We start from the raw sequence: 288,358 nt of genomic DNA, 5'->3' as shown, positions 1-288,358 counted from the left end.
CAGGTATCCACAGGGATCCCACCCGGACGCATCTGATTTGAGGATCTAGACAAACACTAAAAACCTCTTCCTTCTTGTATGGAAGGGTGTGCATGTGTGTTCTTATCGCCTGTACAGGTCTCTACCTAATGTTCCTGCCTATAATCGCTGTGGAAAGAACTGATCTGACTGAGTCAGTGGGCGGGACTATATAGTGGAGGCCCCAATGCATCCTGGGAGGCCAGAAAGCTTGTGACCGTGTTGGTGCCATTTTCGCTGTCGCTCGACAATATCCCAATGTTATCCTGTGGATACCTGTGGACATAAGAGAAATCACGTTATCAACGGTAAGTTCTTACCATAACGTTCATATCTATAACCCATGCCATGTGTTTAGGGTTTTTTACCTCCTGTCACGGCTGAGTTTGTTTGTGAACCCGGACTAGTACTGGACACTGGGTGTGGTCTTGAGCGCAGTAGACAGAGGGGGTCATTCCGAGTTGTTCGCTCGCTGCCGTTTTCCGCAGCGCAGCGAACAGGTTACTACTGCGCATGCGTATGCAGCGCAGTGCGCACGCGCGTCATACGGGTACAAGGCGGATCATTACTGGGCGATGGATTTAAGGAAGAATCCATTCGCACAGCCGATCGCAAGGAGATTGACAGGAAGAGGGCATTTGTGGGTGGCAACTGACTGTTTTCAGGGAGTGTTTGGAAAAACGCAGGCGTTTCCAAGCGTTTGCAGGGCGGGGTATCCGACTTCAATTCCGGGACCAAAAAGACAAGTGATCGCAAGGGCTGAGTAAGTCCAAAGCTACTCAGATACTGCACAAACTGTTTTTGCAGAGCTCGGCTGCACAGGCGTTCGCACACTTGCAAATCGCAAATACACTCCCCCGTGGGCGGCGACTATGCGTTTGCACGGCTGCTAAAAGTAGCTAGCGAGCGATCAACTCGGAATTACTCCCAGAATCGGGCTGGCTTAATGAATGATCTGCTCATCCAGACGTGGCAGTCAGGCAGTATACGCTATGAGAAAGGTGACCCGCTCTGGGTACTAGAACACTGGTGGTGGGAGCCACCAGTGCAAAGAAATCCGACCGCACCGACGAACGCAAGAAGATTGACAGGAAGAGGGCGTTTGTGTGTGGCAACTGATCGTTTCTAGGGAGTGTCCGGAGCAACGCAGTAGCGACTCTGCGTTTTGTGGGAGGATTCTTGACGTCGGCTCCTGCCCCGATCATCGCAGTGGCAGAGTAAGTCCTGGGCTGTGCTGAGACTGCACAAGCGTTCGCACACCTACACACATCTAATACCCTCCCCCTGTAGACGGCGACTACCTGATCGCAGGACAGCAAAAGTCGCTGCCCAGCGATCAGGTCTGAATTACCCCTTTAGGGCGCATAGAAGAAGAGGCTCTGACTCCAAAGCCTAAAAGCTCTAGCGTTTAAATGACAGTCATTAAAGCAGAATTTCCTCAGTCTGAGAAAGCATGAGAAGTGTGGAGCTGTTTGGCTGGTATGCACTCAGTAGAGCAACTACAGCCATTCTGTCAACCACAAGACTGCAGACCAAATGTGGTCAGGGGCTCGCCTTGTTAGAACCTCTACATTATCCTACTTCAAGGATGCCATTGACTGGAAAATAGAAACTTTCCTCAAGTCTACTTACATGCGGGCGCCATTATACGCCCAGCTATGACTTCGGCCTGGGTAGCTCAAGTAATTGAAGGCTAGGTGGATCTGCTTGAAGACAGCCTCCCATCAGATGCTACTAGGGTCCAACTGTCCCACATCTCCCATAATGGGGAAGCAGCTTGGGACAGAGGAGTATTCGCTTCTAAAAGGGTCTGTGACCTCTGCGGCAGCTCACCCAAGCAATCCTGGGTCACCAGATGTCCGGCTGCAAAGTCGGACGACAAACCATCTGCTAATCAACCTCAAGGCACTCAACAATTTTATGCAGGTGCTTAGGTTTCGCAGGAAAACCCTGCGCTCCATTATCCTGGCAATGTAACCTGAGGACTTATGGCCTCCCTTGATGTTCAGGATGCGTACCTACATGTGCTTATCAATTCCAACAGTGATACCTCCGTTTTGCTGTCCTCCAGTAGCAGCATTATCAATTTCAGGCACTTCCCTTTGGACTGGCTACGGACCCTCAGGTCTTTACCACAATTATGGCAGTCAGGGCTGCACATCTTAGGCGTCAGGGGGTCTGAATTTTTCCTTATCTAAGACCTACTGATTTTATCTCAGTCTCCGTAGGTCATACAACAGCATTTGCATCTGCCCATTGCCTTACTGCAGGTGTAAGGCTGCATTATCAGCTGGAAGAAGTCCTCCCTGTCTCCTTCTCAAGGGAAGTTACAACTAGGAGCTATCCTAGATTTTAAGGTCCAGAGGATTTTCCTACCGGTAGACAAGATAACACCGCTTCATACTGGAATGTGCAAGTTCTTCGACACCCGGTGAGTGTCCATCTGCTCAGCCATGGTGGAGAACGCCCAATTTCACCCCAGACCTCTTCAAGCATACCAGAGGTCCGGCTTTCTCGCTTGTGGTGGCTACAGACATCCCACTTAGAAAAGGGTCATCTTTTTTGGGGGTTCTGGATTGGGTACTTCTCAGTACGGATGCCAGCCTCCATGGGTGGAGAGCAGTGACTAGTCAACGGTCCATTCAGGCGCAAGACCGTCCCCATGGTCGACCTGTTCAGGTGGCCTACCTCAACCATTGGGGAGGCATGCAGAGGCTGACTGCCATTAGAGAAATGAGGTGCATCCTCACTTGGGAAGAACGTCATCTTCCGGCTACATTGGCGATGTTCATTTCAGGAGTCCTCAACTGGGAAGCAGACTTCCTAAACTGACAGAACGTACATTCTGGTGAGGGGGCTCTACATCCAGAGGTATTTCAGGTCCTACTGGACAAGTCAGGCCTACCGGACGTGGATCTCATGGCCTCATGTCATGACCACAGGCTGCTTGTGTACGGGTCCAGAGTCGGGGATCCTGGAGCTGCCTTCAAGAATGCTCTGGCAGTGCGGCGGAACTTCAATCTGGCATACATCTTCCCTCCAGTCTCACTCCTTCTGAGAGTTCATTGGTTTAAGAGGGAAGGAGGCACAGTGCTTCTCATACTTCCAGACTGGCCTTGGCTATATTGGTTTGCAGACCTGTCAATAGATACTCCTTTTTGCCTTCCTCTATTGCCAGATCTGATTACTCAGGGTTTGTACACCCAAACCCAGCTCATCTGCTGTTGATTGGATGGTTCTTGAGACATCCCTTTTAACATCTAAGGTCTTCTCATCATCATCATTCAAATGATGCTCAAGGCTCGTAAACCTACCTCAGCAAGGATTTACTACATTTTCTGCTGCGGGTTACACTGGGCTCCACAAGGAATAACATCGGGGTGTAGAGTAGGATCTTGATCCGAGGCACCAACAGGCTCAAAGCTTTGACTGTTCCCAAGATGCATAGTGCCGTCTCCTCTATAACCCCGCCTCCGTGCACAGGAGCTCAGTTTGTAAGTTGATGCCATGCAGTAAGCAGGCAATCAACAGGGGGGCTGCTCCTGCAGTCCATATTTTAAGCTTAATTTCAGAAAAAAGAAGAAATCTGAAGACTTCAAGGGCTGCAGCTTAATGAATGTCATAGACATCCTCTGCTGCAGCTCCATCACTCCCCCAGCGGCGCTGTATACTCCCGTGCCCTGGTTGCCGGGTAACTACAGCGGAGGCTCCGGTGTACTTCTGGTCAGTCACACACATTCACCCCTGCCCTCCGGGATTGTGTGACCGCAGGTACATGGGGAGGTAAGGGGTCTCTTGGGCCCACTATTATCGCGATCTGGTGCGACCATGGGAGGGGGCCGCGTGCGCTGGCGTGGACACTGTAAAGGGCAGCCGTTCCACTAGTCACCAGGACACAGGTAGGGGTTTTTCTCTTATAAAAACCTGTTTTTATACAGCCCGCAGCGCCCGGTGGGGAAGCCAGCAGGGGGATAAGGCCTGACCTGTAGCCCCTCCCCCAGCCCCAAGGTGCCATTTGGGTAAATGTTGCCACCCTGGAGCTGCATATCTCTCCCTCACTCCCTGACAGCCGCCATCACAAATTGAGCTGTTCCTGGGACTGCTGGGGCAAATCCTCCTCTGTAAAGCCGCCTGATCGCCAGCGCTGTGCATTTTACAGGACACTTAAGTATTCTACCTGTCAGTGGGACAGTGTTAGTTAAGAAAGAGTGCATACAGTCAGGGCTGTGCGGTACAAACACCCTGTGATATACATCCAGTATCTACTGTGCATTGTTATATCTACTGTTTTCATATATACAGTGGGGAAAAAAACTTAAAAAGATGAGAGAGGTCTGTAATTTCCATCATAGGTACACTTCAACTGTGAGAGACAAAATCTGGAGGGGGAAAAAACAGGAAATCACATTGTATGATTTTTAAACCATTTACTTGTATATTCTTGTGGAAAATAAATATTTGGACACCTACCAAGCAGCAAGATATCTGGCTCTCACAGACCTGTTACTGTTTCTTTAAGAAGCTCTTCTATCCTCCACTCGTTACCTGTATTAATGGCACCTGTTGGAACTGGTTATCTGTATAAAAGACAACTGTCCACACCCTCAAACAGTCAGACTGCTACCTCTCCACCATGGCCAAGACCAGAGAGCTGTCTAAGGACACCATGGACAAAATTGTAGAGCTGCACAAGGCTGGGATGAGCTACTCGACAATAGGCAAGCAGCTTGGTGCGAAGAGATCAACTGTTGGCGCACTTATAAAAAAAATTGAAGAAATACAAGATCACTGACCATCTCCTTTGACCTGCAAGATCTCACCTCGTGGGGTATCAATAATCTTGAGAACGGTGAGGAATCAGCCCAGAACTACACGGGGGGACCTGGTCAATGACTTCAAGAGAGCTGGGACCACAGTCACAAAGGTTACCATTAGTAACACACTATGTAGTCATGGATTGAAATCCTGCAGCGCCCAAAAAGGTCCCCCTGCTTAAGCCAGCACATGTCCAGACCCGTCTAAAGTTTGTCAGTGACCATCTGGATGACCCAGAGGAGGATTGGGAGAATGTAATGTGGTCAGATGAGAGCAAAATCTAACTTTATGGTATAAACTCCACTCGCCGTGTTTGGAGGGAGAAGAATGATGAATGGAATTCCAAGAACACCATACCCACGGTGAAGCATGAGGGTGGAAACATCATGCTTTGGTGCTGCTTTTCTGCAAAGGGGACAGGACGACTGATCCGTTTTTTAGGAGAGGATGAATGGGGCCATGTATCGTGAGATTTTGGGCAAAAACCTCCTTACCTCAGTAAGAGCATTGAAGATGGAACGTGGCTGGGTCTTCCAGCATGACAATGACCCCAAACACACGGCCCAGGCAACTAAGGAGTGGCTCCGTAAAAAGCATTTCAAGGTCCTGGAGTGGCCTAGCCAGTCTCCAGACCTCAACCCAATAGAAAATGTATGGAGGGAGTTGAAAGTCCGTGTTGCCTGGCGACAGCCCCAAAACATGACAGATCTAGAGAAGATCTGCATGGAACAGTGGGCCAAAATACCTGCTACAGTGTGTGCAAACCTGGTCAAGAACTACAGGAAACGTTTGACCTCTGTAATTGCCAACCGAGGTTATATTACACAGTATTGAATTAAACTTTTTGATTGTCCAAATATTTATTTTCCGCAAGAATATACAAATAAATTGTTTAAAAATCATACAATGTGATTTCCTAGTTTTCTTCTTTAGATTCTGTCTCTCACAGATGAAGTGTACCTATACTGGAAATTACAGACCTCTCTCATCTTTTTAAGTGGGTCAACTTGCACAATCGGTGGCTGTCTAAATACTTTTTTGCCCCACTGTAGCTATACTGAGTATTACTTTGTATTGCTAGTCCAGTGCAGTTTTATGGTTTAGTATAATTTCTGCATTGTACACTTGTGACTATATATGTGTGTGTGTGCATGTAGCTGCTGCCATATCGGGTATTTCACTCGGCTTGCTACTCCTATATTCTGTAACCTGAGGGGGCTAAGTGTGTCAGGTTTATGAACTTATATAGGTATTTCACAAGATATACTTGCTGTGTATTTTTCTTTGTGATTTATAGTCACTATATATATATATATAATCTCACAATATACCCAGCTGCACTACAGTTAATGGACAGCAGCACCTCTAGAAGAGCCCCTCGCTAGCAAGGGACCCGAAGAAGAGATATGAAAATCAATTCTGAGACCGCTAGTGGTGTTTGTTAACAACCAAATGATAATTATGTGTAAGACAGCTGTATAGTACCAGTAATCTAAAAGTCTTTGTAAAACACAAACTCCTTTAAATAAATATAATTTATTTTACAGAACCACACATAAGAGCAGTTAAGAGCAGATTTTACATTGATGTATTGATTGATCCAACATAAACAGGACAAATAGCTTTTCTCGGATATTCATTCAGATGGTGGTAAATAAAATGACACAGAATCCAACGCGTTTTGTCCCAAAGGACTTCTTCAGGGGCAAATATCAATATTTATAGGCAAATATGATATACAGGAGTATGTCGCTAGAAGTGCCGGTTTGTAATAGTCTGAAAACAGATCGGTTTTCCATGTGGGAAATTACTACAGAGTTAATAAAATCGAATAAAAATCTTCAATCAATGAAGGTCCCTAACAGGAACTTTATATATGGTTACCAACGATTATAATGGACCAATGAAGCATATGAACAAAGGGAACACTATGGAACAATTACTGTTTCCAATGGGTGATAAAATGGATTACCTGAACCAGCACCATAAAGACTACTGCAAGAGATCGAAGCGCTGGGCGGGTGCCCAGTATCCTCTACGGACTGCGAGAAAAGGATTTACCGGCAGGTAATTAAAATTCTATTTTCTTTTACGTCCTAGAGGATTCTGGGGTCCATATTAGTATAATGGGGATGTACTAAAGCTCCCAGAACAGGAGGGAGAGCGCGCAGGCTCCTGCAGAACTGCTTGACCAAACTTGAGGTCATCAGAGGCCAAAGTATCGAACTTGTAAAACTTAGCAAACGTGTTCGACACAGACGAAGTAGCTGCTCTGCAAAGCCAAGACACCCCGGGCAGCTGCCCAGGAAGAACTCACTTTACGAGTAGAGTGGGCCTTAACAGATTTTGGACACGGCAATCCTGCAGTAGAATATGCATGCTGGATAGTGAACCTGATCCAGCGAGAAATCATCTGCTTAGAAGCAGGACACCCAATTTTCTTGAGATCTTAAAGGACAAACTGAGAGTCCGATTTTCTGTGACAAGCAGTCCTCTTCACATAGATCTTCAGAGCCCTCACAACATCCAAGGCCTTTGAATCAATTGAGTCAGTAGCCACTGGCACCACAATAGGTTGGTTGATATGAAATGCCGACACAACCTTCGGAAGGAACTGTTAAGTTCTGAGTTCCGCCCTATCTTCATGGAAGACCAGATAGGGGCTTTCTCTGACGTCCTAGTGGATGCTGGGAACTCCGTAAGGACCATGGGGAATAGCGGCTCCGCAGGAGACTGGGCACAAAAGTAAAGCTTTAGGACTACCTGGTGTGCACTGGCTCCTCCCCCTATGACCCTCCTCCAAGCCTCAGTTAGATTTTTGTGCCCGAACGAGAAGGGTGCACACTAGGGGCTCTCCTGAGCTGCTTAGTGAAAAGTTTAGTTTTAGGTTTTTTATTTTCAGTGAGACCTGCTGGCAACAGGCTCACTGCATCGAGGGACTAAGGGGAGAAGAAGCGAACTCACCTGCGTGCAGAGTGGATTGGGCTTCTTAGGCTACTGGACACCATTAGCTCCAGAGGGATCGAACACAGGCCCAGCCATGGAGTCCGGTCCCAGAGCCGCGCCGCCGGCCCCCTTACAGAGCCAGAAGCAAGAAGAGGTCCGGAAAATCGGCGGCAGAAGACATCCTGTCTTCACCAAGGTAGCACACAGCACTGCAGCTGTGCGCCATTGCTCCTCAGCACACTTCGGTCACTGAGGGTGCAGGGCGCTAGGGGGGGGCGCCCTGAGCAGCAATAAAACCACCTTGGCTGGCGAAAATACATCACATATAGCCCCCAGGGCTATATGGATGAATTTTAACCCCTGCCAGATTACACTGAAAAACGGGAGAAAAGGCCGCCGAGAAAGGGGCGGAGCCTATCTCCTCAGCACACTGGCGCCATTTTCCCTCACAGCTCCGTTGGAGTGAAGCTCCCTGGCTCTCCCCTGCAGTCACTACACTACAGAAAGGGTTAAAAAAGAGAGGGGGGCACTAATTAGGCGCAGTATAAACAATACAGCAGCTATAAGGGGAAAAACACTTATATAAGGTTATCCCTGTATATATATAGCGCTCTGGTGTGTGCTGGCAAACTCTCCCTCTGTCTCCCCAAAGGGCTAGTGGGGTCCTGTCCTCTATCAGAGCATTCCCTGTGTGTGTGCTGTGTGTCGGTACGTTTGTGTCGACATGTATGAGGAGGAAAATGATGTGGAGGCGGAGCAAATTGCCTGTAATAGGGATGTCACCCCCTAGGGGGTCGACACCTGAGTGGATGAACTGCTGGAAGGATTTACATGACAGTGTCAGCTCTTTACAAAAGACAGTGATTGACATGAGACAGCCTGCTACTCAGCTTGTGCCTGTCCAGACGTCTCATAGGCCGTCAGGGGCTCTAAAGCGCCCGTTACCTCAGATGGCAAATACAGACGCCGACACGGATACTGACTCCAGTGTCGACGGTGAAGAGACAAATATGACTTCCAGTAGGGCCACACGTTACATGATTGAGGCAATGGAAAATGTTTTACACATTTCTGATAATACGAGTACCACCAATAGGGGTATTATGTTCAGTGAGGAAAAACTACCTGTAGTTTTCCTGAATCTGAGAAATTAAATGAGGTGTGTGATGAAGCGTGGGTTTCCCCCGATAAAAAAACTGATAATTTCTAAAAAGTTATTGGCATATATCCTTTCCCGCCAGAGGTTAGGGTGCGTTGGTAAACACCCCCTAGGGGGGATAAAGCGTTCACACGCTTGTCAAAACAAGGGCTCTACCCACTCCTGAGATGGCCGCCCTTAAGGATCCTGCTGATAGAAAGCAGGAGGGTATCCTAAAATGTATTTACACACATACTGGTGTTATACTGCGACCAGCAATCGCCTCAGCCTGGATGTGCAGTGCTGGGTTGGCGTGGTCGGATTCCCTGACTGAAAATATTGATACCCTAGATAGGGACAGTATATTATTGCCTGTAGAGCATTTAAAAGATGCATTTCTATATATGGGTGATGCACAGCGGGATATTTGCCGACTGGCATCAAGAGTAAGTGCGCTGTCCATTTCTGCCAGAAGAGGGTTATGGACACGACAGTGGTCAGGTGATGTGGATTCCAAATGGCATATGGAAGTATTGCCTTATAGAGGGGAGGAGTTATTTGGGGTCGGTCTTTCAGACCTGGTGGCCACGGCAACAGCTGGGAAATCCACGTTTTTACCCCAGGTCGCCTCTCAACATAAGAAGACGCCGTATTATCAGGCGCAGTCCTTTCGTTCCCATAAGGGCACGTGGGCAAAAGGTTCCTCATTTCTGCCCCGTGACAGAGGGAGAGGGAAACGGCTGCAGAAATCAGCCAGTTCCCAGGAACAGAAGCCCTCTCCCGCCTCTGCCAAGCCCTCAGCATGACGCTGGGGCTTTACAAGCAGACAGGGAGGCAGTGTTGGAAGCCATTCACAAGCTGTATTCCCAGCAGGTGATAATTAAGGTACACCTCCTGCAACAGGGAAAGGGGTATTACTCCACACTGTTGTGGTACCGAAGCCGGACGGCTCGGTGAGACCGATTTTAAATCTAAAATCTTTGAACACTTACATACAGAGGTTCAAATTCAAGAGAAGGGGACTACATGGTGTCTCTGGACATCAAGGATGCTTACCTTCATGTCCAAATTTACCCTTCTCACCAAGGGTACCTCAGGTTTGTGGTACAGAACTGTCACTATCAGTTTCAGACGCTGCCGTTTGGATGGTCCACGGCACCCCGGGTCTTTACCAAGGTAATGGCCGAAATGATGATACTCCTTCGAAGGAAGGGAGTTTTAGTTATCCCTTACTTGGACGATCTCCTGATAAGGGTAAGATCCTGGGAACAGTTGGAGGTCGGTGTAGCACTATCTCAGGTAGTGTTGCGACAGCACGATTGGATTCTCAATATTCCAAAATCGCAGCTGGTTCCGACGACTCGTCTTCTGTTCCTAGGGATGATTCTGGACACAGTTCAGAAAAAGGTGTTTCTCCCGGAGGAGAGAGCCAGGGAGTTATCCGAGCTAGTCAGGAACCTCCTAAAACCGAGCCAAGTCTCAGTGCATCAATGCACAAGGGTTCTGGGAAAAATGGTAGCTTCCTACGAAGCAAAGCCATTCGGCAGATTCCACGCAAGAACTTTCCAGTGGGACCTGCTGGACAAATGGTCCGGGTCGCATCTTAAGATGCATCAGCGGATAACCCGGTCACCAAGGACAAGGGTGTCCCTCCTGTGGTGGTTGCAGAGTGCTCATCTTCTAGAGGGCCGCAGAGTCGGCATTCAGGACTGGGTCCTGGTGACCACGGATGCCAGCCTGCGAGGCTGGGGAGCAGTCACACAGGGAAAAAATTTCCAGGGCTTATGGTCAAGCCTGGAGACATCATTTCACATAAATATCCTGGAGCTAAGGGCCATTTACAATGCTCTCAGCTTAGCAAGACCTCTGCTTCAAGGTCAGCCGGTGTTGATCCAGTCGGACAACATCACGGCAGTCACCCATGTAAACAGACAGGGTGGCACAAGAAGCAGTCAATGGCAGAAGCTGCAAGGATTCTTCGCTGGGCGGAAAATCATGGGATAGCACTGTCAGCAGTATTCATTCCGGGAGTGGACAACTGGGAAGCAGACTTCCTCAGCAGCCACGGCCTCCACCCGGGAGAGTGGGGACTTCACCCAGAAGTCTTCCACATGATTGTAAACCATTGGGAAAAACCAAAGGTGGACATGATGGCGTCCCGCCTAAACAAAAAAATTGGACAGGTATTGCGCCAGGTCAAGGGACCCTCAGGCAATAGCTGTGGACGCTCTGGTAACACCGTGGGTGTACCAGTCAGTGTATGTGTTCCCTCCTCTTCCTCTCATACCAAAAGTACTGAGAATTATAAGACTGAGGGGAGTAAGAACTATACTCGTGGCTCCGGATTGGCCAAGAAGGACTTGGTACCCGGAACTTCAAGAGATGCTCACGGAGGACCCGTGGCCTCTACCTCTAAGAAGGGACTTGCTCCAGCAAGGACCCTGTTTATTCCGAGACTTACCGCGGCTGCGTTTAACGGCAGGGCGGTTGAACGCCGGATCCTGAAGGAAAAAGGCATTCCGGATGAAGTCATCCCTACCCTGATCAAGCCAGGAAGGATGTAACCGCAAAGCATTATCGCCGCATTTGGCGAAAATATGTTGCGGGGTGCGAGGCCAGTAAGGCCCCGATGGAGGAATTTTCAACTAGGTCGATTCCTGCATTTCCTGTAAACAGGAGTGTCTATGTGCCTAAAATTGGGGTCCATTAAGGTTCAAATTTCGGCCCTGTCAATTTTCTTCCAGAAAGAACTAACTTCAGTTCCTGAAGTTCAGACGTTTTGTAAAAGGGGTACTGCATATACAGCCTCCTTTTGTGCCTCCAGTGGCACCTTGGGATCTCAATGTAGTTTTGGGGTTCCTAAAGTCACATTGGTTTGAACCACTTGAGTCTGTGGAGTTAAAATATCTCACATGGAAAGTGGTCATGTTGTTGGCCCTGGCCTCGGCCAGGCGCGTGTCAGAATTGGGGGCTTTATCCTGTAAAGGCCCTTATCTGATCTTCCAGACAGGGCGGAATTGAGGACTCATCCTCAATTTCTCCCTAAGGTGTTTTCAGCGTTTCACGTGAACCAGCCTATTGTGGTACCTGCGGCTACTAGGGACTTGGAGGACTCCAAGTTGCTGGACGTAGTCAGGGCCCTGAAAATATATGTTTCCAGGACGGCTGGAGTCAGAAAATCTGACTCGCTGTTTATCCTGTATGCACCCAACAAGCTGGGTGCTCCTGCTTCTAAGCAGACTATTGCTCGTTGGATTTGTAGCACAATTAAGCTTGCACATTCTGTGGCAGGCCTGCCACAGCCAAAATCTGTAAAAGCCCATTCCACACGGAAAGGGGCTCATCTTGGGCGGCTGCCCGAGGGGTCTCGGCTTTACAACTTTGCCGGGCAGCTACTTGGTCAGGGGCAAACACGTTTGCTAAATTCTGGAAATTTGATACCCTGGCTGAGGAGGACCTGGAGTTCTCTCATTCGGTGCTGCAGAGTCATCCGCACTCTCCCGCCCGTTTGGGATCTTTGGTATAATCCCCATGGTCCTTACGGAGTTCCCAGCATCCACTAGGACGTCAGAGAAAATAAGAATTTACTTACCGATAATTCTATTTCTCATAGTCCGTAGTGGATGCTGGGCGCCCATCCCAAGTGCGGATTGTCTGCAATACTTGTTCATAGTTATTGTTACAAAAATCGGGTTATTGTGGTTGTGAGCCATCTTTCCAGAGGCTCCTCTGTTATCATGCTGTTAACTGGATTCAGATCACAGGTTGTACGGTGTGATCGGTGTGGCTGGTATGAGTCTTACCCGGGATTCATAAATCCTTCCTTATTGTGTACGCTCGTCCGGGCACAGTATCCTAACTGAGGCTTGGAGGAGGGTCATAGGGGGAGGAGCCAGTGCACACCAGGTAGTCCTAAAGCTTTACTTTTGTGCCCAGTCTCCTGCGGAGCCGCTATTCCCCATGGTCCTTACGGAGTTCCCAGCATCCACTACGGACTATGAGAAATAGAATTATCGGTAAGTAAATTCTTATTTTTACAGGACAAAGCCCCCAATTCCGAAACGTCGCACAGAAGCTAAGGCCAACAAAGTGACCGCCTTCCACGTGAGAAACTTAACCTTAACCTCCTGTAGAGGCTCAAACCACTCCGATTGTAGGAAATGCAACACCATGTCAAGATCCCAGGGTGCCCTTGGCGCCACAAATGGAGGCTGGATGTGCAGAACCCCTTTCAAAAAGGTCTGAAACTCAGGGAGGGCAGCCAATTGTTTCTGGAAGAAAATGGATAAAGCCGAACTCTGGACCTTGATGGATCCCAAACTCAGGCCCATATCCACAACTGCTTGCAGGAAGAGGAGAAAACGTCCAAGTTGAAACTCCACCGCAAGAAAGGTCTTGGACTCACACCAAGACACATACTTTTTCCAAATGCGATGGTAATGTTTAGACGTTACACCCTTCCTAGCCTGTATCAGGGTAGGAATAACTGCGCTCGGACTACCCTTCCGAGCTAAAATCTGGCGCTTAACTGCCATGCCGTCAAACGTAGCCGTGGTAAGTCTTGATAAGCAAACGGCCCCTGTAGTAGAAGAACCTCCCAAAGATGCAGAGGCCTTGGCTCTTCCAGCAGTAGATCCAGCAGATCCGCGTACCAAGCCCTCCTCGGCCAGTCCGGAGCAATGAGGCTTGCCAGAACCTTTGTTCTTTTTACAAGCAGTAGAACTCTTGGAATGAGAGGAAGTGAAGGGAACACATACACTGACGGGAACACCCACGGTGTTACCAGTGCGTCCACCGCCACTGCTTGTGGGTCTCTCGACCTGGAACAGTACCTCCGCAGCTTCTTGTTGAGGCGTGAGGCCATTATGTCTATGTGAGGAACACCCCACCAACCGGTAACCTCGAACACCTCCGGATGGAGGCCCCACTCTCCTGGATGGAGATAGTGTCTGCTGAGGAAGTCCGCTTCCCAGTTGTCCACTCCCGGAATGAAGATTGCTGATATCACCATGGCGTGTCTTTCTGCCCAGAGGAAGATTCTTGTCACCTCTGACATTGCAGCTCTGCTTTCGTTCCACCATGTCGGTTTATGTAGGCCACTGTGGTCACATTGTCCGACTGCACCTGAACAGCCTGATCCTGTAGACGGTGTGCTGCTTGAAGAAGACCGTTGAATACTGCTCTCAGCTCCAGGATGTTTATTGGAAGAAGGGATTCCTGACTTGACCACCGTCCTTGGAAGGTTTCCCCTTGAGTGACTGCTCCCCAACCTCTGAGACTTGAATCCGTGGTCAGAAGGATCCAGTCCTGAACCCCGAACCTTCGGCCCTCCAGAAGGTGCGGCAGTTGCAGCCACAAGAGGATTGAAATCCTTGCTTTCGGCGACAGACGTATCCTTTGGTGCATGTGTAGGTGAGATCGCGACCACTGGTCCATGAGATCCAGTTGAAAGGACTGAGCATGAAACCTTCCATACTGCAGAGCCTCGTAGGAGGCAACCATCTTCCCCAGAAGGCGGATGCACTGATGAACCGAAACCTGGGTAGGCTTCAAGACATCCCGGACCATCATTTGTATCACCAACACTTTCTCCACCGGTAGAAACACCCTCTGCATCTCCGTGTCAAGGATCATCCCTAGGAAAGACAGCCTCCTTGTCGGCTCCAGATGAGACTTTAGAAGGTTCAGGAACCAACCATGCTCCCTGAGCACATGCGTTGTGAGAGCAATGTACCTTAACTTCTCCCTGGACGATGCCTTGATCAGCAGGTCGTCCAGATATGGAATTATGTTCACCCCCTGCTTGCGGAGGAGAACCATCATCTCCGCCATCACCTTGGTGAAGACCCTCGGTGCCGTGGAAAGACCGAATGGTAGTGCTTGAAACTGGTAGTGATTGTCTAGCACTGCAAACCTGAGATAAGCTTGATGCGGCGACTAAATCGGAATGTGGAGGTACGCATCCTTGATGTCCAGGGACACCAGGAACTCCCCCTCCGCCAGACCTGAGATCACCGCTTTCAGAGACTCCATTTTGAATTTGAACTGCCTTAGATAAGGGTTTAACGATTTCAAGTTCAAAATTGGCCTGATCGAACCATCCAGTTTTGGTACCACAAAAAGGTTCGAATAGTAACCCTTGTTCAGCTGATGAGGCAGAACTGGAACAATGACTTCTGACATTTCCAATTTTTTTATGGCTTCCAGTAGGATAGCTCTGTGTTTGCCGGCAAGCCTGACTTGAAGAATCGGTGAGGTGGCAGAGTTCGAAACTCCAGCCTGTACCCCCTGGACACCATATCCTGTACCCAGGGATCCAGGCCGGAAGACACCCAGACGTGGCTAAAATGCCGGGAGTCTCACTCCCACCTGACCAACCTCCAGGCTGTACGGTCCACCGTCATGCTAAAGGCTTTGAGGCACCAGAAGCAGGCTTCTGGTCCTGGGAACCTGCAAGCGCAGGTTTCTTGGATTTGGCTCGACCACCTCTAAAGAAGGTGTGAGAGGGCTTGCTCTTTCTAGTCCTAGCGGTCCGAAAGGACTGGGACGTATTGGGAGAAAAAGGCTTCTTCGTAGCCGGAGCAACTGAGGGAAGAAAAGGAGACTTACCCGCGGTAGCCATGGCAATCCACGTATCCAGCGCCTCCCCAAAAAGGGCCTGACCTGTATAGGGTAGGTTCTCCACACTCTTCCTGGATTCCGCATCCGCAGACCATTGGCGCAGCCAGAGACCCCTGTGAGACGAGACTGATATGGAGGAGATCCCCGCAGCCATGGAACCCAGATCCTTCATGGATTCTACTAGAAACCCTGCAGAATCCTGTACGTTACGTAAAAACAAATCAACATCACCTTTATCCATCGTAGTCAAGTCCTCCTGCAGAGTGATTGACCACTTTGCTATGCCTTTTGAAATACATGCACAGGCAATAGTGGGCCGCAGGATCGCTCCCGAAGCCGTGTAAATAGATTTGAGCGTAGCATCAATCTTGCGATCTGCCGGGTATTTCAACGCAGTAGATCCCAGGACAGATAAGACCACCTGTTTTGACAGCCTGGAAACAGACGCATCAACTATAGGCGGGGTCTCCCATTTTTTCCTATTGTCCTCCGGGGAGGGAAAAGCAACCAGAACCATCTTAGGGATCTGGAATTTTTTCTCCGGGTTTTCCCAGGATTTTTCAAATATAGCATTTAATTCTTTAGATGCAGGGAAGGTTAGCGAGGCTTTTTTACTGTCTGAAAAAAACTAAACCTGTTCAGGAGTTGTGTCAGCAATATTTAACACATGCCGCATGGCCTCAATCATCAACTGCACCCCCTTAGCAAGTGATGCCGTCCCCCTCGACACATCCCCATCACTTCTGCCGTGTCCGAATCAGTATCCGTGTCATCCTGCATAATTCGAGCAAGAGCACGTTTGTGAGAATGTACCGCAGGGGACCCCGAGGGAACAGGACCGGACCATACTGCCATGGAGGACTGTAATACCTGAGTGGCAGTTTCAGTCCTTGCAACCCTTTTAGAAATCTGAGAAATAGCCCCCCTAAGAGAGGCTAACCACTCCGGTTCCCTAGCCGGGATCTGCTTCAACAGTGCAATCCTGATTACATGGAATGGGATCTTCCTGAGAAGACCTATCCTCTGCAGCATATGAGACAGAGTCTCTAGACATGTTTGCTTGTACACCCCACATACACACAGGGTAAAGTGTAGACAGAGTCCCGTCCCCCCCAAGAATGGCAGAGAGACACAGAGATTGGAGCCAACACACACACAGCGCTTCACAGGTATAGGGAGACCCTTAACCAGCGCTGACTGTGTCCCTTAATAGGTTACACAGCCCCCCCCCCCCCCCCCCTCTCCTTCTACAACCCTCTGGTACCGTACAGACAGCTGGAGTTGTACTGGAGGGACTGCTCTTCACAGACAGCGTGGATGCACGCAGGAAAATGGCGCTGAACGCTGCTGGGTCCGCTCTGAGGAGAAGCTCCGCCCCCTTAATGGCGCTGTCTTCCCGCTGTTATAGATTATATTGGCCTGAGGATTGTGGTGCTGGCTGAGATCCAGGGACCCTGACAGGCTGTGTGGTCAGTGTAGGGTGTGGGCGCCGTCTCAGGGCGCCCCTCACAGCGCCGCACCGTGTGCCGCTGAGCCAGGGAGCGCAGTTAGTACTGCGCTCCCTACCCTGTTGCCGCCATCTTCACATCGGCTCCCCGCTTGCCAGGGAGCCGATGACTCACTCGCCACTTTTCAGCTCTGCAAGGGGGTGGCGGCATGCTGCTGGGGTGAGCGTTCCCTTGTGGCAGGGAGCGATCTATCCCCTCTGGAGCTCAGTGTCCAGTCAGCGGAGATAGTGGCTCAGACCCCGCAGGGCGGACACTACTCCCCCCTCAGTCCCTCGATGCAGGGAGGCTGTTGCCAGCAGCCTCCCTGTAAAATAATAAACTAAAAAAAAAATCTGTAGAGCTCCTGTAGCTGTGATTGGCTCCTCCGGGCACATTTTCTAAACTGAGTCTGTAGGAGGGGCATAGAGGGAGGAGCCAGCCCACACTATTAAACTCTTAGAAGTGCCAATGGCTCCTGGTGGACCCGTCTATACCCCATGGTACTAATATGGACCCTAGCATCCTTTAGGACGTAAGAGAAAAATATATTATATAGCCGTGGTGACACAGTGGTATTTGGGATTTCAGTAGGACCTCCGTTATGGAGAGCACTTGGACATATCCTATACACTGGGACGCTGAGAGGAGAAACACACATGGGGAACCGCACATGTCCAGTAGTGCACTTGGCTGGTTGGAGGTCGTACCTCTGGGTCCTACTGCCTGGAAGAGAGAGAGCACACAGCGTTTTCTCAAACATTGACCACATACAACACACAAACCAAATAGTTTAGCACGTCCAGTCTTGTTTGAAGAAACTCTAAACAGGTTTTAAAACCCTAAAGCCTAATGCCCTCCCAAAGACATTGTTACTGTGCAAAGCAGACATCACGGATGTTTACCGTTCTGTATCAGTGCCACCACTTTGCAGATGCTGGAGGAAACTCCTACAGTACATTAATGAGCTGTTTTTTTGTTTGTTTTTTGATTAGCTAATGCCCCATACACATTGTCACTGTGATAACAGGAGGCATACATAAGAATAATGTCTAAAACGATCTCAGCTTCACATAAGTGTATTAAAACTCACATTCAGTATCTAGAGGTTTTCTACTAATCTGTAGAGACAATAACACACCTATATCATATATAAAAAAAATCTACATACATTAATATGTATCTGAGTAGGGTGGGGGTGTATGCGTTATGGGCCTAGGACAGAGGTTCTCAAACGCGGCCCTCAAGGCATCCCAACTGTCCAGGTTTTAAGTTTATCCATGCTTGGCCACAGGTGACTTAATTAGCACCTCAGTCAATTTGATTTAACCAGCTGTGCTGAGCTATAGATAGACCTAAAACCTGGACCGTTGGGGTACTTTGAGGCCCACGTTTGAGAACCTCTGGCCTAGGGAATAGAGAGTAAAGGGTATCTGGAGTCCGAACATCAGTAATACACTGGATGAGATAATGAACCTCATTTCGGAAGTGCTCAGGTTATTGGGCAGGTCCACCCTATGTGCAACAGGGAACCCACCCTGGATGCAGGAGGTCTGCAAAGGACAGATGAAGCAGGAAAACCAGCATGAAGGCTTTCCTTAATTCTAACTGAAGTGGAGCTATTGGCTAGAGCAACCATAATGTTACACCATTCTTCTGGGTCAAGAGCCTAACCTGCAGCCTTTTCCCAGGCTAATTCATAGGCATCTTTCTAGGGTTGATTATTAAACAGTAGTAATTGGTATAGGTAGACATTCAGCCTTTAGAGGCGGGGCTATGGCAGCATAGAGATTATAATGGAGAGCTTTGTGTCGGTAAGGTAGAGTTGTGTAGATTTTGTGGTAGTGCAGATCACGAACATAATGTTGCAAGATCTGGAAAGGACTGTAGAGGAGCAGAAAACCTCATCTTTGCTCTGGGTTTGCTGTAGCACAGATGACACCTGAGAGTCTGTTACAAATTTTTGAACATTTTAGTGGGAACGCAATATATATAGGAGCCTAGGTAAGATATTCATTGTAACCACCACAGTGCGTTCAAATCTGGAAATGGTCTCTTATTCCAGGCCGCTAAATCTGAATGTATTGTAGAGATCAACCTGGGAAAGTTAGCTGAGTACAGCTGTGAATAGGATCTTGTCAAATAAATGCTCAGATATTTCAGTTTATGGGGCTGCCAACGAAACGGATAATTCACTTTCAAAGATTGTAAGACGTCTGGGAGAAATTCAAGCTCCAGGATCTCTGATTTGTCAGTTTATTTTTAGTGTTATTCTTTGCTACGCTGCTGCCTCTAGATGTGTTGTACTGTTTTATCTTTGCATATTCTGTCATTGTGCCTCTACCCCTTAACTCCCTATGTTCTTAATCCATTCTCTGGCTGCCCCCAGGATACATGTGTATTAGTGGCTCTGATATACGTGGCTATGGTGCGTTTCTGTGCTCAGCCCATTCATAGGCTTCTGTTTGTTAATGTTTTCTCTACCTGACCCATACTAGACCTCTATGTGCTACCTGATCTGCGCCAGACCTCTATGTGCTACCTGATCTGTGACAGACCTCTATGTGCTACCTGATCTGTAACAGACCTCTATGTGCTACCTGATCTGCGCCAGACCTCTATGTGCTACCTGATCTGCGCCAGACCTCTATGTGCTACCTGATCTGCGACAGACCTCTATGTGCTACCTGATCTGCGACAGACCTCTATGTGCTACCTGATCTGTGACAGACCTCTCTGTGCTACCTGATCTGCACCAGACCTCTATGTGCTACCTGATCTGCGCCAGACCTCTATGTGCTACCTGACCTGCGCCAGACCTCTATGTGCTACCTGATCTGTGACAGACCTCTCTGTGCTACCTGATCTGCGACAGACCTCTATGTGCTACCTGATCTGCGACAGACCTCTCTGTGCTACCTGATCTGCGACAGACCTCTATGTGCTACCTGATCTGCGACAGACCTCTATGTGCTACCTGATCTGCGACAGACCTCTATGTGCTACCTGATCTGCGACAGACCTCTCTGTGCTACCTGATCTGCGACAGACCTCTATGTGCTACCTGATCTGCGACAGACCTCTATGTGCTACCTGATCTGTGACAGACCTCTCTGTGCTACCTGATCTGCGACAGACCTCTATGTGCTACCTGATCTGCGACAGACCTCTCTGTGCTACCTGATCTGCGACAGACCTCTATGTGCTACCTGATCTGCGACAGACCTCTATGTGCTACCTGATCTGTGACAGACCTCTCTGTGCTACCTGATCTGCGACAGACCTCTATGTGCTACCTGATCTGCGACAGACCTCTATGTGCTACCTGATCTGCGACAGACCTCTATGTGCTACCTGATCTGCGACAGACCTCTATGTGCTACCTGATCTGCGACAGACATCTATATGTGCTACCTGACCCATGCCAGACCTCTATGTGCTACCTGACTGGCACCAGACATCAATATGTTACCTGACCCACATCAGACCTCTGTGCTACCTGACCTGCGCAGAACCTCTATGTGCTACCTGCCCCCCCTCCCAGACAACTACTGGAGTGCTATTTCAACTGCTTTCTGTCTGGCAGATTTTGGGGTCTATTTACTAAGCCTCAGATGGAGATAAAATGGACGGAGATAAAGTATCAGCCAATCAGCTCCTAACTGCCATGTTACAGTCTGTTTTTGAAAAATTACAGTGAGGAGTTGATTGTCTGGTACTTTATCTCCGTCCGAGGCTTGGTAAATAGACCCCCTAGTACTTTATGGCTCTCTTAGGTAAAATGACCTTATGTTACTGGTATTGCGTATGTAGTGAGATTCCTGCTAATAAAATTCCTATTAATACAGAATCATCTCACATCTTTGATGACAGTGTGGTGCTCTGCATTTGTGAGGCACCACGTAAGGAGTTCCTCAGAGTGACATAGCTACTCTAGTGTCCCAGGTCTACATGGCTGCAAAGTTTGGGATGCCTGCGAATCAGAACTTGGATAGTACATGAGCAACTGAGTGGCTTAATAGATGGTCGAGACTCACATGCCATGGTCGCTCATGGAGGCAGTGGGAGACAGACCCAGAAGTGAGAGAATCCCTCGCTGTATCTATTCTCTGCATATTATGGTAACTCACACTTCTTAGCAATGGACTTTCTTCACCAAAAGCAAAATAAAGTTAAGGAAAACCTCAGCGAGAGAGAGGGGGGGGAGAGAGTTGTAGATTGGTAAGATAGATGAAAGTTAGAGACTAAACCCCCACAAGTCAGAAACTATTATCATCCATACAAGTTACGGTGTCGATTCCTAGATCTTCTGCTACATCCCAGATTCCAGTACCACACTCTCCAGGTAAAACCCTCAGATGTCACAGTGAGACTGTATAATACAGGGCTGGCCAAACCGGTCCTCGAGATCTACCAACGGTTCAAATTTTCCAGACCACCTAGCTGGTGCACAGGTGTAGTCATTACTAATTAAGATGTGATGCATTCATTCCTAACTGACAATTCTACAGATCTCCAGGAGGCCTGGAAAACATGAACTGTTGGTAGATCTCGAGGACCGGTTTGGCCAGCCCTGGTATAATAGAATCTCATTTGGATACTAGTAACCTAGGATAATTGTTGACACAGTGGGTCATTAAAACTGCTAAACCACAATTCTGACTTCTCATTCTCAAAAGCTTTCAGACCCGGGTTTGTCTCCAACCCTGCATGTGCACCACCAGACAAAAATGACCATTTGATATAATGAAAGATAAACTTTAGACTTTGTAGTTTCTATTAACTAGGTTAAGGTACAGCTTATGTCAGGAATAGAATTACTGCAGCATGTAAGCACTGAAGTATTCAGAGATGATAGAGTGGTGAATTGATTCTTCTAATTAAAAATTGTATTCACTACAGTTAGATTAGAATAACTTGATTTTGTGTTAAGCTAAATTAATCAAATGTTTACATACTTGACTAGGGGGTCTAAGAGGGAGTGTGGTATGACTAGACTTAGGTCGACAGTGTCTAAGTCGACCACTATTGGTTGACAGTAAGTAGGTTGACATTGTTCTCTAGGTTGACATGTACAAGATCGACATGAAAAAAGGTCAACATGAGTTTTCTTTAAAAAAAAAAATGGTGTCGTTTTCTTCGTAGCGTGAGCGGGAACCCAAATTAGTGCACCGCATCCCCTTGCATGGCTCGCAGGTTACCGCTCCCAATTGTAGTCCACGTGGATTGTAAAGTATGAAAAAGTTAAAAAAATGAAAAACAAATGCGAAAAAATTAAGTGTCAACCTAGAGTCCTTGTCGACCTAGAAACCATGTCGGCCTACTTACTGTCGACCAATGGCGGTTGATCTAGACATTGTCGAGCCAAGCCTTGTCGACCTAGAGACCGGATCCCCTTGGGTATTTTCCAAACAAAATTAATATATGTTTGTACCGGAGTGTAATATTGTCTCTGGTTGTGGGAGCCCTTACCTCTGTACCGGAGTGTAATATTGTCTCTGGGGGAGGGAGCCCTTACCTCTCTGCCTTAGAAGAGAACTGTTGGTGCTCAGTCACTTATCCTGTAGTGGACTCACCCTCACAGGTATGTCTTTTCTAAATGAGCCACACATATACTCAGAATTAAGATCATATATCATTTAAATGCTCTTTTTTTAATATGATTTAACTGATTGAGAGGTTTGTACCCATTTGCTGCTCTATATGGTCCCGTCACATTTATACATCAGTCATTCTTAACATTGCTGTTGTTAGAAAATGTCTCCAATAAAGTTTAACAAAAAGTTTATTGTCCCTAAACCAGGCCTTGGTGGAGATAGGGGAAGACTTCTTTTACGACAAGAAGCCAGGTGGATTTATCATCTAGTTTTGATCAGCACTAGAGGGCTTCATGAAAGTGGCCAATTGAAGTACTTCCTGTAATTGACATGGGTGGTATATCTGCCCACACCGTGGCTTTCAAGATTGCACACATGATTATAGGTCTGGACTATTGTATTGGGATAATTTTAGTAGGAAAGATATTTATATATTGTTATTGATATTATGTCTTTGTATGTATTTGTTTAGGTATGTTATTAATGTACCTTTTTTTTAAAGGGGCACTCACTTACAAGGCACAGTATTGCCTTGTGATTGCCCCTTTAAAAAAAAAAAAGTCAGAGACCGGAAGTGTTGCCAGGGCTGTCACAAACCCAACACTGCTAGTCAGAGCCGTAACTACGTGTGTGCCAAGGGGGCTTGGCACACAGCGCAGTTGCCCTGGAAGCGCACGGCCAGCGGCATGTAATGAGTCAAATTGACTCATTACATGCCGCCTCTGTGTGCGCCGTGCTGGAGGAGAGAGACCAGCGCCGGAGGCAGCGGACAAGGAGGAGGAGGGAGGGGGAGCAGGGAGCCGCAGCAGCGCTATGTTATTGGTAGTAAGCGCCGCTGCAGCATCCCCCTCTCCTTCCGTATTGGCTGCCCGGCAGCCAATACAGAAGGAGAGGGGGATGCTGCAGCGGCGCTTACTACCAATAACATAGCGCTGCTGCGGCTCCCTGCTCCCCCTCCCTCCTCCTCCTTCTCATCTCACTGCCGCCACCGAGGGAGCAGCACGAGGAGCCTGTCAGCGGGGAGAAGGTAAGTATATCCCCCCTCTCTCTCTCTCTCTCTTTCTCTCTCTCTCTCTCTCTCGGACACCGCCTGCCGCAATGTGTAAAAAATGGGACTGGCTGCCGCAATGTGTAAAAAATGGGGATGGCTGCCGCAATGTGTAAAAAATGGGACTGGCTGCCGCAATGTGTAAAAAATGGGACTGGCTGCCGCAATGTGTAAAAAATGGGGATGGCTGCCGCAATGTGTAAAATGGGACTGGCTGCCGCAATGTGTAAAAAATGGGGACTGGCTGCCGCAATGTGTAAAAAATGGGTCTGGCTGCCGCAATGTGTAAAAAATGGGACTGGCTGCCGCAATGTGTAAAAAATGGGACTGGCTGCCGCAATGTGTAAAAAATGGGACTGGCTGCCGCAATGTGTAAAATGGGACTGGCTGCCGCAATGTGTAAAAAATGGGGATGGCTGCCGCAATGTGTAAAATGGGACTGGCTGCCGCAATGTGTAAAAAATGGGGACTGGCTGCCGCAATGTGTAAAAAATGGGACTGGCTGCCGCAATGTGTAAAAAATGGGACTGGCTGCCGCAATGTGTAAAAAATGGGACTGGCTGCCGCAATGTGTAAAAAATGGGACTGGCTGCCGCAATGTGTAAAATGGGGATGGCTGCCGCAATGTGTAAAAAATGGGGATGGCTGCCGCAATGTGTAAAATGGGACTGGCTGCCGCAATGTGTAAAAAATGGGACTGGCTGCCGCAATGTGTAAAATGGGGATGGCTGCCGCAATGTGTAAAATGGGGTCCTGGCTGCCGCAATGTGTAAAAAGGGGGACTGGCTGCCACAATGTGTATAAAGGGGGACACCGTCTGCCGTAATGTGTAAAACGGGGACGCTGTCTGCTGTAATTGTAAAAAAGGGACGCTGTCTGCCGCAATGTGTAAAAAGAAGGACCAGCTGCCGCAATGTGTTAAAAGGGAGACTGGCTGCTGTAATGTGTAAAAAGGGGGACTGGCTGCCGCAATGTGTAAAAAGGGTCTATCTGCCGCAATGTGTAAAAAGGGGGACTGGCTGCCGCAATGTGTAAAAAGGGGGACACTGTCTGCTGTAATGTACAAAAGGGGCTCTACCTGGTGTAGTGGCGCTACTGTGCAGCGTAATTTGAATAATGTAGACTACTGTGCACCGTAGTATGAATTGCTATTATTTTGTGGCCACGCCCCTTCCCCATGAAGCCACGCCCCCAGACATTTTTTGCGCGCCTACGGCGCGCTCTGCTCCTATCTTACATGGGGGGGGGGGGCGCCACTGTCGTTTCTTGCACACAGCGCTAAAATGCACTGCTGCTAGTGTACACATCTAATTACCACTATAAGTCACTGGTACACAATGTACGGTGCTTGGAGAGCACATTGTCAGGAAGTGCTTCTGGTCCATGCACACAGTACTGCAGGTGTGTGACATTTATCAGTTGTGTTGCTATACAGGACAGGTCTGGGGCAAGGCACGTTTACTGGTACACATTTGGGATATTTGGTCATGGATAAAATTCCTCATGGGATCAAAACGTTGACTACAACCCTGGTTTTACATGGTCAGTGCCCTGCTCTTGTGGACGATCTACGATCAATTCATGGATGTGGCTGGACTGTTCCTATAGGTTGGTGATTGCGGGTGCAAGTTTATTCCTTGGATATATATGTACTGCATTCCATACAGTGGCGAGAAAACGTTATTCCCACTTTCTGATTTTTCTACTATTTTTGCCAATTTGTCACAATTTTTTTACACCTAGGGGCTAATTCAGGTTGGATCGCAACCATAATTTCTCTTACGTCCTAGAGGATGCTGGGGACTCCGTAAGGACCATGGGGTATAGACGGGCTCCGCAGGAGACATGGGCACTATAAAGAACTTTAGAATGGGTGTGCACTGGCTCCTCCCTCTATGCCCCTCCTCCAGACCTCAGTTAGTTCCTGTGCCCAGAGGAGATAGGGTGCACTACAGGGGAGCTCTCCTGAGTTTCTCTGAAAAGAGAATTTTGTTAGGTTTTTTATTTTCAGGGAGCACTGCTGGCAACAGGCTCCTCACTTAAGTGATAGGCTCTGCTTCTTAGGCTACTGGACACCATTAGCTCCAGAGGGAGTCGGAACGCCAGTCTCCCCCCGCCGTTCGTCCCAGAGCCACGCCGCCGTCCTCCTCACAGGGCCGGAAGACAGAAGCCGAGTGAGCATAAGAAGAAAGAAGACTTCAAAGGCGGCAGAAGACTTCAGATCTTCTCTGAGATAACGCTGCGCACCATTGCTTCCACACACAACACACACTACAGGCACTGGTGGGTGCAGGGGGGGGCGCCCTGGGCAGCAATAATGAACCTCTAGGACTGGCTAAGACATATATAGGCTGCGGAGACAGTAGATATTAAAATCCCCCGCCAGTATTACAAAATTGAGCGGGATCGAAGACCGCCACTGGGGGGGCGGAGTTTGATCCCACAGCACTAACCAGGGCCATTTTTCTCCACAGAGCACTGCAGAGAAGCTGGCTCCCCGGACTCTCCCATGCTGAACACGGTGACAGAGGGCAGAAAATAGGGGGGGGGGGCACTTGTAAGGCGCAGTGAGTGTATTATATACAGATAATTATATATAAAAGCGCTATTTATCTGGGAATTGTGTTTCCAGTGTCAGTTGGCGCTGGGTGTGCGCTGGCATACTCTCTCTCTGTCTCTCCAAAGGGCCTTATTGGGGAACTGTCTCCATATATATATATATATATATATCCCTGTGTGTGGGGGGGGGGGGGGGGTGTCGGTATCAGTGTGTCGGCATGTCTGAAGCGGAAGGCTCTTCTAAGGAGGAGGTGGAGCAGATGATTGTGGTGTCTTAGTCGGCAACGCCGACACCTGATTGGTTGGACATGTGGAATGTTTTAAATGTAAATGTGACTTTATTACATAAAAGGATGGACAAAGCAGAGCGTCAATCCATGGCTTTCACTGTGTCACAGGGCCCTTCAGGGTCTCAAAAACGTCCTCTATCCCAAATAGCAGACACTGATACCGACACGGATTCTAACTCCAGTGTCGACTACGATGATGCAAGGTTACACCCAAGGGTGGCCAAAACTATTCATTATATGATTATTGCAATAAAAGATGTTTTGCATATCACAGATGACCCCTCTGTCCCTGACACGAGGGTGAACATGTTTAAGGAAAAGAAACCTGAGGTAACCTTTCCCCCATCTCATGAGCAGAACGAGTTATTTGAAAAAGCTTGGGAAACTCTAGACAAGAAACTGCAGATTCCCAAGAGCATTCTTATGGCATATCCTTTCCCTGCATGGGACAGGGTACGGTGGAATCCTCGCCCAGGGTGGACATGGCTTTAACGCGTTTGTCCAAGAAGGTGGCGCTAACGTCTCCAGACACGGCAGCCCTCAAGGATCCTGCTGATCGCAGACAGGAAACTACCTTAAAATCTATTTATACACATACGGGTGCTTTACTCAGACCGGCAATAGCATCAGCATATAGCGCAGTTGCAGCTTGGACAGATACCTTGTCAGCTGACATTGATACCCTAGATAGGGATACTATTTTATTGACCTTAGGTCACATTAAAGACGCACTCTTATATATGAGAGACGCTCAGAGAGACGTTGGGCTGCTAGGTTCGAGAGCCAACGCCATGGCGATTTCGGCTAGGCAAGCCCTGTGGACCCGCCAATGGACAGCTGATGCCGACTCAAAGAGGCATATGGAGGTTTTACCTTACAAGGGTGAGGTTTTATTTGGGGATGGTCTCGCGGACCTGGTTTCCACAGCTACCGCGGGTAAATCTACTTTTTTGCCTTTTGTTCCCCCACAACAAAAGAAAACTCCACAATATCAGATGCAGTCCTTTCGGTCGCATAAATCCAGAAGAGGTCGGGGCTCATCCTTCCTCGCCAGAGGTAAGGGTAGAGGGAAAAGAACCCCTGCTACGGCTAGTTCCCAGGAGCAGAAGTCCTCCCCGGCTTCTACTAAATCCACTGCATGACGCTGGGGCTCCACTGAGGGAGTCCGCACCGGTGGGGGCACGTCTTCGACTCTTCAGCCAGGTCTGGGTTCTGTCAGACGTGGATCCTTGGGCGATGGAAATTGTGTCCCAAGGCTACAAACTGGAATTCGAAGAGGTGCCTCCTCGCCGATTTTTCAAGTCGGCCTTGCCAGCTGCTCCCCCAGAGAGGGAAATAGTGTTAGCTGCAATTCAAAAGATGTGTCAACAGCAAGTGATTATCAAGGTTCCCCTAGTCCAACAGGGAAAGGGGTACTATTCCACCCTGTTCATGGTCCCGAAACCGGATGACTCAGTCAGACCCATTTTAAATCTAAAATCCCTAAACCTATACTTGAAGAAATTCAAGATGGAATCGCTCCGGGCAGTGATCTCCAGCCTGGAAGGGGGGGATTTTATGGTGTCACTAGACATAAAGGATGCATACCTTCATGTCTCCATATATCCTCCTCCTCAGGAGTACCTGAGATTCGCTGTACAGGACTGTCATTACCTGTTTCAGACAATGCCGTTTGGGCTTTCCACGGCCCCAAGGATTTTCACCAAGGTGATGGCAGAAATGATGGTGCTCCTGCGCAGGCAGGGAGTCACAATTATCCAGTATTTGGACGATCTCCTGATAAAAGCGAGATCGAGAGATCAATTGCTGAAAAGTGCTGAGAGTGCTACAACAGCACGGTTGGATTCTAAATCTGCCAAAGTCTCAATTGATTCCAACGACTCGACTATCATTCCTAGGTATGATTCTGGACACGGAACTGAAGAGGGTTTTACTCCCAATGGAAAAAGCCCAGGACCTCCAGAACATGGTCAGAGACCTTCTAAAACCAAAAAGAGTGTTCATCAATGCACTCGAGTTCTGGGGAAAATGGTGGCAGCCTACGAGGCCATCCCCTTCGGCAGGTTCCATGCGAGGACATTTCAGTGGGACCTTCTGGACAAGTGGTCCGGGTCCCATCTACAAATACATCAGAAGATAAGCCTGTCCCCCAGGGCCAGGGTGCATCTCCTGTGGTGGCTGCAGAGTGCTCAACTTCTAGAGGGTCGCAGGTTCGGCATTTAAGACTAGGATCTGATAACCACGGACGCGAGCCTCCGAGGATGGGGAGCAGTCACACAAGGAAGAAATTTTCAGGGACTATGGTCAAGCCAGGAGGCTTGTCTACACATCAACGTACTGGAATTGAGGGCCATATACAACGGCCTACGACAAGCGGAGAATCTTCTTCGCGACCTACCGGTTCTGATTTAATCAGACAACGTCACAGCCGTGGCTCATGTAAACCGCCAAGGTGGGACAAGGAGCAGAGTGACAATGGCGGAAGACACCAGGATTCTTCACTGGGCGGAAAATCACGTAAGCGCTCTGTCAGCAGTCTTCATTCCGAGAGTGGACAACTGGGAAGCAGACTTCCTCAGCAGACACGATCTCCATCCAGGAGTGGGGACTTCATCAAGAAGTTTTTGCAGAGATAACAAGTCATTGGCATCACGCCTCAATAAGACGCTTCGGAGGTATTGTGCCTGGTCAAGGTACCCTTAGGCAGTAGCGGTGGATGCCCTGGTGACACCATGGGCGTTTCAGTCGATCTATGTGATCCCTCCTCTTCCTCTCAAATATATTGAGAATCATAAGACGAAAAAGAGTGCAGACAATACTCATTGTTCCAGATTGGCCTCGAAGGGCCTGGTATTCAGATCTTCAGGAAATGCTCACAGAGGATCCGTGGCCTCTTCCTCTCAGGGAGGACCTGTTGCAGCAGGGGCCCTGCGTGTTCCAAGACTTACCGCGGTTACGTTTGACGGCATGGCGGTTGAACACAGAATCCTAGCTGGGAAAGGTATTCCGGAAGAAGTCATCCCTACGCTGATAAAGGCTAGGAAGGAGGTGACGGCGAAACATCATCACCGTATCTGGAGGAAGTATGTATCTTGGTGTGAAGCCAAGAATGCTCCTACGGAAGATTTCCATCTGGTCCGTTTTCTCCACTTTCTACATACAGGAGTGGATATGGGCCTGAAGTTAGGCTTCATTAAGGTACAGATTTCGGCCCTATCTATATTCTTTCAGAAGGAATTGGCTTCTCTCCCAGAAGTCCAGACTTTTGTAAAGGGAGTGCTGCACATCCAGCCTCCTTTTGTGCCCCCAGTGGCACCATGGGACCTTAACGTGGTGTTACGGTTCCTAAACTGTCACTGGTTTGAACCGCTTCAAACGGTTGAATTACAATTTCTCACTTGGAATGTGGTCATGTTGTTGGCCTTGGCATCTGCGAGGCAGGTGTCCGAATTGGCGGCCTTGTCTCACAAGAGCCCCTATCTGATTTTCCATGTGGATAGAGCGGAGTTGAGGACTCGTCTTCAATTTTTGCCCAGGGTGGTTTCATCATTTCATATGAATCAACCTTTTGTGGTGCCTGTGGCTACGGGTGACTTGGAGGACTCCAAGTCCCTGGATGTAGTCAGGGCCTTAAAAATGTATGTAGCCAGGACGGCTCGGGTTAGCAAAACAGAAGCACTGTTTGTCCTGTATGCAGCCAACAAAGTTGGCGCTCCTGCTTCGAAGCAGACTATTGCTCGCTGGATCTGTAACACGATTCAGCACGCTCATTCTACGGCTGGATTGCCGTTACCAAATTCGGTAAGTGCCCATTCCACTAGGAAGGTGGGCTATTCTTGGGCGGCTGCCCGAAGCGTCTCGGCTTTACAGCTTTGCCGAGCAGCTCCTTGGTCGGGTTCAAACACTTTTGCAAAGTTCTATAAGTTTGATACCCTGGCTGATGAGGACCTTGCGTTTGCTCAGTCAGTGCTGCAGTCATCCGCACTCTCCCGCCCGGTCTGGAGCTTTGGTATAAACCCCATGGTCCTTACGGAGTCCCCAGCATCCTCTAGGACGTAAGAGAAAATAAGATTTTAAACCCACCGGTAAATCTTTTTCTTCTAGTCCGTAGAGGATGCTGGGCGCCTGTCCCAGTCCGGACTACTTTCTGCAAGGCTTGTATATAGTTATTGCTTACATAAGGGTTATGTTACAGTTGAAATCAGTCTTTGCATGATACTGTTTTGTTCATACTGTTAACTGGTTGCGTATATTCCATGTTATACGGTGTGGATGGTGTGGGTTGGTATGAATCTTGCCCTTGGATTCCCAAAATCCTATCCTCGTACTGTCCGTCTCTTCTGGACACAGTTCTCTAACGGAGGTCTGGAGGAGGGGCATAGAGGGAGGAGCCAGTGCACACCCATTCTAAAGTTCTTTATAGTGCCCATGTCTCTTGTGGAGCCCATCTATACCCCATGGTCCTTACGGAGTCCCCAGCATCCTCCACGGACTAGGAAAAAAAGATTTACCGGTAGGTTTAAAATCTTATTTTTTGCTGAAAAGATGCGGGTGCATGCGCCCGCATTTTCTGTTGGGGGGGGGGGGTGCAGAAAATGTGATTACCTCTGTCTCTCAATCAGGCAGAAATGGTCGCGGGGCGGAGGTGTGGCAATGCTCCATTTCCAGGGAGGAGACGGAGCATTGCGGGGGCGGGTCGACGCGAACGGTGGGCGCCGGCAGGAGCTGTTCTTCATTTCTGCTAACAAGTAGAAATTGCAATACGATCGCAATTTCTGCTTGTTGAAGGGGGGGAGGTGCTGGTCAGCATGTTGGGCAGCCTTGCCCCATCGATAGGAGGCCCCCAGCATATGACCAAAAGGATAGCAAATTCTGCTAATTAGCAGACTACGCTATCCTTACTGAATTAGCCCCCAAATCTGAAGACAAAGACAACCTGAGTAAAATACAGTTTGTAAATGGTTATTCCATTCATTAAAGGAAAAAACGTTTTCCAACACCAACTGGCCCTGTGTGAAATAGTTATTACCCCCTTGGTTACTCATTCAATCAGTGAACCAAATTGAATTGATAATTGGGTTGAATCAGACTAGACACAATCAGGCTTGATTACTGCCAGCCCTGATGAATCTGAACATGACTAAAATAGGACCTTTCCAGCAATGTGAAATCCAGAAAAGATGAGAAAGTTATTGAAATATACCAGTCTGGAGAGGGTTCTGGTTAGAAGACCATTTGTAAGGCTCAGGGACTCCAGTGAACTGCAGTGAGAGCTATTATCTCCAAATGGAACAAATTTGAAACAGTGGTGACTACCCAGGAGCGGCCAGCCTACCAACATTCCTCCAAGAGTGCATCAATGACTCATCCAGGAAGTCACAAAAGAACCCAGATGAACATCTGAGGATTTGAAGCCCAGGCTCGCCTCAGTTATACCCCTTTTACACCACCACTAAAAACCTGGGTTATTGCCATGGTTACCCGGGAGTGGCTTGGTGTAAGAGTCAACTCAGGTCCAGTTACCTGGGAATCCAACCCAGCTAGCTTGCAGGGTTGGTCCCAGGAACGACACAGGTCACGGTGCAGTGTAAACAGGTTCACTGCATGGAGAAAGGCGCCGCTTGGGTATCTTCTGATCTCTAAGCACCGCCTCCACACATGTCGGTGGTGACATCACCAAATCAGGTCGGGCTGCTGTCTGAAAGGGGTCTCAATGGATCGCACCAGGGAAGCACCTGTGTATGGCTCCCTGGTGTGACCCGTCATAGTATAAAAGCAGTATAATTGAGCGTTCATGACTGGGCATAAATGGTATCCATGGGTGAGGTGCAAGGTGAAAACTACTTCTTACAAGAGGAACTTGGAGGCTTTTCTCACATTTACCAAAAACACAGTGACAACCCCCAAGCCTTTTGGGCTAATGTTCTGTTGACTGATGAGTCAAAAATGTAACTTTTTGGAAGACATGGGTCCAGTTACATCTGACGTAAAACGTAACAGCATTCCACAATAAGGACATCGGCCCTCATTCCGAGTTGTTCGCTCAGTAATTTTCTTCGCATCGCAGCGATTTTCCGCTAATTGCGCATACGCAATGTTCGCACTGCGACTGCGCCAAGTAAATTTGCTAAGAAGTTTGGTATTTTACTCACGGCATTACGAGGTTTTTTCTTCGTTCTGGTGATCGTAGTGTGATTGACAGGAAGTGGGTGTTTCTGGGCGGAAACTGACCGTTTTATGGGTGTGTGTGAGAAAACGCTACCGTTTCTGGGAAAAACGCGGGAGTGGCTGGAGAAACGGGGGAGTGTCTGGGCGAACGCTGGGTGTGATTGTGACGTCAAACCAGGAACGAAACTGACTGAACTGATCGCAGTGGCAGAGTAAGTATCGAGCTACTCAGAAACTGCAAATAAATTTCTATTCGCAATTTTGAGAATCTTTCGTTCGCTTAGCGTGTGCAATGCTGCTAAAAGCAGCTTGCGAGCGAACAACTCTGAATGAGGGCCATCATACCAAAAGTCAAACGTGGTGATGGTGGTAGTGTGATGTTGTGGGAATACTTTGATGCTTCAGGATCTAAGTAGGTATACCAGAAATTTCTTAGGGATAATGGCCCTCATTCCGAGTTGATCGCTCACTAGCTGCTTTTAGCTGCATTGCACACGCTAGGCCGCCGCCCTCTAAGAGTGTATCTTAGCTTAGCAGAATAGCGAACGAAAGATTAGCAAATCTGCTACTAAATAATTATTTGCAGTTTCTGAGTAGCACCAGACCTACTCCTAGACTGCGATCACCTCAGTCCGTTTAGTTCCTGCTTTGACGTCACAAACACGCTTCGTTCGGCCAGCCACTCCCCCGTTTCTCCAGTCACTCCTGCGTTTTTACGTGGCACGCCTGTGTTTTTCAGCACACTCCCTGAAAACGCTCAGTTACCACCCAGAAACGCCCCTTTTCTGTCAATCATTCAGCGATCAGCAGAGCGACTGAAAAGCGCCGCAGGATCCACAGCAAATCTGCTAAGTTTTTAGTTAAATAACTAAGCGCATGCGCCTTGCGTACCATGCGCATGCGCAATTAGCAACAAATCGCAGCATAGCGAAAATTGGCAACGAGCGAACAACTCGGAATGACCCTCAATGTCTGGTCATCACAGTCTACAATATGAAGCTCATGCAGCAATTGGGTTATTCAGCAAGACAATGATCCAAAGTTGCTAGTCTCCTCTAAATCTCTCAAAAGAAGCAATTGAGGTTTTGGAGTAGCCTAGACAAAGCCCTGATTTAAATCCAATTGAGATGCTGCGGCAGGACTGTAAACAGGCAACCATGCTCGAAAACCCTCCAACGTGGCTGTACAAAAGCAATTCTATAAAGAAGAGTAGGCCAAACATCCACAGTGATGTGAAAGACAGATCTCCAGTTATCGGTAGTGTTTGGTGGCAGTTGTTGCTGCTGTAGATGGCACAACCAGTTGTTAGGTTTAGGGGAAAATTCATTTTTCACATAAGTGATATAGAAGTTGGATTACTTTTCTCCTTCAATAAATGAAACCTATTTTGTGTTTATTCAGATTGTCTTTGTCTTACATTCAGGTTTGTTTGAAGATCTGACAATTATTGGCAAAAACTTTTTCAAGTCACTAAATGTGTTCTACTGAGTTTAAATCTGGCGACCGAGGATACCAACTCATGATGCTCTTCCAGCCATAAACTGGTGGCTAGACTTGTGCTGTGGTGCATTGTGCTGAAAGAGGCCACTCATGACTGAGTGAATGCATGATGGTTTGTAGCTTCTGCCAGTCAGTGTTGTCTACAGATGTATTAGGAGTCCTTGATGGCATGCGGGTTCCAGTGTCTCATAGGGTTAAAGTGTCATAATCAAAAATCTGCCTGAAAAAGCTGGAACCTTGACTCAACGGACCAGACTACACGTTCCCAGTCATCTCACGAGCCCAGGCAATGCACAGAGCCTTGTGCCATGGTGTCAGCAATGTGACCCAAGTGGGTCATCAGCTCCTGTACCCTACAGAAGGGAGCATTGCACTCGAATGGTGATGTTACTTGTGGACCCAGCATAACATTTTGCTGTTATCGGCAGCAATGTCACACGCTGGTCAGATGTTACAATGCGTGCTAGACAACTTTTTTTTGATGGCCACATCAATGTCGCATGCTGGATGTCTTCCCAGATCTTCCGTAGTCGCGATAAACCCTTGATATTGCTCCATATGAAAATCCAAATTTTGTGTTGATTTTGGATGGAGTGGTCCATCTGTGTCATCTACAATCAAACCTCTTTTGATGTTGCTTAAACCGTGCTTTGCTGCCATCTTCCCTGCAAATCCTACGTCAATAAATTGCAGAGACATCTTCCTATATATAGTACTTCAATTGCAGACGATACTATTTAATGCAGGGGTGTGGTGGCATGTACTGGGAATGGAAGTGGCTGTCTCAGTGGCTGTGGATTAATAGATTGACAATGTAACAGTCAACAGGTCGACACCACAAGTCGACAGGTTCAGAAGCTCGACCATTCAACAAAAAATGTCGACACTATTTTTTGGTGATATTTTAGCCCGAATCTAACCCTTCCCCTTAGTGCCTAACCCTAACCGTTCTGTCCTGTAGCCTAATCCTAACCGTATCCCTTAGTGCCTAACCCTAACCGTTCTGACCCGTAGCCTAATCCTAACCGTCTCACTTAGTGCCTAACCCTAACCGTCTCCCTTTGTGCTAACCCTAACCGTTCTGTCCCGTAGCCTAATCCTAACAGTCTCCCTTAGTGCCTAACCCTAACCATTCTGTCCCGTAGCCTAATCCTAACAGTCTCTCTTAGTGCCTAACCCTAACCATTGTCCCGTAGCCTAATCCTAACCGTATCCCTTAGTGCCTAACCTTAACCGTCCTGTCGCCTAATCCTAACAGTTTTCCTTAGTGCCTAACCCTAACCATTCTGTCCCGTAGCCTAATCCTAACAGTCTCCCTTAGTGCCTAACCCTAACCATTCTGTCCCGTAGCCTAATCCTAACAGTCTCCCTTAGTGCCTAACCCTAACCATTGTCCCATAGCCTAATCCTAACCGTATCCCTTAGTGCCTAACCCTAACTGTCCTGTCCTGTAGCCTAATCCTAACAGTCTCCCTTAGTGCCTAACCCTAACCATTCTGTCCCGTAGCCTAATCATCTCCCCTGGTGCCTAACCCTAACCATTCTGTCCCGTAGGCTAATCCTAACCGCATCCCTTGGTGCCTAACCCTAACCATTCTGTCCCGTAGCCCAATCCTAACCGCATCCCTTGGTGCCTAACCCTAACCATTCTGTCCCGTAGCCTAATCCTAACCGCATACCTTGGTGCCTAACCCTAACCATTCTGTCCCGTAGCCTAATCCTAAGCGTTTCCCTTAGTGCCTAACCCTAACCGTTCTGTCCCGTAGCCTAATCCTAACAGTCTCCCTTAGTGCCTAACCCTAACCGTTCTGCCCCATAGCCTAATCCTAACCGTCTCCCCTGGTGCCTAACCCTAACCATTCTGTCCTATAGCCTAATACTAACCGCGTCCCTTGGTGCCTAACCCTAACCGTTCTGTCCCTTAGCCTAACCGTCTCCCTTGGTACTAACCCTAACCGTTCTGTCCCTTAGCCTAATCCTAACCGCGTCCCTTGGTGCCTAACCCTAACCGTTCTGTCCCTTAGCCTAATCCTAACTGCGTCCCTTGGTGCCTAACCCTAACCGTTCTGTCCCGTAGCCTAATCCTAACCGCGTCCCTTGGTGCCTAACCCTAACCGTTCTGTCCCTTAGCCTAATCCTAACAGTCTCCCTTAGTGCCTAACCCTAACCGTTCTGTCCCTTAGCCTAATCCTAACCGCGTCCCTTGGTGCCTAACCCTAACCGTTCTGTCCCTTAGCCTAATCCTAACCGCGTCCCTTGGTGCCTAACCCTAACCGTTCTGTCCCTTAGCCTAATCCTAACCACGTCCCTTGGTGCCTAACCCTAACTGTTCTGTCCCTTAGCCTAATCCTAACCGCGTCCCTTGGTGCCTAACCCTAACCATTATGTCCCGTAGCCTAATCCTAAGCGTATCCCTTAGTGCCTAACCCTAACCGTTCTGTCCCGTAGCCTAATCCTAACCGCGTCCCTTGGTGCCTAACCCTAACCGTTCTGTCCCTTAGCCTAATCCTAAACGCGTCCCTTGGTGCCTAACCCTAACCATTCTGTCCCGTAGCCTAATCCTAACCGCGTCCCTTGGTGCCTAACCCTAACCATTCTGTCCCGTAGCCTAATCTAACCGCGTCCCTTGGTGCCTAACCCTAACCGTTCTGTCCCTTAGCCTAATCCTAACCGCGTCCCTTGGTGCCTAACCATTCTGTCCCGTAGCCTAATCCTAAACGTTTCCCTTAGTGCCTAACCCTAACCGTTCTGTCCCGTAGCCTAATCCTAACAGCGTCCTTTGGTGCCTAACCCTAACCGTTCTGTCCCTTAGCCTAATCCTAACCGCATCCCTTGGTGCCTAACCCTAACCATTCTGTCCCGTAGCCTAATCCTAGCCGCGTCCCTTGGTGCCTAACCCTAACCGTTCTGTCCCGTAGCCTAATCCTAACAGTCTCCCTTAGTGCCTAACCCTAACCGTTCTGCCCCATAGCCTAATCCTAACCATCTCCCCTGGTGCCTAACCCTAACCATTCTGTCCCATAGCCTAATCCTAACCGCGTCCCTTGGTGCCTAACCCTAACCGTTCTGTCCCTTAACCTAACCGTCTCCCTTGGTACTAACCCTAACCATTCTGTCCCTTAGCCTAATCCTAACCGCGTCCCTTGGTGCCTAACCCTAACCGTTCTGTCCCTTAGCCTAATCCTAACTGCGTCCCTTGGTGCCTAACCCTAACCGTTCTGTCCCGTAGCCTAATCCTAACCGCGTCCCTTGGTGCCTAACCCTAACCGTTCTGTCCCTTAGCCTAACCGTCTCCCTTGGTACTAACCCTAACCGTTCTGCCCCATAGCCTAATCCTAACCATCTCCCCTGGTGCCTAACCCTAACCATTCTGTCCCATAGCCTAATCCTAACCGCGTCCCTTGGTGCCTAACCCTAACCGTTCTGTCCCTTAGCCTAACCGTCTCCCATGGTACTAACCCTAACCGTTCTGTCCCTTAGCCTAATCCTAACCGCGTCCCTTGGTGCCTAACCCTAACCGTTCTGTCCCTTAGCCTAATCCTAACCGCGTCCCTTGGTGCCTAACCCTAACCTTTCTGTCCCGTAGCCTAATCCTAACCGCGTCCCTTGGTGCCTAACCCTAACCGTTCTGTCCCTTAGCCTAATCCTAACCGCGTCCCTTGGTGCCTAACCCTAACCATTCTGTCCCGTAGCCTAATCCTAAACATTTCCCTTAGTGCCTAACCCTAACCGTTCTGTCCCGTAGCCTAATCCTAACCGCGTCCCTTGGTGCCTAACCCTAACCGTTCTGTCCCTTAGCCTAATCCTAACCGCGTCCCTTGGTGCCTAACCCTAACCATTCTGTCCCGTAGCCTAATCCTAACCGCGTCCCTTGGTGCCTAACCCTAACCATTCTGTCCCGTAGCCTAATCCTAACCGTGTCCCTTGGTGCCTAACCCTAACCGTTCTGTACCTTAGCCTAATCCTAACCGTGTCCCTTGGTGCCAAACCCTAACCGTTCTGTCCCTTAGCCTAATCCTAACCGCGTCCCTTGGTGCCTAACCCTAACCATTCTGTCCCGTAGCCTAATCCTAAGCGTTTCCCTTAGTGCCTAACCCTAACTGTTCTGTCCCGTAGCCTAATCCTAACCGCGTCCCTTGGTGCCTAACCCTAACCGTTCTGTCCCTTAGCCTAATCCTAACCGCGTCCCTTGGTGCCTAACCCTAACCGTTCTGTCCCTTAGCCTAACCGTCTCCCTTGGTACTAACCCTAACCGTTCTGTCCCTTAGCCTAATCCTAACCGCGTCCCTTGGTGCCTAACCCTAACCGTTCTGTCCCTTAGCCTAATCCTAACCGCGTCCCTTGGTGCCTAACCCTAACCGTTCTGTCCCGTAGCCTAATCCTAACCGCGTCCCTTGGTGCCTAACCCTAACCGTTCTGTCCCTTAGCCTAATCCTAACCACGTCCCTTGGTGCCTAACCCTAACTGTTCTGTCCCTTAGCCTAATCCTAACCGCGTCCCTTGGTGCCTAACCCTAACCATTCTGTCCCGTAGCCTAATCCTAAGCATTTCCCTTAGTGCCTAACCCTAACCGTTCTGTCCCGTAGCCTAAAATAAGAATTTACTCACCGGTAATTCTATTTCTCGTAGTCCGTAGTGGATGCTGGGGACTCCGTAAGGACCATGGGGAATAGACGGCTCCGCAGGAGACTGGGCACACTAAAAGAAAGATTTGGTACTACCTGGTGTGCACTGGCTCCTCCCTCTATGCCCCTCCTCCAGACCTCAGCTAGGATACTGTGCCCGGAAGAGCTGACACAATAAGGAAGGATTTTGAATCCCGGGTAAGACTCATACCAGCCACACCAATCACACCGTATAACTCGTGATATTTAACCCAGTTAACAGTATGAAATACAACTGAGCCTCTCAACAGATGGCTCAACAATAACCCTTTAGTTAGGCAATAACTATATACAAGCATTGCAGACAATCCGCACTTGGGATGGGCGCCCAGCATCACTACGGACTACGAGAAATAGAATTACCGGTGAGTAAATTCTTATTTTCTCTGACGTCCTAGTGGATGCTGGGGACTCCGTAAGGACCATGGGGATTATACCAAAGCTCCCAAACGGGCGGGAGAGTGCTGATGACTCTGCAGCACCGAATGAGAGAACTCAAGGTCCTCCTCAGCCAGGGTATCAAATTTGTAGAATTTAGCAAACGTGTTTGCCCCTGACCAAGTAGCAGCTCGGCAAAGTTGTAAAGCCGAGACCCCTCGGGCAGCTGCCCAAGATGAGCCCACCTTCCTCGTGGAATGGGCTTTTACTGATTTAGGATGCGGCAATCCAGCCGCAGAATGCGCCAGCTGAATTGTGCTACAAATCCAGCGAGCAATAGTCTGCTTAGAAGCAGGAGCACCTATTTTGTTGGGTGCATACAGGATAAAAAGCTAACCCAGTTTTCCTGACTCCAGCCGTCCTGGAAACATAAATTTTCAAGGCCCTGACTACGTCCAGTAACTTGGAATCCGCCAAGTCCTTAGTAGCCGCAGGCACCACAATAGGTTGGTTCAAGTGAAAAGCTGATACCACCTTAGGGAGAAATTGGGGACGAGTCCTCAACTCTGCCCTATCCATATGGAAAATCAGATAAGGGCTTTTACATGACAAAGCCGCCAATTCTGACACACGCCTGGCCGAAGCCAAGGCCAATAACATGACCACTTTCCACGTGAGATATTTGAGATCCACGGTTTTAAGTGGTTCAAACCAATGTGATTTTAGGAAACTCAACACCACATTGAGATCCCAAGGTGCCACAGGAGGCACAAAAGGGGGCTGAATATGAAGCACTCCCTTTTCAAAAGTCTGAACTTCAGGTAGTGAAGCCAGTTCTTTCTGGAAGAAAATCGACGTCCCTTGGTGCCTAACCATTCTGTCCCGTAGCCTAATCCTAAGCGTTTCCCTTAGTGCCTAACCCTAACCGTTCTGTCCCGTAGCCTAATCCTAACAGCGTCCCTTGGTGCCTAACCCTAACCATTCTGTCCCGTAGCCTAATCCTAACCGCGTCCCTTGGTGCCTAACCCTAACCATTCTGTCCCGTAGCCTAATCCTAACCGTTTCCCTTGGTGCCTAACCCTAACCGTTCTGTCCCTTAGCCTAATCCTAACCGCGTCCCTTGGTGCCTAACCCTAACCATTCTGTCCCGTAGCCTAATCCTAAGCGTTTCCCTTAGTGCCTAACCCTAACCGTTCTGTCCCGTAGCCTAATCCTAACCGCGTCCCTTGGTGCCTAACCCTAACCGTTCTGTCCTTTAGCCTAATCCTAACCGCGTCCCTTGGTGCCTAACCGTCTCCCTTGGTACTAACCCTAACCGTTCTGTCCCTTAGCCTAATCCTAACCGCGTCCCTTGGTGCCTAACCCTAACCGTTCTGTCCCTTAGCCTAATCCTAACCGCGTCCCTTGGTGCCTAACCCTAACCGTTCTGTCCCGTAGCCTAATCCTAACCGCGTCCCTTGGTGCCTAACCCTAACCATTCTGTCCCGTAGCCTAATCCTAGCCGCGTCCCTTGGTGCCTAACCCTAACCGTTCTGTCCCGTAGCCTAATCCTAACAGTCTCCCTTAGTGCCTAACCCTAACCGTTCTGCCCCATAGCCTAATCCTAACCATCTCCCCTGGTGTCTAACCCTAACCATTCTGTCCCATAGCCTAATCCTAACCGCGTCCCTTGGTGCCTAACCCTAACCGTTCTGTCCCTTAGCTTAACCGTCTCCCTTGGTACTAACCCTAACCGTTCTGTCCCTTAGCCTAATCCTAACCGCGTCCCTTGGTGCCTAACCCTAACCGTTCTGTCCCTTAGCCTAATCCTAACTGCGTCCCTTGGTGCCTAACCCTAACCGTTCTGTCCCGTAGCCTAATCCTAACCGCGTCCCTTGGTGCCTAACCCTAACCGTTCTGTCCCTTAGCCTAACCGTCTCCCTTGGTACTAACCCTAACCGTTCTGCCCCATAGCCTAATCCTAACCATCTCCCCTGGTGCCTAACCCTAACCATTCTGTCCCGTAGCCTAATCCTAACCGCGTCCCTTGGTGCCTAACCCTAACCGTTCTGTCCCTTAGCCTAATCCTAACCACGTCCCTTGGTGCCTAACCCTAACCGTTCTGTCCCTTAGCCTAATCCTAACCGCGTCCCTTGGTGCCTAACCCTAACCATTCTGTCCCGTAGCCTAATCCTAAACATTTCCCTTGGTGCCTAACCCTAACCGTTCTGTCCCTTAGCCTAATCCTAACCGCGTCCCTTGGTGCCTAACCCTAACTATTCTGTCCCGTAGCCTAATCCTAACCGCGTCCCTTGGTGCCTAACCCTAACCATTCTGTCCCGTAGCCTAATCCTAACCGTGTCCCTTGGTGCCTAACCCTAACCATTCTGTCCCGTAGCCTAATCCTAACCGCGTCCCTTGGTGCCTAACCCTAACCGTTCTGTACCTTAGCCTAATCCTAACCGTGTCCCTTGGTGCCAAACCCTAACCGTTCTGTCCCTTAGCCTTATCCTAACCGCGTCCCTTGGTGCCTAACCCTAACCATTCTGTCCGGTAGCCTAATCCTAAGCGTTTCCCTTAGTGCCTAACCCTAACCGTTCTGTCCCGTAGCCTAATCCTAACCGCGTCCCTTGGTGCCTAACCCTAACCGTTCTGTCCCTTAGCCTAATCCTAACCGCGTCCCTTGGTGCCTAACCCTAACCGTTCTGTCCCTTAGCCTAACCGTCTCCCTTGGTACTAACCCTAACCGTTCTGTCCCTTAGCCTAATCCTAACCGCGTCCCTTGGTGCCTAACCCTAACCGTTCTGTCCCTTAGCCTAATCCTAACCGCGTCCCTTGGTGCCTAACCCTAACCGTTCTGTCCCTTAGCCTAATCCTAACCGCGTCCCTTGGTGCCTAACCCTAACCATTCTGTCCCGTAGCCTAATCCTAGCCGCGTCCCTTGGTGCCTAACCCTAACCGTTCTGTCCCGTAGCCTAATCCTAACAGTCTCCCTTAGTGCCTAACCCTAACCGTTCTGCCCCATAGCCTAATCCTAACCATCTCCCCTGGTGTCTAACCCTAACCATTCTGTCCCATAGCCTAATCCTAACCGCGTCCCTTGGTGCCTAACCCTAACTGTTCTGTCCCTTAGCCTAACCGTCTCCCATGGTACTAACCCTAACCGTTCTGTCCCTTAGCCTAATCCTAACCGCGTCCCTTGGTGCCTAACCCTAACCGTTCTGTCCCTTAGCCTAATCCTAACCGCGTCCCTTGGTGCCTAACCCTAACCATTCTGTCCCGTAGCCTAATCCTAAACATTTCCCTTAGTGCCTAACCCTAACCGTTCTGTCCCGTAGCCTAATCCTAACCGTGTCCCTTGGTGCCTAACCCTAACCGTTCTGTCCCTTAGCCTAATCCTAACCGCGTCCCTTGGTGCCTAACCCTAACCATTCTGTCCCGTAGCCTAATCCTAACCGCGTCCCTTGGTGCCCAACCCTAACCGTTCTGTCCCTTAGCCTAATCCTAACAGCGTCCCTTGGTGCCTAAGCCTAACCATTCTGTCCCGTAGCCTAATCCTAACCGCGTCCCTTGGTGCCTAACCCTAACCATTCTGTCCCGTAGCCTAATCCTAACCGCGTCCCTTGGTGCCTAACCCTAACCGTTCTGTACCTTAGCCTAATCCTAACCGTGTCCCTTGGTGCCAAACCCTAACCGTTCTGTCCCTTAGCCTAATCCTAACCGCGTCCCTTGGTGCCTAACCCTAACCATTCTGTCCCGTAGCCGAATCCTAAGCGTTTCCCTTGGTGCCTAACCCTAACCGTTCTGTCCCTTAGCCTAATCCTAACCGCGTCCCTTGGTGCCTAACCCTAACCGTTCTGTCCCTTAGCCTAACCGTCTCCCTTGGTACTAACCCTAACCGTTCTGTCCCTTAGCCTAATCCTAACCGCGTCCCTTGGTGCCTAACCCTAACCGTTCTGTCCCTTAGCCTAATCCTAACCGCGTCCCTTGGTGCCTAATCCTAACCGTTCTGTCCCTTAGCCTAATCCTAACCGCGTCCCTTGGTGCCTAACCCTAACTGTTCTGTCCCTTAGCCTAATCCTAACCGCGTCCCTTGGTGCCTAACCCTAACCATTCTGTCCCGTAGCCTAATCCTAAGCATTTCCCTTAGTGCCTAACCCTAACCGTTCTGTCCCGTAGCCTAAAATAAGAATTTACTCACCGGTAATTCTATTTCTCGTAGTCCGTAGTGGATGCTGGGGACTCCATAAGGACCATGGGGAATAGACGGCTCCGCAGGAGACTGGGCACACTAAAAGAAAGATTTGGTACTACCTGGTGTGCACTGGCTCCTCCCTCTATGCCCCTCCTCCAGACCTCAGCTAGGATACTGTGCCCGGAAGAGCTGACACAATAAGGAAGGATTTTGAATCCCGGGTAAGACTCATACCAGCCACACCAATCACACCGTATAACTCGTGATATTTAACCCAGTTAACAGTATGAAATACAACTGAGCCTCTCAACAATAACCCTTTAGTTAGGCAATAACTATATACAAGCATTGCAGACAATCCGCACTTGGGATGGGCGCCCAGCATCCACTACGGACTACGAGAAATAGAATTACCGGTGAGTAAATTCTTATTTTCTCTGACGTCCTAGTGGATGCTGGGGACTCCATAAGGACCATGGGGATTATACCAAAGCTCCCAAACGGGCGGGAGAGTGCGGATGACTCTGCAGCACCGAATGAGAGAACTCAAGGTCCTCCTCAGCCAGGGTATCAAATTTGTAGAATTTAGCAAACGTGTTTGCCCCTGACCAAGTAGCAGCTCGGCAAAGTTGTAAAGCCGAGACCCCTCGGGCAGCCGCCCAAGATGAGCCCACCTTCCTCGTGGAATGGCCTTTTACTGATTTAGGATGCGGCAATCCAGCCGCAGAATGCGCCAGCTGAATTGTGCTACAAATCCAGCGAGCAATAGTCTGCTTAGAAGCAGGAGCACCTATTTTGTTGGGTGCATACAGGATAAAAAGCGAGTCAGTTTTCCTGACTCCAGCCGTCCTGGAAACATAAATTTTCAAGGCCCTGACTACGTCCAGTAACTTGGAATCCGCCAAGTCCTTAGTAGCCGCAGGCACCACAATAGGTTGGTTCAAGTGAAAAGCTGATACCACCTTAGGGAGAAATTGGGGACGAGTCCTCAACTCTGCCCTATCCATATGGAAAATCAGATAAGGGCTTTTACATGACAAAGCCGCCAATTCTGACACACGCCTGGCCGAAGCCAAGGCCAATAACATGACCACTTTCCACGTGAGATATTTGAGATCCACGGTTTTAAGTGGTTCAAACCAATGTGATTTTAGGAAACTCAACACCACATTGAGATCCCAAGGTGCCACAGGAGGCACAAAAGGGGGCTGAATATGAAGCACTCCCTTTTCAAAAGTCTGAACTTCAGGTAGTGAAGCCAGTTCTTTCTGGAAGAAAATCGACAGAGCCGAAATCTGGACCTTAATGGAACCCAATTTTAGGCCCATAGTCACTCCTGACTGTAGGAAGTGCAGAAAACGACCCAGCTGAAATTCCTCTGTAGGGGCCTTCCTGGCCTCACACCACGCAACATATTTTCGCCAAATGCGGTGATAATGGTTTGCGGTTACTTCTTTCCTGGCTTTTATCAGCGTAGGAATGACTTCCTCCGGAATGCCCTTTTCTTTTAGGATCCGGAATTCAACCGCCATGCCGTCAAACGCAGCCGCGGTAAGTCTTGGAACAGACAGGGCCCCTGCTGTAGCAGATCCTGTCTGAGCGGTAGAGGCCATGGGTCCTCTGATAACATTTCTTGAAGTTCCGGGTACCAAGCTCTTCTTGGCCAATCCGGAACCACGAGTATCGTTCTTACTCCTCGCCTTCTTATTATTCTCAGTACCTTTGGTATGAGGGGCAGAGGAGGGAACACATAGACCGACTGGTACACCCACGGTGTCACTAGAGCGTCCACAGCTATCGCCTGAGGGTCCCTTGACCTGGCGCAATATCTCTTTAGCTTCTTGTTGAGGCGGGACGCCATCATGTCCACCTGTGGCCTTTCCCAGCGGTTTACCAACAGTAGGAAGACTTCTGGATGAAGTCCTCACTCTCCTGGGTGTAGGTCGTGTCTGCTGAGGAAGTCTGCTTCCCAGTTGTCCACTCCCGGAATGAACACTGCTGACAGTGCTAGTACGTGATTTTCCGCCCATCGGAGAATCCTTGTGGCTTCTGCCATGGCCACCCTGCTTCTTGTGCCGCCCTGTCGGTTTACATGGGCGACTGCCGTGATGTTGTCTGATTGAATCAGAATCGGCTGGTTTTGAAGCAGGGGTCTTGCCTGACTTAGGGCATTGTAAATGGCCCTCAGTTCCAGAATGTTTATGTGTAGGGACGACTCCTGACTTGACCAAAGTCCCTGGAAATTTCTTCCCTGTGTGACTGCGCCCCAGCCCCGAAGGCTGGCATCCGTGGTCACCAGGACCCAGTCCTGTATGCCGAATCTGCGGCCCACTAGAAGATGAGCACTCTGCAGCCACCACAGTAGAGACACCCTGGTCTTTGGAGACAGGGTTATCAGATGATGCATCTGAAGATGCGATCCCGACCACTTGTCCAAGAGGTCCCACTGGAAGGTCCTTGCATGGAACCTGCCGAATGGAATTGCTTCGTACGAAGCCACCATTTTTCCCAGGACTCGTGTGCAGTGATGCACCGATACCCGTTTTGGTTTTAGGAGGTCTCTGACTAGAGATGACAGCTCCTTGGCTTTCTCCTGCGGGAGAAACACTTTTTTCTGTTCTGTGTCCAGAATCATCCCCAGGAACAGTAAGCGTGTGGAAGGAACCAGCTGTGACTTTGGAATGTTTAGAATCCAGCCATGCTGTTGTAGCACTTCCCGAGATAGTGCTACTCCGACCAGTAACTGCTCCCTGGACCTCGCCTTTATTAGGAGATCGTCCAAGTACGGGATAATTAAAACTCCCTTTTTTCGAAGGAGTATCATCATTTCTGCCATTACCTTGGTAAACACCCTCGGTGCCGTGGACAGTCCAAACGGTAGTGTCTGGAATTGGTAAAGGCAATCCTGTACCACAAATCTGAGGTACTCCTGGTGAGGAAGGTAAATTGGGACATGCAGGTAAGCATCCTTGATGTCCAGGGATACCATGTAATCCCCCTCGTCCAGGCTTGCAATAACCGCCCTGAGCGATTCCATCTTGAACTTTGATTTTTTTTTTATGTATGTGTTCAAGGATTTCAAATTTAAAATGGGTCTCACCAAACCGTCCGGTTTCGGTACCACAAACAGTGTGGAATAGTAACCCCGTCCTTGTTGAAGTAGGGGTACTTTGACTATCACCTGCTGGGAATACAGCTTGTGAATTGCCTCTAGTACAGCCTCCCTGCTCGAGGGAATTGTCGGTAAGGCCGATTTGAGGAAACGGCGGGGGGGAGTCGCCTCGAATTCCAGCTTGTACCCCTGAGATACTACTTGAAGGATCCAAGGATCCACCCGTGAGCGAACCCACTGATCGCTGAAATTTTTGAGGCGGCCCCCCACCGTACCTGGCTCCGCCTGTGGAGCCCCACCGTCATGCGGCAGATTTGGAAGAAGCGGGGGAGGACTTTTGTTCCTGGGAACCTGCTGCGTGGTGCAGCTTTTTCCCCCTTCCTCTGCCTATAGACAGAAAGGACCCGCCTTTTCCCCGCCTGTTTTTCTGGGGTCGAAAGGACTGCACCTGATAGTACGGCGCTTTCTTAGGCTGTGAGGGGACATGGGGTAAAAATGCTGACTTCCCAGCTGTTGCTGTGGAAACAAGGTCTGAGAGACCATCCCCGAATAACTCCTCACCCTTATAAGGCAAAACTTCCATGTGCCTTTTAGAATCTGCATTCCCTGTCCACTGCCGAGTCCATAAACCTCTCCTAGCAGAAATGGACAATGCACTTATTCTAGATGCCAGCCGGCAGATCTCCCTCTGTGCATCTCTCATGTACAAGACTGAGTCTTTTATATGCTCTACGGTTAGCAATATAGTGTCCCTGTCCAGGGTGTCAATATTTTCTGACAGGGAATCTGACCAAGCAGCAGCAGCACTGCACATCCACGCTGAAGCAATAGTTGGTCTCAGTATAACACCAGTGTGTGTATATATAGACTTTAGGATAGCCTCCTGCTTTCTATCAGCAGGTTCCTTTAGGGCGGCCGTATCCGGAGACGGTAGTGCCACCTTTTTAGACAAACGTGTGAGCGCTTTATCCACCCTAGGGGGAGTTTCCCAACGTGACCTATCCTCTGGCGAGAAAGGGAACGCCATTAGTAATTTTTTTGAAATCACCAATTTCTTATCAGGGAAAGCCCACGCTTCTTCACACACTTCATTTAATTCTTCAGATGGGGGAAAAACTATTGGTAGTTTTTTCTCCCCAAACATAATACCCTTTTTTGAGGTACCTGGGTTTATATCCGAAAGGTGTAAAACCTCTTTCATTGCCTCAATCATGCCACAAATGGCCCTTGTGGACATTAAATTTGACTCATCGTCGTCGACACTGGTATCAGTATCCGTGTCGACATCTGTGTCTGCCATCTGAGGTAGTGGGCGTTTTAGAGCCCCTGATGGCCTTTGAATTGCCTGGGCAGGCACAAGCTGAGAAGCCGGCTGTCCCGCATTAGGCATGTCGTCAAATTTTTTATGTAAGGAGTCGACACTTGCACGTAATTCCTTCCATAAGTCCATCCACTCAGGTGTCTGCCCCGCAGGGGGTGACATCACATTTATAGGCATCTGCTCCGCCTCCACATAAGTCTCATCAAACATGTCGACACAGCCGTACCGACACACCGCACACACACACACAGGGAATGCTCTTAAAGGAGACAGGACCCCACAAAAGCCCTTTTATGCCAGCACACACCAGAGCGCTATATAATGCAGGGACTAACTGAATTATGTCCCCTATAGCTGCTATAATATTTACTGCGCCTCAAATCTGTGCCCCCCCTCTCTTTTTTACCCTTTCTGTAGTGTAGACTGCAGGGGAGAGTCAGGGAGCTTCCTTCCAGCGGAACTGTGAGGGAATAATGGCGCCAGTGTGCTGAGGGAGATGGCCCTGCCCCTTTTTCGGCTGACTTTTCTCCCGCTTTTTTCTGTATTCTGGCAGGGGTAATTACCACATATATAGCCTCTGGGGCTATATATTGTGGTTATTTTGCCAGCCAAGGTGATATTATTGCTGCTCAGGGCGCCCCCCCCCCAGCGCCCTGCACCCTCAGTGACCGGAGTACGAAGTGTGTATGAGGAGCAATGGCGCACAGCTGCAGTGCTGTGCGCTACCTTGGTGAAGACAGAAGTCTTCTGCCGCCGATTTTCCGGACCATCTTCTTGCTTCTGGCTCTGTAAGGGGGACGGCGGCGCGGCTCCGGGAACGAACACCAAGGACGGGTCCTGCGGTCGATCCCTCTGGAGCTAATGGTGTCCAGTAGCCTAAGAAGCCCAAGCTAGCTGCAAGCAGGTAGGTTCGCTTCTTCTCCCCTTAGTCCCTCGTTGCAGTGAGCCTGTTGCCAGCAGGTCTCACTGTAAAATAAAAAACCTAATATATATACTTTCTTTCTAGGAGCTCAGGAGAGCCCCTAGTGTGCATCCAGCTCGGCCGGGCACAGAAATCTAACTGAGGTCTGGAGGAGGGGCATAGAGGGAGGAGCCAGTGCACACCAGGTAGTACCAAATCTTTCTTTTAGTGTGCCCAGTCTCCTGCGGAGCCGTCTATTCCCCATGGTCCTTACGGAGTCCCCAGCATCCACTAGGACGTCAGAGAAATCCTAACCGCGTCCCTTGGTGCCTAACCCTAACCATTCTGTCCCTTAGCCTAATCCTAACCGCGTCCCTTGGTGCCTAACCCTAACCGTTCTGTCCCGTAGCCTAATCCTAACCGCGTCCCTTGGTGCCTAACCCTAACCATTCTGTCCCTTAGCCTAATCCTAACCGCGTCCCTTGGTGCCTAACCCTAACCGTTCTGTCCCGTAGCCTAATCCTAACCGCGTCCCTTGGTGCCTAACCCTAACCATTCTGTCCCGTAGCCTAATCCTAACCGCGTCCCTTGGTGCCTAACCCTAACCATTCTGTCCCGTAGCCTAATCCTAACCGCGTCCCTTGGTGCCTAACCCTAACCGTTCTGTCCCGTAGCCTAATCCTAACCGCGTCCCTTGGTGCCAAACCCTAACCGTTCTGTCCCTTAGCCTAATCCTAACCGCGTCCCTTGGTGCCTAACCCTAACCATTCTGTCCCGTAGCCTAATCCTAACCGCGTCCCTTGGTGCCTAACCATTCTGTCCCTTAGCCTAATCCTAACCGCGTCCCTTGGTGCCTAACCCTAACCGTTCTGTCCCGTAGCCTAATCCTAACCGCGTCCCTTGGTGCCTAACCCTAACCGTTCTGTCCCTTAGCCTAACCGTCTCCCTTGGTACTAACCCTAACCGTTCTGCCCCATAGCCTAATCCTAACCGCGTCCCTTGGTGCCTAACCCTAACCGTTCTGTCCCGTAGCCTAATCCTAACCGCGTCCCTTGGTGCCTAACCCTAACCGTTCTGTCCCTTAGCCTAACCGTCTCCCTTGGTACTAACCCTAACCGTTCTGCCCCATAGCCTAATCCTAACCGCGTCCCTTGGTGCCTAACCCTAACCGTTCTGTCCCGTAGCCTAATCCTAACCGCGTCCCTTGGTGCCTAACCCTAACCGTTCTGTCCCTTAGCCTAATCCTAACTGCATCCCTTGGTGCCTAACCCTAACCGTTCTGTCCCGTAGCCTAATCCTAAGCGTTTCCCTTAGTGCCTAACCCTAACCGTTCTGTCCCGTAGCCTAATCCTAACCGCGTCCCTTGGTGCCTAACCCTAACCGTTCTGTCCCTTAGCCTAATCCTAACTGCGTCCCTTGGTGCCTAACCCTAACCGTTCTGTCCCGTAGCCTAATCCTAAGCGTTTCCCTTAGTGCCTAACCCTAACCGTTCTGTCCCTTAGCCTAACCGTCTCCCTTGGTACTAACCCTAACCGTTCTGCCCCATAGCCTAACCCTAACCGCGTCCCTTGGTGCCTAACCCTAACCGTTCTGTCCCGTAGCCTAATCCTAAGCGTTTCCCTTAGTGCCTAACCCTAACCGTTCTGTCCCGTAGCCTAATCCTAACCGCGTCCCTTGGTGCCTAACCCTAACCATTCTGTCCCGTAGCCTAATCCTAAGCGTTTCCCTTAGTGCCTAACCCTAACAGTTCTGTCCCATAGCCTAATCCTAACCGCGTCCCTTGGTGCCTAACCCTAACCGTTCTGTCCCTTAGCCTAACCGTCTCCCATGGTACTAACCCTAACCGTTCTGTCCCTTAGCCTAATCCTAACCGCGTCCCTTGGTGCCTAACCCTAACCGTTCTGTCCCTTAGCCTAATCCTAACCGCGTCCCTTGGTGCCTAACACTAACCGTTCTGTCCCTTAGCCTAACCGTCTCCCTTGGTGCCTAACCCTAACCGTTCTGTCCCTTAGCCTAATCCTAACCGCGTCCCTTGGTGCCTAACCCTAACCGTTCTGTCCCTTAGCCTAATCCTTTCCGCGTCCCTTGGTGCCTAACCCTAACCGTTCTGTCCCTTAGCCTAATCCTAACCGCGTCTTTTGGTGCCTAACCCTAACCATTCTATCCCTTAGCCTAATCCTAACCGTCTCCCTTCTAGCAGCCTAACCCTCATCCTAGTGCCTAACTCTAAAAATGTTGAAAAAACGTGTTGACAATGTTTTCTATAATATCCATATTGACCTTTGGAACCTGTCGACCTTTTGTACTATCGCCCAGCTGTCTTAAATTGGTTATTTTCAAGTCCTGGAAATGCATTTTTTAATAGCTTTCCCCCCTCATTTATTAGACAATAAAAAACATATATACACAAATATGAAGAAAACACGCTAAACAGTAGTATAATAACAATCCAAAAACAACACTACTGCATAGAACCAATACAATGCCACCTGATTATGCATAGAGTACCACTATAGTCTTACGTATATAACACATTTCATATTCCTATGGATAGTACTTCAATAACAACATGAAAATGAAGTGTGTAACTACGGCACTGATTTGCCCTCCATAATTACATAAAAACATCACTTTGTACACTCTACATTTAATTTTGGCTGTTTTTATTATATACATTAGCTATATACAGTATACACGGTGGCATAGTGGTTAGAATTGCAGAGATGCTGCTCTGGGGTATCACATACAAGTTCTACTGTGGCCCTATTGATGTAAAGTCTGTCTATTGGCCCTCATTCCGAGTTGATCGCTCGCTACGGATTTTTGCAGTGCAGCGATTATGGCAGAACGGGGCTAATCTGCCCATGCATATGCACCGCAATGCGCACGCGTGGCGTACGGGTACAACGAGTATCGTGGTTTTGCACAGGTTTTAGCGACGCTTTCAGTCGCACTGACGGACGCAAGGAAGTGGGTGTTTCTGGGTGGCAACTGACCGGTATCTGAGAGTGTTTGGAAAAACGCAGGCGTGTCCGTGCATTTGCTGGGCGGGTATCTGACATCATTACCGTGTCATCCGTCACAGCAATCATCGCACAGAATAAGTAACTACAGGGCTGGTCTTGTTCTGCACAAAATGTGTTTGCTGCCGCTCGGCTGCACAGGCGTTCGCACTCCTGCTATGCTAAAATACACTCCCCCGTGGGCGGCGACTATGCGATTGCATGGCTGCTAAAAGTAGCCTGCGAGCAATCAACTCAGAATGAGGGCCATTGTCTCCAGGTTTCCCTGGGTCTCCTCCCACAAAGTAGAAACGTGGAACCTGGAGTGTGGTGTGAAACTCTTTAATCATGTACAGGCGAGTTACTCTATTTTGCAGAGTCAGTATTTATCCCACCTACTTCTATAAACAGGAATCTTTAAAACATGACCTGATGGAAAAACTTGATGGTTGAGTTGACAACCACTGTGATCTATATACACATAATGTTATTACACTTTTGTTATGTGTAGCATATTAATACAACCCTGTTTCACGTCTACCAACTCATGGACATTCAAGTGTAAATTGTCTGATGCTGTACAGCATATGGTTTCTTAGCTATGTGACTTCTCTGATGTTTAACAAGACATGATTTCTGCGTAAAACATTTCCCACACTCAGAGCATGGAAATGGCTTTTCACCTGTGTGACTTCTCTGATGTATAACAAGATATGATTTCTGTGCAAAACATTTCCCACACTCAGAGCATGGAAATGGCTTCTCACCTGTGTGACTTCTCTGATGGTTAACAAGATATGATTTCTGTGTAAAACATTTCCCACACTCAGAACATGGAAATGGTTTTTCACCTGTGTGACTTCTCTGATGTACAATAAGATCTAATTTTGTGGTAAAACATTTCCCACACTCAGAACATGGAAATGGTTTATCCCCTGTGTGAATTATCTGATGTATAACAAGATGTGATTTCATTCTAAAACATTTCCCACACTCAGAGCATAGAAATGGTTTATCCCCTGTGTGACATTTCTGATGTTCAACAATATGTGATTTGCGTTTAAAATATTTCCCACACTCAGGACATGGAAATGGTTTTTCACCTGTGTGAATTATCTGATGTCTAACAAGAGCTGATTTGTCTGTAAAACATTTCCCACACTCAGAGCATGTATATGGTCTCTCCCCTGTGTGACTTCTCTGATGTCTAATAAGAAGTGATTTCTTAAAAAAATATTTCTCACACTCAGAGCATCGAAATGGCCTCTCACCTGTGTGGCTTCTCTGATGTGAAACAAGATGTGATTTCTGTGGAAAACATTTCCCACACTCAGAGCATGTATATGTCCTCTCCCCTGTGTGACTTCTCTGATGTTTAATAAGAAGTGATTTCTTAATAAAACATTTCTCACACTCAGAGCATCGAAATGGCCTCTCACCTGTGTGACTTCTCTGATGTGAAACAAGATGTGATTTCTGTGGAAAACATTTCCCACACTCAAAGCATAGAAATGGTTTATCCCGTGCGTGACATTTCTGATGTTCAACAAGCTGTGATTTGCATTTAAAATATTTCCCACATTCAGTACATGGAAATGATTTTTCACCTGTGTGACTTCTCTTGTGTCTAATAAAGACTGACTGATGTGTAAAACATTTCCCACGTTCAGAAGAGGTAAAAACTGCATCACTACTGTGATCTTTACTATGTGAAGCAATATACGCGTTACCAGCAGAAGATTCCTTATTATAATCTGGATTGGATGACCTATCTACACTGTGAAGTACCGGACGTATATTTAAGGTAATGCCGTTTTCTTCTGAAGACTCTTGTGTGATGTTATCTTCTAAGTTAAAATCTGTACACAAAATGAGATGTCCATCCGAGGTATTCCTGCTTTTGCGTCCATCTGGGAGAAATAAAATAGTTAACTAAAAATCCAACAGGAGCGTGTGCGTTTCTCAATAAATGTATCGTTATTTAGTTTGATCAAATCAGATTAGGTAACACATCATTGATGGACTCCAGGTGCTAGAGTCCATTATTCTTAATAAGAATTAGTCAAGATTAGATACAATAAACCAACGTGTATATTGTGCAAACAGCAACTTTTTGAATCCATGTGATTTTTATTCAAGCTCATCCATATATGATGCCTAAGGCCGAGTGTGTTCCACCACCCAAGGCGTGCATATTTCAGAGGGCACCTGCACACCCAAGAGAGGTATATCTATCTCATAAAATGATCCCTCTTGTAACAAAATATTTCTACTTGAGATGATGTAGGGTGACACAGATAGAGAATAGGAGAAAATATATTCCTGTTCATGTTCTTTGAACAGATCATTATAGCACAAGCCATCTTTGGTGAGGCTTGATGTCAGGTCTTGTGAGTTATACAGTAATTTTTTATATTTTTCTGTCAGCAATGTGTATGTCTTTCAGTGAGGCGGGGGATATGCCGCTGTCAGGGAGGCGGGATGTGCTGCTGTGGCGGGGATGTGCCTATGTATAGTGCCCACATGTATTTACTGCTGCACCTGTGTATAATGCCCACATATATATACCGCTGCACCTGTGTATAATACCCACATCTATATACCGCTGCACCTGTGTATAATGCCCACATGTATATACCGCTGCACCTGTGTATAATACCCACATCTATATACCACTGCAACTGTGTATAATACCCACATGTACAGTCAGGTCCATAAATATTGGGATATCGACACAATTCTCATATTTTGGGCTCTATACACCACCACAATGGACTTGAAATTAAACAAACAAGATGTGCTTTAACTGCAGACGTTCCGCTTTAATTTGAGGGTATTTACATCCAAATAAGGTGAACTGTGTAGGAATTACAATGGTTTCCATATGTGCCTCCCACTTTTTAATGGACCAAAAGTAATGGGACAATCGACTCGGAAGCTATTTCATGGACAGGTGTGGGCTATTCCCTCGTTATTTCATCATCAATTAAGCAGGTAAAAGGTCTGGAGTAGATTCCAGGTGTGACATTTGCATTTGGAATCTGTTGCTGTCGACTCTCAATATGAGATCCAAAGAGCATCATTAGGCTGAAAAATCAAAACAAACCCATCAGAGAGATAGCAAAAACATTAGGTGCGGCCTAAACAACTGTTTGGAACATTCTTAAAAAGAAAGAACGCACCGGAGAGCTCAGCAACACCAAAAGACCCAGAAGACCACGGAAAACAACTGTGGTGGATGACAGAAGAATTATTTCCCTGGTGAAAAAAAACCCCTTCACAAAAGTTGCCCAGATCAAGAACACTCTCCAGGAGATAGATGTATATGTCAGCAATCAAGAGAAGACTTCACAAGAGTGAATATAGAGTGTTCACCACAAGATGTAAACCATTGGTGAACCACAAAAACATGAAGTCCAGATTAGAGTTTGCCAAACAACATCTAAAAAAGCCTTTACAGTTCTGGAACAACATCCTATGGACAGATGAGACAAAGATCAACTTGCACCAGAGTGATGGGAAGAGAAGAGTATGGAGAAGGAAAGGAACTGCTCATGATCCAAAACATACCACTTCATCAGTGAAGCATGGTGGAGGTAGTGTCATGGCGTGGGCATGTATGTGTCACGATCCGGGTATCTGGACGCCATTTCTTACCCATCAGATGCCTCCTAAGGCTGGCTCAGCGCTCCAGGACCGGATTCCATCTGTTATCCTGATGTGTACATTCCTGTATCCTCTCCTGTCACTCTGGGACGCTGTCACAGTAAACGCCATATTACACCTGGCATGGCGTCTCCCGCGGCCTCCGCCGCCGTCCCTGAACTTCTGCATGCAGAGTGTCTGAGTGGCGATTACGTCAGCCGCGGCCTCCGCTGTGTCCGCGTGGTTGGATGTGCATCTGTCAGCCTGGCGCCTCCTGTCTCCGGTGGCCGGCGCCGCCATTACTGTTTTCATTACCACATGGATTACAAACCAAACTTCCCTCCAAGTGTCTGCATGGGCGCAGCCATCTTGGATTCTGTCAGCTGATCATTTCCACCAATCTGTTCTCAGTATTGATAATCTGCATAATTGCCTAGCCAATCCCTTCCTTGCTGCAGGTATAAATACACTGTGCCTGAGCAAGGAAGGCGTCAGTGCTTTGGTTGTCAAACCTAGTTCCTGTTTGTCTCTCTCCTGTGATTGTCTTCCAGGTTCCAGCTCCTGTCTCAAGACTTCCACCATAGAGACCCGCACCAGCATTCCACCTGCGGTGTAGCCTGACTCTCCAATCCATTGTGGATTCATCTGTTTCCAGCTACAACATTACCTGCTTCCAGCTCAACTTCCAGCAGAGTACAGCTTCCCTTAAAGGGCCGGTGTCCTTTCTACACTTTACCACTCTCCACCGGTATTATTATTTCTCCGCTCTCAAGTTCTACATTTCAGTTCATATTTCATCGCTCCCAAGTTCATTTATTATTTAACTGGTTCCAGCCAGTATCCACTCCGTGCTAACAACAGTCTGGTTCCAGCCAGTATCCACAGCAGCTGTTTTATCTTCAGCAACCCAGCTTTTCCTGGAACACCAGCTGGCACAATCCTGGGTTATCTCCATTGCTACAGTCGGGCCTGGTAAGGACTTTCCATCTAGAAGATCATAAGAACTATCTCACACTACCAGTGCCCTGTGGCTCCTGCCATCCTGTAGTACCCAGGAACTGTATTTATTCTTTGCTGACTTTTACGTTTTCTTTTACTGCTGCTGTGTTGCGGAGTTGTCATAATAAACATCATTGACTTTTATCCAAGTTGTCGTGGTCACGCCTTCGGGCAGTTATTATTCATGTTACTTACATGTCCAGGGGTCTGATACAACCTCCCAGGTTCCGGTACATCTCAGCCCCTACAACTGAGGCTGCCTCCCGTCAGCTCAGGCCCTCAGTTGTGACAGTAAGCACTGACCTAATGAATCCAGCCGGAGACCAGGATCAAGCGGCCAGGCCGATGCAAGAACTGGCAGCCCGACTAGAACATCAGGAGGCTGCACAGGGCCACATCATCCGCTGTCTCCAGGATCTCTCTACTCGGCTGGATGGGATTCAGACAACTCTCCGTGGATCAGGCGCGTCTGGTGCGTCAACCACAGTGACTCCAGCTATAACCCCACCCACCTTACCCATTTCTGCTCCACGTCTTCATCTTCCAACGCCAGCAAAATTTGACGGATCTCCAAGATTCTGCAGGGGATTTCTCAACCAGTGTGAGATTCAGTTTGAGCTACAACATGGCAATTTTCCCAGTGACCGTACAAAAATTGCCTACATTATTTCTCTTCTCAGTGGCTCAGCCCTTGATTGGGCATCACCGTTATGGGAGAGGTCCGACACCCTGCTATCTTCCTACACTGCCTTCGTGTCAACATTCAGGCGCATCTTCGACGAGCCAGGCCGGGTAACCTCAGCTTCATCCGAGATTCGCCGTTTACGCCAGGGGTCACGTACTGTAGGACAATATCTGATACAGTTCCAGATCCTGGCATCCGAACTGGCATGGAACGACGAGGCCCTGTATGCTGCATTCTGGCATGGCTTATCTGAGCGTATTAAAGATGAGTTAGCTACCAGAGACTTACCTTCTAAGTTAGATGAGCTAATCTCACTCTGCACGAAAGTTGATTTACGTTTCAGAGAGAGAGCAACTGAGCGTGGAGGATCATCAGCTCCAAAATCTTCTGCTCCTCCTCCTCGTCAACTGTCACCATCTAAAGATGAGCCCATGCAACTTGGCCGTTCCCGTTTAACTCCTGCTGAGCGCCGAAGACGTCTCTCCGAGTTTCTCTGTCTCTATTGTGCAGCTCCGTCTCACACCATTAATGCCTGTCCCAAACGTCCGGGAAACTCCAAATCCTAGCTCGCCAAGGAGAGGGCCGGCTAGGAGTAATGATCTCCTCTCCATCTCCTCAAGATTGTAATCTCCCAGTCTCGCTTCAAGTTGCTCAACGTTATCGGAACGTCATTGCCCTCCTTGATTCCGGAGCAGCTGGGAACTTTATTACCGAAGCCTATGTTAAACGGTGGTCCCTACCCACCGAGAGACTTCCTTCGTCCATTTCTTTAACTGCCGTGGATGGCAGCAAAATTTTTGATGCAGTTATTTCTTTAAGGACTCTACCAGTTCGTCTGAGAGTGGGAGTTCTTCATTCCGAACTTATTTCTTTTTTAGTGATTCCAAGAGCCACACATCCTGTGGTCCTGGGCCTTCCATGGCTCCGTCTTCACAATCCTACAATTGATTGGACGACTACGCAAATCCTGGCATGGGGTTCCTCCTGTGCTGAGACATGTTTGTTTAAAGTATTGCCTGTCTGTTCTTCCTCCCCCAGGTCGTCTGATGTTCCACCTCCTCCATATCAAGATTTCACGGATGTGTTCAGTAAAGCTTCTGCTGATATCCTTCCTCCTCATAGAGAATGGGACTGTCCGATTGATCTCGTTCCAGGGAAGGTTCCACCTCGAGGCCGAACTTATCCGTTGTCTCTGCCTGAGACGCATTCTATGGAGGAATATATTAAAGAGAACCTAGCAAAGGGGTTCATTCGACCTTCTTCTTCTCCAGCCGGCGCAGGCTTCTTTTTTGTAAAAAAGAAAGATGGTGGTCTGCGGCCGTGCATCGACTACAGAGGTTTGAACGACATTACCATCAAGAACCGTTATCCTTTACCCCTGATTACTGAGCTCTTTGACAGAGTTAGCGGAGCTACCATCTTTACAAAGCTGGACTTGCGAGGTGCATACAATCTCATCCGGATCCGTGAGGGTGACGAGTGGAAGACCGCCTTTAACACCCGTGACGGACATTATGAGTACCTCGTCATGCCCTTCGGATTGAGCAATGCTCCAGCTGTCTTCCAGCATTTTGTCAATGAGATCTTCAGAGACATTCTATACCGTCATGTCGTGGTCTATCTAGACGATATCCTCATTTTTGCCAACGATTTAGAGGAACATCGTTTTTGGGTTAAAGAGGTTCTGTCCCGTCTCCGTGTCAATCATCTCTATTGCAAATTAGAAAAATGCGTCTTTGAAGTCAAGTCCATTCCGTTTCTAGGGTACATTGTGTCCGGTTCCGGACTAGAGATGGATCCTGAGAAACTACAAGCAATCCAAAATTGGCCGGTACCCTTAACCCTCAAAGGGGTCCAGAGGTTCTTAGGGTTCGCCAACTATTACCGAAAGTTTATACGAGACTTTTCCACCATTGTGGCGCCTATTACTGCTTTCACTAAGAAGGGTGCTAACCCGTCCAAGTGGTCTGAAGAAGCCATGCAAGCATTTCATCTTTTAAAACAAAGGTTCATCTCTGCGCCTGTTCTGAAACAGCCTGACATCGACTCTCCTTTCATCTTAGAGGTGGATGCCTCCTCCGTTGGAGTAGGAGCGGTGTTATCTCAGAGGGCTAAAGATGGCCATTTACACCCTTGCAGTTTCTTCTCCCGGAAGTTCTCCCCAGCTGAGCGCAACTATGCCATTGGCGACCAGGAGTTGCTAGCCATCAAGCTCGCTCTAGAAGAGTGGAGGTATCTGTTGGAGGGAGCTTCTCATTCAATCACCATACTTACAGACCACAAGAACCTTTTATACCTGAAGGGCGCACAATGTCTCAACCCTCGTCAGGCCAGATGGGCACTTTTCTTTTCCAGGTTCGACTTTAAACTCCAGTTCTGTCCGGGCTCTCAGAATCGCAAGGCCGATGCCCTTTCCCGCTCATGGGAGCAAGAAAATGAGTCAGAGTCTTCAGACAAGCATCCTATTATAAATCCGTTGGCATTCTCCACGGTAGGGATGGACTCTACGCCCCCATCAGGGAAAAGTTTTGTGAAGCCGATGCTAAGGAAGAAGCTCATGCATTGGGCCCATGCTTCCCGTTTTGCCGGACATACAGGTATCCAAAAAACCCTGGAGTTTATCTCTAGGTCCTATTGGTGGCCAACTCTGAAAAAGGACGTCTTGGAGTTTATTGCATCTTGCCCAAAGTGTGCCCAACATAAAGTATCCCGCCAGTCGCCTGCGGGGCAACTGGTTCCACTATCCGTTCCCCGTCGACCATGGACCCACTTGTCGATGGATTTCATTACAGACTTACCCATGTGCAACAAGTTCAATACCATCTGGGTGGTAGTTGACCGGTTCACCAAGATGGCACACTTCATTCCTCTCACCGGTCTTCCGTCAGCTTCCAAGTTGGCTCAAGTATTCATACAAGAGATCTTCCGACTCCACGGTCTTCCTGAAGAAATTATCTCAGATCGAGGAGTTCAATTCACAGCCAAATTCTGGCGACGTTTATGTCAAGTCCTCCAAGTCAAGCTAAAGTTTTCCACGGCTTACCATCCTCAGACCAATGGTCAAACCGAGAGGGTGAATCAGGACTTGGAGGCCTTCCTCCGCATCTATGTGTCCTCCTCTCAAGATGACTGGGTTCAATTACTTCCCTGGGCCGAGTTCTGTCATAACAACCAGTATCATTCTTCATCTGCTTCAACACCATTCTTCACTAACTTTGGATTCCACCCTAAAGTCCCTGAGTTCCAACCGCTTCCAGCAACTTCTGTCCCCGCAGTGGATATCACCTTGCATCAGTTTGCCAATATCTGGAAGAGCGTACGATCAGCTCTGCTCAAGGCATCGTTCAGGTACAAGAAGTTTGCGGATAAGAAGCGTCGAGCAGTTCCTGCTCTCAAGGTGGGTGATCGGGTATGGTTATCCACGAAGAATTTGAGGTTAAGAGTTCCCAGTATGAAGTTTGCACCTCGCTATATCGGTCCTTTCAAGATTGAACAAGTCATCAATCCTGTTGCTTACAGACTCCAGTTGCCTCCCTTCTTAAAAATACCCAGGACATTCCATGTTTCTTTGTTGAAACCGCTGATCTTGAATCGGTTTCATTCCTCACTTCCTCCAACTCCGAAAGTCCAAACTCAACGAGGCGTTGAGTATGAAGTGGCCAAGATCCTGGACTCACGTCACCGTTACGGTCAACTACAATATCTTATTGACTGGAAAGGTTATGGTCCTGAGGAACGTTCATGGACCAATGCTTCTGATGTCCATGCTCCTGCCTTGGTCCGGAGATTCCATTCCAAGTTTCCTCAAAAGCCAAAGAAGTGTCTTGGGGCCACTCCTAAAGGGGGGGGTGCTGTCACGATCCGGGTATCTGGACGCCATTTCTTACCCATCAGATGCCTCCTAAGGCTGGCTCAGCGCTCCAGGACCGGATTCCATCTGTTATCCTGATGTGTACATTCCTGTATCCTCTCCTGTCACTCTGGGACGCTGTCACAGTAAACGCCATATTACACCTGGCATGGCGTCTCCCGCGGCCTCCGCCGCCGTCCCTGAACTTCTGCATGCAGAGTGTCTGAGTGGCGATTACGTCAGCCGCGGCCTCCGCTGTGTCCGCGTGGTTGGATGTGCATCTGTCAGCCTGGCGCCTCCTGTCTCCGGTGGCCGGCGCCGCCATTACTGTTTTCATTACCACATGGATTACAAACCAAACTTCCCTCCAAGTGTCTGCATGGGCGCAGCCATCTTGGATTCTGTCAGCTGATCATTTCCACCAATCTGTTCTCAGTATTGATAATCTGCATAATTGCCTAGCCAATCCCTTCCTTGCTGCAGGTATAAATACACTGTGCCTGAGCAAGGAAGGCGTCAGTGCTTTGGTTGTCAAACCTAGTTCCTGTTTGTCTCTCTCCTGTGATTGTCTTCCAGGTTCCAGCTCCTGTCTCAAGACTTCCACCATAGAGACCCGCACCAGCATTCCACCTGCGGTGTAGCCTGACTCTCCAATCCATTGTGGATTCATCTGTTTCCAGCTACAACATTACCTGCTTCCAGCTCAACTTCCAGCAGAGTACAGCTTCCCTTAAAGGGCCGGTGTCCTTTCTACACTTTACCACTCTCCACCGGTATTATTATTTCTCCGCTCTCAAGTTCTACATTTCAGTTCATATTTCATCGCTCCCAAGTTCATTTATTATTTAACTGGTTCCAGCCAGTATCCACTCCGTGCTAACAACAGTCTGGTTCCAGCCAGTATCCACAGCAGCTGTTTTATCTTCAGCAACCCAGCTTTTCCTGGAACACCAGCTGGCACAATCCTGGGTTATCTCCATTGCTACAGTCGGGCCTGGTAAGGACTTTCCATCTAGAAGATCATAAGAACTATCTCACACTACCAGTGCCCTGTGGCTCCTGCCATCCTGTAGTACCCAGGAACTGTATTTATTCTTTGCTGACTTTTACGTTTTCTTTTACTGCTGCTGTGTTGCGGAGTTGTCATAATAAACATCATTGACTTTTATCCAAGTTGTCGTGGTCACGCCTTCGGGCAGTTATTATTCATGTTACTTACATGTCCAGGGGTCTGATACAACCTCCCAGGTTCCGGTACATCTCAGCCCCTACAACTGAGGCTGCCTCCCGTCAGCTCAGGCCCTCAGTTGTGACAGTAAGCACTGACCTAATGAATCCAGCCGGAGACCAGGATCAAGCGGCCAGGCCGATGCAAGAACTGGCAGCCCGACTAGAACATCAGGAGGCTGCACAGGGCCACATCATCCGCTGTCTCCAGGATCTCTCTACTCGGCTGGATGGGATTCAGACAACTCTCCGTGGATCAGGCGCGTCTGGTGCGTCAACCACAGTGACTCCAGCTATAACCCCACCCACCTTACCCATTTCTGCTCCACGTCTTCATCTTCCAACGCCAGCAAAATTTGACGGATCTCCAAGATTCTGCAGGGGATTTCTCAACCAGTGTGAGATTCAGTTTGAGCTACAACATGGCAATTTTCCCAGTGACCGTACAAAAATTGCCTACATTATTTCTCTTCTCAGTGGCTCAGCCCTTGATTGGGCATCACCGTTATGGGAGAGGTCCGACACCCTGCTATCTTCCTACACTGCCTTCGTGTCAACATTCAGGCGCATCTTCGACGAGCCAGGCCGGGTAACCTCAGCTTCATCCGAGATTCTCCGTTTACGCCAGGGGTCACGTACTGTAGGACAATATCTGATACAGTTCCAGATCCTGGCATCCGAACTGGCATGGAATGACGAGGCCCTGTATGCTGCATTCTGGCATGGCTTATCTGAGCGTATTAAAGATGAGTTAGCTACCAGAGACTTACCTTCTAAGTTAGATGAGCTAATCTCACTCTGCACGAAAGTTGATTTACGTTTCAGAGAGAGAGCAACTGAGCGTGGAGGATCATCTGCTCCAAAATCTTCTGCTCCTCCTCCTCGTCAACTGTCACCATCTAAAGATGAGCCCATGCAACTTGGCCGTTCCCGTTTAACTCCTGCTGAGCGCCGAAGACGTCTCTCCGAGTTTCTCTGTCTCTATTGTGCAGCTCCGTCTCACACCATTAATGCCTGTCCCAAACGTCCGGGAAACTCCAAATCCTAGCTCGCCAAGGAGAGGGCCGGCTAGGAGTAATGATCTCCTCTCCATCTCCTCAAGATTGTAATCTCCCAGTCTCGCTTCAAGTTGCTCAACGTTATCGGAACGTCATTGCCCTCCTTGATTCCGGAGCAGCTGGGAACTTTATTACCGAAGCCTATGTTAAACGGTGGTCCCTACCCACCGAGAGACTTCCTTCGTCCATTTCTTTAACTGCCGTGGATGGCAGCAAAATTTTTGATGCAGTTATTTCTTTAAGGACTCTACCAGTTCGTCTGAGAGTGGGAGTTCTTCATTCCGAACTTATTTCTTTTTTAGTGATTCCAAGAGCCACACATCCTGTGGTCCTGGGCCTTCCATGGCTCCGTCTTCACAATCCTACAATTGATTGGACGACTACGCAAATCCTGGCATGGGGTTCCTCCTGTGCTGAGACATGTTTGTTTAAAGTATTGCCTGTCTGTTCTTCCTCCCCCAGGTCGTCTGATGTTCCACCTCCTCCATATCAAGATTTCACGGATGTGTTCAGTAAAGCTTCTGCTGATATCCTTCCTCCTCATAGAGAATGGGACTGTCCGATTGATCTCGTTCCAGGGAAGGTTCCACCTCGAGGCCGAACTTATCCGTTGTCTCTGCCTGAGACGCATTCTATGGAGGAATATATTAAAGAGAACCTAGCAAAGGGGTTCATTCGACCTTCTTCTTCTCCAGCCGGCGCAGGCTTCTTTTTTGTAAAAAAGAAAGATGGTGGTCTGCGGCCGTGCATCGACTACAGAGGTTTGAACGACATTACCATCAAGAACCGTTATCCTTTACCCCTGATTACTGAGCTCTTTGACAGAGTTAGCGGAGCTACCATCTTTACAAAGCTGGACTTGCGAGGTGCATACAATCTCATCCGGATCCGTGAGGGTGACGAGTGGAAGACCGCCTTTAACACCCGTGACGGACATTATGAGTACCTCGTCATGCCCTTCGGATTGAGCAATGCTCCAGCTGTCTTCCAGCATTTTGTCAATGAGATCTTCAGAGACATTCTATACCGTCATGTCGTGGTCTATCTAGACGATATCCTCATTTTTGCCAACGATTTAGAGGAACATCGTTTTTGGGTTAAAGAGGTTCTGTCCCGTCTCCGTGTCAATCATCTCTATTGCAAATTAGAAAAATGCGTCTTTGAAGTCAAGTCCATTCCGTTTCTAGGGTACATTGTGTCCGGTTCCGGACTAGAGATGGATCCTGAGAAACTACAAGCAATCCAAAATTGGCCGGTACCCTTAACCCTCAAAGGGGTCCAGAGGTTCTTAGGGTTCGCCAACTATTACCGAAAGTTTATACGAGACTTTTCCACCATTGTGGCACCTATTACTGCTTTCACTAAGAAGGGTGCTAACCCGTCCAAGTGGTCTGAAGAAGCCATGCAAGCATTTCATCTTTTAAAACAAAGGTTCATCTCTGCGCCTGTTCTGAAACAGCCTGACATCGACTCTCCTTTCATCTTAGAGGTGGATGCCTCCTCCGTTGGAGTAGGAGCGGTGTTATCTCAGAGGGCTAAAGATGGCCATTTACACCCTTGCAGTTTCTTCTCCCGGAAGTTCTCCCCAGCTGAGCGCAACTATGCCATTGGCGACCAGGAGTTGCTAGCCATCAAGCTCGCTCTAGAAGAGTGGAGGTATCTGTTGGAGGGAGCTTCTCATTCAATCACCATACTTACAGACCACAAGAACCTTTTATACCTGAAGGGCGCACAATGTCTCAACCCTCGTCAGGCCAGATGGGCACTTTTCTTTTCCAGGTTCGACTTTAAACTCCAGTTCTGTCCGGGCTCTCAGAATCGCAAGGCCGATGCCCTTTCCCGCTCATGGGAGCAAGAAAATGAGTCAGAGTCTTCAGACAAGCATCCTATTATAAATCCGTTGGCATTCTCCACGGTAGGGATGGACTCTACGCCCCCATCAGGGAAAAGTTTTGTGAAGCCGATGCTAAGGAAGAAGCTCATGCATTGGGCCCATGCTTCCCGTTTTGCCGGACATACAGGTATCCAAAAAACCCTGGAGTTTATCTCTAGGTCCTATTGGTGGCCAACTCTGAAAAAGGACGTCTTGGAGTTTATTGCATCTTGCCCAAAGTGTGCCCAACATAAAGTATCCCGCCAGTCGCCTGCGGGGCAACTGGTTCCACTATCCGTTCCCCGTCGACCATGGACCCACTTGTCGATGGATTTCATTACAGACTTACCCATGTGCAACAAGTTCAATACCATCTGGGTGGTAGTTGACCGGTTCACCAAGATGGCACACTTCATTCCTCTCACCGGTCTTCCGTCAGCTTCCAAGTTGGCTCAAGTATTCATACAAGAGATCTTCCGACTCCACGGTCTTCCTGAAGAAATTATCTCAGATCGAGGAGTTCAATTCACAGCCAAATTCTGGCGAAGTTTATGTCAAGTCCTCCAAGTCAAGCTAAAGTTTTCCACGGCTTACCATCCTCAGACCAATGGTCAAACCGAGAGGGTGAATCAGGACTTGGAGGCCTTCCTCCGCATCTATGTGTCCTCCTCTCAAGATGACTGGGTTCAATTACTTCCCTGGGCCGAGTTCTGTCATAACAACCAGTATCATTCTTCATCTGCTTCAACACCATTCTTCACTAACTTTGGATTCCACCCTAAAGTCCCTGAGTTCCAACCGCTTCCAGCAACTTCTGTCCCCGCAGTGGATATCACCTTGCATCAGTTTGCCAATATCTGGAAGAGCGTACGATCAGCTCTGCTCAAGGCATCGTTCAGGTACAAGAAGTTTGCGGATAAGAAGCGTCGAGCAGTTCCTGCTCTCAAGGTGGGTGATCGGGTATGGTTATCCACGAAGAATTTGAGGTTAAGAGTTCCCAGTATGAAGTTTGCACCTCGCTATATCGGTCCTTTCAAGATTGAACAAGTCATCAATCCTGTTGCTTACAGACTCCAGTTGCCTCCCTTCTTAAAAATACCCAGGACATTCCATGTTTCCCTGTTGAAACCGCTGATCTTGAATCGGTTTCATTCCTCACTTCCTCCAACTCCAAAAGTCCAAACTCAACGAGGCGTTGAGTATGAAGTGGCCAAGATCCTGGACTCACGTCACCGTTACGGTCAACTACAATATCTTATTGACTGGAAAGGTTATGGTCCTGAGGAACGTTCATGGACCAATGCTTCTGATGTCCATGCTCCTGCCTTGGTCCGGAGATTCCATTCCAAGTTTCCTCAAAAGCCAAAGAAGTGTCCTGGGGCCACTCCTAAAGGGGGGGGTGCTGTCACGATCCGGGTATCTGGACGCCATTTCTTACCCATCAGATGCCTCCTAAGGCTGGCTCAGCGCTCCAGGACCGGATTCCATCTGTTATCCTGATGTGTACATTCCTGTATCCTCTCCTGTCACTCTGGGACGCTGTCACAGTAAACGCCATATTACACCTGGCATGGCGTCTCCCGCGGCCTCCGCCGCCGTCCCTGAACTTCTGCATGCAGAGTGTCTGAGTGGCGATTACGTCAGCCGCGGCCTCCGCTGTGTCCGCGTGGTTGGATGTGCATCTGTCAGCCTGGCGCCTCCTGTCTCCGGTGGCCGGCGCCGCCATTACTGTTTTCATTACCACATGGATTACAAACCAAACTTCCCTCCAAGTGTCTGCATGGGCGCAGCCATCTTGGATTCTGTCAGCTGATCATTTCCACCAATCTGTTCTCAGTATTGATAATCTGCATAATTGCCTAGCCAATCCCTTCCTTGCTGCAGGTATAAATACACTGTGCCTGAGCAAGGAAGGCGTCAGTGCTTTGGTTGTCAAACCTAGTTCCTGTTTGTCTCTCTCCTGTGATTGTCTTCCAGGTTCCAGCTCCTGTCTCAAGACTTCCACCATAGAGACCCGCACCAGCATTCCACCTGCGGTGTAGCCTGACTCTCCAATCCATTGTGGATTCATCTGTTTCCAGCTACAACATTACCTGCTTCCAGCTCAACTTCCAGCAGAGTACAGCTTCCCTTAAAGGGCCGGTGTCCTTTCTACACTTTACCACTCTCCACCGGTATTATTATTTCTCCGCTCTCAAGTTCTACATTTCAGTTCATATTTCATCGCTCCCAAGTTCATTTATTATTTAACTGGTTCCAGCCAGTATCCACTCCGTGCTAACAACAGTCTGGTTCCAGCCAGTATCCACAGCAGCTGTTTTATCTTCAGCAACCCAGCTTTTCCTGGAACACCAGCTGGCACAATCCTGGGTTATCTCCATTGCTACAGTCGGGCCTGGTAAGGACTTTCCATCTAGAAGATCATAAGAACTATCTCACACTACCAGTGCCCTGTGGCTCCTGCCATCCTGTAGTACCCAGGAACTGTATTTATTCTTTGCTGACTTTTACGTTTTCTTTTACTGCTGCTGTGTTGCGGAGTTGTCATAATAAACATCATTGACTTTTATCCAAGTTGTCGTGGTCACGCCTTCGGGCAGTTATTATTCATGTTACTTACATGTCCAGGGGTCTGATACAACCTCCCAGGTTCCGGTACATCTCAGCCCCTACAACTGAGGCTGCCTCCCGTCAGCTCAGGCCCTCAGTTGTGACAGTATGGCTGCCAATGGAACTGGTTCCCTTGTATTTATTGATAATGTGACTGCTGACAAAAGCAGCAGGATGAATTCTGAAGTGTTTCGGACAATATTATCTGCTCATATTCAGTCAAATGCTTCAGAACTCATTGGACGGTGCTTCACAGTGCAGATGGACAATGACCCGAAGCATACTGCGAAAGCAACCAAATAATTTTTTAAGGCAAATAAGTGGAATGTTATGCAATGGCCAAGTCAATCCCCTGACCTGAATCCGACTGAGCATGCATTTCACTTGATGAAGACAAAACTGAAGGGAAAATGCCCCAAGAACAAGCAGGAACTGAAGACATTTGCAGTAGAGGCCTGGCAGAGCATCACCAGGGATAAAACCCAGCGTCTGGTGATGTCTATGCGTTCCAGACTTCAGGCTGTAATTGACTGCAAAGGATTTGCAACAAGGTATTAAAAAGTGAAAGTTTGATTTAGGATTGACTATTTTGTCTCATTACTTTTGGTCCCTTAAAAAGTGGGAGGCACATATAGAAACCTTTGTAATTCCTACACCGTTCACCTAATTTGGATGGAAATACCCTCAAATTAAAGCGGAACGTCTGCAGTTAAAGCACATCGTGTTTGTTTAATTTCAAGTCCATTGTGGTGGTGTATAGAGCCCAAAATATGAGAACTGTGTTGATGTCCCAAAATTTATAGACCTGACTGTATATACCACTGCATCTGTGTATAATGCCCACATGTACAGTGCATCTGGAAAGTATTCACAGCGCTTCACTTTTTCCACATTTTGTTATGTTACAGCCTTATTGCAAAATGGAATAAATTAATTTTTATTAAATTAATTCTTCACACAATACCCCATAATGACAATGTGAAAAAAGTATTTTGGAGATTTTTGCAAATTTATTAAAAATAAAGAACTAAGAAATCATATGTGCATAAGTATTCACAGCCTTTGCTCAATACTTTGTTGATGCACCTTTGGCAGCAATTACAGCCTCAAGTCTTTTTGAATATGATGCCACAAGCTTGGCACACCTATCTTTGTGCAGTTTCGCCCATTCCTCTTTACAGCACCTCTCAAGCTCCATCAGGTTGGATGGGAAGCATCGGTGTACAGCCATTTTCAGATCTCTCCAGAGATCAGGCTGGGCCACTCAAGGACATTCACAGAGTTGTCCTGAAGCCACTCCTTTGATATCTTGGCAGTTTGCTTAGGGTTGTTGTCCTGCTAAAAGATGAACTGTCACCCCAGTCTGAGGTCAAGAGCACTCTGGAGCAGGTTTTCATCCAGAATGTCTCTGTACATTGCTGCATTCATCTTTCCCTCTATCCTGACTAGTCTTCCAGGTCCTGCCGCTGAAAAAAATTACCACAGCATAATGCTGCCACCACCGTGCTTCACTGTAGGGATGGTATTGGCCTGGTGATGAGCGGTGCATGGTTTCCTCCAAACATGATGCCTGGTATTCACACCAAACAATTCAATCTTTGTCTCAGACCAGAGAATTTTGTTTCTCATGGTCTGAAAGTCCTTCAGGTGCATTTTGGCAAACTCCATTTGGCTGCCATATGCATTTTACTAAGAAGTGGCTTCTGTCTGGCCACTCTATCATACTGGCCTGATTGGTGGATTGCTGCAGAGATGATTGTCCTTCTGGAAGGTTCTCTCTCCACACAGGAATTCTGTAGCTCTGACAGAGTGACCATCGGGTTCTTGGCCACCTCCCTGACTAGGGCCCTTCTCCCTCGATCGCTAAGTTTAGACGGCCGGCCATCTCTGGGAAAAGTCCTGGTGGTTTCAAACTTCTTCCATTTATGGATGATGGAGGCCACTGTGCTCATTGGGACCTTCAAAGCAGCAGATATTTTTCTGTACCCTTCCCCAGATTTGTGCCTCGAGACAATCCTGTCTCGGAGGTCTACAGACAATTCCGTTGACTTCATGCTTGGTTTGTGCTCAGACATGCACTGTCAAGTGTGGGACCTTATATAGACAGGTGTGTGTCTTTCTAAATCATGTCCAATCAACTGAATTTACCACAGGTGGACTCCAATGAAGCTGTAGGAACATCTAAAGGATGATCAGTGGAAACAGGATGCACCGAAGCTCAATTTTGCTCTTCATGGCAAAGGATGTGAATACTTATGTACATGTTATTTCTTAGTTTTTTTATTTTTAATACATTTGCAAAAATCTCAAAAAACTATTTTTACATTGTCATGATGGAGTATTGTGTGTAGAATTTTGAGGGGAAAAAATGAAATTATTCCATTTTGGAATAAGACTGTAACTTAAAATGTGGAAAAAGTGAAGCGCTGTGAATACTTTCCAGATGCACTGTATATACTGCTGCACCTGTGTATAATGCGCACATATATATACTGCCGCACCACATCGCAATCAGTTCAGTGGTTTTGGAGCTTATTGCAATCAGACAAACAGACATTCTCATTTATAATTTGTATAGATAGAATTAGCACATTCAGTAGTATGAAAAAAAGTTGGTAATAAAGTGCAAAATAAGTGTTGTAACGACACATAAAGTGCATATCCAATCAGCAAGGTAACATAAGGAGGCTTGACAATATAATAAGCAGCATATATGACAAAAACTGAGAACTTATCCAATAAGGTGTCACGGCAATAAGCAGCCTCATGTCAGAGATGACCCGAATGCCATTTCGGTACTCACAATGGCCTTTCTCATGGGATAGTGATACAGTGAAACCAAGTGAAAACAAACGCCAATGTACGTTTCGCCTTTTGCTCCACATACAGCTTAGAATTATACATCATTATTCTGTCCAAAGTTTGTGACTCAGGGATTCCTTTCCATTAAGGGGTCTATTCATGAAGCAGTGAAAAGTATGGAGAAGTTAGCCAGTAGAGTAGTTGCCCATGGCAACCAATCAGCATTGAAGTAACATTTATAATTTGCATACTATAAAATTATACAGAGCAGCCGATTGGTTGCAACGGGCAACTTCTCCACTGGCTCACTTCTCCACTCTTTTCATTGCTTCATGAATAGACCCCTTAATGCAAAGGAATCCCTGAGTCACAAACTTTGACAGAATAATGATGTAAAATTGTAGGCTGTATATTGAGCACAAGGCAAAACGTACGTTTGGGTTTGCAGGTGTCTCATGAAAGGAACGATGTGTGTGATACTGGCAGACTCAGAATGAAAATAAGGTTCCATACTGGAAGGTCTATGCTTCCAGTACACTGTGCTGGAAGCATAACTGAAGCAGGCTGCAAGAAACACTGGAACTCAGTGCTGGAGTACTAACAGAGCAGGCTGCAGATATGCTTTAGGACACTGGAGCAAAATGCAGTGAAGCAAAACTGGAGCAGGCACTGAACGGTCCTCTGTGTAAGATGTTGTACTGGTAATGTACACTCAGCAGTTACTGGTTTACATAGGACATCCTAGGCACTGATAGGTGACTGAAGTAGCTGGGAGCAGGCAGAGCGAGTTAAGTGATCAATTCCAAGATGGTGGCATCCATGGATCTGAACAGCAGGAAACGTCGGGAGAACACCAGCCACAATAACAGATAAGTGTCTAAACACTTTGAGGGAGCAGCAAAGTGACTGTGCTGGACCTGGTGATGTTTTACAAAGAGATTATTGTGGTGAGGCCAGTGGCCACTTATCCCGCATGAGTGAACTCTCGAGAAACCTGAAAAACCTAAAGGGTTACTCAGACGGTCAATGTTCATGCACAGTGATCCAATGCTACATCTTAGGATGCAGCAGTGGATCACAGAAGCCAGTAGGAGCAGTCTATTTACACAAGACACCTCCTACGGTATTATCATATTTTAGCAAAGCTGCTGCAGCCTCCTACTCTGAATCAGGCCCTAAATAGCCTGCTACACACACAGCCTCATTGTGTCAGAAGTCAATTAACATACCTGGGAGAACATAAAGACTCCACACATATAAGACACTGCGTAATATCAAACTCATGGTGCACAGAGAGACTACATAATTTTCTTCTGTAATAATTATTTATTACTCACCTGTGCTGATATCTGTAGGTATCTCCTCCTCCTTACACTGCTGATCACCCCTCACATACGTCTCTTCTTCTTCCTCTTTATCTTCTACCTTCTTATCAGTCACATACGTCTCTTCTTCTCCCTCTGTATCTTCTACCTTCTTATCAGTCACATACGTCTCTTCTTCTCCCTTTGTATCTTCTACCTTCTTATCAGTCACATACGTCTCTTCTTCTCCCTCTGTATCTCCTACCTTCTTATCAGTCACATACATCTCTTCTTCTCCCTCTGTATCTTTTACCTTCTTATCAGTCACATACGTCTCTTCTTCTCCCTCTGTATCTTCTGCCTTCATATCAGTTACATACTCCTCTGCTACCTCTGGTTCTTCTGCCTTCTTATCAGTCACATACGTCTCTTCTTCTCCCTCTATAGCCTCTGCCTTCATATCAGTCACATACATCTCTTCTACTCCCTCTATAGCTTCTATCTTAATACCAGTCAGATCTTCACTCTAAATAACCCACGTAAAAATAACACTTTAATCATTTCTCTTCCATTCATTTAGATTAGCCAGAAGAATATTAGTGTACTAGACGCACACATGTCATATAATAAAAAATGGGATTCTTGTACTTGCGTTACAAATGCTTTTCTCTCAGTCCTTTGAGGTACACTGGATACTATGAGATATAGGGTGTGGTGACAGGAACATGGTCACTTTCTATTAAATGGAAATGCTCAAACTTTTGCTTGAGTTTCTACACCACACTCTGTACCCCACAGTATCCAGTGTCCCCAAGCTGGATGTTAGAGAAATAAAAGTTATGGTAGACTTACCGTTGATAACTCTCCTAAATCTACAGTATCCACAGGATAAACATTGGGATATGAGGTAGCGACAGCGGATTGGCACCAACAATCAAAGCTTTTGGCCTCCCAGAATGCAACTGGTCAGTCCCCTATATCCCCGCCTCTTGGCTCAGGCAATTCAGCTGTTTTTCCAAAGCTCAAGACAGGAGCATCATAGAGAGCCCTAATCAGGCGAGAAGAACACACATGCACAACCTTCCGTACAAGAAGGAAGAGGTTAGTAAGTGTAAGGATCTTCAAATCAGGTGCGTGAGGGTGGGATCTCTGTGGACTTAGGAGAAATAGTTATCAACAGTAAATCTACCACAATTATTATTAATCCTGCAGGGTTCACAGGTTATCCACAGGATTAACATAGGGATGTCCCAAAGCAATTTTAGTGGTGGGGACGCTCCTGACTGGACAGGAGAATCCTTCGCCCGAATTCAGCGCCCTGAGAGGCAAAGGTATCAAAGGCATAATGTCTAATGAATGTGTTAATGGGAGACCATGTGGCTGCCTTATATATCTGTTCAGCTGAAGCACCACGTTGTGCTGCTCATGACGGACCTACTTTATGAGTAGAGTGAGCAGAGACATTAGCCGGAATAGGGAGAACCGCTTGAGAATAAGCTTCTGAAATCGTCAACCGAAGCCACCTCGCCAGTGTCTGCTTGTCAGCAGGCCATCATCTCTTGTGAAATCCATAGAGAACGAAGAGAGTGTCTGTCTTTCCGATGGCACTGGTATGATCCACGTCGATCCTTAAGGCATGGACTATGTCCAGTGATGCATCTCCCGAAGAAAGCTTTGGCCCTTGAAAAGCTGGAACTACAATTTCTTCGTTAAGGTGGAATTTAGACACTGCCTTAGGAAGAGAAACAAATTTGGTTCTGAATACCGCTTTATCTGGATAAAAAAAAATCAGAAAAGGAGGGCGACATAATAATGCCCCTAATTCTGAAACATTTCTAGCTGAGCCAGTAGAAAGAGAACTTTAGCTGTCAACCATTTAAGATCTACTTGCTTCAGTGGTTCAAATGGGGCAACTTGAAGCGCCTTTAAGACTAAACTTAAGTTCCAAGGCACTGCAGGAGGAACAAAGGGAGGTTGGATGTGAAGCATTCCCTGAAGAAAGTGCGGACATCCTGTAGGTTAGCAATTTTCTTTTGGAACCATACAGTCAATGCTCACACCTGCACTCTCAAGGAAGCCACCCGTAGACCTTTGTCCATTCCTGCCTGAAGGAATGCTAGGACTCTGGAAACTCTGAAAGACCTAGGGTCAAATTTCCGGTCACTGCAACATTGAATATGGTGTTGCCATATTCGATGATCAATGCGAGCCGAGGATGGTTTCCTTGCTCTGAGCATTGTTTGAATTACCTGTTGTGGGAACCCTCTTGCTTTCAGAATGGAAGTCTGAAGAGCCACTCCGTTAAAGACAGTCAATCCAGGTGCTTGTAATAGCAAGGACCATGAGACAGTAGATCTGGACGTTGAGGGAGTAGAAATGGAGCATCCATCGACAGCCTCTGCAGTTCTCTGTACCAATGTCTTCAGGGCCAAGCCGGAGCTATTAGTATCACGGTGCCCTTTCCTTGTTTTACCTTTCGCATCAACCTGGGCAGCAGGGCAAATGGTGGAAACACATAGGCTAGACGAAATTGACAGGGCATCAACAAAGGACACACTGGGATCCTTTGTTCTTGACCCGTACGTGGGAACTTTGTTGTTCTGATGAGACGCCTTGAGATCTATCTCCGGTAACCCCCACTTGTCTACCAGAGTCTGGAAGACCTCGGCATGCAAAGCCCATTCGTTTGCATGAATGTCGCGTCGACTGAGAAAATTCGCTTCCCAGTTTAGGACTCCCAATATAAACACTGAGGACAAGGCTGGATGATGAAGTTCTGCGCACCTTAATGTGCGGCTTACCTCCTTCATTGCTTTTTGGCTGCGCATTCCTCCCTGATGATTTAGGTACGCTACTGCCGTTGCATTGTCCGAGCGAATTTGAACTGGTTTCTCCTGAAGGATGTCCTTTGCCTAAATAAGTGCCATATAAATGGCCTGAAGTTCCAATACAGGTTGAGTATCCTATATCCAAATATTCCAAAATACGGAATATTCCAAAATATGGCATTTTTTGAGATAGTGAAACCTTTGTTTTCTGATGGCTCAATGTACACAAACTTTGTTTAATTCCCAAAGTTATTAAAAATATGTAAATGACCTTCAGGCTGTGTGTATAAGGTGTATATGAAACATAAATAAATTGTCTGAATGTACACACACTTTGTTTAATGCACAAAGTTATTAAAAATATTGGCTAAAATGACCTTCAGGCTGTATGTATAAGGTGTATATGAAACATAAATGTATTCTGTGCTTAGACGTAGGTCCCATCGCCATTATATCTCATTATGGTATGCAATTATTCCAAAATACGGAAAAATCGGATATCCAAAATACTTCTGGTCCCATGCATTTTGGATAAGGGAGACTCAACCTGTATTTCTCTGACGTCCTAGTGGATGCTGGGAACTCCGAAAGGACCATGGGGAATAGCGGCTCCGCAGGAGACTGGGCACAACTAAAGAAAGCTTTAGGTCACCTGGTGTGCACTGGCTCCTCCCACTATGACCCTCCTCCAAGCCTCAGTTAGATTTTGTGCCCGGCCGATTTTGGATGCACACTAGGGGCTCTCCTGAGCTTCTAGAAAGTATAGAATTAGGTTTTTTATTTTCAGTGAGACCTGCTGGCAACAGGCTCACTGCAGCGAGGGACTAAGGGGAGAAGAAGCGAACCTGCCTGCTTGCAGCCAGCTTGGGCTTCTTAGGCTACTGGACACCATTAGCTCCAGAGGGATCGACCGCAGGCCCGTCCTTGGTGTTCGGTCCCGGAGCCGCGCCGCCGTCCCCCTTACAGAGCCAGAAGCAAGAAGAGGTCCGGAAAATCGGCGGCAGAAGACATCAGTCTTCACCAAGGTAGCGCACAGCACTGCAGCTGTGCGCCATTGCTCCTCATACACACTTCACACTCCGGTCACTGAGGGTGCAGGGCGCTTGGGGGGGGGGGGGGGGGCGCCCTGAGCAGCAATAAAAACACCTTGGCTGGCAAAAATACCACAATATATAGCCCCAGAGGCTATATATGTGGTAAATACCCCTGCCAGAATCCTGAAAAAAGCGGGAGAATAGTCCGCGGAAAAGGGGCGGAGCTATCTCCTTCAGCACACTGGCGCCATTTCTCCCTCACAGCTCCGCTGGAAGGAAGCTCCCTGGCTCTCCCCTGCAGTCTACACTACAGAAAAGGGTAAAAAAGAGAGGGGGGGCACTAAATTTAGGCGCAGTATATATATATATAGATAAAAGCAGCTATAGGGGACATAATTCAGTTAGTCCCTGCATTATATAGCGCTCTGGTGTGTGCTGGCATACTCTCACTCTGTCCCCCCAAAGGGCTTTTGTGGGTCCTGTCCTCTGTTTGAGCATTCCCTGTGTGTGTGCGGTGTGTCGGTACGGCTGTGTCGACATGTTTGATGAGGATAATGATGTGGAGGCGGAGCAGATGCCTATAGAAGGGATGTCACCCCCTGCGGGGCAGACACCTGAGTGGATGGGCTTATGGAAAGAATTGAGTGCACGTATAGACTCCTTACATAAACAATTTGACGACATGCCAAATGTGGGACAGCCGTCTTCTCAGCTCGTGCCTGTCCAGGCGTCTCAAAGGTCATCAGGGGCTCTAAAACGCCCGCTACCTCAGATGACAGACGCAGATGTCGACATGGATACTGACACCAGTGTCGACGACGATGAGTCTAGTCTAATGTCCACTAAGGCCATTCGCTGCATGATTGAGGCAATGAAAGAGGTGTTACACATTTCTGATATAATTCCAGGTACCACTAAAAAGGGTATTATGTTTGGGGAGAAAAAACTACCCATAGTTTTCCCCCATCAGAAGAATTAAATGAAGTGTGTGAAGAAGCGTGGGCTTTCCCTGATAAAAAATTGGTAATTCCTAAGAAGTTACTAATGGCGTTCCCTTTCCCGCCAGAGGATAGGTCACGTTGGGAAACACCTCCTAGGGTGGATAAAGCGCTCACACGTTTGTCTAAAAAGGTGGCACTACCGTCTCCAGATACGGCCGCCCTCAAGGAACCTGCTGATAGAAAGCAGGAGGCGATCCTGAAGTCTGTATACACACACTCAGGCATTATACTTAGACCAGCTATTGCAACAGCATGGATGTGCAGTGCTGCCGCTGCGTGGTCAGAAAACCTGTCAGAAAATATTGACACACTAGACAGAGACACTATTCTGCTAACCATAGAGCATATCAAAGACTCTGTCTTATACATGAGAGATGCACAGAGGGAGATCTGCCGGCTGGCATCTAAAGTAAGTGCATTGTCCATTTCTGCTAGGAGAGGCTTATGGACTCGGCAGTGGACAGGGGATGCAGATTCAAAAAGGCACATGGAAGTTTTGCCTTATAAGGGTGAGGAGTTATTTGGGGATGGTCTCTCGGACCTAGTTTCCACAGCAACATCTGGGAAGTCAGCATTTTTACCCCATGTTCCCTCACAGCCTAAGAAGGCGCCGTTTTATCAGGTTCAGTCCTTTCGGACCCAGAAAAACAGGCGTGGAAAAGGCGGGTCTTTTCTGTCCAGAGGCAGAGGTAGGGGAAAAAGGCTGCAACAAACAGCAGGTTCCCAGGAGCAAAAGTCCTCCCCCGCTTCTTCTTCCAAGTCCGCCGCATGACGGTGCGGCTCCACAGGCGGAGCCAGGTACAAAAATTTCAGCGATCAGTGGGCTCGCTCACAGGTGGATCCCTGGATCCTTCAAATAGTATCTCAAGGGTACAAACTGGAATTTGAGGCATCTCCACCCCACCGGTTCCTAAAATCTGCCTTGCCGATTGCTCCCTCAGACGGGGAGGCGGTGCTAGCGGCAATTCACAAACTGTATTCCCAGCAGGTGATAATCAAGGTGCCCCTACTTCAACAAGGCCGGGGTTACTATTCCACACTATTTGTGGTACCGAAACCGGACGGTTCGGTGAGACCAATTTTAAATTTGAAATCCTTGAACACATACATAAAAAAATTCAAGTTCAAGATGGAATCGCTCAGGGCGGTTATTGCAAGTCTGGACGAGGGGGATTACATGGTATCCCTGGACATCAAGGATGCTTACCTGCATGTCCCCATTTACCATCCTCACCAGGAGTACCTCCGATTTGTGGTACAGGATTGCCATTACCAATTCCAGACGTTGCCATTTGGACTGTCCACGGCACCGAGGGTGTTTACCAAGGTAATGGCGGAAATGATGATACTCCTTCGAAAAAAGGGAGTTATTAATTATCCCGTACTTGGACGATCTCCTAATAAAAGCGAGGTCCAAGGAGCAGTTGTTGGTAGGAGTAGCACTATCTCAGGAGGTGCTGCACCAGCACGGTTGGATTCTGAATATTCCAAAATCACAGCTGGTTCCGACGACACGTCTACTGTTCCTGGGTATGATTCTGGATACAGGCCAGAAAAAAGTGTTTCTCCCGGAGGAGAAAGCCAAGGAGCTGTCATCTCTAGTCAGAGACCTCCTGAAACCAAAACAGGTATCGGTGCATCACTGCACGCGGGTCCTGGGAAAGATGGTTGCTTCTTACGAAGCAATTCCTTACGGCAGGTTCCATGCCAGAATTTTTCAGTGGGACCTGCTGGACCAATGGTCCGGATCGCATCTCCAGATGCATCGCTTAATAACCCTGTCTCCAAGAACCAGGGTGTCTCTGCTGTGGTGGCTGCAGAGGGCTCATCTTCTAGAGGGCCACAGATTCGGTATACAGGACTGGGTCCTGGTGACCACGGATGCCAGCCTTCGAGGCTGGGGGGCAGTCACACAGGGAAGAAACTTCCAAGGACTGTGGTCAAGTCAGGAGACTTCCCTACACATAAATATTCTGGAACTAAGGGCCATTTACAATGCCCTAAGTCAGGCGAAATCCCTGCTTCTACACCAGCCGGTACTGATCCAATCAGACAACATCACGGCAGTCGCCCATGTAAATCGACAGGGCGGCACAAGAAGCAGGATGGCAATGGCAGAAGCCACAAGGATTCTCCGTTGGGCGGAAAATCATGTACTAGCACTGTCAGCAGTGTTCATCCCGGGAGTGGACAACTGGGAAGCAGACTTTCTCAGCAGACACGACCTCCACCCGGGAGAGTGGGGACTTCATCCAGAAGTCTTCCAAATGATTGTAAATCAATGGGAACGGCCACAGGTGGACATGATGGCGTCCCGCCTAAACAAAAAACTAGAGAGATATTGCACCAGGTCACGGGACCCTCAGGCGATAGCTGTGGACGCTCTAGTGACACCGTGGGTGTACCAGTCAGTTTATGTGTTCCCTCCTCTACCTCTCATACCAAAGGTATTGAGAATAATAAAAAAACGAGGAGTAAGAACAATACTCGTGGTTCCGGATTGGCCACGTCGAGCGTGGTACCCGGAACTTCAAGAGATGATCTCAGAGGACCCATGGCCTCTGCCGCTCAGACAGGACCTGCTGCAGCAGGGGCCTTGTCTATTTCAAGACTTACCGCGGCTGCGTTTGACTGCATGGCGGTTGAATACCGGATCCTGAAGGAAAAGGGCATTCCGGAGGAAGTCATTCCTACGCTGATTAAAGCCAGGAAAGATGTAACTGCAAAGCATTATCACCGCATATGGCGGAAATATGTTGCTTGGTGTGAGGCCAAAAAGGCCCCAACAGAGGAATTTCAACTAGGTCGATTTCTGCACTTCCTACAAGCAGGAGTGACTATGGGCCTGAAATTAGGCTCCATTAAGGTACAGATCTCGGCTCCGTCGATTTTATTCCAGAAAGAACTAGCTTCACTGCCTGAAGTTCAGACGTTTGTGAAGGGAGTGCTGCATATTCAGCCCCCGTTTGTGCCTCCAGTGGCACCTTGGGATCTCAACGTGGTGTTGAGTTTCTTAAAATCTCATTGGTTTGAGCCACTTAAAACCGTGGATCTAAAATATCTCACGTGGAAAGTGGTAATGTTGTTGGCCTTGGCTTCGGCCAGGCGTGTGTCAGAATTGGCGGCTTTGTCGTGTAAAAGCCCTTATCTGATTTTCCATATGGATAGGGCAGAATTGAGGACTCGTCCCCAGTTTCTCCCTAAGGTGGTATCAGCCTTTCACTTGAACCAGCCTATTGTGGTGCCTGCGGCTACTAGGGACTTGGAGGAGTCCAAGTTACTGGACGTAGTCAGGGCCTTGAAAATGTATGTTTCCAGGACGGCTAGAGTCAGGAAAACTGACTCGCTATTTATCCTGTATGCACCCAACAAACTGGGTGCTCCTGCTTCTAAGCAGACTATTGCTCGCTGGATCTGTAACACGATTCAGCAGGCGCATTCTGCGGCTGGACTGCCGCATCCTAAATCAGTAAAAGCCCATTCCACAAGGAAGGTGGGCTCATCTTGGGCGGCTGCCCGAGGGGTCTCGGCTTTACAACTTTGCCGAGCTGCTACTTGGTCAGGGGCAAACACGTTTGCAAAATTCTACAAATTTGATACCCCGGCTGAGGAGGACCTGGAGTTCTCTCATTCGGTGCTGCAGAGTCATCCGCACTCTCCTGCCCGTTTCGGAGCTTTGGTATAATCCCCATGGTCCTTTCGGAGTTCCCAGCATCCACTAGGACGTCAGAGAAAATAAGATTTTACTCACCGGTAAATCTATTTCTCGTAGTCCGTAGTGGATGCTGGGCGCCCATCCCAAGTGCGGATTGTCTGCAATACTTGTACATAGTTATTGTTAACTAAAGGGTTATTGTTGAGCCATCTGTTGAGAGGCTCAGTTGTTTTCATACTGTAAACTGGGTATAGTATCACGAGTTATACGGTGTGATTGGGGTGACTGGTATGAGTCTTACCCGGGATTCAAAATCCTTCCTTATTATGTCAGCTCGTCCGGGCACAGTGTCCTAACTGAGGCTTGGAGGAGGGTCATAGTGGGAGGAGCCAGTGCACACCAGGTGACCTAAAGCTTTCTTTAGTTGTGCCCAGTCTCCTGCGGAGCCGCTATTCCCCATGGTCCTTTCGGAGTTCCCAGCATCCACTACGGACTACGAGAAATAGATTTACCGGTGAGTAAAATCTTATTATTTATTGGTGGTAAACTTTCTTCCTTGGTCCACTGTCCTTGGAAGCAACTTCTTCCTGACACTGCTCCCCAGCCCTGAAGACTGGCATCTGTTGTCAGAATTTCCCAATCTGACATCCAAAGGGGTCACCCTTTGTCTAGATGGAATGTCTGTAGAAACGAGGATAATGACCTCCTTACTTCCGGAGGAAGGACTATAGTCTGCGTCTTTATTGTCTGATGAAAACCATTCTATTTGGAAAGGATTAGACGCTGCAGAAGCCTCGAGTGGAACTGAGCATACTCTACCATGTTGAATGTCGACACCATCAATCCCATCACACTCATTGCTGCGTAAATGGATACCCTTTGACTGTGTAGCAGCTCCTGAATCCTTGACTGAATTTTGGATATTTTGTTCAGAGGTAAAATTACTCTCTGAAGGCCCAAATTCAACACAGCCCCCAAGTGAGTCATCCGTTTTGACGGAACCAGGGATGTCTGACCAATTTATGAGCCAGCCGTGTCTCTGCAAACAGGCTGCAGATGATACCGAAGCAATTCCTGATACTGTGCCAGGATTAATAAGTTATTGAGGTATGGAAAAATCCTTAACCCCTGCTGAACGGAGATAGGCTGCAATTACCACCATAATCTTGGTGAATACTTTGGGAGCGGTGGTCGGTCCAAATGGTAAGGCCTGAAACTGAAAGTGTTGCTGGAGGATAGCAAACTTGAGATAGCTCTGATGGTACAGTGCTATAAGAACATAAAGGTAGGCGTCCTGGATATCTAGGGATACCATAAAATCCTCCGGCTCCATGGGCAAAATAATGGAACGTAAAGTCTCCATGTGAAACTGAAGCACCCAATGTATTTGTTCAGCACTTTGAGATTGAGTATGGGCCGGAACGATTCATTTGGCTTCTGGACTAGAAACATGTTGGAATAAAAAACTTGTCCTTGTTGTGCAGGAGCAACTGGAATTAGTACTCCTGACTGAAGCAACTTCTGAACTGCCTCTTGCAAAGCAGTAAGAAATGGAACAACTCCCAAGCGCTGTTCTCTACATATACAAGTATCCTTCTGCTAGGCTTCCACCATAGGTAGCCTAAAAAAGAAGAAGACAATTGAACTGCATATATAGTCATTATTCCATCACTTTAGGACAGAAGAAGATTCACCACTGACCTGTAGACAAGGCCCTATGTTCCTATAAAGGTTTCTTTAAATCTTCACCCTCAGTATATATAAAAGTAAAATCAGTACATATACTGTAGCTCTACACAGACTAATATTACTTAGCCCATTAGGGATTTAATTACGTGCAACAGTAAGAATTGTGTTTACCTTTTGGAGTGTTCCTGCGGTTACCAATATGTAGAACGTACCACACGCCCGTTGAAAACACGTATGGCGGAACACGTACGAAATATTAAGAAGGGTTTGGAAAGCCATAATGTATCCTCCCATTTTAAAGTTAAACACGAATGTAAAACAGAACATCTAGTAAGTTTCTGTGGTATTGCGAACACAATGTCGGATTGGCGTAATAATAATGGAGAAGCCAAATTAGCGCGAGCGAGAAAAAAGGTAATGATTAATACACACCTGCTCGATATGCCATCGAATATTAGGAATATTGATATATCCCCATTATAATTTTGTATATATAGGCATCTATTGTTAATTTTACCCATTAGCATAGGAAAGGAGATATATACTGTGGAGAGTCATATCTAACAGTGACCAGTTGTTGGACTTATGTATAGAATGCAATCTATGGTTTGGTATTAATCTATTTCCTTTATTTATTTCTTTTTTTTTTCATAATATGTTCTCTGTGTAATCATTGAGGGTTAATATTGAGAAAGTGCATATACTCTATATGGACAAATGTATACTCCCTGATCGAGTTCTAAACACTGGATATAGACAAAGAGGATCCCTATTTCAAAAGACATTACTGAGATCTAGAAATCCCAACAAGGAAGCCGATGCGTCTCACAGCGTTAAGCCCATACTTCCGGATTGCGTTCCAACAGCCGGAAGTGTGACAATGTGACTTCCCGTCTAGACGGCATCAGCGGCTACTTAGGTAACCAATATCAACAATGGATAACACGTCACCCTACCGGAATATGTGATTAGAAAGATGGAATTATGGGTATTCAATAGAAAGTTAAAAATGGCCTGGAAGTAATAAGGAATGGTACATTTCTATATTTACCAGAATGGATAACTATTCCAACCACCACTCTAGTACACATATGAGTTGCAACCAATTTATGAATTAATGTAATTTTATTGAGATTTACTTGTAATTATGAATTTATGCCGGCTGATTTTTATATAAGTGTGTATTACATTTTCATGTTTGATGAGTTTTATTATTGTCTGTATAATTTATATGGGTTTTCCAATAAGAGGAAATCCCATTCGTTGGTTTAGAACATGTGACCTTACTGGGGGGATATAAGGACCGACAGGGCCACTTCAAACCCACACCCTGAGGAAGAAATGCGTTGGTGAGATTATGGCACTATCACTCACTAGAGTGTTTGTGGATTATTTTCATACCACTTAATTATTGTTAAGTTGGTCTTCCACTTAAAAACTCAGAGGGTTGTGAGGTGTTTTGTGGCCTTGTCGTTTCCAAGGGATTGTGATATGCTATGTTTAATGTATTGTTTTTTATACCTTTTTAATAATAAAAAACTCTTATGTACCTACAAATTATAAGAGGTATATATATTTCTTTGCTGGTGTGTACGATACCGTGAGTGGGATTACATCTACATCCATTCGCGGTGGAGTTTGGAATAAAGATACCTTTTGGTGAACATAGGGCATTTATTGGAGGTGAGTCATATACAAATGAGACAAGCAATGTGAATGTAATTAAATATACTGAGGGTGAAGATTTAAAGAAACCTTTATATGAACATATGGCCTTGTCTACAGGTTAGTGGTGGATCCTCTTCTGTCCTAAAGTGATGGAATAACGACTATATATGCAGTTCAATTGTCTTCTTTTTTAGGATACCTGTGGTTGAAGCCCAGCAGAAGGATACTTGTACATGGAGAGAAATGCGCTTGGGTGTCGTTCCATTTCTTACTGTTTTGATTGTGTTAAGGAGTAGTGCTCTTATGATCGGAGCCCGAGCTCCTGTTTTGGACACAAGTTACCATTATCCTTTTTTTTATCCATTTGTCCCTTGCAAAGCCCTGGCCTTCGTTTCCACTGAAGACGGGCTGGTACAAAAATACCTTTGAGGAGGGTGTTTCTTGAAAGCATACGCTTAACCGTGAGATACTGTTTCTTGCACTCAGGCATCTGTGGTGGACTGCTGCCAGGTCTGTGCAACATGAAGAAGTCGGCCTCCAGGTGGAAGCCCGCACCATCAGGCTTATGGCTTGTCTTCTGACCTGGAAGCCGGCCCTCTGGTAGCCCAATGCTTTTAGTCTTACCAGACTTGTCAAATTAAGACTGTTTGCCATAACCCTTTCCTTTTGCTTTTCATCGAGTACGAAAGGATGGAAATCTAGGCATGGATTTGTGTGTGGAAGGAAACTTCGCTTTCTTGGAGTCTACTTCTGACTCCAAAAATAATGTTTAATTCTTTACCAAAAAGAATATCTCCAGTAAAAGGCAAAGGGGTATATTCAATTGCGGTCGAATTCCCGAAATTGTCGAATTTCGGGTCATTTTCGCCAAAAAAAAAAAATTCGTCAATGCAATTCAGTGCTTTCTGTCAAAAAAATGGACTTTCAAAATTCGACTTTTTGAAATTCGGCTTTTTGCAAATTCGACTTTTCTGCAATGATACAAGTGCTGCAATTCGACAAAAGCATATTCAATTCAAGTTTGGAAATTCGACAACAGTGCTTTTAGACAGCAAATTCGTCATTTTCAATGTGGTTCTCCAAGTACCAGCTTGCGGGGGAGGCTTGCTGGGACTTGTAGTACTGCTGGAAAAAACAATATTCTTGTCATTTTTCTCAAGGCTATCAGCCTCCCATCCGCAGCCATTGGATGGGGGGGACAGCCTCGAGCTTCACCCCTGGCCCTTGGGTGGCTGGGGGGGGGGACCCCTTGATTGAAGGGGTCCCCACTCCCCCAGGGTACCCCGGCCAGGGGTGACTAGTTGGATATTTGATGCCACGGCCGCAGGGCACTGTATAAAAGTGACCCCCGGCTGTGGCATTATCTGTCCACCTAGTGGAGCCCGATGCTGGTGTGAAAAATACGGGGGACCCCTACTCTTTTTGTCCCCCGTATTTTTTGCACCAGCACCAGGCGCAGAGCCCGGTGCTGGTTTTAAAAATACGGGGGATCCACTGCCCAATTTTTCCCCGCATTTTTAGAACCAGGACCAGCTCGAAGAGCCCGAGGCTGGTTATGCTTTGGAGGGGGGACCCCACGCTATTTTTTTTTCCGGGTTTTTCCCGTTTTTTCCCGTTTTTTTAAATCGCGGCAAAATCCGGCAAATCGGCCGATTTTCGCCCGCGGGTCTGTCGAATCCATTTTTCATTGAATATGGTGAATTCCGGCAGCCACCTGCCGGAATTCACCTGTCTAATTGTGTCGAATTAAAAAACGGCGAAAAATTGCCGCGATTCGCCGTGAATTGCATATACCCCAAAGACTCCAGAACCTTCTTGGATTCTGAGACAGCTTTCCATGTACGTAGCCAAACCACTCTGCGAGGTGCTACTGCTGAGGCTGATGCTCGAGAGGCAATTGTACCCATATCCAAGGCTGCCTCTTCCATAAAATTAGCTGCCTGTTTGATAAGTGCAATATGGGATTTTTGCTCTCTAGATGCCAATGAAAAATCATTCTCCAATGCATCAGCCCAGGCTGCCACTGTTTTTTTGCCATACAGGCTGAAGACATGGCTGGTCTTATGATTGCTCCAGACAAGGAGAAAATGTTTTTTAGAAAACCATCTATTTTCCTATCTGTGACATCCTTTGATGATGTTGAAGGCAGAGGTAATGTATTTTTGCACTAATCGAATGACATGCCTATCTACTTTGGGAGCCACATCCCTTTTTTCTCTGACGTCCTAGTGGATGCTGGGAACTCCGTAAGGACCATGGGGATTATACCAAAGCTCCCAAACGGGCGGGAGAGTGCGGATGACTCTGCAGCACCGAATGAGAGAACTCCAGGTCCTCCTCAGCCAGGGTATCAAATTTATAGAATTTTGCAAACGTGTTTGCCCCTGACCAAGTAGCAGCTCGGCAAAGTTGTAAAGCCGAGACCCCTCGGGCAGCCGCCCAAGATGAGCCCACCTTCCTTGTGGAATGGGCATTGACAGATTTTGGCTGTGGCAGGCCTGCCACAGTATGTGCAAGCTGAATTGTACTACAAATCCAACGAGCAATAGTCTGCTTAGAAGCAGGAGCACCCAGCTTGTTGGGTGCATACAGGATAAACAGCGAGTCAGATTTTCTGACTCCAGCCGTCCTGGAAACATATATTTTCAGGGCCCTGACAACGTCTAGCAACTTGGAGTCCTCCAAATCCTTAGTAGCCGCAGGCACCACAATAGGCTGGTTCAGGTGAAACGCTGACACCACCTTAGGGAGAAACTGGGGACGAGTCCTCAATTCTGCCCTATCCATATGGAAAATCAGATAAGGGCTTTTACATGATAAAGCCGCCAACTCTGACACTCGCCTGGCTGAAGCCAAGGCCAATAACATGACCACTTTCCACGTGAGATATTTCAGATCCACGGTTTTTAGTGGCTCAAACCAATGTGATTTTAAGAAACTCAACATCACGTTGAGATCCCAAGGTGCCACAGGAGGCACAAATGGGGGCTGAATATGCAGCACTCCTTTCACAAATGTCTGAACTTCAGGTACTGAAGCTAGTTCTTTTTGAAAGAAAATTGACAGAGCCGAGATCTGTACCTTAATGGAGCCCAGTTTTAGGCCCATATTCACTCCTGCTTGCAGGAAATGCAGAAATCGACCTAGTTGAAATTCCTCCGTTGGGGCCTTTTCGGCCTCACACCATGCAACATACCTCCGCCATATGCGGTGATAATGAGTTGCTGTGACCTCTTTCCTGGCTTTAATAAGCGTAGGAATGACTTCCTCCGGAATGCCCTTTTCCTTCAGGATCCGGCGTTCAACCGCCATGCAGTCAAACGCAGCCGCGGTAAGTCTTGGAACAGACAGGGGCCCTGCTGCAGCAGGTCCTGTCTGAGCGGCAGAGACCACGGGTCCTCTGAGATCATCTCTTGAAGTTCCGGGTACCACGCTCTTCTCGGCCAATCCGGAACCACGAGAATTGTGTTTTCTCCTCGCTTTCTTATTATTCTCAATACCTTTGGTATGAGAGGTAGAGGAGGGAACACATAAACTGACCGGTACACCCACGGTGTCACTAGAGCGTCCACAGCTATCGCCTGAGGGTCTCTTGACCTGGCGCAATACTTCTCTAGTTTTTTGTTTAGGCGGGACGCCATCATGTCCACCTGTGGACGAGCCCATTGATTTACAATCATTTGGAAGACTTCTGGATGAAGTCCCCACTCTCCCGGGTGGAGGTCGTGCCTGCTGAGAAAGTCTGCTTCCCAGTTGTCCACTCCCGGGATGAACACTGCTGACAGTGCTAGTACATGATTCTCCGCCCATCTGAGAATTTTTGTGGCTTCTGCCATCGCCGTCCTGCTTCTTGTGCCGCCCTGTCGATTCACATGGGCGACTGCCGTGATGTTGTCTGACTGGATCAGCACCGGCTGGTGTAGGAGCAGGGATTTTGCTTGACTTAGGGCATTGTAAATGGCCGTTAGTTCCAGAATATTTATGTGAAGGGCAGTCTCCTGACTTGACCATAGTCCTTGGAAATTTCTTCCCTTTGTGACTGCCCCCCAGCCTCGTAGGCTGGCATCCGTGGTCACCAGGACCCAGTCCTGTATGCCGAATCTGCGGCCCTCCAGAAGATGAGCACTGTGCAGCCACCACAGAAGAGACACCCTGGTTCGTGGAGACAGGGTTATTAACGATGCATCTGAAGATGCGATCCGGACCACTTGTCCAACAGGTCCCACTGAAAAATTCTGGCATGGAACCTGCCGAATGGAATTGCTTCGTAAGAAGCTACCATCTTTCCCAGGACCCGCGTGCAGTGATGCACCGATACCTGTTTTGGTTTTAGGAGGTCTCTGACTAGAGAAGACAACTCCCTGGCTTTCTCCTCCGGGAGAAACACTTTTTTCTGGGCCGTGTCCAGAATCATTCCCAGGAACATTAGACGTGTCGTGGGGACCAGCTGTGACTTTGAGATATTCAGAATCCAACCGTGCTGGCTCAGCACTTCCTGAGATAGTGCTACTCCCACTAACAACTGTTCCTTGGATCGTGCCTTTATTAGGAGATCGTCCAAGTATGGGATAATTAAAACTCCCTTTTTTCGAAGGAGTATCATCATTTCTGCCATAACCTTGGTAAATACCCTCGGTGCCGTGGAGAGTCCAAACGGCAGCGTCTGGAATTGGTAATGGCAATCCTGTACCACAAATCTGAGGTACTCCTGGTGAGAATTGTAAATGGGGACATGCAGGTAAGCATCCTTGATGTCCAGGGATACCATGTAATCCCCCTCGTCCAGGCTTGCAATAACCGCCCTGAGCGATTCCGTCTTGAACTTGAATTTTTTTATGTATGTGTTCAAGGATTTCAAATTTAAAATGGGTCTCACCGAACCGTCCGGTTTCGGCACCACAAATAGTGTGGAATAGTAACCCCGGCCTTGTTGAAGTAGGGGTACCTTGATTATCACCTGCTGGGAATACAGCTTGTGAATCGCTGCTAGCACCGCCTCCCTGTCTGAGGGAGCAATCGGCAAGGCGGATTTTAGGAAACGGCGGGGTGGAGTCGCCTCGAATTCCAGCCTGTATATCTGAGATACTATTTGAAGGATCCAGGGATCCACCTGTGAGCGAACCCACTGATCGCTGAAATTCCTGAGGCGGGCCCCCACCGTACCTGGCTCCGCCTGTGAAGCCCCACCGTCATGCGGCGGACTTGGAAGAGGAAGCGGGGGAGGACTTTTGTTCCTGGGAACCTGCTGTTTGCTGCAGCCTTTTTCCCCTGCCTCTGCCTCTTGACAGAAAAGACCCTCCTTTTCCCCGCTTGTTTTTCTGGGACCGAAAGGACTGAACCTGATAAAATGGCGCCTTCTTAGGCTGTGAGGGGACATGGGGTAAAAATGCTGACTTCCCAGACGTTGCTGTGGAAACTAGGTCGGAGAGACCATCCCCAAATAATTCCTCCCCCTTATAAGGCAAAACTTCCATGTGCCTTTTGGAATCTGCATCTCCAGTCCACTGGCGAGTCCATAAGCATCTCCTAGCAGAGATGGATAATGCACTTACTTTAGATGCCAGCCGGCAGATTTCCCTCTGTGCATCTCTCATGTATAAGACTGAGTCTTTGATATGGTCAATTGTTAGCAGGATCGTGTCTCTGTCTAACGTGTCAATATCTTCTGACAGTTTATCTGACCACGCAGCGGCAGCACTGCACATCCATGCTGACGCAATAGCTGGTCTGAGTATAATGCCTGAGTGTGTATATACAGACTTCAGGATCGCCTCCTGCTTTCTATCAACAGGTTCCTTAAGGGCGGCCGTATCCTGGGACGGTAGTGCCACCTTTTTAGACAAACGTGTGAGCGCTTTATCCACCTTCGGGGGTGTTTCCCAACGTAACCTATCCTCTGGCGGGAAAGGGAACGCCATTAGTAGCTTCTTAGGAATTACCAATTTCTTATCAGGGGAAGCCCACGCTTCTTCACACACTTCATTTAATTCATCTGACGGGGGAAAAACTACAGGTAGTTTTTTCTCCCCAAACATAATAACCTTTTTTGTGGTACCTGGATGTAAATCAGAAATATTTAACACCTCTTTCATTGCCTCAATCATGCAGTGAATGGCCTTAACGGGCATTAAATTTGACTCATCGTCGTCGACACTGGTGTCAGTATCCGTGTCGACATCTACTTGTGCCACCTGAGATAGCGGGCGTTTCAGAGCCCCTGATGACTTTTGAGACACCTGGACAGGCACGAGCTGAAGACTCGGCTGTCCCACAGTCGGCATGTCGTCAAATTTTTTATGTAAGGAGTCTATACGTGCACTCATTTCCTGCCATAATACCATCCACTCAGGTGTCTGACCCCCAGGGGGTGACATCCCTGCTAAAGGCATCTGCTCCCCCTCCACATCATTATCCTCCTCAAACATGTCGACACAGCCGTACCGACACACTCCACACACACAGGGAATGCTCCAACAGAGGACAGGACCCACAAAAGCCCTTTGGGGGGACAGAGTTAGAGTATGCCAGCACACACCAGAGCGCTATATATATACAGGGACTAACTGAGTTATGTCCCTAATAGCTGCTTTTCAATATAATATACTGTATACAGTGCCAATTTTAATGCCCCCCCTCTCTTTTCCCTCTTACTGTACTGTAGAATTGCAGGGAAGAGCCAGGGAGCTTCCTTCCAGCCGAGCTGTGAGGGAAAAATGGCGCCAGTGTGCTGAGGAGATAGGCTCCGCCCCTTTTTCGCGGCGTATTCTCCCGCTTTTTATGGGATTCTGGCAGGGGTATTTACCTCATATATAGCCCCAGGGGCTATATATTGAAGTATTTTAGCCAGCCAAGGTGTTTTTATTGCTGCCTCAGGGCGCCCCCCCCCCCCCCAGCGCCCTGCACCCTCAGTGACCGGAGTGTGAAGTGTGTATGAGGAGCAATGGCGCACAGCTGCAGTGCTGTGCGCTACCTTGGTGAAGACAGGATGTCTTCATGCCGCCGATTTTCCGGACCATCTTCTTGCTTCTGGCTCTGTAAGGGGGACGGCGGTGCGGCTCCGGGACCGAACATCAAGGCTGGGCCTGCGGTCGATCCCTCTGGAGCTAATGGTGTCCAGTAGCCTAAGAAGCCCAATCCGGCTGCAAGCAGGCGAGTTCGCTTCTTCTCCCCTTAGTCCCTCGCTGCAGTGAGCCTGTTGCCAGCAGGTCTCACTGAAAATAACAAATTCTAAGACTATAACTTTCTAAGAGCTCAGGAGAGCCCCTAGTGTGCATCCAACCTCGGCCGGGCACGAAATCTAACTGACCCTCATAGTGGGAGGAGCCAGTGCACACCAGGTAGTCTAAGATCTTTCTAGAGTGCCCAGCCTCCTTCGGAGCCCGCTATTCCCCATGGTCCTTACGGAGTTCCCAGCATCCACTAGGACGTCAGAGAAAATGGGAATTCCATTTATTTGGAATTCTAAACTTCTTACTGGGTGTTACCCAAGCCTCTTGCATAATTTCCGTCAGCTGTTCTGACCAAGGAAATTCAGTCCTAACTGTTTTGGGACATTTACACACAGATGCCTTAGTTTGTAACAAAGACTCTGCTGCTTCCTCTAAGAACAGAATGGCTTTCATAGCACTGATTAGCTCAGATATGTCCACTGAGCTAAGACCTTCATCCTCATCTCTGGATGTAGACCCGAAGTGCGATGAGTCCTCATCCTCCGACGAGTCCCCATGTGAAAGATGTGTAGACTGTGAAGATGTTGTTTCATGTCTATGTGATTTATCCACCAGCCTTTCAGCCTGTTTTTGTTGAAAGGCTGCAGATTCCTGGACTGGATGTGATAAACCCCAGGGGGAATGTGGCATGTAAGGGTTAATAGGGCAACCTATCCCTGGTTTAGGAGCTGGCATTATCCGCTCAGCTATACTGGATAATGTCTGTGCAAACATAGCCCATGGGGGTCCCACTTGAACCTGTGCCTGCCTTGTAATATTCAGGAGGCTTTGATTAAAGCTAAAACAGTTTGCACATAATCCATTATGAACCAGATCCTGAGAGGTTAACCCAGCTTTGCAAGACAAACATGAAATCAGTTTTGGTGCTGCTGTGGAGGGTGTATCCTCCTCAGCCTTGCCTCTCTTAGACATGATAAACAAATCACACACCTGTACAGTGTTACTACACAATTTGTGACTGAAATCACTTTAAACCCTGTTAAAGTAACATACAATCTGATCCCTCCCTGCTTTGCACCAGCATTGAGGATCGGAATACACAGAAAAATACTAAGGTCAGCAATGATACTAGATCAGTCACAGATTATACATTAGTATAATAAGCAATATGAGCACATCATCAACTACAACTACATTTCAAGTATGTAGGAGAAACATATTACTGCATTACCTTAAATAGGACCTTAAACGGGTATGGGTCGTTGGGTCCACTCAACTTAGGTCGACAGTCATTGGGTCGACCACGATAGGTCGACATGTGTTAGGTCGACAGGGTAACTAGGGTGACATGGTCGCAAGGTCGACCTGCACTAGGTCGAACAGGTAAAAAGGTCAACATGAGTTTTTGTATTTTTCTGGTGTAGTTTTCTTCGTAAAGCGACAGGGAACCCCAAATAGTGCACTGTGTCCCCTCGCATGGCTTGCTACGCTCTCCATGCTTTGGGCAAGGTGCCTCGCTCTGCTACTGCTGCGCTCGGCACAGGTTACCTTTCCCAATCGTAGTCCACGTGGATTGTAAAGTATGAAAAAGTAAAAATAAAATTGAGAAAAAAATTGTGAAAAACTCATGTCGACCTTTTGACCAGACGACCTAATGACCATGTCGACTTAGTTAACCTGTCGACCTAAAACATGACGACCTATCATGGTCGACCCAATGACTGTCAACCTAAGTTGGGTCGACCTAACAACCGTATCCCCTTTAAACATATTCAGTCGCACAGCGAAAGAAAACAGCAGCAATAGTTTATAGACTCGTATGCATCAGGCACTTATCCAACTATTCGTACTCAATGGTAGATAGAGACTTAGTGCTGTATCACCCGTGCTCATGAGAGTGGGATACAGGGAGACTTCACCCCGCTTCCAGGATCGATCAAAACGTTAGTGAACACTGAGTGGATCCAGATGCTATTAGTGAACACAACCGCCCCGTGAACCTACAGTGAACACAGACGCCCAAGTGAACACCAACACACCAGTAACACAGCTGCCTAAGCTGCGACCGGGTCCCTTTAGATACTCAACGTCTCAGACGGAAGCGGGAAATCAGTTCATGGCGGGAAACTCGGAGGAAACTGGTCATGAACCGGAAGGAGGTGCGACCAGGAGAGCTTCTTATTACCCTCTGCTGACATCACCCCATGGATCGTGGCCTCATACTACCCATGGAGCCTATGATCCCTGAGGCCTAGTGCTGGTGCACCCGAGGTGGCAGCCGCGTCAGCGACTGTTTAGTAGTCTCCATCCCGAAACAGTGCGTTTCCCCTGCTAAGTGGAACCGATGCCTTACCTTCTCCAGGTGTACGTGGGTAAACGTTGTTACGACCCGGCAAGGAGTTGTTGGAGCGACTCTTTCTAAGGTGCGTGTAAGACACTTTTTAGAAAGATCACTAAAAAAAAATAAAGAGTAAGACTATAAAAATGAAATAATAAAAAGCTTATGGCTGCTAAAAACCAACAGCCCACGTACCATGGTCCGGCTCCTGCCGCTCCAAACCAAAAAAATGAATTGCCTGAGCCAGGAGGTGGGGATATAGAGGACTGGCCCGTTGCATTCTGGGAGGCCGAAAACTTTGATCGTTGGTGCCAATCTGCTGTTGCTATCTCATATCCCAATGTTTATCCTGTGGATAACCTGTGGACCCTGCAGGAGAAAGTCTGGAATAAAGGCATTTTCACTATCCTGAGAGAACCAGGTCAACTGTGCCGCTTTTTATTAAAGCCTGTAGGTGGTTCTGTAGAGTGTCTAGTTCCTGTAATGCTGAAGGAGTCTTTGTGCAAAACATTTCTTTCTGGATACCAAGGAAACTACTCAATGAGGTCTAGAATCCATTGGTCTGTGACACAATGTTACCATACTGTATGTGTGTATAGTGCCCCCTACAGGTGTTAGACGGGAGTGATCCTGACAATAGTCATTGTGGGTTCCTATGCTTTGGCCTATTAGTCTCAATCTTGAACGCCCAAGCAGGCTGCCTAGCGGCAGCTGGAACATTCTGTCTGTGGTATTGCTTTCCAGGTTCATATCTTCTTAAATTTCTGAATTAATAACATCAGGAGGGAGGTTGGAAAGCCAGGATCTTCATCCCATTTGATTTCTTTCCAGGGTATTTAATTATCCAGTTATGCTATGAATAATAAGAATTTACTCACCGGTAATTCTATTTCTCGTATTCCGTAGTGGATGCTGGGTACTCCGTAAGGACCATGGGGTATAGACGGGCTCCGCAAGAGACTGGGCACTCTTAAAAGAAAGATTAGGTACTATATCTGGTGTGCACTGGCTCCTCCCTCTATGCCCCTCCTCCAGACCTCAGTTAGGGAAACTCTGCCCGGAAGAGCTGACATTACTAGGAAACGATTTGAAATCCAGGGTAAGACTCATACCAGCCACACCAATCACACCGTACAACTTGTGATAACCATACCCAGTTAACAGTATGAACAACAACTGAGCCTCATTCAACAGATGGCTCATAACAATAACCCTTTAGTTAAGCAATAACTATATACATGTATTGCAGAGAGTCCGCACGCGGGACGGGCTCCCAGCATCCACTACGGACTACGAGAAATAGAATTACCGGTGAGTAAATTCTTATTTTCTCTGACGTCCTAGTGGATGCTGGGTACTCCGTAAGGACCATGGGGATTATACCAAAGCTCCCAAACGGGCGGGAGAGTGCGGATGACTCTGCAGCACAGAATGAGCAAACTCAAGGTCCTCCTCAGCCAGGGTATCAAACTTGTAGAATTTTGTAAAAGTGTTTGAACCCGACCAAGTAGCAGCTCGGCAAAGTTGTAAAGCCGAGACCCCTCGGGCAGCTGCCCAAGAAGAGCCCACCTTCCTCGTGGAATGGGCTTTTACTGATTTAAGATGCGGCAGTCCAGCCGCAGAATGTGCAAGCTGAATCGTGCTACAGATCCAGCGAGCAATAGTCTGCTTTGAAGCAGGAGCACCCAGCTTGTTGGGTGCATGCAGGATAAATAGCGAGTCAGTTTTTCTGACTCCAGCCGTCCTGGAAACATAGATTTTCAGGGCCCGGACTACGTCCAGCAACTTGGAATCCTCCAAGTCCCGAGTAGCCGCAGGCACCACAATAGGTTGGTTCACATGAAACGCTGATACCACCTTAGGAAGAAATTGGGGACGAGTCCTCAATTCTGCCCTGTCCATATGGAAAATCAGATATGGGCTTTTACACGACAAAGCCGCCAATTCTGAAACCCCGCCTGGCCGAAGCCAAGGCCAACAGCATGACCACCTTCCACGTGAGATATTTTTACATTAGGATCCGGCGTTCAGCCGCCATGCCATCAAACGCAGCCGCGGTAAGTCTTGGAACAGACAGGGCCCCTGCTGCAGCAGGTCCTGTCGGAGCGGCAGAGGCCATGGGTCATCTGAGATCATTTCTTGAAGTTCCGGGTACCAAGTTCTTCTTGGCCAGTCCGGAATGATGAGTATAGTTCTTACTCCTCTCTTTCTTATTTTCCTCAGTACCTTGGATATGAGAGGAAGAGGAGGGAACACATAAACCGACTGGTACACCCACGGTGTCACTAGAGCGTCCACAGCTATCGCCTGAGGGTCCCGTGACCTGGCGCAATATCTTTTTAGCTTTTTGTTGAGGCGGGACGCCATCATGTCCACCTGTGGTTGTTCCCAACGGTTTACAATCAGCTTGAACACTTCTGGATGAAGTCCCCACTCTCCCGGGTGGAGGTCGTGTCTGCTGAGGAAGTCTGCTTCCCAGTTGTCCACTCCCGGAATGAACACTGCTGGCAGTGCTAGCACGTGATTCTCCGCCCATTGAAGAATCCTTGTGGCTTCTGCCATTGCCATCCTGCTTCTTGTACCGCCCTGTCGGTTTACATGGGCGACTGCCGTGATGTTGTCTGACTGAATCAGCACCGGTTGGTTTTGAAGCAGGGATTCTGCTTGACTCAGGGCATTGTAAATGGCCCTTAGTTCCAGAATATTTATGTGTAGAGAAGTTTCCTGAGTCGACCATTGTCCTTGGAAGTTTCTTCCCTGAGTGACTGACCCCCAACCTCGGAGGCTTGCATCCGTGGTCACCAGGACCCAGTCCTGTATGCAGAATCTGTGGCCTTCGAGAAGATGAGCACTCTGCAGCCACCACAGCAGAGACACCCTGGCCCTCGGGGACGGGGTGATCAACCGATGCATCTGAAGATGCGAACCGGACCACTTGTCCAATAGATCCCACTCATAGGTGTGCGCAGGGGGGGTGCCTGGTGCGCACAGGCACCCCCTAATGTCTGGCACCCCGATCTCACATGCCGGATGCAGCAATTGCCGAGCAGGCTGATTACTGTCCCCTCTGCGCTGCACTCTGTCAGGACTGCATTACTGACTGGACACACGGGTTAATCAAAGGTACCACTGCCACCGGCTTTCAAACTCCCTGCTCCACCTCCATGTACAAAAACAGTGTGATGTGATGTGATTACGTCATACTGCTCGCACACCCACCCGTCACACCCGCCACACGCCCACTCTCTCCCTCTATGCTATGCCAATGCCAGCCACTGATGAGGATCAGCATGCAGCCAGCATTCCTCTTAGGAAGACAAATTCAATACTGGCAGGCGGCCGGCAGCAGCATTGACACGTCACTCATTTTTCCAGCAGCAGCAGCACTAGTCTGCGACTGTCAGTGTCAGTGAGTGACTTGTAAGTTAGCTGCTGCAGCTTGCAGGGGAAAGAGAGGGGGAGCCAGACCAGGCTGAGGAGGAGCACTGTAATTGCAGTGAGTGCCGTCAGGGGTGTTTGTTTGGTGCACACCACAACATCTGACAATGCATCTGCTTTATTAAGATTGGTACAAGGGTGGATACATTATATTACGTTGACCGTCAATAGATGGTGCTAGACACGCCCAAAAGGCAGTGCTAGACACACCCCTCCGATGGTGCACCCCCTAATAAAATGTGCTGCGCACGCCTGTGATCCCACTGGAAGATCCTTGCATGGAACCTGCCGAAGGGAATTGCTTCGTAAGAAGCTACCATCTTTCACAGGATTTGCGTGCAGTGATGCACCGACACCTGTTTTGGTTTCAGGAGTTCCTTGACCAGAGATGACAATTCCTGGGCCTTTTCCTCCGGGAGAAACACCTTCTTCTGTTCTGTGTCCAGAATCATGCCCAGGAACAGCAGACGCATCGCAGGAATCAGCTGTGACTTTGGGATATTCAGAATCCAGCCGTGCCGTAGCAACACTTCCTGAGATAGTGCTACGCTGACTAGCAACTGATCTTTGGACCTCGCCTTTATCAGGAGATCGTCCAAGTACGGGATAATTATAACACCCTTCTTTCGGATGAGTATCATCATTTCGGCCATTACCTTGGTAAATACCCTCGGTGCCATGGACAGACCAAACAGCAACGTCTGGAATTGGTAATGACAGTCCTGTACCACAAACCTGAGGTACTCATGGTGAGGTGGGTAAATGGGGACATGCAGGTATGCATTCTTGATGTCCAATGACACCATAAAATCCCCCTCTTCCAGGCTTGCAATCACCGCCCTGAGCGATTCCATCTTGAACTTGAACTTCCTTATATAAGTGTTCAAGGATTTTAAATTTAGGATGGGTCTCACCGAACCGTCCGGTTTCGGTACCACAAACATTGTGGAATAATAACCCCGTCCCTGTTGAAGGGGGGGTACCTTTATTATCACCTGCTGGAGGTACAGCTTGTGAATGGCTTCTAGTATTACCCCCCTTTCTTTGGGATCAGCTGGCAAGGCTGATTTGAGGTAACGGCGAGGGGGAGTGGCCTCGAACTCCAGCTTGTATCCCTGAGATACCACTTGCATAACCCAGAGATCCACCTGTGAGTGAACCCACTGGTCGCTGAAGTTCCGGAGACGCGCCCCCACCGCACCTGGCTCCGCCTGTGGAGCCCCAGCGTCATGCGGTGGACTTAGTGGAAGCAGGGGAGGATTTTTGTGCCTGGGAACTGGCTGTCTGGTGCAGCTTTTTCCCTCTTCCCTTGCCTCTGGGCAGAAAAGAAGCGCCTCTGACCCGCTTGCCTTTTTGGGTCCTAAAGGACTGTACCTGATAATATGGTGCTTTCTTAGGCTGTGAGGAAACCTGAGGTAAAACTGTTGCTGTGGATACGAGGTCCGAGAGACCATCCCCAAACAATTCCTCACCCTTATAAGGCAAAACCTCCATGTGCCTTTTAGAATCAGCATCACCTGTCCACTGCCGAGTCCATAATACTCTCCTGGCAGAAATGGACATTGCATTAATTCTAGATGCCAGCCAGGAAATATCCCTCTGTGCATTCCCTCTTATATAAGACGACGTCTTTAATATGCTCTATGGTTAGCAAAATAGTATCCCTGTCGAAAGTATCAATATTATCTGACAGGGTATCGGTCCAAGCTGCTGCTGCAGCACTACACATCCATGCTGAAGCAATTGCAGGTCTCAGTATAGTACCTGAGTGTGTTTATACAGACTTCAGGATAGCCTCCTGCTTTCTATCAGCAGGCTCCTTTAAGGCGGCCGTATCCTGAGACGGCAGTGCCACCTTTTTTGACAAGCGTGTGAGCGCCTTATCCACCCTAGGGGATGTCTCCCAACGTAACCTGTCCTCTGGCGGGAAAGGGTACGCCATCAGTAACTTTTTTGAAATCACTAGTTTCTTATCGGGGGAACCCCACGCTTCTTCACACACTTCATTCAACTCATCTGATGGGGGGAAAAACCACTGGTTGCTTTTTCTCCTCAAACATAATACCCTTTTTTGTGGTAACCGTGTTAATGTCAGAAATGTGCAACACATTTTTCATTGCCGTAATCATGCAACGGATGGCCCTTGTGGATTGTACATTTGTCTCATCCTCGTCTACACTGGAGTCAGACTCCGTGTCGACATCAGTGTCTGCCATCTGAGGTAGCGGGCGTTTTTGAGCCCCTGATGGCCTTTGAGACGCCTGGGCAGGCACGGGCTGAGAAGCCGGCTGTCCCACAGCTGTTATGTCATCTAGCCTTTTATGTAAGGAGTTGACACTGTCGGTTAATACCTTCCACATATCCACCCACTCTGGTGTCGGCCCCGCAGGGGGTGACATCACACTTATCGGCAACTGCTCCGCCTCCACATAAGCTTCCTCATCAAACATGTCAACACAGCCGTACAGACACTCCGCACACACACAGGGAATGCTCTGACTGAGGACAGGACCCCACCAAGTCCTTTGGGGAGACAGAGAGAGAGTATGCTAGCACGCACCACAGCGCTATATAATGCAAGGATGTACACTATACAGAGTGATTTTCCCCTATAGCAGCTTATATACACAGTTTTTGCGCCTAAATTTATGTGCCCCCCCTCTCTTTTTTTACCCTAGAAGTCTGGAACTGCAGGGGAGAGCCTGGGGAGCGTCCTTCCAGCGGAGCTGTGAAGAGAAAATGGCGCTGGTGTGCTGAGGAAGATAGCCCCGCCCCTTCATCGGCGGGCTTCTCCTGCGTTTTTAAATGTATAATGGCGGGGGTTAATGCACATATACAGTTTATTAGACTATATTATGCGCTTTTTGCCAAGTAAGGTAATCTAATTGCTGCCCAGGGCGCCCCCCCCTAGCGCCCTGCACCCATCAGTGACCGGAGTGTGTGGTGTGCTAAGGGAGCAATGGCGCACAGCTGCAGTGCTGTGCGCTACCTTAATGAAGACAGGAGTCTTCAGCCGCCGATTTTCAACTTCTCTTCGTTCTTCTGGCTCTGCAAGGGGGACGGCGGCGCAGCTTCGGGACCGGACGACCGAGGACTGGGCCTGTGTTCGATCCCTCTGGAGCTAATGGTGTCCAGTAGCTTAAGAAGCACAAGCTAGCTGCAAGCAGGTAGGTTCGCTTCTCTCCCCTCAGTCCCACGTAGCAGTGAGTCTGTTGCCAGCAGATCTCACTGAAAATAAAAAACCTAACAAATACTTTCTTTTCTAGTAAGCTCAGGAGAGCCCACTAGGAGCACCCAGCTCTGGCCGGGCACAGATTCTAACTGAGGTCTGGAGGAGGGGCATAGGGGGAGGAGCCAGTGCACACCAGATAGTACCTAATCTTTCTTTTAGAGTGCCCAGTCTCCTACGGAGCAAGTCTATTCCCCATGGTCCTTACGGAGTACCCAGCATCCACTAGGACGTCAGAGAAAAAAGGTTTATTTCAAAAGGCAGATTGGCCCAATCTCTGATAGTGTTATGCTGCAAAAGGGTAAAACCAGGCAGTTCAGATGTTGCCACTAGTGTTGATGCCAAAGATCTTCATGATGAAGCTGTGGAGTCTTAAAGCGTCACAGAAATGTAATTTATTTCTGTATAAATCACACACACTTCACAAGAGGTATCTACTTTCTCATCGATTTCAATATGGAGCGTATCTCCCCACAGTCTTAAAAACCTGTCAATTGAACCTATCATCTGGTGATACTTGAAATCAATGTGGTTCCTGAGAAACTAGGACAGTTCTTGAGAGCACTACTGAAGCAGCAGACTTTTTACACTGAAGTGTTACCTGTAGCAATGGATGGATTGAGAGCATTACTCTGGATTGGTCATGTGGCCAGACTAAGGTGCCTGGTTTAAATAAATTGTAACCGACACACATGCTGGATATACCATTCAAGAAATTAAAAAGGAAATAAAATAGGAAATAAAATATACAGTTTTTTCTCTGCATACCTTGTACTAATATCTGACACATTCAGCGCTGCACTATAAGAATCTCTTACCCCGCACACTGCTACCTAACCTAGACAGGAAACAATACAAGAGACATGAAGCCTTGTTATAGACATAACCCTGTGTGGGGACTGCCATAGAGAGTCACTTCATATATTGCTATTTGGTGAGACTATAATCCCACCTACCTGATCCTCCTGTGGGATCCTGTGATTCTCCTCTGTACAATCCTGGGAATACAGAGGACGGGGACATCTCTCTGGGGTATCTCTGTTACTGGGCCCATCTGTAGGAGACACACAGTGACTGAGTACAGTGTATATATGTGATTATCAGATGATGTGTGTATATAGGGGGCCCCATTCCTGCTCTCCCCTGTACAATACATGACAGTCTCCTCTTACCCAGTGATGTGAGGGGCCGGTGATTCTCCATCATCACGTCCTTGTACAGACCCCTGTGTTCCTCTATATACTCCCCCTCCTGCATGGAGAGATAGACAGTGACATCCTGACACCTCATAGGAACCTGACACACACAATGATACAGTCATCACCCAGGCACATCCCCTGGTTTTACTGTATAATATCCCATTCCCAGCAGTCACTTCTCCAGTCATCACCCAGACACATCCCCTGGTGTTACTGTATAATGTCCCATTCCCAGCAGTCACCTCTCCAGTCATCACCCAGACACATCCCCTGGTGTTACTGTATAATGTCCCATTCCCAGCAGTCACCTCTCCAGTCATCACCCAAACACATCCCCTCGTGTTACTGTATAATGTGCCATTCCCAGCAGTCACCTCTCCAGTCATCACCCAGACACGTCCCCTGGTGTTACTGTATAATGTCCCATTCCCAGCAGTCACCTCTCCAGTCATCACCCAGACACGTCCCCTGGTGTTACTGTATAATGCCCCATTCCCAGCAGTCACCTCTTCAGTCATCACCCAGACACGTCCCCTGGTGTTACTGTATAATGTCCCATTCCCAGCAGTCACCACTCCAGTCATCACCCAGACACATCCCCTGGTGTTACTGTATAATGTCCCATTCCCACCAGTCACCTCTCCAGTCATCACCCAGACACATCCCCTGGTGTTACTGTATAATGTCCCATTCCCAGCAGTCACCTCTCCAGTCATCACCCAAACACATCCCCTCGTGTTACTGTATAATGTGCCATTCCCAGCAGTCACCTCTCCAGTCATCACCCTGACACGTCCCCTGGTGTTACTGTATAATGTCCCATTCCCAGCAGTCACCTCTCCAGTCATCACCCAGACACGTCCCCTGGTGTTACTGTATAATGCCCCATTCCCAGCAGTCACCTCTTCAGTCATCACCCAGACACGTCCCCTGGTGTTACTGTATAATGTCCCATTCCCAGCAGTCACCTCTTCAGTCATTACCATGACACATCCCCTGGTGTTACTGTATAATGTCCTATTCCCAGCAGTCACCTCTCCAGTCAGCAGCTGAATGATCTTGTTGGTGAGTTCCAGGATCTTCTGGTCACTGTGCCTCTCATGCATCAGTGAGTGAGGTGGAGGCACCGTGATGGGGCTCTGGGTCCTGCTCAGTCCTCCTGACACACTGGGCCGGCTGCTGGGTGTCTCATACTCAATGGATGTCTTCTTCACTACTGTGTAATTCTGTGTATTGGAAAGTACACTATCATTGCATACACTCCCAGATCCCCTCACCTCCCCAGTCATGTCCATGTATTATTACTATAGATATAAGTGATGTCACTGTGATGCTCCCTGACCCCCTCACCTCCCTAGTCATGTCCCTGTATTATTACTATATATATATACACATGTGATGTCACTGTGATGCTCCCTGATCCCTCACCTCCCCAGTCATGTCCTGCATCATTACTATAGATATAAGTGATGTCACAGTGACACTCCCAGATTCCCTCACCTCCACAGTCATGTCCCTGTATTATTACTATAGATATGTGATGTCACAGTGACACTCCCAGATCCCCTCACCTCCCCAGTCTTGTCCCTGTATTACTATAGATATGTGATGTCACTGTGACACTTCCAGATCCCCTCACCTCCCCAGTCATGTCCCTGTATTATTACTATAGATATAAGTGATGTCACAGTGACACTCCCAGATCCCCTCACCTCCCCAGTCATGTCCCTGTATTATTACTATAGATATAAGTGATGTCACTGTGACGCTCCCAGATCCACTCACCTCCCCAGTCATGTCCCTGTATTATTACTATAGATATAAGTGATGTCACTGTGACGCTCCCAGATCCACTCACCTCCCCAGTCATGTCCCTGTATTATTACTAGAGATATAAGTGATGTCCCAGTGACGCTCCCAGATCGCCTCACCTCCCCTGTCACAACCCTGTATTATTACTATAGATATGTGGTGTCAGTGTTACACTCCCAGATACACTGACCTCCCCAGTCAGCAGGTAGATGATCTCCACGGTGAGATGTAATATCCTCTCAGTAGTGTGACTCCTGTTCTTATTCATTCTTAACGATTTATACACGTGGCTTCTAGTAACGACTCTCTGGATCCTCACTCTGAATCGTCTAGAAATAGATATAATATTTATAATAGATCACTGAGTACACATGTAAAATATGCATTATGTGCTCCTCTTCCTCATGGTTTGTGCCATAGAGCCCTGGTCAGTGTTTCTCAGAAGTTCCTCTGGTTCAGCTTCAGAAGACTCCTCAGTGACCATCACTAAATACTAAATAAATCCGAGTGACTGTAAACCGAACAATTCCCTGCAGAAAATTTACATAACTACATAAAAATCCAAGATGGCTGTCACATATCTGTCCTATGCAGTGGGTGCCATCAACTCCCTCCCTCCGCGGTCATCCACAATGGTCCCACTGCCAGCAGAAGAGACATAACTGCCATCAGGAGAAAAAAAGAGAGAGCGCAAGCAGACTAAACTATAATAATTTTAATCTTAAAATATGCACAATCCCAACAAGATAAAGTTTACCATAAGACTTATATACATAGCATAAAAACAATTCCGTATTACTATAGGGTCCACACTGAAATTCATAAATGTTCCCACAACACTAGTGCACTAGTAATACCGAATTGGCTGATGTAATGATCCTTTATACGGAGCCAATGTATCCTTCAGTTCGTATTTAAAGTGCTCACAACTGATGGCTCTATTAGGGAGATTTCAGATAGCACTCATAAATCAGTTCCGTAGTTAAAAGTTACTTTTCTTTAGCAGATTGTAATTAATAAACTTTGTAGCAAATGGACTGTTACTTTGGATGTTTTTATGTCTCTATTCCTTAAGAAATTCTTCAGCACCCCGCGGAACTCCTGGAAGCGGCAAGCGGTAACTGCTCGGACACGTCACAGTGAGAGAGTGACATACGGAGCTTCTGCGGTGTGCTTTGAATATAGGCATAGAATGTTGCTTAAGGAATAGAGACATTAAAACATCCAAAGTAACAGTGCATTTTCTACAAAGTTTATTAATTACAATCTACTAAAGAAAAGTAACTTTTAACTACGGAACTCATTTATGAGTGCTATCTGAAATCTCCCTAATAGAGCCTTCAGTTGTGAGCACTTTAAATACGAACTGAAGGATACATTGGCTCCGTATAAAGGATCATTACATCAGCCAATTGGGTATTACTAGTGCACTAGGTGTTATGGGAACATTTAAGAATTTCAGTGTGGACCCTATAGTAATACGGAATTAATTGTTTTTATGCTATGTATATAAGTCTTATGGTAAACTTTATCATGTTGGGATTGTGCATATTTTAAGATTAAAATTATTATAGCTCAGTCTGCTTGCGCTCTCTTTTTTTTCTTTTTTCTTACATTTGTATAGGGTCTGCTAATACCCTATTCCCCTGAGAACAGCAGGCAGAAACCGCTCATTTAGGCGCCTTCTCTTTGGTAGGTTTTGCCACCAGGAGAACCAGCCATGGGGTTGGTATATCATGATTAGGAGGAGTTTGGTAACGACCTGTGTAACACTATTAGTAGAAGTATAAATGTAAAACAGTTTCTCAAAATAAAAATAAATAAAAAACACTCAAATTTGTTTGTTTTTTTCCACAATCAGCTATACGTGGCTAGGATAGAAGATGGATCATTTTTTATTAGTTGAAAGACCCCCACAAATCAACAATTTCTAATTCAGTTTAATTACTCCCCCCCCCCTCCCCACAATAATTTATTAAAGAACTGCACAGGGAAATACAATCTACAGCTTACAGTATAATAAATAAAAGCATTTTTTATCAACAAACATTTTTGCGACTGCTATTATAGCAAATATTGAAAAACTGATCGGAGACACAAACCTCTTACTGACATACGGTGAACAAATATTACATATGGAACCCTTTATCCGGTTATGGGAGGTGTTCACAATGATATCCGTTTTGTGTCACCATGTGATCAAAACGGGGGACAGCCATTTGTGAGTATTTCAAAATTATACCACGCGGTCAACAATACTGTTGTTCTTAATAAATTCTGAAGGGTGGAAGATAAAGATTTTACATGAAGTAGCCAGATATATATAAAAAAAAATAACAAATAATTGTCATTTTTCTCTTTATTTAGAGACATCTCAAGCCAATCCAAGTAACTCTTGGTAATAATAGAGATAGTGAGGCAGATGTATTAACCTGGAGAAGGCATAAGGAAGTGATAAACCAGTGATATGTGCAAGGTGATAAACGCACCAGCCAATCAGCTTCAGTATGCAAATTAACAGGAGCTGATTGGCTGGTGCGTTTATCACCTTGCACTTATCCCTAGTTTATCTTCCTTATGCCGTCTCCAGGTTGCTACATCTGCCCCATTGTCAGTGTATCTGAGGAAATCCACTGAGACAATATTGTTTTCCGTACCGCAACTGCCAACTTGGCCAGTAACAATCTTTTGCCCTATTGGTGGCCTGTGCTGTATTGGGGATGTGTAAATGTCCCAAAGAGCCCATTCTGCAGTTGAGGTAATTGAGATGTCATAAGTATCCTTTATATATTTGCATAGTGTCATCCAGTATTTATTGACCTCAGGACAGCTCCCCATAAGTCTACATCTGAGGCATTTCATTTAAAATATTTTGAATCTAAAGAAATTCCCATCAATAATTGTCTTTTGGGAGTGTAGTATGCCCTGTTAGTGTTCATTCTAGCACCCTGCACCTTTCAAATCCTGTGCAGTTCCTCTTTCCTGCCTGGGGTGTTGCTCTCTGCTCTGGTGCTTCTCAGCACACACAGGTCTGTATCACAGCAGTCAGTTACAGATCAGAGTGTGCGGAGAAGCATCACAGCAGAGAGTGACACCCCTGGCAGAAAAGAGGAACTGCACGGGTTTAGAAAGGTGCAGGGTGCTAGAATAAACACTACCCTGTAAAGTAATTTGTACTGCATTTCCATGTATGAAGCCGATACCAATATTTTGTTAAGACGCGTAAACGCTTTGAGAATTTGTTCAAAGGGGACATTAGGTAAATCTATGGTCCATTTCCCCATTCCTGTTTGCAGATTCTCCATATTAAGTTGTTTTTTTAAAGTAGACATACAGTGAGGAAGTGGAACATACCTTATTATCAGAGTGTCTGATCAGAATGTTTAATCCATTGGATTTATCCTCATCTGTCAAGATAGACAATATGCTTAAAGCATAACTTCTCACTTGGTAATATATAAACAGTGGGATGTTCAAAGCAGGGTATTTTCTCGTAGTTGGGAAAGAGTTAAAACTTTCGAACAATCCTCATCCAATATATGGCATATCAAATGAAGACCACTTTTGACCCACGTGCTAGATAAAGCAGGATTATGGGTTAGGAAAGTGCAGTCTTTAGCTCTGTGAGAAATTGGAAGGAAAACTGTGTTGTGTCTTGAGATTCCCAGTTTAGAGCGGGTTTGTCCCCAAGCTGTACACGTGGTTGTAATCAACAGGTTATCTGCAGCTGCTGAAGGAAAACTGGAAGATATCATATGGAGCAAACTAGAGGTATGCCAGGACTAAAGAGCCCCATACACTAGGACAATAATGCCCGACTTCACCCGATTTCGGCCATTCGGGCCGATATATTGGGTGAAATCAGGCATTTTGGTTGTGCTTTACATCCGATCCGATGCGCGTTCCCGTGTGCATCGGATCGGATCCCCGATGTATCTTATATGATCCTGCCGCCCAGAAAGCTGCCAGGCGGGTGAAGGGAAATCGTATATGACATGACGGTCCGTCATGTCGTATAAGTGTATGGGTCCCTTAAAAGCCTGTTGTAAAGCTGGGTCAGCATAATTATTTGTACCGTTTATCCAGTCTACTGCATATCAATAGTTCGCTGCAAGAGTATAGCTTCGTATACACGGTAAATTTATACCACCGAATGTATTGGATTGATATAGTTTGAATAGGGATATCCTGGGTGTTTTCCCCCGGTTCCGGTATACATGGTCGACCACTAATGGTTGACACTGACATGGTCGACACATTAAAATGGTCGACACCTTAAAAGGTCGACGTGGATTTTTTTACTGTTTTTGGTGTTATTTTTTCCGTAACATGACCAGGAACCCCAATTAGTGTACCGCAACCCCTTGCATGGCTCGTGTGCGGGCAAAGTGCCTCCCTCCGCAACCGCTGCACTCGGCACAGGTTAGCGTTCCCAATCATAGTCCACGTGGATCGTAAAGAATGAAAAAGTTAAAAATCAATTTAAAAAAAAAAAAGCCATATCGACCTTTCAAGTGCTGACCATTTTCATGTGTCGACCATTACTTGTAGACCTTAACATGGTCGACCATCTGAATGGATACCGAGTCTTTTAGCGATAGGAAGAGCATTTGAATGACGTAGAGCAGTGTTAAGAATGAGATCATTTTGAGCAGGTGGCATCTACCAATATAGGACAGTGGTAAATACCTCCAAGATTGAAAGTCTTTCAGAATACGATTGATTACCCCTGGAAAATGAAGCCTATATAAAATCAGCCGGGTTTACCGATATATTGAGATCTAAGTACATAAACGAAGAGTCTGCCCGTAGGTAAGGAAAGCTATCTGCCCACCCGTCCATAGCACCTGGCTGTAAAGCTAACACCTTGGTTTTGGATTTAAGTATTAAAAAATCTGATATGCTCTCGTAATCTTGTAGAAGCTGTAAAAAACCTGGGAACGCTTCTTGGGGATTGGTGAAATATAACAGTAAATAGTCCGCTTATGCCGAGACCTTCAAAATGTGTGTACCTACTGTCAAAGTCAGAAAAATATCACTATGCACACTGCCATATTTGCACCTCATACATGTCCGCGCTGCGCATGCGTGCGCTCTCCCGTGCGTGCGCATACTCGCTGTTACGTGCACCCGCAGGTGCACGGTATGCGTATTTACGGTAGAGTTTATGTGTTCGTAGCGTGCGACTCAATCGTTACATATTTTAACTATATAATGTATTTTGTAGATCATGGTCCCTTTGATAGATTCTGAAAGTTTAGTTAATGTAGCATGTTCCTGGACAGAGAGATCCCTCTTTGTTTAATACGAAGGGTCCAACAGGGGTCATACAGTGGTGTTTAGTATCCATCGGAAGAGTATTTAATTAGCAATATTCCGGTGTTGGTTTGGAGCGGATTAATCGCTCGTTCGAATAGTTATGGACATAAGAAGTTTATGTCCATTTACTATTATTTGCACTTACTTAGCCATGCGGCGGGAAACCTAGTTTCCCACCCACCTGAGCAGTTGGAAGTAGACACAGCCCACCTGTATGAATCAACCTATGACCTTTTGTTATAATGCGAAGACGAATTCCTGTGTCCAATGAACAATGAGATTGTAGGGACCATTGAATTGTATTGTGTGTGGGGCATAAATAGACAAGCCGATGGTGTCCAGCTCACTCTCTTCAACGATTCTCATCACTGATAATCGGGAGCTGGATATCCAGGAGGCGCATGCGATCGTTCCCTTTGTGCGTAAGTTTTCTCCGCAATCATATTGTCTTTATTGTTATTGTGAGCCATATCTCTCTCTCTTCTCCTCTTTCTCTCTCATTTTCCCTTAAACGTAATTGTATTGTATTGTATTGTATTTCCTGTGTAGTTATCTGGTTAGTTAGTCTAAGTTATATTGTAGTGTGTGACTTGTACTGTATTACTCTTTTTGCAAGTAATAACATTCATATAAGGCGTTAGACCCTAAAGCACGGTATCTGTGTATTTCTTATAGTGTTAAGTATTCTCAGAGCGTCGGTGACGCTCGAACAGCTTTTGAGTTAATAAGGTTATACTGTGTTGCATTTACACCCTATCACTACACTAAGGTTTTACTGCATAATACATTGTTGATGGTTTAGATATAAAGGTTTAACATTGTGAGCGTCTGCGCCGCAGGTGATCTCCTCGTGGTCCCGAGCGTCCGCTACGCTATAGCGAACCATTACGTTAGTCGGCAGCCAATAGCGTGCCTGCCTGTGATCTCTTGGCCGTGAGCGAACGTGACGCTTGAGCGTCTCGACTACGGCTAAGCGATTGTTACGCAACGTGCGTACCCTTACGGTGCTCCATACGTAAATAGCGTACAGTGTTCTTAGACCTCTTAAAGGGTTTTATATAAGATAAATATTTAGCTTTATCAATTGGGTACTCGTCCAGTCCTTCACATATCTCTGCTAGGTAATATCAGCAGACATTATCCATCAGCAAAGGGCGGGAGATCATATTCCCCATAGTGCTGTCTGGATAAGCGTCTGCTTCGCTTAAGTAAAGAGTGCTAAGGGAATCCGGAACCGGAGGTAAGAACAAAAACGTTAGTGTCTTTTAAAACTGTTTATTTCTATCTTGCGTACGCACACACGCATATCTGCATTTCTTTTTTCGTGTATTTTCATATATCACTCTCCTGTTTGCCATTTTATAATTGATAAACGTGCTAAGAGAGATTTGTCGCTATTTAAATAGTTAAAGTGTAAAAGTAATACATTAAGGGGTAAATTGTAAAACACGTGCACAGCTTGGCCTGAGATACAAGGAGAGACCTGTGTGGTGCTTGGTAGATGATTACAGTTAAAAATCATCTACATTGATAAACGTGTTAGTTGTGTTACGGTGGACAAAGACTGGTGTACACGTGTCTCTAACAAAGGGTGAGACTCGCGTGCGCAAAAGCCGACGCACGCAGCGTAAATTACGCAACGGAGCGTCTGGGTACGCCCATGTAACTCAAATCACACGATAAGTGTTATTTTAGCAGGCGAAGAGGTAGCAACGCGATAAAATAGCGCCAGTCTATTTTTAGTGTCCGAAATTTAGATTAACAGATCCTTCTCCTAATTTACAACACATCTGGTCTAAAGAGAAATTTCTGCGCAGAAATAGAAATAGAAACAAAAGTGTACATGTGGTGAGTGAGTGTTTGCATATAAGTTTTACAATTTTGGGGATTGAACCACAGAAATCATCGAGTTCTCGTGAAGGTACATACGTGTAAGTGACATACATGGTGGCTAGGGAGGCATCCTTGGTTAAACATAAAATTTGAGCATTAGAGTGTAGCGGACCAGGAGGTCAGGAGGTCATAAGCAGACCAGGAGGTTGTATAACAGACCAGGAGGTCTAGGTACAGCAGAACAAAGAAGTCCGCTATAGAGACAAGTAGCACAACACCAAGAAGGGTTGGTGCAAGACCCATATAGGCCATAAAAGCTCAGGCTGAAGGAATTCGCAGCTGCTGAATGTCGATTCCATTGGTCGCTCCGTACATAAGATTAGTTGCTTATGTGCTGAACGATTGTACCACACGTAATTGTGTACATTAGTTTGTAATCTGACCTAGTACCATTAGAGTAAAGGGGTCACAAACGCTATTTGTACATTCTAACGTGATTTGTGTAATTTTTTATTTTTTCAAAAAGGGAAGTTCGCTGGTCACTCAGGAATTATCCGACAACCCCACAGTTACTGGAAAGGGTTACTGCTCTTCGGATCACACTCACACGTTCCAGTAAACTAAGGTTAATAGGGGCCCTGGGTCGAGTACGCCAGCACTATATCAGTGTGGAGGTCGTATTGGTCGGCGTGGGCGAGTGAGTGAGGTGCTCGGTAAACTTCACCGTCAACCTATCTTTGAATATTTTGGTTTTTTGTAAGGGTTCGCTGAAGACGGGTCACACACAGAAGTTTTATGTGATGAATGGGAGAGAATGACGGTACATGACGGGGAGAAATTCCCAAGAGTAGGCAGCTTCAGCCCAGAAGTGTTACACAATTTAAGGAGGAGGATATGTCTCATTAAATCAGCAAAGAGACGAATCAAACATTATGATTATTTGCAGTTGTGGCAACAGGAGGGTGAAATACAGAGAGGATTGGCTCAGGCGGCGGGATCTGGCCCTATCAGGAAACTGATAGCCACGGCCCCACCGCCACCATATATAGCAGGAGAGAAGTTGGTTGCGGAGAATGACGCACTAGGGTGTAACAAACAAACACTTAGCAACTGTGTAAATGTTAATAAGTTAACCAATGCAAGTATTAACCCGTGCAAGTTGTACCCTGTTTTGAACTTTCCCCAGGAGTGTGATCAAGAAGACGAATCGGCAACAATATCGGCGCTCTCTCTAGCAGCCACCATATCAGAAACAACAGTAGGCACAGCTCCGCCCCCGAGATTAGTAACAAAAGCCCCTAGCGGAGGGATAGGTGAGGTCGTATCAACGGGTAAGTACGGCACCATACACTATGCTGAAACTATTTCACCACAGGCTGTAGAATCTACACAGAATGATGTTGTTAGAATTAATCCTGTTAGGGTAATAGCAGTGCCAAATGGGAAAACGGACACTTCAGGAGCCACTCCTATTAGGAACATTGCCATGTATAGCCCGTTTTCCCGAATGGAATTAAGAACCATAGTATCAGAGTTCCCTGATCCTAGGAAAGATCTGGTTGCTAGCCAGAAATACATCAGAGATCTAGGGAACACTGTAGAACCCAATAACAAAGACTGGCAGATATTGCTGAGGGCTTGTTTACCCTCCAATGTGGACTCAGCTCAATTTTTAGCTGACTGTGGATTAGATCAGGATGTACCTCTTACAGATGTGTACAACAAAGATAATGTAAAAATAATAAATTTACAGTTAAAGGAGTATTTTCCAGCTGTGGCCAAATGGAATAGAATTTTTTCCATTAAACAAAAAGAGTCAGAAACAGCTGCTGAGTATTTCCACCGAGCATTATTAGAGATGGCAAAATACACTGGCATAGAGGACATTAGGACCAATACAAACCATCGAGAAGTAGCAGTATCTGTACTAATGGATGGTTTAAAAGAGGCATTAAAGACCAGGGTACAGACCACGCAACCATGTTGGCGAGGTCTGTCGGTGGCTACTTTGAGAGAGGCTGCTATTGATCACGACCGGAATATCACCAGACACAGGGAGTCACAAGGTGATAAGTTAATGTCAGTAAGTATACAGGCCCTGACCACAAAACAGCCTGTGTTTATATCACCAAACCCTGTGGGTAAGTCAAATGTGGTAACATGTTATTTTTGTCATAAACAGGGACACATAGCACGAGACTGTAGAGCGAAAAATTTGCAAAGATCATACCAACCCCCTAGACAACGACACGACACACGACATTGGGATCAGGGTCCGCAGAGACGGAGTTATGAGCCACATACAGGGGAAACAAAAAGATACCCACCGAACAGAGACTGGCACGCCTCTGGTAGTTCCCAGCTAACTCCCTCACAAGTAGTTGCTGCCAGCGGGATTCAGGGAGGTCACCATACCCAATAGGGGTGTGGCCATACCTGTAATCTGCAGCCAGTAAAATTGATTGCAAGTCTTGGAAGTGAACCCGAAATTGCAATTGATGTAGCTGGTAAAACATTAAACTTTCTTGTAGATACGGGGGCGGCCAAATCAGTGATAAATTCGACAGTGGGCATGAGAACCACTGGTAAGACAATTCCAGCCATGGGAGTAACAGGAGTAGTCCAGCACTACCCTGTTAGCAAACCAGCCGAGATTACAATAGGGCCTTTACATACCAAGCATTCCTTTTTGCTGGCTGCATCGGCACCGACTAATCTCCTGGGAAGAGACTTATTGTGTAAAATGGGGTGCGTCATTTATTGTACTCCTGAAGGTGTATTCTTGCACATACCTGAGAATCACGCTCAGGAAGTGCGAGACATGTTAGACTCCCCATCAAAATTAATGTCACATACCATTATGACAAATAGGACTCCATCCCAAGTAGAAGAAATGACATCCCAGATACCAGAGTCACTTTGGACTAAAGATGGACAGGACACTGGATTAATGGCAAACGTAGCTCCGGTAGTTGTACAAGTAAAAGATGGTAGGATAGCTCCAAAAATCCCACAGTACCCTCTGAAGCCAGAGGTGGAGTTAGGAGTGTATCCCGTAATAGAGCGCTTGCTACAACAGGGCATTCTGGTAAGAACATCCAGCACTGCCAATAGTCCCATCTTCCCTGTTAAAAAGAGTGGGGGGAGGGGTTACCGGCTAGTGCAGGATCTAAGGGGGATTAACAAAATAGTTGAGAGTCAGTTCCCCGTAGTGCCAAATCCAGCTGTCATCCTTATGCAAATCCCTCCCACTGCGAAATTTTTCACTGTTATTGACCTCTGCTCCGCTTTCTTTTCGGTACCTCTGCACCCTGACAGCCAATATTTGTTCGCATTTACATACAGAGGAGTCCAATACACATGGACTCGATTACCACAAGGTTTCATAGATAGTCCAAGTATATTTTCCCAGGCTTTGCATGATTGTTTACAGTCTTTCCAACCAGAGAGTGGATCAGTATTGATACAGTATGTGGATGATTTACTGCTGTGTTCAGATTCATTGGAAGCGTCCCTGAAGGATACGAAACAGCTCCTGTTTCATCTTTCAGACACAGGACACAAGGTTTCCAAAGACAAGTTACAATTATGCCAAACTAAAGTAAAATATTTGGGACACTGTCTAACACAAGGACTGAGACACCTGACCGCTGATAGAATTCAAGCAATTAGAGACATGACTCTGCCACAAACTCAGCAGCAGATCAGAACATTCTTAGGAATGTGTGGGTATTGCCGTAACTGGATCCCAGGATTTTCCATTCTAGCATTACCTTTGCAGGAGATGGTCTCCTCAAACAAACCGGATCGGATTTCGCATACAGATGAGTCCGAAATGGCATTTGAGAGACTTAAACAGTGCCTAACGCAGGCACCAGCATTAGGTATGCCAGACTATGGGAAACCCTTTGAGCTGTACGGAACAGAAAGTGCTGGTTGCGCGGCAGGCGTCCTAACCCAAAAGCACGGTGATGCCAGCAGGCCAGTAGCATACTACAGCGCTCAGCTAGATACGGTAGCGCGATCCCTCCCCACATGCTTGCGAAGCGTTGCTGCGATAGCATTGCTAGTAACAAAAAGCGAAGATGTAGTGCTAGGTCACAACCTCACAATTCATACACCACATGCAGTGTCAGCCTTGTTAAATTCTGCCCAAACCAGGCACGTCTCATCAGCGCGGTTTACAAGATGGGAATTGGCACTAATGGCTCCCGTAAACATTACCATAAGGAGATGCAGTGCATTAAATCCTGCAACATATCTCCCAGGTGTGCCTGGACAGGCACAAAGGGTGGAGGATGAGAGTGGTGGGGAAGGAGGTATTAATACAAAGGAAGACACACATGATTGTATGGAATAATTGACCCAAAATTTTACCGCAAGGCCTGACATCAGTGACAACCCACTGGAAGAGGTAGATCTGACTTTCTACACGGACGGTAGTTGTCACAGACAGTCAAACTCGGGAGACTTGTGTACTGGATACGCAGTCGTAGACGACCAAGGCACCATAGAAGCTGAACCGCTAGGCCCACCTCACTCAGCCCAGGTTGCTGATCTGGTCGCCCTAGCAAGAGCATGTGAATTGGCTAAGGGAAAATCAGCCAATATCTACACCGACTCTAGATACGCATTCGGGGTAGTCCATGATTTCGGAGCCCTATGGCGCCTCAGAAATTTCATGACGGCAGCTGGTACACCGGTAGCGCATGCAGCTCACATAAAAAGGCTTCTAACAGCGATACAGGAACCCGACAGAGTGGCTGTTATCAAGTATAAAGCACACACATATAGCCAAGACCCAGTATCACTTGGTAACAGCCGAGCAGACGAAGCTGCTAAGTTAGCAGCCGGTACCCCCAGACAGACAGACACCACACAACTGATGGTATTTAATACCATCAACACACAGAAGCTGTGTGAAATGCAAAATTTGTGTTCCACACAGGAAAAGGCAGTCTGGAAGGCAAAGGGATATGGCCAGGAGTCCTCAGGACTCTGGACGGATGGACAAGGTAAACCAGTGGCCCCCAGAGCATATCTTCCATGTTTAGCTGAAGCAGTTCACGGGCTGACTCATCTGGGCAAGGAGGGAATGTGCAAGTTGGTAAGAGCATATTGGTGCGCCCCAGGATTTTCATCTCATGCAGGTAAGAGAGCAATGTCATGCCTTACCTGTTTGAGAAAGAATATCGGAAAAGCAATACCAACAGAACCATCTCATATCCCACCTACAGGCGGTCCTTTTCAGGTAATACAGATTGACTTTATTCAATTACCCCCTTGTCGAAATTTGAAATATGTACTTGTTTGTATAGTTGTATTCTCAAATTGGGTCGAAGCATTTCCTGCGGCCACAAATACCGCTATGTTTACTGCTAAGAAAATTGTGCAGGAATTTGTATGTAGATATGGTATCCCTAGAATAATCGAAAGTGATAGGGGTACCCATTTTACAGGTGATGTCTTTCAAGGAATGTGTAAGTTGATGGGAATTGATAGCAAGCTGCACACTCCATACCGTCCACAGGCGAGTGCGAAGGTGGAAAGAGTGAACAGCACTATTAAAAATAAACTGAGCAAAGTTATGGCAGAGACAGGATTGACATGGCCAGAAGCTTTACCCATTGTACTGTACAGCATCAGAACCACTCCCAGGTCCCCTCTTAATCTGTCCCCTTTTGAAATTTTGTTTGGTCGACAACCGCATGTTATGATTAACCCTCAGGATGATTTGAAGTGTAACAATGAAGTGACTGTAAGATACTTGATTAACATGAGTAAACAACTAAGGAATCAAAATGATAATTTGAAGTTGGTGATTCCTGATTTACCAGATAGTAATTGTCATGACATTGAACCTGGGGATTATGTAATGATACGGAATTTTCTACGCTCAGGTTGCCTTATTGACAGATGGGAAGGTCCATACCAGGTCTTATTGACTAGCACTACAGCATTGAAGGTTGCTGAGAGAGAGACTTGGGTTCATTCGTCCCACTGTAAGAAGGTCGCTGATCCAGAGAGGTCCCGTGATAAGAAACAGACGGTAGAAGTTGTATCACTGGAGTGTCTGTTCCAGGAGGACTGAGGCGGCACCTGAGCATTGAAGATCACAAGATCAAAAGCAGTTGTCGATCCCCTGTTCCCTTTTATTGTTTTTCTCCAACTTCCCATCCCATCTCCCTCAATTATTTCTTTCCCCCTTCTCATTTTTCTCCGTTTTCCTCCTGTAAGATGGACTTGCCCCAAGAGACTGTGATCCGGATTTTCCTGTTGACCATGATGTTGACCAGAGCAGTCTGTTCCGGCGAGAGTACCATGGAGGTCGAGAGAGGTTCTGGAATGGGTTCCGATGATAAAGATGGAGGCGTAGTTTTCCAAGAACAACTTAACCAACAAGTAAAGGCGAGTATCAGAAAACGATCCGATAGCATTGACAATAGAAGGAATTGTGAAGGATTGTTAGCTGAAGAAAACTGTATCTGTAGGCTCTGTGACAACGTAGTTGAGGATGGGTGTATTAAGAAATGCCAATCCAGTTTTAATATCCATATGGACCGGCATCCATTGAGTGACTATCACTCCTTAGTGGGTAGTGTGTTAAATAAAACAGATTGTTGGGTATGCTCTCAAGTACCTCAAGGTCATAGCAAATCAGGGCTAGTACCATTTCCTTTAACGGTAGGGGAGGTACTTGAGCTAAAGGGTGGGAGACCGGTGGACAGGAGGTTTAATATCTCCAGCCCTCCTAGTTTGAAGCTCCACCAATATCATGTGGATAAGTCCCTAATATGTTTTAACATTACCAATCCCCGAAAGCCGGGAAATTGGGAAGTGTCATGGAGTAACCAAACCATGACCTTTTCATATAGAGCAGATAGAATGCCTACAGATACAGAGCTTATACGCCACATAGCCAGTAGAGGAAAATCATTCCGGTATAGGTATACCCTAGGAAGTAGGATTACGAGAGTTGGAGAGGTATCACCAGGATACTGCGCACATATCGTACAAACTGATACGTGTACCAAACAGATGGGAGAATTAGGGTTAGGAGATTTCACATGGAAGATGTGTAATATGGTTATGACCTACTCCGTCCCATATGTTCTCCCCGATGATGCATATTTCATATGCGGGAGGAAGGCGTATAAGTGGCTTGCCCCAAACTCTGAAGGATTGTGTTATATTGGAAAAGTACTGCCTGAAGTAATGACTGTATCACATGCCAAAATGAAAGATATACACCGTGGTGCCCAAGCTCCTTATACTCATACCCATTACGAGCACGTAGTTAAAAGGCAACTGACAGAAAGGACAGAGCATTTGGCCTCTGACATGATCCATGAATCCACCGGGATTCAGGTTCTGCTTGCGCTAGATTTCACTCGCACCGCTCGAGGAGTGATGAACTATAGATACATATCTGCGCTTGCAAATTTGTTAGACAATATCACTGAAATGTATGATGATACGTTTAGGTATACTGGAAGAGAACTTCAAGCTTATAAAACAGAATTGGTCCAGCATAGAATGGTTCTTAATTATCTCACAGCAGTGACAGGCGGATATTGTGTCACATTGGCGACGCAGTACGGCGTGAAATGTTGCACATATATTACAAATAGTACCGAGGACCCGGTCGAGGTCATAGACCAAAAGATGGACGATATTCTCCAATTGAAGTGGGAATTTCGCAGGAGACACAATCTCACTCTTGCTGCTGTAGGTAATGAGCTGACTGGTTGGGTGTCATGGTTGAACCCGCGAAATTGGTTCTCTGGTTTAGGAGAATGGGCTCAAGGAGTCATAATGGATGTTGGGAAGTTTCTTCTATGTATCTTAGGTGTTGTCATATCAATTGGCTTGATATTTAGATGCGGTCAGGCTTTAATGAAGTGCAAACGTCGTACCAGGGTAATGAGTCTGAGGAGTGGGGAAACTGTAATTCCAATGGATTTGATTTATGACCCAACTGTAGAAACAATGATGTAATGAAAATGCGATTATACGGTCCGTTTCTTTCACCTGTTTTTCCGTTTTCCTCCAAGGTAAAAAGACCCACTTGGACGAGGAATTTGATGATCCTGTATACAGACAACTGATGGATTAAAGAAGAAGTTTTGACAACCTTATACACAGATATTTGATGAACTATGCCATAGACCCCCAGTTTCCCTAGAAATTTTAAAATTACGCTAGCCCAACACTTTTGTAAGTCTATGGACATTGACAAAGCTTTTTGCTCGCACCTTGTGGGCAAAAGCACAAAGAAGACTGCAGTCAACAGACACCGAACAAGACCTCAACCGACAAATGTACATTAACCTGATATAGAACACCACTGCATTTACCATAAGTGTTCTTTATCTTCATTTCTACAACCCTCAGGTAGTGACACACATAGTCGATAGGGAATACAGGCACAGATATCAGCAATCACATATTCCCCCATTCATGTATCATCAACTAAAATGTGCTCCCCCATTTTGTTACAACCACAGCCGAAAAGAGCTCGGTAGAGTTTGACAGTCCATCCACAGACCCTTAATACGGGATAAGAAGGAATTCAAATGTATACTTCGCAATACCTCGAAGCTTGATGTACAACACGTACGGCACGATGATACATGACCCCCCCCAAAACATGGATTCATACACACATGCTTCTGCTATCTCACTAGGTCATACCCTTTTCTCACCTTCCTCTCTCCTCCCTTACCCAACCATGGAAATGTATTAACCCCTGACATATATTTTTCTCTTTTTGAAATGTTTTAGAAGGTGGCAGTTATTGTTGACTGCCAAAGGGTGGACTGTCAAAGTCAGAAAAATATCACTATGCACACTGCCATATTTGCACCTCATAGATGTCCGCGCTGCGCATGCGTGCGCTCTCCCGTGCGTGCGCATACTCGCTGTTACGTGCACCCGCAGGTGCACGGTATGCGTATTTACGGTAGAGTTTATGTGTTCGTAGCGTGCGACTCAATCGTTACATATTTTAACTATATAATGTATTTTGTAGATCATGGTCCCTTTGATAGATTCTGAAAGTTTAGTTAATGTAGCATGTTCCTGGACAAAGAGATCCCTCTTTGTTTAATACGAAGGGTCCAACAGGGGTCATACAGTGGTGTTTAGTATCCATCGGAAGAGTATTTAATTAGCAATATTCCGGTGTTGGTTTGGAGCGGATTAATCGCTCGTGCGAATAGTTATGGACATAAGAAGTTTATGTCCATTTACTATTATTTGCACTTACTTAGCCATGCGGCGGGAAACCTAGTTTCCCACCCACCTGAGCAGTTGGAAGTAGACACAGCCCACCTGTATGAATCAACCTATGACCTTTTGTTATAATGCGAAGACGAATTCCTGTGTCCAATGAACAATGAGATTGTAGGGACCATTGAATTGTATTGTGTGTGGGGCATAAATAGACAAGCCGATGGTGTCCAGCTCACTCTCTTCAACGATTCTCATCACTGATAATCGGGAGCTGGATATCCAGGAGGCGCATGCGATCGTTCCCTTTGTGCGTAAGTTTTCTCCGCAATCATATTGTCTTTATTGTTATTGTGAGCCATATCTCTCTCTCTCTTCTCCTCTTTCTCTCTCATTTTCCCTTAAACGTAATTGTATTGTATTGTATTGTATTTCCTGTGTAGTTATCTGGTTAGTTAGTCTATGTTATATTGTAGTGTGTGACTTGTACTGTATTACTCTTTTTGCAAGTAATAACATTCATATAAGGCGTTAGACCCTAAAGCACGGTATCTGTGTATTTCTTATAGTTTTAAGTATTCTCAGAGCGTCGGTGACGCTCGAACAGCTTTTGAGTTAATAAGGTTACACTGTGTTGCATTTACACCCTATCACTACACTAAGGTTTTACTGCATAATACATTGTTGATGGTTTAGATATAAAGGTTTAACATTGTGAGCGTCTGCGCCGCAGGTGATCTCCTCGTGGTCCCGAGCGTCCGCTACGCTATAGCGAACCATTACGTTAGTCGGCAGCCAATAGCGTGCCTGCCTGTGATCTCTTGGCCGTGAGCGAACGTGACGCTTGAGCGTCTCGACTACGGCTAAGCGATTGTTACGCAACGTGCGTACCCTTACGGTGCTCCATACGTAAATAGCGTACAGTGTTCTTAGACCTCTTAAAGGGTTTTATATAAGATAAATATTTAGCTTTATCACTACCAATATCCCTGCCAAGGGGTGTATAAATAAAAATGTATAATTAATGGGTCTAGAGCTAAGTTGAAAAGTAAGGAGGACAACGGGCAACCTTGTAATATAAAGTTATCTGTATTCAGACCATTAATATAAAGTTTAGGAGAAGAAAAGACAACTATATTGTTTGGGGCACTCTTGAAAAAAAATATTTGTTTAAAATTATACTTTTATTATGACTTTAAATGACTTACATAAACATAACATATATATGATAAAACCTTAATATAATAATACGCTGGGTATCTCCTACTTAATAATTTGTTTGGAATTAAATTATTCCTATTCTATCCGAATTTACAGTATGTCCAATACAGATGGGTCTATGACTGGGCAGTCGGACTTAATCCACTGCTGTATTGTTCTCTCTGTATTGTATTGCAGCTGAGAACAACAGATGAAGGGTTTCTGTTAATAAACCATGGTGTACCTAGGCGCAGCAAACTAGCCAAGATAACTGTGGACCCATCTGAACTTTATCTTCTGGCACCACCCCCATAGGGTAATGTAACATCACACACAAGACGGAGATTATAGCTCTCACATGTCTCAATTTAGTGTAAATGATATCTATACCTCAAAGTTGGTTTATATTGACTAAACAATTGAATTGACTTTGTTTCTATTTGAGGCTAGTAACAGTTACAGTTGTTACCATTAGTGTGACTCAAGGGGTTAATCCCAGAAGTTACATGTTGGCAGACTGTAAAGGGGGGTACTGACGGGGAAGATGTGTGCTTGGGTGTGTTGAATATTATCATCCATGTAATCCACGAAATTTAAGAAGTGTTGCTCTAGAGATAATTTAAAGTCAGGCGAATCTGTTAGACAAGATGGAAATCTCCAATTGAAGAAAACAATTGTCTAGGGGGAGTTAAAGTCAATGGAAACCATGGGGGTAATTCCAAGTTGATCGCAGCAGGAAAATTTTTAGCAGTTGGGCAAAATCATGTGCACCGCAGGGGAGGCAGATGTAACATGTGCAGAGAGAGTTAGATTTGGGTGTGGTGTGTTCAATCTGCAATCTAATTTGCAGTGTAAAAATAGAGCAGCCAGTATTTACCCTGCACAGAAACAAAATAACCCACCCAAATCTAACTCTCTCTGCACATGTTATATCTGCCTCCCCTGCAGTGCACATGGTTTTGCCCAACTGCTAAAAAATTTACTGCTGCGATCCACTTGGAATTACCCCCCATGTCGGTGAATGGTTCGAGATGGCAATGTTTTCTATCTTTGATCGGTGTATTCTGGGTAAAAGAGTAGTAGGGATGAGCCAATAGTCAATTCTAGTAGAGGTATGGTGTGGATGGGAATAAAAGGTGTAATCTCTAGCTACCAGATGTGGGAATCTCCAAGGGTCAGAGAGAAACTAGGATGATCGTAATAGATAAAGAGCAGAAGGTGGGATATTGCGGTTAGCAAGTCCTGATTTATCTAATGATTGGTTTTAATGTAGTATTAAAATCCCCACCCAAAATAATATGTCCTACGGCCCAATCTTGTAGCTTGACATATATATCAGTAAAGAAGGAGTTATTGGGGCCGGTTGGGGCATTAATTGAAGCTACCGTATATATATCCCCTTCCAAGTTTAACTTTACAAAAAAAAGAAATCTCCCTTACTGGTCACATAATTTGTCTATCACTGTGTAGTGAAGCGATTTGTCAATGAGAAGAAGTATTCCTTGGTGCTGTATGATGCTGAAAGATAATCTGTGAACCAGGTGTTTCTAAGAGTGTTTGGGTCCCCAGCCTGCCAACGTGTCTCCTGCAACACAGCTATATAGTTAAATTAATTTTTAAACATTCCACAGTGCTTAAACACTGCCCCTTTGTATGAGGTGTGCCTGTTTTACCACCGGTTTACTGTCACCCTGTGCAAGAAAAGTTCTAGTACCGAGTTCTACAAATGTACAAGTCTCTTCTGGGACATAGCAGGGATATTGCATTAACTCTGCTAAACATGGTATGGATTTTCACACATATACATATGATACATGATTATGATATATTGGTTCCTTAGGGAGTTCTATCAATCCTAAAGTAAATAACACAAACACAATTTTTACATAGCATAAAATCCATTTCTCCGGTTCCAAGGGGGACACTGGAGACACTGAGGTTAAGGAGGAGCCTGGGTACTTTAAAAGTTGGCGCAGAAACTCAGGCTCTTTCTCCTCAAAACCTGTACAGCCGTACTGCCATCAGGTTTTTACTAACAAAGCTAAAAGAAAGTGATGTGCGGTGAGGTAAATGGCTGAGGAGGCACTGGCTAGTATCCGAGCCAGATTTACATACACATATATGAACCCGATGGTTCACGTGGGCATTATACAAAGGAGCAGCAGTATGTACTGCTGGAAATTTGGTGAGTTTTGATCAGAGATGTGAGAACAAGCTAGGCAGGGGAGGGTCATACTCCAGAGGTTGGACTATAAAAATGATTAGAATAATATAAAGAGAAAGGTATTTTATATTACATTAAAAAAAACAACGAATTCCTCTTTCCACTGGGGGACACTGGAAAAGCAGAGGATGTCCAAAAGCAATCCGTAAGGGTGGGGACACTCCAGAGCTGTGAGAAGCACCTTCTGCCCGAAACTAGCATCCTTGAATGCAAATGTTATGTTATTTTAGGAAAGTATGCACAGACGACCAAGGAACTGTTCTACAAATAACAGGACACCACAGGCTGCTCCCCCTGCATAATAATAATAACAACAGGACACCACATGCTGCTCCCCCTGTATAATAATAATAGGGATGTGCACTTGAAATTTTTCGGGTTTTGGTTTCGGTTCCGCGGCCGTGTTTTGGGTTCGAACGCGTTTTGGCAAAACCTCCCCGAATTTTTTTTTTCGAATTCGGGTGTTTTGGATTCGGGTGTTTTTTTTAAAAAAAACTAAAAAACAGCTTAAATCATTGAATTTGGGGGTCATTTTGATCCCATAGTATTATTAACCTCAATAACCATAATTTCCACTCATTTTCAGTCTATTCTGAACACCTCACACCTCACAATATTATTTTTAGTCCTAAAATTTGCACCGAGGTCGCTGGATGACTAAGCTCAGCGACCCAAGTGGCCGACACAAACACCTGGCCCATCTAGGAGTGGCACTGCAGTGTCACGCAGGATGGCCCTTCCAAAAAACACTCCCCAAAAACAGCACATGACGCAAAGATAAAAAGAGGCGCAATGAGGTAGCTGTGTGACTAAGATAAGCGACCCAAGTGGCCGACACAAACACCTGGCCCATCTAGGAGTGGCACTGCAGTGTGCACCTCTACCTTTGAGAAAGTCACGTGAACGTGACGAAATGCGTCAGGACCCGCCCCTATCCACACTCAGCTCAGGTGAAATCTTCCAGGTGCTCCCTGGTCCCCGCTGCACTCTCCGTCTACAGCATCCGACATCAGCGGCTTCAGCGCACACGCCGCCACGACCGGGTTGTGAGAGAGACGGTCTCCTCCTTTCCGCTGCACAGCGTATATGGGCATTGCAGGACATTGAAGCCGAGGACGCTCGGCTCTTACCAGCCCATTTTGGAAAGGTATTGAATATCAATTTCAACTGAGGGACTTGTAATCTATTAGGATTCCATCAGCACACCTGGTACCTATCAATTATCTAACAAGTGGAACTCTGAACTTTTCACCCCAAAAAGCTGAGTTATTACAACATACCACCAGTTCACGTCTAGTGAATGTTCTTATATATATATATTATTCACCGGTTATTTGATAATTAATCTTTTTATATGTTTTATTAATAAACATTGTTATCTTTTACGTTGGCTCTCTGTACATTATGTTTCGTTCCCGATATTCAGCGCAGCCGCTTGTTCTTTTTCTCTGGCCCTTCCAAAAAACACTCCCCAAACAGCACATGACGCAAAAAAAAAAGAGGCGCAATGAGGTAGCTGTGTGACTAAGATAAGCGACCCAAGTGGCCGACACAAACACCTGGCCCATCTAGGAGTGGCACTGCAGTGTCACGCAGGATGGCCCTTCCAAAAAAACACTCCCCAAACAGCACATGACGCAAAGAAAAAAAGAGGCGCAATGAGGTAGCTGTGTGACTAAGATAAGCGACCCAAGTGGCCGACACAAACACCTGGCCCATCTAGGAGTGGCACTGCAGTGTCACGCAGGATGGCCCTTCCAAAACATACTCCCCAAACAGCACATGACGCAAAGAAAAAAAGAGGCGCAATGAGGTAGCTGTGTGACTAAGATAAGCGACCCAAGTGGCCGACACAAACACCTGACCCATCTAGGAGTGGCACTGCAGTGTCACGCAGGATGGCCCTTCCAAAAAACTCCCCCCAAACAGCACATGACGCAAAGAAGAAAAAAAGAAAAAAGAGGTGCAAGATGGAATTGTCCTTGGGCCCTCCCACCCATCCTTATGTTGTATAAACAGGACATGCACACTTTAACCAACCCATCATTTCAGCGACAGGGTCTGCCACACGACTGTGACTGAAATGACTGGTTGGTTTGGGCCCCCACCAAAAAAAAAGCAATCAATCTCCCCTTGCACAAACTGGCTCTACAGAGGCAAGATGTCCACCTCATCATCATCGTCCGATTCATCACCCCTTTCACTGTGTACATCCCCCTCCTCACAGATTATTAATTTGTCCCCACTGGAATCCACCATCTCAGATCCCCGTGTACTTTCTGGAGGCAATTGCTGCTGGTGAATGTCTCCAAAGAGTAATTGATTATAATTCATTTTAATGAACATCATCTTCTCCACATTTTCTGGAAGTAGCCTCGTACGCCGATTGCTGTCAAGGTGAGCGGCGGCACTAAACACTCTTTCGGAGTACACACTGGAGGGAGGGCAACTTAGGTAGAATAAAGCCAGTTTGTGCAAGCGCCTCCAAATTGCCTCTTTTCCCTGCCAGTATACGTACGGACTGTCTGACGTGCCTACTTGGATGCGGTCACTCAAATAATCCTCCACCATTCTTTCAATGGTGAGAGAATCATATGCAGTGACAGTAGACGACATGTCCGTAATCGTTGGCAGGTCCTTCAGTCCGGACCAGATGTCAGCATCAGCAGTCGCTCCAGACTGCCCTACATCACCGCCAGCGGGTGGGCTCAGAATTCGTAGCCTTTTCCTCACACCCCCAGTTGCGGGAGAATGTGAAGGAGGAGATGTTGACAGGTTGCGTTCCGCTTGACTTGACAATTTTCTCACCAGCAGTTCTTTGAACCCCTACAGACTTGTGTCTGCCGGAAAGAGAGATCCAACGTAGGTTTTAAATCTAGGATCGAGCACGGTGGCCAAAATGTAGTGCTCTGATTTCAACAGATTGACCACACGTGAATCCTGGTTAAGCGAATGAAGGGCTCCATCCACAAGTCCCACATGCCTAGCGGAATCGCTCTGTTTTAGCTCCTCCTTCAATGCCTCCAGCTTCTTCTGCAAAAGCCTGACTCAGGCTGGCAGTGTCTGAACTGACTTCACGTGTGGCAAGTTCAAAGGGCAGCAGAACCTTGCACAACGTTGAAATCATTCTCCACTGCGCTTGAGACAGGTGCATTCTGTCACACCCCGCGGGCAGCGGCGGCCGCGCTTACCGCTGCGGGTGTCCTGGATGGCCTGGCGTCTCTCCCCTCCGGCGGCCTCGGGGGTCCGGCGTCGGGTCGGCGGGTCTCTCCGGCGGCTCCCGGAGCGAGGGCGCCGCCATGCTGCTTTAGATTAGGTAGGCGGAGCGGGGCTGACGTCATCTGCCCGCTCCGCCAATCAGACCAAGGCGGGAGGTTCAAAGCCAGACGCCGAGCAGGGAGCCGGCGCCTGTGTATCATCATTCTGCTTGTCTGAAGCAGTGATTTCCAGAGCTCCCTTGTTCCTATTTTCCGCTGTGTCTCCAGTGTCTCCAGTGTCTCCAGTGTCCCAGTGTCTCCAGTGTCTCCAGTGTCCCAGTGTCTCCAGTGTCATCACGCACCTCCGTGCCTCCAAGCGCCCGAGCGCCATCACGCACCTCCGTGCCTCCAAGCGCCCGAGCGCCATCACGCACCTCCGTGCCTCCAAGCGCCCGAGCGCCATCACGCACCTCCGTGCCTCCAAGCGCCCGAGCGCCATCACGCACCTCCGTGCCTCCAAGCGCCCGAGCGCCATCACGCACCTCCGTGCCTCCAAGCGCCCGAGCGCCATCACGCACCTCCGTGCCTCCAAGCGCCCGAGCGCCATCACGCACCTCCGTGCCTCCAAGCGCCCGAGCGCCATCACGCACCTCCGTGCCTCCAAGCGCCCGAGCGCCATCACGCACCTCCGTGCCTCCAAGCGCCCGAGCGCCATCACGCACTTCCGTGCCTCCAAGCGCCCGAGCGCTATCACGCACCTCCGTGCCACCAAGGCGCCTGAGCGCCATCAGCACCTCAGTACCTCGGCACCTCAGTGCCTCTGTTCCTCAGCACTCCGGTGCCTCAGCACCATAGAACCTCAGCACCTCGGAGCCTCTGCACCTTAGTATCACAGAACTCCAACACCTCAGTACCTCGGTGTCTCAGCACCTCAGTGCCTTCAGCACCTCAATAATACCAGCATCTCTGTACCTCAGCACTCAGCACTTTCACTAGTCTTGTTTTTCAGGAGACCTTCATCATTCCTCCGTGCTTCCTGCTTACCGTCTTCATCCTGTATGAAGAAGACCTACATCCGGCCATCTCTATTGCGACCCAGTAGCGGTTCCTATTCCCTGTCACCGGAAGAAGCCCCGAGTCCACAACACCCTTCGACCAGGTCAGTGATAGTATACACAGGCCACATGGACCCGGGGAATCGGAACCCAGAAGCAAGTGCCATCCAAGATCTGGTTTCCCGTGTACAGAGTCAGGAAGCGGCGCAAAACCAGGTGATGCGGTATCTCCAAGAGCTATCCGGCAGGTTGGATCAAATTCAGGTTTCCCTGGCTTCAGTAGTTCCAGTTCCAGCTCCAGTACCCACTCCGGCAGTCGTTCCTGTTAATGCTCACGCAGTGTCCGGTACCAGGTCACGCCTTCAGCTTCCCACTCCCTCTCGCTACAACGGCAACCCGAAGAATTGCCGTGGTTTTCTTAACCAGTGCGAGGTGCAGTTTGAACTCCTCGCACACAATTTTCCCACGGATCGATCCAAAGTAGCATACATTATTTCCTTGCTTGAGGGTTCAGCGTTGCAATGGGTGTCTCCTTTATGGGAGCGATCTGATCCTTTGGTTTCCAACTACACTAATTTCATCTCATCTTTCCGCCGGATCTTTGATGAGCCTGGCAGAACGGCCGCTGCCTCTTCAGATCTTCTTAGAGTTCGACAAGGCTCTCGTTCAGTGGGTCAGTATGTGATTCATTTTCAGACCATAGCTTCCGAATTGCGCTGGGATAATGATGCCTTACGGGCCGCTTTCTGGAACGGGCTGTCCGACCGTCTTAAAGACGAATTGATTACAAGAGATTTGCCAGATTCCTTGGAACAGTTGATCTCGCTCTGTGTGAAAGTGGATCTCCGCATGCAGGAACGAGTTGGCGAACGTTCTCGGTCTGATCGGTGCAGATTCCGGGCTCCTCCGTCTAAACCATCGGTTACGACAGCTCCAGACGAACCCATGCAAATTAATCGGTCTCGACTGTCTCCAGAGGAGCGACAGCGTCGACGTGAGAACAAACTTTGCCTCTACTGTGGAGCCGCGGATCACTTCCTCAAGTCTTGCAAAGCTCGCCCGGGAAACGGGCAATCCTAGCCTGTTCCGGGGAAGTCAAGCTGGGTGTGGTTTCTCAATCTTCTCCAGAAGTGGACTGTTTACTCTCAGTATCTTTGTCTACTAAAACAAAAGTCAAGACCGTTATGGCTCTTTTGGATTCAGGTGCTGCGGGGAATTTTATTTCTCTTTCCTGCGCCCAGAGTTTGGGTTTGAAATTACAGTTGGTCGAACGACCTATTACTATTACAGCCATTAACGGGGTTCAAATTCCTAACGCCTTGATTACGAGTCAGTCTGAGTCAATTCAGCTACAAGTGGGAGCTTTACATCATGAACAACTGAAGTTTCTAGTTATTCAGGAAATGTCTCACGATCTCGTTTTGGGTTTTCCCTGGCTCAGGCTACACAACCCTCATGTCGACTGGGGGTCGACACAAATAGTTTCTTGGAGTCCTTTCTGCCGATTGAATTGTCTTACTCCTGTCGTTCCACTCCGTGCGTCGGCCAAGTTGGACGTGGAGTTAGTTCCTGAGGCTTATCGAGAGTTTTTGGATGTCTTCTCGGAACAGGCGGCTGATAAATTACCTCCGCATAGGGCTTGGGACTGTCCCATTGAGCTCATTCCTGGGAAAATACCGCCTCGAGGTCGCACTTATCCTTTGTCGGTTCCAGAGACACAAGCTATGTCTGAGTACATTAAGTCGAATTTGCAGAAGGGCTTCATCCGTCCCTCCACTTCTCCAGCGGGAGCTGGCTTCTTCTTTGTAAAAAAAAAAGATGGAGGGCTGAGACCATGCATCGACTATCGTGGTTTAAATGAAGTCACCATTAAAAACAAGTATCCTCTGCCGCTCATCACAGAGCTTTTTGATAGAGTGCGTGGAGCTCGAGTATTTACTAAGCTTGACTTAAGAGGAGCATACAACTTGATACGTATTCGTCAAGGAGATGAGTGGAAGACGGCTTTCAATACGAGAGATGGGCATTATGAGTACCTGGTAATGCCATTTGGCCTCAGCAACGCCCCCGCTGTCTTTCAAGGATTCATTAATGAAGTCTTTCGGGATATGTTGTATCTGAATGTAGTAGTCTATTTGGATGACATTTTGATTTTTTCTAAGAATCTTTCTGAGCACCGACTACAAGTTAAGGAAGTACTCCTTCGGTTGCGCAAGAATCATCTTTATGGCAAGATCTCCAAGTGCACCTTTGAGGTTCCTTCTATTTCATTTTTGGGCTACATTATTTCTGGAACTGAATTGCGTATGGATCCGGAGAAACTTTCGGCCATCCGGGATTGGACTCAACCTCTTTCCTTAAAAGCAGTGCAACGATTTCTAGGATTCGCAAATTATTATCGGAAATTTATAAGAGGTTTCTCTACCATCGTGGCACCTATTACGGCTCTGACTAAAAAAGGGGCTGACCCAAGCAATTGGCCTTCTGAAGCAATAGCAGCGTTCAAACAGTTGAAGACCGCCTTTATATCTGCTCCCGTACTTCAGCAGCCAGATTTCCTAAAACCATTCTTTTTGGAGGTTGATGCTTCCACGGTAGGCATAGGTGCTGTACTCTCGCAATACGCCTCAGATGGGAAGTTGCATCCGTGTGGGTTTCATTCTCGCAAGTTCTCCCCTGCTGAACTAAATTACACCATCGGAGACAAAGAGCTACTGGCAATTAAATCTGCGTTGGAAGAATGGAGGTATCTTCTGGAGGGTGCTAAACACTTAATCACAATTTTTACGGACCACAAGAATTTACTGTATCTAAAGACGGCCCAATGTTTGAACCCCCGTCAGGCGAGATGGGCGCTCTTCTTTACCAGATTTTCCTTTATCATCAAGTATCGGGCTGGAATTCTAAATACCAAGGCGGATGCCCTATCCCGTTCAGTGATGGCTTCCGATGAGGAGAATACTATGGGGAAGGCATTAATCCTCAGTCCCATCTCTATTTCTGCAGCTCCCACTAGGTTGGGCCCTCCTCCGGGAAGAATGTCGGTACCAGTTAAATTTCGACCGAGACTGTTGCAGTGGGCACACACTTCTAAGTTTTCTGGTCATCCGGGAATTCAGAAAATGTGGGAATTTCTGCGAAGATCATACTGGTGGGACACTATGAAAAAAGATGTTCAAGAGTATGTCAATTCGTGTCCTCAATGTGCTCAGCACAAAACTCCACGTCTGCCGCCTACGGGTTTGTTGCATCCTTTGTCCATTCCTAAAAAGCCTTGGACTCATATCTCGATGGACTTTGTTACTGAATTACCGCTCTCTAAGGGTCATAACACCATTTGGGTGATCATTGACCGATTCTCTAAGATGGCACATTTTATTCCGTTGACCGGATTACCCTCCGCTTCCAAGTTGGCCCTGTTATTCATCCAAGAGCATTTCCGCCTGCACGGGTTACCTCTGGAAATAGTCTCAGATCGGGGAGTACAGTTTACAGCGATATTCTGGAGAGCCCTCTGTTCAACTCTACAAATTAAGCTCAAATTCTCTTCTGCTTACCATCCACAGACTAATGGGCAAACTGAACGCGTCAATCAGGATCTAGAGACTTTTCTCCGCATTTACCTTTCCCCTTCTCAAGATAACTGGGTGGAGTTGTTGCCGTGGGCTGAGTTTGCCCACAACCATTTTTATCATTCTTCTACTGGTGAGTCTCCATTCTTTATTAATTATGGATTTCATCCCCAAGTTCCGGAGTTGCCCATTTGTCCTCCAGAAGAAGTTCCTGCTGCAGCCTCAACTCTTCGACATTTCACTCAAATTTGGAGCCGAGTTCATGCCAATCTTAAGAGGGTTTCCGGTCGCTATAAATTCTTTGCGGATAGGAAACGACGAGCAGCTCCTCAATATAAGGTTGGTGACAAGGTATGGCTCTCTACCCGCAATCTTCGTTTGAAAGTACCCACCATGAAATTTGCCCCAAGGTTCATTGGTCCTTTCTCAGTGCGGCAAGTCTTGAACCCGGTCGTTTGCAAATTGGAGTTGCCTTCCCACCTTCGAATTCCAAACTCCTTCCACGTCTCTCTCCTCCGCCCCCTCATTCTAAATCGGTTCCACTCAGCATCTCCTAGGCCAACTACTACTGTGTCTGAAGCTGGGACAGAATTTGAAATCAAAGCTATTCTTGACTCTCGTTATTTTCATAAGAAATTACAGTACTTGGTAGAATGGAAAGGTTATGGTCCTGAAGAGAGAAGTTGGATCAATGCTACTGAGGTAATGGCTCCCCGACTGGTTCGAATCTTCCATTCCAGACATCCAACTAAACCCGGAAAGTGTCCAGGGGCCACTCCTGGAGGAGGGGGTACTGTCACACCCCGCGGGCAGCGGCGGCCGCGCTTACCGCTGCGGGTGTCCTGGATGGCCTGGCGTCTCTCCCCTCCGGCGGCCTCGGGGGTCCGGCGTCGGGTCGGCGGGTCTCTCCGGCGGCTCCCGGAGCGAGGGCGCCGCCATGCTGCTTTAGATTAGGTAGGCGGAGCGGGGCTGACGTCATCTGCCCGCTCCGCCAATCAGACCAAGGCGGGAGGTTCAAAGCCAGACGCCGAGCAGGGAGCCGGCGCCTGTGTATCATCGTTCTGCTTGTCTGAAGCAGTGATTTCCAGAGCTCCCTTGTTCCTATTTTCTGCTGTGTCTCCAGTGTCTCCAGTGTCTCCAGTGTCTCCAGTGTCTCCAGTGTCCCAGTGTCTCCAGTGTCTCCAGTGTCCCAGTGTCTCCAGTGTCATCACGCACCTCCGTGCCTCCAAGCGCCCGAGCGCCATCACGCACCTCCGTGCCTCCAAGCGCCCGAGCGCCATCACGCACCTCCGTGCCTCCAAGCGCCCGAGCGCCATCACGCACCTCCGTGCCTCCAAGCGCCCGAGCGCCATCACGCACCTCCGTGCCTCCAAGCGCCCGAGCGCCATCACGCACCTCCGTGCCTCCAAGCGCCCGAGCGCCATCACGCACCTCCGTGCCTCCAAGCGCCCGAGCGCCATCACGCACCTCCGTGCCTCCAAGCGCCCGAGCGCCATCACGCACCTCCGTGCCTCCAAGCGCCCGAGCGCCATCACGCACCTCCGTGCCTCCAAGCGCCCGAGCGCCATCACGCACTTCCGTGCCTCCAAGCGCCCGAGCGCTATCACGCACCTCCGTGCCACCAAGGCGCCTGAGCGCCATCAGCACCTCAGTACCTCGGCACCTCAGTGCCTCTGTTCCTCAGCACTCCGGTGCCTCAGCACCATAGAACCTCAGCACCTCGGAGCCTCTGCACCTTAGTATCACAGAACTCCAACACCTCAGTACCTCGGTGTCTCAGCACCTCAGTGCCTTCAGCACCTCAATAATACCAGCATCTCTGTACCTCAGCACTCAGCACTTTCACTAGTCTTGTTTTTCAGGAGACCTTCATCATTCCTCCGTGCTTCCTGCTTACCGTCTTCATCCTGTATGAAGAAGACCTACATCCGGCCATCTCTATTGCGACCCAGTAGCGGTTCCTATTCCCTGTCACCGGAAGAAGCCCCGAGTCCACAACACCCTTCGACCAGGTCAGTGATACATTCCACCTCCTTTGCCTATATCGTGGGCAGATGTATAGGCTTGAATGGCCTTTTGCTGCTCCTCCATCCTCTGAAGCATATAGAGGTTTGAATTCCACCTCGTTACCACCTCTTGCTTCAGATGATGGCAGGGCAGGTTCAGTTTTTTTTTGGTGGTGCTCCAGTCTTCTGTATGCGGTGCCTGCATGCCGAAAGTGGCCCGCAATTCTTCTGGCCACCGACAGCATCTCTTGCACGCCCCTGTCGTTTTTTAAATAATTCTGCACCACCAAATTCAAGGTATGTGCAAAACATGGGACGTGCTGGAATTTGCCCAGATATAATGCACGCACAATATTGCTGGCGTTGTCCGATGCCACAAATCCACAGGAGAGTCCATTTGGGGTAAGCCATTCTGCGATGATCTTTCTCAGTTGCCGTAAGAGGTTTTCAGCTGTGTGCGTATTCTGGAAAGCGGTGATACAAAGCGTAGCCTGCCTAGGAACGAGCTGGCGTTTGCGAGATCCTGCTACTGGTGCCGCCGCTGCTGTTCTTGCAGCGAGAGGCAATACATCTACCCAGTGGGCTGTCACAGTCATGTAGTCCTGAATCTGCCCTGCTCCACTTGTCCACATGTCCGTGGTTAAGTGGACATTGGGTACAACTGCATTTTTTAGGACACTGGTGAGTCTTTTTCTGACGTCCGTGTACATTCTCGGTATCGCCTGCCTAGAGAAGTGGAACCTAGATGGTATTTGGTAACGGGTGCACACTACCTCAAGAAATTGTCTAGTTCCCTGTGAACTAACGGCGGATACCGGACGCACGTCTAACACCAACATAGTTGTCAAGGCCTCAGTTATCCGCTTTGCAGCAGGATGACTGCTGTGATATTTCATCTTCCTCGCAAAGGACTGTTGAACAGTCAATTGCTTACTGGAAGTAGTACAAGTGGTCTTCCGACTTCCCCTCTGGGATGACGATCGACTCCCAGCAGCAACAACAGCAGCGCCGGCAGCAGTAGGCGTTACACTCAAGGATGCATCGGAGGAATCCCAGGCAGGAGAGGACTCGTCAGAATTGCCAGTGACATGGCCTGCAGGACTATTGGCTTTCCTGGGTAAAGAGGAAATTGACACTGAGGGAGTTGGTGGTGTGGTTTGCGCGAGCTTGGTTACAAGAGGAAGGGATTTACTGGTCAGTGGACTGCTTCCGCTGTCGCCCAAAGTTTTTGAACTTGTCACTGACTTATTATGAATGCGCTGCAGGTGACGTATAAGGGAGGATGTTCCGAGGTGGTTAACGTCCTTACCCCTACTTATTACAGCTTGACAAAGGCAACACACGGCTTGACACCTGTTGTCCGCATTTCTGTTGAAATACTTCCACACTGAAGAGCTGATTTTTTTGGTATTTTCACCAGGCATGTCAATGCCCATATTCCTCCCACGGACAACAGGTGTCTCCCCGGGTGCCTGACTTAAACAAACCACCTCACCATCAGAATCCTCCTTGTCAATTTCCTCCCCAGCGCCAGCAACACCCATATCCTCATCCTGGTGTACTTCAACACTGACATCTTCAATTTCACTATCAGGAACTGGACTGCGAGTGCTCCTTTCAACACTTGCAGGAAGCGTGCAAATGGTGGAAGGCGCAAGCTCTTCCCGTCCAGTGTTGGGAAGGTCAGGCATCGCAACCGACACAATTGGACTCTCCTTTGGGATTTGGGATTTCGAAGAACGCACAGTTCTTTGCTGTGCTTTTGCCGCAAGTCTTTTCTTTTTTCTAGCGAGAGGCTGAGTGCTTCCATCCTCATGTGAAGCTGAACCACTAGCCATGAACATAGGCCAGGGCCTCAGCCGTTCCTTGCCACTGTGTGTGGTAAATGGCATATTGGCAAGTTTACGCTTCTCCTCCGACGATTTTAATTTAGATTTTTTAGTCCTTTTTTTACTGATCTTTTGTGTTTTGGATTTTACATGCTCTGTACTATGACATTGGGCATCGGGGGTGTGGTTCGTTTTATCAACAGTGCCTAGGTCGACAATGTTTAGGTCGACCACTATTGGTCGACAGTCACTAGGTCGACATGGATGGAAGGTCGACAGGGTTTCTAGGTCGACATGTGCTAGGTCGACATGTCTAAAGGTCGACATGAGTTTTTTTTTTTTTTTGTCGTTTTCTTCGTAAAGTGACCGGGATCCCAAATTAGCGCACCGCGTCCCCTCACATGGCTCGCTTCGCTCGCCATGCTTCGGGCATGGTGCCTTCGCTCCGCTACCGCTTCGCTCGGCACACTTTACCGTTCCAATCGTAGTCGACATGGATCGTTAAGTATGAAAAAATAAAAAAAATGAAAAAAAATAAATAAAAAAACTCATGTCGACCTTTAGACCTGTCGACCTAGCACATGTCGACCTAGAAACCCTGTCGACCTTCCATCCGTGTCGACCTAGTGACTGTCGACCAATAGTGGTCGACCTAAACATTGTCGACCTAGGCACTGTCGATCTTCAGACCGGATCCCGGGCATCGGCCTTGGCAGACGACGTTGATGGAATTTCATCGTCTCGGCCATGACTAGTGGCAGCAGCTTCAGCACGAGGTGGAAGTGGATCTTGATCTTTCCCTATTTTTGGAACCTCAACATTTTTGTTCTCCATATTTTAATAGGCCCAACTAAAAGGCACCTCAGGTAAACAATGGAGATGGATAAATACTAGTATACTTATGGATGACGAGTGACTGACGACACAGATGTAGCTACAGCCGTGGACTACCGTACTGCGTCTGCTAGTATAGATAATATAATAAATATATTACTACTGTAGGTATATAATATAATGACGGACCTGGTGGACACTGTCAGCAGACTCCTAAACTACTAGTATGAAGAAGATAGAAAAAAAAACCCACCACAGGTAGGTAGGTATACAATTATGGACGAGCACTGACGACACAGAGATAGCCGCAGCCGTGGACTACCGTACTGCGTCTGCTAGTATAGATAATATAATAAATATATTACTACTGTAGGTATATAATTATATAATGACGGACCTGGTGGACACTGTCAGCAGACTCCTAAACTACTAGTATGAAGAAGATAGAAAAAAAAAACCCACCACAGGTAGGTAGGTATACAATTATGGACGAGCACTGACAACACAGAGATAGCCACAGCCGTGGACTACCGTACTGCGTCTGCTAGTATAGATAATATAATAAATATATTACTACTGTAGGTATATAATATAATGACGGACCTGGTGGACACTGTCAGCAGACTCCTAAACTACTAGTATGAAGAACATAGAAAAAAAAAACCACCACAGGTAGATAGGTATACAATTATGGACAAGCACTGACGACACAGAGATAGCCACAGCCGTGGACTACCGTACTGCGTCTGCTAATATAGAGATGATAAAGATGATAGAGATAAAAAAAATATATATAACACTACTGTAGGTAAATATTTATATAATATAATGAATGACGGACCTGCTGGACACTGTCAGCAGAATGCGTTTATAGAATAAAAATAAAAAAACCACCACAGGAGTGTTTAATTTTTTCAGGCAGACAATATACTGGTGGTCAGGTCACTGGCAGCAAAAGTGTGCACTGTACTCCTGCTATAGCTGCTCCCCCAGTCCCCACAATTAAGCAGTGTGAGCACTCAGCACAGAATGATATATCATGCAGCACACTGAGCACAGATATTGGATAATAGTATGGAGCGTTTTTTTCAGGCAGAGAACGGATAAAAAAAAAAACTGGTGGTCACTAGCAAAACTCTGCACTGTACTCCTCCTAACAGCTGCTCCCCAATCCTCCGCACAATGGCCCTCATTCCGAGTTGATCGGTCGCAAGGCGATTTTAGCAGAGTTACACACGCTAAGCCTACGCCTACTGGGAGTGTATCTTAGCTTCTTAAATTTGCGACCGATGTATTCGCAATATTGCGATTACAAACTACTTAGCAGTTTCTGAGTAACTTCAACCTTACTCTGCCAGTGCGATCAGTTCAGTGCTTGTCGTTCCTGGTTTGACGTCACAAACACACCCAGCGTTCGCCCAGACACTCCCCCGTTTCTTCGGCCACTCCTGCGTTTTTTCCGGAAACGGTAGCATTTTCATCCACACGCCCATAAAACGCCGTGTTTCCGCCCAGTAACACCCATTTCCTGTCAATCACACTACGATCGCCGGAGCGATGAAAAAGCCGTGAGTAAAAATACTATCTTCATTGCGAATATTGCGCATGCGTACTAAGCGGATTTTCATTGCGATGCGATGAAAAAGAACGAGCGAACGACTCGGAATGAGGGCCAATATAAGCAATCAGATCAACTGTGTACTGTCACTGTGTAGTATTAACAATAACTATAAACGGAGAGGACGCCAGCCACGTCCTCTCCCTATCAATCTCAATGCACGTGTGAAAATGGCGGCGACGCGCGGCTCCTTATATAGAATCCGAGTCTCGCGAGAATCCGACAGCGGGATGATGACGTTCGGGCGCGCTCGGGTTAACCGAGCAAGGCGGGAGGATCCGAGCCTGCTCGGACCCGTGCAAAAAAAGCTGAAGTTCGGGCGGGTTCGGATTCCGAGGAACCGAACCCGCTCATCACTAAATAATAATACCCCTTTATAATAATAATAACAACAACAACAACAAGAGGACACGACAGGCTGCTCCCCCCGTATAATAATAATAATAGGACACGACAGGATGCTCCGCCTGTATTATAATAATAATAATAAAAGGACAATACAGGCCGCTCCCCCTGTATAATAACAACAACAACAACAACAGGAAACCACAGGCTGCTCCCCCTGTATAATAATACTAAAAGGACACCACTGGCCCCTCCCCCTGTATTATAATAATAATAATGATAATAATAATAACAACAGGACACCACAGGCCACTCCCCATGTATAACAATAATAATAACAGGACACCACAGGCTGCTCCCCCTGTATAGCAATAATAATAACAGGACACCACAGGCCGCTCCCCCTGTATAATAATAATAATAATAATAATAACAGGACAACACAGGCCGCTCCCCTATCTCCTATATATTAGCCCAGATCTGTGACTGTGCCTCATTTGCTAACGCTGGGTGGAGTCATATCGCTGGGCGGAGTTAAGACATAGCTCTGCCCTAATATTTATAGGAGATAGCCATAGATATGTGAGAATTGGATACATAACTCATAACACTAAACTGACCGCAGGTTAGATAACAGAGTGGGCGCTGGATTGTGCAGACACAGCAGCAGCAAGTTAAGGCTCCGTCGCGGCACTGCCCCCCCTCACTAGCCATTGGTTAAGGCTTTGACCTCCGTTGCGGCACCGCTCCCCCTCACCAGCCATTGGTTACAGCTCCGATGCGGACCCGCCGCCTCCGCCACCCGTCCATTTCACACCGCGGCTGATCAGCGGCGTGTGGTTCCGGGTGCCGGTAGCAGCCGTCCGCCTCCTTCCCTCCCCGGGCCTGCCTGCCTGCCGCCTGCGTGTCCGATGGGCGCCGACCGTCACTCACGGCGGCTGTGTCTCTGCAGCCGCCCGCTCCTACGGGGTAAGCTCCAAAGCCGCCCTCCCTGCTCTGGACACACACTGAGCACAGCACAGCTGTGCACCCTCCTGCCTACCAGCTGACCCGCGATGCCAGGTAATGGGGAGGCTGGAGACAGACCGTGTAGGATGTGCTGATGAAGGGGGCTGGAGCAGCACTATAACAGAAGGTATGTGCCTCTGCATGGCTGCAAGCTCCCCCTGTATAGTGTGTGCCCATATGCCACTGTGCCCCTGTACACCCTCCCCTCCCTCACCCGCAGTGCCTCCGGACCCCCTCCCCCATACACCGCACCCCCGAATATGCCTCTTCCCCACTCACCCCACCTCCACCCCCACACACGCACCTCTCCCACCCGCCCCTCACCCGCCACCCCCGGGCACCGTCCCCCATCCACAGCAACCGTCCCTCCACCACCCGTGGCCCCTCCTGACCCCCTAACCCAACCGTGTAACCCCTGCACCTGTCCCTCCTCCACCACCCATGCTCCTCCCCCACCCACGGCACCTCCGGACCCCATTCGCGGCACCCCTCCTCCACATGTGGCATCCCTGCACCTTCACCACCCGTAGCACCTCCGGACCCCTCCACCATCCACTGCACCTGCCCTCCACCACTCGTAGCACTCGTCTCCTTCCCCACGTCACCTCTGGACCTTCTATTCCACCCGCAGCACCCCCGCACCTGCCCCTCCACCACCCGCAGCACCTCCGGACCCACTCCACCATCCGCAGCACTCCCCTCCTTCCCCACGCCACCTCTGGACCTTCTACCCCACCCGCATCACCCCAGCAACCTGCCCCTTCCCTTCCCACAACACCTTTGGAACACCTCCCCCATCCGCAACAGCCCCGCACCAACCCCACCCCCACTCGCAGCCCCTACAGACCCCATCCCACATCCGCGGCCCCCACTCCCCCACCTGCATCACCACCCGCTCCCACTCCCATCTGCGCACCCCCCGCTTCCAACCCCTCTCCACCTGCAGCATCTACTGACACCCTCCCCCATCCGCGGTCATCCAGACACCCGCTACGTTCTGTACATCGTCTCCAGCTAGGTACATCGCTAGGAGCTAGGAGTTCATCATCGGACGCCCTTCCGTCGTCCAATATTTAGCCACTGACCAAACTAGAAACGCAGGTAATACTCCATATAATACAGATATTGACCCCACAAAGGCGTGCAGAGGTTAAGGGGGCGTAGCCCCTTATGACGGCGTAAAGAGTGTGTCTGCAGCTGCATGTGTGTGTATGTAGGCCAGTACTGTCTGTGGTACAATGTAAAATTACTCAACATAATAGTATGTAGATGTTTATATATTATATCTCCACCTCCCTCCGCGCCGTCCCCGCACCAGCTCCGGACCACTACCCCACAGCCGGCACCCCAGCACTCGCCCCTCCACCAACTGCTTGTCACCTATAGTGTGCCTATGTCCCCTATACTGTCAACTCTGCCGGGCCCCAGCTGGATGCACCTCACGCAATCCCACACCAACCGCAGCACAACCGCACCCTCCCCCACCCGCGGTGGCTCTGTACCTCCTCCCCCACCGCCGCACCCGCCCTTCCCCCAACCACGCAACTCCCGCACCCGGCCCTTACCCACCCACCGCACCCCCTCAACCACTCCTACACCACCCGCGGAACCACCGCTACATCACCACCACGGTTGCTCAGGACTCTCTCCCCCACTCGACGCAGCCCAGGACACCCTCCCCTATCTGGCTCGATCCCGCACCCCACACTCCCCCATCCACAACATCTCTGCCCCCCCCCTTCACCTACAGATACCCTCCTTTATCTCCAGTCCCCTACCCCACCCGTCCGTCCAACACCCAAAGCACCCCTGCAACCGCCCCTACCCGCAACACCCCTGGCCCCTCTCCACCATCCATGTCTCCCCTGCACCCGCCACTCCCCCAACCACAGAACCTACTAAGTGATTCATTGTGCCCTGTGTACACTGTTCACGCAGTTTCAAGCCCTTTGTCTCCACAATATGTAACCAATGATAAAATTAGGTTTGGAGATAATACTCCATATATTCAACATATTGCACGTCCAAAGCCCATGCTATGCTTAAAGGGGCGTAGCCCCTTGCGAAGGTGTGAAGAGCGCCCGTAGGGCGCGATGAATCACCTAGTGTAATAATAATAAAAGGACAACACAGGCTGCTCTCCCTGTAAAATAACACAGAGCGACTCACCCACGAGCGAAACCCAGAAACTGTCTACACACTGCACTTCCGGTACATTCCTTCCGCTTTTCTTGCGTTCCACCACACAAAACACAGTTCTGCGTTCCACATCTCTTCCTCTCTGTGCGTTCCTCCATACTTCCGGGATATGCGTTCCACATCTCATCCTCTCTGTGCGTTCCTCCATACTTCCGGGATATGCGTTCCACATCGCTTCCTGCGCCTCAGCCACCTGATCGTCCCGCCCTCTGGGGATTGTACAGCGGATATCCGGTGTCTTATGCAGGAGGCAGCGGAGCGGAGACATCAGGCGATGGTAAATGTTAGAATCGAGTGTGCTAAAGCCAAGGACCTCTGACGTCAGGGGGAAGAGATACGTAATTAGGGGGAGGAGCTAGGCCAGCTGGATAGTTCTAGCAACTACTCCACCAACTACTCCGGACCGGAAGTATGTTGGAACGCAAGGACCGGAAGTCTGATGGAACGCAAGGACCGGAAGTCTGGTGGAACGCAAGGACGGAATTGAGGTGAAACGTTTAGGCCTGATGTCTCCGTGAGAGGATGTGGTGAGGTGACTAGTAAGGGGTAAGTGTTACATGGAGTCAGTGTGAGGCATGAGGCACAAGAGGAGAACCTGTAGTGTGACACACAGACAGACACTGAGGAGGCAGGATGAGGCACAATAGAAGAACCTGTAGTATGACACACAGACACTGAGGAGGCAGGGTGAGACATGAGGAGTTCCTGTGGTGTGACATAGACACTGAGGAGGCAGGGGGAGGCACATGAGGAGTACCTGTAGTGTGACACATAGACACTGAGTAGGCATGGCAAGGCATGAGGCACAAGAGGAGAAACTGTAGTATGACACACACACTGAGGAGGCAGGGCGAGGCATGAGGCACAAGAGGAGAACCTGTAGTGTGACACAGAGACCCTGAGAAGGTAGGATGAGGCACATGAGGAGTACCTGTAGTATGACACACAGACACTGAGGAGGCATGGCAAGGCATGAGGCACAAGAGGAGAAACTGTAGTATGACACACACACTGAGGAGGCAGGGCGAGGCATGAGGCACAAGAGGAGAACCTGTAGTGTGACACAGAGACCCTGAGAAGGTAGGATGAGGCACATGAGGAGTACCTGTAGTATGACACACAGACACTGAGGAGGCAGTACCTGTACCTGGGCTGTAAATATTTCTGGGGAGAAGATGATTGCAGTTATAGACGAATTGTTAATAAAAGTGAAATCTCCCATTATTTTAGACCACGTGAATCAGATCAAACTGGTTTTGGAGTCTCATGACTGGATCATAATTTATGCAAAATCCAAACTGGTCCTTCTCAGGGGTCTGGGACTCAGGGTCGACACCAATTAGTCGACACACCTTAGGTCGACAAGGTCAGCTTGGAAAAAGGTTGACATAAGTTTTTTATCTTTTTTTGGTGTCATTTTCTCCGTAAAGTGACCGGGAACCCCAATTAGTGCACCGTGTCCCCTCGCATGGCTTGCTTCGCTCGCCATGCTTCGGGCACGGTGCCTCGCTCCGATACCGCTGCGCTTGGCACAGGTTACCGTTCCCAATTGTAGTCCACGTAGATCGTAAAGTATGAAAAAATTTCTAAAATATGAAGAAGAAAAAAATGTGAAGAACTCATGTTGACCGTTTTCCATGTTGACCTAAGGTGTGTTGACCAATTGGTGTCGACCATATTGGTGTCGACTTGGAGTGTGGATACCCCTTCTCAGAGGGACATCTTCTTCTTAGCTATGGTTTGACACAAAGCTACAAAGAGCCTACTCAAGGAGAACATACTTGCACTTCAGTATCTTGTCAAGACTTTGTTGAAGGAATGGAGTGTGTCTGTGGTCTCATGCGTTGAGGTTATTTGCAGTTTGGTCTCATCTTTTGAGGCGGTCCCGGATATTTCAACTGAAACTTCTCAGGAAGTGGGGCAGGTTGGCATCCCAGGTTTTTTTTCTTCTGGTACCCAGGTCTTTCTTAAGGGCCCCATACACTGCAACGATATGTCTGATGCTGACGTTGGATGCGATTTCCCTTGAACTTCCCCGGAACCTTCCCAGGAGTGGTTCCATACGATTTTGTACTTTTGTGCTATTTTTGCATAAGATATATCGCATGCGATTGATCAAGCCATGATACATCGCATGTAATATATCTTATGGCATACAATTGTACCATGAGATATATCTGATGGGCTGTATTGATGGCTATGGGGGCTGGGAGTGTCCTGGAGAACGCCAGTCAGACTTGTGTGATACATCGCAGGCACAAAAAGCACACTTTTTTTCCAGACGAATCCATGCGATTACGATGTATCACGAGTGCAGCACTAACGATCTAGGGGATCCGATCCGATGTTTACGGGAACGCGGATCGAATCGGAAACACAGCCAAAATGCCCAATTTCACCCGATATATATATGCCCGAAACTGGATGAAATCGGGCATTATAGTTCTAGCGTATGGGGCCCTATGGTGGATAAACACACAATCTGAGCATGTGGCTGTCCATTTGCCATTAGGTATTGGATCCTAGTAACCATGGATGCCAGTCTCAGAATTTAGGGCAGTGTCTTTCAACCACTGTGCCGTGGCACCACCAGTGTGCCACCGTAGAAGCAGAGCCAGGACCGCCACCATCAATACTGGTGGTTCTAGTGGTTGCATCAGCAATTCTAACTGCCTTTCTCAGACGCGGCTCAGGCAGTGACCTAGGGAGGAGCTGGGGCGTGACATCCTAGGACACGCAGCCTCACCATGCACTACCATTATATTTGAGTAGAAAAAAAATTGTTGTGTGCCTTGGCAATTTTAAATCTTGTTTAGTGTGCCACGAGGTAAAATAGGTTAAATGTGGGAGTCAATTTGATATATATTTTTTTCTTTTAAGTTATTAAGGTTGCTCCTCTTTTTACTGGTCTTGTGTCAGGTCTTAATTTAGGTCATTGGAGTTTTTTTTTCCCCCTGATCATTCGTTTTTCCAGAGCCGGTTGACCCCGATCTCAAAAGGTCCAAATGGTTGTTTTCTTACGGGATCCGGTCTTTAGGTTGACCACACTTAGGCCGACACTGTCTAAGTTGACCACTATTGGTTGACAGTAAGTAGGTTGACGTGGTTTCTAGGCGATATGTTCTAGGTCGACATGACAAAAGGTCGACATGAGTTTCTCAAATTTTTGAATTTTTTTTGAACTTTTTCATACGATCCATGCAGACTACAATTGGGTACGGTAACCTGTGCCGAGCACAGCGGTAGCGGAGCGAGGCCCCTTGCCCGAAGCATTGGCGAGCGGACACGGTTCATTAATTGGGGTTTCTGGTCACTGTACGGAGAAAACGACACCAAAAAAAGTGAAAAAACTCATGTCGACCTTATGTCATGCTGACCTGTCACATGTAGACCTAGAAACCATGTTGACCTACTTACTGTCGACCAATAGTAGTTAACCTAGACACTGTCGACCTAAGGGAGGTCGACCTTACATACCACACCTGTTTTTACAGTGCGTACTATATGTAGAACCCCCTTATGTTCCTCCTGTTGTTCCTTGACATTTGAATTTGGTTCTGTGAGCCTTACAGAGTAATCTTTTTGCATCATTGGATTCCTTTGACATGAATATGCTAACCTGAAAAGTAGTGTTTCTGCTGATCATTTCCTCTATGCATCCAGTCTCTGAGTTGGGCGCCTTTCCTGGTAATTCACCTTGTTGAGAACTAGGTCTTTTTATCGGGCCATGGTGGTCTTAAGGTTTTATGTTAACCAGAAGATTGTGGTTTCCGCCTCCTCAGGAGTATGTCAGGAAGAAGGGGGATCCGCTCATCCTATGGATATCGTGAGAGCTCTAAAGATTTATGTTGATAGGATGAAGGAGATGTTTAATTTTATATAATTTTTTCGAAAATAGACTAAACACTCTCTAAGCAAACTATTGCTTGTGTTATTACAAAGGTAATTCATCAGGCTTGAGTGAGGCCAGGGGTTTGATTCTGGAAAGCTTGATGCCTCATTGTACTAGGTCAGTTGGGGCCTCATGGATGGTCAGGCATGGAGCAACTGTTGTGCAATAGTGCAGAACAGTTCCTTGGTCGTCTGTGCATAGTTTCCTAAAGTAACATAACATTTGCATACAAGGATGTTCGTTTCGGGCAAAAGGTGCTTCTCACAGGCCTGGAGTGTCCCCACCCTTACGGATTGCTTTTGGACATCCTCTGCTTTTCCAGTGTCCCCCAGTGGAAAGAGGAATTAGTTTTTGTTTTTTTACTTAATATAAAATACCTTTCTCTTTATATTATTCTAATCATTTTTATAGTCCAACCTCTGGAGTATGACCCTCCCCTGCCTAGCTTGTTCTCACATCTCTGATCAAAACTCACCAAATTTCCAGCAGTACATACTGGTGCTCCTTTGTATAATGCGCACGTGAACCATCGGGTTCATATATGTGTATGCAAATCTGTCTTGGATACTAGCCAGTGCCTCCTCAGCCATTTACCTCACCGCACATCACTTTCTTTTAGCTTTGTTAGTAAAAACCTGATGGCGATACGGCTGTACAGGTTTTGAAGAGGAGTCGTCTGAGTTTCTGCGCCAACTTTTAAAGTACCCAGGCTCCTCCCTAACCTCAGTGTCTCCAGTGTCCCCCATGGAACCGGAGAAATGGATTTTATGCTATGTAAATATTGTGGTATTTTAATTTTTTCCATAAGAATGATAAAACTCCCTAAGGAACTAAAATATCATAATCATGTATCATATGTATATGTGTGAAAATCCATACCATGTTAAGCAGAATTAATGCAATTTCCTGCTATGTCCCAGAAGAGATTTGCACATTTGTAGAACTCAGTACTAGAACTGTTTTTACACAGGGTGGCAGTAAACCGGTTGTAAAACAGATCAACATACCAGGCTCACCTCATATAGTGATGTCACCAACGGACCAGCCCTTGATCAAGGTGGAACGTTTAAAAAGTAATTTAACTGATTTGTGGGGGTCTTTTAACTAATAAAAAATGATCCATCTTCTATCCTAGCCACATAAGGCAGATTGTAAAAAAAAAAATGTATGCAGTTTATTTTTTTGTTTTATTTTCAGAAACTGTTTTACATTTATAGTTCTACTAATTGTGTTACATAGATCGTTAACAAACTCCACCTCATCATGATATACTAACTCCATGGCTGGTTCTCCTGTCACTGAGGAGTCTTCTGAAGCGGAACCAGAGGAACTTCTGAAAAACACTGACCAGGGCTCTATGGCACAAACCAAGAGAAAGAGGAGCGCATATTTTACATGTGTACTCAGTCATTTATTATTATTATATTTATTTCTAGAACGTTCAGCAGTGAGGATCCAGAGAGTCATTACTAGAAGCCACGTGTATAAATCACTGAAGATGAACAAGAACAGGAGTCACACTACTGAGAGGATATTACATCTCACCGTGGAGATCATCTACCTACTGACTGGGGAGGTGAGGGGATCTGGAAGTGTCACAGTGACATCACTTATATCTATAATAATAATAATACAGGGACATGACTGGGGAGGTGAGGGGATCTGAGAGTGTCACAGTGACATCACTTATATCTATAGTAATAATACAGGGACATGACTGGAGAGGTGAGGGGATCTGAGAGTGTCACAGTGACATCACTTATATCTATAGTAATAATACAGGGACATGACTGGGGAGGTGAGGGGATCTGGGAGTGTCACAGTGACATCATTTATATCTATAGTTATAATACAGAGACAAGACTGGGGAGGTGAGGAGATCTGGGAGTGTCACAGTGACGTCACATATCTATAGTAATAATACAGAGACATGACTGGGGAGGTGAGGGGATCTGGGAGCATCACAGTGACATCACTTATATCTAGTAATAATACAGGGACATGACTGGGGAGGTTAGGGGATCTGGGACTGTCACAGTGACATCACTTATATCTATAGTAATAATACAGGGACATGACTGGGGAGGTGAGGGGATCTGGGAGCGTCACAGTGACATCACTTATATCTCTAGTATTAATACAGGGACATGACTGGGGAGGTGAGGGGATCTGCGAGCATCACAGTGACATCACTTATATCTCTAGTAATAATACAGGGACATGACTGGGGAGGTTAGGGGATCTGGGACTGTCACAGTGACCACTTATATCTATAGTAATAATACAGGGACATGACTGGGGAGGTGAGGGGATCTGGGAGCGTCACAGTGACATCACTTATATCTCTAGTATTAATACAGGGACATGACTGGGAAGGTGAGGGGATCTGGGACTGTCACAATGACATCACTTATATCTGTAGTAATAATATAGTGACAGGACTGGGGAGGCGAGGGCATCTGGGAGTGTCACAGTGACATCACTGATATCCATAATAATTATAATACAGGGACATGACTGGGAAGGTGAGGGGTTCTGAGAGGGTCACAGTGACATCACGGATATCTATAGTAATAACACAGGGACATGACTGGGGATGGGTGGGACTGGTATCTGGGAGTGTCACAGTGACATCACATATCTATAGTAATAATACAGAGACATGACTGGGGAGGTGAGGGGATCTGGGACTGTCACAGTGACATCACTTATATCTGTAGTAATAATATAGTTACAGGACTGGGGAGGCTAGGGGATCTGGGAGTGTCACAGTGACATCACTTATATCTCTAGTAATAATACAGAGACATGACTGGGGAGGTGAGGGGATCTGGGATTGTCACAGTGACGTTGCTTATATCTATAGTAATAATACAGGGACATGACTGGGAAGGTGAGGGGATCTGGGACTGTCACAGTGACCACTTATCTGTAGTAATAATATAGTGACAGGACTGGGGAGGCGAGGGGATCTGGGAGTGTCACAGTGACATCACTGATATCTATAATAATAATACAGGGACATGACTGGGAAGGTGAGGGGTTCTGAGAGGGTCACAGTGACATCACGGATATCTATAGTAATAATACAGGGACGTGACTGGGGAGGTGAGGGGATCTGGGAGTGTCACAGTGACATCACTTATATCTCTAATAAGTTGTCTTGCTGTTTACACCAAGGTCACAGAATGGTGGGTCCACTTAATGCAACAGGAGCTGCAGGAGAGACAAGTACTATACAATCCAGTATCCTATAACATCTATAAATCTATAAACGAGGCTGTTGAATTGTTTGTATAATTAACCCAGAAAAGTTACAACACCAAATAGATGGATTTTTATGCCTCTTTCCAATTCATAGGATTACACAGTAGTAAAGAAGACATGTTGTGATCAAAAGACAGCCAGCAGCCATCCCCATGTGTCAGGAGGACTGAGCAGGACCCAGAGCCCCATCACAGTGCCTCCACCTCACTCACTGATACATGAGAGGCACAATGACCAGAAGATCCTGGAACTCACCAACAAGATCATTCAGCTGCTGACTGGAGAGGTGACTGCTGGGAATGGGACATTATACAGTAACACCAGGAGATGTGTCTGGGTGATGACCGGAGAGGTGACTGCTGGGAATGGGACATTATACAGTAACACCAGGAGATGTGTCTGGGTGATGACTGGAGAGGTGACTGCTGGGAATGGGACATTATACAGTAACACCAGGGGACATGTCTGGGTGATGACTGGAGAAGTGACTGCTGGGAATGGGACATTATACAGTAACACCAGGGGACGTGTCTGGGTGATGACTGGAGAGGTGACTGCTGGGAATGGGACATTATACAGTAACACCAGGGGATGTGTCTGGGTGATGACTGGAGAGGTGACTGCTGGGAATGGGACATTATACAGTAATACCAGGGGATGTGTCTGGGTGATGACTGGAGAGGTGACTGCTGGGAATGGGGCATTATACAGTAACACCAGGGGATGTGTCTGGGTGATGACTGGAGAGGTGACTGCTGGGAATGGGACATTATACAGTAACACCAAGTGATGTGTCTGGGAGATGACTGGAGAGGTGACTGCTGGGAATGGGACATTATACAGTAACACCAAAGGATGTGTCTGGGTGATAACTGCAGAGGTGACTGCTGGGAATGGGACATTATACAGTAACACCAGGGGACGTGTCTGGGTGATGACTGGAGAGGTGACTGCTGGGAATGGGGCATTATACAGTAACACCAGGGGATGTGTCTGGGTGATGACTGGAGAGGTGACTGCTGGGAATGGGACATCATACAGTAACACCAGGGGATGTGTATGGGTGATGACTGGAGAGGTGACTGCTGGGAATGGGGCATTATACAGTAACACCAGGGGATGTGTATGGGTGATGACTGGAGAGGTGACTGCTGGGAATGGGACATTATACAGTAACACCTTGGTACGTGTCTGGGTGATGACTGGAGAGGTGACTGCTGGGAATGGGACAATATACAGTAACACCGGGGGATGTGTTTGGGTGATGACTGGAGAGGCGACTGCTGGGAATGGGACATTATACCATAACACCTGGGGACGTGTCTGGGTGATGACTGCAGAGGTGACTGCTGGGAATGGGACATTATACAGTAACACTGGGGGACGTGTCTGGGTGATGACTGGAGAGGTGACTGCTTGGAATGGGACATTATACAGTAACACTGGGGGACGTGTCTGGGTGATGCCTGGAGAGGTGACTGCTGGGAATGGGGCATTATACAGTAACACCAGGGGACGTGTCTGGGTGATGACTGGAGAGGTGACTGCTGGGAATGGGACATTATACAGTAACACCTGGGGACGTGTCTGGGTGATGACTGGAGAGGTGACTGCTGGGAATGGGACATTATACAGTAACACTGGGGGACGTGTCTGGGTGATGACTGGAGAGGTGACTGCTGGGAATGGGACATTATACAGTAACACTGGGGGACGTGTCTGGGTGATGACTGGAGAGGTGACTGCTGGGAATGGGGCATTATACAGTAACACCAGGGGACGTGTCTGGGTGGTGACTGGAGAGGTGACTGCTGGGAATGGGACATTATACAGTAACACCAGGGGACGTGTCTGGGTGATGACTGGAGAGGTGACTGTTGGGAACGGGACATTATACAGTAACACCAGGGGATGTGTCTGGGTGATGACTGGAGAGGTGACTGCTGGGAATGGGGCATTATACAGTAACACCAGTGGACGTGTCTGGGTGATGACTGCAGAGGTGACTGCTGGGAATGGGACATTATACATTAACACCAGGGGACGTGTCTGGGTGATGACTGGAGAGGTGACTGCTGGGAATGGGACATTATACAGTAACACCAGGGGATGTGTCTGGGTGATGACTGTATTACTGTGTGAGTCAGGTGCCTATAAACTGTCAGGATGTTACTGTCTATGTCTCCATGCAGGAGGGGGAGTATATAGAGGAACACAGCGGTCTGTACAAGGACGTGATGATGCAGAATCACCGGCCCCTCACATCACTGGGTAAGAGGAGACTGTCATGTATTGTACAGGGGAGAACAGGTATGGGGACCCTATATACACACATCGTCTGATAATCACATATATACACTGTACTCAGTCACTGTGTGTCTCCTACAGATGGGCCCAGTAACAGAGATACCCCAGAGAGATGTCCCCGTCCTCTGTATTCCCAGGACTGTACAGAGGAGAATCACAGGATCCCACAGGAAGATCAGGTAGGTGGGATTTAGGGCTCACCCATTTACCAAAGTGATCATTATGTAATCTCTAGAAAAGCTGTATATCATATACACTGATATTATACTGTTAACTCTGCTTTAGTTAATTCAGACAATAAACTATTATTTTGTTGGTTTTGGATAATTAAGGGTGAAGACTTGACTGATGTTAAGGTAGAAGTCATAGAGGGAGAAGAAGAGACGTATGTGAGGGGTGATCAGCAGTGTAAGGAGGAGGAAATCCCTACAGATATCAGCACAGGTGAGTAATAAACACTTATTACAGAATAGAGTCACATGTTATCCTTGCTCAGTCACTGTAGCAATCTCTCATCCTACACCAGGCATTCCCAACCGCGGTCCTCCAGGCACACCAACAGTGCAGGTTTTAGTGATATCCAGGCTTCAGCACAGATGGTTAAATCAAAATAACTGAGTTACCAATTAAGTCACCTGTGTTCAAGCCTGGATATCACTAAAACCAGGACTGTTAGTGTGCCTTGAGAACCGAGGTTGGGAATGCCTGTTCTACACCCTCCTCTGTCAGTACAGACTAGTGAGGAAAATGTATCTGCCCAGTGGGAGAGTCAGGTGCCATCAGCCCCTATTATACTCCTGCTCTCCCCTTCAATAGCATTAAGATTGGTCTCGCGTCAGTGTCACCCAGTTTTGGGTGGGCACGCAGAACCTTGGGGACCACAGCAATTAGCATGGATGGAAGATGATACCTTAAAGTCTTTTTCTGCAGACCCTATTTTTTTTTTTTTTATCAGTCAAGTAAAAGCCACAACTCCCCACTAGACCTGTAGCCATGTATATGAGGAATCATCGGGTCTCTCTTCTGGACGCTAGTGAACGCCATTTATATTGTCTCCAAAATTTAGGGCCACTGGGCGGATCCAGGCAGGTAGGGGCTATCGTTTAATATTATATTATCTGGAAACTCGTCTGTCCATTGCTGCGGCACACAGACTGACAGCAGAGGCAGTGTGATATCATAGTGTCTGGAAACTCGTCTGTCCACTGCTGCGGCATACAGACTGACAGCAGAGGCAGTGTGATATCATAGTGTCTGGAAACTCGTCTGTCCACTGCTGCGGCATACAGACTGACAGCAGAGGCAGTGTGATATCATAGTGTTTGGAAACTCGTCTGTCCACTGCTGCAACACACAGACTGACAGCAGAGGCAGTGTGATATCGTAGTGTCTGGAAACTCGTCTGTCCACTGCTGCAACACACAGACTGACCGCAGAGGCAGTGTGATATCATAGTGTCTGGAAACTCGTCTGTCCACTGCTGCGGCACACAGACTGACAGCAGAGGCAGTGTGATATCATAGTGTCTGAAAACTCGTCTGTCCATTGCTGCGGCACACAGACTGACAGCAGAGGCAGTGTGATATCATAGTGTCTGGAAACTCGTCTGTCCACTGCTGCAACACACAGACTGACAGCAGAGGCGGTGTGATATCATAGTGTCTGGAAACTCATCTGTCCACTGCTGCAACACACAGACTGACAGTAGAGGTGGTGTGATATCATAGCGTCTGGAAACTCGTCTGTCCACTGCTGCAACACACAGACTGACAGCAGAGGCGGTGTGATATCATAGCGTCTGGAAACTCGTCTGTACATTGCTGCGGCACACAGACTGACAGTCTGATACTCCTTCGGAAGAAGGGAGTTATAATTATCCCGTACTTGGACGATCTCCTTATAAAGGCGAGGTCCAGGGAGCAGTTGTTGGTCAGCGTAGCACTCTCTTAGGAGGTGTTGCAACAGCACGGCTGGATTCTGAATATCCCAAAGTCGCAGCTGATTCCTGCGACGCGTCTGCTTTTCCTGGGCATGATTCTGGACACAGAACAAAAGAAGGTGTTTCTCCTGGTGGAGAAGGCCCAGGAGTTGTCATCTCTGGTCAGGGACCTCCTGAAACCAAAACAGGTGTCGGTGCATCACTGCACGCGAGTCCTGGGAAAGATGGTGGCTTCTTACGAAGCAATTCCCTTCGGCAGGTTCCATGCAAGGATCTTTCAGTGGGATGGGTCCGGATCGCATCTTCAGATGCATCGGTGGATCACCCTGTCCCCGAGGGCCAGGGTGTCTCTGCTGTGGTGGCTGCAGAGTGCTCATCTGCTCGAGGGCCGCAGATTCGGCATACAGGACTGGGTCCTGGTGACCACGGATGCCAGCCTTCGAGGCTGGGGGGCAGTCACTCAGGGAAGAAACTTCCAAGGACTGTGGTCAAGTCAGGAGACTTCACTACACATAAATATACTGGAGCTAAGGGCCATTTACAACGCCCTGAGTCAAGCGGAGCCCCTGCTTCAAAACAAACCAGTGCTGATTCAGTCAGACAACATCACGGCGGTCGCCCATGTAAACCGCCATGGCGGCACAAGAAGCAGGATGGCGATGGCAGAAGCCACAAGGATTCTTCGATGGGCGGAGAATCACGTGCTAGCACTGTCAGCAGTGTTAATTCCGGGAGTGGACAACTGGGAAGCAGACTTCCTCAGCAGGCACGACCTCCACCCAGGAGAGTGGGGACTTCATCAAGAAGTCTTCACACAGATTATAAATCATTGGGAACTGCCACAGGTGGACATGATGGCGTCCCGCCTCAACAAAAAGCTAAAAAAATATTGCGCCAGGTCAAGGGACCCTCAGGCGATAGCTGTGGACGCACTAGTGACACCGTGGGTGTACCAGTCGGTTTATGTGTTCCCTCCTCTTCCTCTCATACCCAAAGTACTGAGGATAGTAAGAAAGAGAGGAGTAAGAACAATACTCATCGTTCCGGATTGGCCAAGAAGAACTTGGTACCCAGAACTACAAGAAATGATCTCAGAGGACCCATGGCCTCTGCCACTCAGACAGGACCTGCTGCTGCAGGGGCCCTGTCTGTTCCAAGACTTACCGCGGCTGCGTTTGACGGCATGGCGGTTGAACGCCGGATCCTAACGGAAAAGGGCATTCCAGATGAAGTGATTCCTACGCTGATGAAAGCTAGGAAGGATGTGACAGCGAAGCATTATCACCGCATATGGCGGAAATATGTTGCTTGGTGTGAGGCCAGGAAGGCCCCAACAGAGGAATTCCAGCTGGGTCAATTTCTGTTCTTCCTACAGTCTGGGGTGACTATGGGCCTAAAATTGGGGTCCATAAAGGTCCAGATTTCGGCCCTATCTATTTTCTTTCAAAAAGAACTGGCTTCACTGCCTGAAGTTCAGACGTTTGCTAAGGGAGTGCTGCATATTCAGCCCCCTTTTGTGCCTCCAGTGGCACCTTGGGATCTTAACGTTGTGTTGGATTTCTTGAAATCCCACTGGTTTGAGCCACTTAAGACCGTGGAGCTAAAATATCTCACGTGGAAGGTGGTCAAGCTATTGGCCTTGGCTTCGGCTAGGCGTGTGTCAGAATTGGCAGCTTTGTCATGTAAAAGCCCTTATCTGATATTCTATATGGACACGGCAGAATTGAGGACTCGTCCCCAATTTCTCCCAAATGTGGTATTAGCGTTTCATTTGAACCAACCTATTGTGGTGCTTGCGGCTACTCGGGACTTGGAGGACTCCAAGTTACTTGATGCAGTCAGGGCTTTGAAAATCTATGTAGCCAGAACGGCTGGAGTCCGGAAAACTGACTCGCTGTTTATCCTGCATGCACCCAACAAGCTGGGTGCTCCGGCTTCAAAGCAAACTATTGCGCGCTGGATCTGACACGATTCAGCAAGCTCATTCTGCGGCAGGATTGCCGCATCCGAAATCAGTGAAAGCCCATTCCACAAGGAAGGTGGGTTCTTCGTGGACGGCTGCCCGAGGGGTCTCGGCATTACAGCTTTGCTGAGCTGCTACTTGGTCGGGTTCAAACACATTTGCCAAATTCTACAAGTTTGATACCCTGGCTAAGGAGGACCTTGTGTTTGCCCATTCGGTGCTGCAGAGTCATCCGCACTCTCCCGCCCGTTTGGAGGCTTTGGTATAATCCCCATGGCCCTTACGGAGTTCCCAGCATCCACTAGGACGTCAGAGAAAATAAGAATTTACTCACCGGTAATTCTATTTCTCGTAGTCCGTAGTGGATGCTGGGCGCCCGTCCCAAGTGCGGACTCTCTGCAATACATGTATATAGTTATTGCTTAACTAAAAGGGTTATTGTTATGAGCCATCCATTGAATGAGGTCCAGTTATTGTTCATACTGTTAACTGGGTATAGTTATCACAAGTTGTACGGTGTGATTGGTGTGGCTGGTATGAGTCTTACCCTGGATTCCAAATCCTTTCCTAGTAATGTCATCTCTTCCGGGCACAGTTTCCCTAACTGAGGTCTGGAGGAGGGGCATAGAGGGAGGAGCCAGTGCACACCAGATAGTACCTAATCTTTCTTTTAGAGTGCCCAGTCTCCTGCGGAGCCCGTCTATTCCCCATGGTCCTTACGGAGTTCCCAGCAACCACTACGGACTACGAGAAATAGAATTACCGGTGAGTAAATTCTTATTATTTGTACTATATATTTTATTGTTTGTCTTTTTGATATTTTTTGTTAATTCTATATTTCAAATTATTCTTTAAATGTAATCATACATAGAAGGACCCTGCTTTCACAAAGGAACCTGCTTTCGATTCGCTACCTGTGATTTCCCCTTGTTCTGGTAACTATGCATTCGTCTTGGTCTGAGTGGATATAGAGCTGGAAGATACCGTATTCTCTGCTAGTTTCCCAGTAGTCCTCCTCCGTCTCCCACTCCCTCTCATGCCTTCCACCAGGTTCTAAGGGTGTATCAAGCGTAGAATACAGGAAGTTATGCCTTTTTGTAGAGGCCAAAGGAGACATTGAAAATGGGAGTTGGGTAAAAGCCGTGCAAAAGGAGAGAGAGTTCCTCAGTTGGTATCCGGACTCCAGGTCGACAGCAAAAAGGTCGACACACCTTAGGTCGACATGGACAAAAGGTCGACGTAGACAAAAGGTCGACATGGAAAAAGGTAGACATGACTTTTTCACGATTTTTTTCTTTTTTGGAGCGTTTTCATACTTAACGATCCACGTGGACTACGATTGGAACGGTAAAGTGTGCCAAGCGAAGCGGTAGCAGAGCGAAGGCACCATGCCCGTAGCATGGCGAGCCATGCGAGGGGACGCGGTGCACTAATTGGGGTTCCCGGTCACTCTACGAAGAAAACGACACCAAAAAAACAAACTTCGACCTTTTTCCTTGTCGACCTTTTGTCCATGTCGACCCAAGGTGTGTCGACCAATTGACGTCGACCTAAGGTGTGTCGACCTTTTTGCTGTCGACCCTCAGTCCCAGACCCCCTCAGTTGTTGGTGTTTATAGAACTTTGGGTTGAGGTCAGGAGAAACTTTCAAATGAAAGAAGAATGAAGAAAGAAGAATGCCGTAAACCTTATTCCCAATAAAACCCAAGGGCAGGAAGAGCGTCTAGAAAAGCAGTTGGGTACTCAGGACTGTTACAGAGGGGAGTCGTAGTAACGGCGGGGAAGAAAGTTTTGGGGGATGGGGCTTATAAGTATTGCATATCAGCAATGAAAGTCGCACAGTGGACAATGATTTGATGGAGTGACCTCCTCACCCAAGGCAAACACCAGATATGAGAGAGATCTTCATGGGGAGAGAATATCCCCCCTCGGAATGTGGTCCAGGAGGCAACAGGACTTGCGTGTGTATTGCTCAAGCAAACCACTCCTAGCCAGAGCCCCCTCCCCTTCCAGTGGAATGTTGTACCTGGCTACAGCATATGGCCCTGGGATCGCCTTACATGTTGGAATGCAGAGGCCAGCCAATCCATGGGGGCTGGAAGGCAGGTACAGAGACTCCTGTTAGTGTTAGTGAATTTCATTGTCCTAGTTAGAGTTTGGTTCCTGAAACCTGAGATACTGGAAGTGAGGAGTCTCAGCTGCTGTCCAGGGGTCTCCTCAGGCCAAACTGGCTGGCACATGGTAAGGTTCTCAGAGTGTGGTTGATACTGCTGGCCATTCTGTATATAGTGTATGTAGACTAATTACTGATTTTACACGTGTAACCAGTGTGTGTAAAATAAAGGTATCATTTCTTTTTTTTTTTTTTATATATTTCTTTATTAGACAGCCATAAAGTCACAACATACATTGTCAGATGTTAAAGTACAAGGTTATTCAGCAGTGACATACATTCAAATTCTAGCATGAATAAAATACAGAGGATTGAAGGCTGTACAGTTTTTTGTTTTTTTGTAAGAGAAGAAGAAAAAATAGATGCAATTCACAGCAGATAATGCAAACTCAGCTGTCTAGTAATAATGGTAGTAATGGTACCAGTGGGGGGGGGGGGGGGGGGATGCTTAACACACGTGCACCCCCTCCTCCAATAATAAGTAACAGACCAAGCAGATGAGTTAAATATCACATCAGTTGAGGGAAAGTAGGGATAGAAAAGAGAAAGGAAGAAAGAAAAAAGAAAGAAAATAAAGGAGAAAAAGTTATATTAAAGAGCAAAGAGAAATCCTTAGTACCGAGGTACCATAAATGGTTAGCGTTCAATGCCGGGGGGGGGGGGGTCAAATCCTTATCTTGAGCAAGGAGAGTAGTTCATGAATTTGGGGTGAATGTTATGCCATGTTAATCCCTAATGAGGATTGTCGCTGTGAGCTAGGCATCCCAGTTAAATCCATCTTTCCTCCCCCCTGTGGTCAGGTGATGATTCCCACTATCCGACTATTCCAATACCATGTAGTGTCGCGAAATACCTTCCAGATACATTCACGCCTGTCTAGGGGTAAAGTCTCTATATAAGTTCCCCATTTTTTGTGGAAAAGCTTCACTCCATTTTCAATTTGAAAAGTGGCCATTCGCCTCTCGCAAAACAATATATCTAGTAAGGCAGATTCCCATTCTCCCAATGATGGAGCAGTTTTATATATCCAGTGTCTCAGTATCACCTGTCTCGCCACCGTGACCATCACAGTCAGTAGTGGGATCATAGGAGCAAGGTCAAACCGAGACAACCAGGATGAAAAGTCCGCAAACAGCAACGGCCCCACCTCTTCTGGAAGGGGTAACTTAAGTAAACGGGATAGATATTGGAGAATCTTACGCCAGAACCGTTTGATTTTCCCACATAACCAGAAATTGTGCGTGAGGGATGCTCCACTCCCTCCACATTTAGGGCAACTACCCGTCTCACCTGGGCGGAAGTGTTGTCTTTGAGAAGGGGCTATATACATCCTGTTTAAAGTTCTTAAATGTATTTCCTGTAATGTGGCGGATTTTAGAGCTTTGAGGACCAGTTCAGTGTTCTTAGACCTCTCGTCCATCGCGGGTGCCTCCGGGAGTTCCCGCCGCCATGAAGCAAAGAGAGGGGACCAAGAGGGCGCTGACGCCTCAATCAGGTCACTATAAAGGTAGCGAATTTTGAATGGGTTATGTCTGCAAAACGTGAGAGTGTCGAGTATTGCTCGAGTAGAGGTCTTTGTACCCAGGGGGTCGCCTAGGGAGTTGATGTAGTGTCGCGCTTGGAGATACATAAAGAAGTTAGTGTGGGGCAAAGAAAATCTATCACGTAATTGCTGAAAGGAGAGCATCTGTCCACCAGGATCAAAGACATCCCTGATAGAATGTATTCCTCTACACTTCCACGTGTAAAAGTGGCGATTATCTAAAGAAGAGGGGAAATTAGGGTTGCCCCATAAGGGAATATATGGCGACTCAAAAGGGTCAGTATGGAGTAATTTATGAGTGGAGATCCAGGCCCTATAAGTGTCCCAAAACAGAATGTTAGTCTTTAGTTTCTGGGGTAGTTTGGATAATGGTGTGTGAAGTAACGCTGCAGGGGAGTAAGGAAAAAATAATGCTTCCTCCAATTCCAGGTTCGTAAATAAATCTGACCGGAGCAGCCAATCTGAGGCGAATTTAAATAGTGCTGCTCTAGCAAACATCGTCACATTGGGCATACTCAGACCGCCTTTTCGTTTGTTAATATACGTTCGGGCTTTGGGCATGCGAGGTTTAGCGTTTTTCCATATAAATTTTGAAAATATTTGCGAGCAGAGTAGGGAGTCTTGTTTAGTGATCGTGACAGGGAGCATTTGGAGCAGGTAAGCCAGTTTAGGGAATATAACGGATTTTATCACGACTATTCTGCCTAGTAGAGAAAGTTTAAGGTCTTTCCAGGTTTCTAATCGTGTTTTGATTTGTTGGATAATGGGATCGTAATTGAACATATACAGCCGGGAGAGTTCTGAAGGAATATAAATACCCAAGTATTTTAATTTAGTAGGGGTCAGCGTAAATTGAGAAGCGAAATCCTTATAGATGTGGGGATCTTTTATGTTAGTCAGTGGGAGTAATTCGGATTTATGTGTGTTTATGCGGTAACCAGCAAAGGTACTAAAACAGCGGATGGTGTCGAAAATGGCTGGTATCGAAGCGCTGGGGTTGGAGACAAATAAAATCATATCATCTGCAAATAATCCAAGTTTAACTTCTCTTTCTCCTACCGAGATCCCCGAAAAGGTTGGTAATTGTCTCAGTGCTATGGCCAGTGGTTCCAATGCAGCCGCAAAAAGCAGAGGGGATAAGGGGCATCCCTGTCTAGTCCCCCTATGGATCATTAAGGGCCTTGATAGATATCTGTTTGTGAAAGTTTGTGTAGATGCATTATAATAGATAGTGCGTATAACGGCTATAAATCTGTCAGGAAAACCGAAACGTTGGAGTGTCTCAAACAGGTGGTCCCACGTTACCAAGTCAAACGCCTTTTCGGCGTCTAGAGACAATAGGAAAGTGGGATCACCCGCTTCCACTTCGCTCAGGGACTGTATAACTGTCAGAACCTTACGGATATTGGTTACAGAGTGTCTGCCTGAGATAAAACCGGTTTGGTCTTCATGAATCATTTCAGGCAGGATAAATTTTAGGCGATCTGCCAACAGTTTAGTAAACAGTTTGTAGTCTACATTAAGTAAGGAGATAGGGCGATAGGAGGATGGGAGTAACGGGTCTCTGCCAGGTTTGGGTATAACTCGAAGCAGGGCCGAGTTGAAATATTGTGGGATAGTAAGGTTGGAAAAAATAGAATTAAAAAAGGCCGTTAGAGAATCCACTATTTTAGGAGAAAGCAATTTAAAGAATTCCCCGGATAAACCATCTGGGCCCGGGGTTTTCAGTGGTTTAAGGTTTTTAATAGCTTCTGTCACTTCAGTGACAGTGACAGGGGCCATGAGAGAGTCTGACTGATCTGGGGAGATCTGAGGCAGTTGTATTTTTTCCCAAAAGGAGTTTTTAGTAGGTTGCTCGATGTCACTGTGTGAGTAAAGATCGGTATAAAAGGAGTGGAAAATATCTGTGATCGCCTTTCCTTCAGATTGTATGCCAGAGGAAGGGTCTTTCAGAGCAGTTACATGTTGGGGTCCCTTATCAGATTTGAGCAGATTGGAGAGCATTCGGCTAGGCTTATCTCCATATTGAAAAAATTTATATTTTCCTGCAATAAGGAATTTATTGTCCATTTGTGTCAGAGTGTGATCAAATTGAGTCTTAGCGTCTCTATATTTCTGTTTATTAGATAGCGTGGGTGAAGATTTAAACTTTTGAAATGAGGAAGTGAGTTCAGACTGTGCTGTCTTGTATGCGGCGTCTTGTTCACGTCTATATTTTGCCATGTATGCAATTATGTCTCCTCGTAAGACAGCCTTGGCTGTCTGCCAAAATAATGCGGGATCAGACGCGTGGGTGGAGTTATTGAGTGCGTAAGATTCCCAGGATGTCGTCAGCATAGTTTTAAAGTCTGGGGAGGCCGCCATCTTAGCAGGGAATCTCCAATGGGAGTTAGTACCTAAGGTGAGTCTACCCTGTAGTGCTATCGATATAGGGGCATGGTCTGAAATGGTTATGGGTTTGATAGTTGCCTCAGTGATCCTGGTGGACAGATCAGTGGAGATGAAAAAATAATCAATACGTGAAAAGGAATTATGGGTTGAAGAGTAGTAAGTATATTCCAATTCTACGGGATTATGAAGACGCCATATATCAATCAGTCCCAGTTGTGCAGACATGTAATCCAAGTTGATCTTGGGAAGTCGGGTCCTCTGAGACGAGGCACCTTTCCTGTCCAAGACCAGAGAGGACACCATATTCATATCTCCTCCAACAATAAGGGAGGTGTGCGAATATGGGCGTAGAATATTTGTTATATCTAAATAGAATGATTTATCATAGACAGCCGGGGCATAAATGTTGCACAAGGTCAGTCTGGTGCCCTCCAAAGTTATATCTAGGACAATGTATCTACCCATAGGGTCAATAATCTGATGGTGTACGTCAAAGGCCACCCCCTTACGTATAAGGATCGCAACCCCTCTCGCCTTAGAGGTGAATGAAGAAGAGGCAACCACTTCTTGTCTAAGCATGGTGAGTTTAGCGTGTTCAGCGGGGGTCAGGTGTGTCTCCTGAAGCATAGAGACATCCGCTTTTATTTTATTTAAGTAGGTGAGGATACGCCTCCGTTTAATAGGAGAATTAATACCCCTGGCATTCCACGATATTATGTTAAGTTGTGACATTTATATCACCAGTAAAAGAACACCTAAGGGCCTTATCAGGTCCTGAAACAATAAGCCTTCTTATATAAGTAGTCCGGAATATCATGGACATAGACTGTTCCCACCCCCACCAGCTAAGCATCTCCAGGGAAGGAGGAGTAGAGAAGAAAAAAGAAGAAGTCAGAAAATAGAAAAGAAAGTAAACATAGAGGTTAAGACAATGACAATATATGGGAGCGTTCCCACCAGTATACATCAGTATATACTATCTGCATGGGTTCGCTGCAATGTAGAACATCGATATAAAGAAAGAGAATAACAGCATAACCAACAGGCAATACCTAAAATGAACTTTAGAAACATCTTTATGACCCTTATATAAAGGGAACGGAGTAATAACTAAACTAACCCGGTAGCAGTTAAATCAGATCAAATCAGATCTACCTCACAATATATGAGAAAAAGGTATCATTTCTACCTTTGCTTTTCTGTGTCCTTTGCGATCTGTAGGACTCAGAGAAGGAACCAGGGTCCTAGGCAAGAGGTATAGGCGAGTTTGGCGATGCATAGACCTGGGACCTTCACAGGGAGAGAGGTCCTTGGCTCTTGTAACATCAAGAGGATATCATCCGCAACGAGGGACAGCTTACTATACGAGTCACCAATCTCCACTCCTTGTGTATTTAGAGAACCCTTACTTGGACCCATTGTTGATGGCAATGATATCAGAAGGAGAACTGTTGACCATGATCTTCTCAGAAGGATGTTGGTGACCATTTTAAGTCCTGGCCTGTGGATTCGGTGTTTGCTGTTCTGAAACCACCACCTATTAATCACTAGGATGAGTTGGGATGCGTTCCCTTTAGAGAAACAAGGGTTATCATCTCTAAAGTACTTAGTCTAATAAAACTTGATTGTTTTATTATTTGTTGAAGAACGTCGATCTGTGCTGCATTCTTTCCAAACCAGCGATCAGTCTGTCGTTCAACAGTTTGCCTTAGCTACTAAGGAAGTGGCATTGATTTGTATGCGATCATAAATCAGGTCTATTATATTATATTATACACCATCTATTATATGGGGGTGATGAATCCAAGTGTTTATATCAGTTAGAATCCAAGTACATTTTCCGCTTGGATAATTTTGTGCCAGAAGTTTCAATGAGACGATCGGACTTTATTTTTGCTATATTATCTAAGCCTATACTTTTGTTATAAATCTCTGAAGTTATACATTAAAATAACTTTGGTAGATGTTATGGCATCTGGTCTGTAAGTCAACTACACTTAGGTCGACGGTCATTAGGTCGACCACTATTGGTCGACATGCACTAGGTCAACATGGTTTCTAGGTCGACATGCGTTTTCATTTTTGTAACTTTTTCATACTTTACGATCCACATGGACTACGATTGGGAGCGGTAATCTGCCTGACACGGTGCACTAATTGGGGTTCCCGGTCACTCTATGAAGAAAACGACACCAACATTTTTCAAAAAACTCATGTCGACCTTTTGTCATGTTGACCTAATGCTTGTGTTGACCAATTTTGGGTATCGACTTAGTCACAATGCTGACCAATAGTGGTCGACCTAAGTGTGATCAATCCTATGAACCACACCCGATGTTATAGTCTAGTAGTGCCTATTTTGTACATCACAAACTGTATATGTATGTGCTTCAGCTTATAATGGCAATTAATATGTTTACCTATTTGATTCCCTCAGGTGGATGTAGCAGGAATATCTCAGAGGACCATCTCGTTTTATCTCCATATTGGAAAACAGAAGATAACATTGCACAAGATTATCCAGGAGAAAACCCCATTACCCCAATTATACATCCAGTGGCTCGCAGTGCAGATGTATCCTCTATCTATCATCGGGAATATTCTCTTGATAACTCTAATATTGATAAATATATTGCAACACTTAGAGTAGAAAATATATTTCCGTCTTCTATAGTTACCACGTCTATTACTCAGAACACAAAGCTTATTACCCATCAGTCCGGTGTGACAGATGAGAGGCCATTTCCATGTTCTGGAAACGGATCAGTTCCCGTTTCACGTCACAGAATTTACCGAGGTGTGAAACCATTTTCATGTTCTGTGTGTGGGAAATGTTTTCCAAAGAAATCGACTCTTGTTATACATCAGAGAAGTCACACAGGGGAGAAATTATTTCCATGCGCTGAGTGTGGGAAATGCTTTACATATAAATCTGTTCTTGTTTCACATAAAAGACTTCACACAGGTGAGAAACCATTTGCATGTTCTGAGTGTGGAAAAACTTTTAGTGCCAAATCATCCCTTATTACACACCAGAGAATTCACACAGGGGAGAAACCATTTCTGTGTACAGAGTGTGGGAAATGTTTTACACACAAATCCTCCCTTGTTACACATCAGAGAACTCACACAGGGGAGAAACCATATTCTTGTCTTGAGTGTGGGAAATGTTTTACACAGAAATATGATGTTGTTATACATCAGAGATGTCACACCGGGGAGAAACCATTTTCATGCTCTGAGTGTGGGAAATGTTTTACACACAAATCGGATGCTGTTAGACATGAGAGAATTCACACAGGTGTGAAGCCCTTTACTTGTGCCGAGTGTGGGAAAAGTTTTACAAAGAAATCGGCTCTTGTTACGCATCGAAGAATTCACACGGGGGAGAAACCATATACTTGTCTGGAGTGTGGGAAATGTTTTACACAGAAATATGATGTTGTTATGCATCAGAGACGTCACACTGGTGAGAAGACACCGGCATGTCCCGAGAGTGGGAAATGTTTGACACAGCAAGCACATCTTGTTACACATCAGAGAACTCACACGGACGAGGTGCTGTTTTCATATTCTGATTGTGGGAAATGACTAAGATCAAATCTTAAAACTATACTTTATTTGTAAAGGTGGAACTTTGCGCGTCTGTATGTGGAAAGTACTTCTAAGAACAAGTCTCATTATGCATAGCATTACTCATGACATATGCTCTTTATTATCTATTTAGATTTATGTTACTACCAAAGTTACAGCCACAATTGTGTTCTTGTGTGTTTCTTACTTTTCTACCTTCATTGCAGGTCACTGGATTATCCTGGTCTATAGAGTGCTGTGATAAGGAGCTTGGTCACTTTAATACTTCAAGTTCCTCTTTACCCCTTGGCTGCCTGAGAACTTGTTTAATGTCCGCTTATAGCAGTCATTCTGGGTTTTTCCGTTTCTCCCTAGCTGTGACCTGTGTTTTCTGCAGCGCCATATCCTCTTTTGGATTGTGCAGCTGTAATGTCCTTTTCTCTGTGTCAAGGAAAGGGGCTTCATCCAGGAATGGACGAAGGCAAACTTCCTGCTTTTTACATCACTCCATATTTACGTAAAACCAGTCCATATTTTTTGCCCTGTACGTACGGCATGTGAGGCAGAGGACCAGTGGTTATGCTCACCTGCAAGTGTAGTCCCTGAGATAGTGGAGCCAGATGGGACCAGGTCTCTTCAGAAGGTCACTCAGCTTGCATCATGTCTTTTGGATCTTAGCAGAGCGTCTCCTCCCCTTCCTCCATAAGAGTGATGGGATCCTGGTTAGTGACTTTGGTCTCGATGAGGACTCTGACAAGCCACCTTTGGCATCCACTGCAACAATACCTGACTGCCCACATTTTCTCCAAAGTTTGCCATGATCAGTGCAAAGTCTGTTGCAGCTGTCCTTTTGCTTACAGATATTGTGACCGTTGCCACCCCTTCTAGACCATGGAAGCGGTAGTCTCCAGGGATTCCCCAATCTCGGTAGTCAGACTGTGACTTTTCCTTCCAGAAGGAAGTCAAAGCGGTGGAAGGCTCCATCACTTAGGTATTTTCATGTTCCGAAAAAGATGAAACGAAAATTTGGGAAAGTATGATCCAATGTGTTCCAATTTAGGGGGTTATGTGGCTTGGATCGCACAAGTGATGCCCTGTACAGTTTCCCCGATATGTCAGCCCTTCACCTTTTAGATTGTAAGCTCATAAGTATACTCTATACTCCCTTTTGGTGGCACCTAACCCCTGGTTTCCTATACCTGTCCTATATACTTGAACTGTAAGTGCTGTTTTCTGGTTTGCTCATTAGATTATGTACTGTGTAATGGGCGCTGCAGATCCCTTGTGGCGCCATATAAAGGATAATAATAAGTATAAGTAATGTGCTTTGGTATGCAGCTCTCGATTGAGGTCTGTCAAATCCGTTAGGGCGTGAGGGGTGAGAATAATAACACATTTTACAGTAAGGGAGTACGCAGGCCTAAAACGTGACTGTGATGGAGATAATGAATTATATGAAGTATCACAGGTTACTGCAAATAGAGAACTTTAAAAACATCAAAATAAAATAATGAAAAAAATCATAGAAAACAGTATTGCAATAATAACATACGTGGTTAAAAGGTTGTCTCACCTCAGACTTTTTCATGAAATATGCACTTTATTGGCATCGTTATTGTGACATCATTACAATGCCTGAGTTTGTGCGATTCAGATGCTAACCTGTCAAATAAGCCAAGAAATATGTCTGGTATGAGTGAGCCGTGCCCATGTTTACACCATGTATCATTGTGTTTTATTCACCAACTTTATACTAATTCCTTTGCAATATACTAATCCTAAGTGTCCAGTACACTGGGAGTGACTTAGGGGGTCATTCCGAGTTGATTGTAGCTGTGCTAAGTTTAGCACAGCTACGCTCGTAAACTCAGACATGCGGGGGGGCGCCCAGCACAGGGCTAGTCCGCCCTGAATGTCCGTACCGCCCCTTCCCCCCCCCCCTGCACAAATACAAAAGCATCACACAGCGGCGATGCCTTTGTATTTGAGGAGTAACTCCTGGCTCCTGCTGGCCGCTACAGACCGCCCCACCAACCGTCCTGCCACGCCTGCGTTGGCCGGACCGCTCCCTCTAAACGGCGGCTTAGCGCCGCCGTTCAGCCCCCTCCCGCCCAGCGACCGCGTCTGTCTCGGAGGCGATCGCTGGGCACCGATGACTGCCATGCACCGGCGCACTGCGGAGCCGGCGCATGCGCAGTTCCGACCCGATCTCTGCACTGCGACAAACTGCAGCGAGCGATCGGGTCGGAATGACCCCCTTAGTGTGCAGCTACGATGCAATTAAGGTGCAAAATGTAGGAAAATGTCAAAGTCTGAGAAGTGCTACGCATGGCAGATTGTGCCAAATGGCACTAGAAGGATACATCTATGAGGAAACATATGTAAGGTCCGCCTTGCCAATCAATGTAAATTATGTATGAAAAATTGTATTTTCAAACTGGATGTCAAATAGCAATTCTGTTATTAACATGCCAAGTGATCGACTTTAGCCATAAGACAGGTCTGGTTGTAAAAGAGTGTATGTTGTAGCAAGTTCAGGATTTCTGAAATGTTAATCCTTTTATTTGTCTGAAATTATTATTAATTATAGCCTGTATGTCTTTTTTTTACATTGGCCCTCATTCCGAGTTGTTCGCTCGCAAGGCGATTTTAGCAGAGTTACACACGCTAAGCCGCCGCCTACTGGGAGTGAATCTTAGCTTCTTAAAAGTGCGACCGATGTATTCGCAATATTGCGATTACAAACTACTTAGCAGTTTTTGAGTAGCTTCAGACTTACTCTGCCTGTGCGATCAGTTCAGTGCTTTTCGTTCCTGGATGACGTCACAAACACACCCAGCGTTCGCCCAGGCACTCCCACCGTTTCTCCGGCCACTCCTGCGTTTTTTCCGGAAACGGTAGCGTTTTCAGCCACACGCCCCTAAAACGCCGTGCTTCCGCCCAGTAACACCCATTTCCTGTCAATCACAATGCGATCGTCGGAGCGATGAAAAAGCCGTGAGTAAAAATACTATCTTCATAGTAAAGTTACTTGGCGCAGTCGCAGTGCGAACATTGCGCATGCGCACTAAGCGGATTCTCACTGCGATGCGATGAAAAACTCCGAGCGAACAACTCGGAATGAGGGCCATTGTTTTGTTAATGTAGCTAATATTTTTTGGATTAAAATACATTTAATCTAGCATATTCTCCATAATTCTTTTTGAACTTGTGCATGTAAAGCCCAATTTTATGTACCCATGTGTAAGTAGGTGTGAAATACTAAAGACTATGGTAATTGGATACTGATGAAACCCTAGATTAGGGGTGGTCAATGTCCATCCGTATTGGGCCCGCACAGCCACTTCACCCGGCCCGGCGGGTCACCTAACCCAGGGAGCAGTGTTCACAAATACGCGCTATAGCGCATGTTTTATCCGATAATTGACAGCGGGGACTCAAAAATAAAAAAAAGCCAGGACCCACAGGGCGCGCTTTGACCAATCAGCAGCGCTGCCCTGTGTTTGTCAGTCACTTTCATTCTCCAATAGCAGAGGGACCTGGAATGTCCAGCCTGCAGTGTGTTGCTGGGGGCTGTCATCTCCGGCCGGGCATGAAGCTGGTGACCTTACGCGGTGCCACATCGGTAATCTACAGGAGCCAGCAGAGGAAGCCGTTTGCAGGGATCATGACCGGGGAAGATGCCAGCAATAGGTGGCAGCAGGTGGCTGGTGGCACTGACGCACACAGGGGAAGTGGAGGGGGGGGGGGTGCTGCTGCCACGCCAATGTTTTTTCTTGAGATGCAGCGCTGCACTCGGGGCTTCAGTCAGGGAATGCTGCAGGTGGTAGCCACAAAGGTTCCGGGAAGCTGACTTACTGCACTCCTCAGCTCTGCTTCGGACACAAAGTGAGAGTGCAGGGCTGGTGAGTGAAGCGGGTGGTGGCTGGACTTGCTGTGGGGGGTTCCCCTGAATTGGCTGGGCTGGATGGCTCTAGTGTGGCATACCTTTACATTCTATTCACACTTGCCACTAATTTCTTAACTAACACTATTTCTTCATTTTAATTACATCTCATTATTTTTGTATCACTTTCTGCATATACCTTCAGCTTCCTAACACTATTAACCCTATAGTTTTTTCACTGGTATGCTGCCCTGGGCTTTCTGGCTTATGCTGATTCTTTGGGGTGCCACACCCTGCACCTAGATATAGCGCTAGGGACCCCCAATATACCGAGAGGCCTTGACGCCACTTGGGGGCATATTCATACATTTGCGCAAATATATGTAACCGAGATCTCTGAATTCTAATATTGTGTGGGATTTAAATCTGGTTACTGGTATCATTCAGGGTGCTGGGGGAAACAAAATGCTTTTTTTCTTGCTTAGAAATACCCCTCCCTTGCAAGCACCTGAGAGATATCACTAAGCTAATTGAGCATCTGCCACTATAAATATAAAATATATATATATATATATATATATATATATATATATAGGTAACAAGTGCAAGTTCCATGCTCTCACTTCATCAGTGGGATAGTCAGCACAGCCTCACTTTACCGATTTCCAGTTGACCGCTCTCACTCCGTCATTGGGACATCTGGTACATTACTCGACTGAGTTCCACGGATAGCAGCGATTGGTATAGTAATTACTGCAGATAGACTATAACGAAAGTGTGCAGCAATTAAACGCTATGCTGTTGACGTGCTTCGTTCTGATCCAGAACTTTTTCAAGACCATCCCGCTGATGAAGGGAGGACAGGAGGACTTGCACCTATTATCAGTAATCTGAGAGTGGCAGCATGGTTTCTCTCTCACCGTGTGCGCTGGAGGAGGCATTGACTCTCAGACTCGTTGTCGGACAGTCTTGGCTCCTATACAAGTTGGACCACACTGATGTAATCAATACAGCAGGTTCCTAAAATGAGCAACCTGACACTCGAAACACGGGGAAACAAGCCATTAACAACTACCAGCAAATAAAGAGAGACCACTGAGATTGTTCTTTATGTGTGCTCAGTGCTAGTTTATGGTCAACGCTACTTGTTTTTTCTTGTGCAGTTTCAACGGTGTCTGCATTTTAGTTCTGGTGGCCATTCTGAGTAGCCATGGGGTTACTTAGAAGATTGACCGATACTGTGCCTTTGTATGCAGATGCTGCAACTTTTTATGCAGCTGCTTGCATTTGCAAAGCCGACGGTGGGCGCCTCAATATATATCTTTCGGGATCTGCATACAAAGAACAGTACATCTCTGAATAAGGCTTCATGTCAGTGTGGTGCACACGGCGATACCAAACAAAGTGACTGCTTTTCTTCATTGAAATAAGACTGATTAGAAGATTGAGGAAACCATTACTTTGCAATACCACTATAATCCAATTATTTATTATATTTATGTAAAAGGTACCAACAAATCTGTAAAGGCCATTTTAAAATATCTCTGGAGAATGAGCAATAATTTATCTGTATTCAGAGTTTCTTTGCTTTATTCTATTACAAAATAAAGGTATGCGGGTATAGATGAGACGAGTTCAGAGTGTTTGACCGCCGGGCGGGATGCCAGCCGATGTTTGAAATCCAGACAGAGTTTAGGTACGTATGTTACCCCCTCTCCCCTACCCCTCCCTTCCTGCAGCCTACCCCTTACCTCCCTCCTTAATGCCTAACCCCCCTTCCCCTGTAGCCTAACCCTAACCATCTTCCCTTAGTGCCTAAACCTAACCTAACCCTCAGTAGTGCCTAACCCTTCCTCCCAGCAAACTACCCCAAAATATTTTATTGAAAAGACATATAAAAAGAAGTAGAGAGATCATAAATTGTTGGCTCTTTCCTGCTGTTCATGTATCGTAGATACAATAAAGAGATTACGGGGGGCATAATATCTCACAGCATTATAATTCTATACAAATTGATGGAATAAATTGGACTGTGGATTCTGTAAGTAATAAATGTTCTGCTTTCACTGAGGAATGTCCATCTATCATCGATGGCTAGCAATCATACAGGATAAGAGAAAATAGTCCTGAGTCAGGGTTGTATAAAATGCCAATGTTTTTATTCTGGGCACGTGCAAAAATATCCTTGGAAACCCTGCAGCGTTTACACACAAATGTGCAGAATTCGGGTGGTGACTGGGAGGTAACCAAACTCAATGCAAAGAGAGGCTGTAAGTTCTGTCCCGAGGGACCACACCGTGGCCATATTTTATGGAAGTTACACAGTTTAATTTGCATGAACCAGGACTTACCCAAGCGGTCGATGTTAGTCCGATGTTTGGGTAATGGAGGGGTGCACAGACCAGGTGACGGGTCTGCACAGTGCGAATGCGATCTACATAGAGGGGGCAAGGCCTGAATAAATATATATAGTGTGATAGTATTAGAGATGTTAGGGACCCATCTAATGAAGTCACCTGGACGCTGTAGATGGGCCGACATAGTTGTCCAAATTTGTACTAAGAACTTCACTTATACTAATTGTAAGAGGGTTTTCAAATGATTTCAATAAGTGTGTACTGCAGATCACCCTATAACCCGGGACACATCAGTCATTAGCCTGGCAGTGTCTCACTGCACTGAGAGGGTCTATACCGAGAGATCATTAGTGCTAAAGTATTTCTGCTAATACATAAAATTCCCTCTTCATTGTCCTGCCACCTAATCTGATAGATATAGATATATATATAACTTTTTATGGCCACAATCCCTGTTAGAACTACAGGAATATTTTTGTTCCCAGTTCTCACGACAATCTGCATCAGTGTCAGGGCCCAGTATAACAGTAATCGCCTGTGCCCTGGTCCCCATTCATCTCACATTTGTTGGGTGAGGGTGTGATGCAGGAAGTTCATGTTTAGCACTGCAACACCAGATCCATACCTAGTGCTCTGTACTATAGAATTCTCCCACTGTACTGGTATGAGGTGACACCAAAGGCTGCTCCCCCTAAACAGTATACAGTGACACTACAGGCTGCTCCCCCTTTACGGTATATGGTGACACCACAGTCCTTTCCCCCTTTACAGTATAAGGTGACACTACAGGCTGCTCCCCCTGCACAGTATAAGGTGACACCACAGTCCTTTCCCCCTCTACAGTATCTGGTGATACCACAAGCTGCTCTCCCTGTACAGTATAAGGTGACACTACAGGCTGCTCCCCCTGTACAGTAAAAAAGTAACACTACAGGCTGCTCCCTCTGTACAGTATAATGGGACACTACAGGCTGCTCCCCCTGTACAGTATAAGGTGACACCACAAGCTGCGCCCCCTGTACAGTATAAGGTGACACCACAAGCTGCCCCCCCTGTACAGTATAAGGTGACACTACAGGCTGTTCCCCCTGCACAGTATAAGGTGACACCACAGTCTGCTCCCTCTGTACAGTATAATGGGACACTACAGGCTGCTCCCCCTGTACAGTATAAGGTGACACTACAGGCTGCCCCCTCTGTACAGTATAAGGTGACACCACAGGCTGCTCCTCTGCACAGTAATACATATAAGTAGCCGCTGACAGACACAGACCAATGATCTGCTATCGAAGAAAAATTATGTATTGTGTTTGAAGCAATGGTCGGAAACCAGGTGGAGCGCAAAGTCCCGGAAGTCAAGTGGAACGCAAAGTCCCGGAAGTCAAGTGGAACGCAAAATCCCGGAAGTGTTGTGTGACCTACAAGAAGGAAGTCGAGCGAAATGCAAAGGCTGGTGAGTGAGGAGCGGCAGGGGCGGTGAGTACTTGTATATAGGGGGAGACAGATACGCCTATACCCTGGGACAGAGACGTGTGTGGGGGAAGGGGGGAGTGTATGTCCGGCAATAACTATTATGTGGGTCCTCTGTGGCATAACTCTGATGCGGGTACTCCGGTTACAGTCATGCCAGGCGGGGTAACCCTGTGTATATACCCAGGACCGGATTAAGGCATGTGGGGGCACAGGGCAACCCAGTTGCGGCCCCCGCCCCTCCCAAAAAAATGACAACCCCCCCTGTCTGTACAAAAAACATAGAATTATAACTCTTATGGGTGTAATAAGTCAAAGCGGCTACAGAAAATCTATATAAATGTAACATGTATCTATCTATCTATCTATCTATCTATCTATCTATCTATCTATCTATCTATCTAACAGATGGAGTGCAGTGTTATTTCCAAAGGTGTTTGCAAAGAGAACCAGTGCTGAACATGTATGCATTGCACCTGTCTATGACATACTTCAAATAAACCTAACCATATAACTTCTTCCAGATTGCCCTGTGTTCTGCCAGCCTCTTACCTAGTGTGTACCTTGCAAAGCTGATGCTGGACTAGGATACATGAGAAGTCCCTCCCCTCAAACAATCCATAGCACTTGATTTTTGTTCCTTGCATTTATTCTGCCAATCACTGTTACCTTCCCCAAAACGGTCCATTCCTGTCAATCACTCTGCATTGGAATTCTCTCGATAAGTGGCATCGCACAAGTACCTTGGCACATTTAAAATGAACTGACCGCCCACGTACATTGGATGAAATCATTTTGTGTGTCCAAACATCTCTCAACCTAACATCATTTTTACAACATTGTCACTAGTCCCTAGCACAGTGGGTGATGGGGGGGGAGAGAGATTATGATGGGGAGAGAGAGAGGGGGTGACAAGCAGGGGTGATGGAAAAGGTAACAGGAAGAGGGTGACGGGGAGAAGCAGTGGGTAATAGGGAGTGGGTAACAGGGAGAAGTCACAGAGAGTGGGTGAAAAGGGGAGGTAGAGGGTTATGGGGACAGGGTGATGGAGATGGTGATCAACAGTGGGTGCCAGGGAGAGGGTGATAAGCACGGGGATGCTGGGAGAAGCAGTGAGTGACAGGGACAGGCAGATAGTGATGAGGAGGTGACAAGCAGAGGGCAACAGGGAGAGGAAAAAGCTGGAGAGTGGGTAAAAGGGAGAGGCACAGGATATATGATGTCTCTATGAGGTAGTAAATTGGGTAAATTAATACATGAAGGGTAAGTATCAGTGGGGGGGACAGACAGAAAAAACCCGAAGGGGGTTTAACATGAGAGCGGGGGGAGGAGTGAGGGAGGGGGAGAGACGGTAAGAGGGGGAGAGAGAAACTGAGAGTGAGAGGGGTGAAAGGGGGAAGAGCGATGGAGAAATAGAGTGCACACTGTGAGTGAAGATCTGACCTTTCACCCAGTCACCGATCCTTGTGCAGGCAGCCGACACAGCAGGAGCAAAGCTCGGGGCCAACTAGTGATGGAGTAGACCAGGACCGGCATGCCTGACATGATTGGCATAAACTAGGAAAGCAGGCCAGGTTTTCCTGCTAGGCTGGCAACTAGATTGTGACGCTGGAGCCCCAGCAACAAGCAGCGTTAGAGAGGAGCAGTGGAGGTAAGAGAGGAGGGGAGGAAATATGAGGGGAACTACTAAATGCTGTGCTCGATTTTAATAGTGTTGACGCAGATTTGGAAGGGGACTGTGTGGGGGCCCCGGGACAACCACCCTGTCGCCCCTCCTTTAATCCGGCCCTGTGTATACCATCCATACAATATTACCCTGCTGTGCCCAGGCCATGGCACCTCACTATACCCCCTTCATATGCTCAGTTCTCCTTCACATAGCCCCCCTGGTATCCCCATAGTGCCCGGTGCACCTAATAACCCTGGCATAGCCTGGCCCTCCCCTTCCCCGCACCGCAGGTGATGCCAGGCCCCCCATTTCCCCGCAGGCGATGCCGGACCTCCCTCCTGTTTCCTGGAGTTTATGCTGAGCCCCCCCCCCCCCCTTTTCCCTAAGATGATGGCTGGTCCACCTCCCCCTTTTCGCAGCAGGTGATGGTGCCCCCCATCCCCCGCCTTTTCCCCGCAGGTGATGCCGGACCCCCTTTTCCACACAGGTGATGGTGGGCCCCTTTCAGTGCCTTGTACAATGTGAAACGTATCCGTATTTAATAAGAAATGTCTTTCTGCTCTCACTGGTGGCCTATCCGGTGTGCCTCATAATGCCCCCAGCCTTCTAATTAGGCTTACCACACTACACACTATCCCTTTAAACCGGGACACTCGTGAATCACACTGGTTCTGTGGCTTCAAGTCAGCCAGCCACAGAACCTGTGTAATTCATGAGCGTCACGGTTTAAAGGGATAGTATTGTAATTAAAATGCCCAAATGGTAGTCTCCTAATGTATCTCATTGCCTCAGTATTCCCATCTCATAGTCTTCCAGTGTTTTTTTTTTTTTAAACAATTTTATTTGTTTAGAACAATACAATTCACATATAATTGCATCCAAAAAGCAATATTACAATACAGCAAGGTACGAAAACATGTCAGCTGAGTCTTCCAGTGTTAACTATAGAGCAGTGGTTCCCAAACCCGGATCTCAAGGACCTCCAACAGTTCACATTTTCCAGGTCACCCAGCAGGAGCACAGGTGTTTTAATTACTCACTGACATATTTGAAAAGATCCACAGGTGGAGCTAATTATTTCCCTTGTGATTCTGTGAGGAGACCTGGAACACGTGAACTGTTTTGGAACCAATGCAATAGAGCATCATAGTTTCTGAGAAGAGAGAGCCCATTATGACCTAATATGTGGCCTCATTAATCTGACTTCATAGCCTTAGTATGCCCCTCCCCCCATTAACTTGATATGACCTCCTCATTGCCTCTGACGGCCCCCCTCATAACTTTATATATTACTGTCTCATCCTTCCATCCACAGTGCCTTGTAATGCCTGCTTTCTAACTACTAATTGTGCCCAGATTTATATTTTCATAGTGCGGACAACCTCAGCCTCAATGCCTAATCCCTTTGCTACATTGACCACTATAGCTAGTGCAGTTACCAACATTCCCTTCTGGCAACCATTACTAGCCACCCATACCACAGTGCCAATACCACTGCATGGTATGCAGGGTATGCCAAACCCCACCATGTATCCCAGTTGTTTTCTTCATAGAATACTGACTATGATGCCAATTAGTCAGAGACTCCTTGGGAATCTTAAATAGGGCGCTATTAGGTTTGAAGTGGACATCAGAGAGAAAGTGGACCGATTGCAGCCATTGAACAAGTGGATTTCTATCTTCGGTTGCTTCCAGGGCAGCACACATACAGTAATTATTTAGGATGTTGCAGTTGTCTTAAAGGTAAAACTAGAACATAAAAAGTTTCTTTACCCGATCACTAGGTACAAAGAGTTGCCAAACCCTTAAGGCTTGCAAGGTTAGACAAGGCTTGCAAGGCTAGGCATATTTACACTGGAAAAGAGGAGACTAAGAGGGGACATGATCAACAGCTACAAATATATAAGGGGACAATACACAGAGCTTGCGCGGGACCTGTTTTTGGTAAAATCATCTTAGAGGACACGTGGACACTCGCTTAGGTTAGAGGAGAGGAGATTCCGCACAATGTGGCAAAAAGGTTTTTTCACAGTAAGGACAATACTTGTTTGGAATTCCCTGCCTGAGGAAGTAGTAACGGCGGACTCAGTCAACACCTTTAAGAATGTGTTAGATAAATTCCTAATAGATAAAGATATTCAGGGTTATGGTGCATAGTCACGCATTATAGTTATTAAGACACAACGGCTGTCATTAAAACAAAACAGCTGACATCAGCATGAGGCAAAATTAATCCCAAAAAGAAAACTGCATAGGAGACCACCAATAGGTTGATGGACAAATTGTCTTTTTTCAACCTTAGATATTATCTAAAAAAAAAACACACCATGTATCCCAGAAACATTTCTTGTTGACTTCATAGTTCTACTAACTATGATGAGAAATAGTCAGAGACTCCTGAAGAATCTTAAATAGGGTGCGATTAGGTTTGAAGTGGACATCAGAGAGAACGTGGACCGATTGCTGCCCTCGTACAAGTGGCTTTCCATCTTCGATTGCATTGGGACATTGATATTCACCCAAAGCTTCCAGGGCAGCACATATAATTATTTAGGATGTTGCAGTGGTCTTAAAGGTAAAACTAAAACGTAAAAAAGTTTCTTTACCCGATCACTAGTTACATGGCGTTGAGGCACGGGGGAAGGTGGAGTGGAGATCTGCACTGATCAAGCCAACAGCATCATGTTTATGTTTAATCTGAGATGACATTGTCACTGAATACATTACAGTCTTATCTTGGCCAGTGTCTAAGTCTTATGCAGTTGCCAACGTGACATTAGTGGTAAGCTTAAGAGTTATTTCTAGAATATGCTATGATTCCAAGCTTTTACACACTTGACTTCAGATTCTTCACTAAACCAGAATAAAACCAAGTGGAATGTTCTGTTGTGTTACAATGGCCATTTTTTGTGTTTAGCAACCATCTTATTGCATCCAGCATCCAGTATACTATCAAAGTAGGATCCCAAGAGAATAGCAGTGGAGAGGAGGACTTGCTAGAGGTAGAGACATTGAAGAGATGTATCAATAGGCAGGAAGAGACGTAGCAAAGAATGGTGTCAACAAAGGCCAAGGAATCAAGGTCACGCAGGGGCAGATGGTGATCAACAGTGTTGAATGCAGAAGAGCGGTTCATGAGGATGGTTTCATTGGAGTCACTGCCTCGAGAAGAAAGGAAATGTGCCAGTCAAGATAGACAGATTGCAGAGAGGGCATTCAATGGGGGAAAGGGTGTGGAGAAGAAGGGTGAGATGATGAATGCGGAGACTTCGTCCCCGTAATGAGAATGAGCAGAGGGTGATCTGTCAAAACACAGGACTGGAAACATTTGATCTGATTATTTCACACTTCCTGGAATAAGATCTAAACCAAACATCCGTAGTCCAGGAGTTTATGACAGATAACAATATGAGCAATTAAAGTAATGTGGCATTATATGACTTCTCTAATGATGTTGGACCGGAGCAACCTCTGAGAAACACTGACCGGGTGTGTGTGTCATGGGGTCTTAATGGTCACCTAATGTTTCATATCTGGGGCCAAATGTAATAGAGTGAGTTTCAGAAAGTGAGAGATTTGGTAAGGTTTTTCAGGTTTTTTTAAAGTGGCAATCATTTACTCTGCAAAACCAGGTTGATTTTGCTGAAACTCTCACTCTATTACATTTGGCCCATGATGTTACATGTGTGCATGTGACATTTGTTATAATTGCATTTATTCCTACTGTAGATAACTGATCAGCGAGAAACCACAGTATTAGACGTTTTGTGAGGGTGACACCGGTCCTGTATAAATAACTGAGACACTGAGGATGGACAGGAGTCCTATGACTGAGAGGATATTACATCTCACCCTGGAGATCATCTATCTGCTGACTGGAGAGGTGAGGGTATCTGGGAGGGTCACAGTGACATCACTTATATCTATAGTAATAATACAGGGACATGACTGGGGAGGTGAGGGGATCTGGGAGTGTCACAGTGACGTCACATATCTATAGTAATAATACAGAGACATGACTGGGGAGGTGAGGGGGTCTGGGAGTGTCACAGTCACGTTACTTATATCTATAGTAATAATACAGGGACAAGACTGAGGAGGTGAGGGGATCTGGGAGTGTCACAGTGACATATATCTATAGTAATAATACAGGGACATGACTGGGGAGGTGAGGGGATCTGGCAGCGTCACAGTGATGTCACTTGTATCTATAGTAATATTACAAGGACATGTCTGGGAAGGTGAGGGGATCTGGGAGCATCACAGTGACGTCACTTATATCTATAGTAATAATACAGAGACATGACTGGGGAGGTGAGGGGGTCTGGGAGTGTCACAGTCACGTTACTTATATTTATAGTAACAATACAAGGACATGCCTGGGAAGGTGAAGGGAGCTGGGAGCATCACTGTGACGTCACTTATATGTATAGTAATAATACAGGGACATGACTGGGGAGGTGAGGTGATCTGGGGGTGTCACAGTGACATCACTTATATCTATAGTAATAACGCAGGGACATGACTGGGAATGTGAGGGGATCTGGGAGCATCACTGTGACATCACTTATAGTAATAATACAGGGACATGACTGGGGAGGTGAGGGGATCTGGGAGTGTCACAGTCACATCACATATCTATAGTAATAATACAGGGATATGACTGGGGATCTAGGAGTGTCACAGTGACATAACTTATATCTATAGTAATAATACAGGGACATGACTGGGGAGGTGAGGGAATCTGGTAGCTTCACAGTGACATCACATATCTCTAATAATACAGGGACATGACTGGGGAGGTGAGGGGATCTGGTAGCTTCACAGTGACATCACTTATATCTCTAGTAATAATACAGGGACATGACTGGGGAGGTGAGGGGATCTGATAGCTTCACAGTGACATCACTTATATCTATAGTAATATGACTGGGGATCTGGAGGTGTATATGGTGATAGTGTACTTTCCAATACACAGGGTTACACAGTATTGAAGAAGACATCCCGTGAGTGTGAGACATCCAGCAGCTGTAACCATGTGTCAGGAGGACTGAGCAGGACCCAGAGCCCCATCACGGTGCCTCCACCTCACTCACTGATACATGAAAGACACAATGACCAGAAGATCCTGGAACTCACCAACAAAATCATTCAGCTGCTGACTGGAGAGGTGACTGCTGGGAATGGGACATTATACAGTAACACCAGAGGACGTGTCTGGGTGATGACTGGAGAGGTGACTGCTGGGTATGGGACATTATATAGTAACACCAGGGGACGTGTCTGGGTGATGATTGGAGAGGTGACTGCTGGGACTGGGACATAATACAGTAACACCAGGGGACGTGTCTGGCTGCTGACTGGAGAGGTCACTGCTGGGAGTGGGACTTTATACAGTAACACCAAGGGACGTGGTTGGGTGATGACTGGAGAGGTGACTACTGGGAATGGGACATTATACAGTAACACCGGGGGATGTGTCCGGGTGATGACTGGAGAGGTGACTGCTGGGTGTGGGACATTATACAGTAACACCGGGGGATGTGTCCGGGTGATGACTGGAGAGGTGACTGCTGGGAATGGGACATTATACAGTAACATCAGGGGACGTGTCTGGGTGATGACTGGAGAGGTGACTGCTGGGAATGGGACATTATACAGTAACACCAGGGGACGTGTATGGGTGATGACCGGAGAGGTGACTGCTAGGAATGGGACATTATACAGTAACACCAGGGGACGTGTCTGGGTGATGACCGGAGAGGTGACTGCTGGGAATGGGACATTATACAGTAACACCAGGGGACGTGTTTGGGTGATGACCGGAGAGGTGACTGCTGGGAATGGGACATTATACAGTAACACCAGGGGACGTGCCTGGGTGATGACCGGAGAGGTGACTGCTGGGAATGGGACATTATACAGTAACACCAGGGGACGTGTCTGGGTGATGACTGGAGAGGTGACTGCTGGGAATGGGACATTATACAGTAACACCAGGGAACGTGTCTGGGTGATGACTGGAGAGGTGACTGCTGGGAATGGGACATTATACAGTAACACCAGGGGACGTGTCTGGCTGCTGACTGGAGAGGTCACTACTGGGAGTGGGACTTTATACAGTAACACCAGGGGACGTGTCTAGATAATGACTGGAGAGGTGACTGCTGGGAATAGGACATTATACAGTAACACCAGGGAACTTGTCTGGGTGATGACTGGAGAGGTGACTGCTGGGAATTGGGAATGGGACATTATACAGTAACACCAGGGGACGTGTCTGGCTGCTGACTGGAGAGGTCACTGCTGTGAGTGGGACATTATACAGTAACACCAGCGGACGTGTCTAGATAATGACTGGAGAGGTGACTGCTGGGAATGGGACATTATACAGTAACACCGGGGGATGTGTCCGGGTGATAACTGGAGAGGTGAGTGCTGGGAATGGGACATTATACAGTAACATCAGGGGACGTGGTTGAGTGATGACTGGAGAGGTGACTGCTGGGAATGGGACATTATACAGTAACACCAGGGGACGTGTCTGGGTGATGACTGGAGAGGTGACTGCTGGGAATGGGACATTATACAGTAACACCAGGGGACGTGTCTGGGTGATGACTGGAGAGGTGACTGCTGGGAATGGGACATTATACAGTAACACCAGAGGACGTGTCTGGGTGATGACTGGAGAGGTGACTGCTGGGAATGGGACATTATACAGTAACACCAGGGGACGTGTCTGGGTGATGACTGGAGAGGTGACCGCTGGAAATAGGACATTATACAGTAACACCAGGGGGCGTGTCTGGGTGATGACTGGAGAGGTGACTGCTGGGAATGGGGCATTATACAGTAACACCAGGGGACGTGTCTGGGTGATGACTGGAGAGGTGACTGCTGGGAATGGGGCATTATACAGTAACACCAGGGGACGTGTCTGGGTGACGACTGGAGAGGTGACTGCTGGGAGTGGGACATTATACAGTAACACCACGGGACGTGTCTGGGTGATGACTGAAGAGGTGACTGCTGGGAATGGGGCATTATACAGTAACACCAGGGGACGTGTCTGGGTGATGACTGGAATGGTGATTGCTGGGAATGGGACATTATACAGTAACACCAGGGGACGTGTCTGGGTGATGACTGGAGAGGTGACTGCTGGGAATGGGACATTGTACAGTAAGACCAGGGGACGTGTCTGGGTGATGACTAGAGAGGTGACTGCTGGGAATGGGACATCATACAGTAACACCAGGGGATGTGCCTAGGTGATGACTGGAGAGGTGACTGCTGGGAATGGGACATTATACAGTAACACCAGGGGACGTGTCTGGCTGATGACTGTATCATTGTGCGTGTCAGGTTCCTATAAGGTGTCAGGATGTCATTGTCTATCTCTCCATGCAGGAGGGGGAGTATATAGAGCAACACAGGGGTCTGTACAAGGACGTGATGATGGAGAATCACCGGCCCCTCACATCACTGGGTAAGAGGAGACTGTCATGTATTGTACAGGGGAGAGCAGGTATGGGGGCCCCTATATACACACATCATCTGATAATCACATATATACACTGTACTCAGTCACTGTGTGTCTCCTACAGATGGGCCCAGTAACAGAGATACCCCAGAGAGATGTCCCCGTCCTCTGTATTCCCAGGATTGTACAGAGGAGAATCACAGGATCCCACAGGAGGATCAGGTAGGTGGGATTTAGGGTTTCCCCAAATCCCAAAGTGACTTTAACTCTATGATCTGTAGAAAAGCTGTGTGTATTATATGCACTGATATTCTGTGTAATCTCAATGACAAACATTACTAAAGTGTTAATGTTTTGTGGGTTAATTAGGTTGAAGATCTGAGTAATATGAAGGCAGAAGATATAGAGGAAGAAGACGAATCATACGTGACTGGTTGTAAGGCAGATGATATAGAGGGAGAAGAAGAGACGTATGTAACTAATATAAAAGTAGAAGATATTGAGGAAGAAGAGATGTATGTGACAGACAATATGGCTGAAGATATAGAAGAAGAAGAGATGTCTTTGACTGATATGAAGGCAGAAGATACAGAAGGAGAAGAAGAAACGTATGTGACTGATATGAAGGCAGAAAATACAGAGGGAGAAGAAGAGACGTATGTGACTGATATGAAGGCAGAAGATACAGAGAGAGAAGAAGAGACGTATGTGACTGATATGAAGGCAGAAGATATAGAGGGAGAAGAAGAGACGTATGTGACAGATAATAAGGCAGAAGATATAGAGGGAGAAGAGACGTATGTGACAGATAATAAGGCAGAAGATATAGAGGGAGAAGAGACGTATGTGACTGATATGAAGGCAGAAGATATAGAGGGAGAACAAGAGACGTATGTGACTGATATGAAGGCAGAAGATATAGAGGGAGAACAAGAGACGTATGTGAGGGGTGATCAGAAGTGTAAGCAGAAGGAAATCCCTACAGATATCAGCACAGGTGATTAAGAAACACTTATTAAAGAAAATAGTCACCTATTCCTCATTTCTCTGATGTCCTAGTGGATGCTGGGGACTCCGTAAGGACCATGGGGAATAGCGGCTCCGCAGGAGACTGGGCACAAAAGTAAAGCTTTAGGACTACCTGGTGTGCACTGGCTCCTCCCCCTATGACCCTCCTCCAAGCCTCAGTTAGATTTTTGTGCCCGAACGAGAAGGGTGCACACTAGGTGGCTCTCCTGAGCTGCTTAGTGAAAAGTTTAGTTTTAGGTTTTTTATGTTCAGTGAGACCTGCTGGCAACAGGCTCACTGCATCGAGGGACTAAGGGGAGAAGAAGCGAACTCACCTGCGTGCAGAGTGGATTGGGCTTCTTAGGCTACTGGACATTAGCTCCAGAGGGACCGATCACAGGCCCAGCCATGGATAGGTCCCAGAGCCGCGCCGCCGGCCCCCTTACAGAGCCAGAAGACAGAAGAGGTCCAGAAAATCGGCGGCAGAAGACGTCCTGTCTTCAACAAGGTAGCACACAGCACTGCAGCTGTGTGCCATTGCTCTCAGCACACTTCACACTCCGGTCACTGAGGGTGCAGGGCGCTGGGGGGGGGCGCCCTGAGACGCAATAAAAAACACCTTGGATGGCAAAAAAATGCATCACATATAGCTCCTGGGCTATATGGATGAATTTAACCCCTGCCAGAATACACAGAAAAACGGGAGATAAGGCCGCCGAGAAGGTGGCGGAGCCTATCTCCTCAGCACACTGGCGCCATTTTCCCTCACAGCTCCGTTGGAGGGAAAGCTCCCTGGCTCTCCCCTGCAGTCACTACACTACAGAAAGGGTTAAAAAAGAGAGGGGGGCACTAATTACGCGCAGTATTAAAAAGACAGCAGCTATAAGGGGAAAAACACTTATATAAGGTTATCCCTGTATATATATATATAGCGCTCTGGTGTGTGCTGGCAAACTCTCCCTCTGTCTCCCCAAAGGGCTAGTGGGGTCCTGTCCTCTATCAGAGCATTCCCTGTGTGTGTGCTGTGTGTCGGTACGTTTGTGTCGACATGTATGAGGAGAAAAATGATGTGGAGACGGAGCAGATTGCCTGTAATAGTGATGTCACCCCCTAGGGGGTCGACACCTGAGTGGATGAACTGTTGGAAGGCATTACGTGACAGTGTCAGCTCTGTATAAAGACAGTGGTTGACATGAGACAGCCGGCTACTCAGCCTGTGCCTGTCCAGACGTCTCATAGGCCGTCAGGGGCTCTAAAGCGCCCGTTACCTCAGATGGAAGATATAGACGCCGAAACGGATACTGACTCCAGTGTCGATGGTGAAGAGACAAATGTGACTTCCAGTAGGGCCACACGTTACATGATTGAGGCAATGGAAAATGTTTTACACATTTCTGATAATACGAGTACCACCAAAAAGGGGTATTATGTTCGGTGAGGAAAAACTACCTGTAGTTTTCCTGAATCTGAGAAATTAAATGAGGTGTGTGATGATGCGTGGGTTTCCCCCGATAACAACTGATAATTTCTAAAATGTTATTGGCATTATATCCTTTCCCGCCAGAGGTTAGGGTGCGTTGGGAAACACCCCCTAGGGTGGATAAAGTGCTCACACGCTTGTAAGAACAAGGGCTCTACCCTCTCCTGAGAGGGCCGCCCTTAAGGATCCTGCTGATAGAAAGCAGGAGGGTATCCTAAAATGTATTTACACACATACTGGTGTTATACTGCGACCAGCAATCGCCTCAGCCTGGATGTGCAGTGCTGGGTTGGCGTAGTCGGATTCCCTGACTGAAAATATTGATACCCTAGATAGGGACAGTATATTATTGCCTATAGAGCATTTAAAAGATGCATTTCTATATATGCGTGATGCACAGCGGAATATTTGCTGACTGGCATCAAGTCTAAGTGCGTTGTCCATTTCTGCCAGTAGAGGGTTATGGACACGACAGTGGTCAGGTGATGTGGATTCCAAACGGCATTTGGAAGTATTGCCTTATTAAGGGGAGGAGTTATTTGGGGTCGGTCTTTCAGACCTGGTGGCCACAGCAACAGCTGGGAAATCCACGTTTGTACCCCAGGTCGCCTCTCAACATAAGAAGACGCTGTATTATCAGGCGCAGTCTTTTTCGTGGGCAAGCGGGCAAAAGGTTCCTCATTTCTGCCCCGTGACAGAGGGAGAGGAAAGAGGCTGCAGAAATCAGCCAGTTCCCAGGAACAGAAGCCTTCTCCCGCCTCTGCCAAGCCCTCAGTATGACGCGGGGGCTTTACAAGCAGAATCAGGCACGGTGGGGGCCCGTCTCAATGAATTTCAGCGCGGAGTGGGCTTACTCGCAAGTAGACCCCTGGATCCTTCAGGTGATATTTCAGGGGTACAAATTGGAATTCGAGACATCTCCCCCTCGCCGTTTCCTAAAGTCGGCTTACCGATGTCTCCCGCTGACAGGGAGGCAGTTTTGGAAGCCATTCACAAGCTGTATTCCCAGCAGGTGATAATCAAGGTACCCCTCCTGCAACAGGGAACGGGGTATTATTCCACACTGTTGTGGTACCGAAGCCGGACGGCTCGGTGAGACCGATTCTAAATCTAAAGTCTGGAACACTTACATACGGAGGTTCAAATTCAAGATTGAGTCACTCAGAGCAGTGATTGCGAACTTGGAAGAAGGGGACTACATGATGTCTCGGGACATCAAGGATGCTTACCTGCATGTCCCAATTTACCCTTCTCACCAAGGGTACCTCAGGTTTGTGGTACAGAACTGTCACTATCGGTTTCAGACGCTGACGTATGGATGGTCCACGGCACCCCGGGTCTTTACCAAGGTAATGGCCGAAATGATGATACTCCTTCGAAGGAAGGGAATTTTAGTTATCCCTTATTTGGTCGATTCCCTGATAAGGGTAAGATCCAGGGAACAGTTGGAGGTCGGAGTAGCACTATCTCAGGTAGTGTTGCGGCAACACGATTGAATTCTCAATATTCCAAAATCGCAGCTGATTCCGACGACTCGTCTTCTGTTCCTAGGGATGATCCTGGACACAGTCCAGAAAAAGGTGTTTCTCCCGGAGGAGAAAGTCAGGGAGTTATCCGAGCTAGTCGGGAACCTCCTATAACCGAGCCAAGTCTCAGTACATCAATGAAAGGGTTCTGGGAAAAATGGTGGCTTCCTACGAAGCAATCCCATCGGCAGATTCCACGCAAGAACTTTCCAGTGGGACCTGCTGGACAAATGGTCCGGGTCGCATCTTCAGATGCATCAGCGGATAACCCTGTCACCAAGGACAAGGGTGTCCCTCCTGTGGTGGTTGCAGAGTGCTCATCTTCTAGAGGGCCGCAGATTCGGCATTCAGGACTGGGTCCTGGTGACCACGGATGCCAGCCTGCGAGGCTGGGGAGCAGTCACACAGGGAAGGCATTTCCAGGGCTTATGGTCAAGCCTGGAGACATCACTTCACATAAACATCCTGAAGCTAAGGGCCATTTACAATGCTCTAAGCTTAGCAAGACCTCTGCTTCAAGGTCAGCCGGTGTTGATCCAGTCGGACAACATCACGGCAGTCACCCACGTAAACAGACAGGGTGGCACAAGAAGCAGGAGGGCAATGGCAGAAGCTGCAAGGATTCTTCACTGGGCGGAAAATCATGTGATAGCACTGTCAGCAGTATTCATTCCGGGAGTGGACAACTGGGAAGCAGACTTCCTCAGAAGACACGACCTCCACCCGGGAGAGTGGGGACTTCACCCAGAAGTCTTCCACATGATTATAAACCATTGGGAAAAACTCGACAGGTATTGCGCCAGGTCAAGGGACCCTCAGGCAATAGCTGTAGACGCTCTGGTAACACCGTGGGTGTACCAGTCAGTGTATGTGTTCCCTCCTCTGCCTCTCATACCCAAGGTACTGAGAATTATAAGATGGAGAGGAGTAAGCACTATATTCGTGGCTCCGGATTGGCCAAGAAGGACTTGGTAACCGGAACTTCAAGAGATGCTCACGGAGGATCCGTGGCCTCTACCTCTAAGAAGGGACCTGCTCCAGCAAGGACCCTGTCTGTTCCAAGACTTACCGCGGCTGCGTTTGACGGCATGGCGGTTGAACGCCGGATCCTGAAGGAAAAAGGCATTCCGGATGAAGTCATCCCTATCCTGATCAAAGCCAGGAAGGATGTAACCGAAAAACATTATCGCCGCATTTGGCGAAAATATGTTGCGTGGTGCGAGGCCAGTAAGGCCCGACGGAGGAATTTCAACTGGGTCGATTCCTACATTTCCTGCAAACAGGAGTGTCTATGGGCCTGAAATTGGGGTCCATTAAGGTTCATATTTCGGCCCTGTCAATTTTCTTCCAAAAAGAACTAGCTTCAGTCCCTGAAGTTCAGACGTTTGTAAAAGGGGTACTGTATATACAGCCTCCTTTTGTGCCTCCAGTGGCACCTTGGGATCTCAATGTAGTTTTTGGGTTCCAAAAGTCACATTGGTTTGAACCACTTTAATCTGTGGAGTTAAAATATCTCACATGGAAAGTGGTCATGCTGTTGGCCCTTGCCGGGGCCAGGCGCGTGTCAGAATTGGCGGCTTTATCCTGTAAAAGCCCTTATCTGAGTTTCCATTCGGACAGGGCGGAATTGAGGACTCGTCCTCAGTTTCTCCCTAAGGTGGTTTCAGCGTTTCACCTGAACCAACCTATTGTGGTGCCTGCGGCTACTAGGGACTTGGAGGACTCCAAGTTGCTAGACGTTGTCAGGGCCCTAAAAATATATGTTTCCAGGACGGCTGGAGTCAGAAAATCTGACTCGCTGTTTATCCTGTATGCACCCAACAAGCTGGGTGCTCCTGCTTCTAAGCAGACTATTGCTCGTTGGATTTGTAATACAATTCAGCTTGCACATTCTGTGGCAGGCCTGCCACAGCCAAAAATCTGTAAATGCCCACTCCACAAGGAAGGTGGGCTCATCTTGGGCGGCTGCCCGAGGGGTCTCGGCTTTACAACTTTGCCGAGCAGCTACTTGGTCAGGAGCAAATACGTTTGTAAAATTCTACAAATTTGATACCCTGGCTGAGGAGGACCTGGAGTTCTCTCATTTGGTGCTGTAGAGTCATCCGCACTCTCCCGCCCGTTTGGGAGCTTTGGTATAATCCCCATGGTCCTTACGGAGTCCCCAGCATCCACTAGGACGTCAGAGAAAATAAGAATTTACTTACCGATAATTCTATTTCTCGTAGTCCGTAGTGGATGCTGGGCGCCCATCCCAAGTGCGGATTGTCTGCAATACTGGTACATAGTTATTGTTACCAAAAATCGGGTTATTGCTGTAGTGAGCCATCTTTTCTAGAGGCTCCTCTGTTATCATGCTGTTAACTGGGTTCAGATCACAAGTTATACGGTGTGATTGGTGTGGCTGGTATGAGTCTTACCCGGGATTCAAAATCCTTCCTTATTGTGTACGCTCGTCCGGGCACAGTATCCTAACTGAGGCTTGGAGGAGGGTCATAGGGGGAGGAGCCAGTGCACACCAGGTAGCCCTAAAGCTTTACTTTTGTGCCCAGTCTCCTGCGGAGCCGCTATTCCCCATGGTCCTTACGGAGTCCCCAGCATCCACTACGGACTACGAGAAATAGAATTATCGGTAAGTAAATTCTTATTTTCTAAGTCTCTACCGCAGTCTCTTTTCATACACTCTCCTCTGTCAGTACAAATTATTTGCAGTCCGAACTGCTATTGACCATCATTTTCAGTGCCTTCATGTGTCTTCTTATTCCTGTAGCTTGGGTTGTGCGTCTGGCGTAACTCATGATGTTTTGGCTAATTGTGGTGCGGATGTTGCTGAATGAGATCAGCACCCAGTAACCTAAAAAGTCATATATCCGGATGAGTCACTTATGCTGTTGTAAATATAGCACTTGGGGAGAGATATAGCAAACCACCTCAAAAGGAAACGTGGAGCTAATTCACATGGCATCCAATCTGTTTGTAGCTATTATTTATATTGTACATTCCAAAAAATGACGGTTTTGATCTGATTGGTTTCTTTGGGTAACATCTCCACTTTGACTTTTCAGGAGGTTGGGTAAATGTCATTGGTGCTCTGACTTGCAAGTTGCTGGCAGTTCTTGGCAAATACAGAACTTGGTTATAACACTCTAGATCACAGGTTCTCAAACTCGGTCCTCAGGACCCCACACAGTGCATGTTTTGCAGGTCTCCTCACAGAATCACAAGTGAAATAAATAGCTCCACCTGTGGACCTTTTAAAATGTGTCAGTGAGTAATTAATACACCTGTGCACTTGCTGGGTTACCTGCAGAACATGCACCGTGTGGGGTCCTGAGGACCGAGTTTGAGAACCACTGCTCTAGATTACTCAGAACTGTAATAATTCTGCAAATTTTAAATGTATGGGGTTTCTTTCATCATATGTAATCGCTATTGCACATCCTTTCTGGAAGCCTGAAGGCAGCAGTATTTTACTTACGCGTTTCAGCTTTAATTTTATGCCTAGACAATGGTTTAGTACTTTAGAGCACATATATGCTCTCTCTTAGCCACATATTTTTGTGGTGTAGAAAAGTTAGCGTCACCGCACACTTCACAATTTATAATCAGCTGTAAATATAGGACTGTTTAAAACGTTAATGATTTGTATCTTCTACCTTGAGACATCTTGACTTTTACTCATTTGACGGAATTTCTGTTTTATTCCCAGCAAAAGGAGGTAATGGCAGGAATATCTTGGAGGAACACCTTGTTTTATCTGCATATTGTGACATAGAAGACAACAGCATCACATGGGACTCTCTGGAAGGGAACTCTATTACCCCAAATATATATCCAATGTGTCACCCTGCAGAAATGTCATCTGATCCCGCTTATCATAAATGTTTTCCTAATAATTCAGATATTACACATATTACAGCTCTAAGAGCAGACAAAATATGTACTTCTTTAGAATGTTTTACACAGAACATAAAGTGTATAACCCATCAGCCAGCTAAGACAGGTGAGAAACAGTTTCCTTGTACTGATCAATCACATCTTGTTAAACATCAGAGAAGTCACTCAGGTGAGAAACCATTTCCATGTTCTAAATGTGTGAAATGTTATACACACAAGTCACTTCTTGTTAGACATGAGAGATGTCACACTGGTGAGAGGCCATTTCAGTGTTCTGAATGTGGGAAATGTTTTACACAGAAATCAAATCTTGTTAAACATAAGAGACTTCACACAGGTGAGAAGCCATTTCTGTGCCCTAAATGTGGGAAATGTTTTACACAGAAATCATATCTTGTTAAACATGAGAGACTTCACACAGGTGAGAAACGTTTTCCATGTTCAGAGTGTGGAAAACGTTTTGCAGAAAAATCAGCTCTTGTTACACATGAAAGAATTCACACAGGGGAGAAGCCATTTACATGTTCTGAGTGTGGGAAATGTTTTTCAGATAAATCAGCTCTTGTTACACATGAAAGAATACACACAGGAGAGAAACCGTTTATATGTTTTGAGTGTGGGAAATGTTTTACACATAAATTATCTCTTGTTACACATCAGAGACATCATACAGGTGAGAAGCCATTTACATGTTTTCATTGTGGAAGATGTTTTACACACAAATCAGTTTTTATAACACATCAGAAAATTCACACAGGTGAGAGGCCATTTCCATGCTCTGAGTGTGAGAAATGTTTTACACAGAGATCACATCTTGTTATACATCAAAGAAGTCACACAGGGGAGAAGCCATTTTACTGCTCTGAGTGCGGAAAATGTTTTTTAGATAGATCAGCTCTTAGTAGACATGAGCGATTTCACACAGGTGAGAAGCCATTTCCATGCTCTGAGTGCGGGAAGTGTTTTACACAGAAATCAGATCTGGTTAAACATCAGAGAACTCACACAGGTGAGAAGCCGTTTTCATGCTTTAAGTGTGGAAACTGTTTTTCAGACAGATCAGCTCTTGTTAGACATGAGCGAATTCACACAGATCAAAGGTAATTTCAAAGCTCTGAGTATTGGAAATGTTTTACAGATAAATCACATCTTGTTACACATCAGAGACATCATGCAGTAGAATAGCAATTTGTGTGAATTGTTGAGTTTTGGTAATGTAAATATTCTGAAAGTTGAAAATGTTCTGTACACAAAATGAAATCTTGCTTTACGTCGGAGACTTCAAATAGGTGAAACAATATTTCTGTGTGCTCATATAGATGAAAAAATAAGAAATTTGCCGCTATAATAAAAATATTCACTGAGGTACTTCCAGAATTGGTAATCTTTTCTATAAATTAGGCTTTATTCTTGCAGATTCTTTCCTGTGTGTGTATGTATGTATGTATGTATGTATGTGTGTGTGTGTGTGTGTGTATATATATATATATATGTGTATATATATATATATATATATATATATATATATATATATATATAAAATATACACGAAGGGTCTCTTTTGTGATCAACTTATACAGACTAGTAATTAAGCAAGGCATATAAATATGTATATGTACACCTGCTGGAAGTTTGCTTTACTTATGTGTTAGGCATGTGTTTGTACTCAATGAAGAAGTAGCATATCCCAATATGTACTAGAGATTCATGGCTAAATGGGCCTGGATTGATCTGGGATTAATACCTGTGTATCGATAAGGCATGTGCCACTTCCTCAAGGGCCTTCCATCCACAGCTATCTAGCAAAACTTCATCAAGGAGATCTTCTGTCTCCATAGTTACCCAGAAGAAATAAGTTTGTGGCAAAATTCTGGATATATAGCTCTTCAAATCTGGCTCAATTTGTCTTTCGCATACTGGCTCCAATCCAATGGACAGGCCAAACTAGTCAATGAAGATGTGGAATCATTGCTCCAAATTTATCCTCAGCTCGAGACAGCCCAAAGTTGCTTCTTTGTCAGCGTCCAGGACCTTACAATATGAGTGGTAGAGTGGTCTTATAAGTGAAGCGAAGAATGTCTTTTCTTATTTTTAAACATTGCATTTACCTTAGTAAAACCTATAGATAGATCAGTAGGAACAGCGCTTCAGATAGGATAGTATGAATAAACTATTTAGCAACAGCAGCAACATTTCAGATGTACTTAGGATCCTTTATCAAGCTGCGCACTTGGCAATGATAATGATATGGAAAGTTGAAGCTTGTGTCTAAAAAATGTACACCCAGCTACTCTGACATCTGCTCCCAGTGAAGGTGTCACCAGGCATTGAAGAACGTTAAGCTATCTATAACTGATACTAGTGGACCTTTTTGAAGTTCCGACATTCGCCTAAACTTGCAATTGAGACTTTCTCTAACGTCCTAGTGGATGCTGGGGACTCCGTCAGGACCATGGGGAATAGCGGCTCCGCAGGAGACAGGGCACAAAAAAGTAAGCTTTTAGGATCACATGGTGTGTACTGGCTCCTCCCCCTATGACCCTCCTTCAAGCCTCAGTTAGGTTTTTGTGCCCGTCCGAGCAGGGTGCAATCTAGGTGGCTCTCATAAAGAGCTGCTTAGAAAAAGTTTTTAGGTTTCTTATTTTCAGTGAGTCCTGCTGGCAACAGGCTCACTGCTACGAGGGACTTAGGGGAGAGAAGTGAACTCACCTGCGTGCAGGATGGATTTGCTTCTTAGGCTACTGGGCACCATTAGCTCCAGAGGGATCGAACACAGGCCCAGCCATGGAGTCCGGTCCCGGAGCCGTGCCGCCGACCCCCCTTGCAGATGCCGAAGTTGAAGAGGTCCAGAGGTCCGGAAACAGGCGGCAGAAGACTTTCAGTCTTCATAAGGTAGCGCACAGCACTGCAGCTGTGCGCCATTGTTGTCGGCACACTTCACACCAGCGGTCACTGAGGGTGCAGGGCGCTGAGGGGGGCGCCCTGGGCAGCAATGTATAATACCTTTTTCTATGGCTAAAATACATCACATATAGCCCTTGGGGCTATATGGATGTATTTAACCCCTGCCAGATATCGCAAACTCCGGGAGAAGAGCCCGCCGTTTTAGGGGGCGGGGCCTATTCTCCTCAGCACACAGCGCCATTTTTCTGCTCAGCTCCGCTGAGAGGAAGGCTCCCAGGACTCTCCCCTGCACTGCACTACAGAAACAGGGTAAAACAGAGAAGGGGGGCATATTTTGGCGATATTTTTATATATAAAGCGCATATAACAGAAACAACACCTTTTAGGGTTGTTTATATACATTTTATAGCGCTTTGGTGTGTGCTGGCAAACTCTCCCTCTGTCTCCCCAAAGGGCTAGTGGGGTCCTGTCTTCGATAAGAGCATTCCCTGTGTGTCTGCTGTGTGTCGGTACGTGTGTGTCGACATGTATGAGGACGATGTTGGTGTGGAGGCGGAGCAATTGCCGGTAATGGTGATGTCACCCCCTAGGGAGTCGACACCGGAATGGATGGCTTTAATTATGGAATTACGTGATAATGTTAGCACGCTGCAAAAGTCAGTTGACGACATGAGACGGCCGGAAAACCAGTTAGTACCTGCTCAGGCGTCTCAGGCACCGTCAGGGGCTGTAAAACGTCCCTTACCTCAGTCAGTCGACACAGGTACCGACACAGATGAATCTAGTGTCGATGGTGAAGAAATAAACGTATTTTCCAATAGGGCCACACGTTATATGATCACGGCAATGAAGGAGGCTTTGCATATCTCTGATACTGCAGGTACCTCAAAGGGGGGTATTATGTGGGGTGTGAAAAAACTACCTGTAGCTTTTCCAGAATCAGAGGAATTGAATGACGTGTGTGATGAAGCGTGGGTTAACCCAGATAGAAAACTGCTAATTTCTAAGAAGTTATTGGCATTATACCCTTTCCCACCAGAGGTTAGGGCGCGCTGGGAAACACCCCCTAGGGTGGATAAGGCGCTCACACGTTTATCAGAACAAGTGGCGTTGCTGTCTCCTGATACGGCCGCCCTCAAGGATCCAGCTGATAGGAGGCTGGAAACTACCCTGAAGAGTATATACACTCATACTGGTGTTATACTGCGACCAGCAATAGCCTCAGCCTGGATGTGCAGTGCTTGGGTGGTGTGGTCGGATTCCCTGACTGAAAATATTGATACCCTGGATAGGGACAGTATTTTATTGACTATAGAGCAATTAAAGGACGCGTTTCTTTATATGCGAGATGCTCAGAGGGATATTTGCACTCTGGCATCGAGAGTAAGTGCGATGTCCATATCTGCCAGAAGAAGTTTATGGACGCGACAGTGGTCAGGTGATGCGGATTCCAAACGGCATATGGAAGTATTGCCGTATAAAGGAGAGGAATTATTTGGGGTCGGTCTATCAGATCTGGTGGCCACGGCAACAGCCGGAAAATCCACTTTTTTACCTCAGGTCACCTCCCAACAAAAAAAGACACCGTCTTTTCAGCCGCAGTCCTTTCGTTCCTATAAGAACAAGCGGGCAAAAGGACAGTCATATTTGCCCAGAGGCAAAGGAAAGGGTAAGAGGTTGCAGCAAGCAACTACTTCCCAAGAACAGAAGCCCTCCCCGGCTTCTACAAAGCCCTCATCATGACGCTGGGGCTGTGCAAGCGGACTCGGGGGCGGTGGGGGGTCGACTAAAGATTTTCAGCACACAGTGGGCTCGCTCACAGGTGGACCCTTGGATCCTGCAGGTAGTATCTCAGGGTTACAAGTTGGAATTCGAAAAGTCTCCCCCTCGCCGGTTCCTAAAGTCTGCTTTACCAACGTCTCCCTCAGAAAGGGCGACGGTATTGGAAGCCATTCACAAGCTGTATTCTCAGCAGGTGATAGTCAAGGTACCCCTCCTACAACAGGAAAAGGGGTATTATTCCACACTATTTGTGGTACCGAAGCCGGATGGTTCGGTAAGACCTATTCTAAATCTGAAATCCTTGAACCTGTACATACAGAAATTCAAGTTCAAGATGGAGTCACTCAGAGCAGTGATAGCGAATCTGGAAGAAGGGGACTTCATGGTGTCCCTGGACATAAAAGATGCTTATCTGCATGTCCCAATTTACCCTTCACACCAAGGGTATCTCAGGTTCGTGATACAAAACTGTCATTATCAGTTTCAAACGCTGCCGTTTGGTTTGTCCACGGCACCTCGGGTCTTTACCAAGGTAATGGCCGAAATGATGGTTCTTCTACGAAGAAAAGGCGTATTAATTATCCCTTACTTGGACGATCTCCTGATAAGGGCAAGGTCCAGAGAACAGCTGGAAGTCGGAGTAGCACTAACCCAAGTAGTGCTTCAACAACACGGGTGGATTCTGAATCTTCCAAAATCTCAATTGACCCCGACGACACGTCTGTTGTTCCTGGGAATGATTCTGGACACTGTTCAGAAAAAGGTGTTTCTCCCGGAGGAGAAAGCAAGGGAGTTATCCGAACTTGTCAGGAACCTCCTAAAACCAGGAAATGTGTCAGTACATCAATGCACAAGAGTCCTGGGAAAGATGGTGGCTTCTTACGAAGCAATTCCATTCGGCAGATTCCACGCACGAATATTTCAGTGGGATCTGCTGGACAAATGGTCCGGATCGCATCTGCACATGCATCAGCGGATAACACTGTCACCAAGAACAAGGGTGTCTCTTCTGTGGTGGTTGCAGAGTGCCCATCTGTTAGAGGGCCGCAGATTCGGCATACAGGACTGGGTCCTGGTGACTACGGATGCCAGCCTACGAGGCTGGGGAGCAGTCACACAGGGAAGAAACTTCCAGGGCGTGTGGTCAAACCTGGAGACGTCTCTTCACATAAATATACTGGAGCTAAGAGCGATCTACAATGCGCTAAGCTTGGCAAAACCACTGCTTCAGGGTCAGCCGGTGTTGATCCAGTCGGACAACATCACGGCAGTCGCCCACGAAAACAGACAGGGCGGCACAAGAAGCAGGAGAGCAATGACAGAGGCTGCAAGGATTCTTCGCTGGGCGGAAAATCATGTGATAGCACTGTCAGCAGTGTTCATTCCGGGAGTGGACAACTGGGAAGCAGACTTCCTCAGCAGACACGACCTCCACCCGGGAGAGTGGGGACTTCATCCAGAAGTCTTCCACATGATTGTGAACCGTTGGGAAAAACCAAAGGTGGACATGATGGCGTCTCGCCTCAACAAGAAACTGGACAGATATTGCGCCAGGTCAAGAGACCCTCAGGCAATAGCTGTGGACGCTCTGGTAACACCGTGGGTGTACCAGTCCCTGTATGTGTTTCCTCCTCTGCCTCTCATACCAAAGGTACTGAGAATTATACGGCAAAAGGGAGTAAGAACAATACTCGTGGCTCCGGATTGGCCAAGGAGAACTTGGTACCCGGAACTTCAAGAGATGCTCACGGAAGAGCCGTGGCCTCTACCTTTAAGAAGGGATCTGCTTCAGCAGGGACCTTGTATGTTCCAAGACTTACCGCGACTGCGTTTGACGGCATGGCGGTTGAACGCCGGATTCTAAAAGAAAAGGGCATTCCAGAGGAAGTTATTCCTACCTTGATTAAAGCCAGGAAGGAAGTGACCGCACAACATTATCACCGCATTTGGAGAAAATATGTTGCGTGGTGTGAGGCCAAGAAGGCCCCAACGGAAGAATTTCAATTGGGTCGATTCCTACATTTCCTGCAGGCAGGATTGTCTATGGGCCTCAAATTGGGGTCTATTAAGGTTCAAATTTCGGCCTTATCGATTTTCTTCCAGAAAGAATTGGCTTCAGTGCCTGAAGTACAAACTTTTGTCAAAGGTGTACTACATATACAGCCCCCGATTGTGCCTCCAGTGGCACCGTGGGATCTAAACGTAGTTTTGGATTTTCTCAAATCCCATTGGTTTGAGCCACTCAAATCGGTAGATTTGAAGTATCTTACATGGAAAGTAACCATGCTACTGGCCCTGGCTTCAGCCAGGAGAGTATCAGAGTTGGCGGCTTTATCGTACAAAAGCCCATATCTGATTTTCCATTCGGACAGGGCAGAACTGCGGACACGTCCTCATTTTCTCCCTAAGGTGGTTTCGGCTTTTCACTTGAACCAGCCTATTGTGGTGCCTGCGGCTACTAGCGACTTGGAGGACTCCAAGTTGCTGGACGTTGTCAGAGCATTGAAAATATATATTTCAAGGACGGCTGGAGTCAGAAAATCTGACTCGCTGTTTATCCTGTATGCACCCAACAAGATGGGTGCTCCTGCGTCTAAGCAGACGATTGCTCGTTGGATCTGTAGCACAATCCAACTTGCACATTCTGTGGCAGGCCTGCCACAGCCTAAATCTGTAAATGCCCACTCCACAAGGAAGGTGGGTTCATCTTGGGCGGCTGCCCGAGGGGTCTCGGCATTACAACTTTGCCGAGCAGCTACGTGGTCAGGGGAGAACACGTTTGTAAAATTCTACAAATTTGATACTCTGGCTAAAGAGGACCTGGAGTTCTCTCATTCGGTGCTGCAGAGTCATCCGCACTCTCCCGCCCGTTTGGGAGCTTTGGTATAATCCCCATGGTCCTGACGGAGTCCCCAGCATCCACTAGGACGTTAGAGAAAATAAGAATTTACTTACCGATAATTCTATTTCTCATAGTCCGTAGTGGATGCTGGGCGCCCATCCCAAGTGCGGATTGTCTGCAATACTTGTACATAGTTATTGTTACAAAAATCGGGTTATTATTGTTGTGAGCCATCTTTTCAGAGGCTACTTCGTTATTATCATACTGTTAACTGGGTTCAAATCACAAGTTGTACGGTGTGATTGGTGTGGCTGGTATGAGTCTTACCCGGGATTCAAGATCCTTCCTTATTGTGTACGCTCGTCCGGGCACAGTACCTAACTGAGGCTTGGAGGAGGGTCATAGGGGGAGGAGCCAGTACACACCATGTGATCCTAAAAGCTTACTTTTTTGTGCCCTGTCTCCTGCGGAGCCGCTATTCCCCATGGTCCTGACGGAGTCCCCAGCATCCACTACGGACTATGAGAAATAGAATTATCGGTAAGTAAATTCTTATTTTTTCAAGTCGACAGCGGTGTTATTACAACAGGGGTCTGGACCATTGCAACCATGTGTTTGGTTTCCATATCATTATCCTCAAGTGCCTCATATTGAGTACATTTTGGCCTAGTCAGTAGACTCTGTGTTGCACCTTGGACAACTGAAGGTGAGATACAAAATCACGGTATGAAGGACACACTCTCATAATGATATTTTAATGCTGGGTTTCTTATGTATTTTTATAATGTCCTTGTATTCTTATCACACAGTAGGGGTCTAATAGATCTGGTTTCTCTCCACTATAATAATGCTAGTACCAAATTTAGTTTAATTTAAACAATGCTAAAGACAGTGTGACATCAGGACCATGTAGTCCAAGCCAATGAATCTATATCAAACAAGGGTATGTGGCATACACTATTGGCTGTCACATGCCTGGCTGCTGGGCCCCGTTACTGTAATTGGTGATGTTACTATCAGCTGTCACATGCCTGACTGGCAGTCTCCATTACTGTACCAGGTGCTGTTGATATTGGCTGTCACATGCCTGACTGGAATTCCCTGTTACTGTACCTGGCGTGCTATCAACTGTCGCTTGCCTGACTGGCAGTACCCATTACTGTACCCTGTGCTGTCACTATATGGTGTAACATCTCTCCTAGGCTTTCAGGAAGTGTTCCATGTGGTATTGCTTCCAAAGATTTGTTTTTCCCTCCTGGAGCCTTTAGGACATGGGTGCCGCCATCTTGCCTGCAATCAGCTGACTGCTTCCCAAACAATCTCTGACCTGGTCCCCTGCACATGACTCGTGTGACCTATCAGCAGCCAGGGTGCCCTTCTAAGTCTTTCCCTGGCCATGGTCTTTCAACAGAACAACTCCTGTAGCATGCTTACTACAGTTCCTGCTTATAGTTCCTGAGTGTGGCTCCACAGTCCAGTGTGGTCCATCTGCTGCCGTGTTGCTCCCAGCACTAGTCACTACTGTTTGCTGCTCTGCACAGGTTCCAGTGTGCTCCCAGCACCAATCATTACTGCTCAACACTCTCCACAGTTTCCATTGTTCTCCTGTGGTAGTCTCAGCGCCAGTCATTACCACTGGGTGCTCTACACAGTTTCAAATGTGTTCCTGAGATAGTCCCAGTGCCAGTCTACTGCATACTCTCCAGTTTCCAGTGTGTTCCTGTGATCCACCCAGTGCCAGTCACTACTACTGCATGCTCTCCAGTTCCAGTGTGTTCCTGTGATCCACCCAGTGCCAGTCACTACTACTGCATACTCTCCAGTTTCCAGTGTGTTCCTGTGATACACCCAGCGCCAGTCACTACTACTGCATGCTCTCCACAGTTTCCAGTGTGTTCCTGTGATATACCCAGCGCGAGTCAGTACTACTGCATGTTCTCCAGTTTTCAGTGTGTTCCTGTGATACACCCAGTGCCAGTCACTCCTACTGCATGTTCTCCACAGTTTCCACTGTGTTCCTGTGATACACCCAGCGTGAGTCAGTATTATTGCATGCTCTTCACAGTTTCCATTGTGTCCTGAGATAGTCCCAGTGCCAGTCTACTGCATACTCTCCAGTTTCTAGTGTGTTCCTGTGATCCACCCAGTGCCAGTCAGTACTACTGCATGCTCTCCACAGTTTCTAGTGTGTTCCTGAGATAGTCCCAGTGCCAGTCTTCTGCATACTCTCCAGTTTCCAGTGTGTTCCTGTGATCCACCCAGTGCCAGTCACTACTATTGCATGCTCTCCACAGTTTCCAGTGTGTCCTGAGATAGTCCCAGTGCCAGTCTACTGCATACTCTCCAGTTTCCAGTGTGTTCCTGTGATATACCCAGCGCGAGTCAGTACTACTGCATACTCTCCAGTTTCCAGTGTGTTCCTGAGATAGTCCCAGTGCCAGTCTTCTGCATACTCCCCAGTTTCCAGTGTGTTCCTGTGATATACCCAGCGCGAGTCAGTACTATTGCATGCTCTCCACAGTTTCCAGTGTATCCTGAGATAGTCCCAGTGCCAGTCTACTGCATACTCTCCAGTTTCCAGTGTGTTCCTGTGATACACCCAGCGCCAGTCACTACTACTGCATACTCTCCAAATTCCAGTGTGTTCCTGTGATCCACCCAGTGCCAGTCACTACTACTGCATACTCTCCAGTTTCCAGTGTGTTCCTGTGATATAACCAGTGCAAGTCAGTACTACTGCATGTTCTCCAGTTTCCAGTGTGTTTCTGTGATACACCCAGTGCCAGTCACTACTACTGCATGCTCTCCAGTTTCCAGTGTGTTCCTGTGATACACCCAGCGCCAGTCACTACTACTGCATACTCTCCAGTTTCCAGTGTGTTCCTGTGATACACCCAGCGTGAGTCAGTATTATTGCATGCTCTCCACAGTTTCCAGTGTGTTCCTGTGATATACCCAGCGCGAGTCAGTACTACTGCATGTTCTCCAGTTTCCAGTGTGTTCCTGTGCTACACCCAGCATGAGTCATTATTATTGCATGCTCTCCAGTTTCCAGTGTGTTCCTGTGATATACCCAGCGCGAGTCAGTACTACTGCATGTTCTCCAGTTTCCAGTGTGTTCCTGTGATACACCCAGCGTGAGTCAGTATTATTGCATGCTCTCCACAGTTTCCAGTGTGTTCCTGTGATACACCCAGCGTGAGTCAGTATTATTGCATGCTCTCCACAGTTTCCAGTGTGTTCCTGTGATACACCCAGTGCCAGTCACTACTACTGCATGCTCTCCAGTTTCCACTGTGTTCCTGTGATACACCCAGTGTGAGTCAGTATTATTGCATGCTCTCCTGTTTCCAGTGTGTCCTGAGATAGTCCCAGTGCCAGTCTACTGCATACTCTCCAGTTTCCAGTGTGTTCCTGTGATCCAACCAGTGCCAGTCACTACTACTACATGTTCTCCACAGTTTCCAGTGTGTTCCTGTGATATACCCAGCGCGAGTCAGTACTACTGCATGTTCTCCAGTTTTCAGTGTGTTCCTGTGATACACCCAGTGCCAGTCACTCCTACTGCATGTTCTCCACAGTTTCCACTGTGTTCCTGTGATACACCCAGCGTGAGTCAGTATTATTGCATGCTCTCCACAGTTTCAAGTGTGTTCCTGTGATATACCCAGCGCAAGTCAGTACTACTGCATGTTCACCACAGTTTCCAGTGTGTTCCTGTGATACAACCAGCGTGAGTCAGTATTATTGCATGCTCTCCAGTTTCCAGTGTGTTCCTGTGATACACCCAGCGCCAGTCACTACTACTGCATACTCTCCAGTTTCCAGTGTGTTCCTGTGATCCACCCAGTGCCAGTCAGTACTACTGCATACTCTCCACAGTTTCCAGTGTGTTCCTGAGATAGTCCCAGTGCCAGTCTTCTGCATACTCTCCAGTTTCCAGTGTGTTCCTGTGATCCACCCAGTGCCAGTCACTACTATTGCATGCTCTCCACAGTTTCCAGTGTGTCCTGAGATAGTCCCAGTGCCAGTCTACTGCATACTCTCCAGTTTCCAGTGTGTTCCTGTGATATACCCAGCGCGAGTCAGTACTACTGCATACTCTCCAGTTTCCAGTGTGTTCCTGAGATAGTCCCAGTGCCAGTCTTCTGCATACTCCCCAGTTTCCAGTGTGTTCCTGTGATATACCCAGCGCGAGTCAGTACTATTGCATGCTCTCCACAGTTTCCAGTGTATCCTGAGATAGTCCCAGTGCCAGTCTACTGCATACTCTCCAGTTTCCAGTGTGTTCCTGTGATCCACCCAGTGCCCGTCACTACTACTGCATGTTCTCCAGTTTCCAGTGTGTTCCTGTGATACACCCAGCGCCAGTCACTACTACTGCATACTCTCCAAATTCCAGTGTGTTCCTGTGATCCACCCAGTGCCAGTCACTACTACTGCATACTCTCCAGTTTCCAGTGTGTTCCTGTGATATAACCAGTGCAAGTAAGTACTACTGCATGTTCTCCAGTTTCCAGTGTGTTTCTGTGATACACCCAGTGCCAGTCACTACTACTGCATGCTCTCCAGTTTCCAGTGTGTTCCTGTGATACACCCAGCGCCAGTCACTACTACTGCATACTCTCCACAGTTTCCAGTGTGTTCCTGTGATACACCCAGCGTGAGTCAGTATTATTGCATGCTCTCCACAGTTTCCAGTGTGCTCCTGTGATATACCCAGCGCGAGTCAGTACTACTGCATGTTCTCCAGTTTCCAGTGTGTTCCTGTGCTACACCCAGCGTGAGTCATTATTATTGCATGCTCTCCACAGTTTCCAGTGTGTTCCTGTGATATACCCAGCGCGAGTCAGTACTACTGCATGTTCTCCAGTTTCCAGTGTGTTCCTGTGATACACCCAGCGTGAGTCAGTATTATTGCATGCTCTCCACAGTTTCCAGTGTGTTCCTGTGATACACCCAGCGTGAGTCAGTATTATTGCATGCTCTCCACAGTTTCCAGTGTGTTCCTGTGATACACCCAGTGCCAGTCACTACTACTGCATGCTCTCCAGTTTCCACTGTGTTCCTGTGATACACCCAGTGTGAGTCAGTATTATTGCATGCTCTCCTGTTTCCAGTGTGTCCTGAGATAGTCCCAGTGCCAGTCTACGGCATACTCTCCAGTTTCCAGTGTGTTCCTGTGATCCAACCAGTGCCAGTCACTACTACTACATGTTCTCCACAGTTTCCAGTGTGTTCCTGTGATATACCCAGCGCGAGTCAGTACTACTGCATGTTCTCCAGTTTTCAGTGTGTTCCTGTGATACACCCAGTGCCAGTCACTCCTACTGCATGTTCTCCACAGTTTCCACTGTGTTCCTGTGATACACCCAGCGTGAGTCAGTATTATTGCATGCTCTCCACAGTTTCAAGTGTGTTCCTGTGATATACCCAGCGCAAGTCAGTACTACTGCATGTTCTCCACAGTTTCCAGTGTGTTCCTGTGATACAACCAGCGTGAGTCAGTATTATTGCATGCTCTCCACAGTTTCCAGTGTGTTCCTGTGATACACCCAGGAACAGATAACTGTACAGGAGTTGCTTCAGTAGTGTCCTCTTTTTGCGTATTTTATGTGGTAAAACATCAAACCACAGTATTATTTCTTTTAAACGTTTTTCAACTGGAACCGGCTTCAATAACAAGGTGTCAGAAGGAAACTTAGGAGTCATTCCGAGTTGATCGCTCGCTGACGTTTTTCGCAGCGCATTGAACAGGTTACTACTGCGCATGTGTATGCACCGCAATGCGCAGGCGCGTCATACGAGTACAAAGCGGATAGTTGCTGTGGTGATGGATGTAACGAAGAATCCATTCGCACAGCCGATCGCAAGAAGATTAACAGGAAGAAGGCGTTTGTGGGTGTCAACTGACCGTTTTCTGGGAGTGGTGCGGCGAACGCAGGCGTGTCCAGGCGTTTGGAGGGCGGATGTCTGACGTAATTCCGGGACCTGCAACGCTGGATTGATCGCACTGTGTAAGTAACTCTTACCCTGGTCTTGTTCTACACAAAACTTTTTTTGCAAAGTCGGGCTGCACAAGCGATCGCAGCCCTGCTATGCAAAAATACACTCCCCCATAAGCGGCGTCTAGTTGATCGCATGGGCTGCAAAAAGTTGCAGCGTGCGATCAACTCGGAATGACCCCCTTTATCATGAGATGTGCTGTTCTTGAAGGTGTTGGAAAGTCACCTGTAACAATAAGCATTAAGTTGATAGGAGCCAATGGTAGCTGGATTGTGTAAATACTTTTTGTACGAGTTAAAGCAGAAGAACTTTGAGATTGCACTCGCTGTCATTTGTATTGAGATAGTTGATCTTGAATTACCACATACTGTTCCACAATAAACTTCTCATATTATGAAATTGATATATACCCTATCATAGGGGCAAGAGGAAATGCTAGTTACATCGTCAACAGTGACTTTTGGTATTGAGGTTAAATAACCTTAGAAAACCTTCAGGTAGGATCCGGTCTCTAGGTCGACAGTAGGTAGGATTGCAATGTTTAGGTCGACTACTATTGGTCAACAGTAATTAGGTGGACAGGGTCTTTAGGTTGGCATGTTCTAGGTTGACAGGTCAAATGGTCGTCATGAGTTTAAAAAAAAATAGATTTTTTTGAACTTTTTCATACTTAACGATCCACACGGACTACGATTGGGAATAGTAACCTGTGCCGAGCGAAGCGGCAGCAGAGGGGACACGGTGCATTAATTGGGGTTCCCGATCACTGTACGGAGAAAACAACACCAAAAAACATAAAAAATGAATGTCGACCTTTTGACCTGTTGACCAAGACCATATCGACCTAAACACCCTGTCGACCTACTTACTGTCCACCAATAGTGGTTGACCTAAACATTGTCAACCTACTTACCATCGACCTTACATACCTCACCCCCCAAGTAGGTCTTAATAGAGACACATTTATGGGACATAATAAATAAAAACCATACCAATCTATAGTTAGGGCTTCAGCAATTCATATAGCGTCTAGAATTAAGAGAAAGGAGGCCTAAACGCAGAAGGACTTAGAATTCCAACTCCTGTGTCTAGAAGATCAACATAAGCATCCGGAATATTGCATCACTCCTGGCCAGGAAGGTATGGAGTAGGTTGGTCAGAAATGCTACCATGGTTCTTTTTAGCTCTCACGGTGAAAATGACGAAAACCTGTGGACATTTTGAAAGCTCATGCAGACTATTCTGCCAACCTTTTTACTCAGAAAGGTTATTCCAACACTCCCGAGCCCACAACTACTATTTTTGCTTTGCTGTCTGGTCTATCAGTCCTTGGACTTGATTCTCAAGCACCGATGGAGGTTGAAGTCAGGTGGATACTCTAATCATGTCTACTCAACATTGCAGAGTGTTGGAGATGAGTTCTTCCTACAGTTATTTTCCCTCAGAAATGTAGATTCTTGCAGATCGGACATTTCTTATTTTGATTTTTTTACTTCATTTAATCTTCCCAGGGTTAGGTACCTCTCAATCACCACTGCTAACTACTCTAATGTCTGGGGGTCAGTCTGCAGTGACCAGTGTTGTACACCACGGTCTAATACTCGTATAGCCTGGTCTAGAGCCACCACATCCACTACCCGCTGAGCAGAGGTTTTATTTGGCTGTAGCTAGGCTTTGCTCAGTGTTGCCAATTTCACCAATTGTACCCCTGGAGGTTTAGCCGCCACTCATGAAATTCTTGGACTTTGCTGGAGCCTGTCACCCCAATCCTACTGAGTATAGCCTCCTTTAAGCGGGGAATAGGGGCTGGCATCAGACACCTTTTAGCTGTCTCTGTGACTCCCCTGTGATATAAAGAGCTAATCTGATAGCCCGCTCCTCCCCATTTTAACCGTGCAGCGGTGCATTCAAAGGTGCTCAAATATGCTTCTGTCTACCAAAGAATAAGGAAGTGCTGGCAAATATTAAATATATGTTTTTTTAACTATCACTTGATAAATTACTTCATAGACATCAGCTGGAAACATTCACCAATAATTATAACAATAAAAGTATACAAAAAACATTTGACAATAAAAATACACATATATAGAACGCAATTAGGTAATGTGGGTGTTCAACTAGAGCCGTATGTTTAATTACATCTATATGTAGAGTCTGGTGCCCAGCTTCTAAATCAGCCATTACTTTAAATAAGTCTTCCATTTTCCGCTGCTTCTCCACACTGTGGATAAATTTAGCAGGCTTAATTAACACTTTCTGGTGTGCCAGTTCCACTGACCACTCCACCACAAGTAAACAAACATAACACATTTCCTGGCTTTCCAGCCACATATGTAAAATAACAAAAGCAACCTTGTTTAACCTGCAGAGTACTGCCTTTTACTCACTGATCCAACTGCCAGACTCTGCTTTCTCTTGGGTCCTTTTCTGCGTAGTAGTGTCCAGCAAAGGTCCCTGTTCGGGCATGAAATGAGACAGAAATAACATAGACCGGATAAACTTCACCAGTTTCTTTATTTCTTTGGGGGTAATTCAGACCTGATCGCTTGCTAGCAATTTGTTGCAGCGCTGCAATCAGATAGTTGCCGTCTACAGGGGAGTGTATTTTAGCTGTGCAAGTGTGCGATCGCATGTGCAGCCGCAGTTTCTCAGTTGCCCAGAACTTACTCAGCCACTGCGATCACTTCAGCCTATCCTGGCCCGGAATTGACCTCAGGCACCCGCTGTAAATGCATGCTGTGCATCATGGGAGATGATGTCATGCCGAGGTGACTCACTTCCTGTTTGTCTCCTGTTACTTCCACTTGGTGTCTGGCTCATGCTGAGTAAAGACCTATATTACACTGATGCTGCAAGTGTCGTCCTGAGTTTGTTGTTACACATCTCCATGGTGTCAGAACTGGGATGCCATGGCACAAGGTCTCAGGAGACATGGCTGACAACTGGCTGAGATTTAAAAGGGAATGACACGCATACTCCATAGCAGGCCTTTCAGACAAGTCAAAAAAAGTCCAGGCATACACGCTGCTGAACCTCGCAGGCACCGATGCTGTGGACAAATCAGATGCTTTTGTATACGCTGACGGAGAAGATAGAGCGGATCCTGACATCCTAATTGCAAAGTCTGAATAGATCTGCATGCCAGTAAAGAATGTAATTATGGACAGGAATGTTTTCAACAGCACAAACCAAAAGGGTGACGACACTATACAGTCCTACGTCTCCACGCTAAAGTTGCTGGCAAAGAAGTGCAATTTTGGTATCCTCACAGAGGAGCTCATCCGTGACAGAATCGTATGCGGCACAGCAGCCACAAGGTACGTGCACAGCTGCTGCAGGAGAAGGGCCTCACACTAGAAACTGCCATAAATATCTGTATGTTAAATGAGCAGTCTGAAAAGGGCACAAGGGAACTAAGAAAGGACGCTGAGGTGTGTGTCATGGCGGCCATTCCGCGCCGATCCTCCACGTGTGGGAACTGCGTGGCACAGCACCCTCCCGACAAACCAAGCTGCCCCACATATGATAAACAATGTAATGCATGGGGCAAATGGAATCATGTTGCAAGGTGCTGCCGCTCCAAAGATCAAACTTCCATAAAGCGTCAGTCTGAGTCACACTATAGCCGCTCACCCCGGCGGATTAACCATTTTGTGATAGTGTAGACCACTTGGATGAAAAGAGCTAAATATTTATCAAACTGAGAACAAAAAGCATACGAACAAGGTGGCCATAGTCAAAACAGTCTCAGGAGCAAAGTGCAATGTCATATCCTATAAACAACTACGTGAAATAGAACCAACTGCATAGATAAACCCACAAGACAAGATCAACTTGATAGCTTATGGTGGCCAGATCATCACCACACTGGGTACCACAAAGCTAAAGTTTACTCATGCTGATTTGTTATTCCACATTGTGGATCAAAAGGTTAAACCATTGCGAGGACTCCCTGACAGTATGAAGCTAGGCCTTCTCAAATTGGGGCCTGAGGTGCACGCAATACAGATGACCGTCCTGGAGCTAAAAGACTTTCATGATTTATTTGATTGCAGTACACTTGACAAGCTTCCTGTTGTGTACCATATGAGGATGGATGACTCTATTGTACCTACTGTCTGTGCCCCCCGGAGGGTTCCTATCGCAATAAAAGACAAAATAATTTAAGAAATCCACAGAATGACTCAATTGGGTGTCATTGCCCCCATAGAGGAAGCAACACAGTGGGTGTCCGCCATGGTGGCCGCATCAAAGAAGGATGGGACTGTACGTCTTTGTATTGATCCAGTACACTTGAACAAAGCACTGCTGTGTCCATATCGCCCTCTCAGCACCATCCAGCAAGTGATTGCTGACATGCCAGGTGCCACAGTTTTCAGTACCCTGGACGCAAAGTGCAGATTCTGGCAAATCCCTTTGGACAGAGCTTCGTCCCTGCTCACCGCTTTCATGACCACGATAGGGCGGTATCTCTTCCTTCGCATGCCCTATGGAATCACTACGGGCAGTGAGGTCTTCCAGCGTTGCATGGAGCAACTGTTTGCAGGCTATCCCAGTGAAATCATCATCAATGACATCCTGGTGTGGGGCCGCACCAAGGAAGAACACGACCAGCGACTGCACCAGTTAGTTGAACGGGCCCGTGCTTTGAACCTCAAGCTCAACCCAGACAAATGCAAGTTTAGAGTTACAGAAGTGGCATACGTGGGCCACGTGCTCACTAGTCAAGGCATCAAACCAGATCTGAATAAAATCACTGCCATCCAGCAAATGTCACTTCCGGCTGACCAACAGGCACTGCAGAGCTTCCTAGGGATGACCAACTACCTGTCTAAATTTGTTCCGCAATACAGTGAAACCACAGCACCTTTGCGGCAGCTACTCCATCAGGACTCAGAATGGTGCTGGCTGGACGCACACACAGCTGCTGTTGATCGGTTGAAGACCATGCTGACAAATCCACCGGTCCTGCAATACTTCAACGAGCATGATCTGGTAGTCCTCTCTGCCGACGCTTCACAGAGTGGGCTAGGGGCCTCCAACACCGCAGAACGGTGGCTTTTGCTTCCAGGGCTCTGACACTGAAACCAGGTATGCACAAATTGAGAGACATCTATTGGCACTGGTGTTCGCCTGCAACCATTTCCATGACTTCATCTATGGCCGTCCTGTCACAGTGGAAACCGACCATCATCACCATACTGAAGAAGCCCATCCACTCTGCCTCTTCCCGTATTCAGTGCATGATGCTCAAGCTGCAGTGGTAAAACCTGGATGTCATATATAAGCGAGGTAAAGAAATGTACGTTGCTGATGCTCTGTCTCGAGCCTTCCTTTCGACTACTGACATGAACACTGCTGAGGATGACTATGAGGTCATGGCTGTGGAGGTGCTCCCTACCAAGTGGCTGGAAGAGCTCCATGCTGCTACACTTGCGGATAATCTTTTCCATCATCTCTGCTGTAATTCCCAATTGCTGGCCATCCTCTTCCAAGGAACTGCCGCACTGCCTTTGCTTCTACTGTATGAGAGATGAGCTCACTGTGTCTGATGCTGTCATCCTGCGGGGTCATCGCTTCGTGATTCCGGCTGCCCTTCAGATGTTCTACACCCAGCAGATGCACCAGGGCCATCCCGGCCTGGAGGCTACCAAGCGTAGGGCCCGTGAAACAATGTTCTGGCCCTCCATGTACGGTGACATTGACCGTGCTGTCTCATTTTGTGCACACTGCAATGCCTTGCATCCACACCTGCCACGGGAGCCCATGCTGCTCCATGACATTTCTGATCTTCCGTGGCCCATTCTTGCAGATGATCTATTCGAATGGAGGGGGAAGGAGTACCTGGTACTAGTTGACTCCTATTCAGGAAGGTTCAAGATAAACTACTTTCCCAGCACCACAAGTCACATGGTCATTGCAAAGCTGAAGAGACACTTTGCAGCACATGGCACCCCACAGCAGCTGATCACTAATAATACCATGCAATTTAAGAGTAGAGAGTTCAAGGACTTTGCGAATACATGGGACTTCCAGCACATCACTAGTAGTCCACACTACCCACAGTAAAATGGATTGGCAGAGCGTGCAGTCCGCTCTGCAAAGCACCTAATGGAGAAGTGTTCACGAGATGGATCGGACATATACTTGGCACTGTTAAACTTGGAAACACGCCCCGAGATGGACTTCCATCCCCTGCACAGTGCCTATTATCACGGCGCACACCCGCACAGGAATCCCAATGGCAAAGCAGTGTTATGATTCCAGCACTCCTGACCAGGGGAGATCTTATGACAACGATCAGAGCGCTGGAATGGAATGCAGGTAATGGGAGCAGGAAAGACTAGTTGCCCCTGGTGCCCTAACTCTATTGTCTCACCCGTGCTATCGGAAATCCCTTGCGAGACTATGGTTTCTTGAGCCCCTGGCAGCCACGTTTGAAGGGCGGATTATGTCTGCCCAACTCCGGTGCCCCCCGGTCTTAATGAGAGACAAAGGGAAATCCGAGGCAGGATGATAACAAGAGGACCTCTGACTGACAACAGGCCAGGGGCAACAAGCTAACTAAAAAACCTGAAGTATGTGCGGGAAAACCGCCAGAGAAAAGGACAACCAAAATCCACTTGTCCAATACTCCTACCCAGCACCGCCGGATACCAGAGTGGACCTGTGGAAGCGGAACCCTCCGCAAAATGCTCAAAAACACAAATAATAAATGGTAAAGCGGTCAAGCCGCAACACACGGCAAAGCCGCGACTCACGAACACCACTGGATGTTAAACGGTGATCAGTCAGGACTCCAGGAACAAGATGACTACTTCCGAGTACAGGACTTCTAAAGACTGGAACGACCGGATACAGCAAGACTGGAAACAGACTCTCAGCAGAGACAGCATGCAGGAAGCTATTACCGGCGTCTGTGAGAAGCCCTGAGAGTGCATATGAACAGGAGTCCTCCAATCAGGTGCTGACAGGGCTAATTACCTAAATGCCGTGCAGCTGCCTTGCTGCACAGCCAGGAAACAGGTGCACATTCATTAAAACCTGGACCCAGCAACGGGGAACGCGGTCCGCCAGTGGCGTCCCCGTTGCTAGGGTCCGTGCGGCTCAGTGCGCCCGGCGTCCAGCGTTGCCAGGGAGCCGGCGGCTGTCCGCGTACGGCGTCCCTGTTTGCTAGGCGCCGGGCAGCACCGACGAGCGGACCCCGGCGCCTAACAGTACCCCCCCCCCCTTGAGGAGGGGTCAAGGAACCCCTAAAGCCAGGCTTCCAAGGAAATTCCCGAAAAAATGCCCTCTTGAGCCTTGGGGCATGAAGATCCTTATCCAGAACCCAAGACCTTTCCTCTGGACCATAGCCTCTCCAGTGAACCAGAAAATAAAGCCGGCCCCGGGACAATTTGGAATCGAGAACCTTCTCCACCAGGAACTCCTGTTGTCCTTGTACGTCCACTGGAGATCTTCCCTGAGAGATCTTCCGAGGAAATTTACTGGAAGAAATGTATGGTTTCAACAGGGAGCAATGAAACGTATTTCCAATCCGGAGAGATCTTGGTAAACGTAACAGGAAAGCAACTGGGTTGACTTTTTTTATAATATGAAATGGTCCAATAAATTTGGGTCCCAACCTAGCTGAGGATTGTCGAAGTCTAATGTTACGAGTCAACAACCATACCCTATCTCCCACCTTAAAATTGCAAGGACGTCGGAGCTGGTCAGAAAAAATTTTCTCTCGAAAAGCCGCTTTTCTGAGAGCAAGGTGCACTTTTTTCCAAATGGCTCTGAGATGGGAGGTTAAGGTTAGCGAGGAAACTGAGGAATGTTGAAAAAAAGAATTAGCTCTGGGGTGAAAACCAAAAACTGAAAAGAATGGAGACACGTTGGTGGAGGAATGACAAAAATTATTGTAAGCAAACTCCGCCAATGGAAGAAACTCGGACCAATCATTCTGGAGTTTGGCTGAGTACAAACGCAAATACTGTTTCAATGATTGGTTAACTCGCTCGGTTTGCCCGTTGGATTGTGGGTGGTAACCGGATGTTAATGACAATCTCATCTTTAATGAAGCACAAAAACACTTCCAGAATTGTGCAATGAATTGTGGACCCCGATCAGAAACAATATCAGTGGGCAACCCATGAAGTCTGAAAACATGGCGGAGAAACAAAACTGCCAATCCTTGGGCAGATGGCAGTCGGGGAAGAGCAATGAAATGAGCCATCTTGCTAAAACGGTCCACTACCACCCAAATGACTCTGCATCCGGCTGAAAGGGGAAGGTCTACCACAAAATCCATGGAAATATGAGACCATGGCCTGAGAGGGACATTTAAGGGCATAAGTTGCCCGATAGGCAAGGAACGGGGAACCTTATGCTGTGCACAAACCTGACATGAAAAAACAAACTCCTTAACGTCTTTAGAAAGACCAGGCCACCATACTGAGCGGGAGACTAACTCCAACGTCTTAGAGATCCCCGGATGCCCGGAAACTTTGTTATCATGGAACTCAGTCAAAACAGTAGCTCTCAAGAACTCAGGGATGTAAAGACGACCAGCAGGAGTATTTCCAGGAGCTTGGTGTTGAAGCTGTTTTAACTGGGTAAATAGATCTTGTGTGAGGCCTGCCCAAATGACTGAAGATGGAAGTATGGGAGTAACAGGACTGTTATTGTGAACCGGAAGAAAATTGCGTGACAGAGCATCTGCCTTGGTATTCTTGGAACCTGGCCTGAAAGTTATAATAAATTTGAAACAAGTAAAGAATAAAGCCCAACGAGCCTGCCGGGTAATTCAGCCGCTTAGCTGATTCGATGTATTGTAGGTTTTTATGGTCAGTCAATACTGAAATAGTATGTGTTGCTCCCTCCAGCCAATGCCTCCACTCCTCGAAAGCCCATTTTATTGCCAGTAACTCCCGGTTACCAACGTCATAGTTGGATTCAGCGGAGGAGAATTTCCTGGACATAAAGGCACAAGGATGTAGTTTCAGAGACTCTGGATCCTTTTGAGATAGTATAGCCCCCACTCCAACCTCCGAGGCATCAACCTCCACAATGAAGGGCAATCCTGGATTGGGATGTCTGAGGACTGGAGCCGAGACAAAAGCTTGATTCAAGGCCCGAAAGGACAACTCCGCTTCACGCGACCAGTTGGTAGGATCCGCTCCTTTCTTTGTCAGAGCCACAATGGGAGCAACCAGGTCGGAAAAAGAATGAATGAACCTCCTATAATAATTCGCAAACCCTAAAAAGCGCTGAATTGCTTTTAAATTAGTGGGTTGCGCCCAACTAAGGATGGCCTGGAGCTTCTTAGGTTCCATGAAAAATCCCTGAGGGGAAATAATGTACCCTAAAAAAGATACCTCCGTGACATGAAACTCACATTTCTCCAGTTTGGCATATAGCTGATTCTCACGTAACTTTTGAAGAACCTGACGCACCTGGATAACATGTTGTTCAATTGAGTCAGAATAAATCAGGATGTCGTCTAAGTAAACGACCACGAATTTCCCTAGGAAGTCACGGAGCACATCGTTAATGAGGTCCTGGAAAACTGCTGGAGCGTTATACAAGCCGAACGGCATCACTAGGTACTCGTAGTGACCCGACTGAGTACTGAAGGGCGTCTTCCACTCATCTCCAGACCTGATTCGGATAGGTTATACGCTCCCCTTAGGTCAATTTTGGAAAAAATCACAGCCGAATGCAGCTGGTCAAAGAGGACAGAAATCAGCGGCAGAGGATAAGTATTTTTAACTGAGATTTTATTCAGGGCTCTATAGTCAATGCAAGGTCTAAGCGAGCCATCCTTTTCTCCACAAAGAAGCCTGCACTTAAAGGAGATTTTGATGGCCTAATAAATCCTTTCCCTAGGCTCTCCTTAACATAATCATTCATGGCCGCAGTTTCTGGCCCGGATAAAGCATATAACCTTCCCTTTGGCAATGCGGCACCAGGAATTAGCTCAATGGCGCAATCATAAGGCCGATGTGGAGGCAGAATGTCTGCATTGCCCTTGGAGAACACATCAGCAAACTCCTGGTATTCCACGGGAATGAGTTCAGGAATGACAGCAGCTATTCTGACTGGAAACGTAATACATTCCTTATCACAGAAGGTACCCCATTGTGAAATCTCCCCCGACCGCCAATCAATGGTGGGATTGTGAAAGGCCAGCCAAGGGTGACCCAGAACCACTGGAACTGCTGGGCAATGGGTAAGGAAGAACTCGATTTTTTCAGAATGAAGAGCTCCTACCGTAAGTAGTACAGGGGGTGTACAGAGGGAAATAACCCCATTGGACAGTGGACTCCCATCTAAGCCATGCATGGTGACACACCTACCCAAAGATAACTGAGGAATGCCTAAGGCCTTAGCCCAAGTTAAATCCATAAAGTTTCCTGCAGCTCCACTGTCGACAAAAGCCGACACCGAAGAACTGAGGCTGCCAAAGGAAACCTTAGCTGGGACTAAAAGGGAGTTATTCGAGGAGATAAGCTGCAGACCTAGGTGAACCCCCTCACAATTCACCTGGTCGAGGCGTTTCCCGACTTATTCGGACAATTACGAGCAAAATGTCCCTTACCCCCACAGTACAAACAAAGACCAGAGTTTTGCCTTCTGGCTCTTTCTTCAGGAGACAACCGGGAGAGACCCATCTGCATGGGCTCCTCTATGTCCTCAGGGATGGAATATACACATGGAGTTGACCTGACAGATGCTCCTTTTTCAGCCCTCCGCTCTCTGAGACGACGATCAATCTTAATAGAAAGCTCCATGAGTTTATCGAGAGTCTCAGGAGCGGGATACTGAAGGAGACTGTCTTTAATAGACTCTGATAAGCCGAGGCGAAACTGACTGCGCAGGGCTGGGTCATTCCAGCCACAGTCGTTCGACCAACGGCGAAACTCCGTACAATAAACCTCTGCAGGATTCCTACCCTGTCTGAGAGCGCGCAATTGACCTTCAGCGGATGCCTCTCTATCAGGGTCATCATACAATAGTCCTAAAGACCCCAAAAAAGCGTCTACTGACAATAACACCGGATCCTCTGCTTTTAAACCAAATGCCCAGGTCTGGGGATCCCCCTGGAGCAAAGAAATAATAATCCCGACCCGCTGAGATTCAGTACCCGAGGAGATCGGTCTTAAACGAAAATAAAGTTTACAGGATTCTTTAAAATTAAAAAACTCTTTCCTATCACCAGAAAAACGGTCAGGCAAATGCATTTTTGGTCAGGGACTACCCTCGGGGAAGTTCATAAAAGATCTTCCTGCGACTTCACCCGAAGGGAAAGATCCTGAACCATCTGAGTAAGTTCTTGAATCTGGCTGACTAAGAGCTGACCAGGATTTGGTCCTAAACCTGTTGGATTCATGAGGCCGACAAATTCTTACAAAACTGAATGAGAAAAAAATTAAACTCCGTTTAATTTTAAGTTTTGGTATGGCCGGTAATAATGTTATGATTCCAGCACTCCTGACCAGGGGAGATCTTATGACAACGATCAGAGCGCTGGAATGGAATGCAGGTAACGGGAGCAGGAAAGACTAGTTGCCCCTGGCGCCCTAACTCTATTGTCTCACCCGTGCTATCGGAAATCCCTTGCGAGACTATGGTTTCTTGAGCCCCTGGCAGCCACGTTTGAAGGGCGGATTATGTCTGCCCAACTCCGGTGCCCCCCGGTCTTAATGAGAGACAAAGGGAAATCCGAGGCAGGATGATAACAAGAGGACCTCTGACTGACAACAAGCCAGGGGCAACAAGCTAACTAAAAAAACTGAAGTATGTGCGGAAAAACCACCAGAGAAAAGGACAACCAAAATCCACTTGTCCAATACTCCTACCCAGCACCGCCGGATACCAGAGTGGACCTGTGGAAGCGGAACCCTCCGCAAAATGCTCCAAAACACAAATAATAAATGGTAAAGCGGTCAAGCCGCAACACACGGCAAAGCCGCGACTCACGAACACCACTGGATGTTAAACGGTGATCAGTCAGGACTCCAGGAACAAGATGACTACTTCCGAGTACAGGACTTCTGAAGACTGGAACGACCGGATACAGCAAGACTGGAAACAGACTCTCAGCAAACAGAGACAGCATGCAGGAAGCTATTACCGGCGTCTGTGAGAAGCCCTGAGAGTGCGTATGAACAGGAGTCCTCCAATCAGGTGCTGACAGGGCTAATTACCTAAATGCCGTGCAGCTGCCTTGCTGCACGGCCAGGAAACAGGTGCACATTCATTAAAACCTGGACCCAGCAACTGGGAACGCGGTCCGCCAGTGGCGTCCCCGTTGCTAGGGTCCGTGCGGCTCAGTGCGCCCGGCGTCCAGGCGCGGACCCCGGCGCCTAACAAGCAGCTCCTGCAACCAAGAGTAGAGCCACAGGTACGGGAGAACATCAACAAGCGCAGAATGGCTGCCAAAGCTTATTACAGATCAGCACACCATCTGCCACCACTGTCTCCAGGCCAGTCTGTCCGCATGCAAACCAAGCACGGATTTGACTGAATGGCAGTGGTTCAGCATCCTGCAGGTCGTCCAAATAGCTACGTGGTACAGTCTGATAATGCCCTCTATGAACGCAACCGCCACCATCTGTTAAGTGTGCCTGAAGAAAGCTCTACACAGCCTGACTCATCAGCTGCAACCAATGTCAGTGATGATTCGCATTGCATGGACAGTCCTTCCTCAGAGACCACTTCTGAAGTAACAGAGCCCTCTGTTGTCACAGCGGACATGCCTATAGGTTCCCAGAACCATTACCAGATCGGGCCGTGTGTCCAAACCCAACCCAAAGTTCCAAGACTTTATTGTATAATGTATTTTCTTTTGTTCACGCCTAACATTGTCACATTGCTGCATTTGTTTCATCTATGTTCTGCATCCTTCCAGTTTGAAAGGGGGGATGTAAATACATGCAGTGCATCATGGGAGATGATGTCATGCCGAGGTGACTCACTTCCTGTTTGTTTCCTGTTACTTCCACTTGGTGTCTGGCTCATGCTGAGTAAAGACCTGTATAACACTGATGCTGCAAGTGTCGTCCTGAGTTTGTTGTTACACATCTACACCCGCCCTGCAAACGCTTGGACACGCCTGCGTTTTTCCAACCACTCCCAGAAAACGGTCAGTTGACACCCACAAATGCCTTCTTCCTGTCAATCACCTTGCGATCGGCTGTGCGAATGGATTCTTCGTTAAAACCATCGCACAGCAACGTTCCGCTTTGTACCGGTGCGACGCATACGCAGTTCTGACCTGATCGCAGCGCTGCACAATAAGCTAGCGTGTGATCAGGTCTGAATGACCCATCTTGTTAGAACAGACAGCACAGCATAGCAGTGCAGGTTTACATCAGTACAGGTGGCCCTAATGTCCCTGCAACCCTTTCTGGATCCTAGTCACCATCAGAAGCATTGTTCCTTTGTGCCTGGAACCCTTTTAACAAACTCTTACAGGTGCTGGTATCAGCTGCTTCTCAACTATGAACAGTAACCCTTGACCTGGCTTCTCATTAGCCACAATGCTGCAATTCTAAATCCATGTCAGATGTGTGCTGTCTCTGCCACACAAGGTTGCCTGATAGCTCATCTCTTTACCCTATCCACAGAGCCATTGGCTGTAATGATTCCTATTACTGCTTCCATTATTGGTCCACTGATTCAGTGCATACAGTACAGGATTTGTCTATTGGTGTCACGATCCATTGCACTACTACAGGTACTGCCCCACCATTGGTGCGGCTCTCCTGGTATTCTATTGCAGTACTTCTGTCCCACCAGTGGTGGTGCACAACTTGCTGGATGTTGCTGCATTCTGTCTGTCGGGATCCGGACAGCCGGGATTTCATACCCATCCCCTAAGATATACTATTTCTAGAATGTCCCCCCCTCCCGTCCTAGTTAAATGCTGTCTTTAATAAGTATATTTGAAACAAGAGGGATAAGGTGGCCAGGATATATATATGTATGCCCAAATCTTAGAGAGGGCTGGCATTTCTGAATTATACCAACTCTCTTGTCCTTTTGAATTAGATGTGTGACTGGCTTTCCACCACCTCCATTAAACCATGGGTAGTTGTCAGATCCGGGGTTAGTTTTGTACTCTGTGGGGTCGCTGGGCAGGACTGGTTAGAGCTGCAGCGTATGAAACTAGGCGGTTGAATGATGCTTCTCTCCCCCGTGTAAACTGGGTATCCAGACTCCAGGTCGACACCCCGTAAATCTACAAGCCTTGTGTCGACGTGAACAATATGTCGACATGGAAAAGGGTCGACGTGAGTTTTTAAAAAAATGTTTTTTTAAAAACTTTTTCATACTTTACGATGCACGTGGACTACAATTGGGAACGGCAATCTGTGCCAAGCGCAGCAAGGCACCGTGCCCGAAGCATGGCGAGCGAACACGGTGCACTAATTGGGGTTTCTGGTCACATTACGGAGAAAACAACACAAAAAAAATAAGAATTTACTTACCGATAATTCTATTTCTCGTAGTCCATAGTGGATGCTGGGAACTCCGTAAGGACCGTGGGGAATAGCGGCTCCGCAGGAGACTGGGCACAAAAGTAAAGCTTTAGGACTAGCTGGTGTGCACTGGCTCCTCCCCCTATGACCCTCCTCCAAGCCTCAGTTAGGATACTGTGCCCGGACGAGCGTACACAATAAGGAAGGATTTATGAATCCCGGGTAAGACTCATACCAGCCACACCAATCACACCGTACAACTTGTGATCTGAACCCAGTTAACAGCATGATATCAGAGGAGCCTCTGGATAGATTGCTCACAACAACAATAACCCGATTTAGTTAACAATAACTATGTACAAGTATTGCAGACAATCCGCACTTGGGATGGGCGCCCAGCATCCACTACGGACTACGAGAAATAGAATTATCGGTAAGTAAATTCTTATTTTCTCTGACGTCCTAGTGGATGCTGGGAACTCCGTAAGGACCATGGGGATTATACCAAAGGTACCAAACGGGCGGTAGAGTGCGGATGACTCTGCAGCACCGAATGAGAGAACTCCAGGTCCTCCTCAGTCAGGGTATCAAATTTGTAGAATTTAGCAAACGTGTTTGCCCCTGACCAAGTAGCTGCTCGGCAAAGTTGTAAAGATTTTGGCTGTGGCAGGCCTGCCACAGTATGTGCAAGCTGAATTGTACTACAAATCCAACGAGCAATAGTCTGCTTAGAAGCAGGAGCACCCAGCTTGTTGGGTGCATACAGGATAAACATACAGGATAAACAGCGAGTCAGATTTTCTGACTCCAGCCGTCATGGAAACATATATTTTCAGGGCCCTGACAACGTCTAGCAACTTGGAGTCCTCCAAGTCCCTAGTAGCCGCAGGCACCACAATAGGTTGGTTCAGATGAAACGCTGAAACCACCTTAGGGAGAAACTGAGGACGAGTCCTCAATTCCGCCCTGTCCGAATGGAAAATCAGATAGGGGCTTTTGCAGGATAAAGCCGCCAATTCTGACACGCGCCTGGCCGAAGCCAAGGCCAACAGCATGGCCACTTTCCATGTGAGATATATTAAATCCACAGATTTAAGTGGTTCAAACCAATGAGATTTGAGGAACCCCAGAACTACATTGAGATCCCAAGGTGCCACTGGAGGCACAAAAGGAGGCTGTATATGCAGCACTCCCTTGACAACCGTCTGAACTTCAGGAACTGAAGCTAGTTCTTTCTGGAAGAAAATCGACAGGGCCGAAATTTGAACCTTAATGGACCCCAATTTGAGGCCTATAGACACTCCTGTTTGCAGGAAATACAGGAATCGACCCAGTTTAAATTCCTCCGTTGGGGCCTTCCTGGCCTCGCACCACGCAACATATTTTCGCCAAATGCGGTGATAATGCTTTGCGGTTACCTCCTTCCTGGCTTTGATCAGGGTAGGGATGACTTCTTCCGGAATGCCTTTTTCCTTCAGGATCCGGCGTTCAACCGCCATGCCGTCAAACGCAGCCGCGGTAAGTCTTGAAACAGACAGGGTCCTTGCTGGAGCAGGTCCCTTCTTAGAGGCAGAGGCCACGGGTCCTCTGTGAGCATCTCTTGAAGTTCCGGGTACCAAGTCCTTCTTGGCCAATCCGGAGCAACGAGTATAGTTCTTACTCCTCTCCGTCTTATAATTCTCAGTACCTTGGGTATGAGAGGCAGAGGAGGAAACACATACACCGACTGGTACACCCACGGTGTTACCAGAGAGTCCACAGCTATTGCCTGAGGGTCCCTTGACCTGGCGCAATACCTGTCCAGTTTTTTGTTGAGGCGGGACGCCATCATGTCCACCTTTGGTTTTTCCCAACGGTTTACAATCATGTGGAATACTTCTGGATGAAGTCCCCACTCTCCCTGGTGGAGGTCGTGCCTGCTGAGGAAGTCTGCTTCCCAGTTGTCCACTCCCGGAATGAACACAGCTGACAGTGCTATCACGATTTGCCGCCCAGCGAAGAATCCTTGCAGCTTCTGCCATTGCCCTCCTGCTTCTTGTGCCGCCCTGTCTGTTTACGTGGGCGACTGCCGTGCTGTTGTCTGACTGGATCAACACCGGCTGACCTTGAAGCAGAGGTCTTGCTAGGCTTAGAGCATTGTAAATGGCCCTTAGCTCCAGGATATTTATGTGAAGTGATGTCTCCAGGCTTGACCACAAGCCCTGGAAATTTCTTCCCTGTGTGACTGCTCCCCAGCCTTGCAGGCTGGCATCCGTGGTCACCAGGACCCAGTCCTGAATGCCGAATCTGCGGCCCTCTAGAAGATGAGCACTCTGCAACCACCACAGGAGAGACACCCTTGTCCTTGGTGACAAGGTTATCTGCTGATGCATCTGGAGATGCGACCCGGACCATTTGTCTAGCAGATCCCACTGGAAAGTTCTTGCGTGGAATCTGCCGAATGGGATTGCTTCGTAGGAAGCCACCATTTTCCCCAGGACCTTTGTGCATTGATGCACTGACACTGGGCCTGGTTTTAGGAGGTTTCTTACTAGCTCGGATAACTCCCTGGCTTTCTCCTCCGGGAGAAACACCTTTTTCTGCACTGTGTCCAGGATCATTCCTAGGAATAGAAGACGTGTCGTCGGGATCAGCTGCGATTTTGGAATATTGAGAATCCAACCGTGCTGCCGCAACACTACCTGAGATAGTGTTACCCCGACTTCCAACTGTTCCCTGGATCTTGCCCTTATCAGGAGATCGTCCAAGTAAGGGATAACTAAAACTCCCTTCCTTCGAAGGAGTATCATCATTTCGGCCATTACCTTGGTAAAGACCCGGGGTGCCGTGGACAACCCAAACGGCAGCGTCTGAAACTGATAGTGACAGTTCTGTACCACAAACCTGAGGTACCCTTGGTGAGAAGGGTAAATTGGGACATGGAGGTAAGCATCCTTGATGTCCAGAGACACCATGTAATCCCCTTCTTCCAGGTTCGCAATCACTGCTCTGAGTGACTCCATCTTGAATTTGAACCTCTGTATGTAAGTGTTCAAGGATTTTAGATTTAAAATCGGTCTCACCGAGCCGTCCGGCTTTGGTACCACAAACAGCGTGGAATAATACCCCTTTCCATGTTGCAGGAGAGGTACCTTGACTATCACCTGCTGGGAATACAGCTTGTGAATGGCTTCCAATACCGCCTCCCTGTCGGAGGGAGACGTCGGTAAAGCAGACTTTAGGAAACGGTGAGGGGGAGACGTCTCGAATTCCAATTTGTACCCCTGAGATACCACCTGAAGGATCCAGGGGTCCACTTGCGAGTGAGCCCACAGCGCGCTGAAAGTCTTGAGACGGGCCTCCACTGTGCCTGAGTCCGCTTGTAAAGCCCCAGCGTCATGCTGAGGACTTGGCAGAGGCGGGAGAGGGCTTTTGTTCCTGGGAACTGGCTGTTTGCTGCAGCCTTTTCCGTCTCCCTCTGCCACGGGGCAGAAAGGAGGAACCTTTTGCCCGCTTGCCCTTATGGGGCCGAAAGGACTGCGCCTGATAATACAGCGTCTTCTTATGTTGAGAGGCTACCTGGGGTAAAAAATAAGAATTTACTTACCGATAATTCTATTTCTCGTAGTCCGTAGTGGATGCTGGGAACTCCGTAAGGACCATGCTGGGAACTCCGTAAGGACCATGGGGAATAGCGGCTCCACAGGAGACTGGGCACAAAAGTAAAAGCTTTATGACTAGCTGGTGTGCACTGGCTCCTCCCCCTATGACCCTCCTCCAAGCCTCAGTTAGGATACTGTGCCCGGACGAGCGTACATAATAAGGAAGGATTATGAATCCCGGGTAAGACTCATACCAGCCACACCAATCACACCGTACAACTTGTGATCTGAACCCAGTTAACAGTATGATAACGAAGGAGCCTCTGAAAAGATGGCTCACAACAATAATAACCCGATGTTTGTAACAATAACTATATACAAGTATTGCAGACAATCCGCACTTGGGATGGGCGCCCAGCATCCACTACGGACTACGAGAAATAGAATTATCGGTAAGTAAATTCTTATTTTCTCTGACGTCCTAGTGGATGCTGGGAACTCCGTAAGGACCATGGGGATTATACCAAAGCTCCCAAACGGGCGGGAGAGTGCGGATGACTCTGCAGCACCGAATGAGAGAACTCCAGGTCCTCCTCAGCCAGGGTATCGAATTTGTAAAATTTTGCAAACGTGTTTGCCCCTGACCAAGTAGCTGCTCGGCAAAGTTGTAAAGCCGAGACCCCTCGGGCAGCCGCCCAAGATGAGCCCACCTTCCTTGTGGAATGGGCTTTTACAGATTTTGGCTGTGGCAGGCCTGCCACAGAATGTGCAAGCTGAATTGTACTACAAATCCAACGAGCAATAGTCTGCTTTGAAGCAGGAGCACCCAGCTTGTTGGGTGCATACAGAATAAACAGCGAGTCAGATTTTCTGACTCCAGCCGTCCTGGAAACATATATTTTCAGGGCCCTGACTACGTCCAGCAACTTGGAGTCCTCCAAGTCCCTAGTAGCCGCAGGTACCACAATAGGCTGGTTCAGGTGAAACGCTGAAACCACCTTAGGGAGAAATTGAGGACGAGTCCTCAATTCTGCCCTGTCCGTATGAAAAATTAGGTAAGGGATTTTATATGATAAAGCCGCCAATTCCGAGACACGCCTGGCTGAAGCCAGGGCCAACAGCATTGTCACTTTCCATGTGAGATATTTTAAGTCCACAGTGGTGAGTGGTTCAAACCAATGTGACTTTAGGAAACTCAAAACAACATTGAGATCCCAGGGTGCCACTGGAGGCACAAAAGGAGGCTGTATATGCAGTACCCCTTTGACAAACGTCTGAACTTCAGGCACTGAAGCCAGTTCTTTCTGGAAGAAGATCGACAGGGCCGAAATTTGAACCTTAATGGACCCTAATTTTAGGCCCATAGACAGTCCTGTGTTAGAGTCTCCTGCCCTGTGCTGCCACGTCGTCATGGCAACCGGGAGACAAGTGCTAGTGGAGTAACCTGAGCGCAGCTGATACTCCGGTTCGGGTCTTTTGCTGTGCAGTGGTTATAGGCTCTGTGCACGGCAGGGGATCTGGTGCTGGTTTTTGTGCTCACAGTCTGTGAGGTCTGAGTGGGGCGTGGACAGCACCTGCTTTATAAGGCCTCTTTTCAGGGTAAGCAGATGCTGCTGAATCTTTGTTGGTTAGTCAGTTCATGAAAGTTAGCCAGTACTGTGTAGCTTTGTATTTGTTTGTTGCTTACTGCAAATAGGCCTGGGGATTTGGTATTACACTCTGCCAATCCAGACCTAGCAGTAAGACTGGAGTCAGTCGTTTAGCTTGCTGGGGTTCTGTTACTACTCTGTGAACTTAGCAAGTTTGCGGCTGTATTCTAAGACTTGCCTGTCTAATCCTGTCTCACTGTGCTAGGTGTCAGGGGTCAGTTTAGTGGCAGTAAGCTAAAACCTGTGCACTGCAAGTGAGAATCAGGATTGTGGAGACTCTCCTTGTGTCTATCATTCCATCTCTGACCAAGGAGTTTACTGCCACACCCGTTGGTAACCCTTTAGGGTTTTGCTGTTGCCCTTAGCAACAGCATTTCGGGTTCTCTACGTATTAAAACACAACATCTTGTTTTTTCCATCTGAGCAGTTCTAATACAAGGGAGATACCCAGTTCCTTAGCCTCTGGGCTTCTCTGTTCACTTTGTGTGTATTTTGTTACCCTATCACCTTCTGTGTACGTTATGTCATATTCCCCAGTTTGTCTGTGAGTCCATTTGTTTTGCATAACAGTTCAAACACCAGTACATTCCTGCAGACACTGGAGTGCATAACAGTTCTGACACCAGTACTTTCCTGCAGGCACTGGTGTGCATAACATCCTGTTTGCAGGAAATGTAGGAAACGACCCAGTTGAAATTCCTCTGTAGGGGCCTTCTTGGCCTCACACCACGCAACATATCTCCGCCAAATGCGGTGATAATGTTTTGCGGTTACATCCTTCCTGGCTTTGATCAGGGTAGGGATGACTTCATCTGGAATGCCTTTTCCCTTCAGGATCCGGCGTTCAACCGCCATGCCGTCAAACGCAGCCGCGGTAAGTCTTGGAACAGACAAGGTCCCTGCTGGAGCAGGTCCTTTCTTAGAGGTAGAGGCCACGGGTCCTCCGTGAGCATCTCTTGAAGTTCCGGGTACCAAGTTCTTCTTGGCCAATCCGGAGCCACAAGTATAGTTCTTACTCCTCTCCTTCTTATGATTCTCAGTACTTTGGGTATGAGAGGCAGAGGAGGGAACACATACACCGACTGGTACACCCACGGTGTTACCAGAGCGTCCACCGCTATTGCCTGAGGGTCCCTTGACCTGGCGCAATATCTGTCCAGTTTTTTGTTGAGACGGGACGCCATCATGTCCACCTTTGGTTTTTCCCAACGGTTTACAATCACGTGGAAGACTTCTGGGTGAAGTCCCCACTCCCCCGGGTGGAGGTCGTGTCTGCTGAGGAAGTCTGCTTCCCAGTTGTCCACTCCCGGAATGAACACTGCTGACAGTGCTATCACATGATTTTCCGCCCAGCGAAGAATCCTTGCAGCTTCTGCCATTGCCCTCCTGCTTCTTGTGCCGCCCTGTCTGTTTACGTGGGCGACTGCCGTGATGTTGTTCGATTGGATCAATACCGGTTGACCCTGAAGCAGAGGCCTTGCTTGACTTAGGGCATTGTAAATGGCCCTTAGTTCCAGGATATTTATGTGAAGAGACGTTTCCATGCTTGACCACAAGCCCTGGAAATTCCTTCCCTGTGTGACTGCTCCCCAGCCTCTCAGGCTGGCATCCGTGGTCACCAGCATCCAGTCCTGAATGCCGAATCTGCGGCCCTCTAGAAGATGAGCACTCTGTAACCACCACAGGAGAGACACCCTTTGTCCTTGGAGATAGGGTTATCCGCTGATGCATCTGAAGATGCGATCCGGACCATTTGTCCAGTAGATCCCACTGAAAAGTTCTTGCATGGAATCTTCCGAATGGAATCGCTTCGTAAGAAGCCACCATTTTTCCCAGGACTCTCGTGCATTGATGCACTGACACTTGGCCTGGTTTTAGGAGGTTCCTGACTAGCTCGGATAACTCCCTGGCCTTCTCCTCCGGGAGAAACACCTTTTTCTGGACTGTGTCCAGAATCATCCCTAGGAACAGTAGACGTGTTGTTGGAATCAGCTGCGATTTTGGAATATTTAGAATCCACCCGTGCTGACGTAGCACTACCTGAGATAGTGCAACTCCGACCTCTAACTGTTCCCTGGACCTTGCCCTTATCAGGAGATCGTCCAAGTAAGGGATAATTAAGACGCCTTTTCTTCGAAGAAGAATCATCATTTCGACCATTACCTTGGTAAAGACCCGGGGTGCCGTGGACAATCCAAACGGCAGCGTCTGAAACTGATAATGACAGTTTTGTACCACAAACCTGAGGTACCCTTGGTGAGAAGGGTAGATTGGGACATGGAGATAAGCATCTTTGATGTCCAGAGACACCATATAGTCCCCTTCTTCCAGGTTCGCTATCACTGCCCTGAGTGACTCCATCTTGAATTTGAACCTTTGTATGTAAGTGTTCAATGATTTCAGATTTAAAATCGGTCTCACCGAGCCGTCCGGCTTCGGTACCACAAACAGCGTGGAATAATACCCCTTTCCCTGTTGTAGGAGGGGTACCTTGATTATCACCTGCTGGGCATACAGCTTGTGAATAGCTTCCAATACCGCCTCCCTGTCGGAGGGAGACGTTGGTAGAGCAGACTTCAGGAAACGGCGAGGGGGAGACGTCTCGAATTCCAATTTGTACCCCTGTGATACTACCTGCAGGATCCAGGGGTCCACTTGCGAGTGAGCCCACTGCGCTTTGAAATTTTTGAGACGGGCCCCCACCGTGCCAGAGTCCGCTTGTAAGGCCCCAGCGTCATGCTGAAGACTTGGCAGAAGCGGGGGAGGGCTTCTGCTCCTGGGAAGAGGCTGCCTGGTGCAGTCTTTTTCCCTTTCCTCTGCCCCGGGGCAGAAAAGAGTGGCCCTTTGCCCGCTTGCTCTTATGGGAACGAAAGGACTGAGTTTGAAAAGACGGTGTCTTTTTCTGTTGAGAGGTGACCTGGGGTAAAAAGGTGGATTTTCCAGCTGTTGCCGTGGCCACCAGGTCCGATAGACCGACCCCAAATAACTCCTCCCCTTTATACGGCAATACTTCCATATGCCGTTTGGAATCCGCATCACCTGACCACTGTCGCGTCCATAACCCTCTTCTGGCAGAAATGGACAGCGCACTTACTCTTGATGCCAGGGTGCAAATATCCCTCTGTGCATCTCGCATATATAGTAATGCATCCTTTAAATGCTCTATAGTCAATAATATACTGTCCCTATCCAGGGTATCAATATTTTCAGTCAGGGAATCCGACCAAGCCACTCCAGCGCTGCACAACCAGGCTGAGGCGATTGCTGGTCGCAGTATAACACCAGTATGTGTGTATATACCTTTTAGGATATTTTCCAGCCTTCTATCAGCTGGTTCCTTGAGGGCGGCCGTATCAGGAGACGGTAACGCCACTTGTTTTGATAAGCGTGTGAGCGCCTTATCTACCCTAGGGGGTGTTTCCCAACGCGCCCTAACCTCTGGCGGGAAAGGGTATAATGCCAATAATTTATTAGAAATCAGCAGTTTTTTATCGGGGGAAACCCACGCTTTATCACACACCTCATTTAATTCATCTGATTCAGGAAAAACTATGGGTAGTTTTTTCACCCCCCACATAATACCCTTTTTTGTGGTACTTGTAGTATCAGAAATGTTCAACGCCTCCTTCATTGCCGTGATCATGTAACGTGTGGCCCTACTGGACATTACGTTTGTCTCCTCACCGTCGACACTGGAGTCAGTGTCCGTGTCTGTGTCGACCATCTGAGGTAACGGGCGCTTTAGAGCCCCTGACGGTGTTTGAGACGCCTGGACAGGCACTAACTGATTTGCTGGCTATCTCATGTCGTCAACAGTTTTTTGCAAAGTGCTGACATTGTCACGTAATTCTTTAAATACGACCATCCAGTCAGGTGTCGACTCCCTAGGGGGTGACATCACTAAAACAGGCAATTGCTCCGCCTCCACATCATTTTCCTCCTCATACATGTCGACACAATCGTACCGACACACAGCACACACACAGGGAATGCTCTGATAGAGGACAGGACCCCACTAGCCCTTTGGGGAGACAGAGGGAGAGTTTGCCAGCACACACCAGAGCGCTATATATGTATAGGGATAACCTTATATAAGTGTTTCTCCCTTCTATAGCTGCTGTTTTGTATTATCTGCCAAATAGTGCCCCCCCTCTCTTGTTTTACCCTGTTTCTGTAGTGCAGGACTGCAGGGGAGAGTCAGGGAGCCGTCCTTCCAGCGGAGCTGTGAGGGAAAATGGCGCTTGTGTGCTGAGGAGATAGGCTCCGCCCTTTTCTCCCGCTTTTTTTAGTAAAACTGGCAGGGGTTAAATGCATCCATATGTGATGCATTTGTTTAGCCATATAAGGTTTTAACAGTGTTTTATTGCGTCTCAGGGCGCTCCCCCCCAAGCGCCCTGCACCCTCAGTGACCGGAGTGTGAAGTGTGCTGAGAGCAATGGCGCACAGCTGCGGTGCTGTGCGCTACCTTATTTGAAGACAGGAACGTCTTCTGCCGCCGCTTTTTCCGGACCTCTTCGCTCTTCTGGCTCTGTAAGGGGGGCGGCGGCGTGGCTCCGGGACCCATCCAGGCTGTACCTGTGATCGTCCCTCTGGAGCTAATGTCCAGTAGCCAAGAAGCCCAAACCACTCTGCACGCAGGTGAGTTCGCTTCTTCTCCCCTTAGTCCCACGATGCAGTGAGCCTGTTGCCAGCAGTACTCACTGAAAATAAAAAACCTATTTAAACTTTTACTCTAAGCAGCTCAGGAGAGCCACCTAGCATGCACCCTTCTCGTTCGGGCACAAAAATCTAACTGAGGCTTGGAGGAGGGTCATAGGGGGAGGAGCCAGTGCACACCAGCTAGTCATAAAGCTTTTACTTTTGTGCCCAGTCTCCTGCGGAGCCGCTATTCCCCATGGTCCTTACGGAGTTCCCAGCATGGTCCTTACGGAGTTCCCAGCATCCACTAGGACGTCAGAGAAATGTGGATTTCCCAGCAGTTGCCGTGGCTACCAGGTCTGATAGACCTACCCCAAATAACTCCTCCCCTTTATAAGGCAATACTTCCATATGCCTTTTGGAATCCGCATCCCCTGACCACTGTCGTGTCCATAACCCTCTTCTGGCAGAAATGGACAGCGCACTTACTCTTGATGCCAGTCGGCAGATATCCCTCTGTGCATCACGCATATATAGAAATGCATCTTTTAAATGCTCTATAGTCAGTAATAAACTGTCCCTGTCTAGGGTATCAATATTGTCCGTCAGGGAATCCGACCAAGCCACCCCAGCACTGCACATCCAGGCTGAGGCGATTGCTGGTCGCAGTATAACTCCCGTGTGAGCGTATATACATTTTAGGATATTCTCCTGCCTTCTGTCAGCAGGTTCCTTAAGAGCGGCCGTCTCAGGAGAGGGTAGTGCCACCTGTTTAGACAAGCGTGTGAGCGCTTTATCCACTCTAGGGGGTGTTTCCCAACGTGCCCTATCCTCTGGCGGGAAAGGGTATGATACCAATAACCTTTTAGGAATTATCAGTTTTTTATCGGGGGAAACCCACGCTTCATCACACACCTCATTTAATTCCTCAGATGCAGGAAAAACTACCGGCAGTTTTTTCTCGCCAAACAGCAAAGGTAAAGAAAAAACACCCTAAGGTGGATTTTCTCCAGGCGCTGATGAGGGAGGTGCACCACAGCAGCTAAAACAAATGGGGTTGGTCAAACCCCCAAAACACAAATGAGTATAGAAAGAATTAAAGCGCTAAAATGGTCATATATGAGAGCAGAAGGTCACATGAAAATACACATTTATTGAAATGAAAAATAAAATAAACTTAAAAATGGTTAAAAGTTGTAACACTGTATGAAATATATAATATATAATATATAATAGAGGACACAATAAAGTGTCAAATCGCTGTGTATCTCTCAGTCCTGATAAGAATGCATAGACAGTTCACACCTGTTCCAATAAGACAGTCCCTTAATTGATATGCTCAAGGTATCCCGTCAATGTTCCATCATGTATAATAGTTACCACCAGCAGTTGTCCAAGGTGTTTAAGCGGATAGGCATCCGCAACGGCTTGTCCCTTGTTAAGCTGTGGGTGATGGATGATCTTCAAACGGGTCCACAAATTGAGCCAGTGGTGGGGACCTGGTCCAGGTGGAGAGTCTTCAGGAATGGATTGTAGATGGTGGGCACACACAGCACCAATCGCCAACGCGTTTCGTTGCGATCACGCAACTTTTTCAAGGTAATAGAGGTGCTGCTATCCAGGGTTTTTATACCCTTTACAAAATGGTTGCTCATTTGCATATGTGATTGACAGTGACCGAATACTCTCATTATGTGACCAAAAGTGACAGACAAACAATTTAAAATGTTGAGTAAACAACACATAATAAATAATAAATATAATACACTTTATTTTTTATATAGCTATGGTTTAATCAATAATAAAGGATCAAATCACGTGACTTGCATAATTCAATAGGGAAGAAGGGATAATATAAAGCCCGGAGTAAAGTGCAAAGGATCTCCCATTGGTCCTATATAAAAAGGGGCTCAAGGTCCTATCCATATATTGCATGAGATCAGCCTGCATAAATACAGACAGGTGAATATCAGCACTTACTAAGAAGCTGACACCTGTGGATTTGGTTACACGTCATTTGTCCGCGACCGGGAGTCCAGGCGACGACGACGCGTGGGCGTCCCCACTGCTCGCGTCACCGGGCCTCGCACACAGTGCAGGAGTCGCGCCCAAATGACGCGACCGTCGGGTTTCACTTGCATCAAATGGGTGGAAGCGGCAGGGATTGGTCCGCTGTCCGGCCGTAGCCATGGTGACGAATGGGCGTGGAGGTTACTATGGCAGCGGACAACGCGGTGCGCGTCACCTAGGCAACACACACCGCATTGACCACCGCCACAGCAAACGGGGTGCATATTAAAAAACATATAAATAGTTGATAATTGTGTATAAAGTAAAGTGCTCACTGTGAATGCAATGAGTGAAATAAATGGATGAAATAATAAAACAATAGGAAAAGAGGGCCACAAAAGCATTTTTTGAAGAAAAGTGATATCTGTAGGGAACAGTGATAAATGCTGATAGTGATAAACAGTAAATAATAACAGATTTATCCTAGTAGCAAAACACTTGAAGGATCGTATATGTGTAAACAGAGTACATATGTAATAGATATGATAAAGAAAGAATAACACATAAAAAAAGTAATGACAATAAAAATTGTTATAATAAAAATTATGCAGAAAGTTTTTTCTTTATGATAAGCAGTTGGGTATGGGTATGTACCATACTGGGATATTTGTCTAAGAGGACGGGGGAGCTGGAGGGATCATAGAACTGGATTCAGTTCTACCTGTTCATTTAGGCCAGAGGGGTATATCGTATTAAGCCTAAACATCCAATAAAGCTCTTGTTTGCATAATAATTTATACCGATCCCCACCCCTCTTAGTTTTCACAATGTGTTCAATGGCTACTACTTCTCGCCAAACATAATACCCTTTTTAGTGGTACTTGTATTATCAGAAATATGTAAAACATTTTTCATTGCCTCAATCATGTAACGTGTGGCCCTACTGGAAGTTACATTCGTCTCTTCATCGTCGACACTGGAGTCAGTATCCGTGTCGGCGTCTGTGTCTGCCATCTGAGGTAACGGGCGCTTTAGAGCCCCTGATGGCCTTTGAGACGCCTGGACAGGCACAAGCTGAGTAGCCGGCTGTCTCATGTCGTCAACTGTCTTTTGTAAAGAACTGACACTGTCACGTAATTCCTTCCATAAGCCCATCCACTCCGGTGTCGACTCCCTAGGGGGTGACATCTCTATTACAGGCAATTGCTCCGCCTCCACATAATTTTCCTCCTCAAACATGTCGACACAATCGTACCGACACACCGCACACACACAGGGAATGCTCTGATAGAGGACAGGACCCCACTAGCCCTTTGGGGAGACAGAGGGAGAGTATGCCAGCACACACCAGAGCGCTATATATATATACAGGGATACCACTATATAATGTGTTTTTCCCCTTATAGCTGCTATTATCAGAACTGCGCCAAATTAGTGCCCCCCTCTCTTTTTTTACCCTTTTCTGTAGTGCAGGACTGCAGGGGAGAGTCAGGGAGACGTCCTTCCAGCGGAGCTGAGGGAAAATGGCGCCAGTGTGCTGAGGAGATAGGCTCTGCCCCCTTCTCGGCGGACTTTTCTCCCGCTTTTTGCTGTATTCTGGCAGGGGTTAAAATACATCCATATAGCCCTGGGGGTTATATGTGGTGTATTTTCGCCAGCCATGGTGTTTATATTGCTGCTCAGGGCGCCCCCCCCCTAGCGCCCTGCACCCTTAGTGACCGGAGTGTGAAGTGTGCATGAGGAGCAATGGCGCACAGCTGCAGTGTTGTGCGCTACCTTGTTGAAGACTGATGTCTTCTGCCGCCGATTTTCCGGACCTCTTCTTGCTTCTGGCTCTGTAAGGGGGCCGGCGGCGCGGCTCTGGGACCGGACCCCGAGGCTGGGCCTGTGTTCGGTCCCTCTGGAGCTAATGGTGTCCAGTAGCCTAAGAAGCCCAAGCTGGCTGCAAGCAGGCAGGTTCGCTTCTTCTCCCCTTAGTCCCTCGATGCAGTGAGCCTGTTGCCAGCAGGTCTCACTAAAAATAAGAAACCTAAAACTAACTTTTTCTAAGAAGCTCAGGAGAGCCCCCTAGATTGCACCCTGCTCGGTCGGGCACAAAAATCTAACTGAGGCTTGGAGGAGGGTCATAGGGGGAGGAGCCAGTGCACACCGGGTAGTCCTAAAGCTTTACTTTTGTGCCCAGTCTCCTGCGGAGCCGCTATTCCCCATGGTCCTTACGGAGTTCCCAGCATCCACTAGGACGTCAGAGAAATAATAATAAACTCATGTCGACTTTTTCCAGACGTCGACCAATTGGTATCGGCCGAGTCCCAGACCCTGTAAACTGCCGACCCTTCTCAATCTGTCACGCATCTCGGCTAACAGTGGGGGTCATTCCGAGCCGATCGCACTCTGCAGTTTTTCGCAGCCAGTCGGAACTGCGCATGCACTGTGGTGGCAATGCCAGGCACATTGTTGCCTGGCGATGCAGCAACGAGATCAACTAAGAAAGCATTCGCAGCGGCAAACGCAAGGAGAATAACAGGCAGAAGGCAGATCCGGACGTCAGCGAGGTACCATTTAGAGCATGCCAGGAATTCTGGTCAGCACACGACTCTAGTTTCGGATCCGGCGCTGTTCAGTGACTTTGACCACACAGTCTGTTCTGCGAGGACTACCGCACAGACTGGTGAGCTGGCACCCGCTGTCCTGCAATTATTCTCCACAGAGACTTTCACCACACAGTCTGACTCAAGGCAGTCTCGTGTTGCAGTCTTGTCGCACCATGCAACTTGGTTGAGTGCGACGGGACCACGCATTGGAGCGCGGGAGACGCCAGACGCAGGACAATCAGAGCGGCCGGTCGCAGTTTACTCTTTTATCCTTTTACCTGTAGATTATTCTCACCATAGAGTGTGTAGGATATCACCATTGTTTATTTCTTCCTCACGTTATCAGTTTTCCCACATACACCTGGGTTCCGTGTACGGCTTTACCTTGCGCAACATAACCTTTGTGGTGCGCCTAACATGGCTGCTGCGCCTGGTACGTGATGAAAAATACATGGAGCCCGACAGTATGCTAGGACCCCACTCCTAGCATCAGCTCGCAGCAATTATCTCCATTTTGTGTCATCTCCATTAGGAATCATGTGTTCTACCCAGGGTGACCATATGTAGCCCGCCCAAGATGGCCGCCTCAACCTGCAGCCTTCAAGGGAACAATATAGTACATACATGCTGGGGGAGAAGAAGTAACTGCCACCCCGACCTCCCTTCATGCCACACACTGAGGATTATGGGTAGTGCAATGTCCCAGACACAGCAGGGGACACCGCGTCCATTTCCCAACCAGTGTCCAGCGCGGCCCCGCCTACCACACGTCAGGTGACCCGCAAAGGCCGGAAGTCGGGTGGAACGCACGGTCCGGAAGTGGGGAATCATCACTTCCGGAAGAGACGAGTTTTCATTGTTATCATCTACTGCGGGTAATGACAGCGCTTATATCTCATGTAACCGGCTGTGTCTTGTCACTGTGTGTATATATACCCTGCACTGTCAGTTTGTGTGTATATATATATATATATATATATACATATACATATACACCCTGCACTGTCACTGTGTATATATACCCTGCACTGTGCATCTTATGTGTCTCTGTGTATATACCCCGCACTGTGTGTATATAGCCTGTGTTGTGTGTATAGCCTGCCTCATATACTGCCTATCCAATATTATATGTGAATAACCTGCCTTACACCCATCATAAGCGTGAGGTGCGGTCAGCATGAGGTGTAGATCCTGTATTACGTGTACATGGTGTGACGTACGGTCAGCATGAGGTGTAGATCCTGTATTACGTGTATAAAGCGTGAGGCGTGGTCAGCATGAGGTGTAGATCCTGTATTACGTGTATAAAGCGTGAGGCGTGGTCAGCATGAGGTGTAGATCCTGTATTACGTGTACATAGCGTGAGGTACGGTCAGCATGAGGTGTAGATCCTGTATTACGTGTACATAGCGTGAGGTACGGTCAGCATGAGGTGTAGATCCTGTATTACGTGTACATAGCGTGAGGTACGGTCAGCATGAGGTGTAGTTCCTGTATTACGTGTATATAGCGTGAGGCGCGGTCAGCATGAGGTGTAGATCCTGTATTACGTGTACATAGCGTGAGGTACGGTCAGCATGAGGTGTAGATCCTGTATTACGTGTACATAGCGTGAGGTACGGTCAGCATGAGGTGTAGATCCTGTATTACGTGTACATAGCGTGAGGTACGGTCAGCATGAGGTGTAGTTCCTGTATTACGTGTATAAAACGTGAGGCGTGGTCAGCATGAGGTGTAGATCATGTATTACGTGTACATAGCGTGAGGTACGGTCAGCATGAGGTGTAGATCCTGTATTACGTGTACATAGCGTGAGGCGTGGTCAGCATGAGGTGTAGATCCTGTATTACGTGTACATAGCGTGAGGTACGGTCAGCATGAGGTGTAGTTCCTGTATTACGTGTATAAAACGTGAGGCGTGGTCAGCATGAGGTGTAGATCATGTATTACGTGTACATAGCGTGAGGTACGGTCAGCATGAGGTGTAGATCCTGTATTACGTGTACATAGCGTGAGGTACGGTCAGCATGAGGTGTAGATCCTGTATTACGTGTACATAGCGTGAGGTACGGTCAGCATGAGGTGTAGATCCTGTATTACGTGTACATAGCGTGAGGTACGGTCAGCATGAGGTGTAGTTCCTGTATTACGTGTATATAGCGTGAGGCGCGGTCAGCATGGGGTGTAGATCCTGTATTATCAGCATTAGGTGTAAGATATGAATAGTATGAGGAGCGGTCAGTATATTATGTAGTATAGGTACCGCCTGACGCAACTTATCTTGTATTTGCTGCTACATTATAGGTCATCTGTGTAGGGTGCAAGTATCATTTGCTGTCCCATTGCAGAGTGTTTGGGGAATTTGTGTCTTGTTTTTGTCTTGTCATCCACACGACATACATCATGAAGGATTGTAGATGTTTTTTTTACGAGTATTTTGGCAATCCCCATTTGGGCTGTTATGTCTGTAGTTTATTTTCCCTGAAGATCACCTTGCATATGTTTGTCAAATGATGAATGAGGCTGCATCCCTTGATTACGTTTATTATCTTGCGGCCTCATCCAGGGTGGCTGGGTACAGCGTGCTGGGAATGGGATCGGTAAGGTCTTTGATTTGTAGCCTTGCGATTGTCCAAGCGTGGCTACTGTCTTCTGCCTGACCTTCTCGGACACTGATCGATGAGGAGGGCATGTTTTAATTTTGAGGGGTAAAAGTTTAGACATGAAGTATCGCTACAGCTACTGTACCTGTTGTGAACAAAATTCACCAAATACAGGTCTTGGAGGACCAGGATTTTTTGCCCACAACAGAACCATTGATTTAACACAGCTTTTTCTCTATCGTCCTAGTGGATGCTGGGGTTCCTGAAAGGACCATGGGGAATAGCGGCTCCGCAGGAGACAGGGCACAAAAAGTAAAGCTTTTCCAGATCAGGTGGTGTGCACTGGCTCCTCCCCCTATGACCATCCTCCAGACTCCAGTTAGATTTTTGTGCCCGGCCGAGAAGGGTGCAATCTAGGTGGCTCTCCTAAAGAGCTGCTTAGAAAAAGTTTAGCTAGGTTTTTTATTTTACAGTGATTCCTGCTGGCAACAGGATCACTGCAGCGAGGGACTGAGGGGAGAAGGAGTCAACTCACCTGCGTGCAGGATGGATTGGCTTCTTGGCTACTGGACATCAAGCTCCAGAGGGACGATCACAGGTACAGCCTGGATGGTCACCGGAGCCGCGCCGCCGGCCCCCTTGCAGATGCTGAAGTCAGAAGAGGTCCAGAATCGGCGGCTGAAGACTCCTGCAGTCTTCTAAAGGTAGCGCACAGCACTGCAGCTGTGCGCCATTTTCCTCTCAGCACACTTCACACGGCAGTCACTGAGGGTGCAGGGCGCTGGGAGGGGGGCGCCCTGGGAGGCAAATGAATACCTATAAAGGCTAAAAATACCTCACATATAGCCCCTAGAGGCTATATGGAGATATTTAACCCCTGCCTGATTTTTCTAAATAGCGGGAGACGAGCCCGCCAGAAAAGGGGCGGGGCCTATCTCCTCAGCACACGGCGCCATTTCCTCTCACAGCTCCGCTGGTCAGGACGGCTCCCAAGTCTCTCCCCTGCACTGCACTACAGAAACAGGGTAAAACAGAGAGGGGGGGGCAAATTTATGGCGATATTTTGATATAACAAAGCAGCTATAAGGGAGCACTTATTATAAGGCTATCCCTGATATATATATAGCGCTTTTGGTGTGTGCTGGCAAACTCTCCCTCTGTCTCCCCAAAGGGCTAGTGGGTCCTGTCTTCGTTAGGAGCATTCCCTGTGTGTCTGCTGTGTGTCGGTACGTGTGTGTCGACATGTATGAGGACGATATTGGTGTGGAGACGGAGCAATTGCCAAATATGAGGATGTCACCCCCTAGGGAGTCGACACCAGAATGGATGCCTTTATTTATGGAACTACGGGATAGTGTCAACACGCTAAAGCAGTCGTTTGACGACATGAGGCGGCCGGACAATCAATTAGTGCCTGTCCAGGCGACTCAAACACCGTCAGGGGCTGTGAAACGCCCTTTGCCTCAGTCGGTCGACACAGACCCAGACGCAGGCACTGACTCCAGTGGTGACGGTGACGATTCAACCGTATTTTCCAGTAGGGCCACACGTTATATGATTTTGGCAATGAAGGAGGCGTTACATTTAGCTGATACTACAGGTACCACTAAACAGGGTATTATGTGGGGTGTGAAAAAACTACCTATAGTTTTTCCTGAATCAGAAGAATTAAATGACGTGTGTAATGAAGCGTGGGTTGCCCCTGATAAAAAGCTGATAATTTCAAAGAAATTATTGGCATTATACCCTATCCCGCCAGAGGTTAGGGAGCGCTGGGAAACACCTCCTAGGGTGGACAAGGCGCTAACACGCTTATCTAAACAAGTGGCGTTACCCTCTCCTGAGACGGCCGCACTTAAAGATCCATCAGATAGGAGGATGGAAAATATCCAAAAAAGTATATACACACATGCAGGTGTTATACTACGACCAGCTGTAGCGACTGCCTGGATGGGCAGTGCTGGGGTAGTTTGGTCAGAGTCCCTGATTGAAAATATTGATACCCTGGACAGGGACAATATTTTACTGTCGTTAGAACAAATAAAGGATGCATTTCTTTATATGCGTGATGCACAGAGGGATATCTGCACACTGGCATCACGGGTAAGTGCTATGTCCATTTCGGCCAGAAGAGCTTTATGGACGCGACAGTGGACAGGCGATGCGGATTCAAAACGGCATATGGAAGTTTTGCCGTATAAAGGGGAGGAGTTATTTGGAGTCGGTCTATCAGATTTGGTGGCCACGGCTACAGCCGGGAAATCCACCTTTCTACCTCAAGTCACTCCCCAACAGAAAAAGGCACCGACTTTTCAACCGCAGCCCTTTCGTTCCTTTAAAAATAAGAGAGCAAAGGGCTATTCATATCTGCCACGAGGCAGAGGTCGAGGGAAGAGACAGCAACACGCAGCTCCTTCCCAGGAACAGAAGCCCTCCCCGGCTTCTACAAAAGCCTCAGCATGACGCTGGGGCTTCTCAAGCGGACTCGGGGACGGTGGGCGGTCGTCTCAAAAATTACAGCGCGCAGTGGGCTCACTCGCAGGTAGATCCCTGGATCCTGCAGATAATATCTCAAGGGTACAGGTTGGAATTAGAGACAGATCCACCTCGCCGTTTCCTGAAGTCTGCTTTACCAACGTCCCCCTCCGAAAGGGAGACGGTTTTGGAAGCCATTCACAAGCTGTACTCTCAGCAGGTGATAGTCAAGGTACCTCTTCTACAACAAGGGAAGGGGTATTATTCCACTCTTTTTGTGGTACCGAAGCCGGATGGCTCGGTAAGGCCTATTCTAAATTTGAAGTCCTTGAACCTGTACATAAAGAAGTTCAAGTTCAAGATGGAGTCACTCAGAGCAGTGATAGCGAACCTGGAAGAGGGGGACTTTATGGTATCCTTGGACATCAAGGATGCATATCTCCACGTTCCAATTTACCCCTCACACCAGGGGTACCTCAGGTTCGTTGTACAAAACTGTCACTATCAGTTTCAGACGCTGCCGTTCGGATTGTCCACGGCACCTCGGATCTTTACAAAGGTAATGGCCGAGATGATGATTCTTCTTCGAAGAAAAGGCATATTAATTATCCCATACTTGGACGATCTCCTAATAAGGGCGAGGTCCAGAGAACAGCTAGAGATGGGATTAGCACTGTCTCAAGAAGTGCTAAAACAGCACGGGTGGATTCTGAATATTCCAAAATCCCAGTTAATGCCGACAACTCGTCTGCTGTTCCTAGGGATGATTCTGGACACGGTTCAGAAAAAGGTTTTTCTCCCGGAGGAAAAAGCCAAGGAGTTATCCGACCTTGTCAGGGACCTCCTAAAACCAGGAAAGGTGTCTGTACATCAATGCACAAGAGTCCTGGGAAAAATGGTGGCTTCTTACGAAGCAATTCCATTCGGCAGATTCCACGCAAGAATTTTCCAAAGGGATCTGTTGGACAAATGGTCAGGGTCGCATCTTCAGATGCACCTACGGATAACCCTGTCTCCAAGGACAAGGGTGTCTCTTCTGTGGTGGTTGCAGAGTCCTCATCTATTGGAGGGCCGCAGATTCGGCATACAGGATTGGATCCTGGTGACCACGGACGCCAGCCTGAGAGGCTGGGGAGCAGTCACACAAGGAAGAAACTTCCAGGGAGTATGGACGAGCCTGGAAACGTCTCTTCACATAAACATTCTGGAACTAAGAGCAATATACAATGCTCTAAGCCAGGCAGAACCTCTGCTTCAGGGAAAACCGGTATTGATCCAGTCGGACAACATCACGGCAGTCGCCCATGTGAACAGACAGGGCGGCACAAGAAGCAGGAGTGCAATGGCAGAAGCTGCAAGGATTCTTCGCTGGGCAGAGAATCATGTGATAGCACTGTCAGCAGTGTTCATCCCGGGAGTGGACAACTGGGAAGCAGACTTCCTCAGCAGACACGATCTTCACCCGGGAGAGTGGGGACTTCATCCAGAAGTCTTCCACATGCTGGTTACCCGTTGGGAAAGACCAATGGTGGACATGATGGCGTCTCGCCTCAACAAAAAACTGGACAGGTATTGCGCCAGGTCAAGAGATCCGCAGGCAATAGCTGTGGACGCGCTGGTAACGCCTTGGGTGTACCAGTCGGTGTATGTGTTTCCTCCTCTGCCTCTCATACCAAAAGTATTGAGAATTATACGGCAAAGAGGCGTAAGAACGATACTAGTGGTTCCGGATTGGCCAAGAAGGACTTGGTACCCGGAACTTCAAGAGATGATCACGGAAGATCCGTGGCCTCTACCTCTAAGGAGGGACTTGCTTCAGCAGGGTCCCTGTCTGTTTCAAGACTTACCGCGGCTGCGTTTGACGGCATGGCGGTTGAACGCCGGATCCTAAAGGAAAAAGGCATGCCGGAAGAAGTCATTCCTACTTTGATTAAAGCAAGGAAGGAAGTAACCGTGCAACATTATCACCGAATTTGGCGAAAATATGTTGCGTGGTGCGAAGATCGGAGTGCTCCGACGGAGGAATTTCAACTGGGTCGATTCCTACATTTCCTGCAATCAGGATTGTCTATGGGTCTCAAATTGGGATCTATTAAGGTTCAAATTTCGGCCCTGTCGATTTTCTTTCAAAAAGAATTGGCTTCAGTCCCTGAAGTCCAGACCTTTGTTAAGGGAGTGCTGCATATACAGCCTCCTGTGGTGCCTCCAGTGGCACCGTGGGATCTCAATGTGGTTTTGGACTTTCTAAAATCTCATTGGTTTGAACCACTAAATAAGGTGGATTTGAAATATCTCACTTGGAAAGTGACCATGCTTCTAGCCCTGGCTTCTGCCAGGAGAGTATCAGAATTGGCAGCTTTATCTTACAAAAGCCCATATCTGATTTTCCATTCGGACAGGGCAGAACTGCGGACTCGTCCGCATTTTCTCCCTAAGGTGGTGTCAGCATTTCATCTGAACCAGCCTATTGTAGTGCCTGCGGCTACAAGTGACTTGGAGGACTCCAAGTTACTGGACGTTGTCAGAGCATTAAAAATATATATTGCAAGGACAGCTGGAGTCAGAAAATCTGACTCGTTGTTTATATTGTATGCACCCAACAAGATGGGTGCTCCTGCGTCTAAGCAGACGATTGCTCGTTGGATCTGTAGCACAATCCAACTTGCACATTCTGTGGCAGGCCTGCCACAGCCTAAATCTGTAAAGGCCCACTCCACAAGGAAGGTGGGCTCATCTTGGGCGGCTGCCCGAGGGGTCTCGGCATTACAACTTTGCCGAGCAGCTACGTGGTCAGGGGAGAACACGTTTGTAAAATTTTACAAATTTGATACTCTGGCTAAGGAGGACCTGGAGTTCTCTCATTCGGTGCTGCAGAGTCATCCGCACTCTCCCGCCCGTTTGGGAGCTTTGGTATAATCCCCATGGTCCTTTCAGGAACCCCAGCATCCACTAGGACGATAGAGAAAATAAGATTTTACTTACCGATAAATCTATTTCTCGGAGTCCGTAGTGGATGCTGGGCGCCCATCCCAAGTGCGGATTATCTGCATAAATTGTACATAGTTATTGTTAACTAATTCGGGTTATTGTTGAAGGAAGCCATCTTTCAGAGGCTCCGCTGTTATCATACTGTTAACTGGGTTTAGATCACAAGTTGTACGGTGTGATTGGTGTGGCTGGTATGAGTCTTACCCGGGATTCAAAATCCTCCCTTATTGTGTACGCTCGTCCGGGCACAGTACCTAACTGGAGTCTGGAGGAGGGTCATAGGGGGAGGAGCCAGTGCACACCACCTGATCTGAAAAAGCTTTACTTTTTGTGCCCTGTCTCCTGCGGAGCCGCTATTCCCCATGGTCCTTTCAGGAACCCCAGCATCCACTACGGACTCCGAGAAATAGATTTATCGGTAAGTAAAATCTTATTTTTTTGTCCGTCACTGAAGCTAAATCACAGGAACTTCTGAGAAACACTGACCAGGGCTCCTTGGCTTGTGGAAACGAGGGGCAACTGACTGTTTTTTTTATATCTATGTTACATGTGTACTCCGTGATGTATAATATAATTTCTCTGACGTCCTAGTGGATGCTGGGAACTCCGTAAAGACCATGGGGAATAGCGGCTCCGCAGGAGACTGGGCACAACTAAAAGAAAGCTTTAGGACTACCTGGTGTGCACTGGCTCCTCCCACTATGACCCTCCTCCAAGCCTCAGTTAGATTTTTGTGCCCGGCTGAGCTGGATGCACACTAGGGGCTCTCCTGAGCTCCTAGAAAGAAAGTATATTTTAGTTTTTTTATTTTACAGTGAGACCTGCTGGCAACAGGCTCACTGCAATGAGGGACTAAGGGGAGAAGAAGCGAACCTACCTGCTTGCAGCTAGCTTGGGCTTCTTAGGCTACTGGACACCATTAGCTCCAGAGGGATCGACCACAGGACCCGTCCTTGGTGTTCGTTCCCGGAGCCGCGCCGCCGTCCCCCTTACAGAGCCAGAAGCAAGAAGAGGTCCGGAAAATCGGCAGCAGAAGACTTCAGTCTTCACCAAGGTAGCGCACAGCACTGCAGCTGTGCGCCATTGCTCCTCATGTACACCTCACACTCCGGTCACTGATGGGTGCAGGGCGCTGGGGGGGCCTGAGGGCAATATAAACACCTTGGCTGGCAAATGAATCACAATATATAGCCCCAGAGGCTATATATGTGATAAGTACCCCTGCCAGAATCCATAAAAAAGCGGGAGAAAAGTCAGCCAAAAAAGGGGCGGGGCTATCTCCCTCAGCACACTGGCGCCATTTCTCCCTCACAGCTCCGCTGGAAGGAAGCTCCCTGGCTCTCCCCTGCAGTCTGAAACTTCAGAAGGGTAAAAAAGAGAGGGGAGGCACTAAATTTAGGCGCAGTATAATAAGTATAGCAGCTATGAGGGGATATAATTCAGTTAGTCCCTGTTTATATAGCGCTCTGGTGTGTGCTGGCATACTCTCTCTCTGTCCCCCCAAAGGGCATTGTGGGGTCCTGTCCTCTGTCAGAGCATTCCCTGTGTGTGTGCGGTGTGTCGGTACGGCTGTGTCGACATGTTTGATGAGGAAAATTATGTGGAGGCAGAGCAGATGCCTATAAATGTGATGTCACCCCCTGCGGGGCAGACACCTGAGTGGATGGATTTATGGAAGGAATTACGTGCAAGTGTCGACTCCTTACATAAAAAAATTTGACGACATGCCAAATGCGGGACAGCCGGCTTCTCAGCTCGTGCCTGCCCAGACACTTCAAAGGCCATCAGGGGCTCTAAAGCGCCCGCTACCTCAGATGGCAGACACAGATGTCGACACGGATACTGATACCAGTGTCGACGACGAAGAGTCAAATTTAATGTGCACTAGGGCCATTCGTTGCATCATTGAGGCAATGAAAGAGGTATTACACATTTCTGATATAAACCCAGGTACCACAAAAAAGGGTATTATGTTTAGGGAGAAAAAACTACCAACAGTTTTTCCCCCATCTGAAGAATTAAATGAAGTGTGTGAAGAAGCGTGGGCTTCACCCGATAAAAAATTGGTAATTTCTAAAAAGTTACTAATGGCGTACCCTTTCCCGCCAGAGGATAGGTCACGTTGGGAAACACCCCCTAGGGTGGATAAAGCGCTCACACGCTTATCAAAGAAGGTGGCACTACCGTCTCCGGATACGGCCGCCCTAAAGGAGCCTGCTGATAGAAATCAGGAGGCTATCCTGAAGTCTGTGTATACACACACAGGCATTATACTGAGACCAGCTATTGCTTCAGCATGGATGTGCAGTGCTGCAGCTGCGTGGTCAGATTCCCTGTCGGAAAATATTGACACCCTAGACAGGGACACTATTCTCCTAACCATAGAGCATATAAAAGACTCAGTGTTATACATGAGAGATGTACAGAGGGAGATCTGCCAGCTGGCATCTAAAATAAGTGCATTGTCCATTTCTGCTAGGAGAGGCTTATGGACTCGGCAGTGGACAGGGGATGCAGATTCGAAAAGGCACATGGAAGTTTTGCCTTATAAGGGTGAGGAGTTATTCGGGGATGGTCTCTCAGACCTTGTTTCCACAGCAACAGCTGGGAAGTCAGCATTTTTGCCCCATGTTCCCTCACAGCCTAAGAAAGCACCGTATTATCAGGTACAGTCCTTTCGACCCCAGAAAAACAGGCGGGGAAAGGGCGGGTCCTTTCTGTCCAGAGGCAGAGGTAGGGGAAAAAGGCTGCAACAAACAGCAGGTTCCCAGGAACAAAAGTCCTCCCCTGCTTCTTCCAAGTCCGCCGCATGACGGTGGGGCTCCACAGGCGGAGCCAGGTACGGTGGGGGGCCGCCTCAAAAATTTCAGCGATCAGTGGCTCGCTCACAGGTGGATCCCTGGATCCTTCAAGTAGTATCTCAGGGGTACAAGCTGGAATTCGAGGCTTCTCCCCCCCGCCGTTTCCTCAAATCTGCCTTGCCGACAACTCCCTCAGGCAGGGAGGCTGTGCTAGAGGCAATTCAGAAGCTGTATTCCCAGCAGGTGATAGTCAAGGTGCCCCTACTTCAACAGGGACGGGGTTACTATTCCACACTGTTTGTGGTACCGAAACCGGACGGTTCGGTGAGACCCATTTTAAATTTGAAATCCTTGAACACATACATAAAAAAATTCAAGTTCAAGATGGAATCGCTCAGGGCGGTTATTGCAAGCCTGGACGAGGGGGATTACATGGTATCCCTGGACATCAAGGATGCTTACCTGCATGTCCCCATTTACCTTCCTCACCAGGAGTACCTCAGATTTGTGGTACAGGATTGCCATTACCAATTCCAGACGCTGCCGTTTGGACTGTCCACCGCACCAAGGGTGTTTACAAAGGTAATGGCAGAAATGATGTTACTCCTTCGAAAAAAGGGAGTTTTAATTATCCCGTACTTGGATGATCTCCTTATAAAGGCGAGGTCCAAGGAGCAGTTGTTGGTCGGGGTAGCACTATCTCAGGAAGTGCTACAACAGCACGGATGGATTCTAAACATTCCAAAGTCACAGCTGGTTCCTACCACACGCCTACTGTTCGTGGGGATGGTTCTGGACACAGAACAGAAAAAAGTGTTTCTCCCGCAGGAGAAAGCCAAGGAGCTGTCATCTCTAGTCAGAGACCTCCTGAAACCAAAACAGGTATCGGTGCATCACTGCACACGAGTCCTGGGAAAAATGGTAGCTTCCTACGAAGCAATTCCATTCGGCAGGTTCCATGCAAGAACCTTTCAGTGGGACCTCTTGGACAAGTGGTCGGGATCGCATCTTCAGATGCATCGGCTGATAACTCTGTCTCCAAGGACCAGGGTATCCCTACTGTGGTGGCTGCAGAGTGCTCATCTTCAAGAGGGCAGATTCGGCATACAGGACTGGGTCCTGGTGACCACGGATGCCAGCCTTCGAGGCTGGGGGGCAGTCACACAGGGAAGAAATTTCCAAGGACTTTGGTCAAGTCAGGAGTCGTCCCTACACATAAATATTCTGGAACTGAGGGCCATTTACAATGCCCTAAGTCAGGCAAGGCCCCTGCTTCAAAACCAGCCGGTACTGATCCAATCAGACAACATCACGGCAGTCGCCCATGTAAACCGACAGGGCGGCACAAGAAGCAGGATGGCAATGGCAGAAGCCACAAGGATTCTCCGATGGGCGGAAAATCACGTCTTAGCACTGTCAGCAGTGTTCATTCCGGGAGTGGACAACTGGGAAGCAGACTTCCTCAGCAGACACGACCTCCACCCGGGAGAGTGGGGACTTCATCCAGAAGTCTTCCAACTGATTGTAAACCATTGGGAAAGGCCACAGGTGGACATGATGGCGTCTCGCCTCAACAAAAAGTTACAAAAATATTGCGCCAGGTCAAGGGACCCTCAGGCGATAGCTGTGGACGCTCTAGTGACACCGTGGGTGTACCAGTTGGTTTATGTGTTCCCTCCTCTGCCTCTCATACCAAAGGTACTGAGAATAATAAGAAGACGAGGAGTACGAACGATACTCGTGGTTCCGGATTGGCCAAGAAGAGCTTGGTACCCAGAACTTCAAGAAATGCTATCAGAGGACCCATGGCCTCTACCGCTCAGACAGGATCTGCTACAGCAGGGGCCCTGTCTGTTCCAAGACTTACCGCGGCTGCGTTTGACGGCATGGCGGTTGAATACCGGATCCTAAAGGAAAAGGGCATTCCGGAGGAAGTCATTCCTACGCTGATAAAAGCCAGGAAAGAAGAACCGCAAACCATTATCACCGTATTTGGCGAAAATATGTTGCGTGGTGTGAGGCTAGGAAGGCCCCAACAGAGAAATTTCAGCTGGGTCGATTTCTGCACTTCCTACAGTCAGGAGTGACTATGGGCCTAAAATTGGGTTCCATTAAGGTCCAGATTTCGGCTCTGTCGATTTTCTTCCAGAAAGAACTGGCTTCACTACCTGAGGTTCAGACATTTGTAAAGGGAGTGCTGCATATTCAGCCCCCGTTTGTGCCTCCAGTGGCACCTTGGGATCTCAACGTGGTGTTGAGTTTCCTAAAATCACATTGGTTTGAGCCACTTAAAACCGTGGATCTGAAATATCTCACATGGAAAGTGGTCATGTTATTGGCCTTGGCTTCGGCCAGGCGTGTATCAGAATTGGCGGCTTTGTCATGTAAAAGCCCTTATCTGATTTTCCATATGGATAGGGCAGAATTGAGGACTCGTCCCCAGTTTCTCCCTAAGGTGGTATCAGCTTTTCACTTGAACCAACCTATTGTAGTTCCTGTGGCTACTAGGGACTTGGAAGATTCCAAGTTACTGGACGTAGTCAGGGCCTTGAAAATTTATGTTTCCAGGACGGCTGGAGTCAGGAAAACTGACTCGCTGTTTATCCTGTATGCACCCAACAAGCTGGGTGCTCCTGCTTCTAAGCAGACTCTTGCTCGCTGGATTTGTAGCACAATTCAGCTGGCGCATTCTGCAGCTGGACTGCCGCAGCCTAAATCAGTAAAAGCCCATTCCACGAGGAAAGTGGGCTCATCTTGGGCGGCTGCCCGAGGGGTCTCGGCTTTACAACTTTGCCGAGCTGCTACTTGGCCAGGGGCAAATACGTTTGATAAATTCTACAAATTTGATACCCTGGCTGAGGAGGACCTTAAGTACTCTCATTCGGTGCTGCAGAGTCATCCGCACTCTCCCGCCCGTTTGGGAGCTTTGGTATAATCCCCATGGTCCTTACGGAGTTCCCAGCATCCACTAGGACGTCAGAGAAAATAAGATTTTACTCACCGGTAAATCTATTTCTCGTAGTCCGTAGTGGATGCTGGGCGCCCATCCCAAGTGCGGATTGACTGCAATACTTGTATATAGTTATTGCCTAACTAAAGGGTTATTGTTGTGAGCCATCTGTTGAGAGGCTCAAGTTATAGTTCATACTGTTAACTGGGTATAGTATCACGAGTTGTACGGTGTGATTGGTGTGGCTGGTATGAGTCTTACCCGGGATTCAAAATCCTTCCTTATAGTGTCAGCTCTTCCGGGCACAGTATCCTAACTGAGGCTTGGAGGAGGGTTATAGTGGGAGGAGCCAGTGCACACCAGGTAGTCTAAAAGCTTTCTTTTTGTTGTGCCCAGTCTCCTGCGGAGCCGCTATTCCCCATGGTCTTTACGGAGTTCCCAGCATCCACTACAGACTACGAGAAATAGATTTACCAGTGAGTAAAATCTTATTTATTATATTTCTTTCCAGACACCTAAGGAACCAGAGTCTTTTCACTAAATGTCATAGGAGGTGAAAGCCTTCACTTATAGGTCACTGAGGATGGACAAGGAGAGGAGTGACACGACGGAGAAGATATTACATCTCACCCTGGAGATCATCTACCTGCTGACTGGAGAGGTGAGAGGATCTGGGAGTGTCACAGTGACATTACTTATATCTATAGTAATAATGCAGGGACATGACTGGGGAGGTGAAGGGATTTGGGAGCGTCACAGTGACATCACTTATATCTATAGTAATAATACAGGTACATGACTGGGGAGGTGAGAGGTCTGGGAGTGTCACAGTGACATCACTTATATCTATAGTAATTATACAGGGACATGACTGGGGAGGTGAGGGAATCTGGCAAGGTCACAGTAACATCACTTATAGCTACAGTAATAATACAGGGACGTGACTGGGGAGGTAAGGGGATCTGGGAGTGTCACAGTGACGTCACTTATACAGTATCTATAGTAATAATACAGGGACATGACAGGGGAGGGGATCTGGGAGTGTCACAGTGACATCACACACACACACACACACACACACACATACATACATACACTGTAGAATGGACCGGCACTCTTCCTGGCTTGCTTCTATACCCCGGTGCCTTCTGAGTCTACTTAAATCCTCGAGTGCCGCTGTCTATTTTATATATATATATATATATATATATATATATATATATATATATATATATATATGCGTAATAACACAGGGATGTGACTGGGGAGGGGATCTCGGAGCGCCACAGTGATATCACTTATATCTATAGTAATAATACAGGGACGTGACTGGGGAGGTGAGGGGGATCTGGGAGCGTCACAGTGACATCACTTATATCTCTAGTAATAATACCCGGACATGACTGGGGAGGTGAGGGAGTCTGGGACAGAGGATCCAACCCTTGTGATTCTGGTGTGTGTAGTGCACCTCCCATGACTCCAGATACATATAAGAAGCATTCCATAACAATCTTGTATATTTACAAGTATCTGGCAATTTTATACAATATATGGCTGCTCCGTTGAGTTCATTTATAGATATAAATATTGTACAACTTAACACCTCCACAGCTCCATCTGTTTTTAGTGGGAGGTTGTTTTGTGTCCTAGGTTTTAATCAGGCTGTCCTCTAGTTGGGACTGCAATCTCCAAAGCAGTTGATTCATCCATGGGTGCCGTTCAAAGGCCGAGCATACATAAATGTCAGCTCACTGAAGATGGCAGGAGCAGCAATAGAGTTAAATGCTAATATTTCAACTTTCTAATTTCACCAGGTATGTCATCAACAAAATTGATAAATTATTTTTTCCGGATGTGCCCAAAAACTAGCCAGAAACCTCCAGCTGTAGGAGCTATGGGGTGATCGATACGGGGGCATGGTCAGAGACAGCTATTAAGCCTACACCAGAGCTATGATAACACTGTGAATTAGGAAAATGTGTATTTTTTTGGAAATGGGATGTATTCAGTAGGCGCATGAGAAGACTGTAGATACTTCATCTTCATTTGTGGTATCAAATGAATAGAAGGTGCCAGATGGTTCATTTAGAGAATTCAGTAGGTTGAGCAGGGTGAGAGCATACCATTTCAGTTTGGATCTTATCAATCTCGCCCTTGAAGTAGGAAGCAAGTTCTTGTGCACTGATAGTAGCTGGTGGGTTGGGTGAGGGAGTGTTAAGAAGTGATTTAAATGTATTAAAAAATACCTTGGGGTTAGTGGCTTGAGCAGAGATGAATGATTGGAAATATGTTTGTTTGGCAGTGTCTAGGGCATTGTGGTAGATGGTCTTATCCGTGAGAAAGTCGCTAGTACTTAGAGATTTACAACACAAATGCTCTACTTTTACCTAAGAGTCTTTGTAGGTGTCTTGTTAATATAGAATACCACGGTTCACATTTAAGCCTACATGGATTGCGATGGGTAGCCGTTGCAAGGTTTGTTAAGGTGTGATACAGCAACCTCGTGAGAACTGATTGCAGAAATTGGTGAGAACAGTTGTTGCAGAGAGTTGGAAAGTTCTTGAAAATGAATAGTGTTAATATTTCTTTGGGTTTGAGGAGACTTGGTTTACGTCCGTGTCATTGAGTTTGAAGTAATGGAGGAGAGCTTTCAATTGATAAGGTTGTGATCTAAGAGAGGGAAAGGAGTGAGAGTGAATTCAGAAACTGAGCATAGGCAACGGCCCTCCTGGCGCATAACGGAGTCACTCCATTGGGTGAGGCTGAGAGAGGAGGTTGGAGAGAGTAGTTTGGAGGCATGAAGAGATTGTGGACTGTCAATATAGATATTGAAGTCATCCGTGATGATGTCAGAGAATAACAATTGAGGAGACCAGACAGAAAGAGCTTCCAGAAATTGTTTTGCACTGATAGTGGATAGATAGCTGCAACACGCAGAGAGAAAGGTAAACATCTTGATAGAATGTACTTCATGATGTGAATGCGAGTGATGGAACCTGTGGTAGAACAGTGTATGTAAAAGATTGAGCTAGCTCAGTACAGGTTACTGTTCCCAATCGTATTCCACGTAGATGGTAAAGTATGAAAAAGTTTCAAATGAAATGTAAAAGAAACAAAATGTATTTTCCTGTTTAGGTGATATGTCAACGGCTATCAAAAGCAGGAGGGAGAAATTAATATAGTTTTGTAAATGGTTTTTATGGTGACAGGTTGTGGATGTTACAGTCAAAGTATAAAAGTAAGTAAAAAGCTCATGAGATGTGAGTTGCAGGAAAGAGTGAAGGATGTAATAGTTTTGGAGAAAATACCATAGGGTGATATGAAAAAAAGCAATTTGTGCTACATAGTGTGTTTGAATTAAGTTTAAAGTTATTTTGATTTTGTGCAAATTTAAGTTAGAGTTTTAAAAGTTTCAAATATCTTTTTCTTGATTTTGTTCAACTGTTTTTTCAGCTGTTCATTTTCAACTGCTTAGAAGTATGAATGCTTTGAGTATTTGAAGTCACAGTGACCAGCAGGTTACTTTAGCTTCCTGTGTGTGGAGCACAGACTGGGCATTTGTAAGGTCATCTTCCTAGTTAGAAATTCTTTGTTCTGCCTCGGAGAGGTGCTGTGACTGTTGATTAAGTTGTGTCATGGCAGATTCCAGAAAATCTTTCAGCTTCTTGTCCTGCAAATATGATCAAATGTCAGATATTTCCTGAACTCCAAGCAAGGAGAGAGCAGGTGTATTGACAATGGCGCTGTCACTCAGTCCAGTCATTGGTTAGCTAGGTGCCTCTACAGGAGGAGTTTGTTTCTATTTCGCTCCACTGGTCTGGCTGCGACTGGGGCCCCTGGTCTGCTTAGCCACGTTTTCTCCATAGCCTATTTGATAAAGGAGAGCAGTAGTGGGAGCACTGCAGCTGCAAGGGGACAGATTGATCCAATGATGTTCAACAGGGTCTCATGGTAGCAATAAGGAGAGTGGAGTATCTGATGAGACTGACAATCCAGTCAGTTTGTGGAGGAAGACTGGTGATGCTGTAGACAACCAGCCAATGAGCCCAAATGTGCAGGTGAGACAGAGGAGGGTGCTGATAGGGTTGGGTGAGGAGATGAGCGGTTCAGCTATTGCCCTGCAGCAAAGAGGTTGCCCTGAAATCACAAGGCAGTGTTCCAGGGCTCACAAGACATGCAGGGAGCTGGAGCACAAGGATGCATTTGCCTGGTGCTATTGCCACGAGCGCCTAGATGTTGCAGGTGACCCGCAGCTGGACCTCTCCAGTGGCAGATGAAATGGATGCGAAGGGAGTAGGTAGATTACATAAGATGTGGCCAATGTGATCGGACCGCCCACCGGAAGTCCAAGAATTGTCTTTAGAAAGACATATGCATTGATCAATAAACATCTACTTGCTTCAAGACGCCTGCATCCTGTGACCACCAGAATTTAGCAAAATGTTATTACTTTAATCAGCTGTTCTGGATTGATTCCAGTGTCTTCAATCTCAATTACTCTGCCAGCTACTCAGTGCAGCCTGGTACATAGTGATGGACAACTGGGAATTAGCCAACAACACGAAGGAGGTGTTGCAGCAGCGTGTCCACACAAACCCATAATTAGGCGGTTACATGTGATGGTGGGAGGAGCCTTTGTAGATTGACCTTATTGGTGTAGGAGCCTGGTGGTAGCAGCAAGTTACCCGCCCACAGTGCATTGGGTGGAGTCAGCAAAAGTCGGTTAACGATGGCTAGATGGAATCCCTAGGGGTAGTGGAGTAGGCGAGCCTATTCAGGTTAGTCAGGGATGAGAAACCACCCTCTATTCTATCAGTGTCTAAAATCTGTGATCCTATGGTGGAGTGAGATCATCCGGTCAAATCCAGTGTATAGGAAATGGTTCCATGTGGTAGTATCTGTAAAATAGTCCTTTCTTGTATATTGCCCAATTAATATTTAAACAAATTTAAATATATAGTTTTTCATTTAAGTTTTTATTGGTAACTCTTTTAATACACAGAAGACATCTGGTGACCATGTCCTTTCCCCCATCCGACCCTGTGTGTCAGGAGGACTGAGCAGGACCCAGAGACCCATCACAGTGCTTCCACCTGATTCACTAATGCATGAGATACACAATGACCAGAAGATCCTGGAACTCACCAACAAGATCATTCAGCTGCTGACTGGAGAGGTGACTGCTGGGAATGGGACATTATACAGTAACACCAGGGAATGTGTCTGGGTGATGACTATATCATTGTGTGTCAGGTTCCTATAAGGTGTGAGGATGTCACTGTCTATTTTTCCATGGAAGAGTGGGAGTATATAGAGGAACACAGGGGTCTGTACAAGGAGGTGATGATAGAGAATTACCAGCCCCTCACATCACTGGGTAAGAGAAGACTGCCATTTATTGTACAGGGGAGAGCAGGTATGGGGCCCCCTATATATACACACATCATCTGATGATCACATATATACAATGTACTCAGTCACTGTGTGTCTCCTACAGATGGACCCAGTAACAGAGATACCCCAGAGAGATGTCCCCGTCCTCTGTATTCCCAGGATTGTACAGAGGAGAATCACAGGATCCCACAGGAGGATCAGGTAGGTGGGATTTAGGGTCTCATCAATATATCAAAGTGACTGTCACTACATGATTTTATATACTGTTGGTCGGTGTAATTTCAATTAATATTAGATATCACTAACGTGTTATATTATTGTTTTGTGGAATAATTAGGTTGAGGCTCTCACTGATAGGAAGGTAGAAGACATAGAGGGAGAAGAAGAGACCTATGTGGCTGATAATAAGGCAGAAGATATAGAGGGAGAAGAAGAGACTTATGTGATTGATATGAAGGCAGAAGATACAGTGGGAGAAGAAGAGACGTATGTGACTGATATGAAGGCAGAAGATACAGAGGGAGAAGAAGAGATGTATGTCACTGATATGAAGGCAGAAGATATAGAGGGAGAAGAAGAGACTTATGTGACTGATATGAAGGCAGAAGATACAGAGGGAGAAGAAGAGATGTATGTCACTGATATGAAGGCAGAAGATATAGAGGGAGAAGAAGAGACTTATGTCACTGATATGAAGGCAGAAGATACAGAGGGGGAAGAAGAGATATATGTTATGGGTGAACAGCAGTTTAAGGAGGAGGAAGTCCCTACAGATATCAGCACAGGTGAGTGTGATCCACAAATCTTGGTGTTTCTTGTTTTCCCTTTTATTACTTTTGAAATACAAATGTTATATTCTATTAGTGAGTCCTTGATCTTAGAAAATAAATAAGAAGTTACAAAGCAAAGGACACTAAACTAACTTATTCCTTTGATGAAGTTGCCTGAGACCCATAACAAGAAACGCATTGGGTTTGTATCATACACACTGTATCCATGAACCATTCCATTGCCCAGGACCAGTGAACCAAGTGGAACGTTTGTGGCTTCATCTTCTAGGATTTAATGAAGCTAGATTATTATTTCAGGAAAGAACATATGGTCCCCTATCGATACATAAAAGTCAGGAATGACCATCCAGCTGTACTGTACTATATCTCAAGGGATAGTTGGGTGTTCGTGGAATATGCCTACAGAGTATATGGTCCTTGGGCAGTCTACTACATTATTCTATGTGCATTTAGTTCTGATATATTTGTATATGTTTATATATATATCACAAAATGTAGTTGTCATGTACGGGACAAGCCAAGTCCACCACCGTTTTGTAAAGGAAACTTCTACTTTATATTTCCCTTCAACTCCAAATTTAGAGCCTGATTAAAAAATGTTTTTTTATGAAAACCTATGAGAAAGAGCTATAATTGGTCAACCTATATTGAAAACTCCAAATATACACCGCTACAGTGTCACGTATGGAACGTTTTTACTCATTTTCATGGAATGGCCCTATTGCGGAAGGACTTCCGGTTAAGACTGCGAGACCAAAGAGCCTGTTGCGTTGGTCCTTCCAGGTTTGTGGGTAAACCAGATTGTTTCCAGGGGCTATTCCAATGGTTTCCATGGGGGTCACAAAAGGGACAGGCAGTTTGGACCATGCAGTCATCCCAGCCCCAAGCCTGCCATTAAGTAGACAGTATGATGGGGCCCAAACACATCTGGGTTGGGTATGAAATGCCGGCGGCTAGGATGCTGATGGTCCATAACTCTCCTCTCTGCAAATTCTAACTATAAATGGACAAACCACTGACTTGAGGATATAGGTGTGTTCCTAACTAGGCAATAAGATCAACTTTTCTGTGCAAATTAACTAACTTTCGGGTAGGATCTTATCAAAGGAAATCTCAACTTTTATTTCTTGGACAGGAGGGCAAACACAATCAAGATGAACTTGCTACTTGGGTTTCTTTAGGTTTTTCAGGACCTCCTGGTACATGTCCCCTCTAAAACACTCTGCTACCTTCAACATAACACTAGGCCAATTTGTATGGTCTGGAAGGAGGCCCTGTGTAAAAATCTGGGTCTTTAAACTTATGAAGGAAGGTGGTTTGTGTGTTATTGATGTGCTTTACCTCTCAGTTCATCTCTCGCAAGGAGTTCTTTGACATCCCAACCCAGCATCTCGAGTTTGGGTAAAGATTGAATCTGAATTGGTGCTACTAGTTTCCATTTCTTCCTTCATCTAGATCTCACAGACCATCAGAAGTCCTGTTTTGAAAAAAAATTCCTCAATAGTTGTTTTCTTCAGTATTTGGGATGGAGCTGCGTGACACTTTTTACTCCTCTCCATCCCTCTGGATTGTCCTCTATCTGGGACAAATCAGACCTTCCTCCTGAACAAGACCGTAATGCGAATCAGACTTTGCTCAAATGCGGCCATCTATTTCTTACAGATATTGTGCCACTCCAGAAATTCTCCTCTTTATCCAATGTTAAAGATAAATATCATCTTCTTTTGCACTGTCAATATCAGTATTTCCTAATTCACAGGTTCTCAAACTCGGTCCTCAGGACCCCACACGGTTCATGTTTTGCAGGTCACCTGTAGATTTTTAAAATGTGACAGTTGGTGATACACAGTTCACCTGCTGGGTGACATGGAAAACGTGAACTGTGTGGGGTCCTGAGGACCGAGTTTGAGAACCACTGTCCTAATTTGCCAAATGTTATCATTCAGTTACAAATTCCAGAATCCCACAGTTGCAGGAGACTCTTGAGTTGCTGTGTTCGCTATTCTCCCCTGCAAACCGTTTTGTTTTTTTCTACGAAGCAAGCATTGGATTGGGAATGTAATACAGGGAAGACCCCTGACCTGGACACTTCATTGTGTCTCCAGCACATTCAATCTGTATCAGAAAAAATTTCCTGAAAATGTATGTGGATTGGTATTTGGTTCTGCACCGTATCCACAAAATATTTCCTTCCTCCTCTCAATTCTGCTGGAGAGAATGCTATAGGAAGACCTCTGTCCCGTATAGTTTGGTGGTGTCTAAAAAGAACTTCCCTATGTAAAGACAAACATTGGGACATTCCCCTTATCACTGGATTTCAAGTTCCTAGCTCAGTCTCCCTTCTGCCAAGTCCCATCAATGATGTCCCAGAGCACACCCAGAAACTTATATGGCCATGTGTTAACTTCTGCAAAGAAGCGGAGAGTGCTATGTTGGAATCATGGATCTCCTCCCTCTCATTTTAAAGAAACTACTTGGTTCAATTACACAATGGAACATATTACCAGTCTATGTCAAAGTAAAGCAGAAAACTTTTGTCTTCATTTGGTCACCTTGGTTAAGCCATCATCGTGGCTCTTCTCCGTGTCCTTTAGACTATGTGTGTCCTCTCCTGTCCCAAGGTCCAATTGAAGCATAGGATGAGTCTCTGTTCAGGTTACCTGCCGATAGCTCATCGTTTCTCCGGCAGGGTCCACAGGTTAGCCACAGGATAACAATGGGATATGATGATGCAACAGTGGATTTGCACCAATCGGTCAAAGCTTTTCCAGGCCTCCCAGCATGCAACAGGCCCGTCCATATCTCCCCGCTTCCTGGCTCAGGCATATCAGTTTTTTGTTTGGTGCGGCAGGGGCCGAACCATGGTCAGAGGGCTGCTGGTTTTTAGCAACCCTAAGCTTTCTTATTTTATTTTTATAGTCTTACTATTTTTTCTTGAGTGATTTTTCTAAACAGCATCTTTATATGCACCTTAGAAAGAGTCGCTCCAACAACTCTCCGCCGGGTCGCCACAATGCTTACCCACGAGTACAGTGCTGTTTCCGTGGGAGTCTGTGTCGGATATGCTAGCAGGTCCAGCAGACGTTACCAGGCTGTGGCCGGAGCACGGGGAAAGGGTAAGGCATCGGTTCCGCTTAGTAGGGAAATATGGACACAGCCGCACTGTTTTGGGAGGAGACTACCAAACAGTCGCTGACGCGTTTGCCACCCCGGGTGCACCAGCGCTAGGCCTTGGGGATCAGAGGCTGCAGGTATAGTATGAGACTGCGATCCCTAGGGTTGATGTCAGCAGTGGGGAGTCGGATGCTCTCCTGGTTGCCCCTCCCCACCCGGTTCATGACCAGTTTCCTCTGAGTCTCCCGCCATGAACTGTTTCCCGCTTCCGTCTCAGATGCTGTACACGAGGCAGCTCTGTGACTGGTGCGTCTGTGTTCACTATTAGTTCATGGAGCGGCAGTGTATACTAGTGGCATCTGGGTCCACTCAGCGTTCGCTAATGTATTGATCTGTCCTGGAAGCGGTACGGGTAATACAGCACTAAGTATCTACCTACTCTTTTGAGTACGAATCGTTAGATAAGTGCCTATTGCATATGAGTCTGTATACATTTACTGTTGTTTCTTTCGCAATGCGTCTGAATACGTTAGATCTGTTTAAACATGATGCAGTAATATGTTCTCCTACATACTTAAAATGTAGTTGTAGTTGATAATGTGCTCATATTGCTTATTATACTAATGTATTACATGTGACTGCTAGTGTGATTGCTGACTTTACTATATTTCTGTCAGTTTTGTTTATTCCGATCCTCAATGCTGATGCATGGGTAGGGTCGGTTTGTATGTTACTTTAAGAAGCTTAAAGTGATTACAGTCATAAATTGTGTAGTACACTGTGAAAGTGTTGATTATTTATCATGTCTAAGAGCAGCAAAGGTGAGGAAGGTACACTCACAGCAACACTAACACTCATATCATGTTTGTCTTGCAAAGCTGTGTTATCCTTTCAGGATCTGGTTCAGGATGGTTTGTGTGCAAATTGTTTTAGCTTTCACCAGGGGTTATTGAAAAATACAAGGCAGATTCAGGTGCAGATGGATCCACCTTGGGCTATGTTTGCACAGACTTTATCCAGTATAGCTGAATGGATAATTCCTTCAACTCCTGTACCAGGGATAGGTTACACTATTAACCCTTACATGCAGTTCCCCACCTATGGTGTATCACTTCCAGCAGCAGCCTCTCAAAAGAAACAAGCTGTTAAGTAAATCTTCACCCTCACAAGCTACACATGATTCAGATGAGGATTCATCGGAAGATGAAAGCTCAATTAATTCTACTTCGGCATACGAAGAGGAGGAGGAAGGTCTCAGCTCAGTGGATATAGCTGAGTTAATTAAAGCTATGAAATCCATTCTATCCTTTGAGGATTCAGCAGAGCCTGTGTTAAAAACCAAGGCACCTTTAATTAAACATCCCAAAACAGTTAAGACTGAGTTTCCAGGGTCAGATCAGCTGACGGAAATCATGGAAGAGGCTTGGGCTACGCCCAATAAGAAGTTTAGAATTCCTAAGAAATGGAATTACAATTATCATCTTCCAGCTGTGGATTGTTTAAAAAGAGAGGTGGCGGGGCGTGGCCTGGATGCTGTAGAGAGAGGACCTACTTCTGCTGAGCTCCTCCAATAGCCGGCACAAAAACCCTATTTCCAAAGGTGAAATTTCTCCTGAACTCCCCAAAACACCTATCCTACGGCTGGGGATCGCATGCTGGTTAAGGGGGTCCAATTTGGAGGCCGCTGTGACTCTCTCCCGCCCGCGGCCTACTCTGCAGTTAAGAACCGGGGCCTCGAGTTTGGTGCTTGCCCGACTCCGGGCTCCAGACTCACGCGACGGCCCGGACGAAGTACGGGAAGACGGGCCTCCCCACCTACACTTACTACCGTTCTGCGACTCCTATGATCTAGGCTCCAGCCGGACCTACAGCGGGACCGCTGCTGAGCCCCACAGCCGACACGGAACTCTCCGGGTGCCTGCCTGACGCGCCCGTCTGCTGCCGGCGGCCATCTTGCGGACCGGAGGTAAGAGGAGCACAACATATCCCGTTCATATCCCATTGACCCTGCTTACCTCCCGTCTCGCCTCCTCCCCGTCCAGAGTGTCCTGACCTCGGGGACCCGCGCACCAGAGGGACACTGCTTTGTCCGGGGACCCGCCGCGTGACCCCCCACACTTGACCCCGTCCCCCCCCTTCCGGGCACCGCTGACCTCTCCAGCCACACAGTTACACCGGGACCTGCACGTCCAGCGGCCCTGAGAGACCCCGGGCGACACGACAGCGGCAGTAACCTAGTGGAGTGTCCGTCGGCGGACGACACCCACGAAAAGTGGACACTCTCCAGCTGCCCTCCCCCCCTAAGCACCCCAGTCTGTGAGGACTCACAGACAGCATCTCAGCTCTCCCTCACACCTCAACATTGGAGGGGCTGAAATTATTAACCCTTGAAGCCTGCACCTACTTCAAAGAAGGGTCGGAGGAGGGGCCATAGTGGCTGCGGGCGGCGAACACCAAACCCCGCACCCAACACACGGACCAATCCAGACCCCACGAGATCGGAGGCCAGAGAACACCCAGTACCCCTGCCGCACCGCCCTCGGGACGGAACGCGATCCCATACTCCTTTGGATTAACAGACCTGATTGGCATCTCACCCAGCTCAGATCTGTCCCTACAATCATACCCTCCGGCTCAATGACCTCAGTGTCCTCCACAATGTGAGCGCTCCCCAACCTGTCTGCCGCCACTCATGCTTGTCTGAATAACACGTAAAATCCATCAATGTGACTGAGTCCCCCTGTTTCACTACTATCAGCTGATTGGACTCTCCCCTGAAACACGTCTCTCTGCGATCTCTAGGTGCACTCCTACTGAAGAGAAATGGCTCCTACAAAAAAAAAGGAGACAATACCCCCGAAAGTCTCCTACCCCTCACGAAAATCCCTCCAAATCTCCCCTCTACAAAATGCTTCATCTCCCTCTGCCACACTGGACCCCCTGGGATCTAGTGTCCTGTCCACGGCTCTCTCAGTATCGGGAGTAGACTGCAAATCGGATGCCCCCCTAACCATGAGATCCCTGTGCCAGATTCTGTCCGCCTTCAAATCTGAACTTTCTAAAGATCTGACCTCTGCCATCCGCGAGGTCAAAACTGAGCTAGTAGCCTTGGGAGACAGGACGGACCACTTGGAACGCAAGATGGAGGAATTGGTCACCTCTCACAATGACCTACTCTCATACCACGATCGCCAACAACAAGACCTGGATCAATTCAAATCCAAATTAGCGGATATGGAGGACAGATCAAGGCGGAACAACATCAAAATCCGAGGCATCCCAGACTCAGTTACCAACCCTGAACTGGAAGCCTACGCCACTGCCCTATTCAAGAAACTCCTCCCAAAGGCGGACGCCTCGGAACTCCTGATTGACCACATCCACCGACTCCCTAGACCCCGATCCGTCTCGTCTGACCTCCCAAAAGACACCCTCCTTCGAGTCCATTTCTTCCCGGTTAAGGAACGCATTATGAGGGCCGCTAGAGAATCCAAAAACTCAGATACTCTAGGGGGACTCCAGATATTCCAAGACTTCTCAGCCGCTACCATTGCAAAGAGACGTGCTTTTACCCCTATCACCCTCCTTTGAGATCCCACGACATCCACTACCGATGGGGATTCCCAGTTAAACTCGTACGATGACTCGACCTACATAATTTCCTCCCTAGATGCGGGTGTGAAACTGTTGCTGGACTGGGACATTTCCATCTCGAAGCCGTCTACATCGTCACGGGCTGCCAACGTCAGCCATGATTGGTCGAACACCTGAGTCACTGGATTGCCGAGCTGGGTCCTTTCAAAATCCACCCACCGAAACCTCCGGTCCTCGGAGGTTGTAGACCTCTTTCCCCCTGATAGAGGGAGTTGAAAATATTTTTTTTATGCTCCTTCCTACAAATGTCATGATATGCCTTATTATAAGTTTGTTTCATAGGTCTACAAGTTACAGGGTTACTCCCTCACATGTTGTTCAACTGTTGTTATATTTCAAGGGGCGACATTATGCCCAGTTACAGACACCTACTAATTACCTGCTCTTACCCTAGGGTGCACCTATTTTCTAAGTCTAGAAGCCCACACTAGATGTTCGCGCCCTAAGGTAACTCTCTCAGAAGCTATTATTGAGTAGCAGTGCAGGTTCATCCAGCCCGCCTCCACCTTTTTTCTGTACTACTGCAAACCCCCAAATTTTTTCCCCTTCCCCTGCAGTAGTCATGCAGGTCCAATATACCGGACCTTTTCTTTTTGTTGTTTACCTTCTCCTCTCCCGTTTTAAACCTGACCCATACCTTTCCCACAAAGCCCTCCTTTTCCACGAGCTCCAGACTTGACCCATGTTCCTGGCTTCCACTGCCTATTAGTACTCGGTACAGTTACGCTTCAATAGATCACCATAGACCCCCCTTTCTCATGCCTAACATAGGTTACCAATGATGAACCTTGTATCTCTCAATGTTAAAGGACTGAACTCACCCAACAAGCGTAGGCTGGCCCTTTCCTTCTTCCACCAGCAAAAAGCTGATGTCGTAGCACTACAAGAAACCCACTTCTCCTCTGGTAATCCCCCCCTCTTTAAGAATAGCCATTTCCCAGTGGGGTACTATGCCAATGGCCCTTCCAAAAGAAACGGTGTAGCCATCCTCTTTAACAAAAATGTCTCCTTTACCGTACACTCCCAACTTTCAGACAAAAATGGCCGGTATATTATCCTCACTGGCCTCCTCGATGACAAACCGGTTACCTTGGTATCCCTGTACGCACCTAACTCTAACCAGGTCCCCTTTCTGCGAAAACTATTCCTCACTATACGGAACGCACTAAAGGGTTCTCTGGTAGTTTTGGGTGACTATAACCTTGTTTTGGACCCTAAAATGGACAAGTCCCGCCAATCCCCCCAACCCGCTCCATCCACCTCCTCTGGCCCTTCCCTAGCCTTCCGCAACTTGCTTGCAGAATTCGATTTATACGATGTCTGGAGGACACAAAACCCCTCAGGTCGAGAATACACATTTCATTCCCTTGTCCATAATTCCTACTCCAGAATAGACCTGATTTTATGTGATAAATGGTCTCTCCAGAGAACTAAAAATGTAGATATCTTACCAATCACATGGTCGGACCACGCCCCAGTTCTCTGGAAATGGAACCTTCAGGGTACCTATAACCCTCTCCGGCAATGGCGCCTATATCCCTACCTTCTAAATAACCCTATGTCAAAAAAAATAATCTCTGACTCTATTGACTCCTATTTAGCCACTAATTCCCCCCAAGATACCTCTCCTATCAATCACTGGTGTGCTTTTAAAGCCGTTACCCGGGGAGCCGCCATTCAGGCCGGCGCCACTCTCAAAAAACAAGCCCAACAAAAGCAAAAGACTCTGGAGGATGACCTGCTAGACCTTGAGACTAAGAATAGGGCCCACCCCTCCAAAACACTTAAAAACGAGATCTCTATTGTCCGAGGTCAGCTACAAAAGCTGCTCCTTGCTCGCACCCAAGCGGCTTTGAATAGAATGCGCCACAAATTTTACCTACTAGGCAATAATGCCGGCAAAATGCTAGCACGCAAACTTCGTGTTCAACAAGCCAGAAATAGAATTAAATGTATCTATTCTCCCACCAAACAAAAGATCTTGAACCCCAAAGATATAACGAACCAATTCGCAAGCTATTACGCCAAATTATATAATTTAGCAACTGATCCTTCCACCCCACAACCCACCCCTCCGTCTATTTCTTCCTTTCTAGATGACCTTTCCCTCCCTACTCTTACACAGGACCAGCTCTCTTCTCTGAATGCCCCATGGTCGGCGGACGAAATCTCTGCAGCTATTAAGTCCACACCCAGGAATAAAGCCCCCGGCCCAGACGGCTTTGTCTCTGACTTCTATACTACTTTCCGTGTCGTCCTTTCTCCCCTCCTGACTACGCTATACAACACAATCTCAGATCAAGGCTCCCTTCCCCCAGAACTCTTAGAAGCGCGTATTGTTACTATTCCTAAATCCGGAAAAGACCCCGCCTTTGTACATAACTACCGACCAATAGCGCTACTAAATTGCGATATCAAACTATATGCCAAAATGATTGCAACACGCATTAACAAATTCCTCCCCTCACTGATACACCCGGACCAGACTGGCTTCGTCCCTGGGAGACAAGCGTCTGACAATACACGTCGGGTCTTCAACCTGATAGACTCTCTATCTGGAGACCAGGGCCTTCTCTTGCTATCGTTAGACGCAGAGAAGGCCTTTGACAGATTAAACTGGACGTACATGCGCCAAACCCTCCTTAGATTCGGATTCAGAGATCGTATCCTATCCTCTATCTTAGCACTATACAGCTCCCCTACGGCCCGGGTGTACAGCGGAGGCTTCCTATCCGACCCTTTCCCTATCACAAATGGCACCAGACAAGGCTGTCCCCTATCCCCTCTAATCTTTGTCCTATCAATCGAACCCCTGGCAGCTAAAATAAGAGACAATCCCAACATACCGGCGATTCAGTTTGGTACATCCCTTCACAAACTGAGCCTCTTCGCAGACGATGTCCTCCTCTTTATCTCTAACCCTACTACAACTCTTCCAGTCTTACATTCTGTCCTAGATGCCTACAGTCTCGCATCTTATTATAAATTAAATACTACTAAAACAGACGCCCTTCCCCTCAATTTATCTCATTCCACCCCAGCACTCCAAGCCTCCTTTCCATATAACTGGCGAATTCACACGATAAAATACCTGGGTATCAACATTCCTACCTCCACTGCAGATGCCTTCCCTGTCAATCTAGCCCCCTTGATAAAGTCATTAGAAGCACTTACGAAAGCCTGGTCATCCTACGAGGTCTCCTGGCTAGGACGGATGGCGGCATTTAAAATGTCCCTATTACCTAAACTAATGTACCTCTTCCGCACAATACCATACCCCTTCCCAAAGAAAGCCATCCAAACCTGTTCCTCTATCATGTCTAAGTATATCTGGTCTTCAAAACCACCCTCAATGGCTCTCTCAAGAATGATCTTACCAAGAGCGCTTGGAGGTCTCAATATACCCAATATTCCCCTATACCAGGAAGCCTCTCTCCTAGCCCCCATCAAACACTATTTCACAACCCGATTGCACAATGGTTGGATGGAGCTGGAACAAATTCGATCAAACCCAATCCCTCTAGCTGACCTTTTCCGCATCCCAAAGTCGCTTCGGCCTACCCAACCGTCCCTCCTTCCCTCCACGCAAGCTGCTCTACAAGCCTGGGACTCCCTATCAGCCTCCCTAATATCTCCCATTTCCCATATTCCCCAGATATCCATCACTACATTAGCACTGATGATACCACATCTCAATCTATCCAAATGGAAACGCGCAGGAGTGTTATTCCTAGGCGATCTACTCGATGGACTCTCTCTAAAACCCTTTTCAACTCTCCAGTCACAATACCCACTTCCAGCTACAGAACTCTTCCACTATATGCAAGTAGCACATTGGTGGAGGACGATCCCTCCTACCTACTCAAAGCTCCACACACCCTCACACACTCTTTTTTCTCGTCTCTCCCTTCCAGAATCCAAAGGCGATATCACATACTGGTATAAACTTCGGATAACTCCTACCTCCCCTTCCAAATCAAATGCCCAAAAGAAATGGGAACAGGACCTGGACAAAACCCTATCCCCCAACGACTGGCGCCAAGTTTTCTTAACCTCGTACTCCATGTCCCACCACACTGAAATGCATATAAAACTAGTGAACAGATTATACCAAACCCCAGACCGAATTCATAAATTCTGGCCCTCTCACAGCAATAATTGCTGGAGACTATGCGGCTCGGTAGGACATATCTTCCATATATTCTGGTCGTGCCCAAAGATCACTAAATATTGGTTAGATGTTTTTGAGCTAATAAACAAAGTTCTGTCCACCCACCTAGCGCCAGACCCAACTCTAGCATTACTACAAGTCGTCCCCCCATCAATAACCCCACATGCCAGATATGTCCTGGGCCACATCCTGATAGCCGCCCGCGCAAACCTAGCCCAAATGTGGAAACAATCCACTCCCCCTACCCTGCTAAGAGTTATACATAAGATAAACCACCATTTCCTTATGGAAACGGAATCTGCCTCCTCCTCTCTCAACTACTCTTCCCTCAAAGCGCGATGGTTAGCGTGGCAAAGCTATATCTCCTCGATTGAAGGGTCTCAATATTCCCATAATCCCACCTCACCCCCACTTAGCCCAGCCGAGCAAACCGACAATGTCTGAACTAAAACATATCGCCTTTTATTGCACCCCCCAATATCTAGGCAGTTACTCCTCCTCCTTCCTGTTAAGAGATGACCCCAACTAGGTTTTCCCCCATTACCACCTTCTAACGCGTACCTATAAATTCTGCCCAACAGGATTAGGCCACTATTACCTCACCGCAATGTATAGATTTTCTATGTGTCTCATCTTTTCTGATGTATTATGTTTTCTAGGCTCCGATGTACTACCCCTCCAATTCTAGTCTGGACCCCTATTCTACCCCCCCCCCCTCCCCCATTCCTCTGTATCCCTATCGTACCTACCCTTACATTGTATTGTATCGTTGTATCACCCCCCTTTTTTTTCTTCTTTCTGTACCCCATAAAAATGTTTATCTTTCTCAATAAAAACTATTGATTTAAAAAAAAAAAGAGAGGTGGCTCCTAAAGTAGATACGCATGTAATTCGATTAGTGCAAAAATCTACATTACCTTTGCCTTCAACATAATTAAATGATGTCACAGATAGGAGAGTGGATGGTTTTTTTAAAAAACATTTTTTCCTTGTCTGGGGTAGTCATAAGGCCAGCCATGGCTTCAGCTTGGATGGCAAAGGCAGTGGCCACCTGGGCTGATGCATTGGAGGGGGATTTTTCAGTAGCTTCTATAGAGCAAAATTCCCATATAGCACATATTAAACAATGTTCTTGGAAGAAGCAGCATTGTATATGGGTACTATTGCCTCCAGGGCATCAGCTTCAATAATAGCAGCTCACAGTGCAGTTTGGCTATGTACATGGAAAGCTGATTCAGAATCTAAGAAGGTTTTGGTATCTTTGCCTTTTTCTGGATATATTCTTTTTGATAAAGAATCGACAGATATTCTGGAGTCAGAAGCAGTCTCCAAGATGGTCAAGTTTCCTTCCACATACAATTTAATCTCTATATTAATCACACACTCCTTTTGGCGTCTCAAAATAAAATCCAGCACAGTCTCACAAGTTATTAAAATAAATATGTAACCCTTCCTCTTTCACCCTCCTGTATATACATAGATATGTATCGCAGCTTAAAATGTCAGTTAATGAGTTATCAGTTGTACCTTTTTATGCATTTTAAATGTATCCATATCATGGCACCATGGGAACATTTAACCGTAATATGTATTGGAAAATAACATTTCCATATTTATTTATTTTACCAGCAGATGGATATAAAAGAAGAAATATACTGGCGGAAGGTATCATTTTATCTCAATATGACGATATAGAAGGTTATGACGTCACCAGAGTTTCACAAGGAGAAAACTTTATTGGCTCAATTAAACATCAAGATCCTCACAGTGCTGATCTCATTTATCATGAGGAATATTCTTCTGGTTCCTGTGAAATAAGTCCGTCTATTACAGGTCCTAGAGTAGATACAATATTTCCTTCTTCTCTAGGTGCCGAATGTTTTACACAGGACTCAGATTTCATTATCCATCAGCCAGATAAGACGGGGGAGAAACCATTTTCATGTGCTGAGTGCGGGAAATGTTTTACATACAAATCAGTTTTTGATCGACACGAGAGAACTCACACGGGTGAGAAGCCCTTTTCGTGTTCTGAGTGTGGAAAATGTTTTACGTACAAAGCGGCTCTTGTTACCCATCAGAGAACTCACACAGGGGAGAAACCGTTTTCATGCTCCGAGTGTGGGAAATGTTTTATTCAGAAATCGTATCTCGTTACGCACGAGAGACTTCACACAGGTGAGAAACCGTTTACGTGCACAGAGTGTGGGAAATGTTTTACACGGAAATCACATCTTGTTACACACGAGCGACTTCACACAGGTGAAAAGCCGTTTTCATGCACAGAGTGTACAAAATGTTTTTCAGACAGGTCCCATCTTATTAGACATGAGAGACTTCACACAGGGGAGAGGCCGTTTACATGCACTGAGTGTGGGAAATGTTTTACCAATAAATCAAATCTTGTTGCACACGAAAGACTGCACACAGGGGAAAAACCATATTCATGCGCTGAGTGTGGGAAATATTTTACGAATAAATCACATCTCGTTAGACATAGGAGACTTCACACAGGGGAGAAACCATTTCCATGTTCAGACTGTGTGAATTGACAGATGTCAGGTTTTATAATTAAATTGTTCACACTCATTTACACAAGTAAATTGTGGGTGTGTAAAATCAAAATATGGTTATATAGTCTTCTATACCCCTGCTGGATGCAGGGCAGATTATCTGAACAAATCATGGTATAAAGTTATATATTAGGGAATGTGGTCCGTGAAAGGGGATTGTCCTTGGCTCTGTGTCTGTAATGTTCTATGGTTACTCTGTAAGTAGGGTAAACTTCAAACGCAAAATAACTTTATCGCCAACTTGAGGTATACAGTGATAACGTCATATCATGGAAACAGGTTTGGGTTTGGTGCACTGCCTTTGATAAGAGCAGGACAGACGTTCAAGATGAGCAGCACTAGGACCGTCCTCCCTAGAGCCCTGACCTGGCACCAAGTGACTTCCATCTCTTTGGACCAGTGAAGAAGCATCTGGGTGGAAGGCAACTCGCAACCGACTGTGAAGTTCAGTGAGCCATCATGACCTGGCTTCAGGAGCTTGACATTGATTTCTTCTATGGTGGGATAGATGCCTTGGTGTACCGTTTCAGTAAATGCTTACACAGGTGGGAAATGTATCTGTACCAAGGCCATACTATTGATTATATCCATATGTACGAGTAGAATAAATTTATTGTGATGTTGTTACCTTATTTATTGAACCACCATCGTATATATTTATATATATTATATATATATATATGTGTGTAGGGTGAAGTTTTTAGGTGTTTCTAAGTTATTAAAGTCCATTATTGATTACCCATATTGCCGTCTATATCAATCCTCCCTTTGATGCGGTTGGCATCATAAATTAAGCTCCTCCCCTAAACTTTTCTGCATCTAAAGGAGAGTATGGCAAACGAACCACAAAGATAAAAGGAAGATAAGGATCCTGGCACGTGACATACGGTTCCCAACATATCCGGAATGCCGAAACCGGCATCCCGAATAGGGTCACAAGCCCAGCGCCGGAATCCCAATGCCAGGATCCCGAACGATTGTGTACCGGGCCGCAGGACAGGTAAGCCGCAGGTAGGTGTGGTTGGGGGGGGGGGGGGGGGGATTAGGTTCAGGCTGCAGGCTGGGGGAGTTAGGATTAGGCTGCAGGCAGGAAGGAGGGTTTAGGTTTAAGCACCCACTCGAGAGGGCTAGTCTTAAACTGTGGAAGGGGGGGAGGGGGGGTTCGAGGGCCATTGGGGGAAGATGAGTATACTTACTTTCCCCTGTGATTCTGAACTTGAGGATGCCACGGTTCCCTTTGATGGTCCCAAAAGGATGTTCCTGTTTTGCTTCAGTACACCGAATGGACTGCATGGTTTATTCCGAGAACACCAGGAAAGTCCCACAAGATTGTGACAGCAGGGGCGAGAGGATGGACTTAGGTTAACATACAACAGGGTTTATTGTGAGCCGGGTGAGTTTGCATTTGGTACAAAATGGATCCCTGTGACTTGTAAATACTTCAGATGGAACTCAATTTAGATATAAGGATAGATAAAGATATACATGTGTGTTCCCTTTGGGACACTTATAACACAGTATATCGGATAAAGTTATAATGTTAAAAGATATGCTTCGCTAAGGTTATGGTTAGGCACCACTGGGGGGTTAGGCACTAGGGGAATGGTTAGGGATAGGGGGAAGAATTCTCGCTGGAATTCTGCTGCTGGGACATTGCTGCCAGGTGGCTTGAGCCACCACTGCCACCAGGAGAAAGTAAGACTCCACTAGACCACCGGGGATGATTTGTGCAGTCTCTGCACAGCCCAGGACTTACTCACCCACTGCATTGACTGGGGCTGGAGCTGACGTCAGAAATTCACAAAACGGTGGGTCCCTCCTGCGTTTTTCTGGACGCTCCCTAGAAAAGGTCAGTTGCCACCCACAAACGCCTTCTTCCTGTCAATCTCCTTGCGATCGCCGGTGTGTTTGGATTTTTCGCACCAGCCCGTCGCTGTCTGGCGCTCCCCGTTGCTGGGGTCCGTTGCGCCTGTGCATTGCAGTGCGTATGCATGCGCAGTTCAGACCTGATTGCAGCCTGTGAGAAAATGCACAGCAGCGATCGGGTCTGAATCGGCCCCATTGTCTTAACAAATATTACTTTTAGTGTCTGTGAAGCCGGGTGCAGTAGTTGTTCACATAAGATGTTTTATTTTAGCCCTGACAGGTTTTCCCCTTTCACCCGCTTATGAACATAATACCCCAAACATAGCTCAGTGGACAGTGTAACACGGTACTGAAATAAGGCCTTGCAGGCAGGTATTATGGTTACAACCCAATGGGCCAAATGTAATAGAGAGTTTCAGAAAGTGAGAGATTTGGTAAGGTTTTTCATTTTTTTTTTAAAGTGGCAATCATTTACACTACAAAAGCAGGTTGATCTTGCTGTGTAAATGATTGCCACTTTAAAGAAAACTACAAAACCTTACCAAATCACTAACTTTTTGAAACTCTCACTCTATTACATTTGGCTCAGTGTGTTTACTGGTAGCAGACACTGTTCAGAGTATATTCGGGCTTGGGCCTGGTCACAAAGGTACAAACAGAAAATCTAAAAACAAACAAATATAGTCCTAGCACTTCTTGTGCTCCATCATCAGTCCTCTGTAGTGGCTTGCAGCCACACATTGCCATGCTCTCCAGCATGGCCAGTGTCCATAGTCTCTGGTGCTGCAAACCGATCCCTGCTCACTGGCCCCTAATAGGCATCAGTGCCATGTTCTGTGGGTGTTTGGGAATTTTAAACCCTCTCCTGCACCTCATTTTCTGCTGTCTCTGAGTGAGCTGGAAAACCCGAACTAATGTATTAAGCATTTTCGTCAGGGTGCAGAACAAACAAGTAAAACACCATACTTACATAAATAACCACGGATTGTCCATGCCGCCACCCGCCCCCTGTTACAGCGCAGAAGAATGACGTCACCGCATGGCGCCGTGCGGGGGCACGGAGAGAACACATCACCTAGGTAACCGACAGAAGCAACCACACAGCGATATAAACTACATTGTTAAGCAGTAGGTGTTAACAGTTACAAATGGACAGCAATGAGGAATGCTAGCAGCATCAAGGTCAGGGCGGAATGAAGCAAAGATATTGTAACGGTGCGATGGCAAAGGAAAATACTGAATTTAACAGTCCACCGCCAACATCCTAAATAATAAATGAACCACTAATGGTATCACAACGACTGATATCAAGAGTAGATAATTAGGGGAAAATGAAAAGAATGAAGAAAAAAAAAAAAAGGAATAGAGACCGTATTACCTAAACCAGGTTCATCCCCACTGGGTCAAAGGTGAAAGACAGCTTGTTGTGCAAAGTGAGACTGTATTTCTTGTGTGTGCCTGTGAAGCACTGAGCTTAAAAAAGTACTAATATACAATATCTCAGTATGAACTATGAAGTTATACATGATCAAGATGGAGTAATACATTACAAAAAATAGTTAAAAAAGGGTGGATTATGTGGTGTGATATTTTTAAGAGATCGTGGTTTGCACTTCACTACCAGGATCTGGCTACATAAGGCTTCATCTCATACATCCCAAATGGTACTATATCTCCGTAAGAACTACTACAGCGTATAGGCACACCAAATGAGTTGGTACGTGACGTATATCCATGTGATTAGAGGCAGTATAATATGTAATAGCATGGCTGCAACTAGGGGGGGGGGTAGGGGGGGAATGTGACCTGGGCGCTGAACTTGAGGGGGCGCTGTCCTGACGAGTATATTGTTGCTGCCGCTGTGGGACGAAATCAGGGAACCCAGAGCATGTTTTAATACTGAAAGGAGCTACTGCAAAGACAGTCGCAGCACCTGTCACATGGGCTGGTGTTATAGGAGGACACCATGGGATGGGGAAAGTGATACCTGCTCTCACCCCTCTCACCTCTGCCCTGCAGCAGGCAGAGGTGGTTGTGGCGGGGATCCCCTCCCTCCTGTCTGTCCCCTCCCGCTTTTTTCTGTCTCTCTGTTGTCACTCTGTGGGTTTGATGGGCAGATGTGGTTGCCCTGCTTACCCTTATACCCCATCGCCACGGCGCTCCCCTGGGGGGCCCCCTGTGCCACGTGCGACCTCTATTCCCGAAAGTGCAACTTCCTGTCCCCAGCTATTTTCAATGAGAGACATGCGGACGGTGCAGTGTGTTTGTGTGTCCCGCTAGAGGACACACCAACAGTGAAACTATGACACATATGACACACACACACTCTCCTCACAGAGGGAGGGAGCTATTGTCCTCTATGTGGCTGGACGCTGCTGCCAGCCCACCCACCGTGCAAAAGGTATAGCACATCATATTAAGGGATTTATATCCTTAATTGCATAGGATTAGTCAATATGTGGATGCTATTCTGACAAATGTATTTTGTATGTCCAGGTCGGATACATATTGTCATATCTATCATATATGTTGTCATATATATCATACATATTGATGCTATTTATTTGAGATCTGATACCTGTGTACTGTATATACTGCAGAACACCTATGTCTGACTCTATCTTTGTGTGAATGAAATCTGTGTGCTACATTGAGTATTCAATTGTGTTGTTATTTGTCTATCTCTGTTTAATGAAATTTGATTCGTAAAAGTATACACAGTTAGCTTAGCTGACTGCAGGCAATTTTTGGGTTTATTTGAGCGTAATAGCACCTATCTTTTCCTCTTTCATTGAGATACATGAGACGTTTTTATTAGGACACTAGTGTGTGGTGTAATGTGAATCGGGCACTACGTGCGGTGTAATGTGAATAAGATTGTGCTACTGTGTGGTAATTTGAAAGAAGGTACTATTGTGTGGCCCTCGTAGCGCGCTGTCCCTTTATTAAGTATGGGAGAGAGGGGGATGGACATTACATTTATGTCAGGAAAACCCACCTTTCATGGTTGAAAAATTTCCAAAAGGTGTGTGTGGGGGTCAAATTACTACCTTGCCCTGGGTGATAAAAATCCTAGTTTTGGCCCTGGTAATAGGAATGAGTCAGTCTAGAGTACAGTTTCCAAATCCGCCACGTCTGAGGACCTTGATAAAGACCCCAGAAGAGGAAAAAACGCGTTGGACCTGACTTTCATCCACTTGGAGGCAGAGTTGTATGCAGATCCGGCGGTGGCGATATTGTGAGCTGGGACGGTGGATCCGGAGCTCACTTAACCAGGCGCTATTTGAACTGTCTATATACGGTTCACACCACCTCCGGAAAATTGTGATCACTTCATATCCTTGTGGATGGATGTTGTATAAGAGTCTTTTTAAGAGATTTTTATGTTGCTATGGAAATGCCCAAAACTTTTTAATTGTATGTGTTATATGTGTGTTATTAAAACTTACTTCACTATATATACTCCTCTCCTTTACATTGAGCCGACACCTGTTGTGCCAGGGAGAGAGGACGGTTTCAACTATTGACATAAGCGCCGACAAGGTTCTGTTTCACTTTTTTATGCACTGTGATTGGTGAAGGTGTGAGGGAACCTTTGTGTGGAACATAGAGCCGTGGTTACACTTGTGATCTCCTGACTGGTGTTTATCCCAAATCCTCCATAAGGGAGCCATTTATGTGCCTTTTTCTCACAAAGGTGATACACATTGGTTGTTAAGGTATATGGGGGGTCATTCCAACCCGATTGCTCGCTGCAGTTGTTCGCTGCGCAGCGATCAGGTCGGAACTGCTCCGGCGCCACAGTGCACGGGGCATGCCAGACGGCTGAAGGCCGTTGTTCCCTAACGATCGCCTCTGCCTGATTGACAGACAAAGCAGTCGCTGGGCGGGAGGGGCGTCACGGCGGCATTTGGACGCCGTTTTGGGGGCGTGGTCCGGCCAACGCAGGCGTGGCCGGACCGTGCAGGGGGGCGGGCCGCAGCGGCTGAGTGACGTCACACGCAGCTGCTGTGACCAGGGGCAGCGACGAGAACCTCCCAGCCAGCCGTAGGAGCTGCACTGGCCGTGAGTTACTCAACAAGTACAAAAGCATCGCAGCTGTGTGATGCTTTTGTACTTGTGCGGGGGGGGGGGGGGCGGACAGACATGCGGGGGGGACTACACATGTCTGGGAACATGATCGTAGCTATCATCAACTCGGAATGACCCCCATGGTATGTTCTGTATCACAGTGTGTACATTGGACAATAAAGCACGCCCCCTTTTGTGATCAGGAGTCAATGAGGTAGCGGTGTTACATTCCCGTGTTCAATTTAAAAGAACCTACCAATCATTATCATCATCTGCTCTTTGCACCACCTCATCATTCATCCTAATCATTTCTCTATCCAGTAAAATATTGTATCCTCGATGGTAAGTAAAGGTCACTGCACTGTTTGAACAATCGATTTGCCCTAATGCAGGGTGTTGTTTTCAGCAATGTTATTGGAGCATGGGTAAGTGGTGATTCAATATAAACGTTAGGTGGTGTGCCTAATGATGTCATCATTAAAGGAACAGATTTTCCAGCAAAGCTTTCATTGAAATCACTTCCCCTCTTACGTTCCAATTTTCGGAGTTCAGTGGTAGTCAATGGTACCTCTACCCAGTTTATGGAACTGGCTGCAACCAAGGCCTTGGTACCACGGGGGTCATTTCAAGTTGATCGCTAGTTAAAAATGTTCGCAGCGCAGCAATTAAGTGAAAAAGCGGCACTTCTGCGCATACGTATGCGGCGCAGTGCGCACGCGCGACGTACTTTCACAACGGGCGATGTATTTTTACACAAGGTCCGGCGAAGCTTTTCAGTCATAATGGCAGCCGCAGAGTGATTGACATGAAGTGGGCGTTTCTGGGTGTCAACTGACCGTTTTCAGGGAGTGCTCGAAAAAACGCAGGCGTGCCAAGAAAAACACAGGCGTGGCTGGGTGAACGTAGGGCATGTTTGTGACGTCAAATCCAGAACTGAACAGTCTGAAGTGATCGCAAGCGCTGAGTAGGTCTGGAGCTACTCTGAAACTGCACAATTTTTTGGGGTAGTCGCTCTGCGATCCTTTCGTTCGCACTTCTGCTAAGCTAAAATACACTCCCAGTGGGCAGCGGCATAGCGTTTGCACGACTGCTAAAAACTGCTAGCAAGCGATCAACTCGGAATGACCCCCCACAGTCCTTAATCTGCAATTGTTCATAATGTAATTGTACAAAGGAGTTCGACCATGGATCCAATAGACTTTGTCTTGTCTCTATAACGTTCTATATCGAAAATCTACATCAGGAGAATGGTTCCAATTATCAGGATGCTGATGCCCATGTTTGGCCTGGGCCTGAATAACCTGTTGTACGCCATCATGTCGATCTGGGGTACAGCCTGTAGGAAGAAAAATAGACAGGAATCGGTATCATTTTCCAGCAACATATTACACATCTGTCTCAATTAAGCTGTGATAATTTCTCCACAGTCAATTTCTGTGCCACATACACAATGTTTACCATAATCAACTGAAAGCCTATAGCTTCTCTTTGTGTCTGTTCCACCCTGGCATGTGAGATGTTCCTCTCTGATGCCCTCTCATTCAAACAACACAGCTTCCTGAAGGACTTCATCCCCACCCTTACTTTTATGTGTGTACGTTCTTTCCTGGTCCTTCAGGAGCTCATTCATATATTCACTCAACATGGCAGCTTGCTGATAACAGGGAATGTAGAACTACCAGTATACACCCCACTCAGCCACCCAGTCTGACTGGCTTGTCAATGAAGTGTGTGCCATCATCAGACTGGATTTCTTTGGACGTCTCATATGGCAGCTGTAATTCTCTTGACATTTTGATTGTAACTTGTTTTACGACACTTGCAGAGGGACATGCTTCAGCACCACTCATATCATAAGTCTCCTTTGACAGTTGATGAGTTTTACACTTCTCCACTTTTTCTCTGGCCATAACTTGTGACATTGGGATACCTTTACTTTCTTCTCCCAGATTACACAGTTCTGTTTTCTCTTGTTGGGTAACCTTGACTGTTCCAACTTGCACCATGGCATCTTCAGTTTCATTGCCTTCTAGCTAATTGTGGACAGTAATGTGTTCCATGGACACGGCCATCGATAACACTGGTTCCAAATTTTATTCCACAGCCTGGTTCCTCCCCAGATGTCCTTGTCATGAACTTTACATTTGTTTTGGTGTCTGTCAGTGTGAATGATGATGGGAGGGCCTTTGGTTTCTTCCAGCAGCATGGCTACAACAAGCAGCTCTGCATACTGACTTGTCCTATCTTCACCACTCCCATGGATCAGTCCTTGGAGGCCTCTTGTGGAGACCACTGTTGCTTTCCTGTTGGCGATCCATGCATACTTCTTTTTTTCTATCACAGTTAATGGGGCTTTAGCCGGATAAAGCTTCAGAAAAAAATGTTGTGTGTGAAAGCTCCCCTTCACACACACACGGTTCACTGGCTGCAAAGACAGCCCGGCGGCCGCCCGGCAGCCGGACCTTCCAGTGGTGAGACCCGGCTGCAACCCGGCACCCGGGCCGGGGCCGTGCAGTGTGAAGGGACCCTAGCCCTCACACTGTTAACTACAATGCCGGCACGGAAAAAAAGCCGTCCGGCTTTTTCCCGGCCGGCAAAAGCCGGGTAGTGTGTTTCAGCACTTAGGCCTAACCATCTATGAGAGGTACTATGATGCTACACAGTTGAGCCACATTATGTCATGGCATGTTTACTAGTGGTGCAAGTAATGGGTAGACATTAAGGGCCTAAGTCAGACCTGATGGCTGTTGTGCAAAATCGCAATGTGGACGATTATTGAAAAACTGCACATGCGTGCTGATCGTAATGCGCAGGCACGAGGCCAAACTGCGAAATAATCCTGCGTCTTTTTTTATCGCTAGGCGTACGCAGACTGATCGACAGGAAGCGGACCTTGGTGGGTGGTAACTGGTCATTTTCTGGGAGTGTCAGGAAAAATGCAGGCGTTCCCAATCGTTTTCAGGGAGGGTGTGTGACGTCAGCTCCGTCCCCAATAAGTCTGATTCTATCGCACTGTAGGAGTAAGTCCTGGGCTATGCACAGACTGGACAAATCATTTGATGGTGAGTGAGTTGCGAAAGGTTTTGCAGCTGACCGACGTTTGGAAAGCTTTTTGCACGGTGTACACAGACTTGCACAAGACAGATTTTCACTGGGCGGCGGCTATCCGATCGCAAACCTCTGCAAATTCACAGAGGAGCGATCAGGTCTGAATTAGTCACAAAGAGTGCTGATTGGAAACAGGTTCAATCTGGCTTATCTGACCCAGGTAACCACAAAAGCCACTGATTGGAGCTTCCTAAGTGCTGGCAGGTGATGTCAGCCCTGGAGAGCAGAAGCAGCAACATGGCTACCTGGTCAAAGGAGGAGATCCAGGAGCTGTTAAACATCAGAGGTGAGGAAGTGTTATCCACTGCTTGTCCTGAAAGGCTTCCACAGTCGTGAATGTCTCTGTGCCTGCAGTCTATGACCCACATTCTTTGTTCTGTCACAGTGTTTATTCTCAGTATGGTTGGCATGTTAGATTAAATGAAATCTGTCAGAAATTGTTCCCTCCTCCTCCTGAAATAATACTGCAGTAGATACCACAGTGCCACAAGTGGAAACATGTGGAACTCTGGACTACACACTGGTAACTCATTGGCCATCATTGATGCAATGCTGTGAGCAGTCTCCACCCCTCAGGAACTCTGGACTACACACTGGTAACTCATTGGCCATCATTGCTGCAATGCTGTGAGCAGTCTCCACCCCTCAGGAACTCTGGACTACACACTGGTAACTCATTGGCCATCACCGATGCAATACTGTGAGCAGTCTCCACCCCTCAGGAACTCCGGACTACACACTAGTAACTCATTGGCCATCACTGATGCAATGCTGTGAGCAGTCTCCGCCCCTCAGGAACTCCTGACTACACACTGGTAACTCATTGGCCATCATTGCTGCAATGCTGTGAGCAGTCTCCACCCCTCAGGAACTCTGGACTACACACTGGTAACTCATTGGCCATCATTGCTGCAATGCTGTGAGCAGTCTCCACCCCTCAGGAACTCTGGACTACACACTGGTAACTCATTGGCCATCACCGATGCAATACTGTGAGCAGTCTCCACCCCTCAGGAACTCCGGACTACACACTAGTAACTCATTGGCCATCACTGATGCAATGCTGTGAGCAGTCTCCGCCCCTCAGGAACTCCTGACTACACACTGGTAACTCATTGGCCATCATTGATGCAATGCTGTGAGCATCCTCCACCCCTCTTTTTCTTCCCTTTTGTGCCCTCATCTTTGTAAGCCTAAAAAAGGACATTAATTCAAAGACATCCATAGGTTCTGCAGAGCCGACCAGGGTAAGGTGTAAATGGGGCTGACCCTTTAAAAACTCAAGTTGACGGTGCAGTGTAAACGGGGTCTTGGCCGGGTCTGACCTGTTCTTTTGTATGAAAAGGGGCTTTAGACTGCTCCATCCTGAATGCCTTTTCACTTATGATCCGGGACACAGCTGTGCCATCTCTATTCTTTATTTCATGTTAGCCTCACTGCCAACCAATGTCAGGTAGCCATTTCAACTGGACTAGGAGAAGGACCTGGGGATCTGTCTGGAAGAGGCGTGTTCGCTTCAACATGTGCCCTTATTAACACTAATCTCAGGGAAACTGCATACAAGATTTAGTCTTATTGATACTTGGTCCCCGTAAAATGACATTTTATATAAACCTTGTCACCTATCCTTTAATGTCAACACTGTGGTCACAAAGACACCTTCCTACTTATATGGCGGGAGTGTTCATGCAATTCATAAATCTGGGATGTGGTCCTGACCTTGATTGGCAGAATGATTAATGCTAAACCTTTTAAAGACCAATATATTACCGACACTACATGTCCTGCTATGTAAACCTCTGAGTGGGTCTCTAATACACAAAACAGACTTTTTGGACATATTTGTAATGTGGTTAAGTTCTTAATCACTATGAATTGGAATCAGTCTGCCATGCCTTCTCTTCATGCTCATGTTAATAAAGTAAGGTATATTGCTCCCATGGAGTACATTACCGCTCTCCTCCATGATAGTCGCAAGGTATCGTGATATGGAATCCCTGGTTCACCCAGTACAACAGACCGTTGCCTGGAACGCTGAGTTTCTCTCCTGAGAATTATGCTATTTCACAGTCACAAGGCCCCTGCTATGCCAGTCCTTCATACATATATTATCTGGAACCCAGTGCTGCCTGTAACCCACCATCATACCCTTTCCCCCACCCCTATTGTCAGTAGCCACTATCAGCAACCAAAAAAACAGTAGTCATATTTATTATGGCATTGAGACCTTTTCCATCATTCCATTTTTTTGGTCCCTTTTCTGATGGTTGTTTGTTTATTAATTTCCTAACAGACAAAGTTGTATAAGATGTCCCGTTAAGTTTAATTGTACAGTCTGTACGATGTCTATTGATCTCTGTACCTAGTGTTTTTGTTGTTTCTTTGGAATTTTAGGCCTCCATATTAATATTTTCTATTTGTTTACTGCTTAAAAGATTAAAAAAGGGCGGACCCATCCACCATCTTGGCAGGCTGCCCAGGCTCAAGGGACAACCATGGACTTCACAATTTATGTCTATGCCTCACTACCACTCGCAGGGCTCACCACTGAAGACCTCCTCTTGATGGCTTGTTAATTGTGTGTCCTACTACACCTCTGACCCTGCCATGTTATTGTGGGTGATTGCTGCTGACTGAGGAGCACGGTTAGAGGCAGCCATCTTGCAACTTCCCACTGAGCTTGACCCTTGTGGCTGCATTACTTCAAAAAGAACTGGTGTCTGGCATATTGGTAATTGTGACTCTCCAGTAAGTGGCACATCTGCACGTTCTCTCTCCTGCCCATTGAACACACAGACCCGGCCTTCCTCTCCTGTTTCATTTCACCTGTTGGCCGCACTCTATCTTCATTGCCAGACTATACTATTTCCCCATACGGAGGCTTCTGCCATTGTGGACTTAATCTGTGGGATCTGTGCTGTTGCCATGTCTTGGGTCCCATGTACTGTGTTGCCGTTTTGTCCCACCTGCTCCCGCTGGCACCATTTACACGTTTTGTGCTGATATCTGACCTCCAGCTAAACCAGGGATGGGGAACCTTTGGCCCTCCAGCTGTTGTTGAACTACACAACCCAGCATGCCCTGCAACTGTTTTAGCATAGCCAAATAGCAAAACTGTAGCAAGGCATGCTGGTATGTGTGGTTCAACAACAGCTGGAGGGCCAAAGGTTCCCAACTCCTGAGCTAAACTGAGGCTACTCCTGGTCTCCTCTTTGGTGTTGTCTTTCTGCTTGAGGGACCCTGGGACAGCTGCTGTGTCCTGGAACCTTCACTGCATATCTGTGGTGGGAGCTTCTGGTGTATAACCTGGACTCTAGCTGCTGCCATCCCCCCTCTCCTCCTACATCACAGTGGCTGCTGATAAATTCTCCCAATACCTGGTTCTCTGGACCACTGCTGAGTAATCCCTTGATAGGCTGCATTCTCAGAATTATTGGTTCAGGACCTTGTATTTCTATGCATAGATGAGTATGTAAAGGAGACTGCATTTACACAACAGTTGAAAACGTAATACTCTTGGCCTGGGCCTAAATCTAAAAAAATATATTTAGGTATTTAAATCCAGGACACATAGCATCCCTACCTACTAATCCGGTCCCGTACTCAACACTAACACCTAACCCTAGAAGTCTTTGCTGAGCTTTTTTGACAATAGCAACAATGCTGTGCCCCCACTTAAGGTCAAGTGAGATTTTTGACCCCAAGAACTTAAAGAAGACCACCATAGTCACAATATTGCCAGCTATTTTAAGTGGGGGCACAGGGTCTGGACCCCTCCTAAAGACTATAACAAAAAAGGTAATCCAAGAAAGAGTCTGTGGTGTATTCCTGATGTCCCCTCTGGTGGGATCGATAACCATCTCAGGAAACTAGAAAACAGCCCGTTTTTGTTATATTCACATCCCTTGTATAATTTCATATATATGGATCCTTCTCAATGGACTAACCTAATTAGAGTGAGATTAGATATCTTTAAACCATTCTGACTGGTTTATACACACAGCATGGGTATAGATTCTGAACAACACAATAACCCCCTTTCAGCAGAAGATCACCTGGGAACAGGTATAGACATTCACATAGAGGTTTCTTTTGCATGTAGCCAGAATTCCCCTTTCCTTCCCGTGTGCTGGTCTCTCAATAATGTATTTAACACAATCTCCATTCGTAAAAAAATTTACATTTATTCCACAGCAAAAGGTGGTCATATACAGTCAATCATATACACAAGCAAGATAAAACATTTTTAAAAAGTTAAAAAAAGTATCCCCAGGGATGACAAAAAGGATTCAGGTCCACAAAAGCATCAGGCTTCCCTCCTCCACCAACGCGTTTCTGACAATGGTCCTTCCTCAGGGTGTGACACTATTTTTAACTTTTTTTTTATCTTGCTTGGGCATATGATTGCTTGTGCATTTGATTAACCTTTTGCTGTGGAATCCTCTGGAGCTCCAGAGTGTGCATCATCTTATGAGGACACATTTTTCTAAACTGGCTGTAGGAGGGGGCATAGAGGGAAGGAGCCAGCACACTCAGTTGAAGAAATTGAGCTCCATTTTTTTTACTGGCAGGGATTACTAGCATTAGGCACCTAGTTAATATAACTGATAAATGACTTTTGACCTTTGCAGAGGTTTCCTAAAACTTTGCTATGATTAGCCCTTACCCCCTAGCTTTCTTACAAGCATGATTTTATATATCGCATGTGATAGGGCATTTTTCAGAGTTGGACTGGACTGGAGCAATGGAACGCCTCTTATCATATCCAGCCATTTCAGTCCACTACACTTTTTTAAGGAAAGATATACCTTAGTAAAATAAATGCAGGTATGTCCGAGTGGTTGACCCACTTTTTCTAATATGTCCATGCCTGCTCTGGAAAAGGTCCTGTTATATCCTCAAAAAGTGTTACCAGCCGGTATGTACCTTGAACTTTTTACAAATATTTACCATAATACTTACTTTTCCCCACTTCGGTGCTTTCAAATGGGATCCTCAGAGACTCATTCATGGCCAAAATGACACCAGGATGTAGCAGACACTTACCATTGTCTTCGGGCATGCCCAGTATTTTTGCCACCTAGTCCGCCGATAGGTGGACACCAAATTAGTAACCTTTGTACACTTCACTCCTGAGTGGGTGATCTTAGTCTTTGACCCAAACCAGCGCTTGACGACGGAAAGTAAGAAATTGTTGCTGGCCCTGAGTGTAGCTGGCAGCAAAACGATCCTTCAGGGATAGATTGACAGCAGAACCCGACAAATACCTTTGTTTTTAACAAAACGTAATTTCTTGTTTAAAATGGATAGGGTGGAAGCATTAGTAGAAAAGGAAAAACAGGTGGAACGCTTTTTCACATTGTGGCAGTCATACATAGATACCCTCCTCCTTACTACAAGGCGTCAGATCCACCATAGCCTCAAAAACACGAAGTGGTATCTTACACAACTGGCAATACAAGACCCACCCATTTTGCTTAATTGATTGAGGAAAATACTCTGGCGTATTATTGTGTGTCATGGCGCTTGTCTTTTCTTTGTTATACAGTGCATCCGGAAAGTATTCACCGCGCTTCACTTTTTCCACATTTTGTTATGTTACAGCCTTATTCCAAAATGGAATAAATTTATTTTTTCCCTCAAAATTCTACACGCAATACCACATAATGACAACGTGAAAAAGTTTTTTTGACATTTTTGCAAATTTATTAAAAATAAAAAAGTTATAAATCACATGTACATAAGTATTCACAGCCTTTGCCATGAAGCTCAAAATTGAGCTTAGGTGCATCCTGTTTCCACTGATCATCCTTGAGATGTTCCTACAGCTTTATTGGAGTCCACCTGTGGTAAATTCAGTTGATTGGACATGATTTGGAAAGGCACACACCTGTCTATGGCCCTCATTCCGAGTTGTTCGCTCGCTAGCTGCTTTTAGCAGCATTGCACACGCTAAGCCGCCGCCCTCTGGGAGTGTATCTTAGCATAGCAGAATTGCGAACGAAAGATTAGCAGAATTGCGAATAGAAAATTCTTAGCAGTTTCTGAGTAGCTCGAGACTTACTCCTACATTGCGATCAGTTCAGTCAGTTTCGTTCCTGGTTTGACGTCACAAACACACCCAGCGTTCGGCCAGACACTACCCCGTTTCTCCAGCCACTCCTGCGTTTTTCCCTGAAACGCCTGCGTTTTTCTGCACACTCCCAGAAAACGGCCAATTTCCGCCCAGAAACACCCACTTCCTGTCAATCACACTCCGATCAGCAGAACAATGAAAAAACTTTGTTACGCCGTGAGTAAAATACTAAACTTTGGTGCTAATTTACTTGGCGCAGGCGCACTGCGAACATTGCGCATGCGCAGTTTGCGACTAATCGCTCCGTAGCGAAAAAAAATAACGAGCGAACAACTCGGAATGAGGACCATTATAAGGTCCCACACTTGACAGTACATGTCTGAGCACAAACCAATCATGAAGTAAAAGGAATTGTCTGTAGACCTCCGAGACAGGATTGGCTCGAGGAACAAATATGGGGAAGGGTACAGAAAAATATCTGCTGCTCTGAAGGTCCCAATGATCACAGTGGCCTCCATCATCCGTAAATGGAATAGGTTTGGAACCACCAGGACTCTTCCTAGAGCTGGCCGGCTGTCTTAACTGAGCTATCAAGGGAGAAGGGCCCTAGTCAGCGAGATGACCAAGAACCAGATGGTCACTCTGTCAGAGCTACAGCATTCCTCTGTGGAGAGAGAACCTTCCAGAAGGACAACCATCCTGCAGCAATCCACCAGTCAGGCCAGTATGGTAGAGTGGCCATGCGTAAGCCACTCCTTAGTAAAAAGCACATGGCAGCCCACCTAGAGTTTGCAAAAATGCACACAAAGGACTCTCGGACCATGAGAATAAAAGATTGAACTCTTTGGCGTGAATGCCAGGCGTCATGTTTGGAGGAAACCAGGCACTGCTCATCACCAGGCCAATACCATCCCTACATTGAAGCATGGTGGTGGCAGCATCATGCTGTGGGGATGTTTTTCAGCGGCAGGAACTGGGAGACTAGTCATGATAGAGGGAGAGATGAATGCAGCAATGTACAGAGACAACCTGGATGAAAACCTGCTCCAGAGCACTCTTGACCTCAGACTGGGGCGACAGTTCATATTTCATCAGGACAACGACCCTAAGCATACAGCCAAGATATCAAAGGAGTGGCTTCAGGACAAATCTGTGAATGTCCTTGAGTGGCCCAGCCAGAGACCAGACTTGAATGCGATTGAACATCTCTGGAGAGATCTGAAAATGGCTGTGCACTGACGCTTCCCATCCAACCTGATGGAGTTTGACAGGTGCTGCAAAGAGGAATGGGCAAAACAGCCCAAAGCTACATGTGCTAAGCTTGTGGCGTCATATTCAAAAATGACTTGAGGCTCTAATTGCTGCCAAAGGTGCATTAACAAAGTATTGAGCAAAGGCTGTGAATACTTATGTACATGTTATTTCTTAGTTTTCATTTTTCATAAATTTGAAAAAAAATCTCAAAAAACACTTGTTTCACATTGACATTATGGGGTATTGTGTGTAGAATGTTGAGGGAAAAAATGAATTTATTCCATTTTGGAATAAGGCTGGAACATAACAAAATGTGGAAAAAGTGAAGCCCTCCGAATTCTTTATGGATGCACTGTATACTACTGCTTGTTTTGGATATACTAATGGTTCTGCTATTGGTTGCCACTGTTTGATTGCATTACATTGTGTATCCCTTCGCAAATGCTCCATACCATGACTTTGTTGCGATGTACAAATTACCCAATATGTTTTTGATTCATGATGTCTAAATAAAAGTTAAAAAACAAAAAATAATAATAAAAAAAATTGGCAAGATGCCATTCACCACACGTACAAAAAAAAATAATATAATTTAAAAAAACAGGTGGGAACCACACGATTCCAAAGATTGGTTGAATATCCTTCAGAAAACAGGTGCTAGCTGCTCAGCACAGGTCTTCAAAACAAATAGTGATCCACTATCTGGTCCTGGTGCCTTCCTAGACTTAAGCCGTCCAAATAGCTTCACCACCTCAACCTGATCCACCCGCAGACTACAATGTCGACTACTTGCCTCTGGCAAAGTCATTATTTGGGTAATTATTACACTATTCCTAACCCAACCCATAAACTAACCATGATACCCTAACCCAAACTACTACATCAACCCTAATACCCTAACCCGTAAACTAACTAACCAAAACACTAGAACAACTCTAATACCCTTTCCATAATGCCTTAACCCAAACCCCTAAATCAACCATAATACCATGTTTCTCTCTCTTAGTACTATAAAATTGGCCTTCTCCCCATAACTCCTTACACACAACACTGACTGGAAAGAATGCCAAGAATTAGAAGATCGCTGCGAGGTGGCATCTGCAGTGTGGTCTGGTCACAAAGCTGGTGGTGTGCTGAGATTGTGTACGTGCCTATGACATGTACTGTAACAATGGTGATGAGTTATCACCACGGACTATGGTGGGCTTACCTCACCGCAAGCACTGGGTGTCTGCCTAATATAAGTGACATTACTGGGGTTCCAGGGTCATTTCACAAGCTACAGTAGGCACTAACTGAATAACTCTGCAATTGATAGATGTTGGTATAAGCATACAGGACCCCCCCCCCCCCACCCCCTTTTTTTAAAGTACACTTCAGGATTTATTTTTTTATGGTACCGTATGTGAACAGGACTGCCTTATATTAGACGTATATTACAAGTACCTATCATGCACAGTGAAGACAATGGGACTCTGGAAGTACAGCTAAGTCCTCGTTATGTCATGACATCACACGGCAGTTGCGCAGTGCTACTCTGGGTGCATTTTGGACAGGCCGTATTTCTTTATGTGGCCCATCCAAGTGCCTAGATTGCCTTGTGAAACATCTGGGCCTTGGTGATCCCCCACCTGAGCCAAAACACACAGCTGGATGTTGGGGGTGTTTCACAGATTCTACAACTACTGCGGTCTATGCCAACTAAGCTCCCAAATGTTATTCATTCAGACCAGGTGGGCTTAGTTCCTGGGAGGGAAACCTGGGACAATACCACTAAAGTTATAGACCTAATACATTTTGCCACGGGCAGCCCTATTTTACCCAGAGTTCAATATTTACTTCAGACTCTCCCTATCCATATATCTAAGTAGAGTTTGCAAAAATGCACACAAAGGACTCTCGGACCATGAGAAATAAAAGATTGAACTCTTTGGCGTGAATGCCAGGCATCATGTTTGGAGGAAACCAGGCATCACTCATCACCAGGGCAATACCATCCCTACAGTGAAGCATGGTGGTGGCAGCATCATGCTGTGGGGATGTTTTTCAGCGGCAGGAACTGGGAGACTAGTCATGATAGCGGGAGAGATGAATGCAGCAATGTACAGAGACAACCTGGATGAAAACCTGCTCCAGAGCACTCTTGACCTCAGACTGGGGCGACAGTTCATATTTCATCAGGACAACGACCCTAAGCATACAGCCAAGATATCAAAGGAGTGGCTTCAGGACAAATCTGTGAATGTCCTTGAGTGGCCCAGCCAGAGACCAGACTTGAATGCGATTGAACATCTCTGGAGAGATCTGAAAATGGCTGTGCACTGACGCTTCCCATCCAACCTGATGGAGTTTGACAGGTGCTGCAAAGAGGAATGGGCAAAACAGCCCAAAGCTACATGTGCTAAGCTTGTGGCGTCATATTCAAAAAAGACTCGAGGCTCTAATTGCTGCCAAAGGTGCATTAACAAAGTATTGAGCAAAGGCTGTGAATACTTATGTACATGTTATTTCTTAGTTTTCATTTTTCATAAATTTGAAAAAAAATCTCAAAAAACACTTGTTTCACATTGACATTATGGGGTATTGTGTGTAGAATGTTGAGGGAAAAAATGAATTTATTCCATTTTGGAATAAGGCTGGAACATAACAAAATGTGGAAAAAGTGAAGCCCTCCGAATTCTTTATGGATGCACTGTATACTACTGCTTGTTTTGGATATACTAATGGTTCTGCTATTGGTTGCCACTGTTTGATTGCATTACATTGTGTATCCCTTCGCAAATGCTCCATACCATGACTTTGTTGCGATGTACAAATTACCCAATATGTTTTTGATTCATGATGTCTAAATAAAAGTTAAAAACAAAAAATAATAATAAAAAAAATTGGCAAGATGCCATTCACCACACGTACAAAAAAAAATAATATAATTTAAAAAAACAGGTGGGAACCACACGATTCCAAAGATTGGTTGAATATCCTTCAGAAAACAGGTGCCAGCTGCTCAGCACAGGTCTTCAAAACAAATAGTGATCCACTATCTGGTCCTGGTGCCTTCCTAGACTTAAGCCGTCCAAATAGCTTCACCACCTCAACCTGATCCACCCGCAGACTACAATGTCGACTACTTGCCTCTGGCAAAGTAATTATTTGGGTAATTATTACACTATTCCTAACCCAACCCATAAACTAACCATGATACCCTAACCCAAACTACTACATCAACCCTAATACCCTAACCCGTAAACTAAGCCTAATACTCTTAACCAAAACACTAGAACAACTCTAATACCCTTTCCATAATGCCTTAACCCAAACCCCTAAATCAACCATAATACCCTGTTTTTCTCTCTTAGTACTATAAAAATGGCCTTCTCCCCATAACTCCTTACACACAACACTGACTGGAAAGAATGCCAAGAATTAGAAGATCGCTACGAGATGGCATCTGCAGTGTGGTCTGGACACAAAGCTGGTGGTGTGCTGAGATTGTGTACGTGCCTATGACATGTACTGTAACAATGGTGATGAGTTATCACCACGGACTATGGTGGGCCTATCTCACCGCAAGCACTGGGTGTCTGCCTAATATAAGTGACATTACTGGGGTTCCTTTTTTTAAAGTACACTTCAGGATTTATTTTTTTATCGTACCGTATATGAACAGGACTGCCTTATATTAGACGTATGTTACAAGTACCTATCATGCACAGTGAAGACAATGGGACTCTCGAGGTACAGGTGAGTCCTCGTTATGTCATGACATCACACGGCAGTTGCACAGTACTACTCTGGGTACATTTTGGACAGGCCGGATTTCTATGTGGCCCATCCAAGGGCCCTTTGGGACCCACAGAGCCCTAGGCAAGTGCCTAGATTGCCTTGTGGGAAATCCGGGCCTTGGTGATCCCCCACCTGAGCCAAAACACACAGCTGGATGTTGGGGGTGTTTCACAGATTCTACAACTACAGCAGTCTATGCCAACTAAGCTCCCAAATGTTATTCATTCAGACCAGGTGGACTTAGTTCCTGGGAGGGAAACCAGGGACAATACCATTAAAGTTATAGACCTAATACATTTTGCCACGGGCAGCCCTATTTTACCCAGAGTTCAATATTTACTTCAGACTTCCCTATCCATATATCTAAGTAGTAGTTTCATGAGGTACACTATCTGGTGAGGGACGCCATCTTGTTCAGACATAAGCACATGGGGGGACATCAACTCCCACACTTTTCCATATTTTACGATGCAATTATGCTCGGATGGATAATGGACTGGACAAGGTCTGGGGAGGCCAGACAGTGGGTTAATTTGGAGGATGATTGTTTCTTTAGATCTTTCGCTATATCCGTGGAGATCCAGTGTGCCTGTTTTATCTCATCCTATGATAGGACTCACCTTGGTTAGGTGGAACAAACTCAGGCCTGGATTTCTGCTCCTTATTCACATCTGACCCAGCTCTTTGGCAACCCTGACTTCCCCTCGGGTGCCTCTAGCGCTTTATTTCACACTTGCAAGGTGATTGTACGGTTGCACAAAGAAAGAAAATATAGTGCCAAGGCACACTCTATCAGAATAATTATATTCCCAGCATGGTAGTACCTCCCAATATATATGTAATTAGGGTGTGCAGTCCAGGATCCCCCTCCCCCATATCTTTCTAGGGTCGGCCAACTGGTGGATTCTGGGAGGGTGTTGCCTTTGGTTTTTGGTTTTCTACAGAGCAAATGGACATTGTCGGATGCTGAGATTTGGCGGTGTTTACAGCTCAAACACTAAGTAGAGCTTTTTGCCAATGCCTTTGTTAGCTTTGTTAAGTATTCCGTAATAGAAACTCAGTACAAGGTGGTTTCTCAAAGGTAATGGTGCATATTTCCAATTAACATTAAAGGGCCCCATGTAACCCGCTCCCATGCCCCTCACTGCTCCACAACCATTCCTGCTCCTCCACCCCATCCCATCTATCCCCATCTTGTCCGGCCCTGCCCCCTCGGCTCTGTCTTGCCCCCCTTCATCCTGTGGCTGTATACATACCTCCCATTGGGTTCTCTACCTCTCCTGCTAGGGTGTGTCCCGTTGCTCTAGCAGTGGGAGTCGTTGGAGGGGCATCACACGCCCCAGCTCCCATTGTGCATGCATGTAGGTGTGACGGACCATAGAGGATTATAATATAGATAACCAGTGTTTTATAGGACACGGAGTAACCAGCACTCCAGAAATTAACCAATAGGTCAATAATCTATTAATGGACAGATCATAGAAATACACATTTATTAAAATACGTAAAATACATAATGATAAAAAGATCCAATTAACCACAATAAACAATTAGTATAAAGCCACTATGGAGGCTCCTGAATCAGTTTATACTCTGTATTAATACTCCAAAGGTCTATTGATAACCTCTCACCAGCTGCTAATGGCGCTAGGTTTATTTATTTTATCAGCGTTTCATAGGAAAATGATTATTTTGAAACAGATTATTAGTAAAAGATTTCAAAGCAAAATGTTTTCCCCATATTTGGATAATAATGAAATAAGAAGATACAGGGGTGGATTGCTCTTCTAATGTGTGTAATTCTGATGAGTAGCAAGAATTGTCTTTCCTTTAAAGATTGTGCAGAATTCAGGTTCTTCAAGAAGAAACTAGCTTCTCACCTGTGTGACTTCTCTGATGTCTAATAAGATGTGATTTGTCTGTAAAACATTTCCCACACTCAGAGCATGGATAAGGTCTCTCCCCTGTGTGACGTCTCAGATGTGTAACAAGCATGGAGTTCTGTGTAAAACATTTCCCACATTCAGAGCATGGATATGGCTTCTCACTTGTGTGAATTCTCTGATGTGTAACAAGACTTGATTTCCGTTTAAAATGCATCCCACACTCAGAACATGGATAAGGTTTCTCCCCTGTGTGAGTTCTCAGATGCTGAACAAGATTTGATTTCGTTCTATAACGTTTCCCACACTCAGGACATGGAAATGGTCTCTCACCTGTGTGATGTCTCTGATGTGTAACAAGACTTGATTTCCGTTTAAAATGTATCCCGCACTCAGAGCATGGAAATGGCTTCTCCCCTGTGTGAGTTCTCTGATGTCTAGTAAGAAGTGATTTCTTTAAAAAACTTGTCTCACACTCAGAGCATGGAAATGGCCTCTCACCTGTGTGACTTCTCTCATGTGCAACAAGACTGGATTTCAATGAATAACATTTCCCACATTCTGAGCAGGAGAATGGCTTCTCACCTGTGTGACTTCTCTGATGTCTAACAAGCTCTGATTTATGTGGAAAACATTTCCCACACTCCGAGCAGGAAAGTATAGCAGGAACTCTATGAGCTCTCTTATTAGTTCTCCTGTGTAACTGATCAGGAGAACGTTCCTCATGATGAGTGGGGTTAGATGATATATCTGCACTGTCAGGTGTTGGATGTATACTGGGGTTGTCTCCTGGAGACTCAGGTTTTATTTTATATTTGTTATCTAAATCAGAATATACACTAAGAGGCCCTTCCCGGGTGTTTCGGCCTAGGAGTCCACCTGTTAGATATAAGATAAATGTAAAGAAACAAACAGGAAAGTTCATTAGGCATTGTCCAACCGGAGTAGAAAAGCAAATAGAAATGGAGAGTTATGGTAGACTTACCTTTGTTAACATCATTCTGCAGAGTACATAGGGTCCACAGGGAACATCAGGGTGTAGAGGTGGAAGCGCCATCCGGGCACCAAATAGGTAAAGCTTTAGCTGTCCCAGGATGCATAGCTTCACTCCTCCAGGCACTGGTAGCTCAGTTTTGTCAACAAGTCCAAAGCAGAAAGCAGGAAGGAGAGAAGAAAGATGTTAGGCACATAGGAACACATTCTCACAGACAGGAGAAGGAACCAGTGGCCAACTCCATACAAACCCAGAGAGGCCAGGTGTGTCAGGGTGGGCGCGATCTTTAACCGACAAGTCTGGAGAGATGAAGGCCACAATCTCTTGGTTAAAATGAAAGGAAGAAATTATCTTAGGAAGGTAACCAGGTTGAGTTTGGAAAACTGCTCTGCTACGTCCTAGAGGATGCTGGGTTCACTTCAAGAACCATGGGATTTATACCAAAGCTTTAGAACGGGAGGGAGAGCGCGGATGACTCTGCAGCACCGATTGACCAAACATGAGGTCCTCATCAGCCAGGGTATCAAACTTTTAGAACTTCGCAACGGTGTTTGAACCCGACCAAGTAGACGCTCGGCAAAGTTGTAATGCCGAGACCCCCCTGGCAGCCGCCCAGGACGAGCCCAACTTTCTGGTAGAATGGGCCTTCACCGATTTCGGTAACGGCAATCCAGCCGTAGAATGCTGAATCGTATGACAGATCCAGCGCGCAATAGTCTGCTTGGAAGCAGGAGCCCCAATTTTGTTGTGAGCATACAGGACAAACAGAGCCTCCGTTTTCCTAAACTGAGCCGTTCTGGCCACATAAATTTTCAAAGCTCTGACAACGTCGAGAAACTTCGATTCCAGCAAGGCGTCAGTAGCCACTGGCATCACAATAGGTTGGTACAAGTGAAATGACGAAACCACTTTCGGCAGAAACTGCTGACGAGTCCTCAACTCTGCGCTATCTTCATGTAAGATCAAATAAGGGCTCTTGTGATACAAGGTCGCCAATTCAGACACCCGCCTGGCGGATGCCAAGGCCAACAGCATAACCACTTTCCAAGTGAGGAATTTCAACTCCACCTATTGTGAACAAAAAGAAATTTCTGAAGTGCGCAACAAATGTTACCCTAGGCAGCCGTCACACATCGCTGAGGGAACACCACGTCCCACCATACAGAATACAAACAAAAAGAAAGATGGATGTG

General features: G+C 47.1%; 4 protein-coding genes across 8 annotated transcripts in view; 2 read left to right on the top strand and 2 right to left on the bottom strand.

Annotated features, from left to right (window-relative positions):
- Positions 1–50,896: 50,896 nt before the first annotated feature.
- LOC135054589 (oocyte zinc finger protein XlCOF7.1-like) lies at positions 50,897–140,328 on the bottom strand. The gene is made up of 7 exons (XM_063957758.1): positions 140,290–140,328; positions 103,040–103,178; positions 102,072–102,263; positions 101,011–101,089; positions 100,795–100,892; positions 71,823–72,315; positions 50,897–53,646 (listed from the first exon to the last, which is right to left on the bottom strand). Exons 2-7 carry the CDS (start codon positions 103,115–103,117, stop codon positions 52,292–52,294), a joined length of 2,295 nt encoding a protein of 764 aa, XP_063813828.1. The 5' UTR covers positions 103,118–103,178; positions 140,290–140,328; the 3' UTR covers positions 50,897–52,291.
- Positions 140,329–140,653: 325 nt separating this feature from the next.
- Positions 140,654–166,552, top strand: LOC135054594 (gastrula zinc finger protein XlCGF26.1-like). Its single transcript, XM_063957766.1, has 7 exons — positions 140,654–140,865; positions 145,648–145,787; positions 147,573–147,764; positions 149,671–149,749; positions 149,867–149,964; positions 150,118–150,229; positions 162,231–166,552. The coding sequence occupies exons 2-7, from the start codon at positions 145,710–145,712 to the stop codon at positions 163,382–163,384; spliced, it is 1,713 nt and encodes a 570-aa protein (XP_063813836.1). The 5' UTR covers positions 140,654–140,865; positions 145,648–145,709; the 3' UTR covers positions 163,385–166,552.
- A 4,397-nt stretch (positions 166,553–170,949) lies between these two features.
- Positions 170,950–264,874, top strand: LOC135054605 (zinc finger protein 271-like). The gene is made up of 8 exons (XM_063957792.1): positions 170,950–171,085; positions 176,478–176,631; positions 177,727–177,918; positions 180,162–180,240; positions 180,359–180,456; positions 180,604–181,231; positions 187,955–189,231; positions 263,480–264,874. The coding sequence occupies exons 2-8, from the start codon at positions 176,560–176,562 to the stop codon at positions 264,107–264,109; spliced, it is 2,976 nt and encodes a 991-aa protein (XP_063813862.1). The 5' UTR covers positions 170,950–171,085; positions 176,478–176,559; the 3' UTR covers positions 264,110–264,874.
- Positions 264,875–285,767: 20,893 nt separating this feature from the next.
- Positions 285,768–288,358, bottom strand: part of LOC135054598 (oocyte zinc finger protein XlCOF6.1-like) — a 24,172-nt gene continuing 21,581 nt past the window's right edge. For all 5 annotated transcript variants that reach the window (XM_063957781.1, XM_063957785.1, XM_063957780.1 and 2 more), the window contains one exon: positions 285,768–287,050. In XM_063957781.1, coding sequence (XP_063813851.1) covers positions 286,146–287,050 — 905 coding nt within the window. In that variant the 3' untranslated portion in view covers positions 285,768–286,145. The remainder of the gene's footprint in view (positions 287,051–288,358) is intronic.

Source organism: Pseudophryne corroboree, chromosome 3 (genome assembly GCF_028390025.1).
Source record: "Pseudophryne corroboree isolate aPseCor3 chromosome 3, aPseCor3.hap2, whole genome shotgun sequence".
Classification (NCBI taxonomy): domain Eukaryota; kingdom Metazoa; phylum Chordata; class Amphibia; order Anura; family Myobatrachidae; genus Pseudophryne; species Pseudophryne corroboree.
This window is presented reverse-complemented; position numbering and strand designations above follow the sequence as displayed.

Coding starts and splice junctions, on each gene's coding strand:
- LOC135054589 (XM_063957758.1), bottom strand. CDS start 103,117: ATGAATAAGAACAGGAGTCACACTACTGAGAGGATATTACATCTCACC. Junction 100,893..101,010: donor CCGGCCCCTCACATCACTGG/GTAAGAGGAGAC, acceptor TGTCTCCTACAG/ATGGGCCCAGTAACAGAGAT. Junction 53,647..71,822: donor ACCTACAGATATCAGCACAG/GTGAGTAATAAA, acceptor TATTTCTCCCAG/ATGGACGCAAAAGCAGGAAT.
- LOC135054594 (XM_063957766.1), top strand. CDS start 145,710: ATGAACAAGAACAGGAGTCACACTACTGAGAGGATATTACATCTCACC. Junction 145,788..147,572: donor TCTACCTACTGACTGGGGAG/GTGAGGGGATCT, acceptor TCCAATTCATAG/GATTACACAGTAGTAAAGAA. Junction 149,965..150,117: donor GGATCCCACAGGAAGATCAG/GTAGGTGGGATT, acceptor TGGATAATTAAG/GGTGAAGACTTGACTGATGT.
- LOC135054605 (XM_063957792.1), top strand. CDS start 176,560: ATGGACAGGAGTCCTATGACTGAGAGGATATTACATCTCACCCTGGAG. Junction 180,457..180,603: donor GGATCCCACAGGAGGATCAG/GTAGGTGGGATT, acceptor TGGGTTAATTAG/GTTGAAGATCTGAGTAATAT. Junction 181,232..187,954: donor CCCTACAGATATCAGCACAG/GTGATTAAGAAA, acceptor TTTTATTCCCAG/CAAAAGGAGGTAATGGCAGG.